This window comes from Trachypithecus francoisi, unplaced genomic scaffold (genome assembly GCF_009764315.1).
Source record: "Trachypithecus francoisi isolate TF-2019V2 unplaced genomic scaffold, Tfra_2.0 Lachesis_group11, whole genome shotgun sequence".
In the NCBI taxonomy this organism is placed as follows: Eukaryota; Metazoa; Chordata; class Mammalia; order Primates; family Cercopithecidae; genus Trachypithecus; species Trachypithecus francoisi.
In genome coordinates this window covers 123,331,526-123,619,883 of record NW_022681456.1, presented here as the reverse complement: position 1 = coordinate 123,619,883, position 288,358 = coordinate 123,331,526, and the positions used below count along the sequence as shown (strand labels likewise).

The 288,358-nt window shown below is 38.4% G+C and overlaps 6 protein-coding genes, 1 long non-coding RNA gene and 1 pseudogene across 18 annotated transcripts in view; 3 read left to right on the top strand and 5 right to left on the bottom strand.

Moving 5' to 3' along the window:
* Positions 1 to 15,634: 15,634 nt before the first annotated feature.
* On the top strand, positions 15,635 to 21,512 carry LOC117090573. Its single transcript, XR_004440062.1, has 3 exons — positions 15,635 to 15,772; positions 19,765 to 20,508; positions 20,817 to 21,512. It is a non-coding gene; the product is annotated as an uncharacterized LOC117090573 (long non-coding RNA).
* A 31,596-nt stretch (positions 21,513 to 53,108) lies between these two features.
* On the bottom strand, positions 53,109 to 68,665 carry LOC117090554 (killer cell lectin-like receptor 2). Of its 3 annotated transcripts, none has more exons than XM_033222913.1 (8): positions 65,053 to 68,665; positions 63,583 to 63,749; positions 62,444 to 62,533; positions 61,244 to 61,483; positions 59,404 to 59,546; positions 57,872 to 57,978; positions 54,776 to 54,934; positions 53,109 to 53,265 (listed from the first exon to the last, which is right to left on the bottom strand). In XM_033222913.1, the coding sequence occupies exons 2-8, from the start codon at positions 63,695 to 63,697 to the stop codon at positions 53,262 to 53,264; spliced, it is 858 nt and encodes a 285-aa protein (XP_033078804.1). In that variant the 5' UTR covers positions 63,698 to 63,749; positions 65,053 to 68,665; the 3' UTR covers positions 53,109 to 53,261. The 3 variants fall into 3 exon arrangements, with proteins under 3 accessions (XP_033078804.1, XP_033078803.1, XP_033078805.1); XM_033222912.1 differs by lacking the exon at positions 53,109 to 53,265 and having other exon boundaries at positions 54,549 to 54,934; positions 65,053 to 65,135; positions 66,498 to 68,665; XM_033222914.1 differs by lacking the exons at positions 53,109 to 53,265; positions 62,444 to 62,533 and having other exon boundaries at positions 54,549 to 54,934.
* Positions 68,666 to 71,574: 2,909 nt separating this feature from the next.
* MAGOHB (mago homolog B, exon junction complex subunit) lies at positions 71,575 to 80,513 on the bottom strand. The gene is made up of 5 exons (XM_033222928.1): positions 80,334 to 80,513; positions 77,133 to 77,191; positions 76,346 to 76,456; positions 73,390 to 73,472; positions 71,575 to 71,937 (listed from the first exon to the last, which is right to left on the bottom strand). Exons 1-5 carry the CDS (start codon positions 80,425 to 80,427, stop codon positions 71,838 to 71,840), a joined length of 447 nt encoding a protein of 148 aa, XP_033078819.1. The 5' UTR covers positions 80,428 to 80,513; the 3' UTR covers positions 71,575 to 71,837.
* Positions 80,514 to 86,102: 5,589 nt separating this feature from the next.
* Positions 86,103 to 142,561, bottom strand: STYK1 (serine/threonine/tyrosine kinase 1). 2 transcript variants are annotated; one of them, XM_033222900.1, is made up of 10 exons: positions 142,421 to 142,561; positions 102,141 to 102,260; positions 101,560 to 101,694; positions 98,370 to 98,633; positions 96,600 to 96,781; positions 94,801 to 94,884; positions 92,130 to 92,338; positions 89,818 to 89,858; positions 89,057 to 89,153; positions 86,119 to 87,537 (listed from the first exon to the last, which is right to left on the bottom strand). In XM_033222900.1, exons 2-10 carry the CDS (start codon positions 102,190 to 102,192, stop codon positions 87,333 to 87,335), a joined length of 1,269 nt encoding a protein of 422 aa, XP_033078791.1. In that variant the 5' UTR covers positions 102,193 to 102,260; positions 142,421 to 142,561; the 3' UTR covers positions 86,119 to 87,332. The 2 variants fall into 2 exon arrangements, with proteins under 2 accessions (XP_033078790.1, XP_033078791.1); XM_033222899.1 differs by lacking the exon at positions 142,421 to 142,561 and having other exon boundaries at positions 86,103 to 87,537; positions 102,141 to 102,797.
* A 22,820-nt stretch (positions 142,562 to 165,381) lies between these two features.
* YBX3 (Y-box binding protein 3) lies at positions 165,382 to 190,313 on the bottom strand. 4 transcript variants are annotated; one of them, XM_033222901.1, is made up of 10 exons: positions 189,729 to 190,313; positions 185,955 to 186,018; positions 184,960 to 184,993; positions 182,411 to 182,500; positions 179,951 to 180,073; positions 176,550 to 176,756; positions 170,321 to 170,418; positions 168,234 to 168,408; positions 167,545 to 167,645; positions 165,382 to 165,946 (listed from the first exon to the last, which is right to left on the bottom strand). In XM_033222901.1, exons 1-9 carry the CDS (start codon positions 189,979 to 189,981, stop codon positions 167,580 to 167,582), a joined length of 1,110 nt encoding a protein of 369 aa, XP_033078792.1. In that variant the 5' UTR covers positions 189,982 to 190,313; the 3' UTR covers positions 165,382 to 165,946; positions 167,545 to 167,579. The 4 variants fall into 4 exon arrangements, with proteins under 4 accessions (XP_033078792.1, XP_033078793.1, XP_033078794.1 ...); XM_033222902.1 differs by having other exon boundaries at positions 168,234 to 168,405; XM_033222903.1 differs by lacking the exon at positions 176,550 to 176,756.
* On the top strand, positions 187,891 to 260,692 carry LOC117090559. Of its 6 annotated transcripts, XR_004440052.1 has the most exons (4): positions 187,920 to 189,496; positions 234,152 to 234,184; positions 237,552 to 237,667; positions 260,378 to 260,692. XR_004440052.1 is itself a non-coding variant. In XM_033222924.1 (3 exons), the coding sequence occupies exons 1-3, from the start codon at positions 189,040 to 189,042 to the stop codon at positions 237,590 to 237,592; spliced, it is 531 nt and encodes a 176-aa protein (XP_033078815.1). In that variant the 5' UTR covers positions 187,920 to 189,039; the 3' UTR covers positions 237,593 to 237,681. The 6 variants fall into 6 exon arrangements, 1 of the variants encoding a protein (XP_033078815.1); XR_004440055.1 differs by lacking the exons at positions 234,152 to 234,184; positions 237,552 to 237,667; positions 260,378 to 260,692 and adding exons at positions 190,606 to 190,709; positions 191,902 to 194,899 and having other exon boundaries at positions 187,894 to 189,496; XR_004440056.1 differs by lacking the exons at positions 234,152 to 234,184; positions 237,552 to 237,667; positions 260,378 to 260,692 and adding exons at positions 190,606 to 190,709; positions 190,838 to 191,610 and having other exon boundaries at positions 187,894 to 189,496.
* Positions 230,058 to 230,511, top strand: LOC117090566 (annotated as a pseudogene).
* A 27,414-nt stretch (positions 260,693 to 288,106) lies between the features above and the next one.
* The window catches only part of TAS2R7 (taste 2 receptor member 7), a 942-nt gene continuing 690 nt past the window's right edge, over positions 288,107 to 288,358 (bottom strand). Inside the window, exon 1 of the mRNA XM_033222906.1 lies at positions 288,107 to 288,358. This exon is cut by the window's right edge and continues 690 nt beyond it. Within this exon, the coding sequence (XP_033078797.1) occupies positions 288,107 to 288,358 (252 nt within the window).

The window sequence follows — 288,358 nt, the reverse complement described above, 5'->3', positions numbered from 1 at the left end:
TCTCCACAAAAAATACAAAAATTATCCGGGTGTGGTGGCACATGCCTGTAGTCCCAGCTACTCAGGAGGCTGAGGTGGGAAGATCTCTTGCACCCGGAGGTCGAGGCTGCAGTGAACCCAAATCACACCACTCTACTCCAGCCTAGGTGACAGAGTGAGATGCTTTCTAAAAAATAAAAATAAATTAAAAATCAAAGTGTTTCATCAATCTCCTTCCCATGCAGTTGAAACTCTAAGACACTAAAAATGTCGACGTCAAATTACAAGCTCTCTTACACATGCAATTAGTCTCACAGATGGAGCAAAGCCAAGAAATATTTACCTGCACTAGGCACACCAGACTGTTCATTATTTCATTTATCTTTACCCAGTTTGAGATCAGAGTTAGTATAATTCCTCTCACAAATAAAGAAAAATTTATTGGTGCAGAGAGTGGTAGCCACTTTGGTTGTTGTGATATATACACAGTTGCTGTTTATATTTGAGCCCTGTAGTGCCCTGTTAAGAAAGGAGGAAAAAACTGAGTCCAATAGGAAAATATAAAAAATAATTTCAGTATGTAAACTACTACAGTCAAGAAGAGAGTTACATATTTAGCTATTTCTCTATTTCTTTATTCATTCAACAAACATTTCTAAAGCACCACCATAACTCCAGGACCTGAGATAGACAAAAAAAAAAAATGTCTATTCCTGTCCTCAAGGACTTCACACTGAAGAAATGCCACATCATGGAGTAACGAAGAGTGGTTTCTAATTCAGACAAAGGGGGAAAGAACTTGCTGGGTTTGATGGTTAATTGTACATGGTAATTGTAGTGGCATAAGAGATGCCCAGGTAGCTGGTAAAACATTATTTCTGGATGTGTTTGTGAGGGTGTTCCCATAGGAGATTAGCATTTGGATTAGAAGTTGAACATATTAGGCGGAGTGCAGAAGATGTGGCCTCAGCAATGTGGGTAGGCATCATACAATCCACTGAGGTTCCAGATAGAATGAAACGCAAACGCAGGGTAGATTCTCTCTTCTTGAGCTGGGACACATTTCTATTTTCTCTTGCCCTTGAATATCAAAGCTCCTGGCCTTGGGCCTTCAGAATTTGGGACTTATACCAGTAGTCCCCATCCCCACACACCTCCCTGCAGATTCTCAAGCATTCAGACTCTGACTGAGAGTTATACTATCAGTTCACCTGGTTCTCAGGCCTTCAGACTGGTACTGAATTACACCACCCGCTTTCCTCAGTCTCCAGCTTGCAGATGGTACAATGTGGGACTTCTCAGCTTCCACAGTCAAGTAAGCCAATTCCCATAATAAAGAAATCAATATGTAATTATATATATATTTATTTTTATGTGTGTATGTATATACATTTATATACACACTATATATGTATAAAGATGTTTGTATATATTTGTACACATATTTACATGTGTGTGTCATCTATATATATATGTGTGTGTGTGAATTTACTGGTCTATATATACAAATATATAGAGAGATGAGCATAGTTTCTATGTTATACATAAAATTATGTGATACATATAAATATATTTATACAAACATGTATACATATGTGTAAATGTAAATGTTTTATATACATTTATATAAAAATATTTTGTGTATATATATTTATATACACACACACGTGTGTGTATTTGTGTATTCTCCTGGTCTGTTTCTCTAGAGAACCGTAACACACAAGGGAAAGCTATTTGGATGTGGTAACATTTCAGCTGAATTGTAAAGAAGATACACAAACTTTGTGAGAAGAAACCACATCAACCTTTTCGTTCATTATGTATCCAGTCACTACACAGAACCTGACACATGGTTTATGAAAGATTAAATCAATGAATGCATGAATAAATAAATGAATGCTCTATCTGAAAATTAATGAGTAGGGTTTAACCAGATGAAGAGTAAAGAGTAATCCAGACAAAAGATACAGCATATGCAAACATAGAGGCATGAAACAGCATATCCCATGTGAGTTCACTGCAAACTTGGAGCATACAGTGCATATCTGAGAGCAAACATTTAATACAGCAAGGAAAAAAACATTCCAAATAGCAGCATAGTATAAAGAGGACCAAATTAGAAATAGAAGACCTAATTCTGAGTTTATCGCTGCCATCAACAGGTGCATGAGTTTCTTAATTTATTTAGCATCTGTAAAACAAAACACTTGAACCATCTGATCTGCAACACTCTTTATAGTTCTAAAAACCTATAATTTCATGGATCAGATGCTTTAAAAATGGAAAAAAATACTTTACACTGAGTCCAATACAAATGTTTTTCAAATGATCTCCTTGCGGTATGTACTTACTTGTGTGTGATTTAGCATGCCCATTGCTGGATAGTAAAGACCTAAAGATAAATACAATATAGCACGTATCTGATTTAGATCATGGGGTTAGCCATTGAAACTGCAAATGTCTAGGTACCTTCTCTATATTTTCAAGTCTAGAAAAGGCCATTAACATCTACATAGATACATTTTTTAAATGTATTAAGCAACAACCAATCATTATGTGCTGGATTGAACAAAAGATGAGAGATACTATACCCTGATTGGTCATGAAACAGTAGAAAGGAAAAAAAGTGATTTAGGAATGTGCAGGAGGAATTAATTCCAATAGTCAAAGAAAAAAATGATATTTTTAGCCAATAGAAAATAAACAGGCGATCTCAATTATGTTAAAATCAAAATGAAGAAACAGCTAAACACTACTTCTATTTAATTGAAGGAGTATATGTGTCTGATTCTCAAAGAAAATGGAATGTTAGATAGAAATAAAACACAGTTCTCCTTGACTGTTTACTAAAGACTTTCTACTTTGAATTTGTGGATATTTTTCCCAAATCCAGAGAAAGGCTTGGAAACGAGAATATTTCTCTAATGTCAGACTGTGATCATCTCATTAGATTTTCCCTTCACCCTTGCCTTGGGAAAGAAAAAACAAAACATTTAGAAAAAATTAAACATGAGGAATGTTTCTGTAGAATACTTACACTTAGTTGCAAATAATCCTGATATTTACAAAAGAATGAAATACATATTTCCTGATAGTACTGCAACAATATATCCAGAAGATACTGCTTGCAACTCTGTCCAAAAGAATATATGAATTACAGAGAAAGTGTTGCAATCCTTCAATCAAAGAGTTGTTATCTGAGCAAAGAGTTTTTGACTAAAAAACATACATATACAGATTAAATAAAATTACTGAATGAATTAGTACTTTCATTAAATAGATATTATGACCCACTCAGCCTACATAGGTATTTTGTTTATAGAAAACCTACCAGCTATTAGAAGTGTTTGCCTCTAATTTTGAAATTATTGGTGCTACCGCCTTAAAGATTACTTCAAGGTGTAGTAAAGTAGTGGAGGCAGGGTGGAATATTCTCATTTATTTTCAAAATAACCATTACTTCTTAACATCATCAATTTTGTCTTTTCTAAAATTGCTTACAATATGCATGGCATTCCCCTTGTTTAGAACTACTAAATTGTGTGATTTTTACTGTAAAAAAGAGAACCACCAGTCATAAAAGCTATTGAGTTTAAAAGTAAGAGAGATGACTATTAGGATCCCTGCCCAGGCCATTATTCAAAGAAAGGATGTAGGAACAGAGAACACCTCTGGGAAAATAAGCAAACAGCTGGAAAATACTATATAGCACAGTCAATTGGGAGCTAGGCAAGATCCAACTCAAATGCTAAGGGAGAAATACCAGACTAGAGCAAAAGGATATCTTTGTGAAATATAGAAAGGAAGAAATGGAAAACGTATTTCAGGTCCTAGAAAAATCCTCTGAAGAAAACAACCCGGTAGAAATGTGAAGGCATACCTGATCTTCTCTCCTGACTTCATCATGCCACCCAAGTCACAGCCGTAAAAGTCTACTGACTGGTCTTCCTTTAGTACAATGTCTCAAAGTATACATTCAGTAAATATGTTTAGTTAACTGGATGACTCACTCAGGAACAAACTGAGAAACTGACCAGGCTGCAGTTGTCATGCTGGTGAGATCTGCTGCTCCAAACCTGAGGAAGAAAAATGTATACTTAGAAAAAAAGTGTTATTTAGAAAATACTTCCTATCTATGGGGACAATTAATAGTAACAACCCCCCACATACCAAAATTGAATGCCTACCATATGGTAATGACCTTACTTATATAATATGATTTAGACCCAACAACTGAGATTTTTTATCTTACTGATAATTAGGGAATTGGTCTAGTATCGCATAGCTAATTATTGCTTGAAAATATCAAAATCCAGTTCCATCTGGCTCTAAAACATATTGTGCTACACTACCTCCAATTTCTAGTGATGACAACTTGAAGTGAAGGCACTATTTCTAAGAGAAACAGGTGCTTTCTAAGAGAAGTAGTATGTCCATAGGTTGGATCCCTTAAATTCTGCAAAATTCCTAACGTTTTGTTGAGTAGCAAGCCAGTCTCTTCCACGCTGCTCTTAAAATCTCCACTGAAATAGCTAATTCCTTCTTTACTGGAGATTAGAAAAATCTTATTAAGGAGCATTTGTTTTTCTCTTAAATGAAACATTGGGATGCAGTTTCAATTATGCTTTGAAGTTCTCATAGGTGTCTTAAAAGACAATGACAAAATTTCAACATTCTTACATTCAGGACATTAGTACTCTCAGGACAAGATGGAAATTCAGAAATATACATATACCTTAATTCCTACTATGTTCAGTGATTTTTTTGTATTTGTTGGTAAGAATTAAACCTTCATTTCTGTGAGGCCTTTCCAACCTGTTCTTTAATGATGGTTCACAGAAGATAAATGTTCCCAGCACTAATTAGCATATTGAGATAACTACAGGAATGGTCATTACCCCAGAGAGGAAAATCACAGGGCAAAGGCAAGATATGTATGTATGAGGAAAAATATGCAATTTTCCAGATAATTGGGGGCACAAGTAGCACCCCACATCCCTGCCAACCCTCAGGCTTGCTGACCCAGACCTCAGACTCTGGAAACACCTCTATTTGAGGTCAAGGACTTCAGAGCATGGATTCCAGAACCAAACTGCCCAGGTTTGACCCTCGACTTTGCCCCTAAGCTGTGTGAGTTAGCTTAGGCAAATCAGTCACTTAAATTCTTTATATCTGTGTTTCTCCATTTGTGAAGTAATGATAAAATCTAACCCGTAGATCAGTTTCACGAACTAAATAAGCTAATATTTGTAAGGTGCTTAGGACCTTGCATATAGCAAGAACTTTGTAATTTCGTGTTAAATAATGTTCAGAGGACATTCATTCTACAAATGCATTCACACTGCAGATAACCACAATAACTCCAAGACAACTGAAATTACATTTTGCCCAGAAAATTGCTGAGACCTGAGCAGAGAGGAATATCATATACTACCGCAAACAACAGAATCCATAGCTCCAAGCCTAGGCAGATATGTGAACCTAAATTTTTCTAAAATATAATTATTATTATTATTTTTACTATTCTCATGTCTCATTTTCCAAAAACCAGAGCATTTCTCCTATTGACTACTTCAAGAAGACAAAAAGTTATAATTTGTAATTAGTTATTTGAGTTCTTCAAAACTGTTCAGGTGCCCACAGTTCTTTTAAAAATTACTTGAAATATTGATATATTTAGTTATATTATTTAGGAATACTTTACAATTGCTATATTATATATACAAACCACTAGTCTCCACACAGAGTGTAGAGCCTCTATTTAATTCAAAAGCAATAATACACAAATTTGTGTAAATAAATCACATTTTAAGTTAAAAAAGGCCAGTCACCAGACTGTACACAGGGTTATTTTTAATAGTTTAAAAATATATAGTTCATTAGAGGAAGATAAATTCTGTAAGAAATAACTCAGGAAAGAGGAATACAGAGTGTAAAGGACTATAATTTTAAATAAAATATAATTCATTTGAAAACTTAGATTAAATTCCAAGAAGTATTTAATTTATCAAAACTTACTCCAGAAGAAACTTTTTGAAATGTTTTATAGATGGCAGGGACACAACCAACATTTACAGACTGGTATATTTTCATGTTGGTTGAGCCTGTGTCATACTGGTCATTAATATTTTAAAATCCTATCCTTGTCTACAACCATTAATAAAAATAAGTCTAAAATATGCTCACAAAGTAAACAACAGCTCTGTACTGTGTTAAAAGCAAGTTCCTCCTAACAGTTGAAAGGACAGAATCGCTTAATACTATCTCAATTCTCATAGAAGGCAAAACACAAAAGTAAGAGAGGGTTAGGTGGGAGACAGTCCATTTAATGAAACAAGAAAAATGTGCATCTGAGTGGAGAGAGAAAGGAATATTCTTCTCTTACATTCCATCACAACGCTCATAGATTTCTCATGTTTTACATTAATTTCCTAATTGGTTTTAGTTGCTGTTGTTGTTATTGTTGTTGTTTAATCTTCAAATAATTTTTATCCAGAATCTGTCTTTGGCCCTTTCTCTGTTACTACAATCTCAGTGAATCATCTCATTTATTGTCATTTGAATCATCTCATTGATTATGTACAATCATACATAATTGATTATGAATCATCTCCTTGATTATGAATCATCTCATTTATTATGTACAATCTCAGTGAATCATCTCATTGATTATGTACAATCTCAGTGAATCATCTCATTGATTATGTACAATCTCAGTGAATCATCTCATTGATTATGTACAATCTCAGTGAATCATCTCATTGATTATGTACAATCTCAGTGAATCATCTCATTGATTATGTACAATCTCAGTGAATCATCTCACTTATTATGTACAATCTCAGTGAATCATCTCACTTATTATGTACAATCTCAGTGAATCATCTCATTTATTATGTACAATCTCAGTGAATCATCTCATTTATTATGTACAATCTCAGTGAATCATCTCATTATTATGTACAATCATACATAACTGATTATGAATCATCTCCTTGATTATGTACAATCTCAGTGAATCATCTCATTATTATGTACAATCATACATAATGATTATGAATCATCTCCTGATTATGAATCATCTCATTGATTATGAATCATCTCATTTATTATGTACAATCATACATAATTGATTATGAATCATCTCATTTATTATGTACAATCTCAGTGAATCATCTCATTTATTGCCATGGTTTCATCTGCCACTTACATCATAACGGACACCCAAATTTATATAGCCAAACATGATCACTTTCCTAATCTGCATACTCATGTATCTGATGTTAAAAAAAAAAATCTCACAAGAATTCTCCACATGCACTGTAAACTCACCATCCAAAGCTGAACTCCTTACTTTACCATCCACCTGCTATCATGACCCTTCTTTTTGCATCTTGCTGAGTGGGACTATGATTGAAGTTTTCCAGTGCAAAAGCCCACAAATCATCATTGATATCTGGCTGTTTATTCCCATCATCTTACAATTGACCAAATCTTTTTTTTCTTTTTCTCCCTTAGAGATGGGGTCTCGCTCAGTCACGCAGGCTGGAGGGCAGTGGCATGATCTCAGCTCACTGAAGCTCAACCTCTCAGACTCAAGTGAGCCTCCCACCTCAGCCTCCAGAGTAGCTGGGACTACAGGTGCATGCCACCATGCCTGGCTGATTTTTGTATTTTTTGTAGAGATGCGGGTCCCACTATGTTGCCCAGGCTGGTCTCGAAGTCCTGGACTCAAGTGATCCTTCTGCTTCAGCCTCCTAAAGTAGTTAGATGACAGGCATGAGCCACTGCATCTAGCCCAATTGACCAAATCTTGATGATTCTACCTCCTTAGTGCCTCTCTACCAAAATTCTTTCCTTTCTATACCCAAGATCACAACTGTACTTCTTATATTGATTTCTCTCCTGTATTGCTTATGAAAGCTTGGATTCTGTAATCATTCACAACCCTGTCGGCCACTGCTGGCCACTCCCCCATGTCGGTGCAATCTCTTCACCTGGAACATTCCTTTATCTCCATCCCCATCAGAGTTATCCTAATCAAAACAATTTTTCTGCTTAATCCAATTTCATTTCTGAACCAAGTGTTGAAAGAATACCCTTCTTTGACCTTCCATAAGTCCAGTTTTATTCCAGATAGCATGTGTCCAAATCTGTATACTCTGTCTTTCTAACTGGACTATGAGACCCTTAAGGATGGTATTTCTCTCTTTTAGCTATGCAATATTAGTATCTATTGTAATGCTTAACATATGGTCCCCTTCAAGAAACATTCATTGAATAAATGAATGAATGAATGAATGAGTCATTCAAAAATACCCATTGAGCATCAGTGGCATGACAGACACTATTCCAAGTGATAATGACATTTTAGTGAACCAAATAGGAAAAAATGTATCTAGCCTCATGGAGCTTATTTGGCAATCAGTATGTGAATAGGTAATAAGGCTGACTGGAATAGAAACTAGTCAGAGGAGAAGAGAATTTGAAATGAAGATCAAGTCACATAACACTATTGCTTTCACTCTTACTTTCCTCTTCTTGCAATCTTCCAAAACTAAACTTTGGAGAGAAACATCAGAGGACTTTTCAAATCAAACAAGGAGTCAAATAATACATTCTTTTGACAAGAGTTATGTGAATAGAAACTCCAAAATAAAGATCTTAGAAAGCCTAAAACATATCCAAATTTATACCTTCTCCTTTAGACCATTCGGGTCTACTGTGTCTCAGTGAATTAGGAGTGACAAGTGCATATTCCACATGAGATATCTTCTTGTCATTCTCTTCTGAGAAATAAAGTGAAACAAAGATTGATCCTCATCACAATAATTGCATAAAATCACAATTTATATTGTAATTAATCTAAAATATACAACTATAAATCAATATCAAGAATTTAAACATTTTGGCTCTCAAAAAACGACAGTAACAATTAATAACCACATGATGTCATGTTTTACAAAATAAGAACTTATTAAGGGCCGGGCACTGTGGCTCACTCCTGTAATCCCAGAACTCTGGGAGGTGGAGGTGGGTGGATCACTAAATCAGGAGTTTGAGACTAGCCTGGCCAACATAGTGAAACCCTGTCTCTACTAAAAATACAAAAATTAGCCGGGCATGGTGTCACGCGCCTATAGTCCCAGCTATTCGGGAGACTGAGGCAGGAGAATCGCTTGAATCCGGGAGGTGGAAGTTGTAATGAGCCAAGATCACGCCACTGCACTCCATCCTGGGTGACAGAGTGAGACTCCATCTCAACAACAACAACAAAAAGAACTTATTAAATATCTCCTATTACATCATATGGGTAGCTAAGAATGAGTTCTTCAATTTGTCTGTCAATATAATATTCTATAATTCCAATTTACCAATTTAATAAAGATGTTAAAAGAGATGAAATTACTGTATCACAAAGAGATTAAAGGCAATAATGATGTCTTCTGAGTTTTCATTTTCAAATTTTAATCCTAGGTATCCATACCATTTATATAATCGTTTATGCTCAAAGAACTGATCACATGAAACTGATACTTTTATAGTGTCAAGTCAGACTATCCTTTTCAAAACAGGATGTTCCCTACATATTGTTTGAGAGCTAAATAATAACCAAAAAAATCCCTCAGTAAATAATTATTAAAAATATTTTATAAGGTCAGGTGCAGTGGCTCTCGCCTGTAATCCCAGCACTTTGGGAAGATGAAGGCAGATCGCTTGAGTCTGAGAGTTCAAGAGAAGCCTGGCTGGGCAACATGGCAAAACTCTATCTCTACCAAAAATACCAAAAACAAAAACAAAAACAAAAACCTAGCTCAGTGTGGTGGCAGGTGCCTGCAGTTCAGCTACTCAGGAGGCTGAGCTGGGAGGACCGCCGAAGCCCAAGAGATCAAGGCGGCAGTTAGCCATGATCACACCACAACACTCCAGCCTGGACAATACAGTGAGATGCTATCTCAAAAAACATATGCATGTATATATATGTGCGTGTGTAAATTCAAATACTGGTTTTATGACTGTGCGGGTCTTTGCATTCTTCCACTAAATCGAATATCCCTCACTTGTTATTTGTAGGCATGATGAGTGACTGTCTTTTTCATTCAGGTTAATAATAATAATAACCACATTGAGAAAATTTATATTTTACTCAACACTCTGCCCATTTTTAAGAATAAAGACGTGCATTTTTACACTTTTGTTTGTTTGTTTTTCTTTTTCTTTTTGAGACGGAATCTCGCTCTGTCACCCAGGATGGAATGCAGTGGCATGATCTCGGCTCACTGCAACCTCTGCCTCCTGGGTTTAAGTGATTCTTCTGCCTCAGCCTCCTTAATAGCTGGGACTACAGGCGCACACCACCACGCCTGGCTAAATTTTGTATTTTTAGTAGAGACAGAGTTTCACCATATTAGCCAGGCTGGTCTCTGATTCCTGACCTCGTGATCTGCCCACCTCGGCCTCCCAAAGTGCTGGGATTACAGGTGTGAGCCACCACACCCAGCCTTAAGGGATTTTTTAACTTAAAAAGTAGAATTCTAGCAGATAGGTCTTAAAATTATTTTTCCTTCTTTATTAAAGCAATACAGTAATTAATTTTTTCATTTTATATATATTTACTGATTATGTAGTTTTATGCCAGGGTATGTGGTAGAAGTTAGGAATATAGCAGTCAACAAATACAGCAAGTAAATATCTCCCTGCTCATGAAGTTCATATTATAGTAGGGTGGAAAACAATAAACAAACAAGTCAAGTGTATACTATGTTCAATTGTGATAAAAGCTAAGAAGAAAAACATATTGGGAAAGAGGTGATAGGAAGTGCAGGAGTGGTAACAGGAGACTTCACTAGAGAAGGAAATATTTCCATAAAATCCAGAAAGATACGAGAAGAGATCATGAATCTAAATATAGATTGCTAACTCCACCAGACTAGAAGCCATATCTTATTATTCACTATATGTAAATACTAATTGACTGAATACATTTAGACAACACATGTGTCTTATTTTGTCAATAAATAAAATTGTGCTGCCATGAGCTCAGCACCCGTGGCTGCCTGTGGTGGCTCAGGGTGGCTGGCGCTCCCTGTGGCAGGGTTGGGCCCCACCTGACACAGCTGTGAATATCTTATTATTCACTATTATATAAATAATAATTGATTGAATACATTTAGACAACATATGTGTCTTATTTTGTCAATAAATAAAATTGTTTGATACTCATACAAGAAAAAAATCAAAATTACAGAGAAATAGATCAAAATACATATGGATAATTTGTTTTATAACAAAGAAAGCATTTTAAAATCTATGAGTTCTTTATCATTCTATAAGTCATTTCTCAGGCCCCTGCTCCTTCTCTAGCTATCCTCTCTTTTTTTTCTCTAATCATGTAATCAAATTGCATTCATTTTATTGAATCCATCATCTTGGCTTGAGTCTACTCCCTTGTTTCATTTGTCAGTTCCACTCCTCTCTCTTCCCTCTTCCCAAACCACAGCTGGTTAGTCTTTCAGGTCTTGGATGAAAAAAAAATAAATCATTTATTTAGGAAAGTTTCATTGATTCTCAAACCAGATTACAATCAGCTATATGTTCCCATTATTCCAAGTATTCCCTATCCTAAAAATATTATGCAATAATGTTATTACTCAGTTTCTATCATATTACATGACCCATGAGGTTTGACACCTATCTAGCTCATTAATCTATTGCTTCCAATCATCGTATCTGGTACATTTTAAACATTGAATAAATATGTGTTGAATTATCTAATAAATAAATGATAAATTAATTTGTTTTCATAAAGACTGTGAAATAGGTAAGGAATTTTATATTTGAGCTCAGAGAAATTAAAAGGCTTACTCAACATCACAGCATAATGTGGACAGGAAGCTCAGTTCTTAGACTCTTTCTACTGAAGTAGGCCCTCTTGTCAAACTTAGACCTTTATGGCCAGGCGCGGTGGCTCAAGCCTGTAATCCCAGCACTTTGGGAGGCCGAGACGGGCGGATCACGAGGTCAGGAGATCAAGACCCTCCTGGCTAACATGGTGAAACTCCGTCTCTACTAAAAATACAAAAACTAGCCGGGCGAGGTGGCGGGCGCCTGTAGTCCCAGCTACTCGGGAGGCTGAGGCAGGAGAATGGCGTAAATCCGGGAGGCGGAGCTTGCAGTGAGCTGAGATCCGGCCACTGCACTCCAGTCCGGGCGACAGAGCGAGACTCCGCCTCAAAAAAAAAAAAAAAAAAAAATGTTTTGAGTATCAGTAGTTCATTCCTTTTAACAGCTGAGAATTGTTCCATTGTCTGAATTGCTATTCATTCACCAGTTGGTGGATATTTGAGTTGCTTATGATTTTCGGTAATTATGAATAAAGAAGTCATAACATTTATGTCATATGGATTGTGTGGACGCATGTTTTCATTTCTCTGGGTAAATACCCAGTCGTGATTTCTGGGTCATATGTTAAGTATATATTTAACTTCATAAGCAATAGCCAATTGTTTTATGAAGTGGCTGTACCACTTCACATTCATATGAAGGTTTTTACAGGTTCCACATTCTCGAGAGCACTTGGTATTGTGCATCTTTTTAATTTTAGCCAGTCTGATTGGCTGTATAGTATGTCATTGTGATTTTAATTTTATTCTCCTAATAACCAATAATTTTTACACTTTTTTTTTTTTTTGACATCTGTATATCTTTTCTGGTGAAGTATCTATACAAATAATTTAGTCATTTTTAATAATCTTTTATTTATAGTTTTCTAAGAGCTTTGGTCTTGAACTTGGGGGGTGGGAAAGTGAGGATCCTCCGGAAGGCCTGGGTGGCCCAGAGGGGCAGACGTGGCCCTGAGGCTGGCAGTTGGGAGGAAAGTGAATCAAGGACCCTCCCCTCAGTGCTGAGGAAAAGGTATTTGGCTCAGTCTCCTGCCCCCACTCCCCTACCTGTGAAGAGATGGGGTCCGCCTCTCCTCGCCTCTTTCCATGGCCCAGAGGCCATTCCTGGTTGAACCTCTGGAGGCAGCTTTTGCTGAACCCATAAAGGCTGATCATGATGGTACAGGACAGGGCAGCCTAGGAGATCCTCAAGAGGAGGTCTGCAGAGTCCCCTGGTGCCCCACTGGGCCTGATGGAGTCAATGTGATGGGCGGAACATCACTATCACAGCCTCCACCACTCCCAGGGCAGCCTGCCATTGAGTCTTCACCATGTCAAAGGGTAGTGTCAGGACCACAGTCACCATCCCTGAGACGCCACCAGCCACAAAGTTGAGGCCTGCTTACCTCTAGTCCTTTGGCATTCAACCAGCTCTTCTCCAGCTCAGAGTTGGACCAGTGCAGGGTTGAGAAGGGCACATCTTGAAGGGCAGTGGGGCCCAACCCTGCCACAGGGAGCGCCAGCCGCCCTGAGCCACCACAGGCAGACACGGGTGCCGAGCTCATGGCAGGCTACGTGCTGAGCCTGCAGCTGTGTCCCCACAAGCTCCGGCCACCAAGGGTGCGCAGAGATCAGAGGTCAGGGCTCTGTCACACAGGACGGCCTGAAGTTTTGTCGTAAGCCAGTGAAGTAGATGGTGGTGGCTAGCAGGGTCATCACCAGGGTAGCCAGGAGGCTGTCCCCAGGTGTCCTGGTGCCTCACAATCTTCACAACGGCACCCATGATGCCAGTGAAGCGGGTCCTGATGGCACAGCGGATACCATTTGGAGACAGTTGCGGGGGCTCCAGGACACCACTGCAGCACAGGAGGTCCCGCCCTGTGGCTCGGTGGGAGGAGGGCGATTTGGCTTAGGAGAGGTCCAGGGTCTGGAGCGAGGTGTCAGTCACAGCAGGGCATTGAGAGCGCAGGCGGACCTTCACCGCGTCCGGGGTGTCCTGGAGATGGAGGTGACTGCTGCCCGAGGCCACCACTTGTTGGAGGAGGCTAATGCCCTCAGGTCCTGCTCAGCCACCTCCTGACTTCAATCCTGCCTCCAGGCCCGGCAGGCGCGGTGGCGCTCGGGGCACTGCAGGATCTGCGCATGCTCGCCTCCAGCCAAAACCCACTCTGAGAGCATTGCCGAATTTGATTTGCTGATATTTTGTTTAAAAAGATTAGTTCTATTGAGGGAGGATATTCGTCTGCAGTTTTCTTTCCCCAACATGCCTGTCTAATTTTTATATTAGAGGAATTCTGGTCTCATCAAATGAGTTGGGAAATTGTCCTTCCTCATCTAATTTCTGGAAGAGTTTAAGTGGAATAGGTGTTACATTGTCCTTAAATGTTTGGTAGAATTTACCATGAAAGTGTGAGTTTTCTTCGTGGGAAGGCTTTTTAACTGCCAATTGAATTACTTTAATAGATATAGAACTAGTTAGGTTAACTATTCCCTCGAAAGTGGACTGTGGAATTGTGTCTTTCAAGAAATTTTTACACTTTACATGTTATAGAATTAATGAGCAGAAAAATACTTAATATTCACTTATTATCCTTTAAATATCTGTAGCATCTGTATTACTTTTCCTACTTTTATTCCTGATAATGGTAATTTGTGTCTTCTTACAGTTTTGGGGAATAATCCATTTTGCTGGCATGTTAAAAGAATCAGCTTTTGATTTATTTTTCTCTATTGACTTTCTATTTTCTATTTCATGGATTTCTGCTCTTAACTTTATTATTTCCTTTCTTCTGTTGGATTTGGAATTAATTTTCCTTATGTTTTAAATTCCAAAATTGGAATTTTGGATAACTGATTTTAGACCCCTCTTTTCTAAATAGCATTTTATAACTTCTCTCCAAGCAGTACTCCAATAGTAGCAGAATTGTGCTACGTTGCACGTTGATTTTCATTCAATTCAAAATATTTGCTAATTTTGACTATAATTTCTTCTTTAACCTATGTGTTATTTATATGCGCATTTTAAATTTTAGCATATTTGGGAATGTTCCAAATATCTTTCTGTTGTTGAATTTTTAGATTTATTTGTGGTCAGAGAACATGCAATGTATAATTTAAATTATTTTAAACTTTTGGGTCAAAATATGGTCTATCCTGGTGACTGTTCTATGTGCACTTGAGTATTTTTTTCTATTGTTGAGTAGGATATTCTATATATGCCAGTTATTTCAATTTGGTTGATAGTGCTCTTCCAGACTTTTTATATCCTTACTGATTTTTCTCTAAATGTTCCAGTAACCACTGAGAGAGGTGTGTTGACATGTTTGACTATAACTGAGGATTTGCCTATTTCTTCTTTCAGTCCTGGCAGTTTTGATGCAGGAGAATATGGTCAGGAGACAGGGAATCTAAGATTGATTCACGCTGACTTCTTAGAACTGAATCAAAAGGAAAACCCCACTTCTCTACACCCAAGTAACAAAAGGATCAGGAACTACTCCCTTTGCAACATCCCCCGCCCCTTTTCTGCATTGAAGATGAAAAATGAAAGTATCTTTGATTGGTTCCCTCGTGAAACCAATTAGACTGATCACAGGCCAAGTCTTCATGTGTAACCTTGTAACTTTACTTCAACCTCCGATTGGTCACCTCATGCAACCAATCAGACTGATCACAGGCCACTACTTCATTTACGTAGACCAAGTAACCAATTGGAAACCTCTAGAGGGTATTTAAACTCCAGAAAATTCTGTAACCAGTTTCTTGAGCTGCTTGCTTGGCCTGCTCCCATTCTGTGGAGTGTACGTTTGTTTCAATAAATCTGCTTTTTTTTTTTCATTGTTTTATTTGTGCATTTCATCCAATTATTTGTTCAAAATGCCAAGAATCTGGACACCCTCCACCAGTAACAAGTAACAGTTTTGGTTCTGTGTATCTTCAGATCTGTTATTAGGTATATATACATTTAGAATTGTATGTCATCTTACTGCTTTTGATCTCATCAACATTATGTAATATTCTTTATCTCTGTTGCAGTAACTGACAGAATTTTCTTTCAGTATAACAAAAATGTCACTTTGTCATCTTCTGATCTGCACAGTTTCAGATGTGAAATTATAATTCTTATTGTCTCTAAACTCTTAGATGACCTGTTACATTATTGTTTAACTCTTTTTTTATTTTTAGTAGTTTAGTTGGGATAATTTCTGTTTCTCTTCAAGTTCACTTGATTTTTTTTCCCTATCCTGTGTCCAGTTTTTCTAAGAACTGCATGGAAGGAATTCTTTATTTCTGATATCATAGTTTTATCCTTGGCATTTCCATTTGACTCTTTTTAAAAACATAGTTTTCATCTCTGAAAAATTTCAGCATATATCCATGCATTTTTAAATATTTCCACTGTTTCTTTGACATATTAAAAAATTAAGTTTCTCACTGATAATTTCAACATCTTGAACACACATATCTTGAATTTTTTCAGCTAATATTTCTTTTGGCAGGGGGTCCTTTTCTTGCTTTTTGTGTGTTTGTCTCTTATAATTTTATTGAATGGCAAACACTGTATGTCAGGCCAGCATGGCAATACCTCTTCCGTAAATCTGCAAAGTTGGGATGTTGAGCTAGTTTATGTTTCATTGTTCCTGTGGTCACCTTTAGTACACCACAGACTTCAAATTTTCCCGGTGGTGTACTGCCGCTACCTTACACTTCGTGCAGGGTCTGGGGAGTGGGAGGGTTTTTCTTAGTGCTCTTTTCTGATTTCAGCAGGCCCAGGACAACTGCAGTGTGAAGGAGTTCTCTCTCTAAGCTCTTGCCCCTCCTCTCTTGTGGCTTGTTATGTGAAAATAATGATAGTGTTGGGAGAAACAGAAATTCTAATTTATTTTGGCCTATTAGTCTTGGGCAAGGCCTTATGTGCCTTGGCCTCAGGAATGTGGTTTCCTCAGCATTCCCTCCTCCTCCTCCTCAGCACCCAAGCTCTTCTTGTGTCTATGGGGAGTCTTGGGCAGGAAAGAATTTCTCCTCTGCTGGCATAGCAGATCTCTGCCTTGTGTCACTGTGAGATCCTCAACCCCAGAGGGTTTCCTGCTCCTTTCTCAGTTTGAACATCTTTTTCTTCTCCCCTTCCTTCAACAGCAGAATGTTTGTCTAGGATCAGTAATGGGGGAGTTTTCTGCCCCTCTTCAAGCAGTAGACTGTTATCGTGTGTTGCTTGGTGCAAGGTTTGCGGTGGGAGGTATGGTGGTTTCCTCCTCTTTTCTCTGCTACAAAGAAATTTTGCTTCTAGCTTTCTCTTTGCATCACGTTACGTTCTCTATAGACCAGGAGAAAGAGAGAGGTTTATCCTACCCCTCCCCCAAGGGAAGAAAACTTTTGCTTATACTGCTTCTCTAAAAGCACTCAAACTTTGCCTGATTCCTGGGAGCAGGAGGGTTTGTTGGCCTCCCTAAGTATCTTAAAGGATTTGCTTCAGGTGAGAAAAGGCACTGGGAAATGCTGAGGTTTCATGCCTAGACATCGCCATGGCTAAGGGGCTTTCTCTGGCTCTGCCCTGCCCCAGGCCTTCTACTGAGCTCCCACTTGAGGCCTGTGGAAAAGACCTGGAGACTCCCCTTGCAGCTAGGACTCTGAGTGACATATGAAAGCCCAACTGAGCTTAAGACTGTTCAAAATTTAGCGTTTTTATTTTACTCTTATGACTGCCATCTTTTCCTCTTATGCTCTGCCAAAAATGAAACCGTCTATGAGTCCCATCTCTCCTTAGTGGCGCATGTCCCTCTTGTAGTTCAGTTTAAGTGGTTGCCTTGTGACCTCAGCACTCTGATATCCTCAAACAAAGTTATAATTTTATACATTATCTGGATTTTTCTTGTTGTCAGATGAGAGCGATTATCTCTGTGACTTTTTTTTTTTTTTTTGAGACGGAGTCTTGCTCTGCCACCCAGGCTGGAGTGCAGTGGCCGGATCTCAGCTCACTGCAAGCTCCGCCTCCCGGGTTTACGCCATTCTCCTGTCTCAGCCTCCGGAGTAGCTGGGACTACAGGCGCCCGCCACCTCGCCCGGCTAGTTTTTTGTATTTTTTAGTAGAGACGGGGTTTCACCGTGTTAGCCAGGATGGTCTCGATCTCCTGACCTCGTGATCCGCCCGTCTCGGCCTCCCAAAGTGCTGGGATTACAGGCTTGAGCCACCGCGCCCGGCCGACTTTTTGTTTTCTAAGCACAAGTCCGAGCAAGATGAGTTTTTTTTTTAACTCAGCTGGTTCAGTTTCTGTTAATACATTATTTTTGAGTTAGCATTATAATATTGCTTTGCTGGAATAAAGTCCTTTGTAAAAATATATTTCTGGATGATTTTCAATGAGGGCACTCTATTAAGTGAACTGTAGGCTACACTTTATATAATTTTATTTCATATGTTTATAATAAGAATCCATGACACCTTTTAACTTAAAAATTGAATCAAAATCAGGCATACGAAATTAATAGTGATGATCTTAAATTGATTTAAATACAGTTGATACTATTACTCTGAAAATAACTTTGGAAATTGAGGAAGGAAACATGAAAGTGTTCAAGTCTTCACGTTTTCATACCAGAAAAACAATCTTTATTACAAGTAAAACATATTTTTAAAAGAATAAAAGTCTAGTGACTTCAAAATCTTTGTAAAAATAGTATTTCTCTTAATCTTAAAAGGGAAAACTTAAGAAATAATGTCTTATGCTAAAGAAATATTCTAAATATTCATTTAGTTTAATTTTCTGTCTTTATTTTCTACTAGATCCTGCTAACATAAAATTTAATACTTTCTTTACAATTAAACCATAATATGTAGAGTATTTTACTATTTTACTGAATGCATTTCTGCCTTAATATTCTGCTTATTCATCTGTATATATATCCAACTATAATACATTAATAGATGGTATAATCACAATGACTATTTCTTGGTTACATACAACATTTTGGATTTAAAAAATTTTTTCCTTTGTAATTATCTGCAATTTTAAGTTTTAGTATAGAATCTATAATGTAGTTTAAGAAGCAATTGTTTGTTTAATTAAACAAGCTTTTTAAAATTTTAAAATGGCTAGAAGAGTATTTAAAAGAATTTTTAAGTAATTATAAATGGTGAAATTTGTCTTCTTTGTGCTTTTATGTAACTATTTCTAATAATAATATTTCATTCTGGCTTCCAGATATTTAATCTGCACATGGTCATGCCTTTGAGAATATTGTACAAACACATTTGTAAAATTTCATATGTCATGTGTATTATGAGGTAGACACATAGAGAAGAGCACACAATAACTGGAGGACATTGTAGAGAAACTCCAGAAATGTGTTCAATAAAATATAGCACCTTAAAGCAAAACAAAAAATAAAAATAAAAAATTTAACTCTTGGTGTTTCTGAGATAAAAACAAACAAAATACCTGTATATTTGTATCATAGATCAATTCTACATCATTTTTGATTGGAGATTAGAAGTAAAATCTAAAACACACACACACTAAACACACTCCTTACATATATATTATACTAGTGCACATTTAAATATATGTTTAATATGCAGATATATGTTTAATATATAATGTATACCATTTGAATTTAATTAGGAAATAGTATATGTAGAGGGAAATCAATCTCTTAAAAAGTGGTGGTTAGTGTTAGCAAAAGGCACACAGGGCTCAATAAATATCTGTGGAAAGAATGTATGAATGAACAAATGTATGTATGAATTAGTATCCAAATCTAGAGAGACAGAGTTATAGGGATAACAGCCCAGTTGTTTTCTTATTCTCAGGGATTTTCCCTCCCTCTCATTCATACCCCAGCCAAGAAAACACTCTGAAGAGTCTGAAGTAAAAGTTCATTTGTTGAACCCAATGTTTTCCCCGAGGCATTGGGAAGGTGAAGGCAGAAAAGCAGAGTGCAAAATGAGGTGATAATGGATGCTAACAAGAGAACCTTTGAACACGATGGGACAGAAATAAGGTCATGCATTTTCTACTATCTGTCTGTCACCTGTGGACAACTTGCCACTTCAACAGTTCTGGTCACTTTTAAGCTCCCCCGAGGAGAAGATAGGAAACTTGGACACCCTGTGTGGGACTGAGAATCACAAAGGGACAATCTCGCCAACTGGTCAAGACAACTGAACTGAACTCTTCATTCACAAGTGGGATTCTCATAAGAGGAAGGAAAGCAGACACCGTCTGACACTACCCACATCAGGAAGAGGTGAACCTTAATGAGGGAAGAAAACAGATTCTATTAGGGGAAAAAACATTTAATCAGAAAAGAAGACTCTGGAAAGAAAAGGCCAATTGGGGCTTTGTCTAAAGAAATAATAGAATATTTTTCTGCCAGAGAAAGCAATTCCAAGGACGGAATTTTCAGATTGACTGAAGAGTATTGGTCAGCATCATTAGTACTTTCAGTGAGAAATAATTGAAAATAAACCAGAGCAAGAGTTCCCCACGTGGAAACTCTTAAACAGTCACCTGGGAACTGTTAAAAATGCAAATTCTTGGACTCTCCACCAGAATCACTGAATCAGAAACTCTGAAATGGGACTCAATAATCAGTAGTTTAACAAGCTCTCCAAGTGATTCTTATGCCAACTAAAGTTTGAAATCCCCAGGTGCGGCCGGGCGCGGTGGCTCAAGCCTGTAATCCCAGCACTTTGGGAGGCCGAGACGGGCGGATCACGAGGTCAGGAGATCAAGATCATCCTGGCTAACACGGTGAAACCTCGTCTCTACTAAAAATACAAAAAACTAGCCGGGCGAGGTGGCGGGCGCCTGTAGTCCCAGCTACTCGGGAGGCTGAGGCAGGAGAATGGCGTAAACCCGGGAGGCGGAGCTTGTAGTGAGCTGAGATCCGGCCACTGCACTCCAGTCCGGGCCACAGAGCGAGACTCCATCTCAAAAAAAAAAAAGAAATCCCCAGGTGCTAGCACTGGAAGCAAATGAGTCACAGCTGTGAACAATCCCACCATTAATCCCCTGGGTGGGATAAATAAAAATGAGAAACTAAAAAGTTAAATGATAGAGGCTGACCATAGTTCAAAAGCAAGGCTATACCTGAATATAAAATTCTTTCTTAACCTAGATACAAAATGGGACTATGTTTAATCATTTATATAGTATCTCATTGGTTTTTTTCCAGCTTAATTGAGGTATGATTGACAAACATTATATATATTGAAAATGTACATGATGTTTTCACATACATTGTGAAACAGTTACCACAATGAAGCTAACATAACCATGACCTCACGTAGCCACCATTTTGTGTGTGTGTGTGGTAAAAACCCTTAAGACCTACTCTTAGCAAATTTCAAGTATGCAGTACATGATTATTAACTACAGTCACCATGCTGTATACGTTGGGTCTCCAGAACTTACTCACCTTTTAACTAAAAGTTTGACTAACTTCTCCCCCCAACCCCCGGTAACCACCAGTCTACTCTCTGTTACTGTATGTTCAACTTTTTTAGATTCCACATACAAGCGAGATCATGCAATATTTGTCTTTTGGTGTCTGGCTTATTTCACTTAGAATAACGTCCTCCAAGTTTATCCATGTTGTCACAAATAGCAGGATTTCTTTATATACTTATAGAATAAAAACTAGACTGAATTATGCTTTACGTTTCTTTCCTCTTCCCAATTTTTAATACCTGAAAATGATAATCTCCAGGTTGAGCCTAATAGAGCACTGTCTCTTGCCTGATGGTAATAACACCAAGAGCAGGTGCAGTGCCTATAGCGGGTCAATTTATAGCGTAGACACCATAGCTGTAAACACATTCTCAGTGATTCATTCCAATTACTCCTCTACCTAGTGGGTTTACACTGGCATTTTTTCATGCCTGCCTAGGTTCTTCCTAGTACCTCACCTTTTCGGCCCACTTTCACTGGCCATCCATTGTTTAAAACTCAGCCCATGTCATACCATCTTGTCAAAGCATATTCAAACCAACAGCAAATAATATAGTAAATAATAATGGAAATAATTATAGTGAATAATAAATAGTACATAAAATATATAATTAAATAACACATAAACGAGTTCTACATCACCATGCCAACTCAATCCTCCAACCTCATAAGAATTGAAAATCTATTATCAAAGACACTATGAAAATACAGCATAAAATAGACCTAGATACTTCCTGAGAGGTTAACAACATCTAGCCCACCAGAGGAAGAGCTGCAGCTGGAGCTACCTGGGTTCCGTGAGTTAAAACCACACAGGAAGCCTCAAACACAGGGGCTCACTTACTGTGTACCAGGAGGCCCAGGGTGACCCTTACAAGATCTCCTCTCTTCTCCCGCTTTCATCCAAGGTCTGGGAACAAGGCAAAAGTTAATTGTTAAACTAACAGGGATTTAAGATGTACCTTTAAATCCTTGGTTTGCTTTAAATTTGGCCTCTTGAGTATGGATTCTCCCCTTAGGTTTACTGTAAGAAACATTCACATGAAAATGTGATATTGGGGCCGGGCGCGGTGGCTCAAGCCTGTAATTCCAGCACTTTGGGAGGCCGAGACGGGCGGATCATGAGGTCAGGAGATCGAGACCATCCTGGCTAACACGGTGAAACCCCGTCTCTACTAAAAATACAAAAAAAAAAAACTAGCCGGGCGAGGTGGCGGGCGCCTGTAGTCCCAGCTACTAGGGAGGCTGAGGCAGAAGAATGGCGTAAACCCAGGAGGCGGAGCTTGCAGTGAGCTGAGATCCGGCCACTGCACTCCAGTCCGGGCGACAGAGCGAGACTCCGCCTCAAAAAAAAAAAAAAAAAAAAGAAAATGTGATATTGGACTAAAATGTCTGATGACTGAAAATAGAATGTTTGGACCCAGATTGGTGATTTTTGTTTTTTGTCTTCTTGGAAGTTTTCCTTCATATTTTTAAATGATTTCTTTTTTTTTTTTTGTCTTTTTTTTTTTTTCCTTCTTTTTGTGGAGAACGGGGTCTCGCTGTATTACCCAGGCAGGTCTCGAACTCCTGGGCTCAAGCTATCCTCCCGCCTCTGCCTCCCTGAGAGCTGGGATTACAGGCGTGAGCTTAATAGTCATACTTTACCTTAGATTCCATATTTTTGTAAAGTACTTACTTTGTTAGGTTTATTTATTGAAAGTGAAAAAACTAATTCCTTTTATTGACTCTCTTCAAAAACAAGCATTGGCGAATTCTTTGTGCAGTCATTCATATTCCATGGTTTACTAGCTGAATCAAACCCATATATAGAAAAGACACGTGCCAAATACAGATTTTTGGGGATGAGGGTTTTTGTTGTTGTTGTTGTTGTTGCTGTTTGACATATATATCATCTTATCTAATTCTCCAAAATGATATCCATGTTTCAGAGATGAAGAATTAGGGGCATTAGGTGACTCACAAAAGGACATTCAATTGACTAATGCACATCTATATTTTATGTAGTCTATTTTAATCCTCGCTTATACTTACATAGGTAGAAAGAAGAGGATAACTTTTGTGATCATTCTTACCCTACTTTTCTGTAATTAATTATAGAAAATGTTTGTCAAATTTTTTTTAAAGGCCTTTCCATACAAATCACTTAGTTTTTTACATTCAAGGGCTATCACACACAAATGTGGTTTTTGTTTGTTTGTTTTTCTGGTTTTGAGACAGAGTCTCGCTCTGTTGGCCAGGCTTGGGTCAGTGGTGCCATCTCAGCTCACTGCAACTTCCACCTTCCAAGTTCAAGTGATTCTCCTGCCTCAGCCTCCCGGGTAGCTGCGACTAAAGGCGTGCACCATCACACCTGGCTAATTTTTGTATTTTAGTACAGATGAGGTTTCACCATATTGGTCAGGCTGATCTCGAACTCCTGACCTCTTGATCCTTCTGCCTCCGCCTCCCAAAGTGCTGGGATTACCACTGCGCCCGGCCCCCCCACAAATTTAACTATGAGCTCCAGGGATGGAATTGGGACAAGCTGAATTTTTGCCTCCAGGGGGCCAACATGAGCTCACAGTGATACCAGAAAATGAATGAGAAGAGAGGAAGTAGCTAATATGAGGGCTGAAAAGTAGGCAGATTGGGAGTTTTCTGGAGAACTGTGTGGAATGGGGAGATAACCACTAAGCAGTGTCCTTTTGCAGCCTAAATAAGGAAAGGTGTTCACTCTCATTGCCCCATAGAAAGCATTTTTACACCCACCTTTCAGCTTTCAAAATGATTGCTCAGCGTCTCCATCATTAGAATTGCAACTTCAGTGTTGAGCAAGTTGAGAGTCCTCGGCTAGACCCTCAGCATAAACTCTTCTTTTTAGGAAAAGAGATTTTATACTCTCCCTAACATAGCCTTAAGTTCACAGTTCAAAGTCCTAACAATACCTTAGCCGGCTATGGAGCTCTGAACTCTTCAAACCTTAGTGCTTGTTCATCATAAATCAATCATCTGCTGCTAGAAAGAGGAAAACCATCTTTAAAAGCAGCTTTCCAAAGGTAACTCCTCCTCTCCAAACAGAGCTGCCTATACATATTCTCCCTCTTCACATATAAATTCTGCTGTGTTAAAACGCTGCGTTCTAGAGAAGAGGGGCAATCTTGTGGAAATCCATATTATTAAAAATCATCTCAGCCTCACAATTCAAATGTTGGAAAAATCAAACAACCAAGATATTTTATTAACAGTATTTTCTACCATAATCTGCCTTAATAACAGCACCAATAATCTTTTTCTCACAGCTAGATATCCTTTCCAACAGAGAAATATCTGTAACAAATGCAAATACTTTTTACTCATGTACCATATTTGCTGTTGGAAATCATTATACAATGAAAAATATATGTACAAAGTTCAGTATGTCACATAAACCAAATATTATAGAATAATTCAAATTGGAAGAGTTGCAACTATTAAATGGGATGAAAAAAGTTTATTATACCATTATTAGTCTTTAGTATTGTACTTTTTATATTATTTTATGAAGTATCTGTTTATATAGCTTCAATCCAAGTTGATTATATATTCAGTGAAGGCAGAAATTCTGTTACTCACTTTTGAACCATCAACATACAGTGCAATGTCTGGCATATAAAAACCACTAGGCAAATAATTACTGAATGAATGCTTTTTCTTTGATTTTTGTTTTTTGTTTGGGACAGGGTTTCACTCTGTTACCCAGGCCACAGTGTGGTGACCTGATCATAGCTCACTGCAGCCTCTACTTTCAATTGTCTCTGGTGCTCAGGCAATCCTCCCATCTCAGCTCCCTGAGTAGCAAGAACTATGGGCATGTGCCACCATGCCCAGCTAATATTTAAAATTTTTCCCTTTTTATAGAGACACGGTCTTGCTCTGTTGCTCAGGCTGAACTCAAAACTCCTAGCTTCAAACGATCTTCCCACATTGGCCTCTCAAAGTGCTGAGATTATAGGCATGAACCACCATGCCTGGCTGAATGAATACATATTTTTATGGTTTAACATAATAGAAGACAAACAGTTTTAAGTTACAAGTACTAAAAAGCTTTTAATTTCTTTGACACAGAGTCTTGCTCTGTGGCCCAGGCTGGAGCGTAGTGGTGCCTTCTTGGCTCACTGTAATCTCAGTCTTCCAAGTTCAAGGTATTCTGCTGCCTCAGCCTCCCAAGTAAGGTGGGACTACAGGTGTGAGCCACCACGCTCAGCTAATTTTTGTATTTTTTGGTAGAGATGGAGTTTCATCATGTTGGCCAGGCTGGTCTCAAACTCCTGATCTCAAGTTATCCACCTGCCTCAGCCTCCCAAAGGGCTGGGATTACAGATGTGAGCCACTACACCCAGTCGTAAAAAACTAATGTTATGTTATTGTTCACTTGATTTTTTCTTATTAACATATGATGTTCCAATGAGTCATTGTTGAAAATTGGAGTAACAAGGAGAAATATGAAGAGAAAAGGCCGAGACGGGCGGATCACGAGGTCAGGAGATCGAGACCATCCTGGCTAATACGGTGAAACCCTGTCTCTACTTAAAAATACAAAAAACTAGCCGGGCGACGAGGCGGGCGCCTGTAGTCCCAGCTACTCGGGAGGCTGAGGCAGGAGAATGGCGTAAACCCAGGAGGCGGAGCTTGCAGTGAGCTGAGATCCGGCCACTGCACTCCAGCCTGGGTGGCAGAGCAAGACTCCGTCTCAAAAAAAAAAAAAAAAAAAAATATGAAGAGAAAAAACACTTCCTTATAAAATTACATTAATATGTTTCCTTTCTATAATTTCTATGCAACATACTGGGAATCACACATTAGTTTACAACCCAATTCATAAATTAGTATTATGCCAGAAGCATTTCTCATGTCGTTGAATACTTCATAAAAGTCATTTGAAAGTGTGTATGTGTTTTAGTTGTATGATTGTATCATATATACTAACCCTTTCATTACTGTTGGACACAAGATTTTACCTGGTATTTGACAATTCCAATAATGCTAAGGTAAAATCTTGAGTGTGTACCATTTTGTCCACGTTGTTTTCTGAAGATAGATTTCTAGTAGACTCTTTGGCTCAAAAAGTACTACCATTTTTAAGGTTATAAATATATTTTGCCAAATTTATGTGCAGTATTTATCTACTAACATTTGCTACAGCAGTTTATGAGAATACAGTTATCACTTTATTCTGACCAGCAAGACTTACTTTAAAATAAGCCTTGATTTTAGAGCTTGGCTTATGTGGTGATGCCATCTGGTGGCCATAGTAGAAAATTACAGAATCAGAAGTGAAAAACCTTTTGAAAACTGTCATGAGCAGAACTATAAGGCGATGGCAAATCGCACAAGTCTCATACGTTTTCAGAAAGCATTCTTGCTGTTTGGATTCATAAAAATTATCAGGAGCCCTATAAAATGAAGATTACAAACTCAAACAGTTTGTAACACTCAACAGTCTGTAGCTCAACAGTTTGTAGCTCAAACATATAAAATGAAGATTACAAACTCAAACAGTTTGTAACATTCACAGTTTGTAGCTCACTAATTCATCTCTTCAACCTGAGTTTTTGGAGTACCTACCACATGGTGGATATTCTATTCCCTGCTGATGAAAAAAGATGAAGTCTCCATGCATGATGTCCAGGAATTTATAGTTTAATGGGAATATATAAATGCAAATTTACCACTATAAATTTTACCAAGGGTTTTTACAAGTGGTGACTAGTATTTACTAATATTTGTCATTTGAATCATTTTTAGTTTATCAAATGTACAATACCTAATTGTGGTTGAGAGCCTCTAAAATAACTCCAACCATCATTCAACTTCTTGGTATTCATGCCAGTGTGTAATCTTCTTCCCAGAGCGTGTGCTCAAGTTGGCATCTCTGTTTCTCTTTCTCTCCCACATACACACCCCCAGCAGAAAACAAACTAACAAACTGCCATGAGGTGAGTAACTCTATGGAGAGGTCTATGAGGCAAGACATTGACATTTCTCCCATTAACAGTGAGTGAGGACCTCAGACCAGCCAACACATGTGCATGAGGTTGGATATGAGTCTGCCCCAACTGAGCCTTCAGATGACTGTAGCCCTCACCCACACCCCAAAGGCGGCCTTGTGAGAAACCCTAAGTCAGAGTCACCCATGACTGGATTCCTGACCCACAAAAAGCATAAGTTGTGGGATAATTTAGTAATTTGTTACACACAAATAGTTAACTAATTAGCAAATAAAAAGAATGTGAGGCTGGCCTGGTGGCTCATGCCTGTAATCCCAGCACTTTGGGAGGCTGAGGTGGGTGGATCACTTGAGGACAGGAGTTCAAGACCAGCCTGCTCAACATGGTGAAACCCCATCTCTACTGAAAATACAAAAATTAGTCAGGCATGGTGGCCCATGCCTGTAATCCCAGCTACTTAGGAGGCTGAGGCAGGAGAATCACTTGAACCTGGGAGGCGGAGACTGCAGTGAGCCGAGATCGCCTATTGCACTCCAGCCTGGCTGAAAGAGTAAGAAACCCTGTCTTAAAAGAAAGAAAGAAAGAAAGAAAGTTATTCAAACATTTGAATAGTGATTTCAACATAATTACTCAAGTCCTATACAAAATTACTTAAGTCCTATATAAAATTTAAACTACAATTACAGATTTAGTTAAGCTAAGTCTTTTGAGTACCTCAAACACCTTAAGTGGCAAATATATCCCAAGAAATTATTACAAAACCTATTGCTTGCTCTTAAAACTATCCTAAAGTATAACAATAGTTTTTAAACTTCATTTTTTTGTTATTCCTATAATTTTTATTCTTCTCTAAGGCTATAATTCCATTTGATACCTTCCATTAGTTGTTTTAATGCATCCTTTTATGTCTTTCTGGGCTTGTAGTGATCTACCTAGACCAATAAGCAAAATATTTCAGTAAATGACTGGTCAAGCAATTGATTTTTAGTAAGTTTGGAATCTGTGTGTTTTTCCCACGATAATTAACCCAAGCTTCAGGCCATGAATTCTCCTCTTCAACTTCTTTTGTTATAAAAATAAGACAAATTATCATTTTTCACATAGGTTTGGATTTTTATAACCTAATATCTCCATCATAACTCATACATGTTTTAAGTCTCAACCAACATTTCATTATGTATTATCCTATCTCTGTTATATACTGATATTTTATGTTAGCACTATTATAAAGTATGTATGATTTATTGCATTATTTAAATTTAAGGGCCACTTAGAAATTCTATATCCCAGGAAAAGGGAAAAGAAAGTTTTGCAGTAAGCTCCCTTTTTATTATTATTATTATTTTTGAATTATACTTTAAGTTCTGAGATACATGTGCAGAACGTGCAGGTTTCTTACATAGGTATACACGTGCCATGGTGATTTGCTGCACCCATCAACCCGTCATCTACATTAGGTATTTCTCCCAATGCTATCTCTCACCTAGCCCCCCACCCTCTGACAGGCCCTGCTGTGTGATGTTCCCCTCCCTGTGTCCATGTGTTCTCATTGTTCAACTCCCACTTATGAGTGAGAACATGCAGTGTTTGGTTTTCTGTTCCTGTATTAGTTTGCTGAGAATGACGGTTTTCAGCTTCATCCATGTCCCTGCAAAGGACATGAAGTCATCCTTTTTTATGGCTGCATAGTATCTCATGGTGTATATGTACCACATTTCTTTATCCAATCTATTATTGATAGACATATGGGTTGGTTTTTGCTATCGTGAACAGTGCTGCCATAAACATACATGCGCAAGTGTCTTTATAGTAGAATGATTCATAATCCTTTGGGTATATACCCAATAATGGGATTGCTGAGTCCAATGGTATTTCTGGTTCTAGATCCTTGAGGAATCGCCACACTGTCTTCCACAATGGTTGAACTAATTTACACTCCCACCAGCAGTGTCAAAGCGTTCCTACTCCAGCATCTGTTGTTTCCTGACTTTTTAATGATCGTCACTCTAACTGGTGTGCGATGATATCTCACTGTGGTTTTGATTTGCATTTCTCTAATGACCAGTGATGATGAGCTTTTTCTCATATGTCTGTTGGCCACATAAATGTGTTATTTTGAGGAGTGTCTGTTCATATCCTTCCCCCACTTTTTGATGAGGTTTTTTTTTCTTATAAATTTGTTTAAGTTCCTTGTAGATTCTGGATATTAGCCGTTTGTCAAATGGATAGATTGCAAACATTTTCTTCCATTTGGTAGGTTGCCTGTTCACTGTGATGATGGTTTTTTTTTGTTTGTTTGTTTGTTTGTTTGTTTTGTGCTGTGCAGAAGCTCTTTTGTTTGATTGGATCCAATTTGTCAATTTTGGCTTTTATTGCCATTGCTTTTGGTGTTTTAGTCATGAAGCCTTTGCCCATGCCTATGTCCTGAATGGTATTACCTAGGTTTTCTTCTAGGGTTTTTATGGTTTTTGGTCTTTAATCCATATTTAAGTCTTTAATCCATCTTGAGTTAATTTTTGTATAAGGTATAAGGGGGTATCCAGTTTCAGTTTTCTGCATTTGGCTAGCCAGTTTAACCAATACCATTTGTTAAATAGGGAATCCTTTCCCCATTGCTTGTTTTTGTCTGGATTGTCAAAGATCAGATGGTTGCAGATGTGTGGCATTGTTTCTGAGGTCTCTGTTCTGTTCCATTGGTCTATGTATCTGTTTTGGTACCAGTACTGTGTTATTTTGGTTACTGCAGCCTTGTAGTATAGTTCAAAGTGAGGTAGGGTGATGCCTCTAGCTTTTTACTTTTTGCTTAGGATTGTCTTGGCTATATAGGCTCTTTTTGGTTCCATATGAAATTTAAACTGTTTTTTTTTTTTTTTTTTTTTTTTTTTTCTAATTCTGTAAAGAAAGAGAATGGTAGATTGATGGGGATAGCACTGAATCTGTAAATTACTTTGGGCAGTATGGCCATTTTCACGATATTGATTCTTCCTATCCATGAGCATGGAATGTTTTTCCATTTGTTTGTGACCTCTCTTATTTCCTTGAGCAGTGGTTTGTTGTTCTCCTTGAAGAGGTCCTTCAAGTCCCTTGGAAGCTGTATTCCTAGGTATTTAATTTTCTTTGTAGCAACTGTGAATGGGGGCTCACTCAGGATTTGGCTGTTTGTCTATTACTGGTGTATAGGAATGCTTGTGATTTTTGCACATTGATTTTGTATCCTGAGACTTTGCTGAAGTTGCTTATCAGCTTAAGGAGATTTTGGGCTTAGATGATGGGGTTTTCTAAATATGCAATCATGTCATCTGCAAAGAGAGACAATTTGACTTCCTCTCTTCCTATTTGAATACCGTTTATTTCTTTCTCTTGCATGATTGCTCTGGCCAGAACTTCCAATACTATGTTGAATAGGAGTGGTGAGAGAGGCATCCTTGTCTTGTGCCAGTTTTCAAAGGGAATGCTTCCAGCTTTTGGCCATTCAGTATGATATTGGCTGTGGGTTTGTCATAAATAGCTCTTACTACTTTGAGATATGTTCCATCAATGCAGAAAAGGCCTTTGATAAAATTCGACACCCCTTCATGCTAAAAACTCTCAATAAAGTAAGCTCCCTTTTTAAGACATTTGGCTAAGTCATCAATTTATAACACAATATTCAACTACCCTTTCTCTCTCCTTTCTTATTGTACATGATCATCCTGTGTCTAGTTCTGCTTTTTCTAGGCTGCTTGACTCACAATTCCCAATATTTTTTATCCTTTACTTATGCAGTTTTTAAAAATGCTCCTGTATAAACACATATATTTAAAAGAGGAAATAGAATAATTTAGATATATTAACATACAACTTACTAAAATTTTTATTACTTTACTGAAATACATTCTTAAAATATAATCTATTATATTCCTCCTCTTAGATTACAACTACCAATAGTAAAACATAATGTCTTCTTAGTATCACTGGCAGCTAGCACAGCACTTGGACAGATGACCTGCAAGTAAACAATTCATGATTATATTGCAGCAGGAACATATTGGCATGATAAATCAGATGAAAGAAATTAACATATAAATTAAACGTATTATTGCAACAGTGTTTGAAACAAAACAAATATTAATTATCCAGATCAAAACAAAATTACAGAAGCACAAAATTATTGAGGAGGCAACAGCATAATGTGGAACACTGCCCAACAAAAGACATCAAAAAAGATGAATGTAAGAAAATCTTTTCGGCCGGGCGCGGTGGCTCATGCCTGTAATCTCAGCACTTTGGGAGGCCGAGGCGGGCGAGGTCAGGAAATCGAGACAATCCTGGCTAACATGGTGAAACCCTGTCTCTACTAAAAATACGAAAAATTAGCCGGGCGTGGTAGCGGGCGTCTGTAGTCCCAGCTACTCAGGAGCCTGAGGCAGGAGAATGGCGTGAACCAGGGAGGCGGAGCTTGCAGGGAGTCGAGATTGTGCCACTGCACTCCAGCCTGGGCGACAGAGCAAGACTCCGTCTCAATAAATAAATAAATAAATAAAATCTTTTCATCAAAACATGCTATGCATATGCTGCAGTCTCTGCCTCAAGTTGATTAATGGGTGTGTCTGTGTGTATGCAAACACACATTTACACATACAAATAATGACTTTCTACATTGAGAATAAAAGGTTAAAGTGTAGAATTTTAACATTTAATAAATTACTAGAGTGAATTGATAGAACTCACATTTGTCTTAAACCCACCTTCCTAAGGTCACTCACAACAAATTATAGCATGTGCTTTTATTTTCTTTGATTTTTTTACAACTGCTATAACTGCAAGAGCAAGGATAATTGCAAATCAGACTTTTATATGCCAGGCATGTTCTGAAGTTTTCCAAAGCCATTAAAGACGAAATAGTTTCCTTCAGTTCTTCCGCTGGCATGGCTATCTGTTGATGGAGGAAACAAGGCCCAGCATTAAATATTCACTTGGATTACTGAGAAGGATAGTCAAAAAAGAACTAATAGAGAATTAGAAGAATGGTGATAAGGGCCTAAACTTTACTGTATAATGCATTGTACACATTTGCCTGACATTCATGTTATTTCCTTAAATAACAAGAGAGTCTTACATTGCAAACATACATTGACACTATTAGAAATAGAACAAAACAATCTCTCCTGCATTTTATGCACTGTAATTAATTCAAAGATCCAGGAAGAGATGATGAAGTATTGCTCTGAGTTCTTGGGCTCAGCCTCAGAAGCCATTAGGGATGTTATTTCAAAGAGATTACTTTTTCTTTGCTATTAAAAGGCTTATAAATAAGTCTTTCATTATTTATATGTAAGTTTATCAATAAAAGACTTATCAACTTGTGTATATCAAATGCAGAAAGAAATATTTTGATTTAGAATAAAGAAAAATAGTCTAGGAGCAGGTAAAGTCTAGGAGCAGGTCAAGTCCATGACTGCTACCTTGGGGAGAAATGAGGTACATTTCCCTGGAGGTATTCAACCAGAAAGACAAGTACTTGGCAGGGAAATTGTAAAAAGAAATTCACAAACTCATTGAATCGTTGGATATACGATCCTACTCAAAATGTAAGATTATATGCGAATAGGTGTTTACCATAACTATATTGACTGCCAGTAGTTCTGGACCATACTTTTTCTTTTGTCATGAGATTTCACCTCTGTGTAAATATTCTCCCCAGTCATTTCTGAAGAGTAGAGAAACATAACGAGATAAAATATGGGGAAAGAAGAACTTTCTCCATAATCATTCAAGATGTAAACCAAACACAAAATTCTAAGCCCCCCAGCCATCTGAATGGACTCTGCCTCTCAGTCAAGAGCATTTAAAAGTCAACCTGGGCCGGGCGCGGTGGCTCAAGCCTGTAATCCCAGCACTTTGGGAGGCCGAGATGGGCGGATCACGAGGTCAGGAGATAGAGACCATCCTGGCTAATACGGTGAAACCCCGTCTCTACTAAAAAATACAAAAAACTAGCCGGGCGAGGTGGCGGGCGCCTGTAGTCCCAGCTACTCGGGAGGCTGAGGCAGGAGAATGGCGTAAACCCGGGGGGTGGAGCTTGCAGTGAGCTGAGATCCGGCCACTGCACTCCAGCCTGGGTGACAGAGCGAGACTCTGTCTCAAAAAAAAAAAAAAGTCAACCTGAAAAACTAGTTGAGGCCATGATGGGAAGGAGGAGTCAGACATGCCTCATGATACCCTGCTGCCTTTTGGAATGACTGATGGAACAGACGCTTTCAGTCCCCTAAGAAACATTTACAGCCTATTCTCTCTGAGGCCTGCTACCTGGAGACTTCATCTGCATGATAAAACCTTGGTCTCCACAACCCCTTATCACAACCCAAACATTTCTTTTTATTGACTCCAGGTCTTTAGATAATAACTCTTTCAACCAATTGCCAATCAGAAAATCTCTGAATCAGCCTATAACCTGGAAGCCCCTGCTTCCATTTGTCCCACCTTTCTGGACCAAACTAATATACATCTTTCATGTATTGATTGATGTCTTATGTCTCCCTGAAATGTAAAATTGTAACCCAACCACCTTGGACACATGTTCTCAGGTTCTCTTGAGGGCTGTGTCATGGGCCATCAGTCATTCAAATTTGGCTCAGAATAAATATCTTCAAATATTTTACAGAGTTTGACTCTTCATCAACAAAGAAAACAATCATTATAATTCATACATCTCATACAACATATTGGAAGTAGTTGCTAATAAAAATTATAATTGAGTAGGTTTTCTTCATTTACAAGAATTTCTTTACAGGCCTTCCTGAGTAAAGTGTATATTGGAGTTCTCCACCATTTGCGGTCTTCCATAGGGTTGAAGATGCTGTTGCATCAGTGATGGGTGGAAAAAGAGTTGGTTGGAAAGAGACAAAACTGTAAGATGTTATCATTTCTTTTTTTTTTTTTTTTTTTTTTTGAGACGGAGTCTCGATCTGTCGCCCGGGCTGGAGTGCAGTGGCTGGATCTCAGCTCACTGCAAGCTCCGCCTTCCGGGTTCACGCCATTCTCCTGCCTCAGCCTCCCGAGTAGCTGGGACTACAGGCGCCCGCCACCACGCCCGGCTAGTTTTTTGTATTTTTTAGTAGAGACGGGGTTTCACCGTGTTAGCCAGGATGGTCTCGATCTCCTGACCTCGTGATCCGCCCGTCTCGGCCTCCCAAAGTGCTGGGATTACAGGCTTGAGCCACCGCGCCCGGCCGATGTTATCATTTCAAAGAGGCTCTCCTCCTACTATAATCAGAAGAAAATTAAAATAACAGGTCAGAATACATAAAGGCAGAGCTGTCAGGAAAAGGGCAAGCTGAGAAGTTGCAGCTTTGGCTTCCTGAGAGATTTAAGACCCTGTTCATTTTTAAAGCACAAAGCGTAAGGGCTTCCTGTTTTCTTTGGTCTTGTTTTGTTTGTGTTTCATCGGAAAGCAGCTTGTTTTGTAGTATGGCGCCAATTGTGCACTGTAATGCCAAATTGTAAGAATATAATTTATAGCTACAGCAATAATAAATCCAGAATTCTGATTTATTCGTTCTGCTTATCCTACAAGTCCATTTCTACTTGTCAGATAATCTGCATCTGCATGGACTTCTAATTCAGTGTGAGACCTCTTTTTTGTGTGATAAGGAGCCCACTGAAATCTATAACAGTCGCAGGTAGGTAGATCTTATAAATTTGGACATGTGTAATAAAAAGTCTAGAGGTCAAGAGACAGAGGGCTGTTAGCAGCTCAACAGCATCATCAATGCCATTTGCTTTCTAAATCCTTCTAATCTTCTGTGCTTGGACATGTGGACAACTTTGTGGCCACACATAGCTGCCATAGCCCCAGATCAGTATTCATGGCAAGAAGAGAATAGAGGCAAAGCAAGACACTCCAGAAGTCCTCTAGCCAGCTTTGTCTTTAGTTTGATGGCCAGAGGTGGGTCATAAATGGACACTCTGTAGCTGCAAGTGTGCTGGGAAAGTGAGTAACTTGTGAGAATGGGAGGAGATTTGGAATGATTCATGGATGGGCCAACAGTCTCCGCTACTTGATTCTAGTGGTTACACAAGATTTAACCTTTAGCCAGATATCAAAAAATTTTTAGGGCCTATTATTCATACTCCAAAATAAATACAAAAGTTAGGGATCCAAGAAGGCTCTTTCAGTTCCCAGAAAGGGGATAACATATATGCTATATTCCATAGTACATAGTGGATAAAGAAAACAATATACTATGTTTTTGGTGGTATTTTGATCCTCTGCTCAGTTACCTGCAGCAATTATCAGTAAAAAAAAAAAATAAATAAATATAAAAATACTTTCAAGAAAAGGAACTTGAGCAAATGCCTTTGAGGAAATAAAAACAGTAGAGTTAGAAAAAGTTCACCTGAGGTGTGTGTCAGGGTTAATGGTGATTCCAAAGATGCCATAGGCAGTAATGACTTTAAATGGAAAAGGAAAGAGGGGTGAGTTTCTGGAATCTACACCAAAGAAGAAAGGAAGAATAGTTCGGCCCTAAGCAGAAATAGTTGGATATTTTAAAACTCCTATACAGTATTCATTCTTACATCTATTATGGAAACCTTTTTTTTTTTTTTTTTTTTTTTTTGCCTACTCCAGCTAAACACGGTGCTGGTTATCCCCATCCATAACTCCTCCCAAAGGCCCAATAGCCTACCTTCCAGCAAAACTAATAGTCCATGGTTTAAGTTATTTATTCGGACTATAATACATCTAAATAAAACGTCATTCTCCCTTTTATCCAACTGCAAAATACTCTTCCTCTAAACTCAATTGAATGGAGTTCTTTGAGAAAACTTCCCTGATAATGTGCTGTGAGTTCTTTGAACACCTTAATTATGGCCCAATGACTTATGTCTTTTTTTTTTTTTTTTTTTTTTTTTGAGACGGAGTCTTGCTCTGCCACCCAGGCTGGAGTGCAGTGGCCGGCTCTCAGCTCACTGCAAGCTCCGCCTCCCGGGTTCACGCCATTCTCCTGTCTCAGCCTCCCGAGTAGCTGGGACTACAGGCGCCCGCCTCGTCGCCCGGCTAGTTTTTTGTATTTTTTAGTAGAGACGGGGTTTCACCATATTAGCCAGGATGGTCTCGATCTCCTGACCTCGTGATCCGCCCATCTCGGCCTCCCAAAGTGCTGGGATTACAGGCTTGAGCCACCGCGCCCGGCCGACTTATGTCTTGACATTGCATTTCAATTACCTGTATTTCTGTTCTCTGAAGTTTGAGCTTCCTGAGGGAAAGATCTAATTTATTTACCTTTACAATTTCAGTACTAAGTATAATATTTTGCACATAGAGTTGAATAAACAACTGTTGGACAAATGAGTAAAGGAACAAATAAATGTTCTGTTAAGGGAAATAATTATAAGCAAAGGAGTCTTTAAAAAGGAGCCATTAATTCTGTATCAAGGCATCTAAAAAGATCAATTTGACTTACTTGAATGGCTTTGTTTCTGAACTAAAATACAAAGTTTATGTTTTGAAAGTTTTCAACTTATAAAGAAAAAAGTCATATAATAGTCTGTATAACTCCAGATAATAAAAAATCCCTGTCTAGATTATTTTAGTTTATAAGCTAAGAATAAAGGCTAACTAAAAAGGCTGATACAAAATGTTCCACAAAAAATATTATCATTTCTAAAGAAAGGGAAAGATAAACTTACCTCTTCTCTACTTTCTTAGTCTGTTTAATTCACATTATTCAGTTCCAAAAGAAAGAAATTTTGGAAGACTCAGAATTATTCCATTATCAGAACAGAAATTCTTTCACTCAATTACCTGCTTTTTTTTTTTTTTTTTTTTTTTTTTTTTTTTTTTTTTTTTTTTTGAGACAGAGTCTTGCTCTGTCACCCAGGCTGGAGTGCAGTGGCATAATCTTGGCTCACTGCAACCTCTGCCTTCCAGGTTCAAGCAATTCTCCTGCCTCAGCTTCCTGAGTAGCTAGGATTACAGGCTCATGCCACCACGTCTGGCTAATTTTTGTATTTTTAGTAGGGACAGGGTTCACCACATGTTGTCCAGGCTTGTCTTGAACTTCTAACTTCAGGTGATCCATCTGCCTGGGCCTCCCAAAGTGCTGGGTTGACAGGTGTGAGCCATCAATTAACTGCTTTTAACTCACTTCAACTTGGCAATATTCTAATCCAGGGAATTCACTCCCCTTTCCTAATGTTTTAATATTCTGAATTCACTCTCTCTGAATTTCAAATATCAGTCACCATCCGATAGAATTAAAGGTATTAACAAAATCTTTAGAAACAATAACTGATGACACTTTTGTCCTTTACCTGAAAGCTCCACGAACAATTTGATCAGAAATAGAGTTGAGAGCCTCTCACTTTCCCTGATAAATGCTGAACAGGAAGAAAATATCACATGTCCAGAACAACTGCAAATATTGTCAGCAGCACAATAGGAGAGGCTGACATTTCAGCAGCATTCTGATAGTTTCTGTTCTGGTCAGAATTCTCATAGATGTTTACATTGACACTTTTCACTTAGGGAATAGAGCTAAAAACAAGTGCCTATGAAATAAATATCTTTAACTGGTAAATTGAAAGAAAAAAATACCACAGATAACTAGACAAGGAAGGATGGAAAAAACAAATGAGAGAAGAAAAAAGGGAAACGAGGAAAGAGAAAGGGAGTGAAATGAGAAATAATCTAGTCAAAACTCTAAATGAATTAGATAATCTCTGTAATCACTTTACATGTGGTTTCCATATTGAGATCTTGTCTTTCCTTGATTTTTGTATGATGGCAGAGGAAATTCAAGCCAAAAACTCCAAAAAGCTCCTTTTGGAGACAAGAATGTTCTGACAGCACCTCCTACGATATGACAGAGTCAAAGAAGAAAATATACAAGAGAACTCTGCTATAGAAAATTACAAATTCAAACCAAGGGAAAATGGGGTATAGAAAAATTATCTCTTAATTTAGACAGAGAAAGGATTATAAATACTGAAAATTGTCATTTCTATAAATGTCACTGCTCTTATGTTTTACATTGTGTAAAGATGTGGAAGAAAATGGCACAATTTTCTTTCAAAAAAAAGAAAACATTCAAAATATTGAAATTATATATATTATATATGCAACATGATCCGCAAGTCTGGAAACATAATGAAGTTTTATAGTAGTGATTTATTCCTATGGTGACATTACTTGATATGTTCAACGTGTTGTTCCTCATTAGCAATGTGTTATGCATAATGGGGACCAACATGGGACATTAATGCAACATTTCTATCAATGCCTGCACATGTTTCTATGATATGTTGCCTCCAATGATTTTTGTCTCTAATTTTCAGAATATAAACCTGCTCCATTAGCATTTTCTGGAAGAAGCAATCAAATGGGTTAATCTGTGAAAGTAAATGTTGCCTATATTTCCCAACATTATGGCCATCCTGTATTAATGTATATTATGTATATTCTGAGCTGCTTCATAATTGGAATAGTCATTCCTTATCAATAATTTACTTGCTATCATGGACAATAACTTACTTGCTATCATGGATATGTGTCTTTTAGTTAATGATCCCTTTGCCAACTAGCCCGGGTTATAGGCAGTGAATATATCATACTCATTTTGAATTCCCAGTACTTACCACAGCTTCCTATACATGGTAGTTGTTTAGTAAATAATTCTGGAAAAAAAAAAACTTTAAATATTTCCTTTTTATTTAGCTTTGGAGTACATCTTGGATATATGACACTTACGCACATATCCTTATTTCCTCTGATGGTTTTATCATAATAATTGCTCTGAGAGATTTTTCCAATGAAGTCTTACAGTTACCACATCTCTGCTTAGACTTTTCACCACTGAAAGATAGCTTTCTCCATATTCAATTTTAAAAAATCTTCTTTTTTTAAATGCTCACTTCGCTTCTAAGATATCTGGACCTAATGGTTTTCATTTTGTATTGTTTTAATGACAAAAGCCAAACTTCTAAGTGAGGAAATAAACTGTTTAAAGTTTATACAAATTGTGAACCAGTGTACGAAAAAAATATTTTTCAGTGGAATTCAAATGACAGACATTTACTAAATGCAATCCAAAGTGACATGATAAAAGACAAAGAGTTTCATAGAGCAGGAAAATGGGCAGTTAATTCTGGCTGGGATGAAACGTGAGAAATTAACATGCCGCTTCAGTTGATTCTTGATAGAAACATTTTAGCTGTCGAAATGGGAGGGATACAGCACTTCAGGTCAAACAAAACACAACTAGAACACATAATAGGTGAAACAAGTAGCATCTAGCATAGAGACTTCAAAGCACACAATAATCACTTCTAAAATAGAATTACGGAATTGTGTGTAAAAAAAAAACTGGATTCTACTTTGAGACTTTGACGAAGATAGGCAGATAAAAGCAAAGAAAAAAACTGAAAACAACCCTATTCCACATTATTGATTCCCAATATTCTTCTCTTTGCATCATGAGTCAGAATCTACCATTAAGGATAAACTCAGTTTCAGGCTCAACCTTTTTTCTTTTATTTAGTTTAATTTGTATCTCCATTTGGTCTTCTTACTGCTGTAACAGACCGAAACAGGTTTTTGTTTTGTTTTGTTTTGTTTTGTTTTTTGGCAGTTTTTACATAACTGCCATAATAACTTGCATGAAAATATGGCACCTGCCATTTTCAAATGCCTATGATAACATATATATCTGCCTTCATAGCTGGGAAAATGTCCATTATTCTCAGCCTAGTAAGATAATGGAAGGTATCATAAAAAAGCCTCAGATGGATTTGAATATTCCCAACATCATGGCAGAAAAATACTATGTGAAATTTAATATGATTTTAATGTCCAAATAAGGAAAATCCTACTTTGTATACATTAGGTAAATTATAAGAAATTTTATTTGCCAAGTAGAGTAGATTATGGCAAAAATGCTAAATAAATTAACAGAATGTAAAAGACAAGCCACTGATTGGGAGAAAATATTTGCAAAACCATATTTTTAATCAGCAAAAGATTACCTATTGAGGAATATTTTGGTTGTTTCTGGATTTTTTTTCTTTTATAAAGCTAGTATAAACAGGTATAGAGAGACACCTCACAGATAGCAAATAAGCATCTGAAAAGATATTAAACATCATATACTATTAGGATATTGCAAATTGAAAGAATGAGATACCACTACACACCCATTAGCATGGTAAACACTTAAAATACTGACAACCCAAATTCTGACAAGGATGTAGAGCAACAGCTCCATTCTCATTCATGACTGGTGAGAATGCAAAATAGTACAACCTCTGAAAGATAGTCTGGCAGATGCTAAAAAAAAAAAAAAAACTAAACATAGACTATGAGGCAGCAATCATACTCTTTGGTATTTATTTAAATGAGCTGATAGCTTAAATCCACAAAACAACCTGCACATGAATGTTTATAGAAGCTTTATTCATAATTGCCAAAACTTGGAAGCAACCAAGAGTCCTTGTCCAGGTGCGATCACCTGTGGTGGTACTTCCTGACAATGAAATATTATTCAGTAAAAAACAAATGAGGTATCAAGTTATAGAGTCATAGAAGAAACTTAAGTGCATGCTGCTAAGTAAAAGAAGCCAATCTGAAAATTCTGTATAAGGTATGATTCCAACTATATGACATTCTGGAAAAGCCAAAACTATGGAGATGGTTAAAAAAAAAAAATCAGCATTTGCCAGGGCCTCAGAGAGAGGAAGGAGGAGAGGAATAGATGAAGCATAGGATTTTTAGAGCAATGAACATATTCTTTGTAACACTGTAATGGTAGATATATGTCATGCATTTGTCAAAACCATAGAATGTAAAATACAAAGAGTGAAACTAATATAAACCATGAACTTTACTTAGTAATATATCAATATTAGCTCATCATTTATAACAAATATACCACACTAATGCTAGATATTAATAGGAGAAACTGGGAGGAGGGTGAGTGAGTATATGGAAACTCTCTGTACTTTCCACTCAATTTTTCTGTAAAACTAAAACTCAAAATTGTAGTCTACTATTTAAAAAAATTATAATGATATCACTATATACATATCAGGAGGGATAAAATTTAAAAATAATGACATCACCAAATGATGGCCAGTATGCAAAGAAAATAAATCACTCATGGGTATATAAAATGTTGCAGCCTCTTTGGAAAACAGTTTGGCAGTGTTTTATAAATCTAAACATGAACTAGCATAGGACTCAGTAATTGCATTCTTGGGCATTTATCTCAGAGAAATTAAACATGTTATGTTCACACAAAAATGTCTATCCCTGTTCATAGCAGCTTTATTTGCAATAGCATAAAGCAAAAACAAAAAACCCTATTTCCTCAAATATTCCTCAATAGGTAAATGGTTAATCAAATTGTGATACATCCATACCTACTTGGCAATAAAAGGAACAAACTATTGATACCTACAAAAACTTGTATACATTTTCAGGAAATTACGTTTAGGTCACAGACTATATGATTTCATTTACTTAACAGTCTTGAAATGATAAAATTATAGAAACAGAAGGAGTCAGAAACAAGGAATGGAGAAAAGGAAGCAGGTGTGGCTATAAAAGGGCAATAATAGGGAGCCTTGTAATAGAATCACTCTGTATCTGTATCAATGTCAACAACTAAGTTGTGATATTATACTATGATTTTACAAGATGTTACCGTTAGAGGTGCTCTGGTTTGAATGTTCCTTCCAAAACTCAGTATTGAAATTTAATAGCCACTGTGACAGTATTGGGAGGTAAGACGTTGAAGAGCTGATTAAAGACATAAGGACCCCACTCTTAAGAATAGATTAATTCCCTCATGAGAGTGAGATCATTTTCCCAGGAATGGCACTGTTGTAAAAACAGGCTCGCTCTCTCTCTCTCTCTCTCTCTCTCTCTCTCTCTCTCTCTGCCTTACTGTCTCTCCATGTAATCCCTTCACCACGGGATGACCCTTGCCAGATGCCAGCGCCATGCTCTTGGACTACCTTGGTTTATAGATGCATAACTAGCCTTTCCTCTGTCTTCACATGGCATTCCCCTCTGTGTCTCTGTGTCTTTTCCTATCTCTTAAAAGAACGTCTATCATTAGATTTAAGGCCACCTTAAGGCCCACCATAATCCAGCATGATCTCAAGATCTTTACCTTAATTACATATGCAAATACGCTTTTCCCAAATAAGGTCAAAAATAAGGTCATGTTCACATTCTTCAGGAGGAGGACTGGAGCCTACCTTTTGGGGGACACAATTTAACATGCTGTACTACTGAATTAGAAACTCTGGAAGTGAGACTCATCAGGCTGTGTTTTCCAGGTGAATCAAATATCAGATTTTGATTTTGAGAAACTAGAAACTAGTAGTAAGATCCACTGACACTGACCAGTACATACCCTTGAACTCTTCACTGGCTTGCCTGATTACACACCAGAACCAGCTTTGGCCACAGGCCAGCCTCCCAACAGCATTTCACACTACTGTATAAGTTTTTTCAGTTTTATTTTATTTTTTATGGACACGTAAGAATTGTACATATTTATGGGGTATAGTGTGATGCTTCAATACATGTATACATTGTGTAATTATCAAATCAGGAATCAGGGTAATCAGCTTATCTATATCCTCGAACATTTATCATTGCTTTGTGGCGAGGACATTCAAAATTCTCTCTTCTAGTTATTTTAAAATAGACTCTACAATATCATTAACGATAGTCATTCTACTTTGCAATAGAACACCAGAACTTATTCCTTCTATCTGTAAGTTTGTACCTATTGACCAATCTCTCTCCATTCCTTCCTCCCTATACCCTCCCCAGACTCTGGTAACCACTATTATACTCTGTACTCCCATGATACCAGCTTTTAAAAATTCCACAAAACAGTGAAACCATGTAGTACTTGTTTCTGTGCCTGGTTCATTTCACTTAACATAATATTCTCCAGGTTCATCTAAATTAATGCAAACGACAGGATTTTTTTTTTTAACGACTGAATGCTATTTCATTGTCTATATATACTAAGTTTTCTCTTTTTTTTTTTTTTAAGGCAGAGTTTCACTCTGTCCCCCAGGCTAGAGTGCAGTGATGCGATCTCAGTTCACTGCAACCTCTGCCTGCCAGGTTCAAGTGATTCTCCTGCCTCAGTCTCCCAAGTAGCTGGGATTACAGGCAGGCACCACCATGTCCAGCTGATTTTTGTATTTTTAGTATAGATGGCGTTTTGCTATGTTGGTCAGGTTGGTCTTGAACTCTTGACCTCGAATGATCTGCCTACCTCAGCATCCCAAAGTGCTAGGATTCCAGGCATGAGCCACCGCACCTGACCTATATACTACATTTTTTAATCCATTAATTCATTGATGAGCACTTAGGTTAATCCCATATTTTGGCTATTGTTAATAGTGCTGCAGATGATCTCTTCAACATACTGATTTTATTTCCTTTGGATAAATACCCAGTAGTGGGATTGTTGAATCATTTTTAATTTTTTGAGGTACCTCCATATTGTTTTTCATAGTGACTGAACTAATTTACTTCTCCACCAACAGTGTTTAAGTGTTTCCACTTTTCTACATCCATGCCAAGGCAGCATTTTTTTTTCTCTTTTTCATAATAATCATTCTAATGGGCATGAAGTGATAACTCATTGTGGTTTTGATTGGCACTTCCCTGATGATTAGTGATGTTGAGCATTTATGCATATACCTATTCCCATTTGTATGTCTTCTTTTGAGAGATGCCTATTCAGATCTTTTGTCAATTTTTAAATTGAGTTGAGTTTCTTATGTATTTTGGATATTAACCCCTTCTCAGTTGCATAGTTTGTAAGTATTTTCTCCCATTCTGCAAGTCTCTTGATTATTTGATTTGCTGTGCAGAAGCTTTTCTGATGTATTCCCATTTGTCTACTTTTGCTTTCGTTGCCTGTGCTTTCAAAGTTTTAACCAAAAAATCATTGCCCAGACCAATATTATGATGCATTTCCACTATGTTTTCTTCTAATAGTTTTGGTCTTACCTTTGAGATTTTAATCCTTTTAGAGATGATTTAAGTATAGGTGAAAGATGAGGATCTAGTTTCCTTGTGCCTGTGGATATCAAATTTTTCCAGCACCATTTATTGAGGAGACAGTCCCTTCCCCAATGTGTGTTCTCAGTGCCTTTGTTGAATATCAGCTGGCTGTAAGTTTGTGGATTTATTTCTGTATTCTTCATTCTGTTCCATTGGTCTGTGTGTCTATTTTTATGATACCATGCTGTTTTGGTTACTATAACTTTGTGGTATACTTTGAAGCTAGGTAATGTCTTTTTGCTTAAGATTTCTACTATGAGCAGGTGGCCAATGGGCACATACAGGGAGGCTCTGCATCACTGATCATTAGGGAGATGGGAATCAGAGTCACCACAGAAAACTATCCAATCACAAGGTAAACAAGAGACAAAGAAAGGATCAAATAATCTATAAAACAACCAAAAAGGATTAATAGAATGCCAATGCACAGTGGGCTTAATACCTAGGTCATGAGTAGATAGGTGCAGCAAACCATCATGGCACACGTTTACCTATGTAACAAAGCTGCACATCTTGCACATGTACCTCAGAACTTAGAAAAAATAAAATAAAAATAATAATAGAATGTCAGGACTAAATCCTCATCTATCAATAATAACCCCGAATGTAAATATATTAAGTTCTCCAATTAAAATATGTAGAGTGCTAAATTGATTTTTTTAAAGAGTGATCTAACTTTATGCTTCCTACAAGTGAAGTACTTCACCTGTAAGAGAACCACTTCACCTCTAAGGACATAATAGACTGAAAGTAAAAGGATGAAAATAATATCCCAAATGGAGACCAAATGAAGACAGGAGCAGCTATATTTATGTCAGTTAACTAGGCTATAATTGAAAAGCTATAAAAAGAGACAAAAATGGTCATTATGTAATTATAAAGAGGTCAATTCAGCAAGAAGATATAACAATTATATAAATACAGCTGGACCTCTGTATTCACGAGTTCTACATCCATAGACTCAACCAACTACAGAATGAAAATATTTTTAAAAAATATTCAATATGTACTGAATATATATAGAGCTTTTATTATTGTCATTATTCCTTAAACAATAAAGTATACCAAATATTTTACATTGTATTATATTTATAAGTAATCTAGAGATGATTTAATGCATACAGAAGGATGTACATAAGTTTATACAAATTCTATGCCATTTTATATCAGGTACTTGAGCATCAGTGAATTTTGGTAGATGCAAGTGAGAAGTGAAGCCAGCTGGACTTCCTGGGTCAAGTGGGGACTTGGAGAACTTTTCTGTGTAGCTAAAGGTTTGTAAACACACCAATCAGTGCTCCGTGTCTAGCTAAAGGTTTGTAAACACACCAATCAGCACTCTGTAAAAACACACCAATCAGTGTTCTGTGTCTAGCTAAAGGTTTATAAACACACCAATCAGCACTCTGTAAAAACACACCGATCAGCGCTCTGTGTGTAGTTAAAGGTTTGTAAATGCACCAATCAGCACTCTGTAAAAACGGACCAATCAGCACTCTGTAGAACGGACCAATCAGCGCTCTGTAAAACAGGCCAATCAGCAGGATGTGAGCAGGGCCAAATAAGGGAATAAAAGCTCACCACCTGAGCTGGCAGCAGCAACCCTTTAGGGTCCCCTATCATGCTGTGGGAGCTTTGTTCTTTCACTCTTCACAATAAAGCTTGCTGCTGCTCACTCTTTGGGTTTGCACTACCTTTATGAGCTGTAACACTCACTGTGAAGGTCTGCGGCTTCACTCCTGAAGTCAGCCAAACCACAAACCCACCGGGAGGAACAAACAACTCCAGACGGGCCACCTTTAAGGGCTGTAACACTCACTGCGAAGGTCTGAGGCTTCACTCCTGAAGTCAAATGAGACTGGAAGGAAGAAACTCTAGACACATCTGAACATCTGAAGGAACAAACTCCAGACACACCATCTTTAAGAACTGTTACACTCATCATGAGGGTCTGTGGCTTCATTCTTGAAGTCAGCCTGACCAAGAATCCACTGGAAAGAACCAATTCTGGACACAAGGATTTCTGGAAACAATTCCCCAGGGATACTGAGAAACAACTATATATATGCACTCAACAACGGAACACCTAAATATACAAAGCAAATACTATTAGATCTAAAAGGATAGACTGCAATACAGTAATAGTAGCAGACTTCAACATCCCACTTCCTAAAACGGACAGATCATCTACGTGGAAAATCAACCAAAAAAACCCCATCACGTTTAAACTGTACTCTAGATCAAACGGACCTAACAGATATTTACAAAACAGTCCAACCAACAGCTGCAGAATACACATTCTTCTCATTAGCACTTGAAACTTTCTCCAGGATGTATTATATGTTAGAACACAAAACAGGTCTCAACAATTTCTTTTAAATATCAAAATCATCGGCCGGGTGCGGTGGCTCAAGCCTGTAATCCCAGCACTTTGGGAGGCCGAGACGAGCGGATCACGAGGTCAGGAGATCGAGACCATCCTGGCTAACACGGTGAAACCCCGTCTCTACTAAAAATACAAAAAACTAGCCGGGCGAGGTGGCGGGCGCCTGTAGTCCCAGCTACTCTGGAGGCTGAGGCAGGAGAATGGCGTGAACCCGAGGCAGAGCTTGCAGTGAGCTGAGATCTGGCCACTGCACCCCAGCCTGGGCAACAGAGCGAGACTCTGCCTCAAAAAAAAAAAAAAAAAAAATCAAAATCATATCAAACGTCTTTTCTGACCACAGTGGAATAAAAGTAGAAATTAATAAAAGGAGGAACTTGAAGAACATATTGGTCAATAAATATATTTAAAAAGAAATTAAAAATATCTTGGGACAAACAAAAATGGAAACACAATATATCAAAACCTATGGGATACAACAAAAGGAGTTCTAAGAAGGAAATGTATAGCCTACATCAAAAAATTAGATCTCAAATAAACAACCAAACATTGCACCTCAAGGAATCAGAAAAAACAAGAACTAAATCCGAAATTAAAAGGAAAGACAGATAAAGATTTTTTAAAAGTGGCACATACACACCATGGAATACTATACAGTCGTAAAAAAGTATGAGTTCATGTCTTTGTGGGGGCATGATGAAGCTGGAAACCATCATTCTCAGCAAACTAACATAGAAACAGAAAACCAAACATTCCCTGTTCTCATTTATAAGTGGGAGTTGAACAATGAGAATACATGGACACAGGGAGGGGAACATCACACACCGGGGCCTGTTGGGGTGGAGGGTAAGGGGAGGGAGAGCATTAGGACAAATGCCTAATGCACACAGGGCTTAAAACCTAGATGATGGGTTGATGGGTGCAGCAAACCACCATGGCACGTGTATACCTACGTAACAAACCTGCACATTCTGCACGTGTATCCCAGAACTTAATAATTTTTTTTAAGAAAAAGAAATATAAACATTGAATTAGAAATGAAAAAATAGAGACTAAAACAATACAAAAGATCAACAAAACAAAGTGTTTTCTGAAAAGATAAAATGAACAAATCTTTTGCTAGACTAAGAAAAAAGAGAAGATTGAAATGAATAAAATAAAAGATGAAAATGAAACATTACCACTGTGTATTTTTAAATCATTTTTGATGCTTCAACCTTTCCTGTTTCATGCCGAGATCATCACCACATCTTACTCACTCTATTCAAATAAGAAAATCTAATCTTGAGTTACAAATTTATTAAAATTCTTTAATGATAGAATTTCATTTCTATGGACACTGAAAAACTCTTCTCTACTGCTATATACTGAATATTTATGTCCCCCAAAAATTCATTTGTTGAAATCTTATCCCCAGTGTGATGCTATTTGGAGATAGAGACTTTGGGAGGTGATTAGGTCATAGGGGTCGTGCCCTCATGAATGGGATTAATGCCCTTGTAAAAGATATCCTAGAGAGCTTCCTTGCCTCTTCCTCCACTAGAGAACACAGCAAAGATGGCCATATGTGAACCACGAAGCAGGCCCTCACCAAGTACTGAATTTGTTAGCACTTTGATCTTGGACTTCCCAGCCTCCAGAACTGTAAGAAATAAATTTCTGTTGTTCATAAGCTATCCAGTTTATGGTATTTTCTTATAGCATCCCAAAAACAACTAGGTACCAAGAAATTGATATTTTAGTTCCCAGGACCATGCCATGGGTATAATTCATTAATTCATCAAATATTTATTTAGTAACTACTGAGGAAAAGACCCTTTAATGCCCTGTGGATACAACTATAAAAAACAAAGATTAATTTTAAGGTAGAGTAGAACATATAGACTAGTGGATGAGACAGAACAAAACTTTAAAATATGTGAAGCAAAACATAACAGATAAGTAGACAAGTAAAAATCATATTTAAACATTTAAAAACCATTATTTCAATAATTGATAATCAGACCAAAAAAATCATTAGGACAATAGAAGGTCTGAACAAAGCTACCAATTACCTTCACCCAATTGATATTTATAGAACACTCCATTCCAATAGAGCAAAATGCACATTGTTTTCAAGTATACATGGAACATTTATCATGATGGACTATATACTAGGACATATAACAAGTATTGACATATTTTAAAGTATTACAATCATATAGTATATTTTCTGGACACACAGAAATTAAATTAGAAATTGGTAACAAAATTGTATCTGGAAAATCCTTAAATATTTGGAAATTAAACAATTTTTTTTTTCTTTTTTTTGAGACAGAGTCTCACTCTGTTGTCCGGCTATGTTTTTGTATTTTAGTAGAGACGGGGTTTCACTATGTTGGTCAGGCTGATCTCCTACTCCTGGCCTCAAGTGATCCACCCACCTCAGCCTCCCAAAGTGCTGGGATTACAGGTGTAAGCCACTGCACCCCACCTAAACAACATACTTTTAAGACATGAGCCAAAAACAATGACCTAACAAAATTTGTGGTATGCAGGAAAATAGCACTTGAAGGGAAATGTATAGCTTCAAGTAGTTATATGTGAAAAGAGACTTTCACTTATGAAGTCAAGATTATAAAAGCAGTTAAACTCAAAATAAGTAGAAGAAAGGAAATAATAAAAGACATATAAGAAACTGAACCAAAAACAAGAAAGAAAAAGAATGTTCATTGAAAAGATTAATAAAGTGGATATAAATCTCTAGACTGATCAAGGAAGACAAATACAATATCAGAAAAGAAAGAATATAACGACAGGTCTTACAGACAGTAAATACATAGATTATAAAGGAGTATTATTGTTACGGGTTGAACTATGTCCTCCAAAAGTATATGTTTAAATCACAACCCCCATACTTGTGAACACGACCTTATTTGGTAACAGGGTTGTTTTGCAGATGTAATCACGTTAACATGAGATCATTAGGGTGGGCCCTAATCCAGTATGGCTAGTGTCCTTATAAAAAGAGAAAACCACATGTGAAGGCAGAGATAGACAGGGAGAAATTCATGTGATGACAGAGTCAGAAATTGAGGAATAAGCTGAAAGTGCAGTAACACCAGGTACTGACAGCCACCACTGGATGCTAGGAAGAGGCAAGGAAAATTCCATCCAGAGTCTCAGAGTGTGGTCCCGTTAACACTTTAATTTTGGACTCCTGGCCTCCAGAACAGTGAGAGAATAAATCTTTGTTGTTTTAAGCCACCAAATTTCTGGTACTTTGTTACAGTAGCCCTAGGAAACTAACAGGACTATGAAAAGCAATATGCCAATAAATTTGACAATTTAGACAAATGAAACCATTTTCTTAAAAGACAAAGATTAAGCAAATTGACAGAAGAGACAGAATGTCTAAATGGCCCTGTCTGTTAAAGAAATGGTATTCCTAATTAAATGCATTCTCCCAGAGAAAACCAGAGGCCTAGATTATTTCACTGGTAAATTAGACCAAATTTGAAAGAAAAATACAAATTCTGAAAAAAAAACTTTCAAAAATAGAAGCATATTCAAAAATATCCCAGATGAGTATATAAGACCAGTGTCTTCCCTATACTGTAAACATTAACAATTTTTTACATAGATCAATATCTCTTATGAATATAAACACAAAAATCCTTTAAAAATTACCCAGTGAAGTCCAGCAGCATATAAGGAATATAATATATTGCAACCACATGAGATTTATCCAAGAAGTGTAAGTTTTGTTTAACATGCAGAAATCAATCAATGCAATTCACCATATTAAGTGACAATATGAGCGCTATGTAATTATCTCAATACACACAGAAAAATGTATAAAAAATCAACTCCCATTCATGATAAAACTCTTAACACACTAATAGAAGAAAACTGCCTCAAAATGATCTAGAGAATCTATGAGAAACCAACAGCTGACTTCATATATCATAGTGAGAAACTAAATACTTTTCTCTGTAAGATTGGGAACAAGGAACAAATGCCTATTAGAACCACTTCTCTTTAACATGGTCCTGGAGGTCCTAGCCAGTACAATAAGACAAGAGAAAGAAAAGGAAAGGAAAAGGAAAACTTCCCTTATTCGTATAGGACATGATTGTGAACACAGAAAACTCTTAAGGAATCTACAAAAAAAATTGCTAGAAATAAGAAGTACACTTAGCAAAGTGATAGGATATAAGGTTAATTTACAAACTCAATTTTATTTCTATAAACTAACAACAAATACTTTGAAAACTATTTTAAATTCCATTTAAAATATGATCAAAAAATAAATTTCACAAAATATGTGTAATGTATTCTCTAGCCAGGTGTGGTAGCTAACGCCTGTAATCCCAGCACTTTGAAAGGCCAAGGCAGGTGGATCACAGGAGGTCAGGAGTTCGAGACCAGCCTGGCCAACATGGTGAAACCCCGTCTCTACTGAAAATACACACACACACACACAATTAGCTGGGCATGGTGGTGCATGCCTGTAATCCCAACCACTTGGGAGGCTGAGGCAGGAGAATCGCTTGAACCTGAGAGGTGGAGGCTGCAGTGAGACGAGATGGTGCCACTCTACTCCAGCCTGGGTGACAGAGTGAGACTCCGTCTCAAAAAGAAAAAAAAAATGTGTAATATATTCCAAAAGGTATCACATTGCTCAGAGAAATTTAAAAGACCTAACTAAATGAGAGATAAATCATGTTCATTAATTCTAACAATATTATTATTTTTTATTTATTTATTTATTTATTTTGAGATGGAGTCTTGCTGTGTCGCCCAGGCTGGAGTGCAGTGGCGCGATCTCGGCTCACTGCAAGCTCCGCCTCCCGGGTTCACGCCATTCTCCCGCCTCAGCCTCCAAGTAGCTGGGACTACAGGCGCCCGCCACCACGCCCGGCTAGTTTTTTGTATTTTTAGTAGAGACGGGGTTTCACCATGTTAGCCAGGATGGTCTTGATCTCCTGACCTCGTGATCCACCCGCCTCGGCCTCCCAAAGTGCTGGGATTACAGCCTTGAGCCACCGCGCCCGGCCATAATTCTAACAATATTATTAAGACATAAGTTCTCTCAGATTAATCTAAGGAGTCAAGGCAATCCTGGCCAAAATCCCATTAGGCATTTCTGAAGAAATTTTGAGAAAACGCAAGAACCTGGAATAGCCAGTATACTTTTGAAAGAGAATGGATTTGGAGAATTGGCACATTTGATTTCAAGGGCTACTATAAAGCTATAGTAATTGAGACATTATGGTACTATTACAAGAATAGGCATATAAAATGCTGAGACAGAATAGAGAATACAGAAATTGACCAACACAGGTAGGTCAATTAATTTTGTACAAAGGCACCAGTAGCTCAATGAAGAAAAGGAAAGTCTTTTTAACAGCTAGTGCAAAAACACCTGGATATCCATATGGAATAATAGTGAACCTCAACTTTTTTCTGACTTATATAGGAAAATTAACTTGAAATGGATATAAGCTAAACATAAAACTATCAAGCTTCTAGAAGCAATTATATGAGAAAATCTCTGTGCTCTTAACATAGGCAAAGATTTCTTAGCTAGAACATCAAAAAGTATGAATAAGGAAAAAATGATGTTAGGCTTCAGTAAATTTTTATTTATTTATTTATTTATTTATTTATTTTTCCATAGGTTATTGGTGAACAGGTGGTGTTTGGTTACATGAATGAGTTCTTTAGTGATGATTTGTGAGGTTTTGGTGCACCCATCTCCTGAGCTAAAATTTTAACACTTCTGCTTCTTGAAAGACACCATTAAGAAAATGAAAAGGCAAGACATAGCCTGGGAGAAAATATTCATATTATCTATATCTAACAAAGGATTTGTATCCAAATTATATAACGAACTCTTACAACTCCATTATCAGAAGACAGATGAACTCAATTTTTTAAGTGGGCATATGAATGTTTTACAAATATACATATGGCCAATAAACCCATCAAAAGATGTTCAGTATCACTAGTCTTCAAGGAAATGCAAATTAAAAATGACAATGAGATACCACTATACAGCTCCTATAATGGCTACAATTAAGAAGACACAATATCAAGTGTTGAAAATGATGAGGAACAAATGTAATTTTCATATGTTGCAACTGGGAAAGTAAAATTATGCAACCACATTGGAAAATAGTTTAGAAGTTTTTTTTATAAAAGTAGGCCAGGTACGGTGGCTCATGCCTGTAATGACAACACTTTGGGAGGCCAAGGCTAGAGTATTGCTTGAGGCCAGGAGTTTGAGACCAGCCTGGGCAACATACAGAGACCCCATTTATTAAAAAATAGATAAATAAAAGTAAACATACACTTACCATATGGCCCAGCAATCGGACTCCCAGGTATTTACTAAAAAGAAATTAAAATATGTCCACACAGATACTTGCACACAAATGTTCATGGCACCTTTATTCACAATAGCCAATAAATGGAAACACATCACATGTCCACAGGTGGATGAAGAAACAAATTGTGGTATATCTGTACAATAGAATACTACCTAGTAAGAAAAAGAACAAAATACACAAAAGCATAGATAAAACTCAAAAACATGCTGAGTAAAAATAAGCCAGATACAGAAGAATACATGATGCATTAAATTCTAGACTAAGGTAAACTAATTTGTAGTGATAGAAAGCATATCACCAGTTGCCTGGGGCAAAGTGGGTGGGGAAGTACAGAAAGGAACTTTTAGAGATGATGAAAATATTCTATATCTTGATTTCATACTGTGTAAGATATATACATATATATATATGTTAAAACTCATATTCTTCATGACTTAAGTGAGTGCATTTTATTGCATGAAAAGTAAAACTCAATAAAGTTAATTTTTAAAATGTCAAAGTCAAGAAAAAGAAAGCCTAAAGAACTGTTTCAGATTAAAGGAGACTAAAGAGACATTACAACCAAATGTACTGCATTATCCTGAACATAGAGTTTTAAAAAATACATATAAATGACATTATTGGGACAATTGACAAAATTTGAACATGGATTACAGATTAGATCATCATATTGTAACAATGCTAAATTTTCTGAGTTTGATAATTGCACTGTGATTATATAAAACAAAGTCCTTGATCTTGGAAAATATTTAGACAAAGGGGCATGAAGGCCTCAACTAATTATTAAGTGGAGGATAGAAAGAGAGAGAAATATAAAGCAGAGCAAAATATAAACAACCAGTAAGTAAGAGTAAAGATTATATAGAAGTTCCTTGTACTATTTTTGCAACTTTCAGTAAGTTTCAAGTTATATTTTATAGCAAAACAAATGTTTTAAAAGATGAGGTAACTTCTAGATGGGAAGAAAAAAATAACTATATTCTAGTTCACAACTGTTTATCAAAACCAGAAGATGCTGAAATAATTTATCCTATTGATAAGACAAAGATGCAGGATATAATATCAGAGTTCTCTAACTGGTTCTGTAGGTAGTTCCAAGAATTTAGAAAGAATGAATAATTCCTTAGGGACATTAAAGGAAGGAATAACCACTCTCAAAAGAGAAAATCTGGCGGGGCACGGTGGCTCAAGCCTGTAATCCCAGCACTTTGGGAGGCCGAGACGGGCGGATCATGAGGTCAGGAGATCGAGACCATCCTGGCTAACACAGTGAAACCCCGCCTCTACTAAAAAATACAAAAACTAGCCGGGCGTGGTGGCGGGTGCCTGTAGTCCCAGCTACTCGGAGGCTGAGGCAGGAGAATGGCGTAAACCCGGGAGGCGGAGCTTGCAGTGAGCTGAGATCCGGCCACTGCACTCCAGCCTGGGCGACAGAGCGAGACTCCGTCTCAAAAAAAAAAAAAAAAAAAGAGAGAGAAAGTCTCCTCTTTTCCAGGAAGAAAGATGGCATCTGATCTTTAAAGTCATAGTCCAAAAGAATTTTCTTTTTCTTCCTGTTCATCTTTATTTTTTCAAGAATTAACTAAGTCCTGCAGTTAAAAGCAATGATTTATAATCACAAATTATTATAGGAAACAAAAAAAGAAAACATTCCATTTTCACCTTTTCTTCTTAGCGCACACTGAATCAGAGAAAATAGAGTCAGTTCTCTTCTCACAGATGCAATTGTACTTTTGAATGCAATCAATAGTTGCCATTCTTGTTGAGGTCAAAAATGCACATTCTCCTCTCCCAGAAGAAGAACGCATTATTGTAGAATTACTGTAGAACAGAAAACATATGTAGCCAGCTGTTTAATTCCAAAGCTTACAATTACATAAATCATGATTTTTTAAAAATTCTGTTGCCTAAATGTCTAGAATATGGAAATGTTTATCATAACTTCATCACTAAAATATTTTCTTTTGTTCTTAGTCCATTAAATAGAATCATGACCTCTTAATCACACCCACAATCTCCCATTTTATTCCACACTGACAATTTTTGGTCAGAAGGCAAAAGTACCTTGCAGTATTGCAATGAAATTATGATATATTGCTTTCCTGTGCTAATTTTTTTCCAATAAAAGTGAGAGATTAAAAAGAAGGTGGCCAGGTACAGTGGCTCACACCTGTAGCCCCAGCACTTTGGAAGGCCAAAGTGGGCTCATCACTGGAGCCCAGGAATTCAAGACCAGCCTGGGCAACATAGTGAGATCCCATCTCTACAAAAAATACAGAAATTACTAGATTACCACAGTGTGGTGGCACATGCCTGCAGTCATAGCTACTCAGGAGACTGAGGCAGGAAGATCACTTGAGCCCGGGAGGTCGGGGCTACAGTGAGCTGAGATCATGCCACTGCACTCCAGCCTGGTGACAAAGTGAAATCCTGCCTCTAAAACAACAAAAAAGAGAGAGAGAGAGGAATTGAATATCTGTAACATAGATAACCAGGGCTCATGTATATATATTGTAAGAAGAAAAGGGAAGAATTGGAATATAGTCAGAGATGAGATTGACTGATTGTGTTTTGTCTCCTTTCCTCCCCCACCCTATAGCTAGGAGTTATTAGCTAATGACAATTCTTTGAAAAATATCTAAAGCATGACTTCTATTTTAGCAAAATGGTTGATTAAGTGTTTAAAATACTGAATAAAAAACGTTAAGCCTTCTTGAATAACTTCACAAACTGATAAGAAGCAGATTCATACTCAGGCTGAATATGAAGTAAAGTAAACCCACTGCAGAGGGCAAGTGAAGCACTGAAGATAGTTTTTCCCTTAATGGATGTAGTAGGCTGAAATGAATTCCACTCAAGATGGAGATTCTAAGTAGAAGATAAGCTACATAGGACTGAGAACTCAAAGGGATATACGTTCAGTATAAACCACCCAGAATTGTCTTGAACCTTGAATCTAAGCAGAAAAGAAAACTGATAATCCAACTTAAGAATTCAAAATCAAAAAACATCCCTCGTATGTTTGCATTTGCTGTATTACTTAAGAAAGTTCAAATCTGCTACAGGAAAATAAAGAAACAAGTAAGGAAGATAAATGAAACCAAGTAGCTTGTAAGGCATAGGTAGAACTCACAAGATGTGTTAGGTGTGAACAGGTAATATTAGTAACATATGAGGTGTTAGATATAGATACAGTAAATAAAGTATGTGTGCATTAAACATAAACAAAAAAGAAGGGACCAAATAGACACTAAACATACACAAAATACACATGAGGCTCATACACACTCAACATTCAAGAGGTCTTAAATTCACCACCCATTGGTGATTCCCATTCTGGCCTCTGCCCAAGAAACACAAATTAAATCCACAGCTGCTCATCAGGTTAACTGGAAACGTACAACTGTGGCCAGGCTTACACGTTCCTGTAAGACAGAATCTTCCCTGTAGAAAAACGTGTGTGCTGGCCACAAAAACTTTGTCTGTTGGGTCCCTTTACTCACACCACAAGATGGCCCTATATCATCATCAGGGGAGGATTATGCAGCAGAAGAGAGTCAGGTCATATGAAGACTGCATAACCCAAGATTCAGGTGATCCTTTCACCCTGCACCTTATCCCAAGTGCAACAACTTATCCTCTCTTTCCCTTTGGGCTGTGCTATGGGTTTTATATTGGTTTAACCAACTGTGATTTGATGATCTTAATTTGGCCTGTAAGCCTTTCTGTTCTGTGACCTCTGGAATAGTGTGCCTGGGAGTGTGCTTGAAGAATATGATTACATCAAGGTAATTCCCTCTGCATGACATCTTTTGCAGGTTTGCAGTCCAGAATTACAATACTTGCAGAACCCACCTTTAAAATTATAATAATTGGCCGGGCGCGGTGGCTCAAGCCTGTAATCCCAGCACTTTGGGAGGCCGAGACGGGAGGATCACGAGGTCAGGAGATCGAGACCATCCTGGCTAATGCGATGAAACCCCGTCTCTACTGAAAATACGAAGAAAAACTAGCCGGGCGAGGTGGCAGGCGCCTGTAGTCCCAGCTACGTGGGAGGCTGAGGCAGGAGAATGGCGTAAACCCGGGAGGCGGAGCTGGCAGTGAGCTGAGATCCAGTCACTGCACTCCAGCCTGGGCGACAGAGCAAGACTCCGTCTCAAAAAAAATTAAAAAAATAAAAAAATGAATAAATAAAATTATAATAATTAAGATTTTTTTAAAGTCAGTGAATAGTTTAACCAGATTAGAACTAAATCTAAACCCAAGAGTTTACTAATAATGTACCTCAAAATAGAAGGTCTATAGTGAAAGTGTATATACATATATATTACATGTTTTATATGTATGTATGTGTAAACTAATTATATAAAGTAACTGGAAATAAATTGTTTGGATACTCAGGATACTGATTTGTGGCTGTGGGAGGGCCATTATGGCTGACTTACAGGCACTCCAGTGAGCTCATACCACCACCTTCCTTTCTCATTTTGTTTCATTTTATGTACCTCATAATACATATTTCTGAGCCTGTGTTTAACATAATACTTTTAAAATTATTATTAATAACTCTTTATGTCCCTTCTCTTCCTTTTCTACCTATACTTCCTAAAACATTCTTACTCATTGTTCTAATTGTTACTAAAGACTCCTGCTTAAAAATGAGTTAAACTGTGTGAAATGAGAAAAGATTCTCTTTAGACACAATCCTTTCACCCCCCCACACCAGTGTTACAGTTTGAACGCACTCCAGACACTTACATTCCAGGAGGTGTGTCATTATCAATCCATTTCCACTTACTTTCCCTTTCATCATATGATAATCCAATCCAGTAATTATTTTCATAAATCTGAGATTGAATGAAGGCCTATAATAGAAACAAAACATATTAAGTGACTGAATTCCCATCTGTGTGATGAGTGAGAACAAGGACAGGTCAAGGGGCCGGCTGTTTCTGTGGTCAGTACTCTGCTACTCTCCATATCATCCTTCATCTGTTCTCGCTAGAAAAACCTCTCTTCCCTAGATCCCTGCCTTTCCATTTCCCAAAGTCATTTCCCCCTCGTATTAATATATTATTCATTTATGTTAAAAAAAAATGGCTATCAGTATCACAGATTATTTAAAACATGGAAAGTTTAAAATCCAAATATCTACCAATAGGAAAGTTGTTAAATATTTTTGTAATGCTTTATGAAACTATCCAAAATCACACTCCAGGAGAATAGTTAGGATGTAGAAAATTGAACATCACTTAATCTTAAGTGAAAAAAGGAGTCCTCAGAACAAATCTATTAAAATAAAAAGGTGTGTGTATGATAGGGGTGCAGTAAAATCTCAAGCCCCATAAGAGGAAGGCTTGCTATAGTTCCACAGCTGGAATGGGTGAAGTATTTGAAAGTATTTACTATGTCTAAAATGTAATATATCCAAGTGACATATTACATAATATCTGACTAAATGACTAAATATATTTTAAAATATAGGTTTAAATGTAACTGGTTTACATTTGATATGAAATTATTATATGAAATTATTTCATAACTTGATATCATGAATTCTTTTATGCTATGATTTTAAACATTTGTTTTCCTAAACAATAAATAAAGGTTTCAGGCTAATCTTTGCAAACATACCTCTATAAAAATATATTTTGAGTATTTGGATAACTTTTGTTAGTAACACTTTTTAAAAATTTTAAACACAATTTTTAAAAAATTCAATATTGTTATATTCAATATTGTTATCACTATCATTCAGTATTGTTACACTATGTCACTATATTTTCTCTTTTTACAATTCTGTTTTAAAGATACACATCTTGAGATAATATATAACAATGTTAAGTGAGTGTTACCTACGAATGCAATGAAAATCACTATTGAGGCAAATTTGTAAAGCTGTTATCACTTTTATGTTCCTCATTATTATTTCCATTTTGAAGACAGGCTCAGAGAGGTTAAATAAATACTAGAGGTCATCCATCTCCCCTTCTAAGGAGTCTGCAGTATAACCACTCACAGGGAGATGATTTGCGAAACGCAAACAGCATCCTTAATAATAATGGTCATCATGATTGATAACATGTATTGAATATTTAGTAAGTAGCAGAATTATATGACCACTAGCAGGCAGTGTTTCCTGGGAGCCTCTTAACTATACCATTTTGCTCACACAACAGACACACAAAGACTAGCTAAAGTCTCTCATTCTGGACTCCAGTCAGTCTTCAATATCTTAGGTCCAACATTGAGAGACAGAGTCCAAGAGAATAAAAGTGAATGTAAAATACCAGTTCATCTTTGTCATCTATCTTCAAAAGAGATGATCTACAATGTTGACAAGTTTGTTTACATCCCTTCCAGTCTTTCTTCTGCATGGTAAAATAATAACAGTTTACTCCACAACAGGACCAGTGGTCTTCAGAGAATTTGCCTACAATATATTAGGTGAATCATCAAACTTCTTGCCATCTGGTATTCTGCTAACCAGAGCAATATATTTCTCAGCCCTCCATAACTAAATAAAATCCCAATAGCAATCAATAATCATAATACAAGGTTCATCAAGATTCTGGAATACAAGAGATACCTTCACTCCCATGTCCAATGCAGCATTATTCACAATAGCCAAGCTATGGAAACAACCTAAATGTCCATTGATGGACGAATGGCTAAGGAAAATGTGTTATATACAAAAAAACAGAATATTAGTCAGCTTCTAAAAGAAGTAAATCCTTCTGTATATGACAACATGGATGAACCTTGAGGGCATAATGCTAAGTGAAATAAGCCAGTCACAGAAGAACTAATACTTTATTATTCCAATTATATGAGGAATCTAAAATAGTTAAACTCACAGAAGCATATAATGGTGGTTGCCAGGGTTGGAGGGAAGTGGAAATGAAGAGTTGTTCAATGGTATACAGTTTCAGTCATACAAGATGCCTAGGTTCTAGAGATCTGCTGTGCAGCATAGTGCCAATAGTTAATGATACTGTATCGTACACTTAAAAACTTACTAAGAGGGTAGATCTCATGGTGTGACCGCAAACACATTAATAAATAAAAGGACATGAGGAAACTTTTGGAGATGACGGATATATCTATTATTCTGATTGTGGTGATGGTTTCATTTCTGTCCAAATTCATCAAATTGAAAACATTAAAAATATGCATTTTTGTATATCAATAATAATAAAATTGTCTAAAATAATAAAACTGAATTAAGTTTTTATAAAAGATTTTAGAATGTTTTCTAAACAAAAGAAAAAAATTTTTAAACTTTTTCTTTTCCTCATATATTTTATACCATACTAAATTTTAAAAATATTACTCAACCTTTAAAAATAGAGATGGTAAATTTCTACTAATTACCAAGCCTAAATGAGATTAAATATACAAAAGTTCTTTGTAAACTCTAAACTCTAAACAAATATTTAGTAATTGTTGATTAACCAAGTCAATTAATTCCATCATTATGCAAGATAATAGAGTTTACTGTATGAGATTTAATATTTTTATACCTTAGGTGCTTTTAATGGTATCATCACACAGAGTCGCACAAACATTAACACTATGGCAAATCTTGCAGACGTGCAGGAGGGAGTACATATTGATCACAAATAGACCAAATATGTGAAATCAAGGCAGAATGGAAACACACACACGTGCATAACACACACAATTATCTTTATAACAGCATCCAAATAGAAGTCCTTGTGCCCATTTTAGTGCAAATCTATTTTAACTGAAAACCTCCATATTCTATGTCAGCAAAAAGTGGAAGTCTTTAATTTGCTCACAGGACCGAAATTATCAGAATTGTCAGGGGAGTTTACATACTAGTTCACCTTTTGGGAGCAGTAATAATGTAAGACGTGCCAATGAGTTTTGGGAACTATAGGCTTTTACTAATCCAAACATGGATCCTGGAGTCCCAATCCCGTATTTGAAACAAGCAAACCTCCAAGATATCCACACTACATCTATAAGGCACAGATTAAAAGTTGCCCAGTAGACCTCAGAGATCACTAATACATATCATAAGCCTGTTTGTTAGGCTTCAAGGATTATGGAGGGGAAGAAATAATGTAAAATCATGCAATCTTTCTTTCAAGATTTCCTTCATACCTGTATTTTGCAAAAATTTTAAAACGATCTCATTTTCTCTATGACATCTGTTCTTTAGCATGAGGAGTGAATCCAGTTCCTTTTTCTGCAGAAAGCTGTCTTTTTTGAGAATGTCATATATTAAAGTCTTATTTGTCAAAAGCTGCTCTTTTAAGTCGTTATTATTTTGCATGATGTACTTTTCACTACAGTTTCTTAGAATTTCCTGCTGTTCATGTTTTTCTTGAACACACTGAAAGACTAAAATTAATAGCATAGACATAATACAAATAAGTACTCATAATAGTTAAATATTGAAATTTAAAACAAAGGAAAAAATTCACTCTGACAACCATTAATCATTACTTTAATTAGTCATTACTTTAATTAGTCATTTGACATTTAGAAAGCAACACCTCAACAAACTGACCATAAAAAGGGAAACATAAATTTCTCACCATTAGCAACTTAAGTGTAGGATAAATAAAATAAAATATCTGAATAAAATTATGAAGGTGACACCTTATTTCTCAGTTTAGTTCATTTTTAATAACACATCATTTATAAATAAGCACTAAAGTGAAAGTCAATTTGCCAACATTTAACCACATATCTTCTGCATATGAAAATCTGAACTAAGAAACATGAAGGGATAGCACAATTATTATTGGAGCAGATAGAATACCCGCAGCAGAAAAGAGAGTAAGATCCAGATATGTAATTTTATCTGAATATAAAATTTCAGTGACTTTTCTCTAAAGATATGAAGGAATTCAAACAAAAGATAAAGCTTAAATTTAATATTATATAACAGCATGTGTAGATTGTTTTACTAAACCATTTCGTCATTACATACTTTGAGAAATGTCAAGAGAAAGCCATAATTTCTTTCGAACAGTTGTCCCTCAAAGAATGTTTATCTCAGATTCACAACAATCAAACCCAAATGGCAGAATACATGTATTACTAAATCCTCTATGAGAAGGAATATTACTATGTATTATACACAGTGAGATAGCTCATCACAGATTCAGGGTCAAGGTTAAGTACATTAAAAATGACACTGTGATATGCCCAGAAAAAAATCACCAACAAAGGCCAGAGCCACCTGGGACACTCTCTGATTACAGACAGGGAACAATGGATGGAGCATGGTTAATATCTGCACAATCAGGGGTTACTGCTGCTACTCAGACAAGAAAGTTGTATTTGGCTACTCACTCTTGGTCACCAACACTGTGACTATCATCAGAAGAAATAAACAGAGGATCCCAAGAATCACTGCAATGAGACGCCAGGGCACTGAAAACTCTTTAAATACAAAAATAAGGAAAATAATCACCAGGAGAAGAGCTCGGTTCACTACTAACCTTGACCGGAGAAACCATTTGAAACAAAGAGACAATCTTCTCTAAAACTTTGACAAAAATATATCACGTAAGTATATTTAAATGTGTAATCTGGAAGTTACATGCATGCATTGTAGAAATCCCACACCCAGGAATACTTCTATAGGATTTAAAAAGTCCATCCCGCATAAAAGCACCAATAGCAGTAGACACAAAACATGTAGTAAAATCTAAGCTAACATGAGTGCTCCTTCCTGTGATCACAACTAATCATGAAGCGAAAGGAAAAAGCAGTCAATAATGCTAAGAAATTAGTAGTCAAATAGTGGATATTCTGAAGCTGCAAATATGGATGGCTCCATCTTTGAGGGAGTTTCTAGAAATCAAGTTTTCTTTCTTTTTCATCAATTCTATTTTTCTCTAAACAATACTATAGCCTTTCGCTTTTGAGATCCTCAGTGCCTGAAAGTTGTATCTCTGATTATATTAAAGCAGTAAAAGTTATTCTCATTGTAGAGTTTAACAATGATCATATTTGAAGGGAGAGAGAGAGCAATAGAAAAATTAGAATGCCCTTTTGATTCAAACATTGTTTCTGCATCATTGCCATTAAGATTTGGTAAATACTTAAGGCACATAAAATAGCTTCTATCTGCATAAAAATGTTGTTTTAACATTGATTTTTCATTTCTTACACACTCTCTTATACTTTTACGTCTCTAAGAAAACGTAAGGTTTTCTTTAGACTCTAGTCTGTCCTTTATTATCAAGGCCTCACAAATTCTTCTTGACTAGATTTAAATAAAAACATTCTACTAGTTTCTCAAATTTAAAAGAATTCACTCATTTCTCCATCCTCACAACTTAAGAAAAATACTTCTACTACTCTACCCCATTATAGTTTCTTATTACCAGCCAAGAACCAGAAGTACAGATAGGAATCTTTTTTCAAATGTCAAAAGTTTGACAATCCATAAGAAACAGGTGAATGTAGATGCTTAAAATGCATACCTTTGTCATCAGTTTTCCCAGGCCTTTGAGTATCATCAGGCCTTAATCTATTCTGTGACTCTGAAGGAGACTGCAAAAATCTCAGGGTTGAATAAATCTCTCCCTGATCATTCATCTTTAGAGTAAGAAGATAAGTTTTGCATTCAAATCCTGCAACAGGGTGGCTTCTGTTGAAAGAAAAATTAAAACGTCAGCCAATAGGAACACACCAGGATTTGATGCTAAGAGATGTGCGTGTGTCTGTCTGTGTCTGTTGGTGTGTGTTTATTAACTAAGTGCCTAAAGCATGTAGAGTGAGCCTCATTTATAGAAGAAATGAAAAATCTTTCAACATTTTTGTTAAAGTCATTTATACTTCTAGTGATCACAGTCATAATAATTAGAAAATACAGAAATGATCAGAAAAAAATCTACCAATAGATTATTGTTCTATTCATCCAGCCAATTTTGCTCAAAATATTCAAAATACATACACAAATGTTAGGCAAAATTGATACCACCGTAAATCACTGAAACACTTTAAAACTATCAGTTCAACAAAAAATCTAAATTCTGAAAAAATAAAAATAGCTTGGCTTTTAAAAACTTACATGTATTCTAACATACATATAAATATAACAAAGTTCTTGCATTCTTTTCAACAATACTTGACTCTACCAGAGTGTTTCCCAAAATGTATCACATATACCCTCTACAAAAGAATTATTTGAGGGTTAATATTGCAAATTGGTTAACATTCCAGATTCAGTGCCTTTTGCAAGATGTACTAAATAAAAATCACTTCGGTTGGAGCCCAGATAAATGTATTTTTAATCTCAAATGATTCCATGTACATTAAAATTTTAGAAATAATCTTCCAGTATTGCCAGAGAAGCCGATATGAAAATAAAAGTTGTCAACAGGCAGTCATTAATGTCCATAAAAGATTCAATTTATTAGTAAATGTTAATATAGAAAAGAATAATTAAACAGCAAATATCTAAAATTTACTTCTTATGTTAGTCAACATAAAAAGATGATACCCAAGAAACGAGAAATATGAAAAAACAAATTGCACATGTAACCATATTCTTTTCTAAATTTTTTTAATTTACAAAATTTTCTAACCCAGTCACATTTTCCCTAATTTCCTAAGAAAAATAAGTATTTCTATCATAGAGTCATTCAAGATGGATAAAATATATAAATCGTTAGACTTAAGTAAAAAGTAACTCCTCAAATCTCTATTCTTTATTTTGATAACACAAAGCAAAAGTCATAGCATATTGAGAAAGAGAAAATAACTTTTTGTTAATACTGAACTACAATTTCCTTCAGAGTAATGCAGCTCTAATAGAATCAGTAGCAAATGCTTTCTTGTCATTCCTGTTATAATGCTAAGTCATTTGTAATTAAATGCCATATTTCTAGAATTAGTAAGACTAAGGATAATCTGGCAGAAAGATCTGAGAAAATAAAAGCGGATATTACCTGTATCTGTGCTATGCAGTGGTGCAGGTGGAGAAAGCTGATTTCAAAATGAGGGAGAAGTTGGCCTTTCCGGTCCTGGATCCCTAAGGGGTTATAACATGAAAGCCAGAAATAAATTGTCTTCGAATGTTACTCTAACTCAAAATTTTCTGCCCCACCTCTTGACCAAAGTGGTAAGAGGAAATTGTATGATGAAAGCTGATACTGATGGGAAAGGAAAGATGGTCAAGAGCTGTAGATTCTCTGTCTCAACTAACAACCACTTAGTACTCTTTGCAAAATAATATTCAAAATCAATATTTGAGGACTGAAAAGATAAAATTTTGTACACATCTTTGGAGAAAATAAAACTAACATCATTAACAAAAAACTAAGATAGAGAAACTGCTGGTAAAAGAGATGACTAAAATGTCTACGTATAAAAATGTAGACATAAAAGAAGTGTAATGATTAAAATATTTAGCTCTTAGTTTAAATAATAGTCTCTCTGTTAGAAATGTTCTCCTATATGTTACTATTTTTTTTAAAGTTCCTTTTTCTATCTATGTTTATTTCAGATAAATGTATTTTTTAAAATTACTTTAAAACATCCATAATTCCACTATAAAATTGTGGCATATATTCTTCCAGTTTTTTTCTCTGTATGTTATGTTTACTGTCAAGGTTGATATCATTCCTTACACAGTATTTTTGATTTATTATTTTCTAATAAATAATATGTATTCCATTATTTTAAAGAAATTCCTCTGAAATGTTATTTTTAAAATATTATTCACAGGGATAAACCATCATTTATTTAGGCAATCCACTACTGTTGGATACTTAAATTGTTTTCAATTTTTTGCTATTGTAAAATCTATTTGGTCTGTACTTTTGAATATTTTGTTAGGGAAACTTTTTAAGCATAAAATTATATGTCAAAACGTATATGTATTTAAAGAACTCTAATATATGTGACCAAATGCCCTCCAGAAAAGATGTTCCCATTCATATTCCATCAGTTGTGTGTGAAAATGTTCACATTTGATTTTTTCAGAAAAAGATACTGGCAAATTATTTCTCTACTTGAAATCTACGAAATCTCACTTCATAAATCTGTCCCTAAAACCTTCCAGCAAGGCCTCACATTTTCACCTATACTGAAGACTTTAAAAAATTCATTTTTATCACTCTACCATGAGGTGGACCCTGCCAGAATGTACTCAGATCTCTCATTGACTTTCACTTTTACTGGATTCAGTTTTTTTCAATCTTCTGATTACAGTTCTAGGAAACCAATTTAAATTGTTCTTCAAATCAGGTGATACTGGTTAATAAGGAGTGTGGGATAGAGAGGCACAGAGCAGCAGGGGAAATTGCTGATACAGGGACATGTAGTCCCTGAAGTCGGCCACATCATCATGTGTAGGCCATCAGATGAAACATCTCCCAGAGACTAATTTTACTCGATAATGAAGGCAAAGTCTCATGCATGGAGTTTGGGCGCTTCAGGAATACTTGCTGCTGGGCATTTTCTTCTTTCCCTCCATCCTGCATTGGTTTTGTTAATCCCAAATCAGAGTAAAGATGGTCCGTATTCCTTTATCTCAATGCCAAAATAATAAATAAAGGAAGTTAGTTCTGTGAGAAAAGATAGGAAGTGGGTGACGGGGGCAGGGGCTGGGGTGTAGTAATAGCGGATGTTGAAAAGGTGACAGAGATATCGTCATGTATTGGAGTACCTCTTGTGCATATAACCATATTAAAACCTCCCAACATTTACAAGTATTTATTACTGTCCCCATTTCACAAATGAGGAAACTAAAGTGAAGAAATTCATTGACTTGCATAAGGGAACGTTATTGCTCATTCTTCATTCCTGTTTAAAATCAGGCCTGACTGAAGACAGAGCACAATGGACGATGAATTCAGAAGGACCTAGGCTTCCAACAAGGTCTTGCCACAAAGTATGAATCCTGGAACCAGGAAAATCTGGCTTGAAATGCTAGCCCCTAGCTCCCATATGTGACTTCAGGGAAGTTACTTCATTTCTCTAAGTCTTGTATTCACCATAGTAAAATAGTGATTTTTTTTTGCCATCCAAGGTTGCTGTGAGGGTTAAATGAGATAAGATCCATCTCAAAGTGTCTAACTACAACCTGGCATATATATGGGAGGCTCTCATAAATGTTAAAAATTGTTACTTGAAGTCCAAGATTCAAATCCTTCTTATCTATAAAATTTGAATAAGTCAACCAAATCCTCAAGCCTCACTTTTCTCATAGGTTCAATAAAAGTATCACACGCTTCATAGGCTAGGACTAATAAATGTTAGCACTACAGACAGGACTTCTTACACTTCAAAATAAGTAACTGTTTTCTTGTTTTTCTTCCCCTCAGGTTGTAACAGGGGAAACACCAGGACTGCAGTTGAGAAATCCTGACATATCACACTGAGCCAGGTTCTCTATCCTGCCATGAGGCTTGGAGTACCAGTGCCACCATTGCTCTAGAGAAACCATTCTGTGGCTGCATATCTTACTGCCCCATGCAGATAGATACTGGTGATGTAGAGGCATTTTTCTGTTTTGATTTACATCCATATAGCCAGAGAGAAGGTGAATAGTTCTCAGGATGGAGACTAGACAAATGCAGAGCACCCTTTTTTATACTTTTTACATATTGTCTCTCCAACATAATATAAAGTCCGTAAAGTCTGTCTTTTTCATTATTGAAACTGTAGCACATGTAAGAGGTATGATGCCTACAAGTGCACTTGATGAACAAAGTGGATCAAGTTAAAAGGAATTGACTATAAAATCTAGATGTGTTCATAGTTTTGAAAAGAGGCAGAATGAAACTGATGATGGGAAAGTCAAATTTTCTAGCTGCTCCTTCTGTATTCTCTTCATCACCAAGCTCTGAATTGCTGGAAAAGGCAAATTTCTCCTTTAAAGGAAAACATAATCAGCACCAGAAGATAACAGTAACTTCAAATGGGATTGAAACTCCCTACTTGGCCTTTTGATTAAAGAGGCACAAAGTTGGAAGTATTAAACTTTATCACAACCAGTTAATAAAACAGAAAGAAGAGAAATACGAGTTTTGAATGTTCTGGTACTTTGTCTTCCAAATTCACTTTTGTGCAAAACATGCACGTAACACACAAATATGAATATATGAAGTATTAATTTGCTTATTTTCTGGCTCGCTTCCTGCAAAAGCCTTTTTTATTTGGGAAACCACACATTTTACTCACTCCTTTCTGACCATACTGTTAGCCAGAAGCTTAGCACACAGCTTCTAGTCATACCTTCAAACCTTCAGGTCACACTGTCAAACCTCAATAATGGTTGATGATTTCACAGCAGCACCCTGTTCTTCCTGCCCCAGACTAAAATGAAGGATGTCTGGAAAAAACCGTAGCATGCAGGGAAGATAGTCTGAATCATTTCATTGGGAGGACTAACCTCACCCAGACAAGTTCTCATCTCCTTTTTTTATTTGTTCTAATGCCTAACTTTTATCCCACTGCATGACACTGGCTCTTATAGTAAAGAAAAAGATTTAAAAAGGCCGAAGCAGGCAGATTACAAGGTCAGGAGATAGAGACCATCCTGGCTAACACAGTGAAACCCCGTCTCTACTAAAAAAAAAAATACAAAAAACTAGCCGAGCGTGGTGGCGGGCACCTGTAGTCCCAGCTACTTGGGAGGCTGAGGCAGGGGAATGGCATGAACCCCAGAGGCAGAGCTTGTAGTGAGCTGAGATCACGCCACTGCACTCCAGCCTGGGTGACAGGGCGAGACTCTGTCTCAAAAAAAAAAAATCTCTAGCTTGAGATTTTCTGTTTCCCTAATCACCCTTTTTGTCCTTCTTGTCTTTACAGTAAAATATATTCAAATGCTCTAAGTTTAAAATACATTGTCTCAACTGGACCTCTAGTAACCGATCAAACAGTAACCATCCTTCCTCTTATTTCTGAGAAACCAAACAAGAGGGCCATCTCAGGAACTAAGTTAACCATGATGGCATAAGGGCAAAAAAAGGATTGCCAATGGCAATTTAAGGGAAAATAGTTAAGCTGATCTGTAATTAAGACTTCTGATTCTTAAATCAGTATTCTCTCCACCACATCACACAGTTCAAATTAGGACAATGTAGATACCAGAGATTTTGAGTGGTAGTTATCCAACTTTACTGTGCATCATAGGGAAGTCAGCCAAGGCAGATTCTGAACTCACCCTGAAATCCTTCATTTATCTCTGTTATCTTTATGAAATTTTTAAAATTTTCTATTCTACTTCATTATCCATTCATGCTAGGAATCCAGTTATTAATTAACGGGATCAGTGGTTAAACTTATAGCACAGTTCATGCTCACAGGTTCACACATTTTGAATCAAAACAAAGTAGTCTAACAATAGAATAAATAAATCATCTCAGTTACATTTATGTTTACATTAAAAATATCCATACAAATAGACTCAGCCTGATATCAATTCCTGATACCAATACCTATACCCAAGATAAATAATCTAAAGGCAAATAATCTAAAGACAGAGCAAGACAGCAACCAATTCAACAAACTTAAAAGACACCTACTATATGGAAAAGACTGTGCTAGGGTTCTGCACCATCTCATGAATAGGGAAGTGGTGGGATGAGGTGCAGAAACAGTACTTGCATTATTTCAAGTGGTCTCTTTATTAAGGAAAGAGGTCAAAGGAACATAACCTGAGTGCAATAAAAATCTAGTTTCATATAAAACTAGTACTATACAAAATTCAGTTTATAATGATCACTGTCCATCAGCAGCTTACGATCAAATAAAAGACAGATCAAAGTATAAGAAAATTGTAGACGATAATATTTTCCTAATGACCTAGTCTCCCATCTAGGTTTAAATATGAGAAATTCTAGTAGATAGTAGGTATAGAGCTAAATAACCAAAACATAAGGAAGTTAGAGAATGGGGACAAAGACTTAAAGATTTTTTAATATAAGCACTATTTCTCCTCAACCTTGTTCAGTTTTGGATGGATCAGCTTATTCAACAGGAGCCAGAGAATGAAGGTTATTTTGAGGAACAATCAAAAACTGCAGGCCCACTGGAAGTTCAAAAGGCGACTGTTCCTCTTTCTTCTTGAGGTTGACATCTAAATGCAAGATTATTAAAATACGATTTCATACTGAACAGTCATCAAGGTCTACAACTGGAACAGAAATATTTTACATACAAAAGACCTGAAGATGATGGTGTACTTGCATAATGAAGTGGAAATCATTTGACTTTCCACGGCAAACCTGAAGACAATGGCCATGCATTCTGAGGAGTGAAAAGGACCATCTAGTGCTCCATGGCAAACAGGTTACCAAGCCTTGCTCTAGAGTTATAATGTCCAAAGGGTAGCCACTAGACACATGTGGCTATCTAAATTTAATCAAAATTAAATAGCACTACAAAAAAAAAGAAGTAGCTTACTGGCACCAATTACACCAGTTAAGTAAAAAACCAAGATTTATTATAAGAGCTATTACAATAAAAAAGATGTTAAGTATAGAATCTAGGTTGGCACATAGGTGTTCACTTTATAATTGTCAAGAGTTTTGTATGTTTTATCCTTTTCACGTTAGAAAAAAAATTGTTTAAATAGCACCATAAGTTCAGTTATACGAGGCACACCTCAAGTAATCAGTAGCCTCATTTGGCCAGTGGCTACCCTACTGGACTGCACATAGAACATTTCCATTATCGCAAAAAAGTTATTGGACAGCCCGACTGTAGAGCCTAGTTGCTCAGGAGTCCTGGCAAGCCTCCAGAAACTAATTATTCCACCCAAAAGTCAGTGCTAACTTGTTCCTAGGGCAAGTGGATTATAACTACTGGAACAGTACAACTTTTAAAGAGTGGAGGTTCAGATGGAAGAATAAAAGGAAACAAGGGACATGGTTACTAAAAGTAACGAAAGAGGAAATCTATTAGAAAGAGGTTGAAAGGAACTGGGAAACTTAAGTGAGACCCGTGGTCAATAGGAGTTAAAATATTTCTGTTCATTCATACGCACATGTACGTTTGTCTAAATGTTTAACAATTTATAAAGCTGAAAACTCATTTAGTTTTCCCCCTCCCCTACACACCAAATACATTGTGAAATAAGGAACAAGGACATAATCGAAGATATGCCTAACATGAGGTAGACTTCACTCTTGTAACACTTTAGGATATCACTGCTTATAACTGAAAATATTTAAATGTGAATAATCCCTGAGGGGTTTGTGATAACTGTTAAAAAAAAAAAAAAAAAAAAAAAAAAAAAAAAAAACCCAGACCTTCTGTAAGCCCCCAAAAATTAAATCCAATCATGTATGAAGGAAATAAGGGAAGATCTACAATTGCCTTTCATGGATGGGAATATGGCTACATATTTCCACCTAAAGTATCTTCTGTCACAGGATATACCTACCAGAACAATTTCTTATTATCTCTAAAGTGAATTAGAGATATAGCCTCCTAGAAAAAACAAAAAACTACTCTGCAACCAGGATTTGATATGTTTTATTAGAGCAAATTTTTAACAAAAGGTGGCTTTTATTTACAGAATTTAATGTGTGTGGGGACTGTCCAACCCATGTGGACTCAAGCAAGGATAACCATTAAGCTTGCTAATGTATTTTCTTATTTTCAGTTTACATACAAATTTCTTTTTGTTTGTTTCACATTCATAAAAACCCCAATATTGTAAATGACAAATAACCCCTCCCATCCCTTAATTAAATATACAAACAGCTTGAAAACATACAATTTAAATTGGTTTAATCTTGAAGTGTAATCCAATAAGACTGAAAACTAAACATTTTAAGTCTTGTACCAAATAGTAAAATACTCGAAGACCTTCAGGATCCCTAAAATTTAAAAAGGTAAAAGTTACTTTTTCTTCCTAGGATAAAACAATTCTTTAAATTCCTAAAACAAAACAAAATTAAAATCTTATAACAATTAAGTTAACAAAATTTAGGAGAAGGGAAGGATTTTGCCAACAACTAGAGCATAAAATGAATATCTTTTCTATAAGAAAAAAATAGTTTCTTCATCAGCATTCATTTTAGTATTTAAAGATTCATCTCCTTATGAATGTCATAACTGCATCATAAAAATGTCTAATAAAAATAATACCGTAATGCCACCATTTCACAGAATAACTGTGAACATTTTGATGTTTCTCTATTTTTTAATAACTAAAATCATTCCCTGTGCCCCTTTTTACATTACTTTCCCCACAGCATTAAAAAAAAATTCCCTAGTAATTTTTAATTAATTTAATAATTCTCTCCTTGTTAGACACTGGGGTTAATTTCCTATTATTAATAATACTTCAATGAGCATCTTCATGCATAACAAAGCCTTTCCAATATTTAGGAGTAGTTCCATAGAAGAGATGCTCAGAAATGAAATTACTAGGCCAAAGGTGAATGAAAAATGTCAACAGTTTTTGATGCATATTACCAAATTGCTTTCCAAAAACCACTACCAATTTATAATCCCAATAGGGTATCAATGCCACATCCTCACCAAAGGTAGGAAAAGAAATTTCATAGTTTAAAAGTATCCAGTTGGTCTCTGTGAACACAGACTTTTGTGTCCAATAGTCATTATGCATTCATTCCTTTCTCCTTTCCTCTAATAAATATTTATTGAAAGCATCTATTATGTGCAGGGCACTATGCTAACTTTGTGGATACAGCAAGGTTCTCATGGAGCTTACTTAAAGCAGACAAATAGGTTATTACAATTTAGAGTGACAGAAAAAGGTAAGAGCACTATGGGACACTTTGAGGGGAATGGGCACAAATAAGTGGCTTGGATCAGACCAAGAAAATGGGATGTACTACAAAACCCTGGGGCAGAGGAGAGATAGATCTGGGGAGGACATTGGTAGCTAAAGGATACTTAGGCTAGACTGGATTTTTTCCATCTTTTTCCCAAGTATTGAGCCCAAGGAGGAAAGTGAGATGACATGGACCTAATGAGGCTGATATAATCCAATAAGGACTTCTTTTCTTTGGATTTTCTGATACTATATCCATATTTTTATACAAAAGAGCTAATACAATTTGGGCATTATTATATACAGCTGTTGGATTAAAATTTTTTGGACAATCGATGAAATACTCTGCTAACTTCTACTGAGAGACAAGATAGTAAGCCTTTAATGACATAAAAATCAGAATTACATCTGCATAATAAACTGATAGGAAGCTAATGAAATTATCTTGGCTAACAAACTGACTATACTATAGTTCTAAATGAGCCTCTCTAATAATGACAACTTAGCCAAAATGCTTTAACATACTTACTTTGACTGATTTACATCAATAAGAGAACCTATTTTTGATGTGGTAAAAGATATGTGCTCATCTCCAATTACAATTTCAAGCTCCTAAAAAAAAAAAAGCAGAAAAATGTAGTTAATATAAAAATCTATCCCAGAGATATCTGTATTCTTGCTACAAACGGATCCCAATTTTAGTTGCAAGTTTTCTAGCAGTCAACCAGTCTAGCGGGGTGGTGGGGGAAAAGAAACTTGGTGTATTAGATATAAACTATATCCTTAAAATAAAAACTGCTCACGAGTACTACCCCCAAGTTTAGGACCAACAAAGAATTGCTTTCCAGAGACATAAAGAAGACACTATGAAACAAAATGACAAAGAAATATTTCTTACAATGTCAGTAAAAACTGAAGACATCACTTTGAAGCACATGTTGGAAAAATGATAGGAGTATAAGACCATTTTTAATATGATAAATACATATTTTTTCTTTCTGGAAGATTCTACAAATAAAATGTATAATATTAATAACCACCACCACCAGTTTAGCACCTACTGTATGTCAGGCTCTAGTGCTAGGGACTTTATACTCTCTGTAATCTTGAAAATACCCTTATTCACCTATTTTACAAATAGGTAATTCAAAACTCATAAAGCAGAGGAAAACACCTGTTGATATTTATAACCACTAATAAGGATGGTACTTATATTTGATCCCAAGACTGTAAGACTTCAAAACTAATACTCCGGGGCCGGGCGCGGTGGCTCAAGCCTGTAATCCCAGTACTTTGGGAGGCCGAGACGGGCAGATCATGAGGTCAGGAGATCGAGTCCATCCTGGCTAACACGGTGAAACCCGTCTCTACTAAAAAATACAAAAAAAACTAGCCAGGCGAGGTGGCGGGTGCCTGTAGTCCCAGCTACTCGGGAGGCTGAGGCAGGAGAATGGCGTAAACCCGGGAGGCGGAGCTTGCAGTGAGCTGAGATCCGGCCACTGCACTCCAGCCTGGGCGACAGAGTGAGATTCCGTCTCAAAAAAAAAAAAAAACTAATACTCCACAAAATAACTAAAATTAAGAACTAGTTTTAAAAAAAAAAAACCATACTGTAGATGTTCCTAGTGTGCTGTCATTACTGTATAGATTTTTCCCTATATTGTGTATCTGCAGGCCTAAAACCAATAATTAAGAAGCTGTATCTGTAATGAATTTTCAAGTTAACAGATACTATTGAAGACAATCCCAGCTATTTAACCAGAGGCCTAATTATGCAGTTTATGACACACACCAAATGGAGAATTAGCTAAGACGCTCTAAGAGCCATAAAACCTTTGACCTGATACAAAAGGCAACTTTTGAAGCATGCCTACTCCTCCCCACTAACCAAAACCCATGAACACATCCTTAAGCGAGTAGATAAAATACTAGGCTCTCCGCGAGTCTAAATGATATAAAAGGTTAGCTGCTGTGGTTTGCTCTTTAGTACATCTGTATATCTGCATAAAACAAACTGAGGCCTAAATTTGCTTTTTAAAAGTGATACGAGGCCGGGCGCGGTGGCTCAAGCCTGTAATCCCAGCACTTTGGGAGGCCGAGACGGGCGGATCACAAGGTCAGGAGATCGAGACCACCCTGACTAATACGGTGAAACCCGTCTCTACTAAAAAATACAAAAACTAGCCGGGCGACGAGGCGGGCGCCTGTAGTCCCAGCTACTTGGGAGGCGGAGGCAGGAGAATGGCGTAAACCCGGGAGGCGGAGCTTGCAGTGAGCTGAGATCCGGCCACCGCACTCCAGCCTGGGCGACAGAGCCAGACTCCGTCTCAAAAAAAAAAAAAAAAAAAAAAGTGATACGATGCTTAAAATAAATACTGTTAACTATTATCTTTGCTCTTCTAAATAATGTTTCTTTAAACAGAAGAGTTAAGTTACTCCTACAGAGTGTCAGCATGTGTTAGATTTCTCCACATTTTCTTCTACTCAAAGAAGGTGATATAAAGTATAATCCTCAGGGATATACAAAAGTGAAATTAAATGTTTCTTCCTTCCAGGGGTTGTATCTCATTTCTCCAAGAGCTGAAAAGACCCAATTCAGAAACCAAACTTTCTTTTTACAGAGTGAAATTAGGCTTTCAGAGTTCTTCAGAAGGCTTTTGAGAAAAATCAATTATTCTGAAGGAATATGAGAGGCAAATGCAATCATAAGTTTTTTTTTTTTTTTTTTTTTTTTTGTTTTTGTTTTTGTTTTTGTTTTTGTTTTTGTTTTTGTTTTTGAGACGGAGTCTGGCTCTGTCGCCCAGGCTGGAGTGCAGTGGCCGGATCTCAGCTCACTGCAAGCTCCGCCTCCCGGGTTCACGCCATTCTCCTGCCTCAGCCTCCTGAGTAGCTGGGACTACAGGCGCCCGCCACCTCGCCCGGCTAGTTTTTTGTATTTTTTTTTTTAGTAGAGACGGGGTTTCACCGTGTTAGCCAGGATGGTCTCGATCTCCTGACCTCGTGATCCGCCCGTCTCGGCCTCCCAAAGTGCTGGGATTACAGGCTTGAGCCACCACGCCCGGCCAATCATAAGTTTTAACAAAGAAACCACCAATCAAGTCTCTCTCTGGGGTATAGGGATGCAAATAAGAATTTTAAAAGTTATGATTTGGCAAAAGTAAATTTTACATAGTCATATTCTTAATAAAAGTGATTAACACACAACAGAAATTATTCATAACACTGCACTGTGAAAGCATCCTAACGTTGGCTAGGGTGACTACAGAGAAAGATACCTAAATTTAGAGCTATGCACTGACTCCTTCACTACTAGCAGGTAGCACAGAAAAACAGAACTAAGAGACAAAATTAAAGAGAATTTACCAGGTGTCTATTAAATGGAAAGCCAAAGAATCAACTTAGACTGATTCAAAATAAATAAGGGTAATCATAATAGTATTTCAATTTTTAATATTTATGCACTTAAAGAATCACTAAATACAAACCTGTCGGCCAACCCTATCAGGGGGAGGCCACAAAGCATCATCTTCTTTTGTAATTTCACTGTCATCAATAATTCTCTTCAGTTCTTCCATTACACTCTTGTGCACATAAGCCTAAAAATCAATCATAATAAAATTGATAATGTCCACCTATGTCACCCCTCAACTCAGAAAGAAATAAGAGTTACAAACTCTGAATATTCAAATAGAGGAATATAGAAAAATTTAATTGATTCCAAAAGCAGAGAATGAGAATCATTTATCCTTGTTATATTACTTTTCTTCATCTCTTGCCCTTTCACATTTATTTTTCCCTCTTCTCATCATTATCCGTCTTTGAAACACTGTATTCTGCCTTTGTAACATTAAGATCCAAATACCCCCAAGTGGTTAGATCACAAGATCTGTAAGGTGAACAGTAATAAATGCAAGTACACTGAAGCAGGAGAATCGCTTGAGCCTGGGAGGCAGAGGTTGCAGTGAGCTGAGATCACGCCACTGCATTGCAGCTTGGGCAACAGAGCGAGACTCTGTCTCAAAAAATAAAAATAAAAATAAAAATAAATAAATAAATGCAAGTGTAGTTCACAACAAGGTTAGTTCTCTGAACTTTCTCATTCCTATGGATGCAACCATTGTATCTAATTTAAATGGCAACTCTTTCAGTCTGTAAATTGCCTTCTTCTTTACGATACAGCCTTAGATGTACTTTTGTAAATTCAACACAGACTTGAAGAAAATGGGCTAAATGCAAAAAAAAAAAAAAAAAAGACATTCAAATAGAACTTACCTCTTTTCTGATCATGACATCATTTTTGTAATTGCTGTTGTTGGCATATCTAAGCTTTCCTGTGGGAAGTGGAAAAAATCAATTTACAATAGCAAAAATGGCTAAAAAAAATTAATGACATCATATACAATTTTGAAGGTAAAGACCATTTTATACTATTACTTTTATTAATATTTCCTCCCTCCTTGTGTAAAATCATTGTTAGACATGTAGACAATAAATATTTGCTGGTTAAGTTTGCTGAAGTTGAAGCTAGCCAAATATTTAAATGGCCCATGCCTACAATATATAGATATACGGTCATTGTTATGGCCTATTTTCTTTTTTTTTTTTTTTTTTTTTTTTTTGAGACGGAGTCTGGCTCTGCCGCCCAGGCTGGAGTGCAGTGGCCGGATCTCAGCTCACTGCAAGCTCCGCCTCCCGGGTTTACGCCGTTCTCCTGCCTCAGCCTCCCGAGTAGCTGGGACTACAGGCGCCCGCCACCTCGCCCGGCTAATTTTTTTTGTATTTTTTAGTAGAGACGGGGTTTCACCGTGTTAGCCAGGATGGTCTCGATCTCCTGACCTCGTGATCCGCCCGTCTCGGCCTCCCAAAGTGCTGGGATTACAGGCTTGAGCCACCGCGCCCGGCCTATGGCCTATTTTCTTAAGCTACATCATGAACTAGAAAGAGAATCTGCAAAAGGCACTAACATTCCTTTCAAGTTTGTTATACGTACGTAGTAGTGCTAAGTGCCTTACACAGAGAATTTAATCTAATCTGTAAAACAATCCTAAAAATCAGGTTTTATTCTCTCACCTATTCATAAGAGAGAAAACAAAGTTAAGTAACTTAAACAAGGTCACACAAGATTCAGATCTAGATCTACTTTAATACTCAGGCTTTCTCCACTACAAAAAAATGTTCCTTTTTTCCCTTCAAATGTATGCAAACAATTATATTGTAGACATTTTAGAATTATGACTAAGAAGGATACAAACGATGCTTCTGGATTGAAGTTGATGAGTTTGTTAGCTAGTTTATATTTAATTTTAATCCATCATGATTTTTGTATTATCTGATGTATGCTTCCCCTTATGGCTAGTCAGTTGCCCAGACACAGCTATACTATGCAGCAGCTACTCTAAAATGATAGAAATGCCAGTCTTTGATGGCTCGGTGCCAGGTGCAGTGGCTCACGCCTGTAATCCCAGCACTTTGGGAGGCCGAGACGGGTGGACTACCTGAGGTCAGCAGTTCGAGACCAGTCTGGCCAACACGGAGAAACCCCGTCTCTACTAAAAATACGAAAAAGTAGCCGGGCGTGCTGGCACATGCCTGCAATCCCAGCTACTCGGGAGGCTGAGGCAGAAGAATCGCTTCAATCCAGCAAGCAGAGGCTGCAGTGAGCTGAGATCGCACCACTGCACTGCAGCCTGGGCGATAGAGCAACACTCTGTCTCAAAAAAAAGAAAGAAAAGGAAAAAAAGAAAAGAAAAGAAAGAGAGAAAGAGAAAGAAAAAAAAAGAAAGAAAGAAAGAAAGAAAAGAAAAGAAAAGAAAAGAAAAGAAAAAGAAAGAGAAAAAGAGAAAGAAAAAGAGAGAGAGAGAAAGAAATGCAAGTCTTCGGGAGACTCAATATTACCAATAGAAGAAGTATGTGGAACAGTGTAGTGGCAGATACATTGATTAGAACCACTGTTCTAGCATAAAACTTCCCTGATAATATTCAGGTGCTTAATTTATGTGACCTGCTAAAAGTGATAGATACAAGCTTGATGGTGTTCACAGGCAGAGGAACTGAAAATAATACTACATAAAGAATAGATGAATTCAGGTAAATTTAGCTGAATTTATGGGGAGAGTAAGGTTGAATACAGTGATTAAGGTTTCTAAATAATTGCAGGGCTGGCACGGTGGCTCATGAGTGTAATCCCAGGACTTCGGGCGGCTGAGGTTGGTGAATCTCTTGACCTCAGGGGTTTGAGGACAGCCTGGGCAACATGCGGAAACCCATCTCTACAACAACAACAGAGCTGGGCGAGGTGGCACCGGCCTGAATTTCCAGCACCTTGGGAGGCTGAGGTGAGGGATCACTTGCGCTTGGGAGGTGGAGGTTGCAGTGAGCTGAGATCTTGCCACTGCACTCAGATCTGGGTGACAGAGTGAGACTCTGTTTCAAAGTAATAATTGCAGGACTGTAGTTCACGTGAGTTCGGCTTGAAATGCTTGATACTCTTCTCCTTTCCTAATATACGTTCCTCCTCTAATTTTTTATTCTTGCTCTCACAGAACATTGTCTAAAGCCTGCTTATAGGACTTAATATACCTACTGCTTTATAGTTAAATGTCTGTGTCCCCACCAAGACAAACCTCTTTGAGTTAAATTTGTCTTACTCATTAGTGTACCTTCCAATTTTGTATTTGCTTGTTGCCCAGCAAAAAACGTGCATTTTAAAAAAACCAAAACATATATATCCAAATGAACTTTCTTGTTGCAGGTAGGCAAGACCAATGTAACATGTTCTAATAGCGCTGTCAGAAAACAAATTGTTGCACGCTACTTGGGTAGCAGTATCACCTTGTCCTCTCTCTCACTGCTCTGGAAGTCTGTTTTTTTCTCTCAAAGGCCAAGTCTCTCATTTCGAGGCTCATCTCAAGAGTGTCTTCCTCTAGGAAGATTTTCCTGACTCCCTCCTGTGGAACTTTACCTCTCCCCTCTTTTTTGGTACTCTTCATGCGTCCTATGGTGAACAATTATACGTAAACACCTAAAACATATTATTATTCTCATTTGTTAACACGTCGGGCTCCTCCCCTTCAAAGAACACACACAGCCTGAATGAAAAAAAGGTACTGGTCACCACAAGATTTTATTCATCCATTGGACCACCCGCTGATGGGGGTGTTTTCAAAAAAGTGCTAGCATTTTTAATCAGGGCGACAATCGACAGAGTCCCTTCTGGTGCACTGTCACAGAATTCTGATTACTGTAGTTTCGACCTTTCAGTTTGTGACAGGATTAGCTTTAATTTATTGCAATTAGTTCTCTTTCATTTATAAAACCAACTTAGGCCTCCTCTAAAGCTCCTATTTCCTTCGAGGGAAGCAGTGGCCTCCGCCCCCTGTACCTTCCACACCACCCGGCCTCCCCTCGCCTCCTCCACGGCCTCTCGGTCTCGCTCCCCTTTCCCAGCACCGCGTGCCGTGGGCCTCTTCTCACCGTCTGGCCGAAATTCGAACTCCAGAAACTCGTGCCCAAACTTGCCCTTGTGCCCTACGTAGTAGCGCAGGTAGAAATCGCTAGCCATAGCCATTTTTGTCCCCGGGAGGCCCGCCGAAAACCCAGCCAACGTGTCTCCCGGCGCCTTGTAGTCACGTCATCGCGCGGAATAAGCGCGTCACCACAGGCGCTTCTCTTCCGCCTGCCGTGCAGCCCTGGACTAAAGCGTGAAAGCCGAGTCTCGCGTGAGAGGCCCGTTGGTGCTGAAGGGAGGGTCGCATGCCGTGACTTTCTCTTTACTAGGATTGGAGGCACATTATTTTCAAAATAAAGATTACATTATATTAGCAAATATTAGAAATGTGAGCATATGATAGTCTTTTTTATCGACTTAGAGCTAAAGGTTTGCAAGTGGCTTTTACTTTTCTGGTCTCCCAGTCCTCGAGGCGTTTGTGAGATGGGTGTGGCTCTATTCCCGCTTTAACTGTGAGCTAAATAAAGATAAAGCTTGGAATAGAAATGGCAGACCGGGAATATAAACCATTTTTCTTACTTGATTTCGAACGGGGTGCTTTCCCCTTTGAATAACGATTGGTAGTTGCCCCGGACCTATAAGCCTATAATAATAGAGACAAAGTCAAAGGAATCCATCACAGCAAAAAACGTAAGAGATCTCATTTGATCTCTCAAGAATTCTGTGAGCTTGGCAATGTAGATTGCTGTATATGCCTTAGGCTGATGAACAAACAGGCTTAGAGAGTGTCACTTGCCCGAGGTGAGGTAGCTGTAAGTGTTGGGATTGAATCCTAGGTCTTCTCACCACCACTCTCTTACTAAAAATCACTGACGGTGATTTCAGTGGGACAAAACTGGCTTAAAGTCTTAAAACACACACCCCCTACGCCTGAAAAACCCTGACTGTCACCGTGCTTTTTTTAACAGCAGAACTTCTAAGGTTCTTAATTCATTCAATAAGGGTTAACTTTTAGTAGCCTGTGGAGTTTTGGCAATTTGACTTAAGATACAATAATGGTTTAGCCCATTACTGTTTCTCGCCAGATAGAATTAAATTGGAGGAATGAAAGAATGCTCCATTGTGGCGTAGTTTTTAAGGTAAGGGAAAGACTTTTACACAGTGTCTGCTTTTTAAATATTATTGATCACCCTTTTGTTATCAACACACAAAGTAATCCTCTCTGTCGGTTGACAACCTTCAGTGATTTTTGCAGAAAGTCGTGGTGAGAAGACCTGGGATTCAATCCCAACACTTACAGCTACCTCACCTCAGGCAAGTGACTATCTCTAAGCCTGTTTATTCATCAGCCTAATGCATATACAGCAATCTACATTGCCAAGCTCACAGAATTCTTGAGAGATCAAATGAGACATGTAAAATAGTCTTTAAATTTTATAAAACGTTAGTTTTAACAAACATTTCCTATGTGACAGTTTGAAACTAGAAATAAAAAGGCATTTGCACTGGTAGTCTAGGAAAGAAAGCAAACATGTAAGGCAAATATCAGCACAATGGAGCAATTGCTATAATTAAGAATATATGTGCCATTCTGGCCAACATGGTGAAACCCCGTCTCTACTATAAATACCCAAAAACACGTGGTGGCGGGCGCCTGTAGTCCCAGTTACACGGGAGGCTGAGGCAGGAGAATCGCTTGAACCCGGGAGGCAGAGGTTGCAGTGAGCTGAGATGATCCCACAGCACTCCAGCCTGGGCAACAAGAGCGAAACTTCGTCTCAAAAAAAAAAAAAAGGAAAGGAAAGGAAAAGGAAAAGAAAAAGGATGAGGAGGGAGGGGGAAGGGGAGGAGGAAGAAGATAATATGTGGCCGGGCGCAGTGGCTCATGCCTGTAATCCCAGCACTTTGGGAGGCCAAAGGGGGCAAATCACCTGAGGTCAGGAGTTCAAGACCAGCCTGGTCAACATGGCAAAACCCTGTCTTTACTAAAAATACAAAAATTAGCCAGGTCTAGTGCCATGCGCCTGTATTCCCAGCTACTCATGAGGCTGAGGCAGGAGAATCGCTTGAACCCGGGAGGCGGAGATCGCGCCATTGCACTCTAGCCTGGGTGACAAGAATGAAACTTCGTCAAAAATATATATATATATGTGTGTGTGTGTGTGTGTGTGTGTGTGTGTGTGTGTAAAACATGCTGGTAGTACAGCAGAGGAAGCAAGAGCATTCTATTGCAGAGTAGGTAAATTTGTAAAAAGAGTTATTGGAGAAGGACCATCAACGGAAGTATTTGAATTGGACCTTGAGAAGTAAGTTCTATGTATGTTCAGTGGGATGAAAAAGCATTCCAGGCAGAAAATGACCTGAGCAAAGACAGTGGTGTGAAATGCATGTTTTGGGAACACCACAAAATCAGTATAGCTAGAGCATAAGGTTTAAGTAGAATGACTAAAAAGACAAATTGAGCCACGTTTCCTTGAGTCCATATTAGTACTTATATAACTATTAATATAGAAAAATGAATCAATCCCCACAATAGGCCACCGTTTTGGAAAGTACATAAGAAACAGCAAGCACCATGTTTTATCACTAGGGTGACTAGCCATTCCAGTTTGACCAGGACTGTGGAGTTTACTGGTACATGGGACTTTCCATACCTGGAAACACCCAGGAAAACTGAGATGGGTTGGTCACCATACTTATCACGAGAATAATTCACAGAAGTTTGAGCACTGTATTCCATAGTATCTCTGGAAATATCAGCTGTAATCCGTTTTGTTGAATTATATGGAAAGCCTTATTCAATATTAGATTCCCTAATGTCTCTCCTTCAGGTTTTTGGCACATGTGCCAGTGTTCATCTTCATGTTTACCTAAATAGAACTAAGGATACCAGAATGTGTAACTATGTAAGTAGAGGTTATGGAATGCACAAAGTATTAACGTCTTTGTTAAGTGGGCCACTAAGATCATTAAGATCATTAAGATCTCCAAAAATGACATAGGGGTTCAAGACTATAACCCTGTTTGTAAGATAAAATATGAAACCATATTTACTTAACTCTTCATATTTTAAACCAAAATTTGAACCTTTTGTGTGGAAGCAAGAATTACAAAGTGATAAAGCATTTGCGTTTTGTGGCGTTCTTGGATGGTACACAACAGTGATGTGGTAAAGTTCTTCTGTATGGCTGCTGAGCACTTGAAAGGTGACTAGTGTGACTTCGAACCGAATTCTTCATTTTGATTAATTTAGATTAAAATTTATATAAACATATGTGGCTAGAAGCTACTGTATTGGTCAGCACAGTTAGAATCTTTTCATATACTTTTAGTTGGGCTAGAAATAGCAAAAAAAAAAAAAAATGTGAACATTTTTCAAATCGGTTGTTGTAGGCTCCAAATTAGGACACACTTACTGATATCAACAGTTTACTTATGAAAATAAATGTTTGAGCTGCTTAATTGAAGCCAAAATACCGTTTCCACCTTTGCTAATACAGTGGTAAATTTCAAAGCACAAAGTGAAGAAGGTAAGAAATAAACGTTTTATTTCCAACTGAAATTAAGGCTTAATGATGAAATCATTCTGACTTCCAATTTTCAGAAACATGTTCCATCTTTATCGTGATAAGCACTAGATATTATAATCTCATGTTTTAAATTGATGAACAATTTTTGATTCATTTGATTTTGTATTTACAGAACAAAAGATGTCAGGGCTATTTCATTCAGTTATTAATAAATGGATCCGAGTAGTAAGTCAAGAATAAGTGCATAATGTGGTTTACATTTTAAAAAATACTCAGAATCAGGTAGTCTATTTTTAATTCATCCACCCACCTTGCTCTTCTCTTTTCCATAACAGACTTCCCTGTGGACTTTAGCCTTATCTGTCTTTTTACCACTCAGTGGTATTAACTTTTTAAATAAGAGAATCACTATCATGCAGAAACACCTAACTTTCCACACCATTCTTTATCACATACGTTCATATATGGAGAGCGCTTGGAGCTACTTCTAGATTATCATGACATGATATATTTAATTCGATTATTCAATCTAAAATTTTTTTCCAGCATTTAACAATCTTATATGCTTCAAACACATAGCATAATCTCTAACTCTTTTGCCCAAAATGGATAAACATAGTCTGCTAAATTAAGGATAATAGGATATCTTCCAGTCTTCCACTGTGTTTGCTATTTGTTTATTTCAATGAGCATGTCAAAGCAAAATTTAAAAAAAAATTATTGCAACAAAGTTAAGATTAAGAAAACTCCATTAACTTACTTTTTTGTTTTAAAATGCTAAAAAACCCACTACTATTATTTAATTTTAATAACAGAATACCTAAATCTGGCATGAAAACATAGTGTTCTCCATGAGCATAATTTGAAAACTACTGGTTCAGACTATTCTATTTTAAATGACATCGCCAAGTGTCCCTTAGAGACTATATCTAGGTGGGTGTCTGCTTTATTCCTAAGTGTTGGAACTTTTTTAACAATAAAGCACAGATTAGAAAAACAAGACTGGAAGAGAAGGCAATCAAACGAATACAAAAAAATCTATCTAGAGTCAACCTGATTAAATGATAAATATTTTGACTCTGTTTTTCATTCATTAGCTTGGAAACACCTAGGTTGGCTGAAAGGTCAAAGATGCCAGAAATACCATCCTCCTTCTGGAAGAAGCCTGGCCAAGTGAGAGAAAGAACCAGTTTTCTTAGAATAAAAATTACTGTATCCAGTTTTCCAGGCCAGAAAAACAAATAAAATTGGGGTAAAAAATTTAAATATCAATTGTCTGCTTCTTTCCCTCCTACTAAAACATATAAGACAGTACAACAAAGCAACCTTCCATTTCACTGTGTTCCACTTTCCCTTAGCTCACTGTGCTGCAACCCATATGCGTTCTTGCAGTTCCTTGCCTCAGAATTTTCACACACACATGTCCTCCTCCTGGGATACTCTTCTCATTCGGCCTGGGTTACTTACCCATCCCTAAGGTCTCAGTTTATAGCCCATTTCTGCTCAGGGAAGTGTTCCTTTTAAACTCCCTTCTACTACCCTATGCTTTTTCTTGATAGCACTTAACACTTTGCACTTAACAGATACCCACATAAATAAATGTATAATGTGTCTCACCTTCTAGACTGTAATCAAAAGCTCCCTATTTCTTTTATCTTACACCTAGCCAAGTGTCTGGCACAGCAAACCTTAACACTCAATATTTTTCAGTGATCAGATAAATAAGTAAATATTTGTAATTTTGACTTAAATGGACAGCTAAGAGGCAACAATGGGATTCCAAAGGACTTTGTGATTTTGTGTGAAACCACTCTTCCACCCTTCTCCTTACTGCAATTTGCTACCCATTTAAATCCTGACTAGTCATTGTGGAATTCTCAGAGCAGCAAGAATCATTATTCCTTTAGCTAACTCGTTAGGATTCCATCAGGATTCCATCTTCTACAACATTTTTAGCTGCCAGTCATCTTTCTTACGGCAGTCTTAGATGTCCCTTCCAGGGTACCCGAGTGTTTTTTAAAATTGCAGACCATCATGTTCAACAGAATTGCCCTCATGATGATGTTTTCAATATTTTGAAATAGTATGAGTCCACTATCATCATCCAAAAACGTGCAAAAATGATGACTTCATCATTGCACATGTATAATATCACTACTTGTGCCATGTCATCTTTAGGCACGTCCTGCCTCGCAGTGTTACCAACTGAGTTTCTCTTCTTGGCCATAGTAGATTTTAAATGAAAAATATATGAAAGGTTCTGGGTTAGGAAAGGCAAGAGAAAAGGAGAAACACATTTATTGAGCACATCTGTGCCAGATAGTATACAAATACATACTCAATACATATCAGTCTTCAGAACAACCTTGTGAGACAGGTATTATCCACATTTACACATAAAGGGTCCCTTTTCTGACATTGTATGTTATCTCTTGAATTTTTCTATTGACATTAACTTTCATTTATTTACATTTATCCTCCCTTTATTTTTATCAGTTATAAACCAGAAAAACATATTTCCATTTAATAAATATTAATTTAATAAAATAAGTTTCACAGTATATCAATGGATGATTGAAACTTAGAAGCTGCTATCCTTCCATATCAGATTACATTCTTTTCTAGCCCTTGTTAAAGACTGGGCTACAAAGCCTTCTTGCTTAGTTTCTACATTTCCTATTTATTGTGCACACACACACATACACACACACAGCATTCTTATCACTGTTCTAACATTGACTCTCTAGGCTTAGTCTCCTTAGTCTAATTGGAACTAGGAAGCTAGCTTAATGAACAATACATGTTGAATGTTCTTAATCATGAAATGACTCCTCCATCTTCTAATTAAACGTAGTAACAGAGTTTACCTGTTTCAGAATCAGATAAAAGGGGACCATCTTTCTTTTATCTACACCTAAGGTGAAACTCAGAGGTTTTTCCATTATAGTTCTCTTCCAACCCTACAGGTAAGGCTCAGGACTGAAGAACTTTGTGTCCCTACCACCTTTTCTTGAAGGAGGTGTTGGTCCACATCTGTAATCCTGAGCAAGAAGAACCTTAAATTTTCTTTCCCTTCAACTCTTTTATTGGATTTCTACTCCTTTATTTCATTCCAAATTTTCTGGACCTTGTAATCATCTAGAGAAAAATGTGGTTCCAAAGGAAACTAGCCTAGGATGGGAGGGATGAGCTTATTTGTGTCATGCCCCAACAAATACTGCAGAGTTCTAAAACTTCCTTTGCACATGTCTACCACTTTTACCCAGGATTTCTAGGACTGGAACAGCAGAAGTGCGACTGACAGTATGTCTTAGCTCAGGGTGTGCAGAGTCTCATCCAGCATCATTTAGATTTCCCTAGAAATGTGCAAAGGAAGATCAAGAATCCATGTCCCATTTCTTCCTTTGTGTCCCCTGGAAAGACCATTCTCTGTTCTTATAGGAATTGATTCCAAGAACGTATAATCATGCATGAATGTGCATTGCCCGGGACTCTTCAAAGCATGCTATAGTTGTAGAAGAGGCTCTCCACTCTGATGCCGGCCACAGCTGCATACAGTTCAGGTACCACCAACTCTGGTACTTGTAACACAGCCTTGTCATCTGCAGTTTTAATGGCAACTTCTAGGCGCAAGCGCAGCTCTCTAGGTGAGGGGCGGCCAGCCTCATGCCAGCGCCAGCAGGACTTCATAATACCGTACCTGAGAGGGAAACAAGAGAAGCTGACTTCCTTGACGAGGCAAATGTATGGGGAGCATGTCTCCTCTCCTCACAAACCTTAACAAACAACTCTACAATTCTTTAATTGTCTTCTGTTTGCCTTGCTACTCATATTCTTCCCAGAGAGTGATATTCCTTCTCAACCTTTTTATATCAAGTCTTAATAGCACTTTCTCAACACGTGCTCTTGTATGATAGGGATGACTTAATATTTTCCAAACTAGGGTATGACAGGACAGTTTTATCACTAGACATTGTTTGCTGTACATTGTGAGCAACGTGCAGTAAAGTAACAGGGCTGGGTAGAACTGAACACATATCATTTTTACTCTGATATGAGACAGAGTTTTTAATCATTATATACTGCTGCACATTTTAGGTTGATTTTCATGCTTCATATATCTCCTCATCAAAATGTTACATTCTTTAATGCTTGTGCCTCGAAGCTGCTGCTAGAACTGCAGATGACAAGGCTGTGCTACAAGTACCAGAGGTTGTGGTACCAGGTCAGGTATTTTGTCAGTTAGGCGTCTCTCCCAGTATCAAGACCAGCCTTTTACACATAGAAATGTTTGTCATCAATTTCTTTCTATTGTACCTAGCTCCATCACTATACTATGTGCCTGTGTGTGTGTGTATACTCAAATATAGTTAAGATATTTAAATTTAGTCTGCTTGATGCAGTAATTGTTTATCATAATGAAAACCAAGTGCTGTAGATTTACCCATTCAATGATGAAAACCTTATAAAATAGCAACAATTCTAATAAAAACATTAATATATTCTCTGCTGCCTTCTTATACACAATTTAACCTTCTCTTACCTTCTATAGCAGTTCCTTTTTGAACTTCATTGGTAATAACAGTCTGTGTAATTTTATATTTTTCCATTTCCTGACTCTAGGTTGGTTCACTAACTGTCCCTATCTGCTGATAACACTGGATCCTCCTTCTGCCTTTGTAATTTCTGCTTATCTCCCCTTCCTCTGGTTGGCTTCTGCCACACTGAGAGCTGGAAAAACAGGGAGACAGTCATTTAAAAGTTAAATACTAAATAAGAACTGGTATACTCTGAATGGGTAACTCTAGTGCAATGGGTTTTATGACAGCTGTCTGAACTGTGGCTGGCAGAAGACTGACGTGTAGACTAAACACAACTGTACTTGCATTGGGTTTAGTTTACTTGCCACCTATTTTAGAAGCTTCCCGTGGAACTAAACTATAATAAAATTAGATTCCTAATGTAGTTCTCAGTGTGTGGTGGGGGTATGTGTGTGTATGTGTGAGTATGCATGAGTGTGGATGTCTATGTATATATAACATATATGCATATATAATATATGAGACAGGTGTATTTCACTTCATGGGTTTGGTTAAAAGCTGTACATTGGTACATACAGACAGGCGAGGATCATCTGAGCACTTTGAAAAGGGCATGATTGATAGAGAGCAAAACAACATTTGGCATGACAGAAGAGCAGATCTTTAAAACCCACTTACATGGTACGTGTGCAGCTACTGGGTCTCTTCATGATTTTCCTTTTCTGGAGATGCTGTAGGATGCTGGCAGGAGGGACTTCAGGATACGGCGGTGCCCCTGTCATTATGAAAATAATGAGCACTTTAGGGTCCTCTAAAATACAAACTGTAACTAACACTATTCTTCATCCACTTGGATTGGTTGCTTGCAAAAGATATAGCCGTAGGAAAAATACTACATACGATTCAGTTGCTCCCTGGTGATCAAATATGGATATAACGTAGTGAACTGGGGGGAAAGGTGTTTTGGAGAAAAAAACCTGATAAGTTAGGAGAAACCTGAATCTCTAAGAAAGTAATCAAATAAGACAAAGTAAGACATAAGACCTGTCCTCCACTCTCTGCACATGGGAAGGTGTGCAGTTTCTCAATCAAATGAATTAATAAGTCTGAAGTAAACTTTTTTATGTTTATCCAAGACCACTCTGGGAAGTATCCTTGGGATTTGAAAACATCCTGTGGATTTGGTAATATTTTGGGGAAAATAAAGATGAAGAGAGCAAAAGAAAGGTAAAAAAGGACAGGGAAGAAGGGAGTGGGGCAAGGAGAAAATAATCAGTTTATATGACCATCACGGGAATCAGGCTTTGATAACATGTCGTCCATTTCAAGCCTCAGCACTGTACTGAAACCCTTTCTGAAAGCATACATCATCCACCCCTTAAATAAACATGCTTGCATATTTGCATACAGGTACACACTATTTTGGGGTTCATCCTTACCTAGAGTCACCATCTCATAGAGCAGGATCCCAAAAGACCAGCTGTAAAAGAAACAAAGCCATCTACTTAATTGCTATTTCTGTTTTTCTAAAGAGAGCTCATTTAAGTGTCAGAGGCCTTTAGTAAGAGCCCCATAAAAAAGGCGGATGAAGGAGAATCAAGGATGAGTGTCTGAAAAGCAAAATAACTGCCATTAGAAAGCATTTCTGCTCAATTTCCGTAGATTCGAATCTCTTTTAGGATTGAAGCTATATCTCTATTTACTCTCCTGTATTTTAAACTAATAGATGTTTATTATTTGCAAATGTGTGTGCATATAGTCACACAAACACATTTACCTCAATCACAAAAGCACATTTACCTAAAAATATTCCCTCTGTGTCTCTTTCTTCCTTTCCATCCCTCTCTGCTGAAATTCTAGACTTTATTCTTAGCACAAATCCAACCAAGTTTTATCATTTAGTCACTATTTTCTCAGTAGATTTAATTCCCCAAACCTAGGAAAAATATTACCAGAGCAAGCTTTATATATAGTTGAAATTGGTATTTGCCTAAGCAATATGACTTGAGAGGTGTATAATTCACTATTCTATAATATCATTATTCAATGATTAATATTTTACAGTTAAGTTTATTACCCCCAGACGTCTACTGAAAAGCAGATGTCAGTGAAGCAGCAATGGAAATCTCATAACTGACTCATCCTATTAACTGATATTCTAAATTTCCTCTGCTGCTCATGGCATTCATGACTAGCAGGATGTTCTACATTATATCTATTCACTTCTCCAAGCAATTGAGTTATATGGCTACCAAAAGTCAATTGTGATTCTTTATGATCCTGTTAATGTCAATTTTACATGTAATTGCAATTATATGTAGTTATATAGTCAATTAGATATTTTATATACTGATTACATGAAAAAAAGTGTTATCGGCCGGGCGCGGTGGCTCAAGCCTGTAATCCCAGCACTTTGGGAGGCCGAGACGGGTGGATCACGAGGTCAGGAGATCGAGACCATCCTGGCTAACACGGTGAAACCCCGTCTCTACTAAAAAATACAAAAAACTAGCCGGGCGTGGTGGCGGGCGCCTGTAGTCCCAGCTACTCGGGAGGCTGAGGCAGGAGAATGGCGTGAACCCGGGAGGCGGAGCTTGCAGTGAGCTGAGATCCGGCCACTGCACTCCAGCCCGGGTGGCAGAGCGAGACTCTATCTCAAAAAAAAAAAAAAAAAAAAAGTGTTATCTTCCTTCAAACTAAGTTGAATGTTTTGAAAATTATTTATAAAAATAAACTGCTGAAAAAGAAAGTGTTGTCAAATTGTGTGAGGGAGACAACTGTAGAAAACTGGGAAAAGTAACATCAAAAGTCTGCAAACAATTTCATAATTATTTTCAGGTTTCTCATGCTACCTAAAATCATTCTGAACTGGAACTCAAAAATAAATCATTCTTATTTACACTAAAAGATACTATTTACACTAAAAGAACAACATACAACTTCATTTGGGAGACTCATCCTTATAAAAAGAAGCCTCGCCCCTCCTTGAAAAAAACAGATAATCTACATTTATAAGTTTTATGTTAAAATAAGTTATTGAAGGTATGCATGTTTCTTTTTATTTTAACAATGTATGTTAACTGGCAATTTGGTTATGTGGACCTACCTCCTTCAGATAAAAGAGACTTTACTAGATTAAGTCCTCGGATATTGATGTGAATAATCTTTTCATTTTTTTTTTTTTCTAATTAAGGCTGCTAATCTAATACAGAAGAAGTACTTGAGGCTGGGCGTGGTTGCTCATGCCTATAATCCCAGCACTTTGGGAGGCTGAGGTGAGAGGATCACTTGAGCCCGGAAGTTTTAGGCCAGCCTGGGCAACATGGTGAACTTTGTCTCAAAAAAAAAAAAAAAGAAAGAAAGAAAGAAAAGAAAAAAAAAAAAAAAGCCAAGTGGGGTGGTACATGCCTACAGTCCTAGCTTCTAGGGAGGCTGAGGTGGGAGGATCGCTTGAGCCTGGGAGGTGGAGGCTGCAGTGAGCTGTGATCATGCCACTGCACTTCAGCCTGGGCAACACAGTGAGATCCTGCCTTAGAAAAGAAAGAAAAGAAAAGGTTGAAAAACTACCAAAAAGGACTGCAGACAGATGACAAACATGAACTCTGTCACATAACATTTCTGCTTGAGAGTATGCCTGATTTCTAAGTAGAGATTATATTTGTAGAAATAATTGGCAACAGATCAAATCATATTCAGGGAGAACACCCAAGTCATGAAGAAAGTAAACTCAGAGTCCAGGAATAAACCATACACATCTGCTCTGATGCCAGCAGGTCTCAGGAGAAGCCGTTCTGGGGCAAGCCACTTGAGAGGTGTGGTTTGAGTAGAGGAGATGGCTCCTCGGGTGTAAACTTCATAAGCCAGGCCCAATCCACAGAGCTTAGCAGTGAGATCACTTTGGATCAGGATATTCCTGGCTGCCACATCCCCATGGAACAGATGCTTATCCTGCAGGAATTCCTGTCAAGATAAAATCAAATATGATCAGCTGTCTGAGATCACAGCTTGGGTCACAGACAAGGAGAGACAGTCCTAGGAATCTTCAAAAACACAAGGACATTTTCTACTCTGAACAAGTCTCATTAATAATGATACGTCACTTCCAAAGCATGCTAATGAATAGCACGTTTCTGTATTGTGTTTAGGAATACCAAATTGAGCAAATAATTCAAATGACATTAATACTGGATTTTGAAAATATAATCACCTCCGTGTTAAACACTGACCCCTGCTTGATTTTCCTTTCCCATGAGAAAGGACCCAGCTAGACACTGGAGAAGGGAGTAGATTCCAAGTTTCTTCCTTTTTTCTTTTTTTCTTTTTTTTTTGAGACAGAGTCTCATTCTGTCGCCCAGGCTGGAGTGCAGTGGCGGGATCTCAGCTCACTGCAAGCTCCGCCTCCTGGGTTCATGCCATTCTCCTGCCTCAGCCTCCTGAGTAGCTGGGATTTCAGACGCCTGCTACAAGCCCAGCTATTGTTTTGCATTTTTAGTAGAGACAGGGTTTCACCGTGTTAGCCAGGATGGTCTCAGTCTCTTGACCTCGTGATCCGCCCACCTTGGCCTCCCAAAGTGCTGAGATTATGGGTGTGAGCCACCGCACCCGGCCTGATTCCAAGTTTCTAGCAGTAGTCCCCAAAACAATGTAATACATACCAAAATTGAGTATCATAATGAAAAATTTACATACATATCTCACTTTTTCCCCTAAAATAACTGCATGAGTTGAATTCAGAAATTCTCTTTTAGATAAATTGAAATGATTACAAATGGCCACAGAGTTATTAAGTGGTACTGACCAGAACCAGGTATTATAATTCATAGGATATACTATGTAAAGTCTACTAAAAATTCTCAAGTCAGTCTGCATATTGGAATTGCCTGAGAGCTTTTTAAACATAAGATTTTCACCCCAGATTTACTAAACCAAAATGTAAGAAGAAAGACCTGGTAACCTACATTTTTAAGACGTATCAAATTCTAGAACAGCCAACAGAGCATCAGAGAGCTATGGCACCCTATGATAATTGATTTTTGGAGTCATTTCCGATGGCATCAAACTATTCAAGACATAAGGAGAAGCTGCAAAACTATATATGACTGAAGACCTGGAGATTGAGGGCTGTAATTACTAAACAAGGATGGTATAGAAAATCAAAATGTAAAGGTGATAATTTCCAATCACTGATGATAAAGAAAACTAGCAGTTTTCTGTGTCTGGTGAAGCTTTAAAATAAGAAATTATACTGCCATGATAAGAATTAAAGAATGTAACTGACTTTGAGGTTGTTAAAAGTAAGAAAAACATAGTATGATATTGCCTTGTAACAGGTAGCACAGGGTCTTGATGAATGCACCAGTTTGACCAATTCATCCCTGTACGGCACCTCTGCAATTGTGGCTCTGAATACAGGGTAGGCTGTATCCTGACACTCTTTATCAAGGGAACATACCAACGAGGCCATCCAAGCACCATAGACAATATTCCCGTATATGATGTGTACTCTCCCTTGACCCATAGGAGCTTCAGCCATAACTATTACTCCTTACCCACCTTAATCCTTTTTTTCTAACCTTTTCCTGATTCCACTTAGATCCCTATATTCCACACCTCAAGGTGGCAAGATAAATCAAATATTTAAAACAGCAGCTTCACAGAGCCCTGATTTTCCATAGCAAATGTTAATTTTAAACACAACTATTGAAATAATTTCATAGAAATGGACATAGAAAGTTCCTGGGTAATTCTGGTAAAGGTAAAATTTTTATCTTAAACCCTGAGTTCTTTGTCTTATCTCTTTAAGTTGTTTTAAAATAAAGGAATTATCCAACTGTTGCTCTTCTCATTCATCCTTTTCCACTTGTTCCTTAATCATTTTATAATTATATGTACTCCCTGTCACATTCAGTATCAAAGCAAGACTCTAACCAAACATGTTCTGAACTAGTTTTTCTTGTTTTTCAGTTACAAAATTGCATACTTCCTTCTGGTTCTGTCGCCTTTCCCCCATTCAGTTTCTCTTTCTGTATCTTTTCCCTACTTGCTTCCCTATCCATCTCTTTTAATTCTATTATTAGTACATATGGGGATGTAAAAGTATCAGGTAAATGGGCGTATACCTCTTGGCCCCGGCTGTTGAATTTTAGGACTGAAAAATCTTTAAAATCCTTCCTGTTCCTTGTATAAACCCTAAGTTGACTACTTTCTTCCTGAAATTACCAATAATGTAGTAAATTATCTAGATAAATCCCTAAAGAAGGGACTAAAAACAATTTATCCATGCTTGAGTTTCTGCTCCCTAACTTCTAATTTTCTTTAGAACATATACACCACTTGAGAATATTAATATGAGAAATATGGCATAAAAAACAAGGCTAACAAGAAAATGTCACACCATCAGTTGTCATTTTGCGTCGTCTTACCAGTGCCAAAAGGACCTGCTTTCCAATGTGATATACTTGTTTTTCTGTGAGATCATAGAGAAGACCATCCATGGTCATCACATCCTAAAGAGACAGGGGGGAAAAAAGCCATTATGTCAAAATGGCACTAACAGATTTGGAAAAGAAATAAAGTTGGGCAGAGATACTCTGAAATGCAGTTACCAAAGCAAAGAAAAATATAAGGGCTAATGTTCAAAGTGAGGCTGATGTGGGAGATTTTCAGATAGGCAGAGAAATAAAACGATCAACTGGACTGGAAAAACAATGACAGACATAGATGAATAGCAGGTAAGTAAGGCAAGTATCAATAAGACTATCCACTGAATAAAACAGCAGTTTTTCTGGGGCTCTGTGTGAGTGTGTGTGTATGCACATGTGAGCACACATGTGTTCATGATTAATTTAGCACATTAACTGAATGCATCTTTATTGAATGCCTGAAATGTCCCTTATTCCATGTTGGGAACTGAGAATACAAGCATGAGTAAAATAGCATGGCTGCTGCCTTCTGGAGCTTGTTGTGTGACAGGCACATGTGAATCGGAATCAAATAATCACACACAAATAAATCGTTACATATCTGTAAGTGCCATAAAGGAAATGTACAAAGTGCTAAGAGAGCACATGATCGCGGGCAGAAGAGAGTTGATTGAGTTGGAGGGACAGGGAAATTGTTTGATGAGATCTGAAGGATGAGTGGAAATTAACTATGAAAAGAAGAGAAGAGAGAAGTTTCGTGGAACAAGAAAAACATATAAAGATAATCTGAAATAGAGCTGCGTGGTATTTTTGAAAAATGGAAAGAAGCTAGTGCAGTTAGAGGACAAAACAAGTTTTAGATGAGTGACCTCTTTAAAAAGTTTAAAATGCCTAAATACTTGCAATTGTCCTACTGACAACACTGGATGGAAGACAAGAACAGGGTCCTTTTCTCATACACATTCAGTTGTACAATAATCAGCGTATGAAGGACGTTCAAAGAATATTGAACTTGCTCATTAGCAAGTGAGAAACTAGGGAAACAGGTAACACTTATCAAAGAGGAATGTAGAACATGAGAAATTGTAAGGAAAAGGACATCCATTTGAGGCTAAAAATGTCTGAACATTTTAATTTTAAAAAACATGAGTTTGAGCTACAAAAGTTTTACAAGCTAAATTTCTCCCTGAGTTTGCCCCACCATACTATGGTGATGTTACAGAATGGAAAACACACTTAATAACCACAACAAAATTACAATCATTACCAAAAATACTCATGTCATTATATAATTATCTTTAAAACAGCTACCATTTTGAGTGCTTACTCTGTATGAACCACCATTTTCACATACATAATTTCTTGTATTTTTTATAATAATTATTACTCCCATTTTACAGATTCAGAAAACTCAGTAACAGAAAGGTGACTTGCTCAGTCACATAACTAGTAGGAGGTGAAGCCTAAAGTCCATGCTCTAAACTTGTACTGTCCACTCTGTGCTCACTAGCCACATGTGGCTATTTAAACTTCTATTACTTAAAGTTAAATAAAATTTAAAATTTAATTTCTCCATCACATCAGCCACATTTCAAGTGTCTAGAAGCTATCTGTGATTAGTGGCTTATCATATTGGATGGAGCAGTTATAGAACATTTCTATAATTACAAAAAGTTCTCTTATTCTGTCATGCTATTATAATGTCTCTGCATTTTGTCATTTGTCACACTAATTGACATGTGAAAAGCTAATCAACAAGGTAAGCCTTAACCTCCTAATACCTCTGCCCTACTGCTCACCCGCCGACAGGTCCAGAGAAAGTTGAGCAGGTCCCCATGGACCACATCCTCCAACACCATATAGAGTGGCAGCTTTTCAGTGCAGCAGCCTTCCAGCTGCACTAGGTTCTTGTGTTTCCCCAGGTATTGATGGAATTGGATTCGCCCTAAGAAATCTTGTACCTCATGGAGCCCAGCTGGTTCTGTAGAGGATGCAAGAGCCAGGCAGTGAGCAGTCAGCACATCCTCGATGAGTGGGAGGCAGGGAGCAGGAGGCAACTTAAGACGGTAATTCTTAAGGCCCCACATGGGAGTGAATGTAGGCAAAAATAAATACAAAGGGGACCAATTAGAAGAAGATGATGCTTAATATCACTGATCTTTTATCAAAGGTAACACAGAATCATAATTATTAGAACTGGATAGGCTTTCATCTGCCTAGAGAGATAGTCTGTTTGCATTAAAAAGTTATCACTGTCTAGTCCTTTGGATTAATACCCTTGCTTGTCTTATCTTTGTTCTATGTATCCACCATTACTGGCCCATATCACGAAGAAGAAAGAGAGAGAAAGAAATATAATATAAGCTGGGTTCAATGGCTCACGCCTGTAATCCCAGCACTTTGGGAGGCCGAGGCTGGTGGCTAAGGTCAGGAGTTCGAGACTGGCCTGGCCAATATGGTGAAACCCCATTTCTACTAATAATACAAAAATTAGCTGGCCATGGCAGCACATGCCTGTAAGCCCAGCTACTCGGGAGGCTGAGGCAGGAGAATCACTTAAACCTGGGAGGCGGAGGTTGCAGTGAGCCCAGATCGCACCACTGCACTCCAGCCTGGGTGACAAGAGCAAAACTCCATCTCAAAAAAAAGAAATATAATATCAGGAAAGGGTATCAAAGAATAAAGTAAAATGAGGAAACAACCTCAGAATCCTAGTCCAAGTAACATCCATTGTGAAAAAAAATCAGTTTTAACAGCCTCCATAGCAAAGAAGAGCTAGGGAACCTAGGATGCAAGGATGTTTTAACGTATGCAAATCAATTCTGTGACATACCGCATTAACAGAATAAAGTATAAACCTCATATGATCATTTCAATCAATGCAGAAAAGGCATTTGATAAAATGCAATATCCTTTCATGATAAAAACACTACACAAACTAAATACAGAAGGAATGTACCTCAACACAATAAAGACTGTGTAAAAACCCACAGCTAACATCTTACTCATCATAACATTGTACTTATTCGTGGTAGTCATTTTAGTTATTATTTGGAGATTGGGTGAGGATTCACAAATAAACAATTTGTGTAATTAAAAAAGGGCTGGGCGCGGTGGCTGAAGCCTGTAATCCCAGCACTTTGCGAGGCCGAGGCGGGCGGATCATGAGGTCAGGAGATCGAGACGATCCTGGCTAACACGGTGAAACCCTGTCTCTACTAAAAGATACAAAAAACTAGCCGGGCGAGGTGTCGGGCGCCTGTAGTCCCAGTTACTCGGGAGGCTGAGGCAGGAGAATGGCGTAAACCCGGGAGGCGGAGCTTGCAGTGAGCTGAGATCTGGACACTGCACTCCAGCTTGGGCGACAGAGCAAGACTCCGCCTCAATAAAACAAAAACAAAAAAAAAAAAAAGAGGACACCAAGAAAAACATTTCTGTCTCAAGTTTCCACTCTATTTCCTTTTTCTGTACACAGTTGTGATCACAACGGTTAGTCAACATCTCAATGTTCACAAAGCCTGTTAATATTTACTGTTAGGGGAAGGGGAGTCAAACACTTCTTGTTTTACCTTTTAAAGCCTTGAGAATAACACTCTTGGACTTAGAAGTGTCCCCAGTGTTCATATTGGCTCTCAAGATAGGCCCATAGCTACCGTTGCAAATCTGCTCCACAACTTCAGAGAGTTGCTCCCGCGGCACCTGCAGCTTAGCCAGGGCAGGTGTAGCTCCCAGAAAGTTTTCCACTGATGTCTCCTTAAGTGGCAAAGCCACATTTCCTCCATGTCCAGCTGCTTCCCAGCTTAGGTCCCTAGACGGAGGGACAGGGGCAGTGTCTAGAACAGAGAGATGATGTCAACCAGTTTTTCCCTGCCCTGGGGATTCCAGAAAGCAGACCCTGAAACAAACTGGCAAGCAAGTTCCTTCGGCAGTTTCCTCTCTGGCCAATGTGGAGTTGTCTTCTGATGCTTCTCTATAAACCAGCATCAATGCCAAGTTTGTAGAACCTTTACGATAATCCCCATTACTTCTTAAGACAACTCAAGAAGGACCGTAGGAAAGTGGTCATGACACTTCCTTTCTGCCTTCCTTCCTCTGGGTTACAATTGAGTAGTCCCCATGAGTGTGGGATGGAGACAATTAGGGAAGTTCCTGAATGGGAATCCAAACCACAGAGGCCTAAAGGTGGAGGTAACTGCCAGTGAGAACTGTCATTTAAGTCAGACAAATGGCTTTCAAAGTTGGAGGAAAGGTATGGATAATTAATCAACTTTAAGCTATGGTTAGTCTTCCTCCCTCAAGTTACCCCAAAAGTCAAGTTATTTCATATATCCTTGAGTCTCGGTTAAAAAAGTCTTGGGTACTTTCTCCCTCCCTTGGCCAGCAAAAAAGAGAGGTTCATCCTTCCTATTAAATCTACATTTATTAATTTATTCAACAAATACCACTTATTACATGCCAGGTACTGTTCTAAGTGTTGGGAACAGGCAAAGTCCAGATTCACCTGAAGATTACTTTCTAGTGAGAGGGGAGAGGAAGCAGGTAATAATATATCAAGCAATTAATGTTGTGGAGGAAAATAAAAGATGGAGAAGAAGCTGAGTGTGGTGCCATGAGCCTGTAATCCCAGCTACTGGGGAGGCCAAGGCAAGAGGATCTCCTGAGCCCAGGAATTAGCATTCAGCCTGAGCAACATAGCGAGACTCCATCTCTTAAAAAAAAAAAAAAAAGGCCGGGCGCGGTGGCTCAAGCCTGTAATCCCAGCACTTTGGGAGGCCGAGACGGGCGGATCGCGAGGTCAGGAGATCGAGACCATCCTGGCTAACACGGTGAAACCCCGTCTCTACTAAAAATACAAAAAAAACTAGCCGGGCGAGATGGCGGGCGCCTGTAGTCCAGCTACTCGGGAGGCTGAGGCAGGAGAATGGCATAAACCCGGGAGGCGGAGCTTGCAGTGAGCTGAGATCCGGCCACTGCACTCCAGTCAGGGCAACAGAGCGAGACTCCGCCTCAAAAAAAAAAAAAAAAAAAAAAGGCAGTGGGGAGAAGCAACACCAGTGAATCAGTCACCTATGTTATATATGAAGGTCAAGAAAGGCCTTTATGATGAGATAACATTTGAGAAAGGCCTGGAAGCACCTAGGGAGCAAACCATGCTGGTGTCAGGGAGAGTACTGTAGGCAAAGGGAGCAAAAATTGCAAAAAGCATTAAGCAGGGAGCATACCTAGAATAGCTGAGAAACAGCAAGGAAGCCACTGTAGCTGGAGCCAAGTGGGATCATTGGAGAGTAGTAGGAGATAAGGCCAGGGAGGCCCAGATCATGTAAGGCCATGGAAAGTATTTTGTCATTTTTCATTCTGAGCAAGATGGGAGGTTACTGCATGTGTGTGTGTGGCAGAGAGATTTCAATCTGACAACTAACAGGACTGACTATTAAAAGACTCATTCTGGCCCTTCTATAAAGGAGTAGGGGCAGAAGCAGGGAACGTTAAGAGTGTGTTGCAGTGATCTGTGAGATGTGAGAGTAACTTGGGGTTATTTCGAAAACAGGGTAACAGTGTTTGCTTATGGATTAGATATGGACTATGAGAGAAAGAAGGGAGTTAAGGATATCGTCAAGGTTTGCGACTGAAAACACAGAAGACAGGACTTGCCCTTTACTAAGACAGGCAAGACTATTTGGGGAGGACATTTGTGAGAGAATTTCAGGACCTTTGTTTTGGTCATATTACATATGAGATTTGTATTCTATTGAAACTGCGCAGTAGGTGGGTTAATATGAGAATCGAGTTCAAGGGATTATCATTGGAATAGAAAACATATTTGAATCCATAAGACTAAAAATTATAACATTTAGGAAGTGGCTTTAGTTTTTTTAAGTATTTCAAGAAAAAAAGTTCAAAACTGTTTCAAATGCTTTTGACAGATCAGGTAAGACGAAGACTAAGAATTGATCATTGGACTTGTCAACAGAGCTGTCATTGATGACCTTGGAAAGACTTGTTTTGGCAAAGTGGTAGAGATAAAAACCTTATTTTAGTGGGTTCAGAAGAGAATGTGATGAGTAGAAGTACTAGAAGTGAGTTTAGACAACTTGTTTGAGAAGTTTTCTATAAAAGTGAAGTATAAGAGAAGTGGGATAAAATTTAAAGAAAAACTAAGGATTAGCCACTATAGAGTTTCATATTATTATGAGAGTTTTCTTTTTCCTTCTTTTTACCCTGAGTTTCATGTATGAGCTGATTCCCTTTTATTATATGCTCAGTGGAACTCTGGAACAGACTGTTATCATCTACTTAGCACTTCAAAGACTATTAAAATATGAAGGCCCCTCCTTTCCATCATATATCCTGGAGGCAAAGATTAGGAATGGAATGTATCATAGGGTGATATGTCATCCTCCTAGGATGTTAATAAAGCCCTGGACTTTACCCCCTTAGGTCTTTCTCCTAGGTCCTTAGGCACTCATATAGTCCAACAGGAATAGAAACAGTTTTGATAGTCCAATAGGAATAGAAACAGGTTATATGAGGTTTTTTCTTGTACACTCTTTTTTCAGTCAGTAAGCACATGTTGAATTCCAACTCAGGACTTCCTAGAAAAGAGATCACCCCCCTCTCAACTCCATGGGAGGGAACCCATGCCTCTCTCATTGCAGGTACCTAGACTTCTAGACATGGGCTCATTGAAACTTAGACCATACTTTTTCCTAATCTCCATCTTCTTTAAGCCCCTGCCCAGCCCCAAAGTTTGAGCTTTACCTCGAGGTCCAGGATGGTGCTGTTGAGTTCTTTGTTCTCTGATAAAAAGCCACAGGATGACCCCAAGAAGGATGAGGAAGATAGTAACCAAGAAAGTTGGGACGATAATCACTTCATACTGCTTCTCCTGGATAACTGGGTAGGCAATCACATAGGAAGAGAAGAGAATGAAGAAGAAGCCTAACCTGGCGTTCATGCAATTTCCCCTATGCACCAGCAATCAGCTCATCATACATGAAAACGTCATCTCTTCTACCTTCCCCTCTACTTCCATTCAACAGAAACACTGCTGGGAGTAACTCTCTAATCCGAAACCCCAGTGGCCCTGTTTCTTAGCCCATCAAATGTACATGACGTTGCTTCTGGCAGTTTTCTTACCAAGATTGAAGATGCAGCATCTGGATCGCTGATTAGCACTCACCCTCTCCCCAAAAAGACAATGGCTTCTAGTCCCCATCCTTTTATCACCACTGTCTTCATTTCTACTGGAAATCAAATCATCCTCCTTCTAGAATCTATCCAGACCTTAGCCTTCATAATTCTACAATCAGAGGATAGACATCTGTGGAATCTGTACTTACCACACAATTTGTCACTGAGACTGCATTCCAGGAGCATCCGTGTCATGCCCATTGCCACAGGGCTGTCCTCTTCCCTGCTAGGCCCACAGAGAATGTACAGAGCACAGCTGTGAGTAATTCCTAAGGATTGAGTGGTTTTTGAAAAAAAAATAAAATGAATGAAAAAAAAATACATGAAACACAGACAGAATTTTAAACTGCCTCTACAGATTGCTAGTTAGGTAATTGGCTACCTCTCTGAGTCATCCGTTTATCTCTATCTACCTAGCTGACATTCAGGTTGGAAGAACCCTCCCAACCTTCTCCTTTCAACATTTCTCTTTTCTCTATCATACAGCAAAGACAGCTCTGATCTGCTCTTCTCCTTTCATTCAATTGTTACTGAAATTATGTTAAAGTCTCCCCTCCCACCTGAGACTTCTGCTCCCATGATCAAGTACAGATTCGCAACATCCATCTGAACTGGGATCCATGGGTTATGTAGGCATGATCTACCTCCCCTACAGTATTAAGCATGTCTAATATATTTTTTTAGCTGTGCATCACATTTTTTAAGCAAAACATTTTTTTGAAGTTGGGATCTTGCTCTGTAGTCCAGGCTTGAGTGCAGTGGTGTGATCACGGCTCACTGAATTCTCAAATTCTCGGGTTCAAGTAATCCTTCTGCCTCAGCCCGCCGAGTCTCTGGAATTACAGGCACAAGCTACCATGTCTAGCTCTAAAGAAAACATTTAATTTCATTTTTACACACAGTTAATTCAGATAATGAATAAAAAATTGACAGATGTCAAAGGATATGTATTACACATTTGCTTTATTTCTCTGAAATATCCGCACCCTCATAAGCAATGAACAGACAGCATTTATCAATGAAAACTATTTAGGCCGGGCGCGGTGGCTCAAGCCTGTAATCCCAGCACTTTGGGAGGCCGAGACGGGCGGATCACAAGGTCAGGAGATCGAGACCATCCTGGCTAACACGGTGAAACCCCGTCTCTACTAAAAATACAAAAACTAGCCGGGCGAGGTGGCGGGCGCCTGTAGTCCCAGCTACTCGGGAGGCTGAGGCAGGAGAATGGCGTAAACCCGGGAGGCGGAGCTTGCAGTGAGCTGAGATCTGGCCACTGCACTCCAGTCCGGGGTGACAGAGCGAGACTCTGCCTCAAAACAAAAAAAAAGAAAACTATTTAATTCCTCATCCCTCGAAGCTTCAAGGTGCTTCCTCTGCTCATATCAGATATAGACATGGACACTGATTGCTACCAGGATATAAAGGAAGTATCAGTACCAAGCCACCTTCTCTTTCTCTCTTAAATAAAAAGAAAATACATTCATATGATTCAAAAAATAAAAATGTAAAATAGGATAGCATAAAAATCTTTCTCCCACCCCATTCTTTTCCATTTATCCAGTTCTTAACTCTCCTCCAGTCTCCTCCAAGTAGACTCTAGTTATTAGTTTCTTGTTGGTCTGGCAATGGATTCTTTATGTGTATGACTGTTAAGTCTATATAATATAATCAGTACATATTTCAAATAACACCCCCAGAAACCTGGTTCTTTCTTTCAGAAGAGAACTCATGTTTACCACTCTCCCATCCCTCTCCTAAATTTATATTTTGCCTTTGCTTGACAAGACACGCCCATGGTTCTATAGTCAGCAAAGCCTACTTCTTTAATTCTGATTAACTTGAAAGAAAATACAGTGATTTTTCTCCTAAATAAGTCTAAATATGCCATCCAGTTTTGGAGTGACTTGATAAAAACATAAAACAAAAATCAGAAGCACAGCTTATATAATATGCCACTATATTATACAGGTGTTACATTGGCCATATTGTGCTGTCCTCTACTATTACATTACGCATTGTTTTTATTATTGATACTAACCACAGTGTTATTTACTGAGGTAGAATCTCTCAGTGCCTGAAAGATCTATGTAAAGAAGCCTCCCAGATTCTGCCTTACCTGTTTTCCACTCTTCCTGGAGCACCATGAACTTGTATGTGTGGTCAATAGTTAAGCAATTCCCTTATAACTCAAGAGAGACAAAACTGTGTAGTTGGTTGACAAAAGCCCAGGTAGGCAGCAAAGTAGCCAGCGGGTGGAAAATTTGCACAGAAGAGGGAAATTCTTATCCTTACCCTTATTCTTAGAACGGGATCTAAGAAGTCGATGAATAGTTAGATAGCAAAGTCCACCGTATCTAGTGTGTAAACCAAAAAGGCAAGGAGAAATGTGGCTGAGAAAGTTTTCACAATTCACGAGGCCACATGGAAGGACTGGCACTCGTGATGAAACTTTCAAGAAACAGACTCTTAAGAGAGTGGCACAAAGGAAAAGGTCTGAAAAATAAAACACTGGATCAGTAGGGTGAATTCAGGAAGGCTATTAGAAAATTCATCACTGCTGTTTTCATTCTTATTTTCCTTTCCTTTGCTTCCTTTTTAGTGGATTATCAGAAGTAATTATTTTCATTCACGGAGCAGCCAGTTTAACCAGTTTGGCTTTCTGAGGAGGAGGTTCTCAGCATACTCCCTCTTACCACAGCACAAGTGGAAAAAAGGGTCAGTCAGTAGCTAGCTCAGACTCGTGAGCTCTGCCCAGAAAACAAACTACACACCCACTGATACATACTGAAGGGAGTTGTTTAAAGCCATGTGTGTACATGTACCCCAACATGGGTACAGTGAACTGCTCATGGAGGGTATCCATACTCAACCATATGCACCTGGCCAAACACACCTATCCCTGATAACTCAAACTCGTGCTTACACCCTTACACTGACTATCACACCTATCACAGAGCACTCACCTTTGGAGACACTATGGCCTGCTACTGCATTTCCTGAACCAGGTTCTCACCATCACATTTACTTGTACATAAGTCGTTTAAAGAGGCAAGGCTTATGGATATCTCGCAGCCCAGTGAAATTGGATGCTAGCGCAAGCAGATCAATGATGAGGCCCACTCAATGTATAGAATGATGAGGCCCACTCAATGAAACTGTTTTCCATACGTGTATACAGTAAGCCCTTTCTGATGGTTACAGTTTAGGTAGAGGCATATGCAGTGTACCAGTTGAGTCTAGGATTTTTAGGGCATACACACCGGGCACACCCACATATCCATGAACGCTAATGTGGGAAACCTCACCACAAAGAGGCCACCAAAGCTCATACATCAGAGAATGCTTGTATTTACTTGTAACAGCAATATTCCTCTCTACATCACTTTTTTCCTTGAAATTCACACACAGAAACCACATGGCTTTGCCTGCCCACTCTGACAAGCTGAGAAAAGGCATGCCTTGATGCCAAAACCCTCAAGGATGACTTTTCCCATGGGTTCAATTCTGGCCCACCTGACCACTAGAAGGATACTTCTGACCAAGGTTCCTGTTCAGTCTGACCGATACTCCACTCCCTTTCATTGTATCTAAATACTTTTCCCAATATGTCAGAGAAAATATGTAGGCTACTGCTTCTTCTCTTAGCTGAACTGTAAAGTTCTTAACACTATAAAGCATTATCCACAGTTCTCTATTGAATGTTATGAATAATGAAATCCATGGCTTTGGAACCAAGGGTCTAGTGGAATTGTAATATATTTTATTCTGACAACTATGTTTGATAGTTGTAAAATATGTTTGTACGTACTTTGCCTCTAGTTTACATAATCCTATATTTACAGAGCCAAACCTCTTCAGGCAGGGTTCGAATTAGAACAATAATATCATCTCACTGGTAGTTATCATTCCTAAATTTTCTCTCATCAGTTGCTTCAGACTTTCTCTTAGCATGTTAAAGTTTTAACTCCCCTCTTTAATTGGGAATCCTGAGGAGAAACAGTGCAATGAAGGAGATACAAAGGGAAGGAGAATGAAAGTAAAATGAGGAGTAAAGTCCACGCTAAATCTTTACAGGACTATAGTCTGAAGACCATAAAAGCTCATGAATATAACTATAACGAAATTGAACTAAATAGTAATATTAATTCTCTAAACTTTCACACATACAATACAAGCATAATGTCACACTGCATTTAAGCATCTATTTTAATTCACACGATATTCTATTTGCAACCATAACACAACTCTTATTAAGTGGCATTTCTTTTCAGTTAGCACAATACAGTCTCCCAGACACAATCTGCAATTTACTCATGACTTTCCAGAGTAAACTCTTTTTACTAAAATATACCTAGGCATAAGACTTCTAAAATCAGATTTGCTGTACTCTGCCTGCTTACGTGTGGTGAAAAATTCCATGATTGAACTCACTAGAACATCTGGCTCTGTTCCAGTAGGGTACAATTAAATCCGTTGTGCCAGCCTCACCTTCAAGCTTACTGCTTGCTTATCAACACATGCGGATCTTCTAGCCATGTTCTTTTTAGATAGACAAGTGATCCACCCTCCCAAGTGGATGCCATATGGGTCAAGGAAGTTATTAACGGCTTTGGGCTATGAGGCAGACGACTCAAAGACTAAAAGTGAGGAGGGTAAAATATATGGAGGTAGCAGCCCCTAGCCTGAAACAGTCTGCCTTCTTGTACAGTCAGTCTTTCATCCTTACCCTTGAGCTATCTGGAAAGAAAAACAAAACAAAAACAAAAAACCAAACCAAACCAAAACCAAAACAAACAAACAAAAAACATGTTTAATGGGCTGAACATATTAATTTGGAAGTGAGACAGAGAACAATGCTCAGATCTAAAGGATTTGAGAATTACTTGTTACCAACATCCTATAAAACAAGCTTCCTGTTTGCCGATCTAATAAACCTGTGTTTGGTAACTACGGTGTGCCAGGTATTGTGCTAGGCACTTTCATACAAAGAAGGCAAGGCAGAAACTGAAGGGTTAAGTTATGAATTAGTGATTAAGTTATAAATTGGCCACTTTTTTTTTTTTTTTTTTTTTGAGGTGGAGTCTCGCTGTTGTCGGCCCATGCTGGAGTGCAATGGCGTGATCTCGGCTCACTGCAACCTCTGCCTCCCAGGTTCCAGCAATTCTCGTGCCTCAGCCTCCCAAATAGCTGGGATTACACGTGCGTGCCACCATACCCAGCTAATTTTTGTCTTTTAAGTAGAGACGGGTTTTCACCATGTTGGCCAGGCTGTTCTCGAACTCCTGACCTCAGGTTATCCGCCCGTCATGGCCTCCCCAGGTGCCGGGATTATAAGCATGAACCACCGTACCCCGCCAAATTAGCCACTTTTTTAAAAAAATGGCAGAGCAAGGTTGCACACCCAGGTCTTTTACTTACAAACCCAATGTTCTTTATACTATTTCCTTATACATATATACTTGTCTTTCAAATGAGCAAGACCAACAAGGTCAAGAAGGAATTACATTAGAATCCAAAAGAATCATGGAAACCACAAGGCTGAAACCAAATTTTACTAACAAATGCACTCTAATTTGGAAAGAATGGATGAATTGAATCTGCCTGTAAGGGTGTCCTATAGGAACCTCATAGGGACATAGATGACATCTGCATGTCTGTCTTTAAAGTATATTCTGAAAACAGAGGTAGAATCAGATTTTTTTTCCCAGTATTCACCAGATTATGCCACCTTGGATTGTTTCCTTTGTTCATTTTCCTGGGTCTGATCCCCAATCCTATTTCTATCTTCTGCTTTTTGAGTAAAACAATCCGGTTCTTAGGACTAGCCATCTTTCACTGAGAGCATGAGGGTCAGGAAGAGGCCAGAAATTGCAGGGCACAGGGCACTGGCCTAGGAATTAGGGTCTTCATGCGGCTCTCTCAGTGCCCCAGGCTCGACCTTTCTAGGGAAACAAACCAGTGAGAGGACACAGAGTGCACGGAAGGGCACACTGGAGACGTGATTCTTTTTAAATCCAGAGAAGCATATTGGTATAGATAACTTGCCTTACGCCCTGTGATATCTCCTAGTGTGGGTGACGCAGGGAGGAGGTTACCTAAGAGAGGTTATCTTGTCCTCTCACTCTTCTCAGATATTGAGAAATTGTGCTTATTCTGATCTTTGCCCTCCCTCATCTTCCCAGAGACCCAGGGATCAAAACGAACTTTGAAACTCTAGGGAAAGTGTTCCAAAGGGGTTCTCATAGGGAAATCCCTTTCCACCATGGTGCCTAGGAGTCCCTGAGCCTGTTTCAACAGATCTTTTGACTCACTGGTGCTCACCAGATTATGACATCTGAGGGCTATCAGCTTTTCTTGCTTCCTATTTTTACCTATCTCCAGAGATTCCTGAAACATACGATATATAGTTGAGATGAGGAAGCTTAATCTGTATCCTGGTACCTCACAAAGTTTACTTTGTAAAGGAGCAAAGTGATTGGAAGCCAGGCCCCATCACATCTAGGTAAGAAACGCAGTGCTCACAGACACTTACAAACAGCATCAGAGTTTAAATATGGTTTCACAGATAAACACATTTTATTTCCTTTGAGGTATTATACAAATTCAAAACAGCTTATTTTTATCATAATTATCTTGCTATTTTTTATGTGCCCAATTCCATAATCCTTCATCTACCAGTTTCAAACAAAAGCCCAGAAATAGCATATCTTAAACTAAATATTCTCCTGCTGATTACTTTCTCTTCCTGAGATTCCTAACGAATAACAACTTCCCCAGCTCCTCAGTTTCCGCAGCTCAGAATAAGGGCTATCATCAGCAAGAGGGAAACGCCTAGAACACACAACGCCACTCCCACTCAGTACAGGATTATCTCTGATCCATCCGCGTCTCCTTTTCCTACCTGATTAATGCACCAGAAGACGGCTTGGGGCTGCTTTCAAATACCTTGTTCTTACTGTTGTCAGTGACCTTGCATTTCCAAGGATCGGTGCTCTTCTTTGGTATTCAGTCTGCTGGGTTTTTCCTTCTAAGGAAGATTTTGGGTTCTCTAAAAGTCTCTTGGAAGTCTCCCCCCATAAGTGAGGAGATCTGTTTTGTTTTCTGGCCACTTTTCCAGGCTATCTAACACACTGCCCCCTGGCAGAGAGGCCGGCCCAAGCTGAGGAGGACTGAAGGAGGACAGGCTACACAGGCTGTAGGGGCACATATACACATACAGGCACTTTCTTTTTTTTTTTTTTTTTTTTTTTTTGAGACGGAGTCTCGCTCTGTCGCCCAGGCTGGAGTGCAGTGGCCAGATCTCAACTCACTGCAAGCTCCGCCTCCCGGGTTCACGCCATTCTCCTGCCTCAGCCTCCCGAGTAGCTGGGACTACAGGCGTCCGCCACCACGCCCGGCTAGTTTTTTTTGTATTTTTAGTAGAGACGGGGTTTCACCATGTTAGCCAGGAGGGTCTCGATCTCCTGACCTCGTGATCCGCCCGTCTCGGCCTCCCAAAGTGCTGGGATTACAGGCTTGAGCCACCGCGCCCGGCCCATACAGGCACTTTCTCATTCTCTGATAAATGAGACCCGGGCCCAGGCAGACAGAGAGATGTGGTCATGAGGTTTCACCATCAGAAAGCTAACTCAGCTGCTGCTCACCTCAGTGCTGTGCCGGACAGGGTGTGTCACTATAAAAGTTCTATATGTAGAATGTAATTCCAGGTAAACAATAACAAACTCCTGGTAAGCGGAAAAAGACACCCCTGGAACACATAACCTCCTGCCTCATTCTGCACAGCCAGTATTTAAGGGCAGGTTCCCCTCCCTAGGGTGTGGGTCAGCGTGGTTCAGAGCTGGGCAGTCCACGAATTAAGGGAAGTGAAGTCAGCCCTGACTTAGTGCCGTAATAACAGAGTGAGAGGTTTGAAGTTCTAGTTCTGGTTGGGTGGGTGATTCATTCGGCATCCGGAAGCATGTCACCTGACCTTGCCATTCCTTGCCTTCCTAGTTTAGGAAGCAGGAAACGTGCATGTCTCCTAAGGGTTGTGTGTCTCTCTCCTGCTGCAGAGAGCAGCAGGAAGTTTATCAACTGGAAAACGGGCATGCCAATCAATAAGTACCCTCAGCCAGTTATGCTACCTCTGCTTGTCCCTGCAAGAGCTCCCAAATTTTGGAGGCTTCCTTGCATCCACATCTTCCCACCCATATCATGGCAGCCGTGGAATCTGATAGGTATCTATTCCTACCCTTACCCTGCATACAATTTCCTATGCTCTAATGGTAAGAAAAGGGGCTTTGGAGTTTGGCTTCTGTTTGAATCTCATTTCTGTCATTCATTATGACTTCGTATAGGTATTTTAACTTTGTGAACCCCTGTTTTCCCATATGTGAAGTGCTGCTGATGATATCTACCTACCAGGGTTGTTGAGAGCTGCATAGCATAATTTCTGTAAAATACCTAAAACATTACCAGAGCCATGGCGGATCATCAATATGTGTTGCTGTCCCTCTTCCTCCCTTACTTCTTCACTTGCCTTTCCAGTTGGGAAACAGTCACACAGCTGTATCAATCAGGTAAACATGTATAACCAAAAATAACAAAATGAAACAAAAAATCTTTGATCTGAATATTTATAATATTTGTGGATGTAAATATACTCATCTCCATGTACAGAGAGGGAGTTAAAGTAATCAAAAAGTTAATGCAGGATTTAAAACTTCTTATACTTCAATTAGGTGTCATTTCACAGCAAAAATAGTGCAGCTGCCAGTAGATATCTGAATTTAACAATCACGCTGAGGAAGAGAGATTTAAACCAGATAAATCAAATAGCATAATGCTGTAAACTAAGGTATAGAAATGGAAAGAATGCTAGATAGTGGTATGGTATTTATCAGGGAAAATGTATCAGCACCTGCCTGATTTCTTCTGCCTCTAAATTTTTCAGCTCCTCGTACTGATTCCACTGATAATACTTATATTCTGGCTAATTTCCACCCAGTTCCTGAACCAATTCTGATGAGGGCATTATGGCAATCAGCAGTCTCAGTCATCTTCATCCTCTTTATCTTACATACTTCCCAATTTGGGGAAGATGTAGTCTATCCGCTTCCCAAAATCTGCCCAATTACTCATGCTTGTTAACAGAACTCTCTCAAATCTGGACCCCTCACCTGAATGCCACACAAGTCGATGAGGCCTTGTTGTCCTCTCTTTGCCTAAATCAATCCTAAGTAAGATTGAAATGTTGCTTTATACTCTGATTACCGTGCTCTTGCTACTAATACAAAAGCCTCCCAGATAAATGCAACCACAATGGTCAAATGCCTCTTTACTGACCATCATCCTGCTCCACTCTACTTCATTCCTACCTCATTCACACCCCTGAACCCCATTGCCTTTTTTTCGGCCGACCACACTGAAAACCTGAGTTGCTAAATCTTGCCTGAATTTTACTCTAAAACTGGACCATTCATTTGAGACAGCTCTACTTCTTCCCCTTCTACAATCTAGTGAGTTTATCTCACATCATTCCTTCGGGGGCCAGCCTTATTCCAAGTCATTCACTCAGATGTTAAATAACTAATCAAAAAAGTTATTAAATATGTTTTGCTATGAAGGAGAAGTTTAAGGTGCTATAAAAAAGGTGCAATAGAAAGGAAGTCAAAAAAAGTTTCTCTAAGTAAACAATATTTAAACAAATGATGAGTAGGAGCTGACTAGATAAAGGTGGGCACAGGCACAAGGCAAGAGAGGAGGAGTATCCAGGCCTTGGATGAGAACAGAGCTTGATACATTCTCAGAACTGGAAGGTCAGTGGGCCTGGACAGTAACAAGAGAGGAGAAAACACAAAGAGATGGCACTGTGCAGGTAGTCCAGAGACAGATCATAATGAGCCTTTAGGCCATGCTAAACATTACTTGTTTTATTCTAAGTATCACCGAAGTGTTTAAGTAGAGTGACATAATCCATTTTGTATTTGTTAAAAAAACATTATTTGGAATACTACTCAGCAATAAGAAGGAACAAATTATTGCTACATGCAACACTTGGATGGAACTTAAGGACTTCATGCTGAGTGGAAAAAGCCTGTCTCAAAAGGTTACATGCTGTATGGTTCCATCTGTATAATATTTCCAAAATGGCAAAATTAGAGAGACAGAAAATAAATCAGTGTTTACCAGTAGGAACAGGGAGAAGGTGTGACTTTGAAGGGGTAGCATGAGGGAGTTCCTTTATGGTGACAGACAATACTGTATCTTGACTGTGGTGATAATTACATGAATATATGTGATAAAATATCAAAGAAATATGCACAGAGAGGAACAAGATGATGTGTGAATGCAAAAACTGAAATCCCAGGAAGCTCTATAGTCTAGTTAATTATACTATGCCATTGTCAGTTTCATAATTTGGATTATTTGCTACAGTAATTTAGATGTTCCCATTGGGAAAATGGGTAATTGTTACATTGGATTCTATACTATTTTTGCAACTACTTATGAACTTCTAATCATTTCAAATTGAAAAGTAAAAAGTAGTATTATTTTTGCAGCCATTGAATAACAAATTGCAGGTGATAATAAATACATACGAGAATATCAATTGTGAAACTAATAATTTCATAATCATTTTTGGGTTACAGTAGTGACAGTAAAAAAATAAAAATAATGGATTGGAAACCTTGAGGAGATTGAGCCAACAGGGCACAGTGGTTGTAGAAGATAAGAAGAAGAAGGAGAAATCAAATAAGAGGAGAAGATGATGAGTCGTTCTGGACATTTTGATTTGAGATGCCAGTGTGACTTTTAAGTAGAATATTAGATATAAGCATTTGGTTGTACAGTTCTTAGGATTTATAAGGGAAGCCTGGACCAGAGATAAATATATGGGAGTCATTAGATAATACTGAAAGCTTGAAAGTGAATAAGAGAGAAAGAGGAAAAAATAAACAAAAAGGAAAAAGAGAAGAGAGGAAAAGAGGCCCTAGGAAAGAATGCATGGAGTTCCAACGGATAATGCTACATGAAGGAAGAGGAGTTGGGGTCCAGGAGGAAACTCAAAAAGGCCTAAGAGGGAAAAACTAGAGAAGTAAAGGAGAACCAAGAATTTGTGCTGTTGTAGAAGCAAAGGAGAGGAGCATGGACAACAGCTGGACTAAAATCTGATGAGAGGTCAGGAAAACAATAAATAGTGGATACAGGCAACACGGAGGTCACTCGTCATAGAAAGAATAGCTGTAGTGTAGTGGCCAGAGAGCAGGGTGGTTCTGGGAATAAATAGGTGGTGAGGATGTGGAGAAAATGTGTTTAGGGGGCTCTTCTGTGATCTTTGAGACCTGTAGGAATGAGAGGACTGAAAAGAGGAGTGCAGAGAGAGATTTTATAGTTGATTTCTTTGAAAACTTAGGGATCCAGCAAGATGAGAAAGGGAACTGGTAATACCCCAACATGCAGTAATCTCTCATTCTAAAAAAAACAAAGCAAAGTTTGGTATGGAGAGGCCTGTATCAGGCATAAATGTTTTACAAAGCCTAAACACACACACACACACACACACATACACAGATACTGAAAAACATTAAGATGGATTACTAGAATACATAAATAACCCAGAAAAAAAGACACATATTTAGGACTTTAAAATAAAGAAGTCGGCATGAATCAAAATGAGCAGATCAGTGGTTCTCAAACCAGAGAGCACATTAGAATCTCCTAGGAGGCGTTTTTTAAAAATATCAATCCTGATATTCATTTCCCACTTGATATGGTTTGGCTGTGTCCCCACCCAAATCTCATCTTGAATTCCTATGTGTTGTGAGATGGACCCAGTGGGAGGTAATTGAATCAAGGGCCAGGTCTTTCCCATGCTGTTCTCATGATAATGAATAAGTCTCATGGGATCTGATGGCTTTATAAGGGAGAGTTTCCCTGAACAACTTCTCTCTCTTTGCCTGCCACCACCCATGTAAGATGTGACTTGTTCCTCCTTGCCTTCCACCATGATTGGGAGGCCTCCCCAGTCACTAGGAACTGTAAGTCCATTAAACCTCTTTCTTTTGTAAATTGTCCAGTTTCATGTATGTCTTTATCAGCAGCATAAAAATGGATTAATATAGTCAACTGGTACCAGGAGTGGGGAGCTACTGAAAAGATACCCAAAACTGTGGAAGTGATTTTGAAACAGGGTAATAGGCAGAAGTTGGAACAGTTTGGAGGGCTCAGAAGAAGACAGGAAACTGTGGGAAAGTTTGAAACTCCCTAGAGACTTGTTGAATGACTTTGACCAAAAAGCCAGGCCGGGAGCAGCAGTTCATGCCTGTAATCCCAGCACTTTGGGAGGCCAAGGTGGGCGGATCATGAGGTTGGATCACCAGGTCAGGAGATCAAAACCATCTGGCAACATGGTGAAACCCGGTCTCTACTAAAAATACAAAAAATTAGCCAGGTGCAGTGGCAGGCGCCTATAGTCCCAGCTACTCAGGAAGCTGAGGCAGGAGACTTGCTTGAACCGGGAGGTGAAGGTTGCAGTGAGCCAAGATCATGCCACTGCACTCCAGCCTGGGCGACGGTGAGACTCCTGTCTCAAAAAAAAAAAAAAATGCTGCTAATGATATGAACAATGAAATCCAGGATGAAGTCATCTCAGATGGAGATAAGAAACTTCTTGGGAACTGGAGCAAAGGTGACTCTTGTTATATTTTAGCAAAGAGACTGGTGGCATTTGCCCCTGCCCTAGATATCTGTGGAACTTTTAACTTGAAGGAGATGATTTAAGGTATCTGGCAAAGAAAGTTCTAAGTAATGAAGCATTCAAGAGGTGACTTGGGTGCTGTTAAAGGCATTCAGTGTCAAGGGAAACAGAGCATAAAAGTTTGGAAAATTTGCAGCCTGACAATGTGATAGAATAGAAAATCCCATTTTCTGAGGAGAAATTCAAGCCAGCTGCAGAAATTTGCATAAGTAACAAGCAGCCGAATGTTAATCATTAAGACAAGGAGGAAAATGTCTCCAGGGCATGTCAGAGATCTTTGAGGCAGCCCCTCCCATCACAGACACAGAGGTTGAGGAGGAAAAAATGGTTTCATGGGTTGAGCCCAAGGTCCCTCTGCTATGTGCAATCTAGGGACTTGGTGTCCTGTGTCCCAGCTGCTCCAGCTGTGACTAAAAGGGCCAAAGTAGAACTTGGGCTGTTGCTTCAGAGGGTGAAAGTCCCAAGCCTTGGCAGCTTCCATGTGGTGTTGAGCCTGTGGGTACACAGAAGTCAAGAATTAAGGCTTGAGAACCTCTGCCTAGATTTCAGAGAATGTTTGCTGCAGGGGCGGGGCCCTCCTGGAGAATATCTGCTAGGGCAGTGCAGAAGGGAAATGTGGGGCTGGAGCCCCCACACAATGTCCCTACTGAGGCACCACCTAGTGGAGCTATGAGAAGAGGGCTACCATCCTCCAAAACCCCAGAATGTTAGATCCACCAGCAGCTTGCACCATGTGCTTGGGCAAGCTGCATACACTCAACACCAGTCCATGAAAGCAGCCAGGAGTGGGGCTATACCCTGCCAAGCCACAGCAGCAGAGATGCCCAAAACCATGGGAATCCACCACTTGAATCACCATGACCCAGATGTGAGACATGGAGTCAAGGAAGATCATGTTGGAGCTTTAAGATTTGACTGCTCTGCTGGATTTTGGACTTGCATGGAGCCTGTAGCCCTTTGTTTTGGCCAATTTCTCCCTGTGAAACAGCTGTATTTACCCAATGTCTATATCCTCATTGTATCTAAGTAATAACTAACTTGCTTTTGATTTTACAGGCTTATAGGTGGAAGCGACTTGCTTTGTCTCAGATAAGGTGTTGAACTGTGGACTTCTGAGTTAATGCTGAAATGAGTTAAGATTTTGGGGAACTGTTGGGAAGGCAATATCGGTTTTGAAATGTGAAAACATGAGATTTGGGAAGGGCCAGGTATAAAATGATGTGGTTTGGATGTGTCCCCACCCAAATCTTTTCTTGAATTCCCATATGCTGTGGGAGGGACAAAGTGGGAGGTAATTGAAACATGGGGGTAGGTCTGTCCTGTGCTCGTGATAGTGAATAAGTCTCACAAGATCTGATGGTTTTATAAAGGGGAGTTTCCCTGCACAAAAGAGTTCTCTCTCTTTGCCTGCCATCATTCACACAAGATGTGACTTGCTCCTCCTTGTCTTCTGCCATGATTGTAAGGCCTCCCCAGCCACTCGGAACTGTAAGTACACTAAACCTCTTTCTTTTGTAAATTGCCCAGTCTCAGGTATGTCTTTATCTGCAGCATAAAAATGGACTAATACACTACTCCTCTTAGAGATTATGATGATTATAAACCCCATAGATTATGACTTCACATATCAGCTTCAATCAAGGAAATGCTTCCCAGGAGATACTAACGTACAGCTGGGGTTGAGAACTACTAAGATATATTCATCAAATGGAATTTAGGCAATAGAATACTTGTTTGATAACAAAAAGTATAGTTTTGATCCACCTGTACACAAAATTAATTTTGGGAAAAAAGCTAGATGCTTTGAGAGACATAAAAAATTAACATTAGAAATTATATTGGGTTTGTGGTAACTTCCTAAGCTTAAACAAAAAACTTTCTTCCAACAGGAAAAAAAAAATCACAATGAAAACATCAACCAATAAACAAATAAAAACATAGTACTTTTATAGTAATAAGAAAACCATTAATCTGCCAATAAATAAATAGTCAAGGAACATGAAAAACAAAAGAAAACCAGTTCACCAAAACAAAATGTTTAACAAATATGGAAGCATGGTGAACTAAGATGGAAGTTTTTTTATCTTAACCAGTAATTTTAAAAATACTTTAAAATAAAACAAGATACATTTTTTGCCAATCCATTTAAGAAAAAAAAGATATTTATTTATTTATTATTTATTTATTTTATTTTTTAATTTTTTGAGCTGGGGCCTTGCTCTGTTGTCCAGGCTAGAGCGCAGAGGTGTGATCTTGGCTCACTGCAGCCTTGATCTCCCAGACTCAAGTGATCCTTCCACCTGAGCTTCTTGAATAGCTGGGATCACAGGCAGGTGCCACCACACATGGCTAATTTTAAATTTTTTTTGGAGAGATGGGGCCTTGCCATGTTGCCCAGGCTGATCTAAAATTCCTGGCTTTGAGTGATCCTCCCACCTCAGCCTCCCAAAGTGCTGAGGTTATAAGTGTGAGCTACCACACCCAGCAGAAAACAAGATTTGAAAACTAATATTTATGCTCTAAAGAGTTTTATTTAAAAAGACCACTCTTATAAGATTAACAAGGAATATAAATGTCTACATTTTGAAAAATAACTTGGCACTATGAAAATTGACAGTCTGAATGGCCTTAATGATTTTGACTCTGTAATTTCTCTCCCAAGTGTCAATTATGTGTATGTTTTTTTAAAAATGAAAGATGTTTCTGAACACACAAAAAAATCTGTGACACTTATTTAACTGTTTTGAAAATATAAATAGGGATTTGCTTCAAAATAATTCATGAACTTGAAGGAGGAGAAATAGGTGGAGATGTAAATAAAAAAAAAATTAACCATGTGTTCAAAATTGCTGAATTCAGGGGATATACATGGGAAGCCATTCTACTATTTTTGCTGCTTTTGTATATATTTGAAATGTTCTGAAATAAAAAATTAAAAATAGAAGAAAAACTTAAATTTTCATCAAGAGGAGGGATGTTTCAAATTATTTTTATATAGTTGGACAATGGAATACTACACATTTATTAAATTTATGTTCACAAAAATTTCAATAAATGGCAATTTTTAATGTTAATGGGTTAAGTAAAAAGGCACATTTTAATAATATATATACCACAAGAGTACAATGAAATTGAGTGGGAAAAACACCTGTGTAGGGGAATCCCAAAGAGAAGTATATTAGAATGTTATAGCAACAGTGATGATGGTTAGTATGAATAATTTTTTCCTCTATTTTCTATTTTCCAAATGGAATGAATTAAGCCTTAGTTATTTTATAATAAGAACATGCAAAAGAAGAAAGGCTACAAGGCAGAAAAGTTTGATAGCCGAAATACAAAAGAGAAAATTAGCTGAGGGTAATAAAAAAAGTCAAAGAGGGAAAACAATCTTCCTAAAGAACTAGTGTTTAGAATTAAAGACAAAGTACAATTGTTAAATCAAGATTAATGGCTTCAAAGAGGGCTCTCCTGGCCTACAGTCAAGGTGAAGATCTGGAGTTTAACAAGCTTCACTGTTGCTTGCTAAAGGCATTATCTTGCCGACCTGGGAGAAAGCCAAGTTGGAACTCCCAGGAACAAGGTTAATGTATCATCTCCATTCAACTGTAGTAAAGGAGAAAGAATAAAAGAACCCGTGTCAGAGTTAGGGGTGGGTTTATCTTAATGTACTGAAGCCTTGGTTTACTAACCTATACAGCTGAGATAATTCTGCCTGCTTACATCAGAGGATTCTAGTGAGAATTAATAAGAATGTAAAATTGTTCTTCAGTGATAGTAGCTAAAAGTGCCTCTTCTAGCAAGAATATATTTATATAACATAATTACTTTTCAGACGAAGGGTTCCGACTTTGTGCTCCTGATCAAGGTTCCCTTTTTGATGGCTTTCCTTCAATGCATTAGCATAAATGTAGCTAAAATTCCTTTCTTCTCAGCACAGGCACAATAAAATGAAAGTGCCCGAAGACTTGCTAAATGTTAAGTAAATTTAGGAAACCAATTCAGTGAACAAAACGTGAAGAAGCAGGTCCGGGTGCGGTGGCTCATGCCTGTTATCCCAGCACTTTGGGAGGCTGAGACAGGTGGATCACCTGAGGTCAGGAGTTCGAGACCAGCCTGGTCAACATAGAGAAACCCCGTCTCTACCAAAAAAAACCCCACAAAAATTAGCCAGGTGTGGTGGCATGCACCTGTAGTCGCAGCTACTCAGGAGGCTGAAGCAGGAGAATTACTTGAACCTGGGAGGCGGAGGTTGCAGTGAGCCGAGACTGTGCCATTGCACTCCAGCCTGGGTGACAGAGCGAGACTCCATCTCAAAAAAAAAGTGCAGGAGCAGTGTGTGTGCAAGTGTGGTTGTGGGTGTGTGAGGTGTATACGCAGGAGTGTGTATTTTCCTAAGTTGAAGTTTGCAATTCTACAGCAGCTAGCTTGTTGTCTTAAGAGGGCCATGCTGGAGCCCAACAGCCTCCTGCCTTGGTCCTGCACTTTTCCTGCTCTGAACTTGTATGTGTGAGGGAAATGCTGGGCTCACTCACTCCTTTCCTTATCATCTTTTATATCTGCCATGATAAAGGCATATTTACTATTCAGACTCCTAGGTTTCAGCTCACTTTCCAGTTTTTTTTATTATAAGTCTCAGAAGCATAGCCCAGCCCATTTCTGAAATTCAGTATACCCATCTCTCCTACTATTATAATTAGCTTTGTACTCTTGAGTGAATTACTTAGTCTCTCCTAATCCTCAGTTTCTCATCTACAAATTGGGTTTGCAATAGTATCTAACACAAAGAGCCACTGTAATCATTAACCAATTTTACATGATAATGCACCTAGAAGAATATCTAGTACATAGTAAGCAGTAGCTCTTACTAATTATTCCTATGATAACTATAAAAATAAGAATATTCCTATAATAATTACTATTATTATTCCTCAAATTATGACATTTTTGAATAACCTCTCCTTGTGGGTAAGACCTTCATTCTATGTAACATCAATATGATAACATAATGCCACTCATATTTCTGTATATTCCACAGGAATAGGATAATTATTTCCTGACACCTGAGTTTACAGAAAATCTTACTTATGCTTCAGTACAATTTTCTGACCATCCTTCTGCAATGTATCTGCTTTTTTAAATCTTAAATTGTCAATTGTTCTATTCTTTTTTTGTAAATTGCTTCATAGTTTTCAAATTTAAAAGGTCATATGAGTATTAAAGTGGATGTAGCAGATTTTATACTATTCTTTTCCTAGGCTCTAACAACCAAAATGTAAGCCAGTGGTTCTACTTGAGGAGCTTTTTAAAAATCCCATTGCCTGGGATGCATCTCAAACCAATTAAATCAGAATCAGACTCTGGGAATAGGAACCAGGTACTGAGATTTATGTAAAGCTCCTAAGGTAATTCCAATATGCGACCAAGTTTGGGAATCCTGCCTTAAACCTTTGTTATCTCTTTTTCTTAATTAATCCAGACAAAATTCACCAGACTCTAATTTATTAGATAAGATTCTACATTGGCATCCACTATTCTAGTTCTCTCTCTCTCTTTCTCTCTCTCATTCTTTCTCTCCCCCTCCTCCCTTCATTCATCTCTCCCTCATTTGTAGGTAATCTTCAGCAAGTGAGATCATTTCCCCAGGGTTTAATTCCTAATCTGTAAAATAATGGGTCATAGTCTTGCACAATGTAATCAGAGACGTTTTGACAGCACAAATGAGATAAAACATATGAAAGTACTTTAAAGTTTTAGAATACAAGTATTTCAGAAATCCAAGGTAGAATTATCATATTCCCCACATCCTTCCCTCTCCTCTCATGTAGACATGTGCAAGGCCATCTCTTCTGAAGTACCCTTGCTTCCTGAAGTAAAGCTTTTCTATGGTAAATAACTTGAGGATCTGTTAAACTCTTAAGGTTTTGGTATTTCTTTCACAGACTTTCAAGCCAACTTTACTCAAGGTTGTATCATTTGTTGACCACAGTTTTTATCTTGTCTTATATCACTACTTACAGTTTTTAGAGAGAAAAGGGGTTAACGGGTCTATGGAGAGATAATATGAGATGCACTCTGGAAAAAATCTAAGATAAATGAACTTTAAAATAATGCTATTTTTGCACACCAATATGGTCTCCAGTATGATGAGGTCCTGACAGTAATCTTCACTTTGGCTTCAGCTTCCTTCTGCTCTGAAATTCATCTTGTTTTCCTCACCTAAATTTTTCTCAATAGAAAGTTCTAGGAGAAATGCTTGGTTGAAAGGAAGAAACTTCTCCTGAAACAGGGAAAGGAGTCAGGAGATCTCAGTTATAACACTGGGTCAATGACTTCCTGTGTGACCTTTGGCAAATTAATGAACATATCTTTTCTTTTTTTTTTTTTTTCATCTTTGAGACAGAGTCTCGCTCTGTTGCCCAGGCTGCAGTGCAGTGGCACGATCTTGGCTCACTGCAAGCTCCGCCTTCCGGGTTCACACCATTCTCCTGCCTCACCCTCCCGAGTAGCTGGGATTACAGGAGCCGACACTACGCCGGCTAATTTTTTTTGTTTTTTTTCAATAGAGATGGGGTTACACAGTGTTAGCCAGGATGGTCTTGATCTCCTGACCTTGTGATCCGCCTGCCTCGGCCTCCCAAATTGCTGGGATTACAGGCATTAGCCACCGTGCCTGGCCCAATTAACATATCTTTTCTAGAGAGTTGCATGTAAAGTATTTGAGATGTATAACAATCAGTACAAATATGAGGTATTATCATTATTTATTGATATCTCACGAGGAGTACTCAAGAAAGTAGAACTATAATGAAACTAAGATATATAAACTATATTTACATATGAGAATTCAGAAGTGTAAAACCTGAGAAAAGGTGGATAAGAGTTTTTCTCTATCATCTTAAGCAAGAAATTTAATACCTTATATCATTTCCTCAAAATCCAGTCCTTGCAGTCCTTTTAGTAGAATCTGTACATCCTGTATGTTGACAGAAAGAGTCAGAGCTCCTGGAAAATCAAGAATGGTAGATGTGCCCCTACAATGATATAGAAAGCAGTTTAAAGCAAAGGTATATGAATAATGCTAGCAATACCTGCTACCCTCGTGGATTCTTGACTTGTCCTGGGAACAAAAACGTGGCACTGCATTAATGTTTAAAGATTGGTCTTGTTGGAGGCATTTGAACCAGAGCAGCTCCATTTTGAATAGGGGCTGGGTAAAACAAGGCTGAGACCTACTGGGCTGCATTCCCAGGAGTTTAGGTATTCTTAGTTATAGGATGAAATAGGAGGTCAACAAGATGCAGGTCACAATGGCCTTGCTGATAAAACAGAATGCAGTAAAGAAGCCAGCCAAAACCCACCTCAACCAAGATGGCCACAAAAGTGACCGCTGGTCATCCTCACTGCTCATTATACACTAATTATAAGGCATTAGCATGCTAAGAGACACGCCCATCAGTGTGGTGACAGTTTACAAATGCCACAGCAACATCTGCAAGTTACCCTATGTGGTCTAAAAAGGGGTGGAAATTTCACTTCCCAATCTTTTCCCAGAAAACTCATGAATAATCCACCCCTTGTTTAGCATATAATCAAGAAATAACTGTAAGTCTACTCAGTCAAGTAGCCCACGCTGCTCCTCTGCCTATGGAGCAGCCATTCCTTTATTCCTTTACTTTTTTAGTAAACGTGCTTTCACTTTATGGACTCACTCTGAATTATTTCTTGAGCAATGTCCAAGAACCCTCTCTTGGGGTCTGAGTTGGGACCCCTTTCCAGTAACATCTTCCTGGAAACCATGAAGGGACTATACTGAGGAAAATTCTATGGACCCAAAGGAAATAGACTATAGCACTGCCAATTAGCCAACTTTAGGTAAGGTGCAGGATATGTTTTGCCCAGGCGAAGGATCAGATTGGGTTAGAGGTCGAACTTAGGAGAGTATCTCCTAAGATAGAGAGGGTTAAGGTCCCTCCTAATAAAAGGCAAGGATGCTTAATGAACTTGAGTTTGAGGCCCAATTTAGAAAGGTTAGAGTCCTTCCGAAGATTTAGGGGTTAGAGGCTCCTCTCAGTAAAGTCCTTCTTGGTTAAAAGTGGATTTAACACTATGGGATGTTAACTGCTATTCTCTTTGGATTAATCTGCCTTGCACTCTTTGCTGACAGCCATGGGTGACAGGATTAGGCATGTACAGGATCACCAGACATGGGGAGCTTTTTTCTCCCCAAAGGGGGAAACTTGAGAGCTGATGGGACTGCTAGAAAACATCCTTCACTACTGACAAGTGGCCACCTGGGTCTTTCTCTAGTCTCCCTGAGTTCCTTGGCTTCCCCACCGCACCGTAGGCAACACTTTTATCCCTTCCTGTTCCTCTCTCTGTACAAACCAGTTGCAGGAATGGTAGAAATCACCAGCTCTTGCAACGTTTTGATTAATGAGTAAAAGGATTCACGATGCTCTTCTTAACGCTGTAGCGAATCTGGTGTATTTTGTGGTTGAATTTGTCTTTCTGTATTATTCGGTCATAAAGGGGAGGTACCTTGGGATAGAACACAGGCTTAGGACTCCATAAGCTGGATAGGGTTTCTCTCTCATCTTGTTTTACATCCTTGGGAGCTTGACCTTGTAACCACGTGGCAGTACTTTCTCTTAGTCTCTGCCATCCAGAGGACAGCAATTTTGGAGTTTATGACATAGTTAGCTCTAAAAATTGTTTTGAGCGGTTAAAAGCCTTCATTGGCTCAAAACTGTCTGCTCTAGGCCCTTTCTGGGAAGGCAATGGAAACTTCCCAATGCTGTAGCTTAGTAGTTAAGGCTTTATCTTTTCACAGTGGCATCCCTGGTTCAGGGTTCAATTTCTGGTTTAGGGAATTAGTACTTTCTGGTTGGTATTTGTGTGATCTTTGCCATTTGTTGATTTTATTCCCCTCCATGAACAACTTCTATCTTCCCTTCTTGAATCTTCCTTTCTCCAAGCTACCTTGTAGACTCTAAATCTTGTAAAAACTGCTAACCATCTCTTTGAAAATACTGGTACACTTGTGATTAAGCCATAACCTTAGTGAAGGCTTACCAGTTTCATCTGGGAGGTTACTTTTGGTAGAGTTTAAAAGCCAGAAAAACGGATTGTTTGGCCTGGCTAAAGTCAGGTAATAAGAGATTTAAGAGGATTTTTAAAGTGCTGTGGTTAAAAGTCAGCTTTAATTAAAAGCAGATATATGAGCTATATGTATATTTAAAAGGTCTTTATAATTTTTCTCTTCTTGGATCTTATTTCTCTGAGGAAAAAAAATTTTTTTCTTCTCAGTTGACTAAATTGTTGATAGGGTTTGGCTATGTCCCCATCCAAATCTCCTCTTGTAGCTCCCATAATTCCCATGTGTTGTGGGAGGGACACAGTAGGAGATAACTGAATTATGGGGGTGGATCTTTGCCATGCTCTTCTTGTGATACTGAATAAGTCTCGTGAGACCTGAGAGTTTTAAAAGTAGGAGTTTCCCTGCACAGGTTCTCTCTCTGCCTGCCGCCCACGTGAGACATGGCTTGCTCCTCCTCCTTGCCTTCCACCATGATTGTGAGGCCTCCCCAGCCATATGGAATTGTAAGTCCATTAAAGCTCTTCTTTTGTAAATCGTCGAGTCTCAGGTTTGTCTTTATCAGCAGCGTGAAAATGGATGAATACAGGGCCGGGCGCGGTGGCTCACGTCTGTAATCCCAGCACTTTGGGAGGCCAAGGAGGGCGGATCATGAGGTCAGGAGATAGAGACCATCTGGCTAACATGGTGAAATCCGTCTCTACTAAGAATACAAAAAATTAGCTGGGCGAGGTGGGCGCCTATAGTCCCAGCTACTCGGGAGGCTTAGGCAGGAGAATGGTGTGAACCTGGGAGGTGGAACTTGGAGTGAGCCAAGATCACATCACTGCACTCCAGCCTGGGCAACTCTGTCTCAAAAAAAAAAAAAAAAAAAAAAAGAAAAGAAAAGAAAAAAAAATGGATGAATACAATTGCTTTTCTCCATTTTGTCTTCTTGCTACTCTTGATATACATGAGGTGATCTAAAACAATTTCTAACAGCCTGGGAGTCCTTGGGAAAAGCAGAGGAGTTGCCACAGATCCTATTTTGGAAAAAAGCTTCTGTTTTCCTTATGAAACCACTGGAATTGAAAGGGGATAAATAAATCCCTCTCAAAATCTAATGCTGTGTTTCATTTTGTATTGTGTTATCTGATGGTTTTGACTTTTGTGGGTATCAGAAATTACTTCTCATTATGAGAGAGCTTTGGTTTGTAATAACTGGGAAACATACTTTTAGGGATGGCTAACGGAAGTTATGGGGGGAGGATACTCGGCTCTTTGCATGTTTGGATCAGAGAATTATACTCTTGGCCACCTGGAAGATATGGAAGTGTCCCCACTGCCACACTGAGAGATAAGAGTCCCAAAGGATGTGGACTGATTTCCTCTTTTGGAGATTCAACATCTGGTATAAAAATGGGACCCTTAATTTTTTTAAATCTGTTTTGCCTTCCAGCTATGCCTGCCTGTTAGGCTCTAGAAATTACATGCTTTCCTGGCCCTCTTCCTCAAAGGGCTCCTCCCTGAAGCCAGTAATTCAACTAAGAAACTTAAAAACTGGCAAATGAAAAATCTTACAACTACTGGATCTTCTGTCTGTTGTGTATTCGTATGTGTTGTATGTGTAATGTTTATTTATGAAAGAGCTCTGATTAATTGGTTTAAAAATAATAAGCACTTAAATCAAATATTTTTTCAGAAAAATCAAAACTGTAAGGCTTTTTAGTTCATGTAACTTTAGTAAGCTTTGGGAAATAAAGACAGTTTTAAAGATGATTGGTAAAATAAAAATGTCTTCCAAACTTAGATATTTGGTCTAAATTAGGCAGATAAGATATTAGATTTACTAAATGCTTTAAGGTCATAAACTGCTTATTTGACTTCTGAAAATTGTTTGGTGTACCTGCTTTAGAGACATTAGATTCTAGATAAGGCCTGGGGATATGTAGAATTCACCATGCCCCCTGGCTATGCTGGAGAGAATCGGATCTTATCTTGTACTTCCGTCTGGTGTCCTAAGCTTCACACCTAGTACCTAATTAAAATGACTTACTTACCAGGTTTTTCACCAAAAATAAAAGTTGCTAAGAGTTAACATTGTAACATATAATTGAGACCACTGGAAAAACAGTTTTAACATGCAAGGTGTGTAAGGAAAGTGAAATGTGTTTTTGGTAAAAGATTATAAGAAGGCATGGGAATGTGAATTTTTTTTAGCCTAGTTTAGAAGGCTAAGGGGTTGTAAGTATCCTTTATCCTGAAAGTTTGAGCAAATTGTGGAAGATCTGTGAAAAATTAATCTTGTGAAGGAAATTCTGTGTGAACATATTGGCTAAAGTTAAAGGGGTCTTATTCAGTTTTTATGTAAATTGAACATTGGAATAAAAGCACAACAGGGTGTTCTTAGAGCACTGATCTGCTCCTTAACAAAAATTTGTAAAGAGTTTAAAAAGGCTTATGGGAATCTTACCTTTTGGTCTAACTGCTTAAGATTGAATAGATTTGTCTATAAGGTTTTATTAAGAATTGGGATTGATATTAACAGTACACTAATGCAAAGGGTAAAATCTGGCTTTCTCTCTTGAATAAGATTTTTGTGTAATATTTTTAAAAATGAAATTCTGTTTGCCTTTTGACTAAACTATAAGAAAAAGACAGGAAGGAAAAGAGGCATTGTGTGGAAAGCTGTCTTCCCTGTATTAATAAGTAAAGTTTTTTGTCTTTTTAAAATTTTTGAGTTATCATTTTGGCTAAATGAATGACTTGTGGTGACCTGAGATTCTATGTTTGTAATATCAAGTGCTTAAACCTTCGATATTTGACAAACTTTCTAAAATCAAATGATTAATTATGTCTTTTTCTGACCTAATTAATCTTTTCATATTAGGTCCCCTAAAGTCCAGAAGAGCCGTATTTGGCTTAATGTGGTATAGAAATCTATAGAAATCATACAGGAAGCATTATAAAATATAAAATTATGTTTGACTTTCTTTGGGCTGTATTTGAATAAATATGTTCTTGGTTATGTGTTCCAAAATTATGGGAAGCTCCTATAATTCTAATATAACTTAGTGTATTGTTAATAATTATAATTGTTACATAATATTATTGTGTGCCATAGAGGTAACCACATTTCCTTGTCAATCATGTCTGACTGTGACTGCCCTAAGACTTTTTGTCATTCACAGACAACTGTTGTCTTGTTCTGATCCTCTTTTAAAGGTGCCTTATAATCAGCAATAGGACTTTGGCAGGTGCTCTTGAATGCAGGTTTCTGATAACTTTGGAGATTGTGACATTAGGATACAGGAGAAAACTTTCATGATTCTCATGGAGAGCTGAAATGTTCATGAATATCAAACAGAACAGGACTTAACTGCATGGACTGAATTAACAAGGAATGACTGAAATAATCATTTTGTGACTTTTTGCTTAAAACATGGCTAATTCTTTGCTTTGTTTTTCAGAGTGAAGAAAATTTTTGAGTTTTGTATAGCTTGTGGCAATACTCCTGTAAACAAAATTTTAGAGCATATTTCTCTCTGATTTCTCTAGAATTTGGAAACTATTTTTGAGTATGCTTAACTTATGGCAATATAGTTATTTGCACAAGTGAAAAAGAATGCTTTCTTTTGCAGCAGGATACAATTGGATAAACTTTTTATTGCCAAGTCTTTGACTGGAATAGCGTGCTCTCCTTTAAGGAATTAAACTTGACTTATACAGCCAATAAAAGCTCCTTGGGAAAACTGGCCACATACCTTGTCTATGCAGTCCCTATACAGGGTTCCTGACCTCTGGTAAGTGAAGAATGTCATTTTCTGATGGGCCCAGGAGCCCCAAGTTATCTTGGGACCTCAAGAGGAGGGGAATTTATCCAACTCATAGGTATTTTAAGGTACAAAACCATGGCTGAGCTCAAGGAGTTTTTAAAAACTCTTAACTGAAATTCCTGATGGAATAAAGTTTCATCAGAGACAATTTAAAAAGAACCTATGTGAAAAATAATTATTCTTGCTGAACTTCATATAAATAATCAGGCCAAGTATAATACTAAAGCTTATTTTTGCAAACAAATTAGTTCTATTATGATTTGTCTTTAGTCAAAATGAGGAGATAGAAAAACTATGTTTCAAGAACTATGGTACACCTGTTGTTAGATTCTAGTCCCATCAGCTTTTAGCTTTTTCCTGCAATTTAGACTGACCCTGCTTATTCCTGTGAATCAACCAATGATCTCTGACTGCAGCTCAGAAGAAACAAGATGGATGGGTAATATAAAAATCTGGATTAGTATTCTAATTCTGGGTAAGTTACTGGAATCAGTTAGTGACCCCATATCATCTTGGTTCCAACAGTTGCTCACTTCACAAAAAGTCTTGTTAGTTTACTTAGGATAATTTTGTTTATTTTGCTCTACTCTTGTAGAATATATTGCTTTTGTACCCTTTGTGTAGGAATGCAGTATAAGCTTACTGATTGTTTTCTTAAATTGAACCCTTATTAATATTCCAGATATTACCTTTTATGGGAAATCAAGAGTTATGAATGACCATCTGCATATTGATGCTTTCTGACTAAGCTTTTATCTACCCTAAATACAAAAGACACTGATAGTTAGGCAGCAATATCATTGCCACTATTCAGCCTGAAGAAGTTACAGAAGATGGATCTTCATCCCTCTACAACCCTTAGGATTAACGGTCCCCTTGTAAAGGAGAGGAGAGAAATATATTAGAGGCATTTGAACCAGAGCAGCTCCATCTTGAATAGGGATGGGGTAAAATGAGGCTGAGACCTACTGGGCTGCATTCGCAGGAGTTTAGGCATTCTTAGTTATAGAGTGAGATGGGAGGTCAGCCCAAGATACAGGTCACAAGATACAGAATGTGGTAAAGAAGCCAGCCAAAACCCACCTAAACCAAGATGGCCACAAAAGTGACCTCTGGTGGTCCTCATTGCTTATTATACGCTAATTATAATGTATTAGCATGCTAAGAGACACTCCCACCAGTGTCAAGACAGTTTACAAATGTCATGGCAACATCAGGAAGTTACCCTATATGGTCTAAAAAGGGGGAACCCTCAGTTCTGGGATTTGCCCATCCCTTTCCCAGAAAACTCATGAATATTCCACTGCTTGCTTAGCATATAATCAAGAAATAACGGTAAGACTCAGTCAAGTAGCCCACACCACTGCTCTGCCTATGGAGAGCATTTCTTTATTCTTTTACTTTCTTAGTAAACTTACTTTCACTTTACTCTATGGACTCGCCCTGAATTTTGTCTTGAGCAAAGTCCAAGAACCCTCTGTTGGGATCTGGATTGGAACCCCTTTCCGGTAACAGTCTGACCTTTACTTTTTGAAATGAAATACTAAAACTGTCTCAAGAAAAAAGTAATCTTCAAATCAGAACAGGAGGAGAAACATCATGAGTTTATGACCAAAATTCCAGAGGAAAATCCTGAAAATTTTTGCCTAATTTTTATTTACATTAAACAACAAGTATATATTAAGTATTGTTAACCATTCCTTGCTAGTCCCCATCTGTCTCCTCTAACATATTTTTGGACCTTTTCCCAGGATCCAAGTAAGAAGGCAAAATTTAGATGTTATATTCTCGATCCATATCATCGCCTCCTCCTCTTGGACAAAACCCAGACTCTTTTCACACATCGGCATGGAGCAGAGTCCAGCCAATAAACGGAGTGAAGCAATCTGCTTTGGAATCCACCCTGCTCTGCTCTTCCTTAACTGACATTTGTGTTTTACACAAACTTCCTCGATACTGGTTTTGATTCCCATTATTACCTAGTACAGTTTATTGCACATGGTTATAACAGCAAACATTTGTACTGTGGTAGTCATGTGTTAGGCACTCTTCCAAGCACTTCACAAATATTTAGTCATTTAATTCTACCAGATGAAGAAACTGGGGCACAGAGAGGTTAAGTAAGTTGCTCCAGATCACACAGCTAGTAAGCAGTGAAGATGGATTCCAACCCAGATCATTTGGCTTTAGAATCCATGTTCTTAAAATCTGTCCTATACTGTTTCTCCAGTAAATTCTCAAAAACTAGTATTTTTTTGTAAAATTAGAATTACCTTTAATGTTACTTGTTTTTTAAATTGAGATATAATTCATACACCATAAAATTTACCCTTTTAACGTGTGCAATTTAGTGGTTTTATTATAGTCACAAAAGTATGCAACCATCACCACTATCTTATTTTAGAATATTTCCATTACCCCAGAAAGAAACTCCTACCCAATAGCAGTCATACCCTACTGCTCCCTTCCCCAGCCCCAGGGATTCATGAATTATTTTCTGTCTTTATGGATTCGCCTATTCAGGACATTTCATATAAATCGACTCATACAGTATGTGGACTTTTGTAACTGGCTGGCTTCTTTTACTTGCAAATGTTTTCAAAGATGATCCATGTTGTAGCATGAAAGAGTACTTCATCCTTTTTGAGGCTAAATAATACTGCATTGTATGGATATACACAGAGATTTTGTTTAGCCATTTATCAGTGGGTGGGCATTTGGATAGTTTTCACTTTTTCACATTTATATAAAATGCTGCTGTGGACATTCACATACAAGTCTCTGTGTGGACATGTTTACATTTTTCTTTGGTATATATGTAGGAGTGAAATTGTTGACATGGTAACTTTTATGTTTAAATTTTGAGCAACTGACAACTGTCTTTTAAAGTGACTGCATCACTTTATACTCCCACCAGTAATTTATAAGGAGTCCAGTGTCTCCGCATCCTTAACAAACACTTCTTGCTTTTTGTCTTTTTTACTGTAGCCCAACTAGTTGGTGTGAAATGATATCTTATTGTGGTTTTGATTTGCATTTTGATGCTGAACATCTTCTCATATGCTCATTGGCCATTTGTATATCTTCTTTGAAGAAATGTACATTCAACTCCTTTACCATTTTTTTGGTTGGACAATTTGTCTTTTTATTGTATAGGTACCCAGTATATATTCCAGAAACTAAACCCTTATTAGATATATCATATGCAATATTTTCTTCCATGCTGTTATGTTGTCTTTTCACTGTTGATAATGTCCTTTGAAGCATCATAGTTTCTAATTTTGACAATTTTGTGTTCGATTGCTAGTGCTTTTGATGTGTGTTTAAGAAACCATTGCCAGGCCGGGTGCGGTGGCTCAAGCCTGTAATCCCAGCACTTTGGGAGGCCGACATGGGCGGATCACGAGGTCAGGAGATCAAGACCATCCTGGCAGACACGGTGAAACCCCATCTCTACTAAAAAATACAAAAAAAACTAGCCGGGCGAGGTGGCGGGTGCCTGTAGTCCCAGCTACTGGGAAGGCTGAGGCAGGAGAATGGGGTGAACCCTGGAGGCGGAACTTGCAGTGAGCTGAGATCGTGCCACTGCACTCCAGCCTGGGCGACAGAGCGAGACTCCGTCTCAAAAAAAAAAAAAAAAAAATTGCCTAACCAATATCACAAAGATTTACACTTACGTTTTTCCTAATAATTTCATAGTTTTAGTTCTTACATTCAGGACTTTGGTTCATTTTGAATTAGAGGTAAAGGTCCAACTTCATTCTTTTGCATGTGAATATCCAGTTGTCCCAGCACAATTTGTTAAAAACACTCGTTTTCTGCTCTTTATTATTATTAAAGATAGTCTTTTTCAGGCTTATTATTATTAGAGAAAATGTCTCCCTTTGTCCCCCAGGCTGGAGTGCAATGGTGTGATCAGAGCTCATTGCAGCCTCAAGCTCTGGACTCAAGGGATTCCCTCTGCCTCAGCCTCGCAAGTAGCTGGGATTACAGGCGCGTGCCACACCACGCAGCCCACGCAGTCTTGATTACTGTAGATTTGTCATAAGTTTTAATATCATTAAGTGTGGCTGGGCGCGGTGGCTCACCCCTGTAATCCCAGCATTTTGGGAGGGCGAGGCGGGCGGATCACGAGGTCAGGAGATCCAGACCACAGTGAAACCCCATCTCTACTAAAAATACAGAATGAGCGGGGCACAGTGGCGGGCGCCTGTAGTCCCAGCTACTCGGGAGGCTGAAGCAGGAGAATGGCGTGAACCCGGGAGGCAGAGCTTGCAGTGAGCTGAGATCGCGCCACCGCACTCCAGCCTGGGTGACAGTCTCAAAAAAAAAAAAAATCACTGTGTGATTCCTCCAACTTTGTTCTTTTTCAAGACTGTTTTGGCTATTCGGAGTCCCTTGTGTTCTCATAAATTTTAGAATCACTTTGACCATTTCGGAAACAAAACAAAAACAAAAACGGCTGGAATTTTGATAGCGATTATGTTGAGTATGTAGATCAGTTTGGGGAGTACCACTATCTTAATAGTATTAAGTCATCCCATTGAAGAAAACAATATGTCTTTCCATTCATTTAGGTCTTCTTTAGCTTCTTTCATGGATATTTGGGATATTTTGCAGTTTTTCATATACAAGTAACATTTGTTGATAATAAACTTTATAGTTCCATGGCCTCTAAAGGTTAAACCAGAATTTGTGTGCGATTTGGTGAGACCACAGAATGTTCTGTTTCTGGAAGAATCTGTTCTAGGACAGGTCGGGCAACAAATGCCTCCCAGAGACTGGCCAGAAACGCATTCTATGTGAAGTAGCATGGTGTAATACAGTGCCACTATTGATCCTTCTCATACCTGGGATAAGTAGACAGACTATAGGGCACTACATTCTATAGTTGTCTTGATGTCAGAACCCAGCTCATTTTCCCCTGACAGCCCACAGGGGATGATCTAAATTTCTCAGGTTGGCATGAATTGCAGGGATGAGAGACTGTGTCCAAAGAATCTGCATCCCTAACTTCCTATTAACATAAATACTTCTATTTATCCATCCTCCTACAGAGACCACCACTCCCTAGGCACCAAAAATATGTCTGATTGAGATTTAAGTAAAAGCCCAGAAAGATGCAGCCCCCAATATCCCTGCTAAACCCTAAACTCAGGTGTAAAGATGCTAGTACATCTAGCACAGAACAGAGAGTTCTATGCCAAGGATCAATGAACTTCTTTTTGTGAGCAATCTATCTCACACACTGTCTGAATATTTATAAACCCACAACCTGTCACTAGTTATGTCTTGTTGATACTGTCAAATTTGTGTTGTCCGTCTGTTTGTAGATATCCTAAGGTCACACTTTTACAACCTTAGTTCAAGTGAGCCTGACTCTATTTCCTAGTAAATGTTAACGAATTAAGAATAATTCATTTTAATATTAGCCCCCCAAAAAAGGAGACCTACAAAAAATGATTTTGGTGTGGGAGGGGAGATTATAATTGTAGTTTTAAATCACATTTGGTTTACCTACATTTCTTTTTTTCTAATGCTGCAAAACTGGAATATTTTTCAAAATTATTTTTGTAATAGAAAACCATTTCACAATAATTCATGGATATTTTACCAACTTCATATTGCATGTGGAAACTAAGTTTAAGTGAAAAGGTGACTTGCATAAGTCAGAAGATGAATCAGAGATCTAATCAGATGTGGGACCTTCCAATCATGAATCCATTATTAGACTGTCTCTAAGTATGAAACATGGGTGAGGAAAAGAGACAGAGAGTGAAATCAAGGTCATTTGGGGTTATGGGAACCACCTGGGCTTCAAGAAAGAATGCAAACACAGCAGGTTCAATTCTCAGTGTCAGAAAGCCATGCCATTCACACACTGTAAATGAGGTAACCATCCCATACCTTCTGTACCACTATAATCACACCTCCCTGTTACAGAAACAAAAAACATAAGAACAGCAACTCTGTTGTCTCTTTCTTGATCTCTTTGACAAATACACTATGAAATACAGCAGATGCTTCACAAATGCCAAAGAATGCCCTATGTGTACAATAACAAGGGTGCTTTGAAAGCAACAGCAAAAACCTAACTTCCAAATTTACTGGTGGGGGAACTAAGGCACAGAGTTCAGATACCTCCCAATAGTTAATTAGCACCTAAGCATTGTATGTTGGCATCTCTATCTGGTGCTCTCTTCCCGCTACAATTTCCCACCCTTCATACGGCTGACTGGATATTCCATCTATTTTTTTCAGTTGAGTTTTGTGGGATGAGACTGAGGAAGAAGACCCTGGCCCTTGCAATTCACAATGTGCATACACTTTCATAGTTTCTTCTGGGCCTTTGGGATGCACATGTATCCAGACTAGCCTCTGCCAATCTCTACCAGATACATGAAGGCTACAATATTTATATCTCAGTTGTTTTCATTGATGGGGCTTTAAGAATATTCTAATTAATACTCTGCTTCTTTTTCCTTCCTCAGCCAGAACTCGCTCTGACTTATACTGAGATATCAGCCCCAAGGAAAGTTAAAGGAGTCAGGCCTTGAGCACTGTGAAGAAAGACCACAGAAGTAGGAGTCAGGGAAGCCATGTGGTTTCACATCAGATGGGCTGGATTTGTGGAATTGGAGAATAAGTCTTATAGAATAAATCTGACCACAAGGAGGTCAGGATCAATTTTCAGCATTCCAGTTTCCTCTCTCCTCCTTCCTTGAATCATAAGCCAAACCTGTTCATTCTACTACTAAAACAAGTCCTTTCTTGCTATTATAGCTTCTAACTGGCCAGAAGTGGTACTAAATTTGGGCCCAGGATGAAGAGGTGTCAAAGAGCTGCAGCCTTCACTTCTCAGGCTCAAGTGATCCTCCCATCTTAACCTCCCCAGTAGCTGGGACTACAGGCGTCCACCACCACGTCCAGCTAATTTTTGTAGGTGAGGGTCAACCAGGAGCTTTTCCTATCTAGGTGAAGCCAGGCTGATCTGACTTAACCAAGACTTTGGAGAAGTTGATTCTAAGCCTTTTTTCACTGACACAAACTAGGGGTGACTTGACAGACAATTGGTCCTGGTAGCTGACTATTGTCAGAAAAAAAAGTACTTGAGATCAACTTCTCTAAACATCAAATTAGCACCTTTGGCAAGTATTTTTCACCACTTATTTGGTAGCATAATATGAGTATAAAGTAATCCTGTCTCCTAAAGTTGTCTAACACAAACCCTGCATTCATCTCCCACAACACAGTACATCTGGTTAAATCATTCAATGTCTGAGTGTACAACTAAAACCAATCATTTCAAGGCTTTTTCCAGAAAGGCATCTGACTTCGTATGTGGATATTACATGTTGATATGGTTTGGCTCTATGTCTTCACCCAGATCTCATCTCAAATTGTAATCCCCATAATCCCCCCATGTCCAGGGAAGGACCCGGTGGGGGGTGATTGGATCATGGGAGTGGTTTCCCCCATGCTGTTCTCGTGATAGTGAATAAGTTCTCACGAGATCTGATGGTTTTATAAGGGGCTCTTCCCCCTTTGCTTCCTTCACATGCTTTCTCTCGCCTGCCACCTCTTCTGTAAGAGGTGTAAGACGTGCCTGCTTCCTCTTCTGCCATGGTTATAAGTTTCCTGAGGCCTCCCCAGCCATGAGGAACTATGAGTCAATTAAACCTCTTTTCTTTATAAATTACCCAGTCTTGGCTAATTTGTAGCAGTGTGAGAAAGGACTAATACACATGTATATTACTGTGATTTTTCTATAACCACAATGTATAGTTTGAAATACATTTTTTTCCCTTAAACCTTTGGCATCCACTACTGTGCCCTTACTAGAATTCTAACTTAGCCTAGAATTATATACATATAATACTTTTAATTTAGATCAATATTCTAAAACTACCATATTTCTATACATTGTTACCTAACAATTTTTGAAAATACCCTTAAATGTATAAAGATGCGGCTAGTTATTGAGGTTATAAAAGGTTAACAGCTACAGAGGAAAAAAACTAAAGCAGGTTTCCTTTTCATTTTTTATTTTGGCCAGTAATTTAAAGCATAAAAGTATAAATTTTGGGTCATAAAAGTTAAAACACTACCTTTGATTTGCTCTGACCATGGCAACTGTTAAGAATTAGCGGTGAGCTGGCCTCCACGGCTCACTTCTGTAATCCTAGCATTTTGGAAGATGAAGGCATGAGGATCACTTGAGGCCAGGAGTTCCAGGCCAGCCTGGTTAGCCAGGCTCTTCAGCAAGACCCTGTCTCTTTAAAAAAAAAAAAATACAAAAATTAGCTGGACGTGGTGGTGCACGCCTGTAGTCCCAGCTGCTGGGGAAGTTGACATGGGAGGATCACTTGAGTCTGAGAGGTCAAGGCTGCAGCAAGCTGTAATCATCCCACTGCCCTCCAGCCTGGGCAATAGAGTGAGACTCCGTCTCAAAAAACAAAACAAAACAAATTAACTGTCGATATTCCTTGTTGTCACTATGCCAAGAAGGGTTATTGTGAAAGAGAAATATGAGAAAACTGATTGAGATGGCTTTCAGGGAAGCACATAATACTCAGAAGCTTGGATACGACCTAGACTGCTGGGGGCTAAGGAAAGAGTGATCATCAGGAAATGTTCATATTTCCTGAAGACTCACCCTAGGAGGTAGTACTCACAATATGATAGGGCTGAACTCTAACGGCCCAATTCAGCAGAAGGTATAGGGAGGAAAAGCTAGTGAAGAAGGCCATCGGGGCTGAGGAGGGTTCTGCAGGAAATGAGGTCTTAAGCCAACGGATGGATAGAAACCCCTTACTCCATCCCCATTATCCTTTCCCTATCCAGAAGTTACAGTCTCCTCTAAACTCTAAACTATCTTATTATTATTCTGGTTAGAAATCTCAAAGAAATTCTGCGAAGTTCAAAAATAAAAGACTTCTTTTTTTTTTAACCTGGAAGAATCTCCAGCAATTTCCCAGTCAACCTCTACCCTTCATTTTTAAAAGGAACTAAGGACCCCTGAGGTAGATGCCTTGTTGTTTGCTCACAAAGACAGAGCTTAAAACAGATTTCAGGTCCCCTGGACTGAGAGAGGACTCTATCCACTCTACACTGATGTCTGTGTAATTAGTTGCTGCTGCTGCTGCTTCTACTTCTTCTTCTTCTTTTTTTTGACAGAGTTTCACTCTTGTTGCCTAGGCTGGAGTGCAGTGGCACGATCTCAGTTTACTGCAACCTCCGCCTCCCGGGTTCAAGCTAATCTCCTGCCTCAGGCTCCCGCGTAGCTGGGATTACAGGCAGCTGCCACCATGCCTGGCTAATTTTTTTTTTTTTTTGTATATTTAGTAGAGATGGGGTTTCACTATGTTGGCAAAGCTGCTCTCAAACTCCTGACCTCAGGTGATCTGCCCGCCTCAGCCTCCCAAAGTGCTGAGATTACAGGCGTGAGCCACTGCGCCCCACCGGCGCATAATTAGCTTCTTTACCTTCGTGCATATTCATTCCCTTCTACTTTCACTTTCTCCAGTTAGAAACTATGCCAAGACATGATATGCTAATACCCAACCTCCTTATTCAGTACTTAACCAGTTTGCCTATTATTATCTGTTTCTTCCCAACAAGACTGTAATTTCCTGGAGAGCACAGGCAGCTTCTTTAGGTCCCTCATTAGCACAGGCCAGAAGTAGGCACAGAACACTAGCTACATCTAAATTCAGAAAGCATGTTGGAGAACTGGAGACTGGCTGAGCCTGCGCTGGTGGGGAGGACAAAAATGAAGTGGCAAAGTTAGAAGAAAAAGCATGAAATAGAGAATAAAAATTTAGGGACCAGCTATTTTGTTCACTGGTGTATCCCTAGCACCAAGAGTAGTGTCTGGCATATATCGGAATTCATATGATTGTTGAATAAATAAGTAGCTAATTCATCTATGAAAATAGCATTGGTTCTGCAAGAAATTTTTATAGAAAAATAACCTATAGAAACGAATGACGCATAAAGAATTAAACTACAATACTAAAAGTACAAGGGGGAATGGGGAGTAGTTTTTAACAGTATATATAGCAAGTCCATGGTACCCAGGTTTCTGCTCAATAGGGACACATTTTTTGCTCCATCATTAGGCAGGTTGTTTTTCTTCAGATAAAATATTTAAAGTTCTTTGCTATCTATAAACAGCAGGCAAAACATCGAGCCTTCAGAATAAAAATAAGATAATATACTCAATAAAGAACACCACATACAAAAATCAACTCAAAATGGATTAAAGACTTAAATGTAAGATCTGACACTAAAAGTACTAGAAGAGAACATAGAGAAAAGCTCCATCATATTAGGATAGGCGAGGTTTTTTGGACATAAATCCAAAAGCACAGGCAACAAAAGCAAAAATACACAAATGGGGTTACATCAAACTAAAAAATGTCTGCAGAACCAAGGAAAAAATCAACAGAGTGAAGAGATAACCCATGGAATGGGAGAAACATCTGAGAAGTGATTAATGTCTGGCAAGTGATTAATATCCAAAATACATAGGGAACTAAAACAATAGGCGGAAAACAAATAACTGTATTAAAAATGAACAAAGGACCTGAATAGACATCTCAAAAGAAGACACACAAATGACCAACACATACGTGAAAAAATGTTCAACATCACTGATCATCAGGGAAAATGTAAGTTAAAACTACAATGAGCTATTACCTCATACCTGTTAGAATGGCTATTACCGAAAAAATGAAAAATAAGTGTTGGAGAGGATATAGGGAAAGGGGAATGTTTGCACACTGTTGGTGGGAATGTAAATTAGTACAACCATTAGGGAAAACAGTAGGAAAGTTCCTCAAAAAATTAAAAGTAAACTACTGTATGATCCAGCAATCCCACTATTGGGTATACACCCAATAGTGATTTGACTTTTGTATATGGTGTTATTTATTGAGTACATTATCTTACTTTTATTCTGAAGGCTCAATGTTTTGCCTTCTGTGTATAGATAGCAAGAAAATGAAATCAGTGTGTCTGATTTCAGACATACTGCTGTCTGCCCGCCATGTTTATTGCAGCATTGTTCACAATAGTCAAGAGATGGAATCAATGTAAATGTCCATCAATGGATAAACGAATAAAGTATAAATACATATAGTATAAACACAATGAAATATTATTCAGCCTTTTGAAAAATGGAAATTGACAACATGGATGAACCCAGGAGACATTATGTTAAGTGAAATAAACTAGGCAGAAAGAGAGAAATATCCCATGATCTCACTTATACGTAGAATCTAAAAAAGTTGAACTCATAAAAGTAGAGAATAGAAAGGTGGTTACCAAAGGTTGCGGGAATTAGAGGGGTTGGAAAGATGTCAGAGGATATGAAAGGATTCTTCCTAACAAGGAGGAATAAGCTCAAGAGATCTACTTACAACATGGTGGCTATAGTTAATAACTATGTATTGTATTCTTGAAAATTGCTAAGAGAGTAGATGTTAAGTGTTCTCACCACAAAAATATGTGAAATAATACTATGTTAATTAGCTTAATTTGACCATTCCACAATATATACATATTTCAAAACAACATGTATATGATAAATATATATATAATTTTTAATTTTTTAAAATTAAACATAAATTTTAAAGGTACATATAATAAAAATAAAGAATACCCAGTTGGGAAAGCTCAGGTATAGTAGGCAGAATAATGGCTTCCCAAAGATGTCCATGTCCTAATCTCCAGAACCTATGAATATGTTGATTTTTAATAGCGTTGAAATAGCGAAGGGGAATTAAGGTTACAGATGGAATGAATCAACTGACCTTAAAATAGAAAGATTACCCTGGAATACTCAGTGAGTTCAGTGCAGTTACAAGAATCCTTAAGTGTGAGAAAGGCAAAAGTGTGAGCGTCAGCATGAGAAGACATGAGAAACACTCGACCGGCCATTCCTGGTTTTGAAGATGGAGGAAGGGGCCATGAGCCAAGGATTGTAAGCAGCCTCTAGAGACTGGAGGAGGCAAGGAAATTGATTCTCCCTTAGAACCTCCAAAAGGAACCATCCGTCTGGAGACGTACCCATCCATTTTTACTTCTGACCTCCAGAACCGTAAGATAAAACTTTATGTTGTGTTAAGCCACCACCTTTGTCGTAATCTGTTACAGCGGCAACAGGAAATGTATAAACTCAGGTTAAAAGAAAACAGAGCTGCAGAATCACATAACTCCTGGCAGAACTTCGGAACACGTGTTGGTTGGGACTGGTTGTGAGGGTTTGGGAAAGGTAGGAATTAGTTTCTGCCAGAGACAACTGAAATAGATGCAATGCTCAACTAACTTGTGCATGATTAAAGACTTTAGTTGTTAATGGGTTGAACTGTACACCCTCCCAAAATTAATATGCTGACATTCTAACCTCCAGAACTCATAATGTAACTTTATTGGGAGATAATAGTACAGAGATAATCAATTAAAATGAGGTAATTAGGATGGACCCTAATCCAATAAGACTAGTGTCCTTATAAAAAGGGGAAATTCAGGGGCAGGGCACGGTGGCTCACGCCTGTAATCCCAGCACTTTGGGAGGCCGAGGCAGGCGGATCACGAGGTCAGGAGATGGAGACCATCCTGGCTAACACAGTGAAACCTCGTCTCTACCAAAAATACAAAAAAAAAAAATTAGCTGGGCGTGGTGGCGGGCGCCTATAGTCCCAGCTACTCGGGAGGCTGAGGCAGGAGAATGGCGTAAACCCAGGAGGTGGAGCTTACAGTGAGCCGAGATCATGCCACTGCACTCCAGTCTGGGCGACTGAGCGAGACTCCGTCTCAAAAAAAAAAAAAAACGGGGGTGGGGAATTCAGAGACAGATATATACAGGGAGAACACCACATAAACATGAAGATAGCCATCTACAAGCCAAAGAAAGAAGCCTGGAATCGATGCAGCCCTCATAACACCTTAGTTTTGGACAACTAGTCTCCTGAACTGTGAGACAATCATTTCGTTGTTTAAGCCAGAGGTCACCAACACCCGGGGAGCAGACCGGTCGGGGTGCACAGCAGGAAGTGAGAGGCAGGTGAGCCAGCAAAGCTTCATCTGTTATTTACAGCCACTCCCGACTGCTGTCATTACCTCCTGAGCTCCTCCTCCTGTCAGATAAGCCATGACATTAGATTTTCTTTCTTTCTCTTCCTCTTGTATTTTTGGTAGAGAGAGGTTTCACCAAGTTGCCCAGGCTGGTCTCAAACTCCTGAGCTCAGGGCGATCCACCCACCACCTCCTCCCAAAGTGGTGGGGTTACAGATGTGAGTCACTGTGCCCGCAGGCATTAGATTCTCATAGGAGCGTGAACCCTATTGTGAACAGCTCATATGAGGGATATAGGTTGTGAACTCCTTATGAGAATCTAACGCCTGATGACGTGAGATGGAACAGTTTCATTCTGAAACCATCTCCCACCAACCTCATCCGACCCACCAACCTCATCCGCATCTATGAAAAAATTGTCTTCCACAAAATCAGTCCCTGGTACCTGGTGCCAAAAGCCATGTAGTTTGTAGTACGTTGTTACAGCAGCCCTAGCAAACGCATACAGTAATGGAGGCACTGAAAGAAAAAGCGCATGATTTTCATTGAAGAAATACTTCATGATGTCTCATTGAAAGACCTAGCTGCCGCCCCGCTAGCTGTCAGTGGAGACTCCGGTGTACTAAGGGGGAAAAACCGGGTAGAAAGCACAGAGTTCCGTTTCCAGGTGTATTTCAGTTGAGCTGTGCTGCACATTATAGTAACTCGACTCCTTTATTGCCACAACTACTTCCCACCCAGTGGCAAGGAAGTGTGGTCTCATAGGTATAAGAAATTCCAATGTGGAGAGGACTCTTTACAGAAGGAAGCAACAATCGCATAAATGAAAGAAAGAAAGAAAGGAGACAAAGGGGGGATGAGGGGTTGATAGAGAAAAATGAAAGAGGAAAAAAGACGTTAAAAAGAAAACAGAGGTGAAACCTCGTCTCCACTAAAAATACAAAAATATTAGCCGGGCGTGGTAGTGGGCGCCTGTAATCCCAGCTATTTGGGAGGCTGAGGCAGGATAATCGCTTGGACCTGGGAGGCGGAGGTTGCAGTGAGCCGAGATCGCGCCACTGCACTCCAGCGTGGGTGAGAGAGCAAGACTCCCTCCCCCATTCTCCCCACCCCCCAAAAAAGAAAGAAAGAAAACAGAGATTCAGTGAACAAGGGATAGCACATCACGCTGTACCCTTTTTAATCATGGTTATTGATATCTCATTTAAATATCGCAACAACCCTGGAAAGTAATTCCCGTATTTATGCTTTGCAGTTGAAGAAGCTGAAGCTGAAAGCAATGAGCCCATGGTCTGAAAGGCTATGCAGTCCTCTGACAAGTAATTCCTGTAAGTTCATTCTTTCCCTCCCCCCTCTCCTGATGTCCCCCTCTCCAGGAATAAACAGAGGTCCCCCATTCCTGGGTTTTCTCATGTTTCTCTCCGCACCAAATCTGCTGAGGCAGGTTTAGTCCCTTACCATATAAAAACACAGAAGCCAAACCCCACAAGATGCTTGTTCCGAAGAAACACAGGTTAATTCACTTGGTGATTTGTTTGTTCACATAAACACAAACAGCAGATCACAACCGTTCCGCTCCCAGCCTCTTCCCTTTTTCTCCCTCCCCAACTGCAAAGTCCACCCGCAGCTGCCTCGCCGCCATTCCCCTCCCACCTTCTTTACCTTCCCCGCCGCGCCCGCCCCCCATACCCCGTTCACTACCGTGTCCCTCCTGTGGTCACTCCGGTTTCAGGTGGGACCGGCCCAGTCAGAGGGGAAATAATGACCGGGTTGGGTAGGGCAAGGTGTGCCAGCCTCAAGGAAATGCTTTTCAGTCCCTCCTTCCCACTGCGGGGCGTGGCTGCCGGCAAAGGATGGAGCTCGGGCGGGCTCCCGCGAAGGGAAGTCTGCGGGCTCCGAGGTTTCCGGGACTCGCCACACGCGAGCCACAGGAAATCTCTGCTGAAACTGTAAAAGCTGGACTTGTTGCTGATCTATAGAGATCGCTAGATGCCAGGTATCACGGAGACTCCAGTCCAGGTGAAAACGGAGTCACGATACAGGGCAACAGCGCCACCTCACGGCCGGCCCCAAAGCAGCGGCCTCCATTGGCGCCTAAAAATAGTCAGGATTCACATTCAGGTGGATTATTCTGCACCAGGAACGTTCTCCACCTGAAGGCTTTGCCGGGGTGTTCCAAGGTAATACTGACAGGCCGGGAGTGGTGGCTCACGCCTGTAATCCCAGAATTTTGAGAAACCAAGGCGGGTGGATCACCTGTGGTCAGGAGATCGAGACCAGCCTGGCCAACATGGTGAAACCCCGTCTCTACTAAAAATCCAAAAATTATCCGGGCGTGATGGCGGGCGCCTATAATCCCAGCTACTCAGGAGGCTGAAGCAGGAGACTCGTTTGAACCCAGGAGGCAGAGATTGCATAGAGCCGAGATTGTGCCACTGCATTGCAGCCTGAGCGACAGAGCAAGGCTTCGTCTGAAAAAAAAAAAAAAAAAGTACTGATCACTGCGGAGACGTGGGGGAACCTATAAGGAATTAATGGGAATTAAAATCCCAAGATTACGTAATTGATCATTCATTTAGAGCGCGCGCGCACACACACACGTAGATGTAGATGTAGATGTAGATGTAGATGTAGATGTAGATGTAGATGTAGAGTGTGTGTGTGTATCCCATTATGTCCTGGGTTCTCCTCTGGGGAAACAGTGAACGAATAAGTTATGTTACCTGCCCACATGGAAACTAAAATAATAGAAAATACTTAAGACAATAGATAGCTGAAGGAATTCTGTTAGATATTAACACCTAATACAAATTCTATTAAAGAAATATGGGTCATAGGAAACTTGAATATGTCACCAGTTTGTTCAGCATTGAACGCATACGAAACACAAACTGACATTCATTAGAGCAAAAAGAACTTGGGTGCAATGTAATGTGGAATATTTAGGATTGAGATATGTCAATTCTCTAGAGCTTTCTCTATTGGCATTTTCATTTCATTTGGGGCTTTTTAAAAACAGGATGAATTGTACTTAATGCCACTGAACTGTTCATTTTTAAATGGCTAATGGTTGACTTTATGTTATGTGAATTTTACCTCAAAAGGAGAAAGGAAGACATCTCATCAGTTAGTTGTTCTTTCCATCCTTTGTGTCATAAGTGATGAATCAAAGCCAAATGAACTCTTTGGAACTTCATATGATGTAATTTTCTACTCTACCTCCCCAAGCATGCTCCTTGATGACAGATAAAGTGGTTTACTCATTTTTTAAATTTCTGCAGTGTATTGCTAGATACTCATTCTGATGCACAGAATTTTGTTTAAAATCTCGTTACTGTTATGGTAATAGAGGTTATAACCTCTAGGATTAAAAAATATATATATATGGTACAGAAAGGGGAGGCAAAATTTTACTCTCCAATTTTGTTGAGCAAATCAAATAAATTATACATTAAAAACATTTCGAGATAGAGAAAACACTGGAAATGGTAATGCCCAGACACGGAAACAACTAAGTACCACATAGTCTGAGTTAAACAGCAGAAATACACAATGAGGTATATATGTATAGCTAGTCCCACACATTATACTCATTAATAAGATGGTTAGAATATCCATTATTTCTCTGTTCAAGTTTTCATTCCCTTGTAATTTCAATTATTACCTCCATCTCAAATTTATGAGCCTCCAACTCATTGTCAACGATGCTTTGGCTCCAGTGTTTCTACCAGCTCATTATTTCTGCCTCATTATTAATTCCGTAGGAATTTGTTGAATGCCCATTATCTCTCTGTCCAGATTAAGTACTGAACAGTAGTGGGAAGTCACACTGAAATATACATTGGAGGTCTCTTCCTTCTCCAGTTTAGTCTACATGAATCCTAACTGCCAGATCCTGCTCTCCTCTAAGCTGTTAAAGCCATCCATCCATGTGTTACTTAGTATATTCGTATATTCCCTCTTGTATGATTCTGCAGTCGTGAGGAAGGAATCTATTGGTTTAGTGGGGTGGAATCCATTTACAGAAGGCATGGAGGAATTCCTGGAAAGTCATTCATTATAAGAAAAAAGCAAATCAAAGCACAAAGGTATTTTCCACTAACACGAATAGCTTGGGGTTCAGCATTGTGTCTGCATCTCAATGTCCTTTGGCCAAGCCCTTATGAAATTTAACAGAGTCCTAGTGAGAGGGGACTCTAAGTACAACTGGTAGAGTTATTTCACAGAAAAATACAACAGCAACAATAAAACTGTATGAGACCTTGTGTACACAAGGTAGCTTTGCTCTGGAACTGTTTTCAAGGGAATATAACACAAAAGCGAGGCAGGTGAATTCTTCCAACTTTATCTGGAAATGCAGCTCAACTTTCACAAAAGGGCAAGCAGTGGCTACTAGTGGGAGGTAGCTCCACATGGGCCTGAGGCTTACCTGAAAGACTTAAACTGGCACAGAGGATCAGAGTCCCTTTGATGAAAGCTATAAACAGAGTCAGCGGTAGAGTCACTGCAGCAATGCCTGGCATCTAAATGGAGCTTCCCAGGCATTTAGAGAACAGTAGACATCACCAGAGGAAATCTAAGACAAGAAAAATAGTGGATTCTATGTAGCAGCTAGGATTTGGGACTGTGAAAATTTATGAGGTCCTCTACTATCTTGAGGATCTTCAGGGACAGTTGGGGAAAGGATCTTTTAAGAAAAACCAGAGGTTCTGCAACCAACTAAAGGCAGTGACAGAGTATGGGAAATTACTACTGATATGACCTCATGTTTAACCCTGGTTGGTATACCCTACAGAATATTGATCATTGGTAAGCTTCCATGTACATGTTGTTTCTTTTTACATTATATATTAGTTTTCTATTGCTAACATAACACATTACCACAAACTTAGTGGCCTAAACAATATAAATTTTTTATTTTACAGTTCCATAAGTCAGAAGTTAATATAATTCTACGTGGGTTAAAATCAAGGTATTATCAGGGCTGTATTCTTTTCTAGAGGTTCCTGGGAAGAATTTGTTTTCTTGCCTTTCCCAGCTTATAAAAGTCTCCCATATTCTTTGGTTGATAGCCTTTTTGTTCCCCCCATCTTCAAAGCCAACAGTGGCTGGTTGAGTCCTCTCACACCAGGTGTGTGTTTCTGTGACCATTCTGCCATTGTTGTGTGTCCTGCTCTCTCTCTGACCACAGGTTAGAAAGTTTCTCCACCTTTAAGGACTCACATGATGAGTAGATTGGGCCCACAGGATAATCTTCTTCTCTGAAGCTCCATAACCTCCGTCGCATCTCCACTGTCACTTTTGCCATTACAGGTAGCATAATCGTTACTGGTGGAGGGTGTCCAGGTTCTCGGCGTTTTGAACAAAGAATTGGACAAAAGGCACAAACAAAGCAATGCAAGTAAATCACAGATTTATTAAAATAAATTACACTCCACAGACTGACCAGTTTCGAGCAAGTGACTCAAGAGACTGGTTACAGAATTTTCTGGGGTTTAAATATTCTGTAGAGGTTTCCTGTTGGTTACTTGGTTTAAACCCTAAGTAAATGAAGTAGTGGCCAGCAACCAGTCTGATTGGTGATGCAAAATGACCAATCGGAAGCTGAAGTGAAGTTACAAAGTTACACATGAAGACTTGGCCTGCAACCAGTCTGATTGGTTGCAGGAGGGGACCAATCGGAGGTCCTTTCATCCGCAACGCAGAAAAGGGTGGAGGGGGGAGTTGCAAAGGAAGTAGCCCCTGATCGTTTTCTTACTTGGGTGTGGAGAGGTGGGGTTTTCCTTTTGATTCAGTTCTAGGAAGTCGGAGCCAATCGGCCTTAGGTTCCCTGCCTTTAGACCCTATTCTCCTGCCTCATAATCACAGGTTCTAAGGATTAGGGTGTGGACATCTTTGGGGGCCATTGTTCTGCCTACCACACATTCTTGGAAGAGCGTGCAGTATAAGGTCCATGTCTTACACCTCTTCATAGTCTCTGTTTCCTGTAAATACTAAAAAATCAGTAAATGTTATTGACCATAAAAAACGTATACCACTTGCCAACTACTTTTATTCTCAAGAACATTCGATCTCCCTACGGATTAAAAAAAAGTGATAATTAAGGATATGATGTCAACCATTTGGGTCCACTCATTTTTTTCTTCTCGTTTTCCTTCTTTCACCAGGATTCTCATACAGTTGTTCAGTTGAGAATGACCGTTTAGAGTTCACTGACCTACAGCTAGATTCCAGAGCTTGCATCAGCTTCAGCAGGTTGACCTTTCTGGGCCTCAGTTTTCTCACTTGTAAAATTGAAAGGTTAGACTACATTAGCCTCAGGTTCTTGTCAGGGTTCATATTCTATGATCCTCTAAACATTGCATGCACAATCTCATCTCCCCCTAACTCCTGCCTGCTAAAGCTATTGCATGCTATGGAACATCTCAGGCAGGTAGACATCCAGCTTTGTCTACACTTCTTCAGTGCTGAGGACCGGCCACCAAGTAGCTTATTCCATTCATAACACCTGATTATCAGAATTTTTTTTCTTATACTTAACCTCTCTAACCCCCAATTTGTTTACAGGTAAAATGAAACAAAAAAGGCCTAACTCACAGAGTTGTTGAAAGTTCAAATTAAAAAAAAAAATACTGAAAGTACTTCTTGAAAATCAAAAGCACTATATAAGTGTTAATTGACATATTATTATTACCTAATATTGTTAATAATAACGTACGTTTCTATTAATCTATACTTGTGCAACCTATGGTGGATTGTACATCTCTCTTGTAAACACTTTATTTGTTCATCTCAGTCCCCTTCAGGTAAAACATTAAAAATAATTCTGAATCAAAATTCTGACATTATCCCTTTCTAGCTATATTACTGAGATATTTTCAACTACATACTTGATTTTTTTAAAAAGCACCCTTTTTATATTATTTCCACCTACTTCACTGATAAAGGTAAAAAGAACAGAGTTTTTACAATACCACTAAATAATTATCTAAATGTTGGTACTTAATTCAATAAGCAGTCTTTAAATATGATTTTCCAAATAGCTATTGCCCTCCCTAATGGACTGTAAGCTTCAGGTTAAGAATACTGTATCCACTGAGCTGCTCAAATCAGGAAGCTGGGAAATGCCACATAGATGCTGTTCAATCTTTTTGCCTCCATTTCACGTAATCAAATAGCAGTAACAGTTGCACCTTCTGAATCTCTTTATCTTGTCTCTCTTCTCTCTTACATTATCTGAATTCACCCCTCTTCTTTTCCTGCCTCAATTTCTGTAAGAGTCTTCCAACTGGCCTTCACTCCTCAATCTCACCTTCTAATTTTTCATTTTATTGCCAGCGTATTTTTCCAATGAGTATGTCTTACCATGCAATACCTACCCCCAGTTAAAATCTTTACAAAATAAAATTTCTTAAAGATGATTTCTTACATCATTACAAAATAAAATTTCTTGATGGTGAATCTCCCTTAACCCTCACCTTATCTATACTTCCTAATATCCACCAATCATACTACATATTCATTTTTTCTACAAAAACCAAAGAAACAAGTACTAAATCCTCTCACCTGACAAGCATTTGCACACTCTGTTCCCTATGCTTGTAATGCCCTTCCCCTCCTAACTTATTTAATAATTCCCATCTAGCTGTTTAGGATGTAGCTCACCTCTGAGAAGTAAATGGTCCCTGAGCTTTACTCTGAATCCTCTCCTATACAGACTGTCCTTCTTTCTTCTTGTCACCAGGGTGTTTCTCATTTGTAGTTTCCTTGTCTGTTTCTTCTAATAGACTATATTCTCCCTAAGGACAGAGACGCCAATTTATCCTATTTAGAGACCCTTGCAAAGTGCCAGGGTGTGTTTGTCAAATATTGGAGGAGTATAAGAAAAAATGATGGTCTTACATTGAAGTCTCAAAATACTTTCAGATTTATCATTTTGTTAGATCTCTACAAAACCTTAGTGAGGCAGAGAGGACAGATACTGTAAAAAACATGTAATTTTTATTGAGATTCAGTGATTGTGTCTTGTCCGTAGTCACACAGAAAGTAAGCTGCAAAGTCAATATTTGCCAAATTAAATGCTTTATTAAATACATGTTTGTACCCAAATACATAAAAATTGCTAGTAAAATAAACTTAAAAAATGTAACTATGTGCTAAAGCCTCTAAGAGGTAATTAAGTAATGCATTGAGATCAGGAAGCCCAAATCTCACCAAGGATTCATTTATATCATAATAATGCCGTGGTCTGAATACAGTCCAGAAAAAAAAAAAAAACTAGAGTGAATTTTTTTATGTGTTCAACATTACCAAGGGGAAATATGCCTTTATAACATGATATGAACACTTTGTGTAGCATAAAGTTGCTATTACTACATAACACAAGATCCCCAATACTTCCTTCCCCAGGTCTCCCCAAGAAGACTTTGTCTCCCTGGCTTCCCAGTATCTTTCAAAAACTCTAAACATATTCCCGGAGCAATGCACTTGTGATTTATTGTTCCTAGAACACTCTGGATTTCTCCTCAGCTACCCGCCACCATCACTTCCTTCAGGTCTCTGATCAAATGTAATCTTATCAGTGAGGCCTTTCCTGACCACCCAACCCCACTCCATCTTGGCACATATAGTCATCCTTGCCATTATTTTCCCTTTAGAGCTTATCATACCCAAACATACTATACAATTACTTCTTTATTTATCATCTTTCTTCCTTAACTTTGTAAAGACAGAGTCCTTTTTGGTTCACAGAAGTATCTCCAAAACCTAAAACAGTATCTGGTACATGATAGCCCCTTAATAAATATTTATGAAATGGATAAGTGAATGAGTCAATGATCCGTGGGATGTATTTCCTTCTGGGTTAAGCATGAGGTGTAGTTGTACATTTTGGAAGCAAATTATTTCACTCTTTTTATAGATGCAGTTCACTTATAGCTACTTGTATTTCTTAGAAGTGAACTTGTTACAAAATATCAGAACCAAAGTTATGGCCCATTTTTATTATGTATAGGATTCATGGCTAACATATTGTGCTCTGCCTCAGTTTTAACTTCAACCTATTTGCCCTTTACTTCATGATGTTTCCAATTTACTTATTTTTATCTTTTGTGTCATATATGTCATATGTATACATATATATATATTTTATATATATAAAATAAAATCTTAAGATGCTTTACTATATATAGTATATAGTAAATATAGTATATATTAAATACAGATATAGCATACAGTAAATATATAGTATATACTATATAGTATAGTAAATATGGTCTATAGTATATACTACATATAGTGTACTATATATTATATATACTATAGTAAATTTAAGTATATATACTATATAATGTATATATTGTAATATATTTCAGTATACTATGTATAAAGTATATATAGTATATCATATACTATATAGAGAGTAAAGCATCTTAAATTGTTCTAGAATAGGAAGGAGAAAAATTCAATAAACGGAGGAAGATTTTTAAAGTTATTAAAATGTCACTTCTTATAAATGATTTTTGCAAACATAGTATTAAACAATCCTTGGGGAACTAAAAATTAGCAGTTTATGAACGGGCAAAGCTAAAGACAGATCTCATTTTCACCATGCTGTGCCCCTACAAAATGCAGCATGAAGAGGCAGTTAATCTTTTCATGGGTTCTTCCTTTTGCCTTGCACTGACAATGTAGCATGAACACAAAAGCATGGATATTGTCATCAGAAAGACCATGGTTGAAACCTAAATCCACCTCCAAACAGTTCATGCTTTGGAACTGTGGCAGAGATTGTGGTAGGTTCTGCTCACCTCACCTGTTTCTTCCCTGTAGGTGCACTTTCCCAGCACCCTCTCATCTGGGTAGGACCATGTAACTAGCTCTTGTCCAGAGACCATAAGCATTAGTGAGTTGTCACTTCCAGTCTGAAGCCCAGGGGCTCCCTCATTTCCCTACCTACTGGCTGGATGAGCACAGAACAGGCTAAAACCATGTTAAAGGTGATAGAGCCACCGTGTGAAGGAGACTTTATTCTTAAGTAGCGACCGGAAGGAGAAATGTCCAGAGAGAGCCACCAAACCAAACACACAAGAAAAAATATATGAAGCCACTGGAATTTAAGATTGTTGATTACAGCAGCTAGCATTATCTTGAGGAATGCAAACATATTACAATGCAAGGGCCACTATTTTCCACATCAGTAAAAGGGAAATAGAATGTGTTTCAGTAAAGGTAAAAGACAGTATATTTACAATGCTTGATATTTTGGTTACTTTGGTAGGTAATATGTAAACCAGGAGGAAAAAATATATGTGTCTTGAAATATATGAAAATAAGGTTTTGCTAAAATTTACTAATATTTTATATCATGAAATGACAGTGGCACCCTCACTGGGTCTGTATGTCACAGGGCTGTGTATTATGCATGGAAGACGAGATAGTCATCTAGCATCCTGGTGAATAGGACAGCAATACATGGAATGAAGGGGTTGCTCAGGTGCAAGATGCATTTGTTCGTACCTGTTTAACATAATGCAGCCTATGATGATATCAGTGTGGTTTAGTTTATAAAATAAAAACCAATAAATAGTATGATCTTAGTACATAAAATGACAGGAGTAATCATTATAATTACTTGTTTTTACTGCTATCATCTGTCAAAATACTCAAGAGTTATCACATTCAAAATACTATTCATTTTTCCCTTTACACAAAGTCAAGTTTCCCACTCTGCGCTCTATTCTTTGATAAGTACTGGCAGGAATATGCTACTTAGCAAACAATATCCCATGACTTAAATAATATGATATAAAATAAACATCAATCCTCTATATATGTGAGTTTCAAATCCACAGATTCAACCAATTGCAGATTGAAAATATTCATTAAAAAATGGATGATTGCATCTTTACTGAACATATGTAGACTTTTTCCTTGCCATTACTCCCTAAACAATATGGGATACCGATTGTTTATATAGCATTTACATAGTATTAGGTGTTATAAGTAAACTAGAGATGATTTAAAGTATATGGGATGATGTACATAGGTCATATGCAAATACTATACTTTATATAAGGAACTTGAACATCTGTGAGTTTTGGTATCAGCAGGAGGTCCTGGAAGCAATCCTCCGTGGATACGGAGGAACGACTGTACTTAAACACTACGTCTATACAATGAATATATCTTACGTTACATGATAAGGGAATTGGAGAGGAACGAAAACAAAGATGCACATAAACACAAATGTATTCATGGCAAAATAAGGAGGAAGTACTCATGACAATTACAGTCCTTATTTCTGTAAGCAGTCAAGTGGTTGTAGCTGGTATTTGTAATACCGTCTTTCGCTACCTTTTCTGTGTTCCCTTTGCTTTTAGCAACACCTCAGCTGGTCATGATTCTTTATCAGGTGGTGTGACCAAAACCTTCATTTCTGAAGGATCTGCCCCCTTCGTCCTCCTCCCTAGACTGGGTTGCTATAGTTTCACTGACCTTAATCACAGAGCATGTAATCTAAGAGATGCCCTAAAGGATCTACTGTATTCCAGACATGTTTTCTTCCTTATTTCCATTGCAAAGCAGTTGTTGCATTTTGCCTTAGGAGTCAGGATCTTCCTCTGCTAAGGTCAGTATTCACATGGGACACAGGAGAAGTCTATCCATATAGCTCTTCTGCAAATATTTTTTGCCACCAATATTCCAATCATGTTCCTTCCAAATCCCTGAGCATCTAGTGAAACCATTGACCACAGCCCATAAATCAGTACATAACCACATGTTTAGCCATTTTCTGTTACAAGCAAAGTAAACAATCAGGTGCACTTCTCAAAGTTCAGCCCACTGGGGGGTTTCCCTTTACCACTGTCCTTCAAATGATGTTCCATAGAGGGGCTTTAGGGCTGCAGCTGTGTAATTTCAGGTAGTGCCTGCATATAGTGCAGAACCATCTGTAAACCAGACCTAAGTCTTCTCTTCCTCTGACCACTGATCACAGGGAGCTCCCAGTGAAGCTGTAAGTGTAGGCTGGGAGAGAGAAGGCAGTATAGTCGGAGTGGGCATTTTGGCCACTTTTCATGTAACCTACTTGTGCCTTTAGGCCTGCTCAAGTCTGATCATGTATATACCACTTCCATTTGATGATGGAGTATTACTGGCATACCCAATTTTATGGGTTGAGGAGCCAGATAACTCCCAGTTCATGGTGGGGGGCTCAGGTCCAGTTAAATTCGTGGCCCATAATTAAGCAGTCAGTCTCTACTAGGCCCAGTAGCACACCAAGAGTTGTTTATCATAAGAATAATAGTTATTTGTGGATGATGGGGCAGGGCCTTGCTCCACATAATCCTAAAGACTTGTCCTATGATTCACCTAAGGGAGCCTGCCAAAGGCTCCAAACAGCATCCTTATCTGCCACTGATACTTCAAGCTCCATATGGCCCAAGTAGCAAAGCAGCTTGCACAGCAGCCTGGACCCATTGCAGAACCTTGTCTTGTTCTGGGCCATACTCAAAACCAGCAACTTTTCAGCTCACTTGTAAATGGGCCAGAGTAACACACTCAAATGAGTAACATGTTCCTTAAAAATCCAAAGAGACCCACTAGGCATTGTGCCTCTTTCTTGCTTGTAGAAGAGGCCAGATGCAACAACATATCCTTCACCTTAGAAGATATGTCTCAACATGACTCGATTTATTTCCCACCCTCTGACATATAAATTTCTTACCAATAAGTCTAGAATAGTTCCCACTTCATGCTCATGAGGTTCAATCAACATAAGTCATCAATGTAATGAACCACTGTGATATCTTGAAGAAGAGAAAGTCAGTCAAGATCACTGAGAACTAAATTAAAACATAGGTCTGGCAAGTTGACCTACTGATATGGTTTGGCTCTGTGTCCCCATCCAAATCTCATCTCAGATTGTAATCCCCACATGTCAAGGGAGGGACCTGATGGGAGGTGATTGGATCATAGGGGCAGTTTCCCCTATGCTATTCTCATTATAGTAAGGTACTTCTCACGCGATCTGATGGTTTAAAAGTGGTGCACTTTTCCCTGCCCCCTACTCCCATGTAAGATGTGCCTTGCTTCCCCTTTGCCTTCCACCATGATTGTAAGTTTCCTGAGGCCTCCCCAATCATGCAGAACTAATAAAATTTGGTTGTGTCCCCTCCCAAATCTCATCTTGAATTGTAGTTCCCATAATCCCCACATGTCACGGGAGGGACCCAGTGGGAGGTAATTGAATCATGGCGTTGGTTACCCCCATGTTACTGTTCTTGTGAGTTTTCATGAGATCTGATGGTTTTATAAGGGGCTTTCCCCCCTTTTCCTTGGCACTTCTCTTTCCTGCCACCACGTGAAGAAGGGCATGTTTGCTTCCCCTTCCTCCATGATTGTAAGTTTCCTGAGGCCTCCTCAGCCATGCTGAACTGTAAGTCAATTAAACCTCTTTCCTTTATAAATTACTCAGTCTCAGGTATGTCTTTATTGGCAGCATGAGAAAAGATTAATACAGGAAGTGAGTTAAGTAAACCTCTTTTCTTCATAAATTATACACTCTCAGTAGTTCTTTATTGCAGTGTGAAAATTGACTACTACAGAAAATTGATACTGGCAAATTGGGGCACTGCTATAAAGATACCTGAAAATGTGGAAGTGACTTTGGAACTCAGTCACAGGCAGAACTTGGAACAGTTTGGAGGGCTCAGGAAAAGATAGAAAGACAGGGAGAATTTTAGAACTTCCTAGTAACTTGTTGAATGGTTTTGACCAAAATGCAGACCAAAAACCTCTTTCCTTTATAAGTTACCCAGCCTCAGGTAGTTCTTTATAGCAGTTGAAAATGGATTCGTACACCTACCCTTTAGCTGAGACAGTGAAAGTGCATTAATGGCATCGTCAGGAGAAAGCAAACTGCTTCTGGTGAATCTTATGAACAGGTATGGAGAAAAAGGGATTGATAGATCAATAGATGTATACCAAGTATCAGAGGATAAGTTAATTCGCTTAAGCTATGAAACTATATCTGATACTGCAGCTGCAACTGTAAGCATCACCTGGTTAAGCTTGTGATAATCCTCCATCATTCTCCAAGATCTATCTGCCTTCTGGACAGACCAAATATGAGAGCTGAATGAGGATGTGGGGGAATCACTGTCCCTGCATCCTTCAAGTTCTTGATGGTGGCGTGAATCTTGGCAATCCCTCAGGGAATGCAGTATTGTTTTTATTTACTATTTTCCTAGGTAGAGGCAGTTCTAATGGCTTCATCTTGGCCTTTCACACCATAGTAACCCTCACTCCACAGGTCAGGGAACCAATGTGGGATTCTTTCAGCTACTAATGGCATATGTCTATTCCAGCTATGCATCTGGAACTGGGAAGACCACCAGATGGATCTGGGGACCCACTGGACCCACTGTGAGATGACCCTGAGCTAAAACTCCATTGATCACCTGATTTCCATAAGCCCCTACTCAGACAGGTAGGTCAAAGTGATATTTTGGGACTCCCAGAATCAGTGTTTTCAAAACCAGTGTCCAGTAATCCCCCAAATGTCTGATTATTTTCCCCAGTGATTTTTACCCCAGCAAAAGGCAGTAGATTTCTTTGTGGAGGGCTTGGAGAAAGATTAACAGTATACATTTTTGATAGGGTACCAGGCTCCTCCCTCAAAAGGACCTGGACTCCCTTTCATTTAAGGGGCTCTGGGTCTGTAAATTGGCTCGTCTGGTAATCGATTGAGGAGCCAGCCATGACTCTCTGTTTATATGATTCAGCTTAGATTTTTGTTCACTTGACCTAGAACTTTTCTGCTTAAACAGGTAAAAAATGTAGTAGACTTTCTATTTGTTTCCCTTCTAAGAGCACTATAAGCAATTAGCTAATATCACAGGTCTACACAAGTCAGACTATTCTGATTACTGCTTTGACTCTGATGCCCTCTAATGTAACTACGCCCAACTTGCCTTCGCCCCTGCTACCCCAAGATCCAATTACTCCTACTGCATTTAGGTTTCCCAATTCAGTGACTGCAGTTCCCACTATGAGGTCTGGCCGATAGAGAGTAGAGCAATCAGAGAACTCTTCAAGGATGCCAGAACTTCCTTCACAAATTTATTTCTTCCAGTATTGCTGAAAGATATGTCTTCTGGACTTCTCAGTGTGATATGTCTTAAATGACTCATTCACTCTAATTCTAATATCCCGATGCCTTTGGATTTCTTCCTCTACACTAAACCAAGGCATTTTCTGTATTTCCAATTCGCTCATGGTGAACCACCTTTTGATTAATGTTTTAGTCAATCAATCAAATTAATTTTTAAAGCTCATTCTAACTCCTTGAGTTGATCTGCAACATTAAATGCACAATCTCTGCTTAGTGAGCCCATGTCAATAAATTCGGCTTGATCCAATTTTATGTTCCTTCCATTATCATCCTATACTCTTAGTATCCATTCCCACACATATCCCCTGGATTTTGTGTGTATGAATTAGAAAACTCAGGTAGCTCATTTGGAGTGTAGTGCACCTCCTCAGGGGTCATACTTTCTGCCTCACCCTTAGGGACCTGCTGGGACTTGAGTCTAGTTGTAGGTCTAGAAGAAAATAAGGGTGTTGGGGATGGGACCTGAGAATCAGCATTGTTTCACTGGGCCACTGTCTCAGGGAACGCAATTACTGTTTTCTTAGGCAATTCAGGGTTAATACCACTGGGGGTGAGGATGCCACTGTATTGAGCATGGGGGGACTGCTTCTTCTGGAGTTGAGGGGACCACTTCTGCTGGGGCTAGGAAGACCTCTTCTACTTGTAAAGAATGCTATAAGAATTGAGGGACTCAATGTCCCCAGCTTCATCAGGGTCTTCCCACACAGCCACATCCTAATGTATAGGATCCCATGCTTTTCCATTTAATGCCCTCACTTCAATACAACATACCATGCAAAGCTGGGAATTCAACTTGCTGTGTACTCGGCCAGTCACAGGATGAGGTTCTGCCTTCGATTTTCAGCAATTTCAGTCCTACAGCTACAGGAGATGAGTCTCCTTCAGCTCAAACATAAAAACTCTTGAGACAGTTATGTAGTACTTAAGCTGGGATTTCATATCCCTAAGCTCATCCTTTTCTTTCACTACTTTGTCTAGCAACATAGGAACAACCAACTAACATCATTATTTTCCTTAGTTTTCCAAAAATGATTGAAAGTATCATATACATAGTCACTTAGCTCCTTGCTTCCTTGTAAGTGGTGAACTAGGAGTACCCCAGTAGAGAGATTTTGCATATCTCCATAAACTATCAATACACTATCATTCATGCCATACACTATCAATGCTTTATTTACTACTGGAAGTAGTCATTAGCATCTTTAAATCTAATCAGATTAGAGTGAATTCTGGGAACTCCAGAAGCAATTCTGAAAACTCATCCTTAAAATTCTGTTCCTCTAGAAGCACTCTCAATACCAAAATCTCTATTAGGGTTCTCCAGAGAATCAGAACCAGTAGCATATATATATATATACACATATATAACGTATATATACATATGTATATATTATACACATGTCACATATAAAATGTATATATGATGTATATATGTATGATGTATATATGTGTACATATGATGTATATATGATGTATATATATGATCTATATATGATGTATATAAAAGATTTATTATAAAGAATTGGCTCATTATAGAGGCTGAGAACTGCTTGCCGTCTGTAAGCTGGAGTTCCAGAGATGCCAATGGTTTAATTCAGTCAGAGTCCAAAGGCCTGAGAGTCAGAGGAGCCAGTGGTATAAATACCAGTCTCAGGCAAGAGAAGATGAGATGAGATGTTCCAGTTCAAGTGGTGAGGCAGGGAAAAAGGGGCAAATTCCTCCTTCATCTGCCTTTTGCTCTATTCATGGCTTCAGTGGATTAGGTGATGCCCACACACACTGAGAAGGACAATCACTTTACTGAATCCACAGGTTCAAATGCTAATCTCTTCTGGAAATACTCTCACAGGCATACCTCAAAATAATGTTTAATCTGGGTACTCTGTGGCCAGTCAAGTTGACACACAAAATTAATCATCAAAACCTTCCCAACTACAATGAACTTCATAAAGGAAGGTCTCAATACCCACCAAATGCTGCTTGTTGGGGATGATGGAAATGATTAACAATTGCACATGCCATGAGCAGTCATTTAACCTTAAAATTTAACCTTAAAAAGAAAAAGGAAAAGGACTAAGCAGAAAAAGTAGGAGGAAAGGCTCTGAAAGTTCTGAGTCTGTCAAGAAAATGACTTTAGGAATAAAAATAATAAGGAAAAAGTCATTATCAGCACACTTTACTTTCACATCATCATCAGGGTTATCTCAAACTGTACTTGTCAAAAAGGATCTAATACCACAGTTTAAATACACTTTTTCTAAATAGAAACTAAATGACCAGAACGAGCAAGGTATTTGATCCTTGTTTAGCTTCTCTCTTACCTATTTTGGTCGGCTATACTTATGATACAATGTCATTGGCACATGCTTGGATTACTCTACATTGGCTGTGGCCTCCACTATCCTTTGCCCTACAATTATGTAGAGGTATAGATTACATGTCTCAGGCAGTGAAACATAATCCCTAGATGAGACCAGGACAGAGCCATCCACAAAAAGACAATGGCATATTCTAGTTGAGGGAGAGCTGGGATAGTCTGAAATGTCTTCCCCTTTACCTTTAGTTGAAAACCACATTGTTCCTTTCAAATATGCTGAAACCACATTCTTGAGTGAGCAGCCTGAGGTTATAGATGATGAGGGTTTTAGACCTGAACCTAGATCTTGCAGCTCCTGAGCTTATTCTCCATCTAGCCTACTTTCTGTGAATTTCAGTCTTAAAATACATTTGTGTAACCAGCATCCACAACATTCTCATTTCCTAAACGGCAACAAAAGAGACTAGCGAGGATTGTTGTGGAGGCCTAAAGCAATGTTGAGAACATTGGTATTTAATGTGTTGTTCATTTATGCAAGAGAATTTAAAGATAACTTCATACCATGCTTCTCAACATTTTTCACAACATTTTTATAATCTTTCACTTTGCCTCACCGAATTTCTCTGATTTCCGCAGTAGTCAAGACAGGTTTTGGTTAGATTTACTTGAGTCCACAAGGCAAGTTTCAAAATGGGTGAGGTGTTTTAATTGGCTGGTTCAAACCAGGTCTTTTGGCCACGCCAGTCAGCATATGGCCCCAGTTCCCTTGTATCCCCCAAAACTCAGCAGTTATCATGTTCATAGAGCAGAAACTACTGGACCTACATGATTAGATGGTCTTTCTGTTGGTCCAAGGATAAATAACTTAATAATATCACTAAAACCACTAAACAATAGCAGAGTTATTTTTAAGAGCCCATGGAACATTCACTAATCCTAAACCAAACAAAACTCAACAAATTAAAATCATCAAAATGATACACTGTGTGTTCCCCGATTATGATGAAATAAAAGTAGAAATTAATACCAGAATAACAGAAAAACCAACAAGCATTGGAAATTAAACACCATACTTCTTAATGGGTCAATGAAGACGTTTCAAGAGAAATTTTAAAATACATTAAACTGTATGAAAATATGAATACAACATTTGAAATCTGTGGGCACAATTAATGCCATGCTGAGAAGGAAATTTATAGCATAAGTGTTTATATTAGAATAGGAAAAAAGTCAAAAATAAATAATCTGAGCTCCAGTCTTAAGAATCAGAAAAAGAACAAAATAAACCTAAAGTAAGCAGGAAAAAAGAAATAATAAAGAACAGATGTCAATAAAGTGTAAAACAGAAAACCAGAGAGAAATCATTAAAACAAAAAGCTGGTTCTTTGAAAATGTTTGATGAAATTGAAAACCTCTTATGAGACTGATAGGAAAAAAAGGGATGCAAATTACAAATATCAGTACTGAAACAGAGATTTTACTACCATCCCCAAAGACATAAAAGGAAAATCTAAAAAATCATTATAACTCTTCATACATACATGTGGTAATACTTTAGAGGTAATGAATTCCTTAAAAAGCACAAACTACCAAAACTCCCCCAATATAAAATAGATAATTTGAATAGACTTGTAATTGTTACATTTGTAGTTTAAAAATTCTCAAAAAAAATCCTCTATGCTCAGATGGTTTCACTGAAGAATGCTACCAAACATTTAAAGAAAATTTAACATCAATTATACATAATCTCTTCCAAAAAATAGAAGAGGGAGGAACACTTTCCATCTCATTTTATAAGGCTACTGTTAACTGTGATACCAAAACCAAACAAAGACAGTACAGAAAAAAAGAAAAACTACACACCAGTATCCCTCATGCATAGAGGAGTACAAAACTTCAATAGAATATTAGCAAGTTAAATCCAATAATATATTTAAACATTATACAACATGACCAAGTGCATTTATTCAGGGAATGCTAGGCTGGTTCAATATTTGAAAATCAATCTAACCCACCATATTAACAAGCTAAAGGGGAAAAATCATGTGATCGTATCAACTGAAGCAGGAAAAGCATTTCCCAAAATCTAATAATCATCCATGATAAATACTCTCAGCGAACTAGAAAACAGAGAGGATCTTCCTGAACCTGATAAAGAAGATCTACAAAAGCACCTACAGTTAACGTGATACTTAATGGTGAAAGGCTGAATGCTTTCTCCCTAGTATTGGGGAAAAGGCAAGATTATCCACTCTACTATTCTTAGTTAATATAACACTGAATGTCCTCACCAGTCAGCACAGTAAGAACAGAAAATAGGCCGGGCGCGGTGGCTCACGACTGCAATGCCAGCACTTTGGAAGGCTGAGGCGGGCGGATCACGAGGTCAGAAGATCTAGACCATCCTGGCTAACACGGTGAAACCCCGTCTCTACTAAAAATACACAAACAAATCGGCTGAGCGTGGTCGCGGGCGCCTGTGGTCCCAGCTACTCCAGAGGCTGAGGCAGGAGAATGGCCCAGCTTGCAGTGAGCCGAGATCGCGCCACTGCACTCCAGCCTGGGCTACAGAGCGAGACTCCGTCTCAAAAAACAAATAAAAATAAAAATAAAAATAAAAAATAAAGAACAGAAAATAAATGAATAAATGGCACACAGATTTTGAAAGGAAAAAAAAAAAAAAAAAAAACTGTGCCTACTTGCAGATAACATCATCTACCAAAACATTTCCTAAAACTGTTAAGTTCAGTGAATTTGCAGCATAAAAGGTCAACATATACAAATCTATTTCTATACACTAGCTATGAACAGTAAAAGCTTATAGTACCATTTGCAATCACTAAAAATGAAATACTTGGGTATAAGTCTAATTAAATATGTACAGAACATATATGCTGAAAAGTAAAATGCTGACGGAAGAAATCAAAGATTTGAATAAATAGATGTATGTGTTCATGGATTGGAAGACTCAACATCAATTCTCTCCAGACTAATCAAGGGCTTAACACATTCTCTATCAAAATCTGAGCAAGATTTTTTTTTTTTAGAAACAGATAAGCTTATTCTAGAATGTACACAGGAAGGCAAAATAACTAGAATAGCTAAAACAATTGTGAAAAAGAATAAAGTGGGAAGAATCACTCTACCTGATATTAAGATTTACAGTAATTATGGCAATATGTTACTGGCAGAGAGATAACAAACAAGACCAGTAGAACAGAATAGAGACTCCAGAAAAAGACCCACAAAAGCAGAGCCAACTAGATTTTGGCAATGCTATAGAAAAGCTATGCAACTAAGACAGTCTTTTCAACAAATGGTGCTGGGACAACTGGACAGACACAGGTGAAAAACTGACCCTCAACTTAAACTTCATATCTTATACACAAAGACGAAGAAAAACATGGAAGAAAATCTTTTAAGACCGAGGCTAGGTAAAGAGTTCTTAGACAGAACACCAAAAGCACAATCAATAAAGGAAAAAAAATAATAAACTGGAGTTCACTAAAATTAAAAACTTTTGTTCTACACAAGATACTGTTAAAAGGGTAAAGACAGCTAGGTGCGGTGGCTTACACCTGTAATCCCAGCACTTTGGGAGGCCGAGGTGGATCGATCACGAGGTCAAGAGAGCGAGAGCAGCCTGGCCAATAGGGTGAAACCCAGTCTCTACTAAAAATACAAAAATTAGCCAGGCATGGTGGCACGTGCCTGTAGTCCCAGCTATGGAGGATAGGGCAGGAGAATCGCTTGAACCTGGGAGGCAGAGGTTGCAGTGAGTCGAGATTGTGCTACTGCATTCCAGCCTGGGCGACAGAGCGAGACTCCATCTCAAATAAATAAATAAATAAATAAAAATAAAAAAAGTAAAGAACTCATCTAGATTACATAAAGAACTCCCAAAATTCCAACAGTAACAAAAACCAAACAGCCCAATCAGAAAATTGGTAAAAGACATGGAAAGACATTTCACCACAGACGCTAGATGGCAAATAAGCATGTGAAAATATATTCAACATCATTAGCTATTAGGGAAATGCAAATTAAAGCCACAATAAATATCACCTCACCTATAAAAGTTAAGCAAATAACAGTGACAATACCAAATGCTGATGAATATGTTAAGACACCAGGTCTCATATGCTGCTGCCATGAATGTAAAGTGACATAGCCTCTGTAGTAGTTTGCTAGGGCTGCCATAACAAAATACCACAGATTAGTGGCTTACACAATAGAAAATCCTTTTCTCAGGTCTGGAGGTTGGAAGTCCAAGATCAAGGTGCTGGCAGGTTTGGTTCACCCTGAGGCCTCTCTCCATGGCTTGCAAATGGCCTTCTCTTGCAGCTTCTTTACATGGTCATCCCCCTGTGCATGCATGCTCCTGGTGTTGCTTCTCACAAGTACACCAGTCGTATTGGATTAGACCTCACCCTAAAATGGACTTATTTTAAACTCATCTCTCACCCCTTAAAACAACTTATCTCCCAATATGGTTACATTCTGAGGTACTGGATGTTAGGACTTCAACATCTGAGTTTTAGGGGGACACAATTAGGCCCTTAACAGCCATGCTGGAAAACATCTTAGGAATTTTTAAAAATACACACACACACACACACGAAAACTTCTTCCCACAATTTTTATTACTCGGGAAATTCTGTTCTCAACTGATAAGAGGGAGTTTTCACCAGTGGTGCCAAGTCCATGTGGCAGGCACAGCAGGCATTGCCTGGAACTCCTTATGTGCAAGTCTTCATGAATTTAACAATGAGATCAATGCATAAAAGAACAATACTATGGCAATAGCAAAGTGGTGATTTCTAGTCTCTTATTTATCACATGCCTCTATTCTATACCCCTTTTACTAGAATACTGTCCAAACTAGAAACATAGGGAGGGATCTGCAAACTAAGCTCCCTGTATTATTTGACCAGTGTGGATCATTCATTAGAGCTTACCATCCCCATTCTGAAAGCCTGGGTGATTCTGGAGCTAGGTCATCAGTTAAAATGAAATGCTTTCACAAAGCATTATGGGAAAATCACAAAGCTGATGAATTCTTATTTCTGCTGCTGCACAAGGTCACCACATTTCCAGAGATTTATATCAGCACCTGTATCCTTTCTAGACTTTTTCTTATTAAACAAGATGCTTATGCCATAATATACAAAATCATTCTTAAGAGATTCTTTCCCATTTTTTACCCGAAACTAGCTTCAATCTAATTTAGCTCTAAAATGTTTCTTTAAAATCTCAAAACATTGGTCTTTATAAACACATTTATCCACTCCAAGAGCAAAAATCTTTCAAACCTTGCATCTTTGCAATAAACACAAGAGCCCTTATAACACTGTTACAGCTGATTTACTTGTGATCTGAAAGCACCCAGCATCACTCTTACACATAGTAGGCACTCAAATACTGATCCGCATAGTGCTGTTTTCTAATAGGTGCAGTGCCATCAAATATGAACAACCACACAGTTAAGTTGTGATTGCAGTATGACAGAGAGCCTTCCGGTTAATTTCTGGCTGTGGTCTCACCCCAGTAGCCTGTATTTCTTGATAAAGCAATCCAAGGTCCCTGGTTTGCTGCTGTGAAATAACGTGTTTTCGGCCCATCCTCACATCACATCCAATTTCTGTTCTTTCTGTACCTACAACCAGTGTGTTTTCCCCAACTCTGCATTCATCATTCCATTTTTTTTCTCCAGAAATAGAATAGCTACAATCCTGAAACAGATAATAGTATCTAGAAGTAAGGATATTGGGATTGTATCAGGCAAAATGTTTGCAATGGCCATTAAGATACCCTCAATATTCCATCATAGAAGGCTAGTACAATTATGGATAGTTATGTAATGGAATGTTATATAGTCAATACAAATGATGAGAGGACTCTACACATGTTGATAATAGGAAAAATATTAGGTGAAAAAAAAGTCGGTGCCAAAAAGTATATGGTACATTTAAAAAATTTTAAAAAGTATGTTTGAAATATTCTATACTAGAATAGCTTTAAAGTGAGCAGGAACAGAGAAGGGGAAGTTAGGAAAAAGAAGACTGGCTAAATAGTATAGTTGAATTATCCATAGAATTTTAAACACGGATATGTCTAATGATTGTTTTTAAGTTGTTAACATAAGCACAATTTAAGCTCATTTCCTCTTCTCAAATTTCCATTAGTCTGCCAATCACACACACACATACACACACACATGGACTCACACACATGAAATATGTGAAATGGATGTATTCTTAAGATATGCTAACTGGTTACCTGGAGGAAACTGGAACCAAGATAGGAGACTTTTTTAATAGAATACTTTTTTATATAGTTGATTTTTTTTGCTTTGGCCTATTACCAATTTTTACCAACCTTTTTAACTTCAATATAATACAAGGTTCTTGAACAGTTCACATTCACCTGCTTGCCATTTATTAGGCAAACAATGTCCCCTCCACCTGCAGTGTTCTTCCCTGCAGATACTCAAAATGTTTAATGATCCCTCACCTTGGGACTCCATTTAAATAGGAGACCCTCCCCACTATTTAAAATCAACATACCCGTATAATTATGCCAGTCCTTATCCTCCTACCATATCTGTTTCTTAACAGCACTTATTGCCATCTGAATTAAATTCCATATTTGTTTATTTTCTGTATGTGCCTGGTCATTGAAACAATGGTATTTTGCTGGTTTGTTCCATCCTAGCCACCAGAATAATGTTTACCACAAACCTAGACTCAATATGTACTGTTGCAGCAGATCTGAAAAATAACTACATAGCACTGACAGCTCCTATAGTTTTTCTCAACTTAGGGGCACCATGGCTGGGAGTGGGGGAGAAATGTGAATGAACCCAAAAAGGCAAGAACTCCCTTGTATACCCTTGTCACCCCACTGAATGAAGATTACTCAAAGAGACAGTACCAAATAATTCATGCCTACTACTGAACTCAGACATGAACTTGTGAATTTCCAGCTGTAGATTTCAACAGGAATCCAATTTTTTATCATCTCAAGCTTATATGCCTAAATTTGTGAAATAGTGTTAATTTAACTTTACATTTGGCTTTGAATTTACCACTAATCAAGTCAAGTAAAAGAAGTGGTGGAGAAGACAAACACAGGCTAAGGTCGGCAAAAATACACTCCTATTAAACATTCTGTCCTTTGAAGGGTAAAAATTTTATTTTTGAGGAACTTCTTACTGCACATTTTCAAAGAGAGTCACATAAGAAAGCAAAAATGTTATCCTCCCCTCATCCTAGAAATAAATAAGGACATAAATTTTTTTTTTTTTTTAAATCATGACACTTGGAGGTTTAGCACCAGCATCCAAAATGAACAAAAACGGAAAAAAAAGCATTTACTATATATTTCAGACTTCTTTGGTTGGGGTTCTCCCCATGCAGTATTAATATTTCTTGTTTCAATATATATATTACCAAAACAGTAAAAACCAGGAAAAAAAATATAAACCTAGCGGTTGCTGAAACTGGGGAGGCTGCTCTCTTGTCTCCTGTGCAGAATTCCCAGGTTCTCAGCTTGCTGGAAAAATTTGTTGACATTTTCTTTTTGTAGTTGTTTCTTAAAAGAATAACCGTAAACATTCCAATGTCCAAATCTTGGTTTGTCTTCCACTTTATTGCTTGAATGTTTCTTTGGTGTTGGTAAGGTTGTGGCCTGCTTTTTGCTTTATTTCTGAATGGTCACTAATTCTTTAGGTCACCTGGGAAAAGTTAAAATCAAACTTATAAAGAGTGACAAAGTAATAATGAGTTAAAGAATAAAAAGGCAGAAATTATCTGCTTTTCATATAATTAGAAAAAGAGTACTTCAAATGCTCTAAATACAAACATATCTTGTATAGATCTGTAAGCAGTATGTTAATTAAATTGAAACTCTCCCTTTTTAATAAAGTATTTTTATAAACCAGAAGTCAGTACATAGTAGCAAAAATTTTATAAAATTGTATAAATGAAAATTACCATTACTAATGAACAATACTCAAAATCATTTTAGTGGCTGCACCCTATCTCCTAATATGAATATACCACAATTAGTTAGCTACTTACCAAATGTCAGACAGACTAAATTGTAAAAATATTTTTTCCTAATATTTAAAATTATTTCCTTAGAAACAATACCTAGAAATAATGTTACTCCATAAAAGGTTATGATCATTTTTATGATTAATATGCTACTCTAAATCAGTTAATTCCAAGTTTGAATAGGGAACTTATTTCTGTGACAGACTGTCCATGCTACCCAAGATAAAACAGAATATTGCCCTCATAGCAAATGCCTACCTAATTAAAGGCTGACTAAAATCCCCCATCATTGGATATAAAAGCAGATGGCCTTAAGACACAAGCACTTATAATAATCCCAAAACTTCATTTATGAAATGTTAACAATTTTTGAAAAACAGCATCGACACTGAGTTTACAACCTCTTTCTTAACTAAAAGCTAATGGAAAGGGTGATAACCAAGAAGTATAAGAACTAAAGTCTCACTTAAAAGGGTTATAGGAAAAAAAAAAGCCCAGAACTTATAACTGAGTTGATCTTTCTAGCTATAATTCTTTCTATGTAAATAAAATGTCCAAGACCTTTAAAAGACAGAAAAAAGTAGAAAATGACAAGAAAATAACAAGCTATCCTTTTATGAGGTTATTCTTTACCATACCCTACTGTAAACACTTCCTGTTATTTCACTTAATAATCCTTGCAACAACCCTAGTAAATATAATTAGTATCCTAATTCTTACCAGTAGCAGACAGTACTGAGACAGAGGATAAACTACACAAGATCACCCAGCAAATGAGAGGTGCAGTAGAGCCTGCATTGGATAGAAAAACCTTGGCTCTTATACATTATGCTGCACTGCCTCAAAATAAATAAAGTTGATTATCAAAGGAAAAGAGAAGGAAAAAAAAAAACCCTTTAGTTTATTCTACTGTTTCTGATTACTTAACAGGTTCTGAAACTGTTTCTGATTACTAAAACCAGGCCTTTGTTAGGAACTTTTAGCATCAGTTTTCCTAAGTGGTACTAGCAGTTAAAAAACTGCCTGTCTAGAAAAAAGAAGTTGAGTGTCATCAACTCTGTCTGAATGCTTATACCCTCACCAAAGCTTATCAAAATGAGGTCAATCCCAGAAATATTTAACCACCAAATCACTCTTTCCACAGAATCCCAACAGAGACAAAGGGTTGGCACAGATGAACTGCAGAACTAGTTTAGACTAATTTGTACTCTTGTTGAGAAACCAGTAATACTAAACAGAAAATATCAACTCAAGACTGGGCTGCCCCAGCTCTTACCCTGCCGATGGTGAAGGTGCCTGGGGAGCCTGGTGTTACTCAGCACTGCTCTGCTCGGTGGGTGGAGCAGGGTTCTCAGTTGGTGCTTCACCTGCCTTGGCCTAAAATGCAAAACAAAGCCATAAATCAGATAAAGTCACATGACAGTGGAAAGTTCAAGACTGAAAGTTCTTCAAAGTTTGAATTTTCCTGTGAAGGAAAATTAGCATGCAAAAAATTACTCTTATGTATGAGTCAAAAATTAGTACCATATTCAGTCCCTGGCATTTCTACCAAAACAAAACCAAACCCAAACCCCACAAAAACAAAAAACAAAACAAAATGAGTACCATAGAAGAACAGCTTACAAACGGCAAACTAAATACCACTACTCTCCATGAAGTCTGTGACATACAACTGCTTCCAACTCATGCTCAGAGGCGGCTTCCTCTCGATAAATGCCTCTCTTATTTGAAGAGCCCTAAATGTATGAGCTCTGAATCCCCATTAGTATGGGTCATTCTTTCAGAGAATGTCAACTGGATTCAAATATTTGGTCTGTGTTATGCGCAAGGCATACCCTATATATACGGATCTTGAGCAAAATGTTTTTGTATTTGTTAAGTGTCAGGTTATCATGTGATAAAACCACTCTTAGAATGCTAGTTTGACAGGATTAAAGACAATCCACCCTGACTGGCTGGACTGACCTCTTTGCCATCTTGTGAAGGAGCGTTAGGAAGACGCGGGCGACGCCGGTAATTGTAGGGACGCCGGTATCCACGGCGAACTGACGGCTGGTTTGGACCACTGGAGGCTTGCTGATTTTCCTTATCTTCGGCCTCTCCAACTGCTGGGGCAGGTCGTGGGCGAGGAGGTCCCCTGCTGGAGGGAACACAGAACAAAAGAGAACAAGTGCCAATGGGACAGGGCTTCTCCAGAAAATAAGGTTTTATTTATTTTTAAAAATTAAAAAGTCAAGTGTTCAGGGCCAGGCGTAGTGGCTCACTCCTGTAATCCCAGTACTTTGGGAGGTTGAGGCAGGGTTAGGAGTTTGAGACCAACCTGGCCAACATGGTGAAACCCTATCTCTGCTAAAAATATAAAAATTAGCCAGGTGTGGTGGCACGTGCCTACAATCCCAGCTACTTGGGAGGCTGAGGCAAGAGAATTGCTTGAATCCATGAGGCAGAGGTTGCAGCAACCAGAGACTGTGGCACTGCACTGGAGCCTGGGTGACAGACGGAGACTCCATCTCAAAAAAAAAAAAAAAAAGTCAAGTGATCAGTACTTATTGCTAGAATTATTCACAGGCCAATGCAGCAAAAGGAATAGAGGTTTCATGAAAAAAAAAACAAAAAACAAAAAACACACACTTAGTTTTCCATCATTTTCCCCTTTCATTTGAATACATATTTGCAGTGCACATACACATACTGAACACATACTCTGTTCCTATCAGACCCTTTGATAAGCACTAAGAATAGGAAAATTAAAAAAGAGAAGAGTAGTCTAGCATCTGCCTTCCATGAACAGAATTTAGTAGAGACTAAGGGAATGAAACATGAGAAGAAACATTATTATATGTCAGAGTCTGTGCTAGTCGGTTTTCAAATTAAATATTTAATTTGAATGGTAATTCTGTGGATGAGATTTATAACGAGAAAACCAAGAAGTTTAGACGATAATGGTTGAGCTGTATAAAAGTGCTGCTTTTATAGGTTAAAAAAGGTCAACTATGACTTTCCAAGATCACATAGCCAGGGACTGACGAAGCTGAACCTCACACATGCTACTGCATCCTTTTTGTTCCAATAAGACATTTCTATGCCATCTCTTTTATTTGAAAGTCCTTAGTACTTAATCATTCTTGATTATGCCTAAAACTGGAGGGAACCTTGTGAAGAAAAAGGATCCAATCCTTTTACAATTATATTGGTAGAATCCTTTCCCAGTATAATATACTTTTTCTCCCTTTAATAAACCCATATTGACACATTTCAAGGTAGCATAAACACCATTCAGGAAGGAAGTTGTAGTTTTTCCACTTACCACAAAGGGTAAGATAAAAGAATGGGCAGGCTTATAGTATAAAAGGCTTCAAAGGGATCTTAGGGAGGGAGTCTAGCCTAACTCAGTCTTCAAAAGGAATAAAGCACAAATACAATAACCCAGCATTCACTAATATTAGCCTCAATGGTGGTAAAAGTATCTAATACATATTGAGGCCTTTATCAGGTACCACACTAATTATCTTAGTTGCATTAGTACCTTTAATCCCCAACTACAGAATATCTCTGTTTTCAGACAGGGTCTCACTCTGTTGTGCAGGCTGCAATGCAGTCCAAGAATATACATCTAATGAACTGTAGAGCAGGAAGATAAATTCAGGTGATCTGATTATATCTGATTTAACCCCTCTACTGGACTGCCTCGAGGATTAATATTCAGTATCCCAAACACCCTCTGACACTCAATTCTTCCTCCATTTGCAGCATTACCACGGAATTGCCCACCAATCATTTATCTGATTTATTTTGATAAAAATTAAGTACTAATTTACATCATATTATAGTTCCAGAATACAAAATGATGCTTTGGCGCAGAGATAACTAAAAAATCTAGTATTAAGTAGGGGGGAAATGTCACACCACCACCTGAAAACTCTGGCATGCAGTCAAAGCATTCCCATTTTCTAGATATATAACGAATCCATTAAAACAGAACCACACGGTCCTCATTCTACCACTGTGCACACAAGTCCTTTAATGAGCAATGAGTGGAAAATGCGACATACCTACGGTACCTTGGGCGGTAAGTTGGATTTCGATGAACCGGTCCCTGAAGTTGTGCTCCCTCTGGGACTCCATCCTTCATCTCTCCAATCTCACCAGCCTGGAGAGGCAATGAGAGCTGACAGTGAGTGTCACAGCACAGGGGATAAGATACAGTGCATACAGCTATGTTCAGAACATTTTTTAGAAGTAAAAAATAAAATGCTTCATTACAAAGCTAGGCACTCTCAGCGGTAACACAAACTATTTATGAGTAAATCTTTGTGAACGACTGCAAAGGAAGACAAACCTAGTCTGACTAGAACAGTCATTTGCTTAATCCCAGAGCACCTCACTTTATTTTCGTGCATCAATTTAACATTTTGAAATCGGATACATCTCATTCATCTCTTTAAATAAAATACTCTTTTATTTTTCTTTACAACAAAGTTACTTTAAGCCAGTGGAATAAAATTTTTTTTTTTTTTTTTTGAGGCGGAGTCTCACTCTGTCGCCAGGCTGGAGTGCAGTGGCCGGATCTCAGCTCACTGCAAGCTCCGCCTCCCGGGTTTACGCCATTCTCCTGCCTCAGCCTCCCCAGTAGCTGGGACTACAGGCGCCCGCCATCTCGCCCGGCTAGTTTTTGTATTTTTAGTAGAGACGGGGTTTCACCGTGTTAGCCAGGATGGTCTCGATCTCCTGACCTCGTGATCCGCCCATCTCGGCCTCCCAAAGTGCTGGGATTACAGGCTTGAGCCACCGCGCCCGGCCCAGTGGAATAAAATTAACTTATTGTACTACTTCCAAGGGGAAGAAAGAACAACTTAAAAAACAAACAAACAAACAAAAACCCACCAACAATGCCTGCAATTCTTTACCATACAAGCCATAGCTTAACTTTATTTTCTTATCTCAAAACATCCCTTCCGCCTCCTAGGAGCCAAATACTATCCTTCATATTTTGTCAAGAAAAGAGAAACAGTCAGAAGACAGTTTCCACATTCTCACTAGCAAATCTACCAAGCTCCCTGTATTTACATCAGAATGTTCTTGTCTCTCATTACTCTGGGTAAGTGATCCAAGCTCATATTTGCAACCAACAGCCTCTCTATTCTCATCAAATAGATACAGCATGTTAACTCTATCCTTCACTATATATTTTTGCTTTTTCTATCATTTCCATCCAAGCATAAATACCCAGTGAAACAGCACGCATACTTTTCAATTTCTTAAAAGTTTGAAATAAGCACAAAGTTACAGAAAAGTTACATGTAATTCTCAAATCCCATTCGAGTTTCACCATTTGTCCCAATGATGCCCTTTATAGCAAAAACACCATTTAGAATTATGCACTGAAGTAAGTTATATCTTTTTATTTGGAGCAATTATTTATTTATTTATTTGAGATGGAGTCTTGCTCTGTCGCCAGGCTGGAGTGCAGTGGCGGGATCTTAGCTCACTGCAACCTCCGCCTCCCTGGTTCAAGTGATTCTCCTGCCTCAGCCTCCCAAGTAGCTGGGACTACAGGTGTGTGTCACCATGCCTGGCTAATGTTTTGTATTTTTAGTACAGATGGGGTTTCACCATGTCTGGCAGGATGATCTCAATCTCTTGACCTCGTGATCCACCCAGCTCGGCCTTTCAAAGTGCTGGGATTAGAGGCATGAGCCAACACGTTGGTTTTCATGACCTTGATGCTTTTTTAAAGATTACAAACCAGTTATTTTGTAAAATATCCCTCAACTTAGGTTATTTGGTGTTCACTAATGATTAGATTTTGTTTTTGCATCCCCAGCAAAAGTGATACTGCATTCTCCTCACTGCATCCTGTGAGGTGGCATATAGTTCCAATTTGTGCCATTACTGACAACGTTCACTTTGATAAGTGGTTAAGGTGGTTATCTGCCACCAGGGTCATCCTCTGTAAGTTGACTGTTTCCTTCTTTGTAATTAATGAGTCCTTTGTGAGGAAGTACTTACAAAGTGTGTAAATATACTATTACTTATCATATTTTTCAATATATTGGTTTATTTATTTATATTTTTATGGACTCATGGTTTTCTATTTTATTCAATGAATTGTAATCTGTTACTATCATTACTGGCCAACGGGAACCCCTTCAAGCTGGCTCATATCCTTTTGACATGTTTCCAGCATTCTGTGAGTACTTCTTCCCTTTCTGGCACATGATGTTCCAGGCTCATATTGTACTTTCTCTGTCCCAGCTCTGAAATCAGCCATTTCTCCAAAGGGAATTCTTTTTGTTTGAGAATGTTATTTAAAAACAAAAAAAATTGGGGGACAGGTATGCTCAATGCTGTTACTAAGGTATCACTGCTTTCAGGAACTTTCAATAGACAGAACTATGGAACACACATACACACAATGTTATATATATATATGTGTGTCTATGTATGTGCATGTATGTGCGTGTATGGCAAACACACATACCTACCTTGATCTGCCCATCTAATGGCTTTATAAGTTGTTGGTGAGATAAGGGGTAAGGGAGAGACGGGCAACTCTGCATTGTAAAAAGCAAATCAAATCATGCAAAAATCTTGCTCTGATCTCGTATCTTCTTCCAGCTACTACCCCATTTCTTTACAGACATACATACTAGAGAAAAACCAAACACCATGACCACCACTACAGAAACCTCAATGGGGGATATGTCTCCTCACCCTTTGCTGTTTCTTAAGTTCATTCTATTTAAACTTTTGTCTTCACTAAACCACTAACCTCCAAGTTACCAAATCTAATAATCAATTCTCAGCTTAATCTCCTCTACTTATCAACAAGCATTTAACACATTTCATTCTTGAAATACGTTCTCCTTGGCTGCTCCTTCTCATTGTCCTTTGCTAGACAATCCTCATCTTCCTAATCTTTAATTGTTGGTGTGTCCCAGAACTTGATCCTGGAATCCTATTTCCACCTACACTCACTCACCTTATAGTTAGTTAGTCTCATCCTGCCCCTATGGCTTTAAATATCCTGTTTTATAACTCCACATCAGCCAGGCGTGGTGGCTCACGCCTGTAATCCCAGCATTTTGGGAGGCTGAGGCGGGTGGATCACAAAGTCAGGAGATTGAAACCATCCAGGCTAACACAGTGAAACCCCATCTCTACTAAAAATACAAAAAAAAAAAAAAAAAATTAGCCAGGTGAGGTGGCGGGCGCCTGTAGTCCCAGCTACTCGGGAGGCTGAGGCAGGAGAATGGGGTAAACCCGGGAGGTGGAGCTTGCAGTGAGCTGAGATCACGTCACTGCACTCCAGCCTGGGCGACAGAGCGAGACTCCATCTCAAAAAAATACATAAATACATAAAAATAAATTTAAAAAACCTCCAAATCATTATTTACAATCCCATTTCTCCCCTTCAGACTCCCATTCACGCTCTCCCTGGGACCTGATGGACTTGATCCCTTGCTCCATTCAGGTCTCTTCTCAACTACAACTTAATGAACTCCTCAAAATGCTGTCAACCACTGTATCTAAGGCTACACCTTCCATCCTCCAGCCACTTCCTACCTCTTCCCTCTACTTTATTTTTTTCTGCCTACTTAACACCTCCACTTAAGTGAATTTAATATGAGAAAAAGACCTCCAAAGAATTTTCACCTTTCCCTCCAAACCCAATCTTCTTCAATATTCCCATATTTGTTTAAATCAAAACTAGAGAGGTATTATTTACTCCTCATACAATACATTGCCATTCCTCACACTCCTCATTCAATCCATCATGAAATGACGACACCTCTATATGCTTAAAACATCTTCCAAATCTAATCATTTAGTGAGACCTTGCACTGACAGCTTCTCTAAAACAACCCATGTGCATCTCTCTACTGAGATTACAGCAGCTGTTCTCCCTCCTTTTACCTCTTGCCTTCTGTGGTCTAGTCCCAACAAAACAGTCCAATAATCTCTTAAGTGTTTCTTTACTGTTGAGATCCCTTTACTGGCTTATTATCACATTTACAGTAGGTCAAGTCTTCACAGTGGTCCACCAGCATGACTGACCTCCCCTGAGATCTCACCTCATACCCTCCCCCGCTTCACTCACATCATCCCCATCACATGAGCCTCTCTTTAGTTTCCTAAGTAAGCTCGGCCATTTCTTCCTCAGAAACTGTGAGTCACAAAAAAAGACTGACAGAAACATCAGTTAAGGTGTCTAAAGGATGAGAGTCTGGCAGAAAGACTGGGTGACATGAACAAAATGAATTAAAATTAAGTTCTACCACTTCTTGTCCATGTAAAATAAAAGTTGCTGATTTTTAGAAATAATCAAATTCCTTCATTTGTGACAACAACAAAAAATATGGAAACCGCTGTTTCCCTCAGGCTATGGAGAGAACTAAAGAACTGATTCCAAGTATCTGTCACTTGGTAGATGCCACAATGTTGCTCCCTTCCCTCCATCATATAATTATTTTCTCAAAGACAACAAGTAGCTAGTAGCTCAGTGAACGATTCTACTTAATTTTCAAACCTATAGAACTATTTTCTTTAAAAATGGAAGTCATTCAGTCACTAATAAATCATGCTATATTATGTCCTTGCATAAGGCAAATACCACAGGCCTATATATTCCTATTTTTTTCTATTATGCCCAATAAATTTCATAGTGTTGTAATAGAATATATTGGCAAAGACTTTTCTATTTGATCTCAGTAATTTTACCATCCTAGAGATCCATATTTTTAAGACATCACACTGACAACTTCGAAGTAGCTTAGTTATATGGATGAGAGCTTTAGGAATTTTCTTTTGATGATCTTGACTGGCTCAATCAGACTGCTTAGTCAGGGAACTAGTAGATATTAAAAAATAATTAAAAATTATTATTAAAAATACTGATTATTTTTTATTATTATTAAAAAATACTGTTTTTAATTATTAAAATTATTAAAAAATACTGTTTAAAGGATCAAGACAACTTTTACTTCTGACATGGAATAGGTAGGAAAGTCAGTCATTCAGTCAACAACTAAATGCAGTTAGGTTATGGGAATAAGTGTGCACGTTCAAAAGAAGCTTTCGATTAGCTTCTGCACATCATGTTTTACGTGGCACTAAGGAATGACTTTGTTCTGAAACTTCAATTCCTAAGGTGAAATACATTTTATTTCAAAAGATATGAAAAAGAATCACCATGCTTTCAGCAAACGTGACATATGGTGTATATGCCAAACACTAAGGAGGAGTATTTCAGGAAACCACTATTAAGACACTAAAGATAAGTGCATATTACAATCTCACTGACTTTTCCTGTCCTTGTTTCCTAGAAGCCCAGAGTGCTGCCCTAAAGCTACTATGTCTCATGTACCCAATCTCTCCATATATGTAAGTCTACTTGTTATTTTTAGCACATTTGTCAGGAGCAGCTGTTGAAGAGTAGAAGGAAAAAAACAAGAAAGAACACAGTCATGCATGATGGGACAGGAGAAGGGTAGCAAAGAACAGACTGAACACAATGTTCAGTCAAAACATCTAGTGGGGGGAACAAAAAGAAACCCCAAGGATACTAAGGAGAAAAAAGCTGTGGCTAGTGATAACAAAAATGATAACCTAGCCCTAGTTTTCCAAGTTCCCTAGGAACTGCAAAGGTGATGTAAGGTTTATTAAGCACAAAACAAACTCACAACAGCTGTACTAATATTTTGCAGTAAAAAAGCAGAATCAATAATCAACAACCTCCGTTGTGGTGGGTTGCCTTTAAAAATCAGCACTATCTCATTTAAATCTAATACTTTATAAACGTTATTTATGCTGTAGGCATCTTTTGCTAAATCCTTTATATTTAACCACCACAACCCTATGGTGCAGGCATTTAACGCCCCCGTTTAATGGATGAACTTAATCCAAAACTTGGTTTACTCAAAACCTCACAAGTAAGTAGCAGAAACAGGATTCAAATTAAGCCTGACTTCAGAGTCCAAGCTCTTACACACTCCACCTGTCTTGTTACCTTAATTATTTTTTCATCCTTCTATCAACTAGAAACTTCAGCCACGAGGGTTCCCTATTACAGGCATGGAACACGTGGTTTTGCTTTTAGAAATGTTACCGGAATGACTGCTTTGAAAAAGCAGACTGAAGGCCTTGCCTCAAGCTTTTGTAGCATCAGGAAGCCATAAGCAAGGTTTCTGGCAGCTGGTGTTGGAGGAGGAGGAGGAAGAGGAGGCAGAGAAGGACGGAAGGGTGAGGACTGCTGAAGAGAAGTCTCAGTTGCAATTTTACCTGTATTCTGTTGGGATGGGGTAAGACCCGTGAGCGACGGTCAAAGGTCTGTCCCACGTGGTAAGGCGGGAACCGCCGCTGCCGGTACTGAGGGCGATACTGGGGGCGGCGAAGCTGATTCCGGGCCCCAGAGAACTGCCTATCAGTGGCAGGGGGGTCAAATCCTTCACTGCTGCCGCTCCCTTCCTCCTCCTCCTCCCCAGCGTACTAGCGAAGCAAAGAAACAGAGATTCAGAAGAAGTTTTAGCAAGGAAAGAACCAAAGAACACCATTTAGGATGAGTATCACCAAAAGAAAATCTCCCCAAAGCAATAATCCTTTCCATTATACAGACAAAATGCATTTAACCCAGATTATCATGTGATTTCCTGGGATAAACTACATTAAGATTAGAGTAGATCTGTGCAGATAAAATACCAAGAAGCAGAAAAGCAAGAGCAATCAATCTACAATCAATTTAATATTCATCTAATTAGAACTGGTTATCAGCTAACCAACCACCCCAAGAGTATCTGCAAAGCTTATAATGTTTAGCTCCATCAAATGCGTGTCTCCCAGGATTTACCATCCACTGAGGCAATGTCAGGGAAAAGCCAAAAAAGAATTCATTTTATGATGTTACCAACATATTTGACCCAAGTGGTATTCTTCCTACAACAGTCTGTAAAGTGTGGATGGGATCTTTGAAAACTTCCAGGGGTCAGCGAGGTCAAACTATTGCCATAATATTACTAAGATGCTATTTGCCTTTCCCAGGCATTCTCTCAGAAGTATATGGTCTCCCAAAGGCTACAATGACATGTGGTCTCTCAGCAGACTGAATGCAGAAACGGATGTGAGAATCCAGCTATCTTCTATTAAACCATACATCAGAGATCTGCAAAAGTATAAAGCAATACCACTCTTTTCAATTTAAATAGTTTTTTCCATAAATACTGTTATTTTCATGAACATATAGTTACTTTAAATCAATTAATACTTTAAATTTTACTTTCTAATATACTATTAATATAAATACACATTGACAAAAGCTCTAGGATCCTCAATAACATGTAAGCATATAAACAGATCCCTTGGCCGGGCGTGGTGGCTCAAGCCTGTAATCCCAGCACTTTGGGAGGCCGAGACGGGCGGATCACGAGGTCAGGAGATCGAGACCATCCTGGCTAACACGGTGAAACCCCGTCTCTACTAAAAAAAAAAAAAAAAATACAAAAAAAAACAGATCCCAAATCCAAGAAGTTTGAGAACCACCGACCTATGGCATGACTCCCTTTATATGTTTAAGAGTAAAGCTTAACCATACTCTGATAGTAATAAGCCCTAATACTGGAGGTTTCTAAATATAGAACTTATTAACAAAGGAAATTACTGATTCATTTTATATTTTTCCTCTAAATTATATCATATATTACCATTTTACATTTTAAAAAACCAAACATCCTACAAAGGCTGTGTGATTTCATATCTGACTTTAAAGGGGATATGCAATTGTCTTTAATGGGAAGTAACTAGATTTTAAAATGAATAAATAAAAAAAGCAAAATAATGACCCATTACTTTTTTTACAGGTGTATTTCAGCTTTGGACCCTTCCAGAACAAGTCCACATGTGCAACCAAACTCCCCCTCCAAAAAAGCCTCAACTAGTCTAACTTCAAAAAAAATCAAGCCTTTCTACTCTTCATAAAACCTCTACCAAAGATGAGATTCACAATTATGTAAATGTTTATTTGCACAGAAAATGCTTACCAAAATATTAAGTGTGAGACAACATAAACTGTTTTTCTTCTTAGGCTTATCTTTCTCTTTTGCATTTCACACAATCAAATCTTTAAGAGTTTTACAAAGCATAATAATGGCACCAGCACTGCTGAACAAGCTCTTTTGAGAGATACTGAACAAGTTGTTGGGACTTAGACATTACGACAAAAAAGCTCATTTATGTCTACACTTAAGAGTTTTAATAATTTTGTTTCTTAAGCGTTTTAACAATTTTGTTTCTAAATATCTTTTATATGCATAACTTTAGCATTTTCAGGTTTTGGAGGGGAAGTCTTTAAGAAAAATTTTTCACTGAATGTTTTTCTACCACTTTTACTTTTGAATTAACCTAGGAGTCAAAATAATCACAGTTAGAGCTCTGTGACTCTGATGAACTTGAAAGAGAACATGTAGGAAACGCTACAGCAGCTCTTTCCTAGCTACCCCCTCATAGCTTATTAAAAATCAAATAAGATAAGCAAAAACAAAGAAATAAGAGAGAAGTCCTAAGGAATCTGACAGAATTAATTTGGGCAGGGTGTGACGATGGCAGAATAAAGAGGAAAAGCAGTTAGGTAAACAGAAAGATGTAAATCTATCAAAACATAAAGAAAGGTCATTCTCAATCTGCAGATATTGAATTCTGTTGAGTTTCTCTTTGGATGAGATAGTCACAATCTTGTGCTGACAAACATTCGGAGTTTTCTTCCATGTGCCAGTACCTGGTTCTAATTCTAGAAACACCAAGAACTGATTCAAATCTAGTAAGTTCCTCATGACCACAAATATACTGGGTCCATTTTAGATGCCTTGAGAATACTCCTATAAACTGAGCCTCCCAAGAAAGCTCCAGCCAGATTTGCTTACAAACTCTTTCCCCGAACTAAAAATCCACAGAATCACTTATTGCTTCTTTCCTTTGAAATAATGGAAAAATGCTATGCTAAATAAAACAGTCTCTTAACCAAGGCAAATTAGTTAATAGTTCCATGGCCTGCACTTTTATTGCCTATTCACAAGTTATTTCCCATTCTTTCACCAACGAAATTTTTATTTTCTTAGAGGTCAACAGTGTCGGCACCAAGGAATGAACAAGGTTAAGTCAATGATGGAAATTGCATTCCCCTTTGCCAGTGAATGTGTGACTAGGTTCTGGCCAGAAAAAAGAGCCAAATGAAGAGAAACCTTGTTAAAACCTCAGCACTGTCTCCCTTAAGTCTTCCTGTTCCAAGATAATTAAATGTCTATTACTTGTAGCCAAATATATCCTAACTGATACAACTTCTGAATGGCAAGTTTCTAATGAGACCAGTAGCTCTTTAAAACTTCTGAGCACCACAATTTCCCCTTTAGAGTACCGTGTATACTGCTCCAGTGATGGGTGCACCAAAATCTCAGAAATCACCACTAAAGAACTTATTCATGTAACTAATCACCACCGGTTTCCCAAAAACCTATGGAAATAAATAATAAACATTTTAAAAAATAAGATAAAAGTTTCCTCTAAAGAAAAAATAAAAATCACTTAAATCACTTGTCTCCAGGAGAAGATAAGGCATTTATCTGCTCCAAGTACATACACTTAATTCCATGCATGAAGAATTTCTCAATCACTAGTAAGTAACAGAAGCAACTTACATTCCGGGGAGGGCCACGGCGTCTTCCATAGTAGCCACGTCTGTAACGGCGTCGATCAGCAGCATAACGACTCCCTTCCACAGGAACTCCGTCCGGGCCAGTCACATTGGCAGCTTCTGCACCCTGAGAAGAAAATAAAAAGATGGCCTCAAAATTAAAAAGAACATAAGCTAACTCACAAAACAGCCTTGGACTGCAAGAGTATAAGACTGGCAGAACATGCTAAGAATTCCCACTGTGATTTTAAAAAACAGATCTAGGTTTTAAACCAAGTGAGCAAGGCACTTCACAACCTGATTTAAACATGTATGGCTTGTGTGCTCCCACAACCTGAGCTTTGCTTTCTTGTCTAGCTATGCCAATCGCAAAAGCAAAGTGTAACCTCTTTAAAGAACATAAACTAGCAAATATACAACTGTCCAAGTAGAAGTAATGCTAGACCAGGAAGACTATCCTCAGTGGGAAGTATCTGAGATACTGCTACTTTCCTAGAGTGTGTTGAAACCTGTGTTAGTCTAGGAGGTACCAAAGGAATCCCTATTCATGGGCTCACGTGATTCTCTGTTCAGCACAAAGGTAATGAGTGAAACTTCTCCCATTTTGGCAGCAACAAGAAGAAAGGGTCTTTGATGAATAACATTCTCCACACATGTAGTCCTTCTTTACACTTTCCTTCTTTAGACTATCCTTGAAACAGATTTAGAATTCTTATTCTCATATGGACAAATGGATAATGTTTCAAAAATGTAAAAAAAAATGTAGACCAAGAAGATTTCAGAGAACGTATTTCACATCCTACGTCAATTTGTAAAACCCCGAGTTCTGAAAACATACAGAAGAAAAATCAACCCAAAACAATTTTTTAAAAATTGGACGGGATATCAGAGATCCTCAGAGACCGGCATGTGCCGGTGAGTGATCTGGAAATCTAAAAGACTTACAAGATACCCCGGAGCTCACACTGGTAAAGATAATCACTTAAATTTCTGCATCAAATGAAATAAAGTGTTTTCTTTTAAAACACAATGGTTTGAGAGCCATTAGGAACATGAACTATGGAATGGTCTATGTGTATGTGGGAGGAACACATACAGGGAGTTAACCTGTCATTCATTCAGTTAATTTCTAATTCAGCTGCCATGACTACCTGCCATGGCAGTTGGGCTATATGTAGTTTTAGCATGTTTATAATCTAACTCAACATTGTTTTACTAATATCTATAACAGACTAAACACAAAGCATAAAGGATACTACTGACATGGAATTAAATATATAACAGTATTAAAAACTTCTGTAGCTAGTCTTCAGGATAATCCCTCAACTTCTTGGATTCAATTCACCTGAACAAAGCTATTTTAGGGTCTATCAGGATACCTTCAGCTTCCCAAAATCCAAACCAAACAGAAAACAAAATGATTAATATTCAATTTCAATTTCCTTTTATTGAGATTAAAATATACTTTACCATGTATTATTTGTAGGTAGAAGTGCTTACAAGTCAGCCTGAAAACTTTACTTTGATAAAAGAAATCTTCTGCCCCAAAGCAGTTTTTTTTTTTTTCTTTTCTTTTTGTTTTTGAAACAGAATCTTGCTCTGTCACCCAGGCTGGAGTGCAATGTCTCAGAGGTACAAACTCCACCTCCTTGGTTCAAGCGATTCTCCTGCCTCAGCCTCCTAAGTAGCCAGAATTACAGGCGTGCGACCACACTCAGATATTTTTATAATTTTAGTAGAGACGGGTTTCACCATGTTGGCCAGGCTGGTCTCAAACTCCTGACCCCAGGAGATCCGCCCGCCTCGACATCCCAAAGTGCTGGAATTACAGGTGTGGGCCACCGCGTCCAGCTGCAAAGCAGTTGTAATAATAAGATAGCTAAATTTTAAACTGCTTTTCAAAATACATACCTTTGGTACAAAAATAAAAGTTACTTTGAAATTGAGAAATCAGCTTTTCTTTCCATAATCAGAGTTGATCATTTATTAAATAAGAATTAAAGTATCTTTATTGCAGAATGTTTATAATGACAATGCCAAAAATATTTCTGCTGGCTGGGGGCGGTGGCTCACACCTGTAATCCCAATACTTTGGGAGGCCGACACAGGTGGATCACCTAAGGTCAGGAGTTTCAAGACCAGCCTGGTCAACATGGCGAAACCCAGTCTCTACTAAAAATACAAAAATTAGCCAGGCGTGGCAGTACAGGACAGTGCCTGTAATCCCAGCTACTTGAACCTGGATGGCGGAAGCTGCAGTGAACCAAGATCGCGCCAATGCACTCCAGCCTGGGCAATAGAGGGAGACTCCATCTAAAAAAAAAAGATTCTGTATAAAAGTCACTTCCTGCTATTGTACAAAAATTCCAAAGTCATGTCAATTAATAAGGGGCTGACAGACAATTTACTGTGCAACAAAACTATGTGCCAGCCCTTTTGATACCAAACCACAATTTCCTCTCACCTTCTCTCCTTCAACCACATCAAACTCTACAGTTTCTCCATCTCCTACACTGCGCAGATATTTCCGTGGGTTATTCTTCTTGATGGCAGTCTGGAAAGAGAACAGAAAATATGATTCGAAGTAAAGAGAACAGAAAATTTTATTCAAAGTGTATTTCAATATTGGCCAGAGATTTCATTGCTTTCAAGTACACCAGAGTGAACCTGAAGAAACTACTGATCAATTATTATTTTTCCATCATTCTCCCACTAACCTGGAGCTCTAAAACAACAACAAAAAAAACACTATAAAACTATATTCCACATTACTTTCTTGATTTGTGCTATTCATCTTGACAGGTAGATTAAACAGAACATGTTTTTCCTATAATTGCAGTATGTGCAGTGACTACACACTACTGTCACAGGCTGATCACCTGATCATATCAGCTGTATTAATTACCTCAAACCAAAGATGAAGCTGTAGCTCCATCAGCAAGGGTAAAAAAATGCTTTTGTGAGATCTTACATACACACACAAACACATATTTTAGGGATAGAGGTTCCTGTAGACAACAGAAACTACTAACTTCAATAGGGATTTTTAAAATGCGAGCTAGGCTTGATGGGGAAAGGAGGCAGTGATAAAGAAAAAAAATTAAAATGCCAAGGGGATAAATATTTCTGACAGAGTAAACAAAATTGTCTCAAGAATCAGAATGTATTAGCAATAATCTGTCCTCCCCCCTCCTCCCTCCCATTTTGCAGATGAGTTAACATGAGGCTAAGAGTTAAAGTGATTTATCTGAAGTCACAAATGTAACAGCCCCAGGGATGATGGGGGAAGTGGAGGAGAGGTAATTCATATCCCTGTACTCTACCTATATGATATTTATTCAACATTTCCCCCATCACACAATTCATATGTCAACAAATCCTATGTTTCCTGAGAATACATTAAAAGGTTAGTGAAGATGCTATTCTTCATTAAACATCTACATCTAAATATCTCCTTATGAATAGATACTGCTCTCTCTTTTTCAATCAATGAAGGCAGAAAATAATTCCTGCAATGCATTTCCATTTCTTTGGCTGGTATCTCTAAACAGTTAAAGGGGCTTGAGTTTCTATGGAACTAGGTCAACCTTATTTTACAAAGCGATTAAGCATGTGTAATCCAGCCCATCTCCTAACTCTGAGTAGGAGGGAAAAGAAATAGTGAGCCAATAGAGCAGAGACCTCACCCATAGAGGAAAAAAGGCAGTTCAGGACAGGATATATGCGCACGCAGCATGAACATTCAGCCATTCCAAAAACAGCCCCTCCCTGCCGGCTCTCTCCCTTTTTCCTGTTAAACTGGGCAGGCCTCAACACAGAGGTGACTCACCACACAACCTCACCGTGGAATCGGGTCATATACTCACAGGCTAATAAAGCCAGCCACCACTACAGCAACTTCTGAGGACCTTTACCTCTAGCAGTCTTCAGCATTCTTACCCCAAAAGGTCTATGAACCTCAAACCTCTAAGTATTATAAACAACTCTATTATGACCCTAAAAGTCACTGTATCTGAACAAAATAAATCTACTCAAATTATCTAGGTACAACTGAGATATATCCAGTCAAGTAGAAATATAAACAATAGAAACCATAGCTAGATACCACCATGTCCAACTCCTACTGCCACTCCAATACACACACAAACCTAAACAGAAGGAAACAAAAACACAGAAAATCAGATGTATTCTGGATTTCTGCATTGCAAGAGAACGGACTGGCATTAGTACCTGCTGCTCTATCTTCCTTATTGTTATACTCTGAGAACGCATATTTCAGACAATTCACTGAAAACTAAATAAACAAAAAGAACACTAAGGATAGTATTCCTTCTCTTAGCCTATTTTATAAAGGAAGTCTAGGACATATTAATAACAAAATAAGTAATATCCTAGGCTATCAAAGCAAAGAAAAACTGAGGTACCAACAGCAGAGAAGCTCCATATCTTACCCATTGCCTCTGTTTCCTGCAAATCTAAGGGAATTTGCATCTTTTGACCTGGATATGTCCTAACATGCCTCATTTAACAAGAGTGAGGGCTACCCTGGAAACTGGAAGTTTTCTCATCTTACTATCTGCTTCTCTGTGCTATTTACTTCAATTGAGAGCTGCTCTGATAGAGGAGCTTTAACCAACACCTACCCAGGCAGAAGCCAGATTGGCTCCAGGCAAACACTAAGGAGGAACCACATCAGGAGAACAGGATGCTAATATGGAAACAGACTTTTTTTTTTTGCCTAAGGACTCAAAGCCTTTAAAAATTAGAAAGTGGTCTAACCAAATACTGCTTTATAAAACTACAAAAATAAAACTATTTGAAAACAGTTAATATGACGGGACAGAAGAACTTATTAATCTTAAAATGTGGAACCGAGCTCTTGTTGCAAAATAAATCACAGAAAGAGTTTAGATTAAAATAATAATCCATAGGACTTATTTTTGGGAAAGGGATGACAGAAGATTACATACCCCCTTCTCACATAGCAAATGTAATATTTATAATCCCTCTTACCTGATGTACAAATACATCTTCTTTGGTGTCATTTCTGTTGAAAGACAAAAAGCTCACAATTAAAGGTAGTAGGTATGTGGAAAAACTTAAAAGAACCTATGTCTTATAAATTTAAATCCCAAGTCCTCAAAACACAACATATATTTTCACTTATTTTCTACACTCAATTCAGACACCTAAAATCAATCCTTGTTAAACATTTCTAACTCCACAAGCCACCCACCTTCTTCCTCCACATTGCCACAGTGCTTAGATCCAAGCTCACAGACTCAACATACAGAAACATCCCCTTCCTCTGTCTCTTTCTGAATCACATGGTGTGTAATCAGAGCCTTAGATTTTCCTCCCAGCAAAAGCAAAGCAAGACAGTTAAAAGGACAGGGCACAGCTGTGAACTAGGCTCTCCTTACACTGAAACTTAAAACAGCCCCCCACCCCCACCCCACCAAAGGAGACAAGAAATTGGAGGAACTTTAAGGGTGGGAAAGCAAAGAAAATGTCGATATCATGTAAAAACCTCAGAATAATCCCAACATCTTGTAGTTGTGTTCTCATTCCTGTATGGTTAAAAGCGGCTACAGTTTACAGTTTCTACATAGGACTGGACCAGAAGTGGGTTAAAGATCCAGCTCAATTACTCACTAGTTGGGTGACCTTAGGAAAGCAGCTTAACCAGTCTAAGACTCCATTTCTTCATCTGTGAAATTATGGATATTGTCTCATTTATCCTAAGGCCCTTCCCATTTCTGATTTTGTCCCCCCTCCTTTTTTTCCTTAATGACTAGACTTTACGAAATAAGTTATTTATTAGTGTCCTGGAAATGTATTTTAAGTAATATTTAACAAATCAGTAGCTTAGAAATAAGAATATTTACAGTGCTTAGAAACCTAAAAAATTTATATAAGCCATTAATGAAGCATGATAAGGGATTTAAAACTGTTAGTGCCACAATACAAGTATAATTTAAAACATGCAAATATACACAAACACATACCGATTTATAAATCCATATCCATTTCTGACGTTGAACCATTTGACAGTGCCAAGGACTTTGGTGGCTAAAATAGGATTAAGCAGATAAATTAGTATCTGACCTACAAAGAGATAAAGCTCATATCACTAAGATCTTGATAACATTAGACAAAGCCTAAACATACCTAAAGAAACCATTAAAAGCTTAATTCCAAAATACATTAGAAAAAGAAAATGGAGCAAGCCAAGATATTCTAAGGAAACACTTTTCAGAAGACTAAACCTTTCTTCCTTATTCAACTTTTCAGGAAAGTCACAAGATAAGCAGTGATTATGTCTATACAATTCTGTAATCATTAAAATTGAGAAACACTGAAGGAAAAAAAAAATGTTCAAGAAGAATCTTACAAGTTTTAAGCTAGACAAATGTTGTAAGTTCAAAAGAGGGGCTACGATAAAACAGTGAAAGAGCTTAATATATCACTTTCATACCTCGAAATATTAGGCAAACTTTAATGAGAAACAAGGTGACTCTTTGTTAACAGGCACTCTAGAAAGATGTAAAGCAACGTGTCCAGTTGCCAAATGGGAGCCCATCAGAGGAGTCAAGAATAATAATAGAACTGTTGCTGTCTCAATCCAGTTCGGTACTTACCACCCTGAGACATAACAGGCCTTTTCAAACCACATGATGAATTTGGGTTTGTTTCTTTGTTTACAGTTGTGCCAATCAAACTTAAGCGTTTTCCATAACATCCCCCTCTTTACTGTGATCACTGTCTCTACCTCACGAGCAGGACCACTTCTCTACAATGCCTGCTTTTAGCAGAATTAAGAGAAGGAATCTAAACAAAATAAAACTTCAAGTAACTTGTATTTTGTAGGTTTACATTTATCTCAACTATTTCAAATATGATCTTTGGAATCAATTGTGAATGACAAATTCAGTACTTCTAGGAAAGGTCCCTCTCTAAATTCAGGAAGTGCAAAAAGCAAGTATCAAGACTTAATGAAACAGGAAACCTGATAATAGATTACCTTAAAGACAAAAAAAAGAAAAAAGGCTCAGTAGAGAATGAAAGTAATTATTAACATCAATCCATGCTGTCTCTTCATAAAATACAAAGTTTATAATTTCCAAGGATAAACAGTAAGGCTTCACTTTTAAATTCAAAACTAAAATAGTAATTAGGACTTGCTCTGTTGTACGCAGGGTTAGTTCTGAATTTTGCTAGACTGATATACTTGGGAAAATACTTTAGCTCTCTTTGTGGGGGGGAAAGAAAAACAAAAACAAAAAACATGTCTTTATATCTCCAAAGTTATGCAGTCTACATTGATTAGGCATTCTCCAGCTTTAATTCCAAAGATCTCTCATCTCTCCAAAGGAGAAATCAAACCCAGGCAATCTTAGGCTTGAGGCCACTCTAACTGGAGCAGCAAGGCAAAGGAGAAAAAAAACAGTTGATGTTTTAGATGCAAATGTACACAGAAGAGGCCCGTTTTTGATACATGCATATGCAGTTAAGTCAGGCAATATTCCAAATAATATGCTTTTAGTGCCTCTTTTTATTTGCCCAAAAAATTAATTACCTGCGAAAATATAAAGACTGGAACTGTTTTTTAATATCTAGCATTGTTGATGGAATAATCTTGATTAAAAAGGCAAAACTAACAATAAAGGGAAAAGATGATAAATAATTCTCAGGTCTAGCCTCAATCCAGGCTGAAGGTTATTTTTACTCTCCAATGTAGTTTTAAAAAAAGTTTTGTAATTCCACAAATACTTCTCCAAGGACTTCATATGATCAAATTCATTCCGACTTCTTGCTTTAAACCATAAATCCACTGCATATACACTAAGGGGAAGGGTTGGGGAGGAAGACCATAGATTTCCGTAATATTTATCAGAAGGAAAATTTTTTTGCACTCGTGAAAACAATTTTTCCTGGTCTATGTGCCTATGAACTCAAGGCCCATTTGCAAATACTAGAACATATCCATTTTAGTCAGCACTGTGCCTAGCACATGCTAGGCTTCCATGTGTTTGCTTGGCAAAGGAAAGGGGATGGCAGGACACACCAGACAGACAAACAGTGTTGAGGTGTCATGTAGAAAGGGCTGTCCTTCATTTTTAGAGAGATGCAGTAAGAGTGGAAAGATAAGTCATCAGACTCATCACCAGGGATCTGCAGAGGCAGTTGGTTGAGAAAATCAACCTTCATTTACCTGTTTCCTTTATCTTTAAAGATAGTAGTATCTGCTTTCCCAATCTCAGAAGAGTACAGGATTAAGTGAAAAACTGCAAAAGCTTTCTACAAAAATAAGGTATCATTAAGAATGTTATCTTAACAGTGCTTTGGAGAACACAAGGTTGTCTCTGTCAGACATCTGGCAGAAAGTGTTCCAATAAATACTTGCTAGAAACAACAACACAATGTACTACTGACTAGATTTAAGCAACTTTTAGTCCAGCAAAATGAGGCCTATTTTGTTTCTTAACCTACACAGGTTACAATTAGCATATTGTTTGGTAGGGACTTAGTAAAAGCCCTGGGAAAAAAAGAGAAAAGTAGTCCTCTCAAGGTGGGGAATATTGAAAGGTGTTACACTTTTCTCACATTGTTCCCTCAACTTTCTTCCCAAAGGGGAAGCAGGGCTCAGAGAGATCAGACAAACATGACCCACCCCAAATAGTGAAAATGTCTCCGAAGCATCCTACACCACACCATCTGTTAACGTCCCTGTGTTCCTGTTTAAAAGAGTGAACGATATGGACACACACCCTTTAGGGAGGTTCTTCACCACCCACCCGCTTTGCAAGCGTTTAAGAACTCACACAGGGCGTTACTTAAGAACAGAACGCTTAAGTTACATGGCTAAACCAACAACCATCACAGAAACCCTTTCCATCCACTGCCCGCCCCCCACCCCCAAATCTGAACATTTCATCTTCCTGTTTCCCTTCCTAGGTTACAAGTGCCAAGGTAACAATGTTTTGAACTAACGTCATACTCCTACTTCCGACGAAGTTTTTTCAGCTGCTACACCACGTGCGTTCCCACAGTCCGGGAAGAGGGAAGCGTGTAGCCATTGGTGGACACTGAATGGCTGTTTGCAGCAGTGGGCACAGAGAGGGGGAGGAGGACGTGGGACTAAGATCCAAGTTTCCCGGAGACGATTGCAACACCTCTTTGCTGGCATGTGGCCGACAGGAGCATGGCGTCTTTCCCATGCCCATGTGGGAAGGGCGACAGGGACAGACACCCGACCCTTTCTGGCAAGAAGCTTTTCTATCTTTCCCTCCCCGTTTCCTTCTAGCGCCTTCCTCTTCCCCAAAGGAAATGCTCTCCTTTCCCAGATCCCAAGCAAAGACCCCAAAGTGCCAGGCTCACGTGTCCGTCCTTCCCCTACGTCCACATACATCTCTACCCAAGGTCCCCTCTCCCAGACCGCCTCTCCTTTCCTCTCCAAACGCAGGCATTTTCCACCACGGCAATCCGCGACAGTGCCCGTCTGCTAGACAGAAGTTAAGACCTAAACTTTCTGGCCCGGAACCAGAAGGTAGGTGCACGCGGTAGCGAGGAGCGCAGGGCGCAGCGCGCTCACCTGGGAGCGCCGGCAAGGGAGGCGGCCAGCGGCGGCCGGAACTGGGGACCCGGAGACCCCCGGGGACCCCGTGCTGTCAGCTTCTCCAGCCCGGGTGGGAGGCGTAGCGCGAGCTGCCCACACGTGCTCCGCGGCCGGCCGGGCCCGCCCCACTACTGCATCCCCTGCCCTCCCCGGCCTGACTCACCGAGAACTTTTTTCTCCGCGTCTTCGCTGCCGGCGGCGGTGGCTAAAGAGGCGGCGGCCGCGGTACCCGTGGCTGCGGGGGCCGCGTCCCCACCCGGGTTTCCTGCGACGTGGGCGGCGGGCGCCGGGGCCGCGGCCTGGGGCGCACCGCTGCCCACTGGGCTCTTGGGCGCGGGGTCCTGGGGAGCCGCGGCGGCCGCCTCCGTCGGAGCCTGCGGGAGGGTGGTGGTGGTGGCCTCGCCCGCCTCGCTCATGCCTCCTCCTCCTCTGCTCTCGCTCAGGCGCCTCGGTGGCGGTTGGTCGGCGGTTAGCGCGGCTGGTGGTCGCGGCGGCCCGGGCTCGCTCTCGGGGAGGCCGGGGCGGATCTCGCGGCGCAGGCGGCGGCGGCCGAGGTGGGGTCGCGCGGCGGAGGCGGCTCGAGCTTTGGGTTGCGCGCTCGCTGTTGGGCTCCTCGCTGGATCTTACTGCCCCAAAAATGGCCCCGCACAAGTTTTTCTAGGCGGCGCACCGGCCCGGGAGGGAAGGGCGGGCGAGGGGAGAGGGTGGGGAAACTTGGCTTGGGAGTCGGGCCCTGGGCTCTCATTAGCATTTAAAGGCGCCCGGTGCCCTTTCCATGGCTCCAATCCGCCGGGACGCGAGCGCGCGGGCCGCGTTGCAGAGCCAAGGAAAGCCAGGGTGAACGAGGCGCCTGGGTTGTCGTCTGGAGCGTTCCGAGGAGCCTGCGCTGCTGACCCTTTGTTGGAGCGGGGTGCCGGGGCTCTCCTCCCTCAACCCATCTTGACACCCGCAGCTGACCTATAGGAGAGGTAAAATAGGGCACCCAAACTACTCTGCGCTTTACTGTCTCCAACACTTGTTTTTAAATCCTTTGCATCTAGTCAGTCATTCAACATATATGAAGCCCCAGCAGCTATTCGTAGCACAGCCATTAAGAACTGGAATAATAAAACCTTAAGACTATTTGGCAACTTACTCCTGAAAGGTAATATACGGATCATTTCATCTGTAACACGCAGATGAGGAAATTGACCTCACAGATTTAATGTAAATTCAGAGTTTACACCAATTTAACTGCGACAAATAATGAGCTGTCAATATATATTTAATAAGGTACTTGAAAAAAGCTGAATAAATCCACGTCCTACCTTCTGCTCCAGTTGCCTCTGCCAGCTGGTGAAAGCTTAAGGAACTGAGCCCTCTTAGCCTCCAGGATGAGAAGTATAGAGAAACAGATCACACAATCAACATTATTCCCAACTTGAAGAGCTCACATGGCCCTTTGAGAATGGACTGGATGGTACTAAACACAGGGCCAAAGGGTCTGGGATCTATACCCAAAGACTGTCTGGAATACAGGATTATTTGGCCCCTAGGGTTCAGACAGACGAGATATAAATTCTGGCTCTGTTCTTTATTGACCAGGTTAACTTGGGACAGAGATTCAATGTCCCAGAGTCGGTTTCCTTCTTTATGAGACGTTCTCAAAGGTGGCATGAAAAGTAGATGAGATTATCATGTGTAACTCCAGTGTCCGGTCCACTTAAAGCTCCTTCGTTTTGTTTGTTTTTTAAGTTACTGCCTGTTCCCTGAAACAATTTACCAAATTTTTTCCAGGAATGTATCTGTAATGTCGATGTCTACCTTACATCAGTAGGGTAACTATCAAGTGTAATTCATCTTTGTATCTCCACTGGTTAGTACAGTATGTAGCATAGAGTTTGGACATAATAAGTTTTTACAAAATGAAAACAGACCAAATTCTTCCAAACTCAATTACTTATCTGTACATTTGCTATCAGTTATGAAACTTTCCCTGAATTCTTACTTTCTTGTTTCATCCACAAAAAGCACAAAGAAAATAAATTATTTGAAAAAATGACAAATTATGGAATTTTGAGCTTTTCTATGTAATTCATCAATATTTTAAAAATTACAAACTCTTAAATGTTAGATTCATATTTTAGTTTGACTTCAATATGGAGCATACAATGATGTTATATAAATGCAGATGCTTTTAAAATGCTGGTCTAATTCTGAGAATGATTAAATTATTTCTTAATTCGAAAGATTATGCTCTTAATTACAATTAAATTATAAGAATGATTTATTCTGGTGAGGACTGACCATTGACTTTCTTATTCAGCAAAATGATTATCATTGCTATTACCTTTCAGAATTACATTACAGGAAAAAAGAGATTGAACTCTTCAAACCGATCCAACAGTAAAGCCTTTAAAAAAAATTCATCCTTGGAAATAATTCATAACTAACAGGTGTGGTCTCCAACCTCTGGAAGACCCTAAAATAATTACAGATGCACCCTGGGATTTCCTCGAATTTGTGCTGGACTGGCTCCCAAAACTACTCATCATTGTCATCCAAAAAAAGCAGTGAACAGCTGGAAGTTCTTGGTACTGGGCTAAATAAATCTAAAGAAAATTAGAACAAACATGATCTATGTTGTTTTAATAATCATAACTAGGAAGCAACTTGGATACAGATACACATAAATTTATCCATTCCGTCATTCACTAATTCATACACTCATATTTGCTAAGCAAATACTTTGTCAAGTACACCATTATGAGTATCCAATGTTGACCAGAATAGAGCTGGTCATAAGGTCTTTTGATGTGATGTTAAATTATTTTTCACTATCAACATTTCTGTTGTAAGACAATATCATCATTTATTAAGTTTAAGTCAACAAAGAATTATAATCTAATTGCTGACAGCAATCATTTTTAAGCAATTATTGATTTGATCATAAAAACAAATGCCACTCTGTTCCTAGCATGGAGGAAGTTAAAGCTTTCACAACCGTTGGAAGGGCTGAAGGAGGGAAATTCAGAGAAGCTCCGTTGAAGATCTCAGACTCCAGTCCCCAAGACAGTGGTTCTCAGGAGTTCTCCTGAAGCCACTGGAGCCACAAGATCTTTCGGAAGTTCTCAGCAATTCAGGGCTGGATTGAGGTTTTGTGACACTTAAAACTCATACAATTTAGAGAGTCCTTTTTGAGATAAAATAAAGTTATGAATACTAAATTGCTAGGACTGCTCCCAGAGTCTTAGAAAGGGTCTGTGCAAGATAGGAGCCCTGAAATTTAAACTTCATTAGCTTTACTTCTGTACCTGCTGTCTCAGTCAGCACCACAGATGCAGTAAGTCCTCAAGAAGTTCATCTGGAAGCAGCTTCGATGCCCATGCATCTTTCTGTAACTGACTCTGGAATATAATGGTCTCCTCTTCTTCATTCTAAACTTTGAGCGAAAGCCTCTCATTTGCAGATTCCAACTTGGAAATATACAGGCCAGGAGGGAAATTCTGGGAAATGTAGTCTCTGCATTTGAAGAAGCTAAGGTTGATGCTAAATTGACAAGAGACTAGCATATCACCCTAAAGAAGAAAATGCAATTAGTTGACTAAGGAGATTGAGGAGAATTCAAGTTATTCAAGAGACTGGAGCTTAAAGTGAAGAAGCATTGTATATTAGCATATTTGAAAGTGGAAAACAGTGAAGTATTAATCTAAACTTAATACAAAAAAGAACATGAGGGAAATGATCAGTTTGGAACAGAAAAGTTCAAGAATAAGAGAGTAAAGGTATTTCAGGATGTCTCTAGCAATGTTCAGGGGGAGAGTGAACCTTGGTTATCATGCTGTTTGGCACTCAGTAATAGTGCATTCAGCACATTTATTAATCATTCCAATTCGGTGTTGGGAACATCATGCAAAACAGGACAGGAATGCCCCTGTATTGAATGCATTTATGGTATAGACCCACACTGTCCCAATGGAAATAAAATTTGAGCCCCAAGTGTGAACCAAATATTTAATTTTAAATTTTCAAGCAGCCACAATAAAACAGTGAAAAACAGATGAAATTAATTTTAATAGATTTTACCTAACCCAATCAATATAAAATATATATTATTTCCACATTTAATCAAGAGTAAAACTATGAATGATGCATTCCACATTCCTCTTTTTTTTGGTACTGTCTTCAAAGTGTGTATCTTACACTTTTAAGACATCTTAATTTGAACTCACATTTAAAGAGTTCAGTGTGGCTGATGACTACCATATTGAGTAGCACAAGCCTTCTAGACAATTAGAAGTTTAGCCTGAATAATTCTTCAGGATTCCATTGGGAAAAAGTCTCGGTCCTGAAAGGTAGACCATACATCAGTCTGTGGTTACCCATCAGGATAATGCTACCTGTTGGGCTGGTTTGAGCTTCCTTTGTGACATATAATATCCAAAGAATTGGGTATTATATCCAAACATGTAATTGGATATTATATCCAAACATATAATATCCAAACATGAACCATAATGCTGTAATTCTGAATAACTCTATAATGATGTCACTGATAATCTCTAGGGTATGTAAACAAAGTGAATTTACAATATCCATTCCATGTCACCACTGCCTTTATAGACTATGCTTCTTATTTAACTTTCACATATATTGGCCTACCATAATGAATGTGTATTATAGGATTTATTCCTTTTCATTAAGAGAACTAAGAATATGGTGGGGAATTGGCTGTGACTTTACTCTCCCCTCTGGGAAGCTGGATTTAGAGTTCAGAAAATGTTGCACCTGTAGACCTGAAATTATTAAGCAGTAGAAAAAAAAAAGCAATTTCTGAGAAGTTTTAAAAAACCTGATATTTCAACGTATATTGATTTTATATAAAACTTCCGGCTTCTAAGTGACTTTGTTGCATTTGTTTTGCTTTTACTTATTTTCTCAACTATTTAGATGTGTTCTTAGTGTTTATTTAAAGACTAGCAGATGGATACAGTTTTGGTGGAAGAACTTGAAAAGATTATCTGATAAATTCGAACTAGAAAGAAATTTATCCATCTCAACCCCACTCATTTTAGAAACAAGGAATTGCAGTTCAGAGATTAACCAACTTTCTCAAACTAATTTATGTATTTGGTGGCGAAGCTAGAACCAAAACCTGAGTCTCCTTATACCCAATTCAGCGCCCTTGCCACCATAAAATTCTGACTGACAAAATGTCCATGCTCTATCATTGAGTCCCCTCAAAACCAGAGCAAGGCAGCACTTTGGGAGGCCAAGGCAGGTGGATCGCTTGAGCCCAGGAGTTTAGGACCAGCCTGGACAACATAGCAAAACCCCGTTTCTACAAAACCAACCAACCAAACAAAAACTAACAAAAATTAGCTGTGCTGGACATGATGGCACATGCCTGTAGTTCCAGCTACTCAGGGCTACTCAGGAGACTGAGGTGGGGGGATCACTTGAGCCTGGGAGGTTGAGGCTAGAGTGAACCGTGATCATGCCACTGTGCTCTAGCCTGGGTGACAGGGTGAGATCCTGTCTTAAGAAAACAAAGAAAAGAAATAAAGCAAGGCTGTCTGGCCACAGAAGATAATGTTCAGATCTTTCCAATTAGGTCCTCTGGAGAGGAAACCAAACAGCTGTGTGCAATTTTATTTGAAGCATTTTGAAACTTTCTGAAGCAATGAATAAAATGTATTCTCCTCTTCCTAAAAAAGCTTTATTCTGTCTCTTTTTGCAATACTGTTTTTCTCTTTTTTTTCTGTTTTAATCCACTTTCTTTATTCTTTTAACTTTCTTTGTCACCTCACTTTATGTCCATACTTGTTTAGGAATTAAATCTCAGAGACTATCAAATCTAGATTATTGTCTAGAAGATATAGAGTCTTTTATTTCTTGGTAGATATGATAATTCTTAAAAATGCACTCTCAAACAGCAAACAGGAAAATGCACTCTCACACAGCAAATAGGGAGGAAAATCATCCAATGTGTCTCTTCTTCGGTTTTTGCTCTTCAAAATTCTTCCTTCTCTTCTCTTTAAATTGAACTCTTCCTTTTAGTCAGACTTTCATTTGATCTCTTTAGCATCCCTAGTGGCTCACTATAATGATCTATTTAATACTCATTTTTTGGAGACATGTTTAATTGGATTTTGATGTTCCTTTAACATGGGAACTTTGGAGTAGAAACTGAGAATGAGAAAATTTGGGAGAAAGAAAACTGGCTCCTAAGAAAATTCCAAGAGAGAAAGATTTAAAATTCCAATCTGAGTTTTAACTTCCAAATGAATATATATATATATATATATATTCAAAAAATAAATACACGTGCATATGCACACACACATACACACACACACACACACACGACCACAAAATAGTAGTATTAGCTAATGTAGACCTGAATATTTATTTATTTTGACATTATGGACTAAATATAAACAAGAAGTATAATATCTGCTTCCTCCAAGGATTTAGATCTCCAGAAATCTTACTGTACTGTGAGCAAAATATTTCTAGTTTTTTATTTCCTTTTATTCTGCTTTTGCCAGATCCCTTGCATCCATCACTATTGGTCTTTTAGTAAGCATGGGATGGTAGGGAGCAGAATTTAAGCAAAAACGAGTATTATGACGGGATACCTATTAGTTTGTTTGGGGTGCTACAGAAAAATACCATAGACTGGGTAGTTTCTAAACAACAGAAATGTACTGCTTACAGTTTTGGAGGCGGGGAAATTGGAGATCAAGGCACCATTAGATTTGGTGTCTGGTGAGGGCCTGTTCTTCATAGATGTTGCCTTCAGTGGGTCCTTACATGGTGGAAGGACAAAAAGGCTAACAAGCTCCCTCGGGTCTCTTTTATTAGGGTGCCAATCCTATTGGTGAGGGCCTGTGCTCATGACCTAAATGTCCCCAAAAGGCCCCATCTCCTAATGCCATCACCTTGGTGATTAGGCTTCAACGTGCGAATTGTGGAGAGACACAAACGTTCAGACCATGGAACCTATGTCTTGACTAGCATGTTTTTTACTACCATTTCCAATTACAGATCAGCTTGTTGCCAATTTCCAGAAACACATCAACCTAGTGATATTTTACTTTAAATCATAAAATATATTTTTTAAAATAGTTTTAGTAAAATAATTTTTATTCTATTGGTATTCTTTTTTTGCAGCCTACACTGATTTGCAACATTAACTCTTAAGCCAGCTTTTTCTTCTCTTTGACTTTTTATTAAATTTAAGATGAAAAAGTAATCAATAATAGAATGGTCTTATTGATAAAGACAGATCAGTTTTAGAGTTTTTCAAGATAAATGTTTTAGCGTTTAAAGCTATACCACTCTAGAAATACCCACAGTGAAATTTTACATGGAAAATTAAGAAACAAAACTAGGAGTCTTGAAATATCAAAGGGATAAACTTAAATTCAAGTAGGTTAATTTGTAAAGACAAGATTGCAAGAATCAACTGGAATGGTTTGGTTTGTTTTCTGAGGGGGTTACTTTTTTTGTTGGTGGTGAGTTGAGTGATGATTTATATACATTTATTATTATTATTTTGAGGGCCATCCTAAAAAAGACCCACCAAGCTAAAAACCTGTATTTTAGAATACAAGGCAATATTAAAAAGTATGTTCCAGTAAAGACATACACTGTTTGACTGTGGCTACTCCCATTCTCCTGTATGTCGATTTCATGAATTTCTTTTCAAATTCAGGATTCATAACCTATAACTACTATGAAATATAAAATATTTCCCTAAAATATGGAAGTTGACATCTAAAAGGACCCATTATGCATACTGGGGCCTAAGAAAATAGAAGAATGCCATTTTATTTGAATTGCATTGATGTGTATAACTAGCTATTTTAATGTATCTAATAAGTGTAAAACAGAAGAACACAAGTTAAATTGTACCAAGAAGGAACTTGGTTTGGTAGCATCAAAATGTGAGGGGTGAGAAATTCCATCATGTGACAAAATGACTTTGAGGTGTCCCTTTGAGGTAACTACAATCTTTGTGGGCAGGGAGTTGGTTAATGGTTGGATGTAGTCTGGGCTGTCTGTGAAAAGGTCATTAAAATATACTCAATTAGGACTTGACTGTCCGGATTTGACAGGAGTAGGAATCTGCTGTGGAGGGTTATCCACACTCCATTCCATCACTCAACCCTTCTTTATAGATTAGGAAATAAGATTCACTAATGAAGACTCAACAGGTATAACTGGGCACACCTTATCCTTGGTTTCTGATCTCAGTGTATCCTGGTCCTTCAAGATTAGTTGGCACTTTCCTGACCTTTATTATGGCTGAAACTCTTAAGCAAGCTGTACATACCTGCAGAAATAGGCCACAGTACTCTTTGAGTTAGAAGTCTGTCGAGAAAATGCTGGATTGGGGTTACTAATGCCTTTTGCTCCAGATGGGGACCAACCCCTGTTGAGAGTAAATTTGGTAATCCGAGGATCCCTCTCATTTCCTGCAAACAAAAACTGGAAAGAAGAGACAAACATATCTTATGAGTAGAGACTCTTATAATTTAATTTGACCTTAACTCTCAGTCCAGTTCATTATTCTCTTTTACTTTTCTATTTTCTTTACAGACAGGGTCTCGCTCTGTCACCCAGGCTGGAATGCAGTGGCACCATCATAACTCGCTGCAAACTGTATTTTCCAGGCTTAAGAGATCCTGCCTCTCCTGCCTCAGCCTCCCGAGTAGCTGGGAATACAGCTATGTTGCTATTGTTCCTCAAACTCCTGGCCTCAAGTGATCTTCCTACCTCACCTGCCTCAGCCTCCCAAACTGCTGGGATTACAGGCTTGAGCCACCACACTTGGCCAGTTCATTTTTTTAATCCATCAACTTCTCAGGCCTTTCTCTGGTTTGCTATATTCTGTGGTTTTGAGGGTGGGATAATTACCTGAATATGAACAGGAAGCACTCTTCATCTGGTACTTAACCATGGTCTATGTACTAAACAGGGACGTTGTATTTATCATTTCTAACCTTTACACCAGCTCAGTAAGTTTGGTGTTATTGTAATTTTATAGGTGAGGAAACCAAAACTCAGAATGGTTACTCAATTTGCTTATGATCATAAAGATAGTAGGTCATAAAATAGGGATTCAAACTGAGATTCATCAGGGTCCAAAGTCAGGACCATCTCCTCAGCTCTACACTGACATTCATTCCTCTTGTCCTTATCCATGCAGATTATGTGAGACTATCAGCTCTGGACAGTAATTAAGTACACGTTCAGAGAGGCAAGTTTGTTTAAATATTATAGGGGAAGTTACATCATTATATGCTTACCTTAATCCTCTTGCCTCCCTCCATCTCTGTCAAGTTCTGAGGCTCAGAACTATGGAGGCAAAGAGTGGAGGGGAAAGGATGTATGTGGAATCAGACAAGTGACGAGGCTTTGACTGTTTTTCTATTTTTATATACATTGATATTTTATGTGTATATTTTTTTCTTGTTTCTATCTTATATACAAGCTAGAATTAACATCAATTTCCCCTTCTGCTATGCTACCCCAACTCCATTTAAAATTCCAACTTGATTATGTAAATTAAATTGCATGTTATTCATGTTGCAATAGAAGAGTCAGAGAGAATTCTGACTAACTGGATTCGTTTCAGTGATTTTCTTTTTCCTTATTCTAGAAAGCTAAGTTTTTGGCATTTGGTAGTTTGCAGGACTGAAAGCAGAAGCTGCTTCCAGAAGAACCCCCTCCCCCGCCCTCTTAATTTTGTGAGAATCCAAGCCCACTGAAGAAATTATGCCAGGAAATTCAGAGTGGAAGGGGAAAAGAGTTAGTGTCTGAAAGAAGATTTGCAAAAGCAGAATTCAAGTTAAGGAGAATCTCAAGCCTGGGGAAAAAACAATAAGCTCATCTATGTAACTGGGACTGTGGCTGTTTCCTCTTGTGCTCCCTGGAAGGACTTCGAAATGTGGAGGATATCTTCATAGTAGGCACATTTGAGTAGCACCGTGTTCCTCAAGGTTCTCAATTCTAGCAAAGATTCCCATGAACACTGTGGTGCAGAGCCACAGAACCACTGGACTTGGGCATTCCTGCAAGTTGGACAGCGTTCATCTCATCAGTAAGTGTGGTCAGAATCTAGATTAAAGACTAAACAGCATGCTGTATTGAAGATGGGATGGGTGTGAAGAGGAGGGGATGGATTTGGGATGGATTCCCCCAAATAAAATTAATTTTAAGTGAAAGAAAATAATGTAGGCTGATTTTTTTTTTTTGTCTCCAACATCCATTCTTTACCTTTTTTTCTCCCTGCTCTGTGCCCCAGAGAATTAACCACTTTGAACAGTTTCTACAGACTTCTTTGCTCTGGCTTCCAGTTGGGTCCAGTCATTGGAGGGCACTGCAGAAGAAGAGAATGGAATGAATTGGGATGTTTATTTCCAAGGACCCCTCCCTATAGTTTGATGGAGTCCCTTTCCTGAAGGCAGCAAATCCTGTCTGGGGGTCCTATCTGGTCTGGGTTGGGTTCTGGAGACGCGTTCCTCTCTTTGCACTCTCAAACCCTAGGATCTTTAAGCTTCCCTGTTTTTAGCCCTGAGGGTACTTCATCATTCCTGGTTGATCTCCCCTAATCCTCCCTACACATTTTAGGGTACTTTTTTGTTGTTGTTAAAACTCTCAATTAATTGCCTTTTATCATGCTTTTTCCTGCCAGGGCCCTGACTGATACATTATATGACTTTTTTTCACCACACACGAATATGTGGGCTATGACTCATATCTCTTATACGTGCCTTCCCCCCGGCTCCCCTGCCTCTGGAATTACCAAAGTATTTGTGTGGTCCATATCAGAGCCATGGGTAGATTACAGCTCTTAGCACTGAAGCCAAATCATTTGGAAATTTTAGCACTGAAAGTCCCACATCTTGGGAAATGCCTTAGTCCCAGACAAACTGGATGACTGGTCAGCCTAGCTGTGACTCTGGTGTAGATTTGGGTGTGCACTTTCACAAGTCCCTAGTGATATGTGACTAGGGTACTATGGTGAGACTGTTTGAAAGTTACTACACAATTACACATATAAGATTGTCCAGCAGAAGATACAGAAATTAAATTAGGGTAAATACAATCCATTTTAGTGTTGAGCAATTACCTGGAGAGTCCTTTTTGGGGAGCATGACTATAAGACCATCATTTCAGAATGGATTGTTAAAAATTAAACTTCTGCTTGAAGATGGTGGAGTCATGTTGTTAGAATCCTGGGCACAAGGCAAACATAATTTCCCCAAACCTGGACATGCCATCTGACACATGGTTTAACATGATGGGACAGATGATAGAACCTGGAAAAGGCCACTTAGATTAAGCTGGAGATGATTACCTACCAGAAATTCAGAGTGTTTTTAGGAGACACAATTTCCATCCCAAGAGAAAAGACATGTCTGTCTTGATTAAGGCTCAATAATGAGGTGGCAGGTAGCTGAGAAAGGAAGATGACCTCTAGAACGCCTGAGGGTGTCAACCTCAGGAAGCCACTAGTGCCCTCAAGTCATGTGTTTCTGAGACTAGTTCAAGGTCCTTGACAGATGGTTCTGGGTACTTAAAACCAGAGAAGATTGTAGGTAAACATCCCAAATGTTGCCAGGAAGCTCGGGAAAGCTGACTATATTCATAGTAAGGTTAACGGGCCCATTCAGCCCTGGTATGGGCAGGAGCAAAGCTGAGCAAAGCCTAATCTGACTATACCCAATCCCTTTGCCAAACTTCTCTCAACTAGTGAAGCTGGTAAAAGAAACTGTTTCCTTCCATAGCAGGAGACAGGGTGCAGGCAAACAGATCCTTTTCTGTGGATTGACCCAAGGCCCATGAGAGAGTTGATGGGGAATTAAGGTGGCAATTAAAATCTCTGAATGCTGCTTTTCAAAGTTTTGGGTAACCGGGGCCCCTGGATATCCACACTGGATACCGTTCTCTCATTCTCACCAGAGAACCGGCTTCTGTGAATGTTTGGCTGCTGGTAACGCCATTGAATTGTAATAGACTTTAACCTGCTGCCAATGTGGTGGCCTGAGGCACCCGGAGAGAGCCTGGGACCTGAAAAAGACTGGCCCCATAGCAACACCAGCTCTACCAGTATCATTTTGAAATTTTAGCACCGAAAGTCCCACATCCTGGGAAATGCCTTAGTCCCAGGCAAACTGGATGACTGGATAAAGGAAATTTGAAGTCATATGTCCTGGGTTTCAATTTTACAAGCTGTGCAACTTTGGACAAATCTCCATTTCGTTTCTTCAGTGTCTTCATCAGTAAAAGGAAATAATAGTAATAGAACCTCTTGCCAAGCATAGTGCCTTATGCCTGTGATTTCAATATTTTGGGAGGCTGAGGTGGGAGGATCGCTTGAAGCCAGGAAATTTGAGAGCAGCCTGGGCAACATAATGGGACCTTGATCCTACAAAATTAAAAAGAAAAGAAATTAGCTGTGCAGTGGCGCACGTCTGTAGTCCTAGCTACTCAGGAGGCTGAGGCGGGAAGATCACTTGAGCCTAGGAGTTCAAGGCTGCTGTGAGCTTTGGTGGCACCACTATACTGCAGTGTAGGCAACAGAGCAAGACCCCAGCTCTTAAAAAATAATAATTATAAGGTTGTTGTGATGATTAAATGAGACAAAGTGCATAAAGTTCTTAGAATAATACTTGTCACAACCAAAATACCCAGTGAATGTGTGCTTACCCTCATCATCAGAAGGGACACATGTATAAGATAGCTGTTTAGAGTTTAGGGGTATGCAGTCACCCTTCTTTTATTGTGCTTTTGAGGAAAATTTACGTGCTCACAACTAACCACACAGTAAGTGCTTTGATGAAAAAGCTGAGTGTGTTTTGGGGTTCTTTAGGAGAGGGAGTTCCAGTGGGGCCACTCTTGTCTCAGTAGAGGCCACATGCAATTGACACCTCTTTTGCTTGACTCACTTTGAGTCACAGCTCTGCACACTGTGCTCAGGAACTGGGAAAAGCTAACCAGCTCTTTCCAGGTACTTTCTCTGTAACAGAGAACTGGTTGTGCTTGGGAAAGATTTTTAGACAATAATAAACTGGAAATTTGAAACAGGAAAGTACCGTCTAAACCTTCACCTGGTAATGGATGAAAAGCAAGGAGAGTGGCACTACCCTCTCATTCTTCCCCAAACATGGATGGATGTGAGCAGGGGACTATGACCCAAGGGTCAGGGAGAAAGGAGAAATGGAATGGCTTCAAGGATGAAGAGGCTTGACTGAAGATTTGGTTTGAATGAGCAATTCATGGCTTCCCACCCGTAGAAAAACCTCATATCTCCGTTTAAGCCCCACATGGCTACTCCATTATCTGAGACTCCAAGTTCTGTGAGGCTAATATAGACTCTGAGTAGCCCTGTCAATGAGTGGATTTGGAACTGTTCTGGAAGAAAGAAAAATTTCCAAGAAGACTCAGTTTCTGAAAGGCACAGGCTAGAAATGTCCCCTGTGCTCAGCTCACATATTCAGCTCTTGAGGAACTCAGGGAACTTATCGCCCCTCCACCCAGCCACTGATTTTTCTGAAGCGTCCTGTCCTTGAAACATCTCTCATTCAGGCTAAAAAAAATGGTTTCTTTTTGTATGCTGGGAAGAGGACAACAAAATAGGTGTCAGTTTTCTTTACAGAGATAAATTAATTGATTATGGAAATGAGGTAGAACAATATTGAAATATAATATTAAATTATATCTTTCTGTCAGCCTATTTGAGTGGCCGGTTGGATTTGATTTAATTTCATTTAAAGAAAATAAAATAATTTGACAATTCATGGATATCTCATTTTGTGAAGACTTATGTCCTCATTATTTTTTCGAAACCATATAAAGTTCTGTAATAAGTGTAGATGTCTTGGTGACAGTTAATTTAGTAACTACCACTTGTTAAGCCCCACACTACAGAGCTAATTCTAACTAGTTAATATGTACACCCAGCCAGTTGATCACAAGAAGATTAGTTTACAGGCCATGAGCCATCAGTATAACTCCAAAAATTTGCCTTTCTTATGTGCATATCTTAAATAAGAGACAGGTATTAACAGTGTCCACTGTCTCAAGGCCAATTTCCTATTACTTCCTTCTGCCTCTACAGTGTCCCCGGGGAAATACTTTCTTTTACCGTTTAAAAATTTTTTTCGGCCGGGCGCGGTGGCTCAAGCCTGTAATCCCAGCACTTTGGGAGGCCGAGACGGGCGGATCACGAGGTCAGGAGATCGAGACCATCCTGGCTAACACGGTGAAACCCCGTCTCTACTAAAAAAATACAAAAAAATTAGCCGGGCGAGGTGGCGGGCGCCTGTAGTCCCAGCTGCTCGGGAGGCTGAGACAGGAGAATGGCGTAAACCCGGGAGACGGAGCTTGCAGTGAGCTGAGATCCGGCCACAGCACTCCAGCCTGGGCGGCAGAGCGAGACTCCGTCTCAAAAAAAAAAAAAAAAAAAAAAAAAAAAAAAAAAATTTTTTTTCATTCAATCTTAAAAAGGGGGCGGGATATGCGCTATTGTGGAAAGCTTAAAAAGTAAAGAGTTTGGCTGGGCGTGGTGGCTCACGCCTGTAATCCCAGCACTTTGGGAGGCCAAGGTGGGTGGATCATGAGGTCAGCAGTTTGAGACCAGCCTGGCCAACATGGTGAAACCTCATCTCTACTAAAAATACAAAATTAGCTGGGCGTGGTGGCACGCACCTGTAATCCCAGCTACTCGGAAGGCTGAGGCAGAAGAATCGCTTGAATCCAGGAGGCAGAGGTTGCAGTGAGACGAGATTGCGTCACTGCACTCCAGCCTGGGTGACAGAGAGAGACTCTGTCTCAAAAAAAAAAAAGTAAAGAGTTTATAAAAAGTGAAAATCTCCCTTTCAAAGCCTTTTCTCCAAATCCCGCTCACCAGAGATAACCACTATTAAAAGTTTGTTTTACATAATTAGGTAGAGTAATGACTTACATAATTAGATACAGTAATGAAAATATAGAAGGCTAGAGAGTCATGGTGATAAAAAAATAAATAAATGGAGAGAAGAGAGGAATCTTGCTTAAGAACAAAATGCTGAGTAACTGCTGACTGGTGAATGTGAAAGCCAAACTGAGTTGTAAATCAGCATTCAGCAACCATCGTGGCACTAGCTGGATCAAGGTAAGATTAATCAATTTACACTAAATCAAGGAAGAAAATTTGATGAGCAGCAGGACATCTCCATGGGTTCAAAGTATCTCCCCACAAATTTCTTATTAGTTGGAAGAGAAAAAATAGTAATTATATAGTGGAGAAACTGAAGAACACCTTGATTAGGTAGGTGATCAAAATTAACACCATCAGTGAGTGGTAGACGGACATCGTGTGTCTCTAGATGAGGTATCCTGTGAGGATACAACATCACCTGCATAGGATTCCAGCTGTAAATGCATAACCTGAATTTAATAATGAGGAAATATTAAACAAAACCCAAATGAGGAATGCTGTATTAACACACAGTGGGTCTATATTCTTCAAAAATGCCGATGTTATAAAAGAAAAAAAAGCTGAAAATATAGGCAAGATTAGAGGAGGCTAAAAAGGCATGACAACTAAATGCAGTAGTAAATTGGATCTGTGAGCTGGAAGATGAAAAAAATCTATAAAAGATATTATTGGGTCAACTGACAAAACTGGAATTCATATAGTAGATTAAAACATTATGTTTAACACTGTGATATAATGTGGAATTTATTTAAGTTGACACCTGTTCTGTAGTTATGTAAGACACGATTATGATTGTTAGGAAATACATCCTGAAAAGTTTCGGGTAAAGGACCATGATTTATGTAACTTACCCTCAAATGGTTCAGGCAAAAAAAGAGAGATAATAAAGCAAATGGTGTAAAATTTTACTAAGTGAATCTGTGTAAAAGGCAAGTATTTGGATTATTTTTGTACTCCTCTTCTACTTCCAACTTTTCTGTACATTTGAAATTATTTACTGAAAAAGCTAAATATTCTAAAAGCATTTTTTTTAACCTTTCAGGATTTTTCTGTACATTTACAATGTTTGTATGTGTGTGTGTGTATATATATATGGATAGTATATATTCAAATGCATTTTCTGTCATTAAAAATCAAGTTTACTTTAAAAATTTATTAATCTACCAATCGCTATGATAAAACCATAGAACTGGGAACTGAAGAGGAGTTGGAGTGGTTCTTAGTGGTACACCAAGAAGCCTAAGGCCTCAAAGCAGAGAGTATGACATCTTTGTCATTGGTTACGGTTCCTGTGGTCACCTGGCAGGTTGGGGAACAGGGCGAAATAAGGGTGAGGGGCATAATGTGAATATCTTACTATGTCTAAACACCCAAATCAAAATATAAAACACATTAAATATATGAGATAAATATGGGCCATTATACATTTGGCATATTTTGTCACTTACTCATCTTAATATATGTCAGATTTGTAATCCATGCAACATCTAGCATATTGTGGAGATTTAATAGAATTTTAAGATAACTAAGAAAATAAATTATTTTATTAGATTCCGTTGGTCAATCACAATGCTTATGACCAAAAGGCAAAAGAGACATTAGTTATCAAAAGACTCTGCTATTGATTGTGAGCCCTTCAGAATATAACCTGCTAAATTTAAGGCCTTTTTTCCTCTCATTATTTTTTGAGATAGGGTTTCACTCTGTCACCCAGGTTGGTGTGTAGTGGTGCAAACAAGGCTCATTGCATCCTTGATTTCCTGGGCTCAAGGGATCCTTCTGCCGCAGCCTCCTGCGTAGCCGGGGCCACAAGTATGCACCATCACACCTGGCTATTTTAAAAATATTTTGTAGAGATGGAGTCTTGCCATGCTGCCCAGGCTAGACTTTAGCCTCTGGGCTCAAGGGATCTTCCTGCCTCAAGCTCCTAAAGTGCTGGGATTACAGGTGTGAGCCACCACACTTGACCTCCTTTTCCCTATCTTTAAAAGGCCATAATAATGCTGATTTCTCAGCAGCTCTCTGGGGAGTAACTTGTAAACAATGTCTAAAGACTTCAATAACTTATGAGTGCCTTATAAAGCTAAGTTAATACTGACAGGTGTTATGGGCTGCATGTTAGTTTCCCTTCCTCCCCAAATTTCATATGTTGAAGCCCTAACCATCAATGTGATGGTATTTGGAGGTATGGCCTTCTGGAAGGAATTAGGTTCAGAGGAAGTTATGAGGATGGGGCCACCATGATGGAATTCGTATCTTTATAAGAAGAGGAAAAGACCAGAACCCTCCCTCTCCCTGCCTGGTGAGGACTCAGCGAGAAGGCAGCCATTTGCAAGCCAGGAAGAGAGCCCTCACTGGGGTACCAAGTGGGATGGTACCCGCAAGAAGGCAGCCATCTGCAAGCCAGGAAGAGAGCCCTCACTGGGGTACCAAGTGGGATGGTACCCGCAAGAAGGCAGCCATCTGCAAGCCAGGAAGAGAGCCCTCACTGGGGTACCAAGTGGGATGGTACCCGCAAGAAGGCAGCCATCTGCAAGCCAGGAAGAGAGCCCTCACTGGGGTACCAAGTGGAGTGGTACCTCAATCTTGGATTTCCCAGATTCTAGAACTGTGAGAAATAAATTCTTGTTCTTTAGGGCACCCAGTTTATATTTGTTATGGCAGCCTGAGCTGACTAAGACAACTGGGTATCTCAGTCACATACAACTCTGTAGTTTCAGATGGTAAAGAGTGGAGTGAGTGGGAGGTCTCAAGATTGGCTGGAGGCAGTCATGAGCTTTAAGAAATATTGCATGTGAACACTGGGACAGTAAAGATATATACATTACTGCTATTTATTTGGGGATATAATTCCAGGAGCAATGCAATATGTACCAAACAGAATCAAATGAATAATGTAGCAAAATTTTGAAACACTTACCAAAAGGTAAGGTTCTTACAGAGCCCAGGAATGTTATTTCAGGTGCTCAACTAAAACTCTAGTTAACTCGGCCTGTTTGTTATCACTCCTCTGAATGATATGGAGCAAAAAGGTAATCGAATTCCCCAAGCTTGACACAGCATGCCCTTTCTTTTCCCACCTTCGCCTTTTTTTTGTCTCATTTTGAGACAGAGTCTTGCTTTGTCACCTAGGCTGGAGTATAGTGGCCTGGTTACTACTCACTGGAGCCTTGATCTCCTGGGCTCAAGCAGTCCTCCCACCCCAGCTTCCTGAGTAGCTGGGACTACAGCCATGCATCACCACACCTGCTATGATTTTTTTTTTTTTTTTTTTTTTTTGTAGAGACAAGTTCTGCTTTGTTGCCCAGACTAATCTCAGACTCCTGGCCTCAAGGAATCTCCTGCTTTGGCCTCCCTGCTGGAATGGCAGGTCTCTTTCTCCTTTTATCATTTTTTCCTCTTTTCCAGGCTCAAGCCCTCTCTTCAGCAACAGTAGCATCTTGTTACCCTTATCTTACTCACGTATATACCAGAAGGCTGTCACCAATGAGAACTAATTTGAGTTACTCACATCAAAACCTCACCTACTGTAAAATATATACCACAAGCAGACTGAAATTCTAACAAATAGAAACTCATACATTTTAATTAGTGTTTTTGGTAAAGAGATTTCATATCTTGTGAAAACTTCAATGGGTTAACCGTGGTTGCCTGGACTGTTTCATTAAGAAGAGCTCCGGCCGGGCACGGTGGCTCAAGCCTGTAATCCCAGCACTTTGGGAGGCGAAGACGGGCGGATCACGAGGTCAGGAGATCGAGACCATCCTGGCTAACACGGTGAAACCCCGTCTCTACTAAAAAATACAAAGAACTAGCAGGGCGAGGTGGCGGGCGCCTGTAGTCCCAGCTACTCGGGAGGCTGAGGCAGGAGAATGGCGTAAACCCGGGAGGCGGAGCTTGCAGTGAGCTGAGATCCGGCCACTGCACTCCAGCCCGGGCGACAGAGCGAGACTCTCTCTCGAAAAAAAAAAAAAAAGCCCTGGAGTCACATCTAAGCTCAGGATGAAGGAGAATCTTGACGGGTTAGTGATGCCAAACATGTCTACACAGGATTCGTCGGGAGTTCCGTGTTCCTGTGTCAGGTCTTCCATCTATAGGCAAACGTATTGCCTCCTCTACAAATCTCTTTTTACTCATTTGCTGTCACGGCTTCATATGATTTGACAGGCTGTTTCTTGTTTGCACACCTGAGAGCTTTCATTATTTTTTCAAGACTGTGTTCACACTTTACCTTTTTTCCAAAGCCTCTCCCAGCTTCTCAAAGCTTCTTTTGACATCACTGGATTGTGAACTTCTGGTTTCTCACCAATCTCTCTGCAGCACCTGAAGAGGGCCCAGCTAAAAGTGAGCACCAAAAGAATGATAAGGGAGTAAATGTTCACACACAAGAAAAAACACAATCTAGTGGAGGAAAAGAGAAGACAAGCAGTATCTAATATAGGAAGTTAAGCATGTAAAGAACACAAAAAAGTGACTTGCAGTATTGTAGGTATTTGGAAGCAAAGAAAAATCTGGGGATAAGGCAAAGAAGCATGGAGGAAATGACACTTGAGTGACACTTTGACAAACATAATATTTTGAGAGAGATGGCAAGGTTCATTGGCATAAAGGCAGTGTAGGTAAGGATGAAAATGTCCTCAAAAAGGCATTTATGTCATTTTATATCACTGACAGTATAATGTAAACTAGTTTATAAAACAGCCTCTGTTGTGTAGAACAAATAGTAAGAGAAGATGAGAATCTACTTTGTAGAAGAAATTCAAGATCAGATCCCACTCTCCCTCTGGGAACAAATCTAAGAGCAGAAACACTAAAGAATTATTGGAACAATGAAGGAAAAAATGGAGATAAGTTACCCAAAATAAACTTTCCTGCATCTTACGTTTGCTTAATTAGGTCTGCCAACAAGGTCCTGATGGAATAATAAATAAAAGTAGTGACCATTACTTAGAAAAAAGTAAAGCTAAGGAGGGCAAGGCATGGAATATTGAATGAGTGAGGAAGTTATTCTGCAGTGAAACTTCTGTTTCATAACTGCCAGGGAACTTGAAATGGGAACTATAAGAGGTATAAGATAACTCATCTTTGTAGAAACATTTGGCTTCAAACTATTGTGGTTTGACTTTGAATTTTTGCCTGGATTATCTTGTAATTCTGGTTTTTTTTTGTTTTGTTTGCAAAATAGGAATAATGATGGTTACCATGATGATGACTGAAAAAACTTTTGCAAGGATTAAGTAACCTAATGGAGTCCCTTGCACATAATAGGACCCTAAAGCAATGTATGGTGGCTTCTGTGAGTGCTAGGCATTATGCCCTATGAGTTCTACTATGCACTAGGCATTTTAGTATACGTTATCTGATAGTGTTCTCAACATCATTTTTAATAGGTATTATGAAAACCAGGATACAGTCAAACAAATGTCCTCAAAGAGTTAGGTAAATCCTCAGATTCCATATTTAGTAAATGGCAGACCTAGATCTTAAAGACTGGATGGCCTGGCAACAAAAGGTGTAATAATTCCATTATACCATGCTCCTTCACAAACATGTGACAATTTGAGCGCAAATTTTTTTTCCCTTTTCATTTTGTCTAGGACTAGCCTTGACTCTAGCTTTTGAGCTTTCACTTACCTTTGAGAGAATGTAGATGTCATTTGTGAATGCACCTATATATATATTTTTAACTCTCCTGACCACCCTTGTACCAAATTGTAAATGGACCTTGAGAAGTAGGTCAGTTAAAAATTTTGCTGTATATTTGTTTGATTTTGGTTTTTGTTACATTTGGTTTTGTTTGGTATAACTCTGTATACACCTAGAAAAATGTCAGTTAGAAATGGTTTCTCTGTCCTGAGCTTAGAGCAAGAGTTCTTAAAGTGCAATCCCAGATCAGCAGCATTTCATCACCTGGGAATTTGTGAGAGAAGCAAATTCTTGGACCATATACCCCGGGCCTAATGAATCAGAAATTTGAAGGAGAAGAAGGTGGCTGGCAGGCAGCAGTCTATGTTTTAACAAGCCCTTTAGGCAATTCTAGAGGGTACTGTAGTTTGGGAACCACTGACCTAGGGCATAAGCAGCATGTAATTTAGCCTTTGATAACAGGTTACACTTATAGTGCATTGGTAACTTTTACCTTTCTTTTTTGCTAAGTATAATAAAAAATACTGGTTGTAAACAACTTCAGAATGTCATTTAAAAAATCCACTGACTTGCTTCTAATCAAGATATTGAATATTCTTACTATATCTGCTTTATTATTATTATTATTATTAATTTTCCCTAGGAAAAAGTCTTTTTTTATTATTATACTGTAAGTTCTAGGGTACATGTGCATAACATGCAGGTTTGTTATGTATACCTGTGCCTGTTGGTGTGCTGCACCCATTAACTCATCATTTACATTAGGTATTTCTCCTAATGCTCTCCCTCCCCCAACACCCCCCCCCCACCCACAACAGGCCCCTATGTGTGATGTTCCCTGCCCTGTGTCCAAGTGTTCTCATTGTTCAGTTCCCACCTATGAGTGAGAACATGTGGTGTTTGGTTTTCTGTCCTTGTGAAAGTTTGCTCAGAATGATGGTTTCCAGCTTCATCCATATCCCTATAAAGGACATGAACTCATCCTTTTTTATGGCTGCATAGTATTCCATGGTACGTATGTGCCACATTTTCTTAATCCAGTCTATCATTGATGGACATTTGGTTTGGTTCCAAGTCTTTGCTATTGTGAATAGTGCCACAATAAACATACGTGTGCATTATGTCTTTATAGTAGCATGATTTATACTCCTTTGGGTATATACCCAGTAATAGGATCACTGGGTCAGATGGTAATTCTAGTTCTAGATCCTTGAGGAATTGCCACACTGTCTTCTACAATGGTTGAACCAGTTTACACTCCCATCAACAGTGTAAAAGCATTCCTATTTCTCTACATCCTCTCCAGCATCTGTTGTTTCCTGACTTTTTAATGATCGCCATTCTAACTGGCGTGAGATGGTATCTCATTGTGATTTTGATTCGCATTTCTCTAATAACCAGTGATGATGAGCATTTTTTATGTGTCTGTTGGCTGCATAGATGTCTTCTTTTGAGAAGTGTCTGTTCATAGCCTTTGCCCACTTTTTGATGTGGTTGTTTTTTTCTTGTAAATTTGTTTGAGTTCTTTGTAGATTCTGGATATTAGCCCTTTGTCAGATGGGTATATTGCAAACATTTTCTCCCATTCTGTAGGTTGCCTGTTCACTCTGATGGTTGTTTCTTTTGCTGTGCAGAAGCTCTTTAGTTTGTTTAGATCCCATTTGCCTATTTTGGGTTTTGGTGCCATTGCTTTTTGTATTTTAGTCATGAAGTTCTTGCCCATCCCTATGTCCTGAATGGTATTACCTAGGTTTTCTTCTAGGGTTTTTATGGTTTTAGGGCTAAGATTTAAGTCTTTAATCCATCTTGAATTAATTTTTGTATAAGGTGTAAGGAAGGGATCCAGTTTCAGCTTTCTACATATGGCTAGCCAGTTTTCCCAGCACCATTTATTAAATAGGGAATCCTTTCCCCATTTCTTGTTTTTGTCAAGTTTGTCAAAGATCAGATGGTTGTAGATGTGTGGTGTTATTTCTGAGGCCTCTGTTCTGTTCCATTGGCCTATCTCTCTGTTTTGGTACCAGTACCAAACAGGCTTTCTTCAGAGCTGTCACCCGGCTGTGATGAAACAACCATGACACTGACCCTAGACTAAGGTTTGAATTCTGCCTAAGTCACTCACTACCTCGGTTACCTTACATCATTTACTTGATTTCTCTCTTTCTAGTTTTTTTTTTTTTCCCTGTAAAATGAGGAAGAGATTAGTAAAGTCTCCTTTGCATTACTGTGAGGATTGCCAAGGGTCTGGATCACGGTTGGTTCTCCCGTGGGAATCATTGCCATCATCGTCATTGCCTTGTGTGCCGCCTTCCTTCCGCCAGCTTCTGTGTCTTCGGTGACATCATAAAATCAGGGAAAGGGAAATCTGTAAACACTGGCCATTGAAGAATACGGTTTCTGAGAATTTCCACTCTGAATTCGCTTTCAGTTCAGTGTTATCGCCACCCTGTGGATTTCTTGGGTAATGAGACTCAGACCGGGAAGTGAAAACGGGGATTTTCAGCAAATCGGTTCCAGTAAATCTCAGCTGCTCTTGTGGACGCCCTCTTTCGAGCACCGGAGGAATGAGCACAGTCCTTCATTCTTTTGGTTTTGCAAAGTTGTAGAGCTGCGTTCATAAGTGATATCATTAATTAATCTGCCCTTCTCCCTAGACCTTCCTCCTCCCCAATTTTCAATATAAAAACTGATTCCCAAATAATTTTAATTTCAAAGCTGGTCAGTGGTAAATTTAGGAAAAGAATTTAAGGTCTCCTGACTTCCAATCAAACATAGTTCCCTCTTGCCCAAGTGGATAATAGATGTTTGTTTTACAATTAGCTGATTATTTCTCAGTATTTACTTTATAAGTAGTAATCAATTGACCAATTGGACTTATGGCACTGTGTTTACATGTGATCCTGCCCCTTTCTAGTTTATTTTCTGGAGGTTGTCAATCATCTTCCTTTAGAAGTATTTTCTGCCATTCTTTTTTGTGGAATTATTGGGTGATTGTCTAAAGGCCTGTCCCTATTTGCAGGGACTCCTTGAGAATTTCCACCTTTGTATATTTCTCATACTTCCTGAAATATCCCTTCATTTCTCAGAAACTGTGCAAATCTTATTTCCTCTAAGCCCAATTTAAGTCCTGCTCACTTCTGAGCCTTTTAGGCCATAGTAACTTTTGCTCTTCTTTCTGAGGCTTATATCACTGGCATATATGAATTATTTTAATGTCTTCATTGCATTACTAAGAGCACTCGAATTCCCAACACATATATGATTAATGCTTATTTCTGGATCTATTGTGGGCATCCCTGCTTTCTCTTCCCCTTTCTATCATATTTCCATCTTTCCAAACAAACAGAAAAGAAAATCCATGGCCTCTTTTAGGTAGTGGCAGATTATTGTGTTTTGTTTCTACAGGTGTTTACTTGTGGCATCCTGTTTCCTCGTTGTGCATGTGTGTGCATGCTAAGTACGTGTGTGTGTTTAATTCCCTTATAACCTTCTGCTGTGAGGATTTTATCTATAAGTATTCCTTGGGATCTGTGTGCAAGTTGCTTTCCTCTACAGTAAAGGTTTTCCTTTGCTTCTTACATGCAAACTGAAGGTATCACTTTAAAACAAAATTTCAGGTTGAAGTTTTGGGGACTAAATGTTGCAAACATGTTTGAAGTCTGGCTTATGGTTATGAATTCTTAATGGCAATTATTTTCCCTCTCTCCTCTCATTTCCAAGGTTGAAACCTTTAATACATTTGTTGTTCCCTTTTTCTTGGCTTGTTTGTTTGCTTGTAGCTCTCCATCACAATCAGGGTGTAGTTTTATTGTATCCCAGGTGCATGTGTGCTGGAGGAGTTTCTATGAATTAGTCTTCAATTTGACCGTTTTTTCATTAGTCCAACTTGAGTGTGGGCTTTGTGGCTGTCCTTTGTCCACATTGGCTACACCAATGAAAGCTCAGATTATCCTTGATTTACACATACCCTCAGGACAGGACCAAATTTTAGGCTTTACTTACTTCCCTGGATTTTTGCTTTGTCTTTATTTTTGTTAAATGTATGAACATTTCCTTTTATTTTTACCAGATCAGCCATGCATTTAGCCATATTTTTTCATGTTACAGCTAGAATCCTAAATTATTTGAGTTGAGATACTTGTCCTTGAAGTACACAGTGATCACCCATTGAAAGTTTTAGACTAATTTTAGGATGAGTTTGTAAATTTCATGGAACAATTCTGTTAGGATTTTAGATTGGAATTTCACTAAATTTGGAGAATTCCAGGAGAATTAATATCTTCACAATACTCTTCCTTCTCATTCTTGAAAATAACTTATGATTCCACTTATTTATGTCATTATGTTCTTCAGTAATGTTTATGTTTTTTCCTTTGAAGATCTTACGCTGCGGTTTTGTAAACAGGGATTTTTAAACTTCCATTTTTTTATTTGTCACTGTTGTATAACTAGCTAATACTTACATAGTACTTACTATGTGGCAAAAATCATTTTAAATCCCTCAGTAATCTTTTACCTGATGAACTTGTTTATTTATTTATTTATTTTATTTTATTTTATTTTATTTTATTTTATTTTTTGAGGCGGAGTCTCGCTCTGTCGCCCAGGCTGGAGTGCAGTGGCGCAATCTCGGCTCACTGCAAGCTCCGCCTCCCGGGTTCACGCCATTCTCCTGCCTCAGCCTCCCAAGTAGCTGGGACTACAGGCGCCCGCCACCTCGCCCGGCTAGTTTTTTGTATTTTTAGTAGAGACGGGGTTTCACCATGTTAGCCAGGATGGTCTCGATCTCCTGACCTCGTGATCCGCCTGTCTCGGCCTCCCAAAGTGCTGGGATTACAGGCTTGAGCCACCGCGCCCGGCCTGAACTTGTTTATTGATTTAAATGGTCTGTCATTTGGTTTCTCTTGAATTTTCAATGAGGGCAACTATATTATCACTAGTCATTGACTCCTTTCTCATTTTCTTTTCAGTACCTGTGCTTTTTATATAATTATTCATTCATTTTTTCTTATTATTTGTCTATTTGGTGTCTTTCTTTCTTTCTTTTTTTTTTTTTTTTTGAGACGGAGTCTCGCTCAGTCGCCCGGGCTGGAGTGCAGTGGCCGGATCTCAGCTCACTGCAAGCTCCGCCTCCCGGGTTTACGCCATTCTCCTGCCTCAGCCTCCCGAGTAGCTGGGACTACAGGCGCCCGCTATCTCGCCCGGCTAATTTTTTGTATTTTTTAGTAGAGACAGGGTTTCACCGTGTTCGCCAGGATGGTCTCGATCTCCTGACCTCGTGATCCACCCGTCTCAGCCTCCAAAGTGCTGGGATTACAGGCTTGAGCCACCGCGCCCGGCCTGAACTTGTTTATTGATTTAAATGGTCTGTCATTTGGTTTCTCTTGAATTTTCAATGAGGGCAACTATATTATCACTAGTCATTGACTCCTTTCTCATTTTCTTTTCAGTACCTGTGCTTTTTATATAATTATTCATTCATTTTTTCTTATTATTTGTCTATTTGGTGTCTTTCTTTCTTTCTTTTTTTTTTTTTTTTTGAGACGGAGTCTCGCTCAGTCGCCCGGGCTGGAGTGCAGTGGCCGGATCTCAGCTCACTGCAAGCTCCGCCTCCCGGGTTTACGCCATTCTCCTGCCTCAGCCTCCCGAGTAGCTGGGACTACAGGCGCCCGCTATCTCGCCCGGCTAATTTTTTGTATTTTTTAGTAGAGACAGGGTTTCACCGTGTTCGCCAGGATGGTCTCGATCTCCTGACCTCGTGATCCACCCGTCTCAGCCTCCCAAAGTGCTGGGATTACAGGCTTGAGCACCGCGCCCGGCCGCTGGTGTCTTTCTTTAATGAGATTGTTCCGCACTGTGTGGTTGTCACTTTTGATTGCAGTTTTACATTTTCATTTGAGAATTCCTCTTCCCCTGCTTACGGTGTTCGAGTAGAGATGGTTAGAATCTGAAGGATAGAAATCTGACAGGATTGAATTGAGGAAGAAAATCTGGGCCCAAAGATAGAAATCAGATAAGATGGCTATGGGTGCGATTTGTTCTGTACATATATATGCAAACACACACATGCACATATATATAAAAGTATTGTCAAACCATTTGCAGTGGTAGCTCAACCTGATGGTTCAGAGTTTCCAGACAATACAAAATGTGTTGGGAAAATAGTGTTGAAAGACAGCTACTTCCATCTCTCATGGAGCTTATATCAGAAGAGAAGTCAAATGTTAAAAAAAAAAAAAAAAGATTATACTAAAACAAAGTCATAATCATTGTACTAAGGACATTAAAGCAATAAATCATTTGGCAATGTACTGCTCAAAAGAATCAAATTTAATTCCTCTTCCCCTGCCTACAGTGTTCTAGTGGAGATGGCTGGAATCTATGAATGAAGATTTTTCTATTCCTTTTGGGTGTTGCCAAACACCTGGAACACTGTGCTACTTCTGTGACCCAGTTATTCATACTAATGTCTCCGGTCTAGAAGCAAATGCTACACTGTTCACTGCATGACTGTCTCTGTCTCTGTCTCTCTCTCTGTGTGTGTAAATGCTTATGTTTGCGTGGGGATGTGGAAACGGGGCCAACCTGCCTGACTGTTTTGCATTCCATCTCTAAGCAGTCATCCGAACGATGATTGTCCTTGGCTCCAGACTCCTCTTTATTTTCATTAATTGCAAGTTAGCAGAGTCTGCAGAATTCATCTCACTCATATCAGCCATCTTATCTGATTTCTAATTTCTATTTTTGTGCCCAGATTTTCTTCCTCAATTTGATCCTGTCAGATTTCTATCTTTTAGATACATATACATATATTTGGTTTTCTAGTGACATTTCCTTCTTTTGTTCCAACAGGGTTAAGACTTTGTTCTTTATTTTAAAATTCAATCTCAAAGATTAGTTGTGAGGTGAAATTTGTTGCATTTTTCCATCCTGCTTCATTGATGTAATTTTTACTAATACCTACTTATTAATTGTTTTCCTTATTCTTAGCTATCTTTTATTGGCTGAACTGCTAGCACAACAACCAATAATAGAAGAAGTAATAAAATAATATTTGTATTCATCAACCTCTGATCAATGCATAGATCAGAGAAACAGTGATGTGAAAAAAATGAATAATGATCATAGGCTATTATATATTAACTGAAATCACTTTGTATTTCTCCAAAACGTTCATAAATCATATCACAAAATTCTCCCCACAAGTCTGGGACAATTGGTGTAATTTCAAGTAGAGAACAACAGATCCAAAGAGTAATTGAGATTCACACTATTAGAATGTAACAGAATGTCTCAATGCTCAGGGTAGCATGGCTGTTAAAAGCACGAGATGTGCAGCCAGACAGTCTGGGTTCATTTTTCATTCCAATTACCAACTAACTGGTGTTACCACTGCAAATTATTTAATTTCCCCCTCTCATAGTTTCTCATCTACAAAGTGTTATTAATTAGTACTTCCCTTAAAATATTAAAGATTAAATTGAAAGAGCTTAGAACCGTTTCCGGTGGTCAGGCACAAAGGCTCATAGCTGTAATCCAGCACTTTGGGAGGCCTAGGCAGGCAGATCACTTGAGGTCAGGAGTTTGAGACCAGCCTGGCTAACACAGTTAAACTCCATCTCTACTAAAAATACAAAAACTAGCCGGGTGTGGTGGTTGACTTGAACTCCTGGAATCAAGTTATCCACCCACCTAGGCCTCCCAAAGTGCTAGTTTATAGGTGTGAGCCAGCATGCCTGGCCACATATATGATTTGTATTAGTCCTTTTTCTCGCTACTGATAAAGACATACCCAAAACTGGGTAATACAGGAAAAGGGGTTTCATGCACTTGCAGTTCCACATGGCTCACAATCATGGTAGAAGGTATGGAGTACTGTGTCACATCTTACATGGATGGTGGCAGGCAAAAAGAGCTTGTGCAGGGAAACTCCCCTTTTAAAACCCTCAGATCTCATGAGACTTATTCACTATCATGAGAACAGCATGTGAAAGACATGCCCCATGATTCAATTACCTTCCACCAGGTCTCTCTCACAGCATGTGGGAATTCAAGATAAGATTTGGGTGGAGACACAGCCAAACCGTATCATCCCGCCCCAGCACCTCCCAAATCTCATGCTCTCACATTTCAAAACCAATCACGTTTTCCCAAAAGTCCCCTGAAGTCTTAACTAATTTCAGCATTGACTCAAAAGTCCACAGTTCAAAGTCACATCTGAGACAAGGCAAGTCCCTTCCACCTATGAGCCTGTAAAATCAAAAGCTAGTTAGTTACTTCCTAGATACAATGGAGGTACAGGCATTGGGTAAATATAGCCATTCCAAATGGGAGAAATTGGCCAAGCAAAGGGGCTACAGGCCCCATGCAACCCTGAAATCCAGAAGGGCAGTCAAATCTTAAAGCTCCAAAATGATCTCCTTTGACTCCATGTCTCACATCCAGGTCATGCTGATGCAAGAGGTGGGCTCCCATCACCTTGGGCAGCTCTGCCCCTGTGACTTTGCAGGGTATAGCCCAACTCCTGGCTGCTTTTATGGACTGGTGTTGTCTGCGACTTTTCCAGGCACATGGAGCAAACTATCAGTAGATCTACCATTCTGGGGTCTGGAGGATGGTGGCCCTATTCTCACAGCTCCACTAGGTGGTGTCCCAGTAGGGACTCTTTGTGGGGGCTCTGACCCCACATTTCCCTTCCACACTGCCCTAGCAGAAGTCCTCCATGAGGGCCCAGACCCTACAGCTAACTTTTGCCTGGACATCCAGGAGTTTCCATACATCCTCTGAAATCTAGGTGGAGGTTCCCAAACCTTAATTCTGGATTTCTGTGCACCTGCAGGCTCGATACCACATGGAAGCTGCCAAGGCTTGGGGCTTCCACCCTCTGAAACAACAACCTGAGCTGTACCTTGGCCCCTTTTAGTCATGGCTGGAGTAGCTGGGATGCAGGGCACCAAGACCCTAGATTTCACACAGCAGAGGGACTCTGGGCCCGGCCCAGGAAACCAGTTTTTCTTCCTTGAACCTCCTGGCCTGTGATCAGAAGGGCTGCTGCAAAGGTCTCTGATATGCCCTGGAGACATTTTCCCTGTTGTCTTGGTGATTAACATTCGGCTCTTCATTGCTTTGCAAATTTATGTAGCTGGCTTGAATTTCTCCTCAACAAATGGGTTTTTCTTTTTTATCACATTGTCAGGCTGCACATTTTCCAAACGTTTATGCTCTGTTTCCTTTTTAAACTGAATGCCATTAACAGCACCCAAGTCACCTCTGGAATGCTTTGCTGCTTAGAAATTTCTTCTGCCACATACCCTAAATCATCCCTCTCAAGTTCAAAGTTCCACAAATCTGTAGGGCAGGAGCAAAATGCTGCCAATCTCTTTGCTAAAACATTATGAGAGTTCAGTTTTTTTTTTTTTTTTTTTTTGCTCCAGTTCCTGACAAGTTTCTCATCTCCATCTGAAACCATCTCAGCCTGGATTTCATTGTCCATATCATTATCAGCATTTTGGTCAAAGCCATTCAACAAGTCTCTAGGGAGTTCCAGACTTTCCCGCATCTTCCTGTCTTTTTCTGAGCCCTCCAAACTGTTCCAACCGCTGGCTGTTACCCACTTCCAAAGCCACTTCCACATATTTGGGTATTTTTTCAGCAGCGCCCCACTCCTGGTACAAATTTACTGTATTAGTTCGTTTTCATGCTGCTGATAAAGACATACCCGAGACTGGGTAATTTATACAGGAAAAAGGGTTTAGTAGACTTACAGTTCCACGTGCCTGGGGAGGTCTCACAGTCATGCAGAAGGCAAGGAGGAGCAAGTCGTGTCTTACATGGATGGTGGCAGGCAAAAAGAGCTTGTTTAGGGAAACTCCTCTTTTTAAAATCATCAGATCTCATGAGACTTATTAACTATCATAAGAACAGCGTGGGAAAGACCTGCCCCCATGATTTAGTTACCTTCCACTGGGTCCGTCCTTCAACATGTGGGAATTCAAGATGAGATTTAGGTGAAGACACAGCCAAACCATACCATGATTGAAACAGTTCTAAGCTCTTTCAGTGTAATATTTACTACCTTTTGAGGGCAGTACTATAATTAACAACATTTTGTAGATGAGAAACTAAGAGATGGGGAGATTAAATAATTGCAGTGGTAACACAAGTTAGAATAAAATTTGAACCCAGACTGATTACTAGACTAGTAGCCTGGTAATCCCAGCTACTTGAGAGGCTGAGGCAGGAGAATCACTTTAATCTGGGAGGTGGAGGTTGTAGTGCCAAGATTGCACACCTGCACTACATCCTGGGTGATAGAGCAAGACTGTCTCAAAAAATAAAATTATTTTAAAAAATCATATAACAGACACTCAATAATTGTAGTAGTAGTTATTATTATTGCTATAATTTTGTCCAGCAACTTTTACTGTATTATATTGTTGTATGTATAGGGGTAAAACCCCACCCCCGATATTTAACCGTGAGTTCTTTTCTGTTTCCCTAAGTGTCTCGGCTGGTTTAAGAAATAAAGGGAGAGTACAAAAGAGAGAAATTTTAAAGCTGGTTGTCCAGAGGAGACATCACATGTTGGCAGGTTCTGTGATGTTCCCCGAGCTATAAAACCAGCAAGTTTTTATTAGTGATTTTCAAAAGGGGAGGGAGTGCACGAATAGGGTGTGGGTCACAGAGATCACATACTTCACAAGGTAATAAAATATCACAAAGCAAGTGGAGGCAGGGCGAGATCACAGGACCACAGGATGGGGCGAAATTAAAATTGCTAATGAAGTTTTGGGCACGCATTGTCATTGATAACATCTTATCAGGAGACGGGTTGAGAGCAGACAACCTGTCTGACCAGAATTTATTAGGTGGGAATTTCCTCGTCCTAATAAGCCTGGGAGCGCTACAGGAGACCGGGGCTTATTTCATCCCTCCGGCTTCGACCTTAAAAGGCGGCCACCTCTAGGGGGCCATCTATAGACCTACCTTCAGGGTGCATTCTCTTTCTCAGGGATGTTCCTTGCTGAGAAAAAGAATTCAGCGATAGTTCTCCTATTTGCCTTTGAAAGAGGAGAAATATGGCTCTGTTTCATCCAGCTCACTGGCAGTCAGACTCCAAGTCTTATCTCCCTTGTTCCCTGAAGATTGCTGTTATCCTGTTCTTTTTTCAAGATGCCCAGATTTCATATTGTTCAAACACACATGCTCTACAAACAATTTGTGCAATCATCACAGGGTCCAGAGGCGACATTTATCCTCCTCAGCTTATGAAGATGATGGGATTAAGAGATTAAAATAAAGACAGGCATAGGAAATCACAAGGGTATTGATTGGGGAAATGATAAGTGTCCATGAAATCTTCACAATTTATGTTCAGAGATTGCAGCAAAGACAGGCGTAAGAAATTATAAAAGTATTAATTTGGGGAACTAATAAACATCCATGAAATCTTCACAATTTATGTTCTTCTGCTGTGGCTTCAGCCGGTCCCTCCATTTGGGGTCCCTGACTTTCCGCAACAGTATGTTTTTATGTTATTGATGCCACAATTTACATTTTAAATGTATCTAGTAACAAATCTATTATTGTTAACCCATATATCTATTATATAATATATACCTATTATATCCATATAATGATATATATTAACAATTTATCCATTGTTATATCTATTAACAAATTATTGTACCTATAGTTTTGTATTTTATTATACTAGAGTTGAAGGCTATTTATGCACTACCATTATATTAGAGTATATGAATTTCACTATATTTTTCCCTAAAGTGAGTTTTATTTTATTTTTATTTATTTATTTATTTATTTATTTATTTATTTATTTATTTTTTTTGAGACGGAGTCTCGCTCTGCCGCCCAGGCTGGAGTGCAGTGGCCGGATCTCAGCTCACTGCAAGCTCCGCCTCCCGGGTTCACGCCATTCTCCTGCCTCAGCCTCCCGAGTAGCTGGGACTACAGGCGTCCGCCACCTCGCCCGGCTAATTTTTTTGTATTTTTTAGTAGAGACGGGGTTTCACCGGGTTAGCCAGGATGGTCTCGATCTCCTGACCTCGTGATCCGCCTGTCTCGGCCTCCCAAAGTGCTGGGATTACAGGCTTGAGCCACCGCGCCCGGCCTATTTTTATTTATTTATTTAAAGTTAATAGACTCTGTTTCTTAGAGCAGTTTTAGATTTACAGAAAAATAGAACATAAAGTACAGAGTTCCTATGTATTCATCTCCCATCCCTACGGTTACCTTTATATTAACATCTTGTGTTGGTGTGGCACATTTGTTACAACTGATGAATCAATATGGACACACTATGTTATCTAAAGTTCCTATTTTATATTAGGATTCACTATGCATTGTAAAATTCTATGGGTTTTGCCAAATGCATAATGACTGCTTTAACTTTTATCCATCATAAGGACTAAGTGATATACAATTTTAGTAGAATGAACAGAAAAGAAATGAATATAATTAAAAATCAATTTGTGTAATAAAATGTTTTAAATTATGTGGATTGGTGCTGCATAATTTAATAAATTTTTATTTGCACTGTAGCATACTCATAAAAGTAGACTTATACAGTGAGTTATGTAGCTTTATATGTTTCTATGTTTATGGTTAGAATTCTTTCCTTTCAGCTTTAAAAATTTTCTCTGGCGTTTCTTGTAAGGCAGGTGTAGTGGTGATGAACTACCATAGCTTTTGTTTGGGAAAATATTTCTCTCTCCTTTATATCTGAAGGGCAGTCTTAGTGGGTATAGTGGTCTCGGTTGCCACTTTTTAAAAATTTTAACTCTTTGAATAAATTATTCCACTCTATTCTGGATTCAGAGTTTCTGCTGATACATTTGTTGAAAGTGTTTTTGGGGTTCCCCTATATGTGATATGTTACTTTTCTCTTTCTGCTTTCAAAATTTTCTTTTTGTCTTTGAATTTTGGTAATTTAATTATAATGTGTCTTGTGAAGATTTTTTTATATTGAGTCTATTTCGTTACTTTTGGCTTTATGAATCTAGACATTAATTTCTCTCTCCAGATTTGGGAAGATTTTTGCCATTATTTCTTTAAGTAAACTTTCTGCTTCTCTTTCTTTTCTCATTCTGTTACTCCTATAATGCATACATTGACTCTCTTGATGATGTACTATAAATTCTGCAGATTTTCTTCACTCCTTTTCATTTTTTTTTTGTTTCTATAACTGGATAATTTCTAATGACATGTCTTTATGCTCACAGATTCTTTCTTCTGATTGATGAAGTCTGTAGTTGAAGTCTCTGTGATATTTTTAAGTTCAATCTTTATGTCCTTCAGCTTCAAAATTTCTATTTGATTTTACTTTTAATAGTTTCCATTTTTTTGGAACTTTTCATTTTATTCATGTATTATTTTCCTAATATTTGCTTATTGTATATTTGTGTTCTCTTGTTCTCACTGAGCCTCTTTAAGATGGTGTTAATGACAATGATTACTGTTATTTTTCGAGACAGGATCTTGCTCTGTCATCCAAGCTGAGTAAAGTGGCATGATCATAGCTTACTTTGGCCTCAGGCTCCTGGGCTCAAGTGATCATCTCACCTCAGCCTCCTGAGCAACTGGAATTACAGGTGAGTGCCACCATGGCCAGCTAATTAAAGAAAAAAGTTGTAGAGAAGGGGTCTTGCTGTGTTGCCCAGGCTGGTCTCAAACTCCTGGCTTCAAGTGACTCTACAAACTCGGCCTTCCAAAGTGCTGATATAGGCATGAGCCACTGTACCTGACCAAGATGATTATTTTGAGTTCTTTTACAGGTAACTCAGAGATCTCTATTTCCCTAGAGTTTGTGCATTTGATGAGCAGGTACCTTTTCCAGCCTTTATAGACTGGCTACAGCAGGGAAAATCCTGCACTAGTCAGTTTATCTAGAGATTCTGTGTGGGCCATGTAACAGAATCTCTAGAGAGATGGCTTTGGTGTTTGGATTAATAGTTGAGCAGGTCTGACACCTGGAAAAACAGAAGCTGTCCAGGCACCATGGTCTACTGCGGTGGACCTTTTGTCTGGGTCCGCAGAAGCAGGCCTGGAGGTGGGATCCACAAAGACCAGCCTGAAGCCTGGATCCATAGCAGCCAGCTGGAAGCTGCAGTGGGACTGGGACCTGGGTCCATGATATAATAGTAGGCTTGGGTCTTTGGTTCTGGATCCACAAAGTCTGTCCTGGAGTCTGGATCTATAGCAGTGGTCCTGGAGCTTGGGTTCATGGGGCCAGTCTGGTATTGGAATGTACTGTAGCAGTTCTGGACCCTGGGTTTGTTCAAGTAAATCTGTAGTGTGGGATTCCAGGGGCTGGCTGGGACTCTGGGGCCATGGGAACCAGTCTGGAGCTAGGCAGACCTGGAGTCTGAGCCCATGTGGGCCAGCCTGGATCCTGGGCCATGGAATCTAGCCTGGTATGAGATTTCACTGAAAAAATATAGCAAAATTCTTTATGCCTATGGGTCCTGTCCACTGGAAGAGTTTAATTGGCTCACTTCTTCATTTTAATGCAGGCATAACCTATGTACACTATAGCGCATATCTTAAATTATATAGCTTGGTAAAATTTTACATATAAATAAACTTGTGTAACTGCTTATGAGAGCTAGATAAGGAACATCTCTGTTAGCTTATTCTTAAATTGAACTCTTGATGTTTTTGGAGCAAAGTCTGTGCCCCCAGATACAGGTGAGGAACAATATATCCCTTTCTGTAAGCTCTCTTCTTCCCCAAAAAGTGCTTTTTTATGGCTTCTGAATTTTGCAGGCCACGAGTATATTGCCTACTTCAAGGGAAGCAGATATAGCTCTGTAGTCCAAATCCTATTCTGAAGCAGTGGACTTGGCCTCTGGTGTTCTAAGATTTTTTGCCGATGTGACTTTACTTTTTTTTTCTAAAGCATATTTAACTTAATTGTTTTCATTTTGTATACATAATGACTAACAAAGTTGGATATCTTTTCTTGTGTTTATTGGCTATTTCAATTTACTGCTCTGTGAAGTGTCTGCTCAAATTATTTGCCTATTATTGAATGGTTGTCTCACATTTCTTATTGATTTGTAAGGGTTCTTTCTAATTTCTGGTACAGCCCTTCTTAAAGACTTGTGATGCAAATATCTTCTTTATGATCTGCTCTGTTGGTGTCAATTGCTATTTTTATAATTTCCTAGGACACTTTTGGAGGCCACCTCTCAATAAGTTTTGCAAATAGCTCCCACTAGAGCAGTTATTCCACTTTGTAGGATCTTGTTTTTCGTTCTCCATTAAACCAATCCTGACCTATTGAAAATGAAGTGAGGCCATTAAATATAAATTGTGCTTGATCCAAAATGTAATATGTAAACATTGCATATAACTTTTTGAAATTAAACCTTACTATGGCGTCAGGAAGAATTAACAATAGATAAAGGAATCTGAGCAATGTTCCATAATGAAGTTTGTTTATTCCAGAGTAAAAGAGAGTGAATAATCTATGTATTTATATGTTGTAAAGATATTGTAAATATGTCTGAGTTAGCAGGTAGACATATAACCATTTTAAGGCAGGAGAACAGACCGCTAGATGCTATTGCATTGTTCCTGCATACCTTTGATTCTAAGTGTTTTCATAAAGGGAAACTATAACTTATGAGAAATAAGACTTTAGATCTATAGATTATTTGTTTAATAAAATAGGAAGACATATCAGGAAGCTCAGCATACCTCATTTAAATGGGCACTGGCCTCAATAAAGAAACTATTTTCTCTCAAAATTCTAATCCTTTTAAACAATACATTTTGTTAACCAACAAGAATAATCACAGTCCCTTTACTTTCTATTTCTTATTTGAATGATATTGTGGTTGACCCTAAGAAAACTCAGAATCTCTGTGTGGTATAAGTATTAAGAGGAAAAAGCAAAACAAACTTAAATATTTCACCCTTGTATATAAGGACTGATGCCTAATATAGATCAACATCATCTAAAGAAAGTTTGAATAATATCATATTTTTTAGAAAATTCCTTTCCGATCAGGAATATCAGACAGCTGTTAGTGTTTGTTAGTGTTTCTCTTGCTGTTCCACTTAGTGTTATTGACTTTTGTGCTTTAACCTTTCCCTTTCCTGGAATATCTAACTCTCCTGCCAATCTCAACAACCGGTGGAAATCTGACTGAGGAGCTTTCTCTAAATCTTGTGATGGAAATCTTCTCTAATGAGGAGGCACATTCTGCGTCATTGAGAATAAAGCTATCAATCATAAATAATCCATAACAATAAAATAATAAAGATAACAATGTTTTTCCTTTATCTCCCTGTTTTTGTGTTTTAGCATCCCTGTAGGACTCAATTTAATGTTGAGGGATACGTAACATTTCACTGATTATTTCTGTATACCCACCATTTCCCAAAGGGCTGTGATGGAGGTTTACTACTTTAAAATGCAAGGTACAAAGCAAAAGTCATCAGCTTTTATTCAAGGAAGTCTTTCAAAGTCATGGATATAACATCTATTTCAAATTGTCGTGAATATATATGGCACACGAAAAGAAAGCAACCTCAAGAATTAAAACCCAAGTTTTACTTTGGATTCTTCTCCCATAATGAGTAACAAGTACTTGAGAAAGTCATGAAAGCACTCTGGGCTTCACTTCACTCTCCTCATTTTCAAGTTAAAGATTTGGGAAAAAAAGATTCCCTGATATTTTTTGCTTCATTATCTTAAGATAAAGTTTAGTTTTATAAAGTTAGATTAATAAAAATTTAGGTTTTAAAGGAGAAAATAAAAAAAGCTATATCTATTGGGAGATAACCGGTTTTAATGATACTGTAGATACATTTTTCACCTACATCAATATTGTTTTCACCTGCAAACAATATTGTTCTGTAAAGACGACACAAATGGTAGATGTCAGTTTAGAAGCCCACGTTTACCTGTGAATAGAACATACTGCTCTTTCTCAAATTTGCATCACTAGATGGAGCCCTTGAGGGAATACCATCTCAGGAGATGGAATTTTGAGGATTCACATTAGAAATGAAAGATTCCAAGCCTCACACAAATCCAAAGGGAATTAAAGCTCTTCTCTTGAAGTTCAATGCACTTTAATTTGGCTTTGGATAAACAGAGTGCCAAGCTGAGCTAATGATTTTCCCCAACTTCTACGACTGTTCTTTGTATTCCTTTCATACTGCTTTGAAGTAGACAGCTTTTAAAATTTCCTAAACTGAAATTCTAATAGTCTTCCTGTCTAAATTGTGTGAGTCAGGGCAAAGAAAAAAGTTGAAAATACAAAGTAGATATTTGGATAAGGCTATAATATACTTGTAGAAACTCACATAAGGGCTTAAGAGAAGACAGTAGAGGGATAATAATGTGAAATTCATCTATGTTTATAATAACTGTTGTTCTGTTCCCTGATAAGACTACTTTTGTGTTACTTTAAAAAATCCTACAGTCATCATCTGGTCACTTCTCCCTGCAGCTACTATTATTTCTGCAGTGTGCTCCTGTGCCCCACCACCGTCTCTCCACATCTCATTCTGAATACTATACAGCTCTCAACTTTCTTTTTGATACTGACTATCCTATTTGTTTTCTAATTTCTGCCTTTATCTTGTATAAAAGATAGAAATAAAAAGATAATTGGCCACAATCTTGCCTCCTCTCTGTAATAGCTCTGATTCTTTTCTGCCAATGTCTTCCTCCTGCATGCCAAAGACGTGGCTGCCAATGCCTTGGATCCTGTCTCTGGTGTTAACCTTCTACTTGGCTCTCTTACCAACTCACTCTCACCCTCCGTATACTAATACATGCTGTCAGTATGTGGGAGGCAATCTTTTCTTTCATCCTGCTGTAAATATCCCAAAGAAGAAATGCATGCATTCTAAGGAACACCTATATCGTTCATCATTATCACTAATATTTATTGAATATTTATGAATGTACCAAGATAAGAACTTTATATGTGTAATGTTATTTAATTATCACAAAATGATATGAGTTAATTACTATTTCTCTTTTATAGACAAACAGAATGAATGCAGCTTAGAGAGGTTAATTAGTTTGCTCTAATTACACAGCCAGTAAGTGATGAAGATAGATTTTGATACTGCATCTGACTTCAAAACATAAACACTTATCCCCTGTGTTCTATTACTTAAGGAAAGTTTTCTTCCTTGGGTGTATTCTCTCAATCAAGCCTTTCCCCTGCTTATAAAAGTCTTTTTTATTTTTGTAATTTTTCATAGACAATTTGATAAAGTATCAATTTCTACCATTAGAAACTTTTTTTTCGGATATGCAGCGTTTGGACAAGCATAAGTCTTTAGAAAGTGATTAATTCAGTTCTCTCAGTTTTAATAATGCTGCAGGTCAAAAAGGTAATAAATGGAGGAGCCAAGTCCTGAGTTCAGGGAAATCATTGGATTTGACCTTTTGTGTTTATGTGAGAAGCAACATTTTTTTTTTTTTACTTCCTAATTTACTTCTGTGGAGGCAAGTTTGTCTTAATTTTCCTTTCAAGGTGCTGTGAAAAAGTGCCATTGTTCACCACATGTTCTCTGGATCCTCTATACAACTTCTAACATCTCACTTCCAACATTTTTTGCTAAGGGCATGCATAAGGTGTCATCCATCTTTATTTTTAAATTTAATATCTATGAACTGAATTAAATCTTACATTAGATATTATACATTAATGTGGGTCTCTCCATTATAGATGCTTTCTCTGACGCTCCTTTGTGACTCCTTTTCTACTGAGAAATCAGAAAGTTCTCCTAGATTCTTTCCCAAAAGAGTTTTTGGGTCATCAGGCAATTATATTTGTGTTATCTTAACCTTTTGTTGTTTGTCATTCTTGTCATAGTTAAGGAAGACAGCAGAATCCATATATCATTTGACAATTGTTAGTAACATAGAACACCATGAAATAGGTGGTAAATCATATGAAGGAAATGTTCCAGTAAAAGCCACCTCAAACTCCAGAGGCCATTCCTGGGTAGCAGCAACGCTGTTATTGTTCTTTATAAGCCATATAAGTGAGGATCCCCAAATTTCCCCAGCAGAGGGGGAAGTATAAGTCTGATTTAAAGATGTTTTCTTTCTTTCTTTCATCTACCTTGCTGGCTTTGAGCACAACCCAGGAAGAAGTTCAAAACCAAGAAAATGGTAAGTCTGATACGATGATGGGTATAAAGTTTTGAGACATGTTAGCAACTAGACTGTCTTTTTCACTTCAGTCGTGTTTTTCCTTTCTATTTCCCAAGACCATAGAGAATACGATGTAACAGAATTAAGATTTCAACCCTAATTCCAACATAACAACTGACTAGACAATCTACTCAGCACATGACTTGTTAAATCATGATTCCATTTCATATTTGTCTTTTAAGTCTATTGATTTCTCTATCAGTTATGTACGATGTCAGTTCTTCTAATCAGTAGTACAGATTAACAACAACTACACACTAACATTTCTAAGATTTCTCTTATGCTTTCTCAAGAGTCTTGCCTTATTATTTTAATCATGTGGTATTGAAATTTCAGGAAGAGATTTAGCTTATTTTGAATAGCATTTCTAATAGCTAATTGAAATAAAGGACAATTTCTTATTATACACTTGTCACTTTGGTCAATTAAAATACAATTTTAGAATGCTAATTAAATTGATTAAAGAAGTTATTTTTTCTATGGAATTGTAGAGATAAGCCTTCTTCAACTTATTCATTTTAAATTAAGAATGTATTTACTGAAAACCTATTATGCAGAGGGTTACAAAAGAAACATGTGATGTGACTTACTGCCTTTAGGTAGCAGACCATCTTCATGGGAGAGTAAGGCTCAAATATACTTAGTAAGGTAGTACCTAAAAGAAGTACTAAATTCAACGTTTTTACTGATAGATTATGTTATACAAACAAGTGATACACATTCCATAGACCCGCAGGATTAGGATAATGACAAACGAGGTCTCTCCTTGCAGTACTATATGAAAGCAGAGTAAAAGTCCGCGATAGAGGGGCTCATGGCAGGGCAAGCATTTAGAAAGTTACTTCCACTCTTTGACCAAGTATTGGTTGAAAGATGTGACATTGAAACTGTAACCAAAGGAACCATTCTGCTTCCGGAAAAATCTCAAGGAAAAGTATTGGCAGCCACAGTAGTAGCTGTTGGATCAGGCTCTAAAGAAAGGGTGGAGAGATTCAATCAGTTCTTGTGAACCTTGGAGATAACGTTCTTCTTCCAGAATATGGAGGCACCAAAGTAGATGGCAAGGATTAGTTCTCATTTAGAGATGGCGACATTCTTGGAAAGTATGTAGACTGAAATAAATCCTGTTGAAATGGCATCAACACGAAGCTTCCTATTCCACTGAAGTTCTGAAATTTTTCATCATGTAAATAATTTATATGTCTCTCTTTTACACTAAGCTAATCATAAATAATGGCAAAAATAATAATGACTAAATTATTAGAATAGAATAAAAAGAGAATTAAAGGAGTCAGATGAAATGAGCAAGAATGGAGTATACTTGGCCGGGCGCGGTGGCTCAAGCCTGTAATCCCAGCACTTTGGGAGGCCGAGACGGGCGGATCATGAGGTCAGGAGATTGAGACCATCCTGGCTAACACGGTGAAACCCCGTCTCTACTAAAAAATACAAAAAACTAGCCGGGCGAGGTGGCGGGCGCCTGTAGTCCCAGCTACTCGGGAGGCTGAGGCAGGAGAATGGCGGGAACCCGGGAGGCGGAGCTTGCAGTGAGCTGAGATCCGGCCACTGCACTCCAGCCTGGGCGACGGAGCAAGACTCCGTCTCAAAAAAAAAAAAAAAAAAAAAAAGAATGGAGTATACTTGATTGAATTATTTTTTCATAGTTATGTTTACATCTATTATATGTTGTGCTATTGCAATGAACATTAAAATAGTAGTGCTTGGAATAAGATTAATAATAACTATTGTAAATGTATCATTTGAACCTCTCCATCCTTATGGTTTCATTATTTTAAAAAGTACCACTTTTTTCACATAGAAACAATATAAAACATAATTTAAAAGTCGAAATATTTACAAGTCAACTTCAGGTGTCATTACAAAGTTTTCAGCTAAATTGTAAAATCATGTATTTAGTTTTAAGAACCTATTTTTTTCATTCTCGTTAGTTTATCTAATATTCTGTTTTTGTAATTTACATCCTATATTTGGTCTTATATATTTTCAATCTTATATATTACTTAAAAATAAACTTAAAGTAGGAAGCCACATTAAGAATAAAATAAAAGGACCATGAAAATGGTTGTAATTGATATCTAGAAATAAGGTGATGTATAAAGTGGGTTGCATCAAAGCTATACTTACATTTACCACAAGGTGACACCCTAGCATCACGAGTGACAATAAAACTATACTACATTCAGAAGCATAATCACAATATGATGAAAACTAGCTCAAATTATTACAAGTTCTTTCTTTCAAGGAAATCATCATGAGAAACCAGGGTTAAGCATTATGCTTACTATTTTATAAGTTTAACTCTCCCTGACTCTAGTTACCTTAGATTTTAGATAATTCTAAATAATTATCCAGAATAATTCTATATAATTATCCAGAATAATTCTATATAATTATCTAGATAAAACTAGATAATTCTAACATCTAATTTTACCTCTTACCTTGTCATCTGCCCTTTCCTCCTAGTCATATCTTTCTTTATTTAAAGAGAAAAATGAATCCTACCTAATCCTCAAGCCAATTATATATCAGCTCACTCAATTCTTGAAAAATAATCCTTGATTTGTAGAATCCACTTTCTAATTACTCTCCAGTTAACAGGACTTTGGTCTCCAATGCCACCTTTCTATTGAAACTAGCTTTCAAAGTTTCAATGAGCTTAATGAGTATCAAAATGAGCTTGCATTTGACACTAACTGCTGTTCATCCCACTCCTTCGGAAACTCTCTTCTAGTAAGGTCTGGTGGCATTAGCCTCTTCTAAATTTGCTGTTAGCTGTTTGGTTGTTGCTATTCGATTTAATTGGTTCTTCTTCCTTTGTCTCTTCCTTATATGGTTGCATCCTCCAGAATTTTGCCACCAAAAGATCTGTCAGCCAGTCAGTTTTCTGTACAGGAGTCCACAGACTATTTTCTCAATCCTTTTCTTCGAGTTCAAGAAACACAATCCAGCCAATATTGATTTCATAATGTGGTGAGCTTTGGGGCATGCACATCTTTTTCTTGAGTTTCCATCCAAGGTGTAGGGTTTTTGTTCCTGATGCTGAGAACACCCAAGGCAGATGGCAGGTGGCTTCCCCTCTGAATCCTTTTCAGGCTCATCCTTCTATCTTTTTGACTTATCCACTGCCACCACTTGTCTCTTCTTGCATTTGATTCCAATGAGTCGTTCTACTGTTGGGCTCTACTGTTGAGTAGGGAGAAAAAAGCGGTCTTGGATCCTGCATGTGAAGGTGGAGAGGGAAATAACTCCAAGTCATGTATTGTGTTAGGTCAGATTCTTCAGAAATCAATCCTTAAATGGGACTGTTTTTAAAAATATTTATTGAGAGCTCTCCCAGAGAGGGGATTTAGGAAGCAGGGTAGGTAAGGAATAAGGCTAAGCAAAATGTGGTCTCACTTGCAGACTAGGTTAGTCTAACCCCACATAGAAAATCTGGAACACCTATTGCTCCATAGAGTTAGTCTCACTTGAGGCAAGGAAGCCAGACTTTTATACCTTCATGCCAGAGAGCCACTGCTAAGGGTAGTTACCTGGAGAATGGGGTAGCTGTGAGTTGCTAGTAGCCAATACTCACAGCAAGTCAATGGCCACTGGCCAGTAAAAGGGATGAGGGCAGGGCTCCCATAACTTCCCTACCTGTTGTCTTCAGATGGAGGATCTGAAAGCAAGTCATACTTTTTCACTGCAAAGATTAATCCTTGCTAATATCCTGGAGGTAGACATGTTCTATCTTTGACCTAGTGTTTAGTCACTTTTAAAAACTCCATTTACATATAGACAACAAAAAGTAGAAATGTTACAGTGGAGAAACCTGGCAGATACCATCTTAAATAAGTAATCAAGTTAACATCGTCAGTAAGTACCAAGACACAGTGATTATCAGGCACCCCCTGATGTGATCCAAGGGAGAAGGGCTCTTCACCTTTGTGGTACTCTTTCCAAAATCCACAACTGCAGTTTAGTTATAAAAAAATCAGACAAACACGAATTGAAGGACATTCTATAAAACAGCTGACCAGTACTCTTCTTAGATATACAGGTCATGAAAGACAAGGAAAGACTGTGATACTCTCACAAATTGGAGGAGACTAAGAAGTTAGAAATAAATGCAATGTGGGTCTTGCATGGAATCCTGAAACAGTAAATGAACATTGGTGGAAAAGCAGGAAATTTAAACAAAATCTGTAGTGTAGTTAACAATATTCGACTACTGCTAACTTCGTCATTTTGATAGTTGTACCATGGTTATGTAAGATGCAAACATAAAAGGAAGGTAAGGGAAAGGTAAACAGGCACTCTCTATTATCTTGGCAACTACTCTGAAATCTAAAATCATCCAAAACTTAAAAAATATTTTTTTCTTTTGAAAATCCTTATTCTGTTTACTTATAAGTGAGGGACTGGGTTTGTGATGAAGAAGAATCCATTCTGCCATATTACAAGTGCATGAAATAGTTGACAAAATAATATTCCTATTGAACAGTGAAAAATCAATAACATAAAGGAATATTTATGTCAAGTATAATTTTATGCTACATATTCACTGAGATGATACATGACAAATGGCTGCAGTATGGCAAATCGAAAAGAGCCACTTTGTTTTCCAATCACTTACTATAGTAATTGCCCTAGAATGAGAACAATATATTATCAAGTCACTTTGGAATTTGCTAAAAGAAGATGTTTGGGCAAGAAGAGAGCACTTACTTTATACTTTATTCTCCATTTCCCTTAGGTGTTTGGCAAGACCAGGATGCACAATGGCAAGGTGAGATCCTAGTTTATCTCTTTTTCTTCTAGCATTTGTTTCCCTAAGTGGAATATGAGATTTACTGCATCTTTTTGGAGAATGATATGAAATAGAGGCCTGATGTTCATGGCTGGAGGGCTTATCATTGAGAATTATGTTAAACTGTAAGTAACAGAATTCTTGACTAACTGTAGCTTAAACAAATAGCAGTTTCGTTTTTGTATATAATGGGAAGTCTGGAGGTAGACAGGCTCCTGTATTTCAGCTCCTCTGTCTTCCTTTGGGGGTGCTCCACCCATTGCAGGACACCCAGCAGCCTTGCCTCACTTACTGAATACAGTTAGGGAGCTGCAGTGCTGTGACAGCCAGATCGGCCAGCAAAGATTTCCAAAATGCTCCCAGTTGAGATCCACTGGGCACATTACTCCCCTGAACAAAATCAGGGTTCTATTAGCAAAGAAGAGGAGAAAGAACTTGGGCTAGCACTGCCTGCCAGAGAAGATAATGAAGTGGAAAATAAAGGGCAGAGTTATATTTATTTACTTTTACTCTGAGGTCAGGGACTGATCTGAGTACATTGTGCAATGTACAAAAGTAATGTAATATAATGTCATTCTGCCACCTGAAACTGCAACTATGGAACACGTAGCAAAGAGGGAGTGAGGGAAAGGAAGGTAAGGGACATCACTATCATCTGATAAACAAGCAAGAGCTGGAGAATAATTACCCACAGGGTGATTGACAGGATTGAACAAACTCATAGTGAAAGAAAATGTCACAGAAAAATTAGCTATGCAGGACATTTTATCAATTTTTTTTCCAGAATTAAACCGACTGAAGAAAACATTGTAGTATGTATAGCTCCTCCACAAAAAGGATTGTAAGCTGCTCCAATTCTGTTACTCTCCTATTAAAGGAAACTAAGGGTTATAGAAAAAAGAAAAATTCAGTTTTAAGCTGAAATTAATACTTGGTTGATTCTATAATTCTACTATTTTTCCTTTATCTTTTTTAGGAAGTCAATTCAGGCAACCATGTTAGTTTTATTTAGTGTTTAATTTACAGATTATGTGTGTCTCTGTGTGTATGTGTGTGTGTGTATCTTTTCTTTTCTTCTTTTCTCTTTTCTTTTCTTTCTTTTCCTTTCTTTGAAAGACAGAGTCTTACTTTGTCACCCAGGCTGGAGTGTAGTGGTGCCATGACAGCTCACTGCAGCCTTGATCTCCTGGACTTGAGTGATCCTCCCATGTCAGCCTCCCAAGTAACTGGGACTACAGGCTCACACCACCACAACTGGCTAATTTTGTATTTCTTGTAGAGACAGGGTTTTGCTATGTTGCCTAGGCTCATCTTGAGCTCCTGCGCTCAAGTAGTCCTCCTGCCTCTGGCCTCTGACACTATATTTTTACTCTTTTCTCTTATGTACAGTGTTTCCAAGTCTATGGTATAAGGAACATCAGGAGTTAATATATTCATATGTTAAATTTTCTTAACTTTCTATAGTGTTATAATGGCATAGAATAATTATGGAAGTTTAAATGCTTCCTGTCATTTACTAATTACTGATGATATTTATTTGCATTTTAATAAGCCTGTAACCTAATTGACCTCATGTAAAGGAAGAAAGCTATTCCCGTTAGTCCTAGTGAAATTTGATCAGTGTTTCTTGAATGACAGTAAATGTGAACAGATAACATATACAGTGTGCAAAAACTTCTGAAAATAACTGATTTATGTAGATTATATAACTAGGTTTAAAGAATTAGGGACCCTTAGCATTGCAAGGTACTTTTAGGAATCTCCTTGGATTTAATCATTCTCTTTAGCAGTAATCTTTGTCTAATATACTGTAAATTTTACTAGTTTATCTTTATTATCTATCTTGTCCACTCCAAAATAGAACTTTTTTGTTTTTTCTATTTACTACTGTATCTGGAGTGCTGACAACTCTGGAATATACAGTAGGCACCCAATACATATAAGGGAGTAAATGAATGAGTTAAAACTGTCTGTATTTGCTGATCATCCACAATTTAGATGTCCTATACTGCATTCCAAGTAAGCCTACATTTGAACATACCTGGTAATTTAAAAAAATGTGTACATGTATGAAAATATTTTAACATAGCACTGCAATAAAATTCTATTAAAATAGAAAAACATGAGTTGAACATCTTTCCATGTTGTATAAGTAATTCCTTGGCCCCAATTTATTTCAAATGCATATATTCCAAATAAACATACATATGCTAAACCTATATATATTCTGAATATATACTTTCCGATTATGTATATAAATATTTCAAATATATATTTTATAAATATATGTATTCCATACATACATAATATATATCAAAGTATTACAATAATCAGGTTGGATTTAGTCTAACAGCCAGTTCATAATGATACCTGAAAAGTATACTTGGTAGTGCTTTATAGTGCTTTTAAAACATGATTTAAGGAGCAAAATCAGCTAACAGAAGAGCATAATTAGGAGATTATAGGCATATCTTTTGAAGAAATTAAATTCCTGGTACAAATAAGAGAAGGTAAAAAGCTCACAATTCCTTTTTTCTTTCGTAGTTGAGGGCAAGCCAGGTACATGTCCTGAATTTATAGAATCTTTTGACATGAAGCAACAGAGCCACAGTCAAGACTGAAGTCAAAAGAAATTTAGATCCCGTCTGGGCAAACAGGCCTCTAAGCAACAATCTAAGATTTCCACCTATTGTTCTGGGGTTCCTTGTATAAATGATTATGACTGCAGAGATCTTATGAAGTGCTGTGGTACCTTTAGATGTGGCCTGAGGTACACACATCCTCTTATGATTGACCCTGTATTTTTCAATTAGCCTCCACAATCTAAGGCATAAGTAAGTATGGGGCAACATGATCTCCTCATCCGTTCTCTGACTCTCTGAAAAATACTTTCGGTGTCTTTTGTCTTAGTATTCTTCCAACCCAACCTCATATTTTATATTCTATTATAACTATAGTATAGAATTTATAGTTAGAATGGTCTAGAATATAGTCCGCTTTCTCTATAACATATAAAAGGGCATGCCATCTCTGAAGAAATTCCACATATATGCCACCTGATTTCAATTATTTATTCATTCAGTTAACATTGGATGCCCACAATATGTCATATACTGAGAATGCAGGAATGGACAGTACAGATGGAACCTCTATGGTTATGCAGTTGGTAATATTAGCATATGTTCTTTATCCTTCACTAAGCAACCAGAACTTTTCCTTTCTTTTATTCCCTTCTGCACCCCTTCCATCTCTAAGGAAAAGAAAGCATGAATCTCATGTTACTTAAAAGTTAGGCATCAGTTTTTAAGCTTTGGTTGAACTACTTTCTTCTCTGTTTTCCTCCCAGATATTGGATGGAGAAATGGAATCAGACGGAGGCATCATTGAGCTTATTCTTCTTGACTCATCTCAGTCCAAACATTACTCTCTCAAGTGTTGTTCTTAAAATCTGCATATAAAAAGGTCAGCATCATCTATTTGTGAGCTCTGTGTCTCATTCAGGGGTTTTAATTAATTTTGAGTTCTAAGGGTACCGGAAATAACTGGATTAGCAAAGCATGCGGTCTTCTCTGCTGTCCAGTTGGGATACCTATGGCCCAGTGGGGCATCCCCAAAGTTTCTTTAGAATATGAAATCTAAGGGATTCTGGAAAATATTCAGAAAACACACATTTCAATTTAATCATCGAAATGGCCTGCGGATAATTCTGAAAGTCCACCTGCCATACAGGTTCTTTGTTCCTGTTTTGTCTTGTATGTAATTGGTATTATTTTAATCTTTCATTTGATATTGATCTAATCTTTTACTATTTGTTTTGGGGAAATATATAGAAGAAATCCATGCCAATGACATTTACTAATCTGCTTAAGTTAAGGCACAAAGTAGATTAGTGAGATCCATGGGAGCCATCTCTTATGATGTCCACTTCAATATGACAAATTTTTCCCATTTGTATAATTTGAACTTGTTCATTTAAGAAATAATTAATGAACTTTAATGAAGCCTACCTTTGCACAGACATGCTTCATAATATGGCATGAAAATGCATGAATCATATGGACAGTAACTTGTACGAATTCAAAGAACAAAGAAATTGCTGGTAGAAGCTATAGCTGACTATGCTGGCAAATATTCTCATTTGTTTTTATATTTTATTCAGTGATGGGGAAGAAGAAACTCCAGAAAAAAGAATTCCACATAAATATTAGTATGTTTCTTTTATACTTTTTCAAAGAAAACTTGTTAGAATAAAAAGACAAATTATGTTTACTAAAAGTAGTAGCCAAAAGTTGCATATAGCTCAGCATTGTATTATGTTGCTCAAGGCTTACATTCAATATACTCCTCTGCAAAGCTGTAATTCTGATTTTGTTTTACTGAGTCAATGAGGAAGAAAATTATTGTGTTCCCGTAGTACTGAAATGAAAGTGAGTTTGCAGCTGGAGTGATGAGATAAGACTAATCTTGCTATTAGTATCTAATTGGCCCTAAACATGGTGGGTCTTAGGCACTTTGAATAGCAAGGGGTAGGTTGATGATAATGCTAGTGAAAAATTAGAATTGGCCACTTTGGCTGCTTACTAAGTAAGACTACTTCCTACTACCATGAGCTATGTAGCTTAGCTATCAACTTTTAAAATTTATTTTTATTTACTTTGAATTCCACAATTAATATATAAAGTCATTCTCAGTGTAAACATATTTTTAAAAATTATGAACAAATTAAAAATCCTTCTTGACTTACCTAAAAATAAATACTATAATCTATTTGATTTATTATCCAAACAGGCCTTTTGGGGTGTCTTTATGTTTAAGAACATTTATAAATACATACTGTTATTTTGTGTACTTAATTAAACATAATGTATGCATCATAGCATATCCATTGTGTTCCAGCTTTAGTTTCTTACTTAACAATATGTCTTGGAGATAATTCCATGTCAATTTGTAAAGAACTGCCTCATTCTTTTTTTTAACTGCTGCTTAGGATTTTATACAATTAGATATATTAGAATTAACTCCAGCATTCCTCTGCTGGGGGCCATGTAAATGGCTATAATTTTTTTGCTATTACAAATAACTTTTAATATATATAATATTTAAATATACATGTTTTAATATAAGCATTATTATTATTTAGGTATGGTAAGACCAACAGATCAGAAGATGACTACCACTGAAGAGATAGTGTGTTATTTGCAGATCCCAAGAGAATGGGACACACAATGTGGGTGGTCACACATGGAAGCCTCCATGACAGTCAGGCGGCAGAGGGAGCAGGAGAGGACTGTGGGCAAGATCTTCCATTGTGGTTTCTGTGGGAAGGAATGGTTGATGAAGGATAAGAAGGTTAAGGATTAGCTAGTTTGTTTCAGTGGGCTCTGGGTTATATAGACTGTTCCTGGTTGTCTGAGACCCTGGGGTGATTAGGACAGGTGGATAGTGGTCTGGAGTGTGAGAGCCCAAAGGAGCTGGTTGTGGGGTGGACATTGAATTGATTTGCCTTTGTAAAGCAAGCTCACTGGATGGGTTGCTTGCTGTCTCTAAGAACTGGCTAATCCTGCGAGGTTTGGTCTCCCCAGGGTGAGCAAGGCCTCAGATGTCGAGGCATTGACACACAGAAAATAAAAGCCATTTGCTATTTAAATATCCTTCCATTTCATTTTCCTGTGTTAGCTCCTAATGGAATTGCAGAAGGGAAAAGAGATTAAAACTTTTCTAGGTCAATCATATTAAACAAATACCTAATAACGATCTTGAAATTTTTTATGTAATAATTGTTTACAATATTTGTTTAAAAAATAAACCCATGGTGACTGGTACCAATTGTGAAAAATTTAGAATATACTTTCTATTTCAGTTATTATTAAATCTCCACTTTTAAACAACATACACTGAGAAATAATCAATATTCTTCCACGTTACCTGCTTAGAGAATAAGGTGGTCTCATGCCTTAAGTGGTTGAATTTACAGCTTTTCTGTTTCTGGACCTGCCTGCTCTTCAATATTTTGTACTTCTAGAAAGAAGTACATATTGGGAAGTAACTCTTCTGTTTCTCCAAGCTTGCTTCTCTAGGCAAATGCATTTTTTTCTCATTTAGCAAAATAAAAAAAAATTTTTATTCATAGAATAAATCGAATAACATATTACCACATTTTTGAGTTTATATTACTTTAATCCTAATTCTGATACAGTTAGCAAGGTGATCATTCTTAAATCCAATAAACTAGTGGAAGCAAGTGTTTTTGCTTATTGCATCAGGGAGAATGGCAGTGGTGTGCACATATTTACTTCCTCAATTCTATGATTTCATTTATTGTAAGATATAACATAACTTTAATATTGAAAAACAGCTAGCTTCATTAAAATATGCATTGATTGTAGGATGAATGCCATTAACAGAAAAGAAAAAATAAACATTAAATATTTCAGTTGTAATGATGTTTTTAGGGGATTTTGTGAGATTTGTATTAATTTTTTTATTGATACATGATCAATGAACATATTTTAAAATTGCATATGATAATCAAATACATTCATATAATTTTTACAGATCAAATCATTGTAATTGAGCTATCTATCACTTTAAATATTTGTTCATGAAACTATTTTTAAGTGCCCTGTTTTAGACTTCTACACTCCAAGGTGAGGTGTGGTGAGCAAAAACAAATAACAAAAAACAAGAGAAGTGGAAACAGTGCTTGTGCCCAGAAAAGTGGTGAAGCAGGGTCCTATGAGCCGTTTTGAGACAAAATAAATCTTTAATAGAAGTGACTCTAGCCACTACTGTAAATATAAATTTACAGTAAATTTAGGACCAGTTATAGTACCAGTAAGAAAACAACTGAGTTACGGGCCCATATACCTAATATAAATGACGAGTTAACGGGTGCAGCACACCAACATGGCATATGTATACATATGTAATAAACCTGCACGTTGTGCACATGTACCCTAGAACTTATAATAAAAAAATAAAAAAGGAAAAGAAAACAACTGAGTTTAAGCCAGTGGATGACCAATAAAGAGAAAAGAATGTCCCCCTGGAAAAGAGTAGTCTGAGAAATACGTAGCACTAGAAGGCAGAGCTAAAGAGAAACCTTATCAGCAGAAGCAAAGACATCATAAGGAAGCTCTTTAATGTTATCCAAACTTAGGCTGACCACCCACACCTCTGCAAATCTTTTCAACAACAGCTTTCTCTTGGATACAGTGGTGAGTAGAAATTTCAGTCTTGATTGTTGTCTTAATTGTTGCTCTTAGCAACGTATATTTGTCCCATATCTTTCAATTCCATAGTAAACCACTGCTCACTTCGCTGTTGGATACCACCAGGGTGCCCTGAATATAATACTCTTGAATTACTACTGTTTCTTCCCCCATAATAACATTAAAGAAGGAGGCAAGAGTCAAAACAATCTTTCCCTTTATTCTCTTTCCTGATGTATACATTTTTAAAAAGGAAACGTTTAGACTAAATGGAAGAAATTACAATGTAGAATTGGAAAATATTAAAACTTTGTACTGAAAGTAATTTTGTCCGGGGCCTAAGGAGAAAGCATTGAGGTAATTAAACTTTCAACAAAGAATCACTGCAAGTTTCTGTCTACTGACCTTTCACAAAAATGAGACAATCTTTTCATCTTAAGAGAGTTCTAGCAGTATCTCAGAAAAAAGAATTCAGGGTGGGAGATATTAAAAGACGGGCTCAAATGATTTAAGGAAGGTCTTTCAGGATAGAGAAGTGATTGGACGTGGGCAAATTTCATGGCATAATAATTTAGAACTGGTGGACATATCAAAGTGAGGGTCTTGAAGCTAATCTTTTTTTTTTTTTTTTTGAGATAAGGTCTCACTCTGTTGCCCAGACTACTGGAGTATAGTGGCACGATCATAGCTCACTGCAGCCTCAAACTCCTGGGCTCAAGTTATCCTCCCACCTCAGCCTCCCGAGGGCTAGGTAGCTAGGACTACAGGTGTGTGCCACCATGCCTGGCTATTTTATTTCTTACTTTTTTTTAAAGATGAGGATTTGAGGTTTTGTTATGTTGCCCAGGCTAGTCTTGAACTTCTGGCCTCAACCAATTCTCCTGCCTCAGCGTCCCAAAGTGCTGGGAATACAGGCATGAGCAACTGCACCTGGCCCATAAATGTTTTTAAATAAGCTATTTGTCCAGGTGAACAGACTGTTGCCTAAGAAAAGTTGATTTTCAGGAATTTCCTGAAGCACAAAGTGAAGTGATTTTTGGTCTTACAGGGTTATTTTTCCCAGACTAAGTTTTCTCAGAATAACTAGGTCATATTAATGCAGGTGGTTTCAGTTCTTAGTTCTAATATCTATGTCATGTCAATGCAGGTTGTTGCAATTCCCATAGGCCAATTTCTAACCTGATTCCCTTGCCATCAATTTTGTAATAGTTTGACTTCTTTGATCTTCGAAACCTCTAGTAAATCCTAGGATATCACGTTGGCTTGCCTCTAGATTTGATTGTGTCCTGGGATGCAACTTTCTCTTCCTACTGAAGTATGTTTCCTAAAGTCTAAATAATTAATCTATGGTAATGCCCAGAGAATTTTCAGAACGACAACGGGTGATGCCTATTGCAATTTTAACTCCTAAAATGCCCAAGAATTTATGGTAGAGGAATATGGATACAGGCTTTAGTTTGGCATTCCAAGTTGTATAATGTCTACGAGGAAATGTGGGTCCTCTTAGGTGATTCTCTTTGCCATGTTTCTATAGAGGTAAAGTACAAGCATACTTGTGTAATAACATTAAAATGAGACTCTCAGTTTTATGAAATCCCTTAGATGGTTAAAACTAACTCTGCTTACCTTTCAAACAAGGTACTAGATGGCCTAAGCAGGACTTGCAAGCCATGTGGCTGAAAACCTATTTAAAACTAATGTGCCATACCTACTTTTAGGTAATGTATACCAAGCAGACTGGAGATGAGAGAGAGAGGTTCTTTGGGGGGAAAATGGTGAGAATGCTGTGACAATTTTCCTCTCTCCCCATGGAGATGAGTTGAAGAAAATGCTTCCTCCTCACTGACCGCTTAGTAAGAGGGGCTCAAGAGTTTAATATGGCTCTCTGGAATTTGAGGAGTACCAGTTAATCATTGTCTAAATCATCCCTGAGAAAAATGTCTTCAGGTGAGTGGTTGGCTGAACAGCCCTTTTGCCCAGCAGAGTAGAAGGCAGCATTTGAGAAGAAACCTCGTGCCCATCCCCAGCAGATGAAAGGTGCATGCTTTCTGTGGAGCACTTGTGGGCTACCTAGCAAAGAGAGACTGAACTTCCCTAGGAGATGTTCTGAAATGGAGAAGCAACTCAGCAGAGAGAGGCTGGGGCAGAATCTGGGAAGGGAATGGGAATGATCAGAAATTGTCAGCTGAAGCCAGGGTGCTGTCCAGGTCAAGGGAGTTGCAATCAGAGGTTGCAGGGTTGGGGAAGGGGAATCAGTCTTTTGCACCCAACCCACACCTCACCTGCTGCCCCTCATGTAAAATAAAAACAAAAATAAAAATAAATAAACAAACCCATAAGAGAAAGGGCAGCTTTCAGCATGTGTCCCAGTGGCAACCTATAAAATAAGTTTCAACAAGCTGAAGTTAACTAAAACTTATTTAATCATTTGGTCAAGCGAAATCAAAAAACATGGTGATTCTTTTTTAATTTAATTTTATTATTATTTTTTTACAATGCTTTTAAGAGTTTATCTAACAATTCTCTACCCAGTTGAAAATTAAACCAAAAGAGTTTCATGGAGTCATTCTGAGATGGTCACAGAAGTATTAGCAAAAAGGAGCTAGTCTGTTTTATACGTCATGTAAATATTTTAGAATAGTGATCATTTTTTTAAAATTTAAGTTCTAGGGTACATGTGCACAATGTGCAGGTTTGTTACATATGTATACATGTGCCATGTTGGTTTGCTGCACCCACTGACTTGTCATTTACATTAGCTTTTTCTCTTAATGCTATCCCTCCCCCAACCCCCCACCCTATAACAGGCCCCAGTGTGCAATGTCCCCTGCCCTGTGTCCAAGTGTTCTCATTGTTCAACTCCTACCTATGAGTGAGAACATTCGGTGTTTGGTTTCTGTCCTTGGGATAGTTTGCTCAGAATGATGGTTTCCAGCTTCATCCATGTCGCTACAAAGGACATGAACTCATCCTTTTTTATGGCTGCATAGTATTCCATGGTATGTATGTGCCACATTTTAATCCAGTCAATCATTGATGGACATTTGGGTTGGTTCCAAGTCTTTGCTATTGTGAATAGTGCTGCAATAAACATACATATGCATGTGTCTTTATAGTAGCATGATTTATAACCCTTTGGGTACATACTCAGTGATGGGATCACTGAGTCAAATGGTATTTCTTGTTCTAGATCCTTAAGGAATCCAAACATGGCGATTCTCTTAACTGAAAGCAAGACAATCAGAGAAAGTCATCTTAAAAATATTATGATGTATTTGCTTCCATGAAAGCCAGGAAATTAAAATTATAACAAATTCTGGTTTTGTGATATTAAAAATAATTAAACTTAAAAATAATTTTGTAAGTTTCAATGTATCTACTTTTCAATTTTTCAGTGTATTTTCCCATTACTTTAATGTTCTGGAAAAAAATTAGTCATTAAAAATATATAAAAACATGTATATAGGATAATATATTTTCCCTTTTGCCTCTAGTTTCAATATAGATAGTATGAAAATATTTGTAGTATCTAATATAGTAAGGCACTGGTATTTATTTAAAATTTCAACAGTTTGCTAATTATGAATTTTTCTGTGTTAATTCTGACTGTCAAATGTTGCATTAAAATTATTGATAAAAATAATAAATAAATATATAGCATTGTTGTTGATTATTGAGTTTTTTGACACCCCCTGAAATTTTGTACCCAGGGCAAGTGCTTCTCTTGCTCCACCATAATTCTGGCTCTACCAGGTGGAGACATATACTCTCATCTTACAAATCCACCATGCTCAGAGAGTACAGTCTGGATTTATTGATAAGAAGATAATTTTTTCTAAGTGGCTCATAATTTGTGAAATAATTTAGTTTCACAGTGAAGTTAGTATTTTGCATTGTAAACAGAACAGTTTTTACTTCTCTTTTATCACTCCTGCTTTGTAATAATGTCCTGAAACCTAAATTATTATGACAATAACCTTTTTATAGTATATATGACCTTCTTATAGTAGAATATGTTTCATATTTGTGATTGATAGAAATAACTCTTAAAATCTATATAGAATATTCATGATCCATCACTCAACTTAGAAATAGAACATTAATAACTCAAAGCTGACTGTATGCTTATCTCTCAGTCCAACTCCCTGCAGGTAACAATCCAAATTTTCCTGTATTCCCTTGCCTTTAATAATAGTTTTACAACACAGTATCTGCAAAACCAAACAAACAAAAAACCCAGCAGTTGCACATAATGTTGGAAATGGCATCAGATCAGTGCTGTTCCGTACCTTAGAGTCACTTTAGTGATAGCATGATAAATACCAGATAATTTTTTGTTCTTTGTTAGTCTCATGACTGGTGACACTTTCCTGCCATACTTTAAAAGGAAAAAGATGGGTGTGGTGGCTCACGCCTGTAATCCCAGCACTTTGGGAGGCCGAGGCGGGTGGATCACGAGGTCAGGAGATCAAGACCATCCTGGCTAACATGGTGAAAGCCCGTCTCTACTAAAAATACAGAAAATTAGCCAGGCGTGGTGGCGGGCACCTGTAGTCCGAGCCTCTCAGGAGGCAGAGGCGGGAGAATGGCGTGAACCCGGGAGGTGGAGCTTGCAGGCAGCCGAGATCACGCCACTGCACCAGCCTGGGTGACAGAGCAAGACTCCATCTCAAAAAAAAAAAAAAAGGAAAAAGATGAAGTGATTTGTGAATCTCTTTATCTGTTGCCTTTTTTGATTTTTTAAAACTATACATATTAAATATTTATCGGGTACAACTTGATGTTTTGATATCTGTATACATTGCAGAATGATTAAATCAAGCTAATTACCATAAAAATGATAGCTTTACAACATATTTATATACTTCTAAATAATATATTGCTTAGTTGGCTTGTGTTTTACAGTGTGGTATTGTAATATATGCACAGTATTAGGTGGCTTGAATTTTTTTTAACCCCACATTCTATTTTTTTTCAACTTTTATTTTAGGTTCAATGGGTTCATGTGCAGGTTTGTTGCATGGGTAAATTGCATGTCATGGGGGTTTGGTGTACAGATAACTTTGTTACCTAGAAAATCAGCATAATACCTGATAGGTAGCCTTTCAATTCTCACCCTCCTCCCACCTTCCACCCTCAAGTAGACACAGTGTCTATTGTTGCCTTTATGTCCATGTGTACTCAATAGTTATCTTTCACTTATAAGTGAGAACATGCTATGCTTGGTTTTCTGCTTGGGTGTTATTTTGTGTAGGATAATAACCTCCAGCTCCATCTTTGTTGCTGCAAAGGACATGGTCTTATTCTTTTTTTATAGTTGCATAGTATTCCATGATGTATATGTACCACATTTTCTTTATCCAGTCCACTGTTGATGGGCATCTAGGTTGACTTCATGTCTTTGCTATTGTGAAAAGTGCTGCAGTGAATATGTGAGTGCATGTGTCTTTATGATAGAACAATTTATATTCCCTTGGGTATATACCCAGCAATGGGATTGCTGGGTCAAAGGGTAGTTCTATTTTAAGGTCTTTGAGAAATCTCCAAGCTGCTTTCCACAGGGGCTGAACTAATTTACATTCCCACCAGCAGTGTATAATCATTCCCTTTTCTTCACAATCTTGCCAGTATCTGATGTTTTTGACTTTCTAGTAATAGCCATTTTGACTGGTGTGAGATGGTTTTTCCCTGTGGTTTTGATTTTGCATTTCCCTAATGATTAGTGACACTGGACATTTTCTCATATGCTTGTTGGCCACACGTCTGTCTTGTTTTGAGAGGTGTCTGTTCATGTTCTTTGCTCATTTTTAATGGGGTTGTTTTTTACTTTTTGATTTAAATTCCTTATAGTTTCTGGTTAGTAGACTTTTGTCAGATGCATAGTTTGTAAATATTTTCTCCCATTCCATAGACTGTATGTTCACTCTGTTGATAGTTTCTTTTGCTGTGCAGAGGCTCTTTAGTTTAATTAGGTCCCACTTGTCAATTTTTGTTTTTGTTGTAATTGCTTTTGGAGTTTTCACTATGAAGTTTTTGCCAGGGTAGATGTCCAGAATGGTATTTCCTAGGTGTTCTTCTAGGGTTTTTATAGTTTTAGGTTTTACATTTAAGTCTTGAATCCATCTTGAGTTGATTTTTGTATATGGTGAAAGGAAGTGGTCCAGTTTCAATCTTCTGCATATGGCCAACAAGTTATCCCAGCACAGTTTATTGAATAGGGAGTCTTTTCCCCATTGCTTGTTATTGTTGACTTTTTCTAAGATCAAATGGTTGTAGATGTGCAGTTTTATTTCTGGGTTCTCTAACTTGTTCCATTGGTCTATATGTCTGTTTTTGTACAAGTACCATGCTGTTTTCATTACTTGTAGCCTCATAGTATAGTCTAAAGTCCAGTTGTGTGATGCCTTCAGCTTTGTTCTTCTTGCTTAGGATTGCTTTGGCTATTTGAGCTCTTTTTTTGATTCCAAATGAATTTTAGAATGTCTTTTCCTAATTCTGGGAAAAATGTCATTTGTGGTTTGATAGGAACAGCACTGAATCTGTACATTGCTTTGAGCAATATGGCCATTTTAACTGTATTGATTCTTCCTATCCATGAGCATGGAATGTGTTTCAATTTGTTTGTATCATCTCTGCTTTCTTTGAGTACTGTTTGCAATTCTCTTTGTAAAGATCTTTCACTTCCCTTGTTAGTTGTATTCCTAGATAATTTGTGTGTATGTATGGCTATTGTGAATGAGATTGTGTTCTTGATTTGGCTCTCAGCTTGGATGTTATTGGTGTACAGAAATGCTACTGATTTTTGTACTTTGATTTTGTATCCTGAAACTTTGCCAAAGTTGTTTATTAGATGTAGGAGCTATTGCGCAGAGACTCTGAAGTTTTCTAGGCATAAAATCACAATTGCAAAGAGAGATATCTGCAAAGAGAGATAGTTTGATTTCCTCTCTTCCTATTTGGATGCCTTTTATTTCTTTGTCTTGCCTGATTGTTGTAGCTACTATGTTAAATAAAAGTGCTGAGTGTGAGCATCCTTATCTTGTTGCAGTTCTCAAGGAGAATCTTCCACCTTTTGCCTCTTCAGTAATGATGTTGTCTGTGAATTTGTCATAGATGACTGTTATTATTTTGAGGTATGTACCTTCAATACCTAGTTTTTTTAGGGTTTTAACATGAAGGGATGTTGAATTTTATTGAAAGCCTTTCTGCATCTGTTGAAATGGTGATGTTTCTTTTTGTTTTTAGTTCTGTTTATGTGATGATTCATATAACCTTGTATCCAAGAAATAAAGCCTACTTGATCATGGTGGATAAGCTTTTTGATGTGCTGTTGGATTCAGTTTGTTAGTGTTTTGTTGAGGCTTTTTGTATCTATCTACATTCTACTTTTATGATTCCTCCATATTGACAGTATGTGATTAATTTTTACTCAACATACCATTTCACCAAGTGAACACATTGTATCTGTTTATGAATTGTGTGGATAATAGAGATTTGAACTACTTCCAATATTTTGTTGAGTGACATTATTGTCAACATTCTTGGAAATGTCTCAAATAACACATGAGTAACAATATCTTCATTTTTTTTATTCTTCTGAGTCATAGGGTATGCACTAGTTTAGGTTTAAAAGATAATGCCAACTTGTGTTAGAATGGTTTAATAATTTTTGCTTCTATAATCAGTATAAAAATTCCTGTTTCACATCCCTGCCAAGTCTGCTTTTGTCCAACTTCTTTAAATAAAAAGTTTTATTGAGATATGATTATCATACAAAAAACTATACATATTTATACAATTTGATAAATTTAAAAACAGATATACATTCATGAAACCATCCCCACAATCAATACCATAAATGTATCTATCACTTCCAAAAGTTTGCTCCCATGCTCTTTGTTTTTTCAGATAAGAAAACATAAGATCTACTCTCTTCACAAATTTTTAAGTATAAGCACACTATTATTACTATAGGCACTATGCTGTATAGTAGATCTGAAGGAATTAATGTATCTTGCATAACTGAAACTTTTTACCCTTTGACCAATGCCTTTCTTTAGCTCCCTGTCCCCAACCTCTGGTCACCACTGATCTGCTCTCTGCTTCTATGAGTTTGACTGTTTTAGATTTCACATATAGGTGGCATGATGTAGTGTTCGTCCTTCTGTGTCTGATATATTTCACTTAGCATAATGTCTTCCAGGTTCTTCCATGTTGTCACAAATGATTGAAACTTAGAAAAATTTATTGTAATTGACAAAAGTGAAAAAAACAAAAAAGAGCTTCAACCAGTCACAAACAACTAAATGGCCATTTGAACAGCCATTTGATTATACAACTGGAAACCACTCATCAGAACATACACAAATAAGGCAAATATCTCATCACACCAGTCTCAAATAAGGCAAACACCTTACTCTTGCCAATTAGGTGATTCATCTGCTTGCCTTTCCTTTGTGTCATATAAGAAGCTCACTGTTCATGCTGCTGTGCGAAGCTCTCTGAACCTCTTTCTGTTTTGAGTACTACTCGATTAATAAGTTGTTCTTTGCTCAAATAAACTCTGTTAAATTTTATTTGTCTAAAGTTTTTGTTTTAAAAGTATATACCATATTTTCTTTTTCCATTCATCCATTAGTAAACATTTAGGTTGCTTCCACTTTTTGGCTATTGTGAAAAATGCTGCAATGAACATAAATTGCTAAGATCTCTTCAAGATCCTAATTTCAATTATTTTTGGTGTATACCCAGAAGTGGAATTACTGGATCATATGGTACCCCTATTTTTAATTTTTTTGAGAAACCTCTAAACTGTTTTTCATACTGGTTGACCCAATTTACGTCCCCATCAACAGTATACGAATGGGATTACATCAAATGAAAATGCTACTGCAAAGCAAAGAGAACAATCAACAAAATGAAAAGGTTAACCACTGAATGGGAGAAAATGTTTACAAACCATGTATCTGTAAAAGGTTAATAGTAAAAATATATAAGAAATTCCGGCCGGGCGCGGTGGCTCAAGCCTGTAATCCCAGCACTTTGGGAGGCCGAGATGGGCGGATCACGAGGTCAGGAGATCGAGACCATCCTGGCTAACACGGTGAAACCCCGTCTCTACTAAAAAAAAAATACAAAAAATTAGCCGGGCGAGGTGGCGGGCGCCTGTAGTCCCAGCTACTCGGGAGGCTGAGGCGAGAGAATGGCGTAAACCCGGGAGGCGGAGCTTGCAGTGAGCTGAGATCCGGCCACTGCACTCCAGCCTGGGCGACAGAGTGAGACTCCGTCTCAAAAAAAAAAAAAAAAAAAAAAAAAGAAATTCCTACAACAGAAAAAAAACAAACCAATTAAAATTAGGCAATGTATTTCAACAGACACTTCTCAAAAAAAGATATACAAATGGCCAATAGTTACGTCAAAAGGTGCACAACATAATTAATTATCAAGGAAATGCAAGAAAAGAACTCTTGTACATTGTCAGGCCTTTACTTTTGCCTATCTAGTGGTGGAAAAGTGGTATTTTATTGTTGTCTCATAAGCATTCCCCTGGTTATTAATTAGGTTGAGCATCTTTTCATGTTTATTGGCCATGTGAATTTACCTATTCTGTGCAATTCCTATTCAATGTCTTTTGCCAGTTTTTTAAATTGAGTTGTTTTCCTTATTTTTTGGAGTTCATGTAAATTTAGGTTACTAAGTGTTAAATATATGTGTTGTAAACAGTGCTTCCGGCCAGGTGCAGTGCCTCATGCCTGTAATCCTAGTACTTTGGGAGGCCCAGGGGGGTGGACCACCTGAGGTCAAGAGTTCGAGACTAGCCTAGCCAACATGGTGAAACTCCGTCTCTACTAAAAATGCAAAAATTAGCTGGGCATGATGGCACACACCTGTAATCCTAGGTACTCATTGTTTGAACCCTGGGGGCAGAGGTTGCAGTGAGCCGAGATCACGCCATTTCACTCCAGCCTAGATAAAAGAGCAAAACTTCGCCCCCACTCCAAAAAAAAAAAAAAGTGCTCCCATTTTGCATCTTTTTTTTTGTCTTTATGATGTCTTTCGATGAATCCAAATATTCCAACTTTTTTCCCAGCTTTATTGAGGTATTACTGATAAATAAAAATTATGTATATTTAACATATACAACTTAATGTTTTGATATACATATATATTGTGAAATGATTGCCACAATGAAGCTAATTAATGTATCTCTCATCTCACATAGTTATCTTTTGCTTGTTTTGTGATAAGACAATTCTACTCTATCAGCAAATTTCAAGTATACAAAACAGTATTATTAACTATAGTCACCACTATGTATGTTAGATCTTTAGAACTTGTTCATCCACATAACCGAAACTTTGTGCCTTTGACCAATATCTCTTCATTTCTTCTACCATTCTACTCTCTGCTTTTTTAGTTTGACTCTTAGATTCCACATTTAAGTGAGATCATGCAGTGTTTGTCTTTTTGTGTCTGGCTTATTTTGCTTAATATAATGTCTTCCAGGTTCATCTATGCTGTTGCAAAAGGTAGAATTTTCTTCTTTTTATAAGCTGAATACTATTCCTGTGTGTGTGTGTGTGTGTGTGTTTACTATTTTTGAAAAAATCATTCATCCATGGACACTTAGGTTATCTTGGCTATTATGACTAGAACAGCAATTAACATAGGACTACAGATATATCTTCAACATATTGATTTGATTTCCTTTGCATGTACACTCAAAAATGGGATTGTTGGATTATATGGTACTTCTTTTCCAAAAATCTTTGAAGAACATCCATATGGTTTTCCATAATGGCTGTACCAATTCACAATTCCACCAATAGTGGACAACGGTTCTCTTTCCTCCACATCCTTGCACAAACTTATATTTTGTCTTTTGATAATAGTCTTTCTAATAGTTACAAGGTGATATGTCATTGCAGTTTTGATATGCATTCCCCTAATGTTTTGTGATGCTGAGCACGTTTCCACTGACCTGTTGGCCATTTATATGTTTTATTTTTAGAAATGTCTATTCAGGCCCTTTGCCCATTTTTTAATTGGGTTATTGGGCTGTTTATGGCTATGTAGTTATTTGAGTTCCTCATGAATTTGGGATATTAATTCTTAATCAGATACATGGTTTGCAAATATTTTATCCCTTTCTGTAGGCTGTTTCCTTCACTTTGTTGATTATTTTCCTTTGCTGTGCAGAAGTCTTTATTTTGATGTAGGCTCACTTCCTTATTTTTGCTTTTGTCGTCTGTGTTTTTGGGATCATGTCCAAAAAAATCATTGACCAGACCAATGTCAAGAAGTTTTGTTCTATGGTTTTTTTTTTTGAGACAGAATCTTGCTCTGTTTCCCAGGCTGAAGTGCAGTGGCATGATCTCGGCTAACTGCAACCTCCATCTCTTGGGTTCAAGCAATTCTTCTGCCTCAGCCTCCCAAGTAGCCGGGACTACAGGTGTGCGCCATCATGCCAGGCTAATTTTTGTATTTTTAGTAAAGACAGAGTTTCACCATATTGGCCAGGCTGGTCTTGAACACTGACCCTGTGATCTGCTCACCTTGGCTTCCCAAAGTGCTGGGATTATAGGCGTGAGCCACCGCGCTTGGCCTCTATGTTTTTTTTTTTTTTTTTAAGTAGTATTACAGTTTCTGATCTCGACTTTAGCTCATTTTGAGTGCAATGTTATAGATGGTGTGAGATAAGTGTCTACTTTCATTCTTCCGCATGTTGATATCCAGTTCTCCCAACAGCATTTATTAAAGAGATTATCCTTTCCCCCATTGTGTGTTCTTGAAAGCCTTGTCAAAGATTAGTTGAATATAAACGCATGAATTTCTTTCTGGATTCTATTCTGTCCCATTAGTCTGTATGCTTGTTATTATGCCAGCACTATAATGTTTTGATTATTGCTGCTTTATAAGAGATAAATATAATCTATACCTCAATTTATTTACTTACAACATTGGAAGGATAATAGTACCTATTTTTCCAGGTTGTCAAGATTAGATTAAATAATAAGATGGCTAAAAGGGCTTACACAATACTTTGGGCATATATTATCAGTCTCAAGTTTGGGCATGTGAATATTAAAATCAAGATCATGACTCAGTTCTAAAGAGCAGGGGGTGAAGGTAAAAGTTACATTTGGAAGACAGCTTTAAGGAGTAAAATGAAGGTCAATTATCAGGTGAAAGCAGGTAAAGGTCAAAGCCTCATAGAGCCATGTGGAATGAAAGGCTAAATAAGTTAATTATTGGATGATAGAAGGGAAGGTGTCAAGTGTTTACTGGAGCAAAAACTAGACTTCAAGTGATGCTTAAAGGCCAATATCTGAACCTGGCAGAAGCAAATGAGGAAGTAGGAAGTTAAGGCTTAAGGTAAATTGCAGAACAGTTCCTTTTCATTGTATTAGACTACAGCTTGCTGGCTAGGGTCTTCATTTTTAACAGTGTTTTAAAAATATTAAAAGTTATCATTAAAGTTTAAACAATATAGGAGCATAAAAAGAAAAAGTGTTACTGACTTCCACCACGATTTCATTTCCAGCAATAAATCACTAATAACATTTTTGTCTATAATTTGAAATATTTTCTGAACACAAATCTGTCTCTCATATATATATCATATATATATATACACACACACATATATTAGGTTGGTGCAAAAGTAAGTAACGGCAAAACTGAACTTAGTTTTGCACCAATTTATATTAATGAAAACGAAAGAAAAATGATCACTGCTATTAATAAAAATGAAAATGAACACACTACTACATTCAACAAAATGCTGAGTGAAAAAAATCATTATATATATGTGCATATATATTCCTTTTATGTCGAAATGGGATCATAGTCTCCATGTGACTTTCCCAGCTAGGAAAATTTTTTTCTACTAATCTTTCATTTTTGCTTCTGTGCCAAAGTATCTATATGTTGACCGCCCATTGTCTGTTCCTTTCTGTGACCACATTACAATTTTTCTGTTATGTTCTTTCCCACTGCATTCTAGACACATATTTATTATAATAATAACTAGCATTTACTAAATTGCCTTTACATATTTTGACTCAATCTTCATGAGAACCCAAAAAAGTGAGCTCTATTACCATTTCTAATTTATACACAAGGAAACTGAGGCCAGATTAGACTGAGTAATTTTCTCAAGTTTATGTGACTAGGAAGTGACACAGTCACAATTTTAACCCAAGCAAGTTGGCTTTGAATTGTTAATTTGTAATCAACATTCCACTCCATACTGTCTGTCCTAGATATTTACATAGGCCACAACACATGCTATTTGATTTTCTGGTGAATATTTTTTGCTTCTTTCTGCCTTAAGTGGATTTCAGTTGTGCTTTTCTAGTTGTACTTTCCATAAAAGCCTTTCTTGTTTGATCCAATTCCACTTTTATATCATAATGTTCTCTTCTGCAGACTTTGTGCTACTCATACACAATGCCTACTATTCATTCTTAATCTTAATTGACTTCTTCTGTTGATGTCACTAAGTACTCTCTGATAGCATCCCCACCCGGGGCTCCTTGATTTTTTCTGTATCTTAACCTTTAATTTTCTCAGGAGAGTCTTTAACTGTCTTCTTCCTTTCTTGTCTAACTTACACACTGGGATTTATTTCATTCACCGCTATGGCTTTAAGCACCTATACATTTGTGACTCCAAAGTATATATTTCACCCCAAGCCGAATCCTGAGCTACACAGTAGAATATTTATTCCTGTAATGTTGGTTGAGCACCTATTATCCAGGTGCATGTGAGACACTAGAAAATTCCACATGACTCTTATCCAGTCACCTTACGCTTTTCTCCAAATCTGCTTTTTTATTCTTTTGATTACCCATCTTGCTGAATTCTAATGTTGCCAGTTGTATAAACCAAAAAATAAAATTAATCTCAGAAAACTCAATTGACTTGCTTTTTTATTCTATCATCTTTACTCTACTTCTGGAATATCTCGTTTAGTATTTCCCTTCATTTGAATTATCACTGTGTGTTTCTTGGGGGAATTGCAATAGTCTACTTTCTTCTCAACAGTCATAAGAATCATCTTTCAAATGTGATGCTCTAATGAACTTATTTTTTGTGTGATATTTGTTAATTATCTCCCATTCCATAAAGTATAATTAATACCACCATCTTTGTATGGCACACACAACTTTTGTCATCTGGTTTTATCATTTGGTCCTTGCCTACACATGCAGTCTTTTCTCCTTTCACTTCAAATCTTTTCTATCTTAAGACATTATAATTCAGAAATACTGAACAATATTCATTGTCTCAAATATGGATGTTCTTTCACTCTTTTTGTTCCTTTACACATTTCCTGAAATACTCATCATTCAGCTATCTACCTGACGTTTAACTTTTAATTTATGACTTCTTTGGAAATGCCACATTCTTTATGAAATTTTCTCCGATTTCCACTGGCAGATGTGAGTGCTCCATTTCCTGTTGATGATTTGAATTTGCATGTACTGGCCTAATGGCACTAATCCCATTCATGAGGACTCCACCTTTGTGATCTAATAGCTTACCAAAGGTTTCACCTCCTAGTACCATCATATTGGGGTCGTATTTTAACATAAGAATTTTGAAAGGATAGCAACAGTGAGCCATGAACATAACACTGCACTTCAGTCTCCAGCCTCCTGGGCAACAGAGTGAGACCTTGTCTCAATAAATAAATAAATAAATAAAAAATAGTGACTAGTCCTATAAAATAAGGAGTTGTGAAAATAAGGAGTTGCGCTTCCCAGTCTCGCTTTCTTAACCTCTGGTCATCTAAGCAGCACACATAAAGTTTTGCGTTCCACCCTAACAATCAGTCTACTGCAAGAATGCTTCTTGTAGACGTGACAGTTGAAATGATGAAAATGATTGATATTTATAAGGTCAAAGTTAGAAACTTAAAGCGTCAGCTGGAAATGCATTCATTATGTAGCATTTCTAACTACTAGAAACTTAACCAATTATTTTTGTCTAAGCAACAAGATGTCCGAAGGCCAGGGCTGGTATGGAAGTTTAGTTATGCTATCAGGAACTAGGGATCTTTCTATCTTTATTTCTACCATACAAAACGTGTTGATATTCACCCTCATCTTATGGTCCCACATTGCAAGATGGCCATTAAGATTTAAGATATTGTGTCTGCATTTCAGGCAATTAGAAACAATGGTAAATGGTCAAATATTATGCCACAGGTATCTGTTCTTCCTCCACTCCCCACCTGAATATAAAGTGGCTCTCAGAAGCACTATCCAGTAGACTTCAACCAACCTCTAACTTTCTGGAATTATGCCACATGGTCACCCGCAGCAGCAAAATAATCTGAAAATAAATATTTATTAACAGGAAATGTTGCCACCCTGATCAGTATTGGGTTTCTGCAAAGAAAATGGTAAAAATTGATACTGGGTAAGTAGACAGTGGTACCTGCACCACCTTGTAGGTAATAATTTAAAAATGAATATTCAATAAAGCAGGCACAAAAAGGATGTAAAAATAATCAAGTGATTTCAGTGTTACAGAAGTCAAAAGAAAAAAAACTGTAAGAGGGAAGAAATATATAGTAATATACAAAATTTTAAAGAGGTTAAAGACAAAAGGACTAAGAAAATATTACTAAGTTTGATGATCAGAGACAAGCTGTGACCTCCAGGGAGAGTAATTTCAGGACACTTTTTTAAAAGTGAGCAATTGTTTTAGTAAGAACAATGGGTAGCTCAATAGGTTAGGAAAATTAAAAAAGTTTATGGAAGACTTTTTTTACGCTAACGGAAACTTCAGGATTTTTTGGCTACAGGTAGCCGAATTAGTGAAGATTGAAGATGTAAAGAAGGGAACACAAAATTGTAAAAACAAAATATGAAATTTTCATCCAGAGGAAAAAGAATCCTTTCTTTCATTAACTGTGTTTTAAAGAGATAGTTGGATACGGTGATTCTATTCCAATGAATCTCAACTTTTTTTTTTTTTAACATGCTAGATATAGATCTCTTAGTGCCTGAGCACATTCAGGGATAAGAAACTAATTTTCCCTGGATAGCTCAATCAATTGTTTCAAGTTTTAATAATTCTAAGAAATTTATTTTAATATTATTCTAAAGTAATTAAAATTATTTAAGATAATTTAAAATTCAAAATTATTTAAGATAACTTAAATAATTATAAAAATTATTTTATACTATCAACAAATTATCCCCCTTTTAAAATCAATAGCTCTTTTTGTATCTTCCAGAACTACACAAACAAGATTACTTTTTGTTCTATGTAACTATGTGGAACTATCATGCTTACTCATATTCTTCTCTTTCCAAGCTGAACACTCTTAATTCACTCAGTGATTCTTGAATGATATTGTTTTCCAACCCACTGATTATTCTGATTATGTTTAGTTTCAAGATTTCACAGTCCATTCAAATAATGAACTCAAGTACATTCTAAATAGCTACAGTTTTCTGAGTCTGAAGTTGATTTTAGTCTCTTACTGGCAATTGCTTTCATTTACCCAAGCCGTGTTAGATAACTTATACTAATCTTTCTTGAGGCCTTATTGTTCTTTCATCTTGTGATTATATTTCTATTACTTTAACCTTTGATTTCCTGATGATTCTATTGGCTCATTCTATAGGAAAAGGACGAGAAGTAATTGATGTTTGGACAACTTGAACCATATTGAATATGGTAACAGAAAAGAGAACCATAGTTCTGAGTGGAATACTAATTAATGAAAGACAATTATTAATACTTATAACTAACAGTTGAGGAGGATGAACAATTGTTTTCAGGAATCTTACTAAATTTATGGTTTTCCTTTGAGGAGCTGGACCAGACTTTTAAACCAACTCAGCAAGTCTGACTGATGGGCAAATGGACAATTAGATATGAGTAAGAAGTGCCCAACTCAGTCCTTTATGGACTATGTCTGAGGTTCCTACAGCATCAAGGGAGATGGACACCATGGCTTCCATCAAGGTGCTGCTGGTCCTGCTCCCAACGGCTTTGGTGACCCTGAGCTCTGCTCAGAGCGTAGATGATGGCAAGAGGAGGAAATGGGGACAATACAATGGATAATGGGGTTAAAATGCATGGAAAAGACTAGAGTTAGATTGACCCTTTCAGAAATTAAGCACTTTATTTTCAGAGAGTAGGTCAGTAAAAGAGGCAACCTTAATTTCTATTTTTCACTGATTGCAGATACCTCTCTGAAAATCTGGGCCTAAGTCTTAAGTCAACATCTTCATGATGTAATTTTGCTGTTCTAAAGTATATGGATTTTCAGTTATTGATTCTGTTTCTGTGAAACAGGGCATCTAAATTGAATGGAAAATCTGTATTTTTTATTTCTATAATCTATAATAGAATTCTATAATTCTGTAATTCATCTAGAATTGCATTTCCTTGACATCAAACTCTTGAACATTTAAAAATATTGATAATTTTGATTAAATTTGTACTTAATCAAAATTTTGATGTTAAGCAGGCACTATCAAACTCTTTCCATTCCATTCCTTAATCCTTTAAAATACAGGTCACCCCTCATTCAGAGTCAATGACTGGGACTAGGGTTCTACTTTGGGAAATTTTGGTTTATTGTATCCAAACCTTTATAATTTTTTTCCCTAAAGCTCTCTTAGGCATTTTTAAAACTCTTGTGTCTAAACCTAAATGTCTTTCTACAAATTCACAGTTGGGGTTTTATCGAATCATGTCTTAAATTTGTCTTCTTTTTCATTTCTTTTCTCTTAAAATCTTGAGTATTGTTGCTGAAGAGTTCTTTCAAGAGTAAGGTAAACCTTTATTAAGGGATGTGTTATTTTCTTTTTTCTTCAGAACCTACCATACTTTTCTTCTTCGTTTAATAAGCATTCTCAAAATTCTTGAACATTGTCAACGTTGAGTTTAGGGAGTACCAAAGGGAAAAAGAGACTTACAAAACCTGAAAGTTTTAGTGGTTCTCAATAATAATATTGTTCGATTTAATGAGACAAGCCTCCTCTGTCACCCAGATTGGAGTGCAGGGGCGTGAACACAGCTCACTGCAGCCTCCACCTCCTGGGCTCAAGCTATCCTCCTACCTCACCCTCCTGAGTAGCTGGGACTACAGGCACACACAATCACACCCAGCTAATTTTACAATTTTTCATAGAGATGGAGTCTCACCATGTTGCCCAGGCTGGTCTTGAACTCCTAGGCCGAAGATATCTTGCCACCTCATCCTCCCGAAGTATTGGATTACAGGCATAAGCCACCATGCTTGACCCAATAATGGCTAATATGGACCATCTCCTTCATTTTCACTTTAGAATCTCGTGTCAGAGTTGTAATTAGCATCTGAACATCAGCAGAATATCGACACAGCACTTATTTGTAAATGTTTTTCTCTAAATCTTTCTATAACCAATGGCTAATGATTGAATAGCACAAATCTCTTATCTTTGCAAGAGCAATATCTCCCTTGACATATAACTAATTTGAAGCGTAAAGATACTGTGAAATTTGCCTACATTATTATAGTCAATCAGTGAATGTATCATTGCACTTTCTTTTGCCACTCTGAATTAAAACACAAATTCTTTATTGTTTAGTTTTCAGGTCCTGATATCTGCTTAAATACTAATTTGTCTCAGAGTAAGTGAAATTTAAAGCCACTGTTAGTCACACACACTTTACACGAAAAATTTGAAGTCCGTTCTAATGGCCTGGGTGAGAGACTCTGTGTAGGAGGAAGGATATAATACATGCCCAGAGTACATGAGAGAGCTAATGAGTTATGCCACCAAAGAAGTGGCAGAATTGAGTGAGTGAGTCAACCAATAATTTTGTTGCTTAAAGAAAACTTTTATGCTTAATGATCTTTTTCCCTGATTCTGACTTGTCAATGATCCTTCTATTGAGTTTATGATGTCATTTCATACTTCATTCTTTTTCTCTTCTTTCTTTGAAGAAGGCTCTCAAGAGGAAGATGAAAAGACCCAAGCACCATGTGAGCTGTTCTGAGTTCAATTAAGTTATTAAGAATTGTTCTGAATGAATTCAAGGAACCTCTTGGTTACTGTTCTAATAAAAAATTTCTACAAGTTTTTGCTGTAATGCAAATAATCATGTTTAACCATGAAAACTTTTTTTTTTCTCAACCATTCTACTATTAGATTTTAGTTCCACATTGTAGAAGAACAAAAGACCAAAAAAAAGTCCAGGTGCTGTGGCTCAGACCTGTAGTCCCAGTGCTTTGGGAGGCCGAGGAGGGCAAATCACTTGAGGTCAGAAGTTCGAGATCAGCCTAGCCAACATGGTAAAAACCCTGTCTCTACTAAAAATACAAAGAATTAGCTGGGCATGGTGGCACACACCTGTAGTTCCAGCTACTTGGGAGGCTGAGGCAGGAGAATCACTTTAACCTGGGAGGCGGAGGTTGCCGTGAGTTGAGATTGTGCCTCTGCACTCCAGCCTGTGCAACAGAGCAAGACACCATCTCAAAAACAAAAACAAAAACAAAAACGAAAACAAAAAGACGCAAAAAGAAAAAAAAAAAAGAATGATCTGCTTTAGATATAAGGGGCTGTCTGAGGTCCAGTGTGGGGTTCCTCCTTGCTTTCTGATTTTTTTCTTGCCTAAGGTACCTGGCCTTGGCTGGTGTTGTGTGGCCATGCCTGTTTGATGATTTCTGAAAGAGATATTTTCATTATTCTCCCCCAACATTAATTCAGTAAAATTCAGTGCTTCACAATCACTCAGGCAGGGCCCTATTCTCTATACTGAGGATACAAAAAATTAAATTAAACACTGTCACTGTCCTTAAGGAATTCAGAATGTAATGGAAGATGTAGCTTGGATGTAACACCTAATGATGATCACCACCAAAAGTCTGACAGAAAAGGGTGTTATGAAAGCTCAGAGCAGGAGATGAAAGGGAACGTCTCATGTAGGAAGTGATATGTGATCTGTGCCTGGGAGAGTGGTGGGAAGGGAACAGAAGGAAATGCACGGCTAAATCTACACACACCTCATTTCATTTTCAATGGCTTAGGAACATAGAATAATCCTGAATGGCTGAAATCAAAATAAAAGATAATGAAGTTGAAAATGTGGGTGAGCTCCAGATTGTGAAGGCTGTTACAAACGGCAACTTGAATTTGTTATTTAGTTTTGTGGCAGAGATTTTTGAACAGCAGAGTGGCACAATCGTTTCTCTGTTCACCTGACAACAATGAAGGCAGCTTGAGGACACAGACTGCCTTTGGTTCTTTGAATCTTAGTGTCTGACATGTCTAGGGTATTCAATTAAAAGTATGTTAGTCTGCAAGAGAACGATCGTAATTAAGAGTCACGGCCATGAGATCACAAAGAAGTAATTGAAAGTTGATACGAAAGACAGTAAGGGCCTACAATTTTGGGGGGCATTTCTGTTTTTGTTACCAGCATATAAAACTTGGGAAACTTCACATAAATATATTTCTGGGTTCTCTGAAAAAACAGAACAGGATACCCTAGACTCTGTTTTCAAACCTGACTGAAGTTATCTGGCAATAGATGGTGGTCTTTACCTTTGCATGGCACTGGTAGTAGTCTCTTGTTCACCACCTGGTCCACTCATGATTCCCCTGGCTCCTCTATATTTGAGTTTGAGATTCCCAGCTTAGGGTATTTTCACACTTTGACATGATGGCAGTCATCTAGATAGAACAGGGGGAAGATCTGAATTAGGAGTGGGTTGTTAGTGCTTCAAATATGAAAAGGATTTAAGAATGCCCTTTACTGAGGTAGAAGAGCCAGAAGTAAGTGAGAAACATGGAAGTAGAAGAGTGTGTTCTGGGCTGAATTGTGTTCCCCCCAAATTCTTATCTTGGCATCTGATATGGTTTGCCTGTGTCCTCACCCAAATCTCATCTTGAATTGTAGCTCTCATAATTTCCACATGTTGTGGGAAGGACCTGGTGGGAGATAATTGAATAATGGGGGTGGTTTCCCCATACTGTTCTCATGGTAGTAAGTAAGTCTCACCAGATCTGACGATTTTATAAGGGGTTTCCTTTTTTGCTTCACTCTCATTCTCTCTTGCCTGCGACCATGTAAGACATGCCTTTTGCCTTCTGCCATGATTGTGGGACCTCCTCCCCAGCCACGTGGAACTGTAATCCATTAAATCTCTCTTTCTTTATAAATTATCTGGTCTTGGGTATGTCTTTATCAGCAGCATGAGAACAGACTAATACAATGTTTTAACCCCCAGTACCTCTCCAGCCAGAGAGGCCTCAGAGGAAACCAAACTTACAGATGCTTTCCTCTTAAACGTCTAGCTTCCAGAACTGTGAAAATAAATTGTTTATTTTTTTCTGTTTATTTATTTTATTTCTGTTGTTCGAGCCAAAAAAAATAGTAAAGATGGTGAGGGCTTGGATTTAATTATAGGTACTAGAAATTTGCAAAAGGAGACAATATGGGGTGGGTTTTATTTATATATTCTATTTGTGAAACTATAGACTTAAGAGTTTGTGGAAAATAATAGAAGCAGTGGGAGAGTGGGCCTTGTATGATTGCTCTGCTATTGGCATAGATAAGGTGGCCGATAATTATCCCCTGTTCAATAGACTTGTGTCAAGGTATCATGTATATTTACAGGTAGAGATAGTGACTCTGGTGGTTTTTTAGACACCATGAGAAATCTGGTGGTTTATGGTTTATTTCATGTACTGTATAGACACTCCTTTATAACCATGGGGGATTGCTTCCAGAACCCCTTGTAGATATCAAAATCTGAGATGCGTAAGTCCATTATACAAAATTGGGTAGTATTTGCACATAACCTACACAATCCTCTGGCATACTTTAAATAATATCTAAATAAGATATATACCTAATGAAGTGTAAATATTATGTGAGTAGTTGTTAAACTGTATTGCTTTAAAATTTGCATTTTTTTTTTTTTTTTTTAGATGGAGTCTTGCTCTGTTGCCCAGGCTGGAAGTACAGCAGCAGGATCTCAGGTCACTGCAAGCTCCACCTCCCGGGTTCATGCCATTCTCCTGCCTCAACCTTCCGAGTAGCTGGGACTACAGGTGCCCGCCACCACGCCTGGCTAATTTTTTGTACTTTCACAGCATTAGCCAGGATGGTCTCAATCTCCTGACTTTGAGATCCGCCCGCCTCGGTCTCCCAAAGTGCTGGGATTACAGGCATGAGCCACCACGCTCGGCCTAAACTTTGCATTATTTTTAATTGTTCTACTATTTTCTTCAAATACCTTTGATTGGCGTTAGTTGAATCTGTGGATGCGAAACCCAAGGATATGGAGGGTGGGAGAGAACATTGTGATGAGGCAATTGAGAGGTGCCCAAATAAGTGCGGGTCCTCTCAAGAGTCGGGATTTCTCTTCCCCTTTTCTTCTAGGGCCTGGGTCCTGGTCACCACCTAATGCCATTTAAACCAGTAAAATATTACTCCTCACTAAGTTTAGACTATGGCGGATTCCATAGTTGCCTTAAGTTTATGGCTAACCCTTCTCTTTACTTGTTCTTTTCTGGATCTGTGTCATTTCACCTAAGCTGCTGATGAATTAGTTGAGGAAACTCAGGAGGAATCACAACTCACACCCCAAGGAGAGCTCAGATGCCAGTGTGGCAAGAAGGGCAAAAATAAAAAGGCAGGTCAGGGTCAGCAGCCTGTCCAGGGAGGCCAGGAGAGCTCACCTGAAAGCTGCACGGTGGAGGTGAGAGGTGAAAGCGTGCTGGCAGCCCTGGCAGCCCTCCCTCTCGGCGCCTCGGCCTCCGCGTCCACTCCGGCGGCGCTTGAGGAGCCCTTCAGCCTGTCACTGCACTGTGGGAATCCTTCTCTGGGCTGGCGGAGGCCGGAGCCCGCTCCCTCTGCTTGCAGGGAGGTTTGGAGAGAGAGACGCGGGTGGGAACCAGGGCGGCCCCGGGCTCGGTGGGCCCGGCACTGAGTGCCGCCAGCCGACGCCACCGGCCCAGGACAATGAGGGGCTTAGCATCCGGGCCACCAGCTGGGGAGGGTGCGCTGGGTCCCCCAGCACTGCCACCCGCCAGCACTGGGCTGAATTCTCTCCCGGCCTCAGCCTCAGCCGCCTACCCGCAGGGCAGGGCTCCCACCTGCAGTCTGCCATGCCCGAGCACCCGCCGGGTGAACTCCCGGGTGGGCGGAGCCTCCCGGAGGGGCGCTGCCCTCTGTGCCTTGGCGCCAAGTCCCATCCACCTTCCCGCTGAGGGGTGCAGGCGGTGGACTGGCGGGCAGTCTGCAGTGCCCTAGTCGGGGATCCACGAGGCAAAGCCAGCTGGGCTCCTGAGTTGGGTGGGGACTTGGAGAACTTTTGTGTCTAGCCAGAGGATTTATATGCACCAATCAGCACTGTGTGTCTAGCTCCGGGTTTGTGGATGCACCAATCAGCACTCTCTATCTAGCTAATCTGGTGGGGACTTGGAGAAACATTTTGTCTAGCTAAGGAATTGTAAATACACCAAGCAGCACTCTGTGTCTAGCTCAAGGTTTGTAAACACACCAATCAGCACCCTGTGTCTACCTCAAGGTTTGTAAATGCACCAATCAGTGCTCTGTGTCTAGTTGAGCTGGTGAAGATTTGGAGAACTTTTAGGTCTAGCTAGAGGATTGTAAATGCACCAATCAGCACTCTGTCAAAACGGATCAATCAACTCTCTGTAAAATGGACCAATCAGCTCTCTGTAATATAGACCAATCAGCTCTCTGTAAAATGGACCAATCAGCAGGATGTGGGTGGGGCCAGATAAGGGAATGAAAGCAGTCTGCCCCATAGGCTCACTTTGTAAACTGTGGAGGTTTTCTTCTTTAGCTGTTAATAATAAATCTTGCAGCTGTTAATTGTGGGTTCACGCTGCCTTTATTAGCGGTAACACTCACTGCCAAGGTCTGCAGCTTCACTCCTGAAGCCTGTGAGACCACGAACCAATCGGGAAGAATGAACAACTCCAGAGACGCTGCTTTTGAGAGCCGTAACACTCACCGCGAATGTCTGCAGCTTCACTCCTGTCAGCGAGACCAGACCACGAACACACAAGAAGGAAGAAGCTCCAGACACATCTGAACATCTGAAGGAACGAACTCCAGACACCATCTTTAAGAACTGTAACATACACCATGAGGGTCCGTGGCTTCATTGTTGAAGTAAGTGAGACAAAGAACCCACCAATTCCAGACACAGAGGTGGCATAGGAGGCTGATTGCCAGGTTGCCCAGGGTGACAGAGGTGGTAGAGGTAGCTAGAGAGGCCAGCCTGGAAGAGGTGGCCAGGGTGGTCAGTACAGAGGCGCTCCTATTGGCCAGTGAAGAGGGCCTGGCTAAAAATAGCCTTCTGTAATTCCCTAAATCCTTCCTTTATTTTGTTCAGTAATCTACTGAATTTCTTTTTAAATTCCCTAATTATTGTTTCTTGTTGGTTTTAATTTCTCTTATTTAAAAAATCTTGACTTTAATCTCTCTTAAAGTCTTTGTCCAGATTTGTATTTACTACAATTTTCCTTGTTTCCACCTTACCCAAAGATAAGTCGCCTTCGTTTTTATAAGAGCAAGTGCTATTTCCCCTCTGAGGTTTTTCTGACACATTTTATGTTAGCCCACAGCCTACCCAAGTTCTACCCCTTTCTTTCTGTATGTTTTTCTTCTCCTTTCTTTTCCTCCTCTCCTAGCCGCCGCCTCCTTCTTCCCCTCCCCACTTCCTTCTCCTTTCTCTGTTGGTATCTTGTGTTGGGAGACCACTTAATGGTAGAGCTATCAGGCGTAGAAGATGCCCAAGTTAATTTTTTACTTCCGTCTAAAATCTGTTTCTTTGCTTCAGAGACTGATGGAGCTCAACTGGTGACGAAAGACCTTTTGAAAGTGTACATTTCTGGGTCTTTCTTTTCTCAAACTACCAAACATCAAAGTCATCAGCATTAAAGCCTTGGCTCTTGTTTGCTTTTTAGGATCATGGTTCTTAGTCAAGGGACACAAAAAATAGGGAGATACAGGGCCCTGACTGGACTCCTACTGGTCTGTATTGTGGAGCTTTAAGGGAGTTCAACTTTTAATATAATTTTTATGAGGGCTTAACTACCAGCAATGTTTGAAATGAAACTATTTTTATTCTTGACAATAGTAACTAGATTATCAATACACATACGCTTTTCTCAGTTCAAACACAGGGAAAGTTACCTTGTGAACTTTGTCAGAGGCAATCTAGCAAGGCACATGAGCCATTTTGTTACATTTTTGTTTATAGCTCGGATTCATGAGGGCCTGTGGAACCTCAGCATGCACTGTTAGAGATGACTTACCAATCACCTGTCAATCAGGCAAACTTCCCCTTAGTTTATAGACATGGAGATATACCTTATACATTATTTTGAGATCACACAGTTGACTTAATTCTGCATATATGAGTATGTGAAAATTATGTGAGTAAAACCCGGTGATGGTACCAGAACTAGGCAAAGTATAGAAGAAGATGCATATAATGGGTTGAATGTGTCCTCCAAAAATTTATATGATCCTGAACTAACATCAGTATCTCTGAATGTGGCCTTATTTGAAAATAGGGTTGTTGTAGATGTAATTAGTTAAGATGACTTATATGATTAGGGGCTGACAACCCTATGACTGGTGTCTACAAAATGTGGAGATTTAGACACAGACATGAACACGGAGAATACCATGTGAAGATCAAGGCAGAGATTGGGGTGATATAGCAGAAGCCAAGGGATGCCCAAGATCACTAGCAAACTACAGGAAGCTAGGATGGAAGGACGGGACAAATTCTTCCTTATGGCCCTAACACTGAACCATCTTGAGTCAACAACTTAATCTCGAACTACATCCAGAACTGGGAGAGAATATGGTTCTGTTGTTTAAGCCACTCAATCAGTGGGTACTTTGCTACAGCAGCCCTAGAAAACCAATACTGTGAGAAAGTTCACCTATCAGATTTGTTTTTAAAGAATGAGCGTAGCCTAATTTTACACTCTTCTTATTCCATTCCACCTCCAGAGCCTTAGTGGAGGTCAGCAAAGAGAGGTGTTAGAGGCATGCATCTCTCAGTTGCTGGGCCCACAGTCAAGCTAGTGGTTATGCCTAGCTGAGAATTTCTTTGCTTTTCTGAGTGTCAAAATATAGTTATACTACGAGGAATCACCCATGTGAATGCAGAAGACCACCAAAAAAGATTGACTCTAAAATTAGGTGAGGGTAAAAATGAAGGCTCGAATGGCTTTTCTATTAAGGTTATAAATAGTTTACTTTTAATGTTAGGATTAATGAATTTATAGAAGGAGAAATGAAAAATATTTAATTCTGATGATTTCCACATGCACGATCACCTTTAATTCTAGAATCAGATTTAGAACTGACCTTTTTCTTGGAAGCAAAATTAAGATTTGATAGTCCTGTTTTTCTCAGTGCCTGGATTCCTGATAGAATTTCCCTCTAGCTTCTGAAGTAATATGACCACTCTGTGGATGAATATGAGTGGATTCATGTTCAGACATATATGAGTGTAATCAATTCAAAATATACTAAAGCAGATAAACCTGAGGGCAGAACTATTTGGAACTGAATAAGGTGAGGATTAAAGAATAAGTTTTATTTTTATGTTGCAAGCAGGCTAGGAGCCTTATTTGTGATCTTTTCTAATGTTTCGTTAAAGCATTTATTGAAGGTATAAAAAAGGTAAAAAAAACCAATGAACCTCATAATAACATTAGATAGTACAGATAATTGACAATAATTTACTTGGTAATGAGTTGGTATCATTTCAATCAAAACATTGGTCAGCAAAGATCATGTCCCATATCCAATCAATACAGTTTTGTGTAATACAAGCATAGCAAATAGGCAAGGACATTCACAAATAAAATGGAAATGTATGTATAAATGTATGTGTGTATGTACAAATACAAATGTATATATATATATGGCACATTTTCTTTATCCACTCACTGATTGATGGGCATTTGAGCTGCTTCCATATTTTTGCAATTGCAAATTGTGCTGCTACAAACATGCATGTGCATGTATCTTTTTCATGTAATGACTTCTTTTCTTCTCGGTAGGTACCTAATAGTGAGACTGCTGGATCGAACAGTACATCTACTTTTAGTTCTCTAAGGAATCCCCAAATAGTTTTCCATAGTGGTTGTACTAGTTTACATTCCCACCAACAGTGTAAAAGTGTTCCCTTTTCACCATATTCACACCAACGTCTATTATTTTTTGATTATGGCCATTCTTGCAAGAGTGTGTTGGTATTACATTGTGGTTTTGAATTGCATTTCCCTGATAATTAATGCTCTTGAGCATTTTTCTGTATGCTTGGTATCCATTTGTATACCTTCTTTTGAGAATTATTTATTTATGTCCTTAGCCCACTTTTTGATGAGATTGTTTTTTTTTTCTTGCTAATTTGAGTTCTTTATAGATTCTGGATATTAGTCATTTGTTAGAAGTATAGATTTTGAAGATTTTCTGCCACTCTTTGGGTTGTCTGTTAACTGTGCTGATTATTCCTTTTGCTGTGCAAATGCTTTTTAGTTTAATGAAGTCCCATCTATTTACCTTTGTTTTTGTTGCATTTACTTTTGTGTTCTTGGTCATGAAGTCTTTGGCTAACTCAGTGTCTAGAAGGGTTTTTTTTGATATTATCTTCTAGAATCTTTATGGTTTCAGGTCTTAGATTTAAGTCTTTGATCTGTCTTCAGTTGATTTTATATAAGGTGAGAGATGAGGATCCAATTTCATTCTTCTACATGTGGCTTGCCAATTATCTCAGCACCATTTGTTGAATAGGGTATCCTTTCTTCACTTTATGTTCTTGTTTGCTTTTTTGAAGATCAGTTAGCTGTAATAAGCATTTGGCTTTATTTCTGGGTTCTCTATTTTGTTCCATTGGTCTATGTGCCTATTTTTATACCAGTACTATGCTGTTTTGGTGACTATGGCCTTATATTATAGCTTGAGGTCAGATAAAGTGATGCCTCCAAATTTGTCCCTTTTCCTTTGTCTTGCTTTAGCTATGTGGGCTCTTTTTTGTCCCGACCCGCGGGATGAACAACGCAGACCCTGGAGGAGGGGGTGGGAATGGAAAGAGACAAGAGACACAAGAAATGGAGACAAGACAGTGCTCTGATCAAGTCTCGTTTAATGGTGGAAAAGCAACGCCTTATATAGGCTGACAATAGGGGGAAGGGCTAGGAGCAGGCGGGGAATGAAAGACGTCACCGGGCGCATGCTCGGTAGGCTTAGTCTCTCCCGGGCGCGGGAGGTAATTTACCCGCCGGCGGGAAAAGTTCGCGCGCGCGGGAAGGTTTGATGATGAAGAACCAGGAAGTGCGCCATCTTGTCTCCGCAATGTGGAGCTTAAGCAACAGAGGCCACAGCAATATCCGGGCTACACGGCTCCGGACAGGTCCCCCTTTTTTATTATATTATTAAACGACTAGAAGATATTCCCTCGGGAACTGCGCCTGTCTTAGGTTGGAGTGACACATCTCTTCACTGGTACCCGTCATGGGATTAGGCAGTAGCTATGACGGCCCTCCTGTCTTAGGTTAGTGAGGGATGACACTCTCTTACCCGTCATTGGCTGTCCAGTTCAGCGCACAAGGAAGGTGGTTTATAGCAAGTGTAAGTATGGACCACCGTGATCTTCTTGTTCAAGGCGATGATAATGGACCTGTATGGGTTTGGCTTGGATTGCCTCGATTTGTTGCTTAATGAATGTCATGAGCTTATTGAAGATTATAGGTCCTAAAGAAAGTAACAGCAATAAACAAAGCAAAGGGCCTAACAAGGGTAAAATATAGGGGAGGAGTCCATGGAAACCAGTCCAAAATGGGTTTTCAATCATTTCTTTCCGTCGTTTTTCCAAATCTTCTTGCAGTCGTTTGATTTTGTCTCTGACGATCCCGGACTTGTTGGCGTAAAAACAACACCTTTCCTGTAGAGCTAAGCAGATACCTCCCTGTTCTGCAGTTAGTAAATCTAGGCCTCTTCTATTTTGAAGCACTACTTCTGCCAGAGAGTCTACCTGATCTTGTAGATCTTGTATAGTACTTGAAATGGCCTGTACATCTGAGATCAATTGGCGAGATAATTTGGTGTATTGAGTAACAGAAACCCCTAGGCTAGTAGCCCCAGTCGTTACGGCAGTAGTTATGCCTAATCCTACAAGTAAAGGGATAAATTGTATTGCTCTTTTGGGTCTTCCTAAAAAGTGATCTATGGCTGGAATAGGTATAGGTTCATCTCCAGGAATAATGTCTATATCTGGCAGAAGGGTGGCTAGGACACAAAGTCCCGTCCAGTTTGTGGGCAAGTATGTGTATGCTTTATTATTGCCACATACAAAAACTGAACTATTTGGGGCACACAGGGAATGGGAAGCATTAGAGACAATAGAGCAATTAGTAAATTCAACTATGCCTACATCAATATCATATGAGTCATTACGAAACGGGGAATAGATGCAAGAGGAGTTAGCAAACTCGAAGGGCTGCACTAAAAGGGGGGGAATGATGGGGCAGGAAGGATTGGATGTGGAATATGAGTCATTACTGGGTATGGCAAGAGGAACAGGATTTCCTGATGGTAAACATAGCCAGCAATCATTGGCTAGATCAGAGTTGGAATTATTGAGTAGACTATGTGTAACGGTGAGGAGATCAAAAGTCTGTGCATCAATTTTTTCTTTACCACGGGCTTTGGGCAAGGCCAAAGGGTGGTAGTGGAGTTCTGGGAACAGGGACTTTTGTAATTCTTCAAGTTTTTTATGTACCATGATTTCTCGGGCCTTGTCTTGTGGTCCTCCTCCATCAGAGATATGAAGAGGAGGGCGAGTATTCCAGCATATAGGCTGCCCTACAATACCAGTACAGCCAGCTGCTACAAGGTTATTGGTATTTCCTAGAACTGAAGGGACATTACTGGCCCCTAAAGTAGGGGTTCTAGATCTAGTTAGGATAGCAGTATATATGTTTTACCGCCAGAGGTACATTCTTGATAGGCGGTGTAACAGGAGCTGTGTATAGAATCCCAAAAATAGGTGCAAGGGCAGGGCCCAATATTTTCTCCACTAGATATTGTTGGGGTTGATACACACTGCCACTTAAGGGAGTTAATTGGCTGGTATGCAGTGTGAGAGGAACAGGATACAGTTGTGATATAGGTTTCAGGTGGGCTGGCAAAATATCCCCCAGCGCAATCACAAGGCTTACCATGTCGCTGTTGTATTATTGTAATGGCTTCACGTGGATCGCCAAAGCCGGCATGAACTTGGAATGCCTGGAATGCTTGGTAAGTCAGCACTAGGATCCAGAGGAATTTGTAATTGGGGTTCATCTCTGCAAATAGAGAAAAGAATATTCTCAGGGAGAAAATTACTCCCTGGATTGACTATTGTTAGGCACCTGTCTCACCAGCCGTTCTGGTAGCCATCTGGCTGCATCATGAGTTTGGGAAAAAACACAAACTGAGCCTCTGCCCCAGATTAACACTGGGTCAGGACCATGCCATGTGTTGTCTAATGGGTCTCTCCATTTGACCATGGCAAATTGTTTTTTGGAGTCAGAATGCCAAAATCGATCAGCTGCTGATTTGTTTAAATCGTCTAGATTTAAAAAATTCAAAATAAAGAGTGTGTGATTAAGAATATTTCTAGGGGTGCCCTTAGTAGGGTACCATTCCCCTTCTTTATCTTTTCAATGGTAGTTTAAGGATAAGTGAGCTCTTTCAACGATTCCTTGTCCTTGAGGATTATATGGGATACCAGTAGTATGTTTTATTTGTAATTTTAGGCAAAAGTCTTGGAAACCTTTAGATGTATAGCCAGGACCATTATCTGTTTTTAATTGTTTAGGTTTTCCAATTACAGAAAAACAGTGTAGTAAATGGGCTATTACATGTTTGGTAGCTTCACCTGTTTGTAGGGTGGCTAATATAAATCCACTAAATGTATCTATACATACATGGATGTATTTTAAATTACCAAACTCTGAATAATGGGTGACATCCATTTGCCAGATCATATTGGGAACTAGCCCTCTTGGGTTTACTCCTAAGTGAGGGACTGGCAGATAAGTTATACATGTCTGGCATTGTTTAACAATTTGTCTAGCTTGTTCCCTAGTTATTTTAAACATTAATCTTAGGGTTTGAGCATTAAGGTGGTGTAAAGCGTGAGCGGTCTGTGCTTGATTCAAATTTGTATCTATAGTTGTAGCTACAGTCTTGGTTGCAAAGTCAGCCATTTGGTTGCCTTGGGATAGAGGTCCTGGCAATCCTGAATGAGCTCTAATATGTCCAATGAAAAAAGGTGTTGATCTGTTATGTATTACTCGCTGGCATTGTAAAAATAGTTTGGCTGTGTCTGACACATGTTTGATTTGTGCTACGGTTTCAAGTAAAGGTATTGAGTGAGCTAAATATGCACTGTCAGTATAAATATTAAGGGCCTGATTAGGGAAGGCTGACAGCACTGCGATTAGGGCCTGCAACTCCACTAGTTGAGCTGAAGTATGACTGGTTTTGAAGTTAACAGTGGTGTCTGCAAAGGTATATGCAGCAGTCCCTGTGGAGGACCCATCAGTGAATACTAATAAGAGGCATTGTCTAAGGTGTTTTACTGGTGATATGAGGGAAGACAAAAGCATGCAGCTTACAAAATTGGATAAGCTTATTTGGTGGGTAATGGTTATCCAAGTTACCAGCGTAAGAAGCGCAAGCAATCAGCCACGTCTCAGTGTTTTGCATTAGCCAATGGATTTGTGGCTTAGAATAAGGTTGTATGATCGTAGAAGGTTCAATTCCAAAGTATTTTTTGCTATTGTCTCTTCCTAGAATAATTAAGTCTGCTATGGCATCATAATAGGGGAGTAATACCTTTTTGGGAGATGAAGGCAAGTGGACCCACATAATAGGGTTATCTTGCCAAAATAAACCAGTAGGTGTTAGTGTTGTGTGAAATATTAAAAAGGTTAATGGCTGTGAATAGTCTATGCTGGTGACAAATTGTTCAGCAATAGCCGCCTCTACTTTATGGAGCGATAAAAGCGCCTCTTTTGACAACGACCTAAAGGACTTAGGGTTGGGGTCACCTTTTAGGGTGTCGAATAAAGGTTTTAACTCTCCCGTGGTAAGTTTTAAGTATGGCCGGAGCCAATTAATGTCTCCAAGGAGTTTTTGGAAATCATTGAGGGTATGTAACCTATCTTTACGGATGACTGCTCTTTGATTAGTAATTTTTGGTCCGTTTATTTGGAAGCCTAAATAAGTGTAGGGGTCTTGTAATTGTATTTTTTCGGGAGCTATTTGTAACCCTGCCGTAGTTAGTTCTTGCTTGAGTTGAGCAAAACACTGTAAGACTTGTTCTCCTATTTTTCCTGCTATGAGAATATCATCCATGTAATGTATAATGTATATCTGTTTCCATGTTTCTCTAACTAAATTTATGGCTGTGGCGACATACTTTTGACACAGGGTGGGACTGTTAGCCATACCTTGAGGCAACACTTTCCATTGGTAACGCTTCATTGGTTCTTTAAAATTGATAGATGGTAAGCTAAAGGCAAATCGTTTTTGGTCGGCAGGGTGAAGGGGAATTGTAAAAAAGCAATCTTTCAGGTCTATGATAATTTTAAAATATCCTTGAGGGATCGCTACCGGAGAAGGTAGCCCGGGCTGTAAGGCACCCATGAGGACCATAGTAGCGTTTACTGCCCTTAAATCTTGTAATAGTCTCCACTTACCGGACTTTTTCCTAATGACAAATATGGGTGTATTCCAGGGAGAGTTACTTTCTGTAATGTGTCCTGCCTCTAATTGTTCCTGCACTAACTGTTGGGCGGCAGTAAGTTTTTCATGGGTTAATGGCCACTGATCAACCCAAATGGGCTCATCTGACTTCCATGTTATGGGGTCAGCGCACCTTTGGGGTGCAGGCATGTCAGTGGCCAACACTAAAATTTCCAAACCCCTTTGTGTCAGATTGTCCTAGAGTTGGAATAGGCTGTAGAATACCATTTTCTCTTTTTCCTAGTCCTTTTCCGGGGCTATACCCTTGGGTTAGCATTTGTGCAGCAACTATATCGTTAGGGCTGCACATTATGATTTTCATCTGGGAGAGCAGGTCTCGGCCCCAAAGATTAACAGGCAATTTGGGGATAACAAACGGTTTAATGAGGCCCGAATTATTTTCTTTGTCTTTCCAAGTAAGGTATTTAGAGCTTTGTCTGGGATTATTGCTTTGCCCAATTCCTCTTAAATTAGTTAAAGTTTCTGTGGTAGGCCAATGAGAGGGCCAGTCCTCTTGTTTGATAATGGTTACATCAGCCCCCGTATCTATTAATCCTGTGAACGACTTACCATCTAGCCACAAAGTCAGGGAGGGCTTTTGATTAGTGATTGGCTGTACCCAATATATGTCTGAGGACCCGAAACTTCCCTCTCCTCTGTTAGAATGTTGTACTTTATGAGCTGTTTCAATTAAAGGCAGGAGGACTAATTGTGCGATTCTATTTCCTTGAGGAACAGTAATGATATTGTCAACAGCTCTGGCCATTATTTTAATTTCTCCAGTATAGTCGTTATCAATTACTCCTGGAAAAACTTGTAGACCTTTCATAGTAACACTACTTCTTCCTAATATTAACCCAAAGGTATTAGGAGGTAAAGGCCCATAATTCCAGTGCCTAAAGCCTGGGGCCCCATCTCAGGCGTTAATACTGTGTGGGAGGTGGCACAGAGGTCCAGTCCTGCACTTCCTGGGGTTGCTCTATTAAGTTTTGAAATGGATTGTGTTGTTGCTGCTGGAACAAAACTGACCGCCCCATAAGCTTGTTTCGGGGCCTGGGGCTGGCCCCTCAATCCGTTTCCCTGATGGGGGTGGTAATGGATTTCCCTGTCAGTCTTAGATTTACACTCATTAGCCCAATGTTTACCTCTTTTACACCTTGGACAGAGGCCTGGAACTTTTACTTCGGGGTTTGTATTTGAATCTTTACGGCAATCTTTTGCAAAATGTCCCCTTTTGCCACATTTAAAACATCCCCCTTTCTCCTTGTTCTTATTATTAAGGAAGTCTTTTACAGTTTGTCCGCTGAAAGCTGCGGCCATTGCTAAGCCCTGTTGGTAAGAGGGCCCAATGTCTGAGCAGAGACGGATATACCCAGTTAGGTCTGTTTTCTTTCTATAGGGTCGGATTGCCGCTTGACAAGCTGGATTGGCATTTCATAAGCCAATTGTTTAACATAATCTACACCCGCCTCGGCATTTCCAAAAATTCTTCCTGCTGTTGTTATGAGTCTATGTACAAAATCTGCAAATGGCTCATCAGGTCCTTGTTTAACTCCAGTGAGCGAAGCTCCTGGGTCCCCTTTAACAGGGAGTTTTCTCCAGGCTTTTGTAGCAGCCGCCTGGATTTGTGCAAATAACCCAGGATCGTATTGCATTTGAGCATCTGTATCAGTATAATTACCCGAGCCAGTTAACATATCAAAGTTCCAACCATTTCCTGCCTGTTGGTTTCTCTTGGCTGTATCTCTGCAATTTTCAAAAAACTCTGATTTCCAAATTAAGTGATCTCCCCCTGAAAGAACTGCTCTAACTAGTGTGTTCCAATCTGTTGGAGTAAGCCAGTTATCGGCCACAGACTCTACTATAGCAAGAGTATAGGGAGCAGTAGCTCCATATTGAGAAACAGCAGTTTTTAATTCCTTTATGACAGTGAAATCAAATCCATTATGATGTCTCCAGGCCTGGCCCTGTCCATCTATTGTTTCAGTTACCGGGAAGATATCTTTAGGGGAGGACTCGTATCTCGGCTAGTAGAAAATCTTCCTTTTGGGGCATGTTGTCCGGGCCGCTGAAGTGGGCGAGGGAAACCTCCCATATTCTCTGTATTGGTTACACTCTCATTTCCTGTTTTAATTTTTGTAGCCTAGTAATAATGACTGATGTAACTCTTCTAGCTTAATTTGTTCTTCTAGCTGAGCGATTTTTTCTTTGAGTTCCTCTTTTGGATTAACTACTGCCATTACGTTGGGCGCAGAAGCGCCACGTGTCCCATTATAGGGAGGTGGGCGCGAGAAAAAGGGAGGCCAGTTAGGATTATGATATTTAGCTGCCTCATCTTCTAACTCATCCCAATTTACCTCTGATGGGTCAGGATTATCATTACTTTTACTGTTTTGTGATGTTTGCAGAATTGGGTATTTTTTAGGTTTTTTATTGTCTGGCACCACTTTATCTTTTACAGAAGGAGCCTTGGCCCCCTCATCATCACTCTCAAGAGAAATAAGGTCCATTTCCTTATCTGGTAGGGGGCTCCTGAGGTCTGTCTGAGAACTGACCTTTAAATCTCCTCTGTTTGGGCGACCGCAGCCATTACTTGCGGATCAGCCTCCTTTTTATCTATTAACTCTTTGATTAAATTCCAGTAAGAAAGGCAGTTACAGGAATTTTTTCGGGGCAAAGGTATTATAATAATCTTGAAAGGCGTCTCCTACTCTACGCCATCTTTTTACATCAATGGTCCCCTCCTGAGGAAACCAAGGACAAGTATATTTCACAAAATCAAAAAACTTAAATAAGTCACCACTTTTAACCTTTACTCCCCGTGTCTTTAAAGCCTCTTTTAATTGTCCTACGTAGATTTGATGCTGGCTTAATTCTTGTCCCATTTCGGGCGCGGAACTTACCCTTAATTCCGACGCAGCAGGCTCCCGCGGCGGTTGAAGGGATTTCTCTTTACTTTAGCTGCCGGCCGTCCTATGCGCCCTCTTCCTCACGCAATTCCCTCGTATCCAAGCCCGCGTTGGGCGCCACGTGTCCCGACCCGCGGGATGAACAACGCAGACCCTGGAGGAGGGGGTGGAATGGAAAGAGACAAGAGACACAAGAAATGGAGACAAGACAGTGCTCTGATCAAGTCTCGTTTAATGGTGGAAAAGCAACGCTTATATAGGCTGACAATAGGGGGAAGGGCTAGGAGCAGGCGGGGAATGAAAGACGTCACCGGGCGCATGCTCGGTAGGCTTAGTCTCTCCCGGGGCGGGGGGGGTAAGGGTAATTTACCGGCCGGGGGAAAAGTTCGCTCGAGGCGACGCGGGAAGGTTGATGATGAAGACCAGGAAGTGCGCCATCTTGTCTATCCGCAATGTGGAGCTTAAGCAACAGAGGCCACAGCAATATCCGGGCTACACGGCTCCGGACACTTTTTAAAATTTCGTTTGAATTGTAGAACTTTTTCTTCTAGTTCTCTGAAGAATGATGGTGGTATTTTGATGGGAATTGCACTGAATTTATAGATTGCTTTTGTCAGTAGGGTCATTTCACAATATTAATTCTGCTTATCCATGAACATGGGATGTGTTTCCATTTGTTTGTGTCATCTATGATTTTTTTTCAGCAGTGTTTTGTAGTGTTCCTTGTAGAAGTCTTTCACATCCTTGGTTAGGTGTATTCCTAAGGTTTTTTTTTTTTTTTTTTTTTTTTTTTGCAGTATTGTAAAAGGGGTTGAGTCATCTTGGTCACTCTTGGTGTTTAGCAGAGCTACTTATTAGTGTACACTAATTTTGTATCCTGAAACTTTACTGAATACATTTACCAGTTCTAGAGCTTTTTCAATGAGTCCTTAAGGTTTTCTAGGAATACATTCATATCTTCAGCAAACATTGACAGTTTGACTTCTTTACTAATTTGGATGCCCTTTATTTCTTTCTCTTGTCTGGCTAGGACTTCCAGTACTATGTTGAATAAAAGTGGTGAAAGTGGGTATCCGTATTTTGTTCCAATTTTTAAGAGAAATGCCTGCAACTTTTTTTCCATTCAATATAATGTTGGCTGTTGGTTTGCTGTAGATTGCTTTTAGTACCTTAAGAATGCCCTTTCTATGTTGATTTTGTTGAGGATTTTAATCATAAAGGGATGCTGGATTTTGTCAAATTCGTTTTCTGCTTCTATTGAGACGTCATGTAGTTTTTCTTTTTAATTCCTTTTATGTGATGTATCACATTTATGGACATGTATGTTAAACCATCTCTGCATTCCTGGTATGAAACCCACTTGATCATGGTGTATTATCTTTTTGATATGCTGTTGGATTCCGTTTGCTAGTACTTTATTGAGGATCTTTGCATCTATGTTAATTGGGGATATTGATCTGTAGTTTTCTTTTTTGTGTTGTGTCCTTCCCTGGTTTTGGTATTTGAGTGATACTAGCTTCATAGAATGATTTAAGGAGAATATCCTCTTTCTCTATCTTTCGGAATAGTGTCAATAGGATGGGTACCAATTCTTCATTGAATGTCTGATAGAATTCAGCTGTGTCTATCTGGTCCTAGACTTTTTTTTGTTTTTTGGCAATTTTTGTATTACCATTTCAACCTCACTGACTGTTATTGGTCTGTTCTGAAGATATAGAAGAGATTCTGTATCTTTCTGGTTTAATCTAGGAGGGTTGTATATTTCCAGGAATTTATCCATCTCCTCTAGGTTTACTAGTTTATGTGCATAAAACTGTTCATAGTAGCCTTGAATAATCTCTTGTATTTCTGTGGTACAGTTGTAATATATCCCTTTTCACTTCCAATTGAGGGTATTTGGATCTTCCCTGTTCTTTTCTTGGATAATTTCACTAATGGTCTTATCAATTTTATTTATCTTTTCAAAGAACCAGCTTTTTGTTTCATTTATCTTTTGTATTGTATTTTGCTTTCAATTTCATTTATCTGTACTCTGATCTTCATTATTTATTTTCTTCTATTGGCTTTGGGTTTGGATTGCTCTTGTTTCTCAATTTTCATGAGGTGTGACCTTAGACTGTCTGTTTGTGCTCTTTCAGACTTTTTGTTGTAGGCATTTAGGGCTATGAACTTTTCTCTTAGCACCACTTTTGCTGTGTCCCAGAGGTTTTGATAGGTTGTGTCACTATTATTGTTCAGTTCAAAGAATTTTTAAATTTCCATCTTGATTTCATTGTTGATCCAACAATCATTCATGAGTAGATTATTTAATTTCCATGTATTTGAATAGTTTGGAGGGTTTCTTTTGGAGTTGATTTCCAATTTTATTCTACTGTGGTCTGAGAGAGTGCTTGATATAATTTTGAGTTTTTAAAATTTACTGAGACTTGTTTTGTGACCCATCATATGGTCTATGTTGGAGAATGTTCCATGTGCTGATGAATGTATATGCTGCAGTTGTTGGGTAGAATATTCTGTAAATAGCTGTTAAATCTATTTGTTGTAGGGTAAAAAGTCCATTGTCTCTTTGTTGACCTTCTGTCTTGATGACCTGTCTAGTGCTGTCAGTGGAGTATTAAAGTCCCCCACTATTACTGTGTTGCCATCTATCTCATTTCTTAGGTCTAGTAGTAATTCTTTTATAAATCTGGGAGCTCTAATGTTAGGTGCATATATGTTTAGGATTGTGATATTTTCCTGTTGGACAAGGCCTTTTACCATTATATAATGTCCATCTTGGTTTCTTTTTAACCACTGTTCCTTTAAAATTTGTTTTGTCTGAAACAAGAATAGCTCCTCCTGCTCGTTTTTTGGTGTCCATTTGCATGGAATATCTCTTTCTACCCCTTTACCTTAAGTTTGTGTGAGTCCTTCTGTGTTAGGTGAGTCTCCTGAGGACACCAGAAAGTTGGTTGGTGAATTATTATCTATTCTGTTACTCTGTATCTTTTAAGTGGAGCATTTAGGCCATTTACATTGAATGTTAGTATTGAGATGTGAGGTACTATTCTATTCATTGTGTTGAACTTGCTGCCTTTATAGATTACCTAATGCTTTTGCCTTACAGCCCTTAAGATTCTTCCTTTGTCTTGACTTTAGATAACCTGATGACTATGGGCCTAAGCAATGATCTATTTGCGATGAATTTCCCAGGTGTTCTTTGAACTTTTTGTACCTGGATGTCTAGATCTTTAGCAAGACTGGGGAAGTTTTTCTCTGTTATTCCTTCAAACATGTTTTCTAAACTTTTAGATTTTTCTTCTTCAAGACACCACTTTTTCTTAGGTTTGGATGTTTAACATAGTTGCAAACTTCTTGGAGACTTAAAAATTCTTTTTTCTTTGTCTTTGATGGATTAGGTTAATTCAAAAGCCTTGTCTTCAAGCTCTGAAGTTCTTTCTTCTGCTTATTTGATTCTATTGCTAAGACTTTCCAATGCATTTTGCATTTCTCTAAGTGTATCCTTGATTTTCAGAAGTTGTGATTGTTTTTAATTTATGCTATCTATTTCACTGAAGAATTTTCCTTTCATATCCTGTATCATGTTTTTGATTTCTTTAAGTTGAACTTCACCTTTCTCTGGTGTCTCCTTGATTACCTTAATAATCGACCTTCTGAGTTCTCTTTTTGGCAATTCAGAGATTTTGTCTTGGTTTGAATCCATTGCTGCTGAGCTGGTATCATCTTTTGGAGATGTTAAAGAACCTTGTTTTGTGATATTGCTAGAATTATTTTTCTGGTTCCTTCTCATTTGGGTACACTATGTCAGAGGGATGATCTTGGATTCAGGGGCTGCTCTTCAGATTCTTTTGTCGGATGGGGTGTTCCCTTGATGTGGCGCTCCACTTTCCCCTAGGAATGGGGCTTCCTGAGAGGCAAAATGTAGTGATTGTTTCTGGGTCTAGCCACCCAGCGGAGCTACCAGGCTCCGGCCTGGTACTGGGGAGTGTCTGCAAAGAGTCCTATGATATGATCTGTCTTCAGGTCGTGCAGCTGTGGATAATAGCACAGTTTCTCAGTGTCTCAGGGAGCCTGCAGTGGTGATCCAGTTCCTTCAAAGGGTCTGTGGATTCTCTTGGCTTTCCTAGTATGTTTCTGCAGTAGTTCTTGGAGCTAAAGTTCACAATGTTAGTCTCCACACACTGCTCATAGGAGCAGGAGCTGCAAACTAGTCCTGCCTCCTGTCTGCCATCTTCTAAAGTAAATATCTTGATAAAGAGGTACCCCTTTTCTTTAAGCAAAATTTTACACTGTTAAATCGTTTATATCCCAGTCCGAAGTATTTGCAAAAGAATGATCATCTTACGCCCTCTCAAAAGTCTCTTTGTTGGCTGCAGAATAAATAATGAATTCAATTTGCTATTTATTTACATCAGTGTCTTTCAACAATATGAAACTAACCCACGTTTCCAACTTTAGCTTCCTTTATTTCTCTTCAGTCTTGCTGGAGTGTTCAGTGTTCCTAAATCAATGAAAATGCCATGAACTATGCATAGACTTAGCCATGCATTTCATTCCACTTTCCCCAGCCCTCTACTCTCCCTGTTGCAGAGCACTTGTCACCTCCTGCATGAGACTTTCCCTTTCACCCCTTGATTTGAACTTTCATAACACCTTCTTTTTCCACTTTTCTGATGGTGATCATCATTAGGTGTTATGCACAAGCTAAAATCTTCCATTGGATTCTGAATTGCTTAAAAATAGTGGCAAATAATTCATTACCTTTGTATCCCCAGTGCAGAGAATAGGACCCTTCCAGAATGATTATTTGAAGACAAGGAAGAGAACAATGAAGAAATTGTTGATTTGTATATTTTGGGCCATGCAAGCTTATTATATGATTCTAACTGGAACAGAGAAATCATTCCCCAAAATAATTTTCTTTTGCCACACTTAAGGTTCCTAGCAGCAATTTTCTAACAGTTTTAGAATAGCTTTTTTTTTTTTCTAGTTACACCTAAATTCCAGTCACAGAGAGCATCCTACTATCTGATCGAGATATTTTAAGGATAAGCGTTGGGATTTGTATATAAATTTTAATTAAATAATTTACATTTTAGCATACAGAAGTTAAATACCAGATTATACGGTTCTTTATTAGATACATAGGTGTCCTGATCAGGTTTGAAAAAGACTTATCTCTCCACACCATTATGATGGGCCTGGACTGAGAACCACAATAGATGATCTGTACACATATATTTTGCCTTTGGAAACGCAACCATATGGTTGGTTACAAACCAGTCATTGCCAATATCTGCCCAGAGATGCTAGAATTAGACTAAAAACCTGAACATCCACCTCTTACTATGTGAGAATGGTTTTCAGAAGAAGTCAAGTCTGCACATATTTCTACGTTTTTTGGCACCCAATTAATATCTGTCTTTCAACATCTACTCAAAACTTGAATAAGTAAAGACAGAATTGCTGACATGCACCAGATGAGTCATTCTGTCCACCTAAAGTTCAAGAGCCTTGATATTGTGTCTGATAGCTGCTAAGTATATCTATCCCAATTTTATTCCTGATAACTAGGGAAATAACCACAAGGTAGGACCGTGGATTCACTGGAGCCGCCAAGGAATTTGTCCCCAAAGCCTCCACTGTTGCTGGAAGATCATAATGGCATTTCGATTGCTCTGATAGTAGTGTCAGGGCAAACCCTTCATTTAAAAGCTCTTAAAATATATAATTACTCCTCTTTCTCAATTCTGTCAAGTGAGTGCAGTTCCCTTGGAGAGGATTGAGAATTGGGAAAACGTTTACCATGAAAACTTGTGGTCACTTCACAGGGTCTTTGGTCAACAGGACACAGCCTCCTACTCAATTAAAGGACTTTTAGTGAAGTGACTTTGTGTTTGAAGCTTGAGGAGGAACAGTGATTTTTTCACTGCACTAGCTACTTGGCATTTCATTTTTTCTTATGTAATTCAAGAAACAGTTTATTTCTCTTTCTATCTGAATTCTAAGAACACCATTTCTGTTAGTGATCACTGCACATTCCTGTACATCATGGTATTCTGATTATCTCTGGCTGGCCTTGTTGTCAAAGGTAGTAACAATCATTGTGTACTGCACATAGCAATTCCAACAAACTCATTGGCACTCGGGAGTCCAGTTTCTTGACAGGCTCTCCCACTAGGCAACTCTGGCTTACAGAGAACAGCCCATCACTGAGTTCTCATTGCTGCCAGTGCTCCCCTCACCGGGGCATTCATTATGTCTCAGTAAATGGATTTCCTTTGGGATCTCTCAGGGCACATAGTCAGGTGTTAGGTTCTCAGGTCTTATGTAGTTTGTCTGTCCTGTCTTTCCCATCTCCCTGAATTTCCCTGATCCCTTCCTAATATCATATCAAGGAAGTTGCAGCAATTCCAACTTACATACCAAGTCATCAGTGTGTCCAAGTTCCATGGAGTCATCCAAATAAAATATGAGGCCTGGATTTATGTGCCTATGCCAGCATATTGAGCTCCAAATCATTACTGAAAGGCCCTCATTCAATAAATTTTTCATATTGATGCAAAAGTAACTGCGGTTTTTGCCAATTACTTTTAATGGCAAAACCGCAATTAGTTTTGCACCAACCGAATACAAGCTGAGTAAAGAGGACCTCTTGGTTCTTGAGTTGGGTCACCACCCTCAAGACCCATTTCCAGCATGTTTCCTTATTCCTATTGAGATATTAGCAGTATAAGATAGTATTAGCTTGAAGCTATTTTGTTTTGGAAGAGAAACTGTGCTTAACTGATTGGGCTGTGCCAAAATCTTGATCTGAAATACTGAGGACTGGTAGGGCAGATCTTGCGAAGAACAAGCGTTAACTTTCCTGAGGCTGAGTTAGTTGAACAGTATCCAGGAATAGTGTGGCTATTCTTCTCTTGCAACGGGGAGGAATCTGCTTCTCGTGGCCCTGAAGTTTCAGGGAATCTGAGAGTTAAATATTTTCAGCTTCATTCACCTAAATATCCTTATCTCTGATCCGAGGGTTTACTTTTTGGGGTCAGGACCATGACTGTAACATAATTGCTTCAGCAATTACTAACCCTCTCCTATATTATTAAAATTGCCCCCTCTATTAAATCATTTCAATTTGCATGCACTCATCCTATCATCCTACAGAAAAATAAAACCAGTGAAAACACTAAAACTTTGCCTCATTTCCAAACTCCATTCTCTATTTTCCTCAGTAACAAAACTTACTAAAAATATTATGTATTCACCCTGTCTGTGTGTTCTCATTTCATTCTCTCCTTAACCTTCCCCACTGACCTAGCCTCTGCCCCTACACTCCACTGCCTTTGCTCTTGTTGGGGTCACCAATTTTATCCATGTTGCTAAATCCAGTGGCTACTTTGTCAATTTAGTTTTTCTCAGCAGCATTTGAAAAGCTGATATCTCCCTCCTTGTAACACAGTGATGTGTGTTACATTTCTTTATTACATTTCCATTCCACCACACTCTCCTTGCTTTTTTCTTGTCTTCCTAACGGAAGATAACAAATGAGATCCTTCTCATTTTCTTTTGCTGTTTTATTTTTTCTCAATCTAACCTCGACAGATTCAAACATTTCAGGGCTCAGATACGGTGTCACTTCCTCATCAATGACCTCTTTCTATTTTTAAAAGTAATCCCATTTATAGGTGATGACTTTGGAATTTATATTTCTGATGTTCTATTGTTAGTTCCAGATTCATATATCCAATTAACTATCTGAGCTCTTCACTTGGTTATTTCATAGATGTGTCAAGCCTAACATGTGAAAAATAGAATTTTTATTTCTAGTAATTACTCCTTCAATCCTAGATAGCCATGTACTCCCAGTTGTTATGTCCTCTGCAGGGGCATGGATGAAGCTGGAAACCATCATTCTCAGCAAACTAACACAAGAACAGAAAACCAAACACCACATGTTCTCACTCATAAGTGGGAATTGAACAATGAGAACACATGCACACAGGGAGGGAACATCACACACTGGGGCCTGTCAGGGAGTGGGGGACTAGGAAAGGGATCACATTAGGAGAAATACCGAATGTAGATGATGGATTGATGGGTCAGCACACCGCCATGACACTTGTATACCTATGTAACAAACCTGCACGTTCTGCGCATGTACCCCAGAACTTAAGGTATAGTAATAAAAAAAAAGTTGTTTTGAATCCTCTTGTCATTCAATTCCTGCCTTTATCTAATCATTCAGCAAGACCTAGCAGCTTTACCTACATAATATATATAAATCATTCATTAAGAAAATCCCTTAACCCCATTGCCACCATCAGATCTGAACCATCATGATATCTCATATGGACTACTTACTGTAATAACTTATCAGCTTCCTAATTGTACTCCCTCACCAAAGTATACAGTATTCTTCCTATAACTAAAGTGAAGTTAAATCTATATTTAAGTCAAATTATGTTGCACATAGCTTTAAATTCTTCAATATCTTTCCCTTGCACTTAAATCCAAATTCCCTCTCACGACCTACAAAGTCTTTTATTATCTTGACTATGATCTCCTGCCATTCACTCCTTGCTCATCACGCTTTGGTCATTCAAACCTTTGTCACATTTTCTCAAACATTTGCTCCTTAAGGTCTTTGCACTTACTTGCTCTTCCATCTTTTGGAGATATTATTTCTCCAGGATGTTGTATGACTAGATTATATTTGTCATTCAAGTCTCAGCTAAGAGTTCATTTTCTTGGGTTGATCTATCCTGACTATGCTGTATACAGGTATCCTTCACCTTCAGTTGTTCTCAATTGCATTAATCATCACTCATAATAATTTCTTTGTTTACTTGATCATTATTTGTCTTCCATAATGCTTTCTAAGACTGTACATTTCATGAGAGCATGGATTTTGTCACATTTGATCTGTATTTTCTGCACCCAAGATAGAGTCTAACAGTCAGACATTCAATGTGCTAATGGATATCTTTTTATTAAGCTGGGAACTAAAACAGAAAAAAGGAGTCTTTCTGTGTTTTCTGTAGCCCCTTCACTACACTCACCTAGAGAAAGCCTGAAAACTCTATCCTAAATACTTGGAGTGAAAGACAGTGCAAATATTTCTTTCAATCCTGAGTTATCATCTTTGCATAATTTCTCAGAATTAATATAATCTCAGAAGAAAATACACCTACCTTGGTTGTATTACTTTCATCCTAGGTAGGCCAGAACGAGAATTATGTACAGTAAGAGGTTACTAACACTGCTACTATTTCTACCGCTGTATCCTTTGCCTGGCTGCTGACCACAGAGGAATTGAATTTTGAGGTGCTATGTTTGCAACTAAATTTCTAGGGTCCACAATATAGAGGCACCAAATATGGAGCTTCCAAGATTCCAATCAGCCTTCAAGTTTCTTTTGTTTCTATGCCTAAAAAATTAACACAAACTGGGCCTTGGCTCAGTTAGGGTATGGGGAAAGGTATTCTTTGAGACAGTATTAAAAAAAAGTAAGCTTTAGCCTATGCGTCTAATTTTCTTTTTTTAAAAAATTACAAGGTACCCAAAACATCTTTGTAAATTTAGCAGTTAAATCAGTGTGTATCTTTTTCACTTTCAGAGTCAGAGAGGAAAAATGAACATATAAAACTAGTATAAAACTAATTTTGATTTTTACCAAATTTATTGATGAGAACATTTATATCTCTTTATTTGTAAATATTTTCTTTTTTGTACACAAAGTTCCTGGCTACTCTAGGCTGGTTAGTACGGGATTGATCATCCCAAAATATCTTTGCCACAATACAAATGATGTGCTTTTGATGCTATGTCCCAAATGCATATTTCCTTTTGTGGCCTATCATACGATATTGTCTGGAGAATATTCAATATATGCTTGAAAAGAGAATGTGTTCTCTCTTTCTTTTATGGAGTCTTTCGTAAATATCAGATCGGGTTGCTTGATACTGTTTGTTAATGTATTTTATATTCTTAGAGATGTTCTGCTGTTCTACAAATTACTGAAAGAGAATCATTGAATCCTTTTAAAAAAGATGTCTTATATACAATCCAAACAATGTTTCCCTGGGGTGTAGAGATGATCTACGTTGAGGCAATATATCCTTTGAGAGTTTTGACATTTTAACGTGACCATATATAAGCTTTTGATGGAAGGTCTTATCACAGCATCTTGACAATCATTGCCTGGTGCAGTCCGTGGAAGTACATCTTTTGTAGAGAAATTTTCTTTGATAAATAATTAATAGTTCAATTTAGGCTTCTTATTTTATAAACATTTTCTATATAAAATTTCCCTTTTTACTTATAGATTATCCTTCATTCATTGACCTGCAATGCTCAAATAATCTTTGAACTTAATCTGACAATATATTTATCCATAATATATACCTTCACTGTGATTATAATAAGATTATTCATAGAATTCCACAGCATTTATTAAGAATGGTCACTTTATTGAGTCTTTGCCAAAAGTAGAGCTTTGCAGAGTGATCCGAGAAGAACAATCTAATGAAGATTATGAGAAGGAACTAGTTGCTTTTCATAAAGATGCAAATAACAGCAAGATCCTAGTACAGTTGTTTTGAATTGGTCACACAACTTTGCATCTGGAAACAGGGTTTAGAACTATGAAAATGCCGTCTACTCTCAATAGTTTATATTAGGATATTAATTTCTCTTTGTTCTGAAACACGTTTTAAAAAACAGCAACTCTAAAGAAAGGAAGAGTGACAGAAGAGAGAAACAGGGAGACACAGACAGAGTCAGACACAGAGATACAGAGAACCAGCCAGCTGTACATAAGATTCCCTACATTACAATTACAGATAATACTAATTAAGTTTTAGGAATCATTAATCTATAAAACATTAACGCAACAACTGAAGTTAATTTAGAAACATCTTATCTTTGTCCTAGAAAAGCTTAGTTTTTCTTCAGATCTGTTTATGTTATTGGAATTTTCTTCCTTTTAGAATAGACATTACCCTCCAAAGCACCTTTAGAGATGCGCGTCTTAATTTATTGTTCCCCAGTATTAGGATAAATGAATGGCTTGAGGGGTAGATTAGAGCTATAAACTCACCAAAAATCACAGCTAATTCCGTCTCTGGAATAAAGTAGCTGGAGGTGGCGATGAGAAAGGACAAATAGTAGGCAATAAAGAGGAGAAGGAAGGAAATGACAGCTTTCAGGGCTCTCAC

Bases quoted from the DNA above. Each gene is read 5' to 3' on its own strand.
- LOC117090554 (XM_033222913.1), bottom strand. From the start codon at position 63,697: ATGAATGATCAGGGAGAGATTTATTCAACCCTGAGATTTTTGCAGTCT. The intron at 61,484-62,443 runs GTGAGTAGCCAA...TATTAATTTTAG, and splicing joins CACAGTGTTGGTGACCAAGA to TCTTTCAGTGTGTTCAAGAA. The intron at 57,979-59,403 runs GTATTTTACATT...TTTCTATTATAG, and splicing joins TAGATGACAAAGATGAACTG to GCCTTCATTCAATCTCAGAT.
- MAGOHB (XM_033222928.1), bottom strand. From the start codon at position 80,427: ATGGCTATGGCTAGCGATTTCTACCTGCGCTACTACGTAGGGCACAAG. The intron at 77,192-80,333 runs GTGAGAAGAGGC...CACTTCCCACAG, and splicing joins GTTCGAATTTCGGCCAGACG to GAAAGCTTAGATATGCCAAC. The intron at 73,473-76,345 runs GTTTGTATTTAG...TTTTTTTTTTAG, and splicing joins CTGATAGGGTTGGCCGACAG to GAGCTTGAAATTGTAATTGG.
- STYK1 (XM_033222899.1), bottom strand. From the start codon at position 102,315: ATGTATTTTTTTTTCATTCATTTTATTTTTTTTTCAAAAACCACTCAA. The intron at 89,859-92,129 runs GTATGGTTTATT...TTTCTTTTACAG, and splicing joins GCTGGCATCAGAGCAGATGT to CTGGTCTTTTGGGATCCTGC. The intron at 89,154-89,817 runs GTAAGGATGAAC...TCATAATGACAG, and splicing joins CTATGAGATGGTGACTCTAG to GGGCACCGCCGTATCCTGAA.
- LOC117090559 (XM_033222924.1), top strand. From the start codon at position 189,040: ATGGCTGTTTGCAGCAGTGGGCACAGAGAGGGGGAGGAGGACGTGGGA. The intron at 189,497-234,151 runs GTAGGTGCACGC...CATTTCCCTTAG, and splicing joins TTCTGGCCCGGAACCAGAAG to GTGTTTGGCAAGACCAGGAT. The intron at 234,185-237,551 runs GTGAGATCCTAG...TTTTCCTCCCAG, and splicing joins CCAGGATGCACAATGGCAAG to ATATTGGATGGAGAAATGGA.
- YBX3 (XM_033222901.1), bottom strand. From the start codon at position 189,981: ATGAGCGAGGCGGGCGAGGCCACCACCACCACCCTCCCGCAGGCTCCG. The intron at 184,994-185,954 runs GTATGTGTTTGT...GTCTTTCAACAG, and splicing joins GGATATGGATTTATAAATCG to AAATGACACCAAAGAAGATG. The intron at 167,646-168,233 runs GTCAGTCCAGCC...TTTGCATTTTAG, and splicing joins CTTCACAAGATGGCAAAGAG to GCCAAGGCAGGTGAAGCACC.